Source organism: Loxodonta africana, chromosome 14, assembly GCF_030014295.1.
Source record: "Loxodonta africana isolate mLoxAfr1 chromosome 14, mLoxAfr1.hap2, whole genome shotgun sequence".
NCBI classification, from domain to species: Eukaryota; Metazoa; Chordata; class Mammalia; order Proboscidea; family Elephantidae; genus Loxodonta; species Loxodonta africana.
The window spans coordinates 45,315,946-45,579,281 of record NC_087355.1 but is presented as its reverse complement, the minus strand read 5'-3'; the positions used below and the strand labels follow the sequence as shown (position 1 = coordinate 45,579,281).

The window sequence follows — 263,336 nt, the reverse complement described above, 5'->3', positions numbered from 1 at the left end:
GCAAGTGACAGCAAATATCCAACTCCAGAAGGAGAGGACTTACTCTGGTGGGAACTGCTGTGAACAGGACTAAGAAGGAAGAGGGCAAGAACACAGAGAGAGGCAGAAAGAAGCCAAGGCAGGTGCTGGAGGATTCAGGTGCAGATGCAGAGAAGCACCACTTCCAAGGGAGAGAGGAGCACGCTGGCAGGAAGGGGCAGGGTGCCTCAAAATCCGTGGCTATGGAGGAACCGGGGAAGCTCCTAGGCTGTGGGTAGGAGTCTACCTGAGCCATGTAGAAGGAGGCTTGGCTACACAGAGGTGGCATATAGTAAAGAAGTTATACATCATTATAATAACAGAGGAGCCCTTGGGCTGAGGAAAAAAGCTCCCTCCCCTCTCCCCATCACAGGATTCTCTTGCTAACAGCTGGTTTGGAAAAACCCAGCTCATTCAAATATAAAAGACAAAAAGTTGTGACTCAACAGCCAGTCCAAAAAAAAAATTGAAAAATAGTAAAATTCATCAGAAAAATGTTGCCACAAAGCTGAGGAAAATTTTAACCCAGCACTGTATTATGAACTTTAAAAAATGTAACAAAGCAAAGGCAGCTATATGTAGGAAGATGACAAAGCAGAAATAAAGAACTCAAGGAAGGGGTGGCAACCAGAGGTGGTCTTCAGACAACAGGAGGGTGTGAAACAGCAACTGGCTGGTTTAGAAGAAAAATACAAGAACATTTCAGAAATGAAATCAAATGACAAGAAACACAAGGGAGAACAGACACCACTCTAAGGGGCACGGTGAAGGACATAAAGAATAGAAATAAGAATGGTAAAGAAAATAAAATAGAAATAAATAAAAATCATTAGAGAGAAAGTGATAGAAAAGACAGGCACATGAAATCACAAAAACAGAGAGTCCCAGAAAAGAAACCCAACCAGTGGAACAGAACAAACACTTGAATAGATAATTCAATTTTAAGTAAGATTTGGAATTGGGATTAAGGCAGAACTTGACTCAGATCACAGACCTATATTTAGAGATTAAAAGAGGAAGGAAGGCATGGAAGTTATCTGCAAGGCTGCAGTACAGCAGCAGAGTAGAGGTACTCTGCCTGCATTGACCAGGACTCCCCCACGTGAAATCGCTAATGAGCTTCTCCTGAACTATGGCAGCCATTAGGCGGGAGGCACAGGAATGCCCACAGGGTATTTGAAGTACCAGTGACATAGCTTCCAGCATCACAGCAACATACAAGCCACCACAGCACGACAAACTGACAGACTACCACTCAGCAACAAAAAGGAACAAGCTGCTGATACACGCAACAGCATAGATGAAACTCAGAAACATTATGCTGAGTAAAAGAAGTCTTATGCAATCAGGAGTACGTGCGTGTGATTCCATTTACATGAAGTACTAGCAGAGCTAAAACCACTCTACGGTTAAAAAAGGCCAGAAGGATGGTTGCCTTTAGGTAGGTGGAAGTGGGGATTAACTGGGAAGGGGCATAGGGAAACCTGGATCACACAAGCATAGGCATGAAATTGATCAGGAACCTTAGGGGCGGTGGGTTTATGTTACTGAGGCAAGAACAACTCAGAAAAGGAGGGTGAGAATGGTTGCACAACTTGAAGAACGTAATCACTGTCACTGAATTGTACATGAAGCAACTGCTAAACTGGTGTTATGTTTTGTTGTATACATGTTCAACAACAACAAATAAAACAAAATAAATTCTTTTAAAAAAGAAATATACCTAAGATTTGTACCTTTCATTGAAGGTAGATTTTACCTCAAAAAAAAAAAAAACCCAAAAAACAAAAAACCAGATACCGAATTCTGTTAATGCTACTCATACGAAAGCATTAGGAAGGAGTATGCTGATGTCTTCAGTTTTCTTTGAAATGCATCAGAAAATGAGACGCAATGATGAATGAATAGAGGGATGGTTAGGTAGAAAGGTCTGTGATAAAGTAAGCGTAGCAAAAATGTTAACGGTAGAATTTAGGTGGTGGGTATACGGGTGTTCACAGTAAACTCCTTTCAACTTTGCTGTACCTTTAAAAATTTTCATAATAAAATGTAAGGAAAAAATTTAACCTATGCAAAACCAAACTTTTAATTTCTTCCTGTCCTAAAGCTGCTCCTTCGAACATCTTCTCCATCCTACTAAAAGACTGCCCAGTCATCCACTTGCTCCCCATCAGCATAGCCTCTCAGCTCTACCTTAAACATGTATGCTGAATGCAACTACTTCTCACCATCTCCACCACCCCATTCTGGTGCAAGTCACCATCTTTCACCTGCGTTGCTCTAGTCTACTAATTGGTCTCCCTGCTTCTACCTCTTCCCTGCTACAGTCTATTCACACAGCAGCCAGATGGATCATTTTCAAACATTCCCTCTGGCTGCATCTCCTCCCACTCTCTCTCTTGCTCACTATGTTCCAGCCATACTGACCACCTTGTTGTGCATGAACTACCCCAAGATTGTCTGGACTTGCTGTTCCTCTACCTGGAATGCTCTTCCCCATATGTGCACTGCTTGTTTCCATACTTCACAGTCCTCTGCTGAAATATCGTATCAGGGAAGCCTTTCCTGAACATCTATGTACTATTGCCCCTCCCATTGACACAATGGATGCAACAATGGGCTCAAACAGACTGTGAGGATGGCGCAGGACTGGGCAACATTTTGTTCTGTTATACATAAGGTCACTATGAGTCGGAGCCTACTCAACAGCAACTAACAACATCAAATCACATCCTTTATTCTGTTTTTAAGGAGCCCTGGTGGTGCAACAGTTAAGCGCTCAGCCACTAACCCACCTGGCGATCTGCTTCAGTGAAGATTGCTGTTATGTTGTTAGGAGTCATCGAGCCAGTTTCGACTGTAGCCACCCTATGTACAATAGAATGAAAATGCTTCCGGGTCCTGCACCATTCTCACAACCATTGCTATGTTTCAGCCCATTGTTGCAGCCACTGTGTCAATCCAACTCGTTGAGGGTCTTCCTCTTTTTCGCTGACCCTCTACTTTACCAAGTATGATGTCCTTCTCCAGGGACTGATCCCTCCTGACAACATGTCCAAAGTATGGGAGACGAAGCCTCACCATCCTCATTTCTAAGGAGCATTTGGGCTGTACTTCTTCCAGGACAGATTTGTTCATCCTTCTGGGCAGTCCATGATATAATCAATATTCTTCTCCAATACCCTAATTCAAAGGCATCAATTCTTCGGTCTTCCTCTTTCATTGTCTAGCTTTTGCATGTATATGAGCAACTGAAAATACCATGGCTTGGGTCAGGTGTACCTTAGTCCTCAAGGTGGCATCTTTACTTTTTAACACTTTATGTCTTTAGCAACAGATTTGCCCAGTGCAATATGTCTTTGATACTCTTGACTGCTGCTACCACTGACATTGATTGTGGATCCAAGTACAATGTGCATCCAGTAAAGATTATGGCCAAGAAAGCCCTGTGGGGGAGTTCTACTGTCACATGGGGTCACTATGAGTTGGAATTAACTCATCGGAACACAACAACACTCTGCTTTTATTTTCCTTCTTAGTTCTTATTACTGTATGACATATATTTGTTTTCTACGCTGCTCTCCCCTACTTACCACTAGAATTAAGCTGGCAGGGAGAGGAAATCTTACTTCATCACTATGTCCTAGTGCTTGCTGAATTAATGAATGAACTAAATAAAATGTCACCTCCTCTGTGAGTCCTTCCCAGATCACATCACAGCTAAAGTTGTGCCCCTCTACCATATTACCTTATTTTATGTTTTCCGTGGTGCTTAATGACAGTGGAAACTCTATAGGGCAGTTCTACTCTGTCCTATGGGGTCGCTATGAGTTGGAATCGACTCGATGGCACTAGGTTTTAGTGACAGTTGTTACACATGTATTCCCTGTCCCTTTACCTCCACCTCAACAGAACATATGCTCTTTGTGGACAGGGACTAGTTCTTGTTAACAGCCGTATTCCCTGCAGTTAACAACAACACTACGTGGCCCAGACAAAGCTGATCCGCCCTGCACCCTCCTGCCTATTTCAACCCCCTCCCAGAGGTTCTGGATTTTCAGCACTGCCTCATTTTTCCCTATTCTTTCTCCTCACTGTGGTATCACAAATCATCTCTAAGGTGCACTCTAGATCTCACACTCTGCTGCCTTCCTCCCGAGATGGGGCTAAGGGCAGTGTCTTAGGCTGGGTTCTCTAGAAAAGCAAAACCAGTGAACCATATATATAGAGACAGAGACAGAGAAAGATATTTATCTCCAGGAAATGACTCATGAGGTTGTAGAGACTGGCAAGTCCCAAGTCCATGGGTGAGGCGTCAGATATCAGGCGGGAGGCTTCTCCTGACTAATGTAGCTGCAGGAGCTAATGAACCCAAGATTCACCGGTCAGATGGCAGGCTGCTGGCCCAGTCCCAAGAACTGGAGGTCAGATGCTGACAAGCTGAATGCAGGATCCAGGGCAGGGCAAAAACCAGCGAGCTTTGCCAGAAAGCCCAAATACATTGGAGGCAGGCCACACTCCCAAGGAAACTCCCTTTCAACTGATTGGCTACTCACAACAGATCCCATCATGGAGATGATCACATTATATCAGATCTCATCAGGTATGTGATTACATCATTATCCGACTGCCCAAACTAATCAGAACTACCCAACCACTTAGAATCACAGCCCAGCCAAGCTGACCCACAACCTTAATGATTATAGGCAGCTCCTGCAGAGCCAGAGGCTCATCCACCTATGACTCTTTGGTGCTTCTGAAGTCCCCAGAGATCGAGACCAGCTCTACCTCTAAGAGAGCAGCACTTAGCCATGACGCTGCTGAGACCTCGAAGGTGCCAAGTACAAAGCTCTTGGCCACCCCCAGTGAGCACACATCTGCTACCTGCTCCATTCATCCCACAAAGGGTGCTGCCTGCCAGCCAGGATCTAGACAAGGCATGGGGTCCCAGCGCTGAAAGAGACAGCCCCTCCCCCAGTAGCTCATGAAGCGTGGTAAGGACAAAACAGTAGAGGTAAGAATGGGGTGTGTGTGTGTGTCTGTTGGAGGGCTAAGAGGTACAAATTGTAGCCCCTACCTTAGAGTAGGACAGGAGAGCTTCTTAGAGCAGGTGCTATTTGAGTACTAATGGATAAATGGAAGTTAGTTTGGTAAAGACAGTGGAGGTGGGTAGGAAGAGAGGTGCAGGTGCAAAGGTCCAAAGATGAGAAGGGCAGGGGTTGTGGAAAAGACCGTGTGGTTGAAATTTACAGGCGCAAGATGGCCTTGCGTGTTAGGCTAAGAGGTTTGGTCTTTAACCCAAGAGGGCCTTGTCTGTTACCTAAGGGGTCTGGCGATCCATTGAAGAATTTTAAGCCGGGAGGCGGCATGGCCATATCTATGCTTTATAAAGAGAGCTTTGTTGATACATCGAAGGCAGATTAGAAGGGGTAATGCATGTCAGGAAAACCAGTTAGGTTATTGCACCAATTGAGTAGAGAATGGGGTCCTGATTTAAGGTAGGGTGAAAAAAATATATATTAATTTTGTAAATGACTTGGAAACAGAAAAGGATCTGGTGATAACTGGTGGCAGTATAGCACAGGGGTGCTGGAGTCAGACTCCACTATGGATCTTAGGCAAATTACATTTCCTTTCTCATCTGTAAAATGCGGATGACAGTAGTAGCACCTGTCTTACAGTGTTGGAGGAGCCTTGGTTGTGCAGTAGTTAAAGCACTTGGCTGCTAACAGAAAAGCTGGCTGTTCAAATCCACCAGCTGCTCCTCGGGAGAAAGAGGTGGCAGTCTGTTTCCATAAAGATTACGGCCTTGAAAGCCCCATGGGGCAGTTTTATTCTGTCCTACTGGGTCCCTATGAGTCAGAATTGATGCGAAGGTACAGTGTTGATGGAGGATTAGATAGAGTTAATACAATGTAAAAGCTTAGAGTTCAGCACGTCATCTTACTCAGGAAGCACTAATTACAGAGCTAAAGGAATAAAGGAAGGACTAAGTTGACGCCCAGGATTCTGGTTTTGGCAACTGGATCAATGTGTGGTCTGTGTACTTCTGGAGGTTCCAAAGACCCGTGTGGGGGTTTATGAAGTCAAAACTATTTTCATAATGAAATTTAGAAATTCGCCTTTTTCACTGTGTTAACATTTGCTGCGATGACGCAAAAGCAGTGGAGGTTCAAAGTGCTGGTGCCTCAGTATAAATCCAAGCAGGAGGCCCCCACCAGAAGTCACTGCATTCTTCATCACCACTCACCTGCCATGTGAAAGAAAGACAAAAAAAAGCCAAGCCAGTTTCACTTAAGAATGTCCTTGATGAGCCAGTAAAAAGAAGAGTCTCATGGGTAATCCGTTATTAAAATTTGGAGGAATTTTCTTTTTCTCTAGGTATGTTTTAGATAAGCATGGATAATAAGCAAGTTTTGTCAGGATGAAAATGTTTTATTATATGAGAAATACTGATTATCATTAAACAGTATTCATTTTTGCTTACCTTCAAATCAGCCCCATGACAATAAAAAAAGTATTAAAAATACCCTGGAGCACTTAACGGCCAAAGTCAGAACAGTTTGTGCAACAAAATAAAGTACTACTGAAATATAATCCAAAGTATAAAATATTTATATGACTTCATGCTTACATAAAAAAATGACTGACTAAATTAATAAAGGAAAGAAGAGACAAATCTCCTGTACAGGAGAATTCCAAATAAATTGTATAGATTATCCACCCTCAAGCAGGGAGCATAATTTTTCACTCCTTAAGTGTGGGCAGTACGTACTGATTTCCTTCCCAAGAGTAGAGTATGGAAAGGGAGAGAGGACAAAGAGTAACTTTACAGTAGAGAAACTTGACAAACACTACTCTAGGCCTGGTGATCAAGGTCAACATCGACAGTCATAAATCACGTAAACAGTATGATATGAGGAAACTAGCAACTCTACCTCTGTGGTTTTCCTCCCCAAAATCAGGAGAAAAACATCAGACAAATTCCAGTTGAGGGGCATCCTATAATATGCCTGACCAGCACTCCTCATAACTGTCAGGGTCATCAATAACAAGGGAAGCCTGAGAAACTGTCAGCCAACAGGAGCCTAAGCAGACATGGTAGCTAAATGTAACTTGGTATTCTGAATAAGATCCTGGAACAGAAAAGGGGGATAGGGAAAAACTAAGGAAATCTGAATAAACTATAGACTTTAGTTAATATTAATGCATCAAATACTGATTCATACAGTACCAAACGTACCATACAGTTAGATGTTGTCTTAGTTATCTAGTGCTGCTGTAACAGAAATACAAGTGGATGGCTTTAACAAACAAGTTTATTCTCTCACAGTTTAGGAAGCTACAAGTCTAAATTCAGGGTGCCAGCTTTAGGAGAAGGCTTTCTCTCTCTGTCAGTTCTAGAAAAAGGTCCTTTCCTTCAATCTTCCCCTGGTCTAGGAGCTTCTCAGCATGGGGGCCCTGGGTCCAAAGCATGCCTTCCCCTCCTGGTTCTTCATTCTTGGTGGCATTAGGTCCTCATCTATCTGCTTGCTTTTCCCTTTCCTTTTATCTCTTGTAATATAAAAGGTGATGCAGGCCACACCCCAGGGAAAGCTCTCCTTACACTGGATCAGGGCTGTGACCTGAGTAAGGGTGTTTCATTCTATCCTAATCCTCTTTAACATAACCTAAACTTGCAGAGACTAACCACAGGCAGAGATTAGGATTTATAACACCTAGGAAAATTACACCAAATCCCAAAATGGTGGACAACCACACACTACTGGGAATCATGGCCTAGTCAAGTTGACACACATTTTTGGGGGATACAATTTAATCCATAACAGACGTTATTACAGAAACTGTGTATATGTGAACTCTGTTTTGCCTGTTCAATTTTTCTATAAATCTAAACTTCTAAAATAACGTCTACTAATAAAAAAATGCCCTGGTACTAACTAGGAATATTTCTGTCAACCATTTATCATTCATCATTCTAGCCTAGAGTCTTAAGTTCTATAATGGGATATACAATTGTATATTCAATTCAGCATTTTCCGAGGTCCTATTTTACCATACATGCTTCTGACACTGGTGGGTGCTGGCTATAAAAAGATGAACAAAATATGGTCTAAGGCCTCACTGGAGATAAAAGACATTTTAAAGGCAATTCTGTTCTGTAAAATAAGCATAACTACAGAACACAGAGAAACGCATCTGGGAAGGCTTCACAGAGGAGGTATAGCAAAGAAAAAACACAGAAGCAAGAAACATTTAGGTTGGGCCTGATTTAAGTCTGGAGGCATAGTGGTTAAGTGCTAATGCTGCTAACTAAAAGGTCAGCAGTTCAAATCCAGCAGTCACACCTTGGAAACTCTATAGGGCAGTTCGACTCTGTCCTACAGAGTAGCTATGAGTTGGAATGGACTTGTGGCAATGGGTTATGGGTTACAGGTTATGCCTCCAAGAACTTTCCTGTTTTTGCTTGTTTTTTCTGATAGTGAATCTGGTAGTGATCAAAGCTACTGGCAAGCAAAAGCACAGCAGAGGCTAACGGTTTGTTTGCCATTTATTATTTTTAATAGTGTTTTAACTTTGCATATGCTATAAGAAGATATACCTTAGAAAATGCCAAACTTTCTAAAATTATTACAAGTATAAAGGAACTTTATACATTTCAAAGTAGGTGGATTTTAAAAACTTGCATGGTGGGGGCGTGGAAGTTAAAAGTGAACGTGTAAAAATGTGAAATGAAGATGACATTGAAAAATGATGCCTAGAGTAGGTACCCAACAAAGGATAATTAAATGAACAAAATTCTGTTTTATTCAGGATCCTGAGAAACTACTTAATTTCCATGGCTATAAACTCATAAGGGAGTGGACAGGAGACAGAAGAGCTAGCATTCACTGAGCATCTCCTCTGTGACAAGTACATATTCAAGAGAGGGCCTTTCTATATATTATCAAATTTAATCTTTAAAACAATCCTTGAGTATCTCCTGAAATCTCTTCTAGAGGAAGCCCATGCTCAGAAGGATCCAGTCAGTAACTTGCAGTAGAGCAGCACTGGAACCTGGGTCCATTTGAGAGGAAAGCCCAGGTTCTTTGGTTCTTTCCACTGCCCCACTCTGACCACGTACTTGTAACACGGCAGAATTCATTGTTTATTTTCACATAAAGCAATTTTGGGAGTGTTTCTAATTTCTCCTTTTTATGATTGCACTCTGTTCGCTTAATAGTCCAGGGCACGACCAAAGTCCGTTTCTAATTACAGTGTCTTGTTGACAACTGATTTACTAGTTAGCCCAGCGCCGGGCATACAATACTCAAAGATTAACGCCACACATGTCAACTGACATCCCTGACTTCCAGTATATTTCGATTATCAAATTCACTCATTTGCTCGCGCTCATGCTCAGATAACACAAGCTTGTTAGAAGAGCTCCCCTTTCTTCCCATCATGCTTAAGTCTTAGATTTATATAGTAACAGCGTTTTGAGGTGACTACCCTAAGAAAGAGATAAGAATTATAAATGGTATAGTTTCTTTGGGACTGACAATGTACCCAGTCTCTTCTGCTTCTATGTCAGCTTGGGAAGACAAACTATTTCCTCAAGCGTAATTTGGAAGAGAAACACAGTAATTACTTTGCCGAAGCCTTAAGACTGTTAAGAACCGAAAATGCCAAGCATGAACTTGGCCGGCCGGAAAGCGCTCGTTATTTCTAGGCTCTCCAGCCAGCCAGCACCAGCAGCACGGCACAAAAGGCGCGGGGCGGCCGCCGCCTGGTGCATTTCGGGAAGGGCCCCCAGCCCCGGCCGGGCAGCAAACGCCGCGCCAAGCCCCGCCGCCCGGTCTCCTGGTCCCTTCCCACCGGTTCACTCGGGGCCAGGGCAGAGAAGCAAGGAGCGGCCGGCCTGCGTCAGAGCCGAGTTGCCGCGGGTTCAGGGAAGCCTTCGCATGGCTCCTCCGCACCGGGGGTCTTTGTTCCTGTGGATGTCCCCAGCCCCACTGCTCCCGCCAGAAAACCTGAGAGCAGAGTATCATCAACATGCCCTATTTGGAGGCGTCCAGTCCAGCCTTGGGCGCGCTGGGGCAGGGCGTTAATCGAGGCAGCGTGGGGCCTCCCAAATATAAGTCTGGGAGGGAAAACCGAAAGGAAACGTGTCGGGCCCGCCTCCTCCCATTATCGCCGGAGGCTGCCGGCTCCTTCCCGCGCAGGCTGCTCGCGCGGGCTCCGCAGGGCGCGCAGGCGGCGGCGGGGCGGGGCGCGGCTAGAAACTGTGGCGGCCACTGTCCCCGCCGCGCTGGGCCGGGCCGGGAGGGCCGCCGCGCTCACGGGGAAGGGGCGATTATCGGCTCAGGCCCAGCTCGGGCGAGGTGTTTTACCCCTGGGGGCCCCGTAATTTGAGGTGGGGAGGGGAGGAGGCGAGGGTGCGGCCAGGCGACGGCTCTCCCTGCGCACGGATTGCAGGTGGGGAGCTGCTAGGCCGGGGCGGGGCAGCGGGAGCGGGGACTAACCCACCCGCGGGGAGGGTAACGCTGGCGGCGGAGCAGACAGCAGGGTGAGCAGCGGCACCACGTACCTGGTTGGCGCGCTGGAGCAGACATAGATGCCTCTCTGCAGCACGGCCGCGCCGCGAGCCCCGCCTGCCTCTGGGGGCCCGGGCTGAGGAGCGGCGCGCTGGGACGCACGTGGCCCGCGCGCGCCGGGCTGTGTTTACATTCTGCGGCAGCTCCACGTTGTGCAGCGGTCCTCGCCTCCCATTCGCCAGAGCCTCAAGCCCGAGCTCCGCTCCTCCCGCAGGGGGCGGGCCCTCCAGTTCTCGGCTCCGCTCAGGAAAAGAACCGGGTTCCCCGAGGCCTGGGCGGGCCAGCCAGGGTGCACGACGGGATGGCCGCTTTTCGGCGGCTCTGTGCTGTCGCGAGTCGCCTCCACCTAGGCGTACGCCGGGGCCGAGCCGCGGCCTGACATGTCAGGAACCGGGGATTGAGGGTGGGTGGAGGCAGGAGAGTACTGGCGGGAGATCAGGGACTGAACAGCCGGTAGCCGGGCCGCGGAGAAGCGGCCTCTGAGAGACTGCTCGCGGCCCGGCCGAGCCGGCAGGTGATGCTGGCCGAGAGCGTGGGCGAGCGGCCCCATGGCTCCCGGGTCTGCTCTCCGGCCGACTGAGGGCAGGGCGGGGCGCCGCGCGCGGGCCGGCGGGCGAGGGGGAGGGGAGCGCGCTGTCCGGAGGTGTCAGTCTGAGGCGCATGCGTGCGGGGCGGGCCCGGCCCGGCCTATATATTGAGTTGGCGCCGGCGCCAGCTGAGAGCCGAGCGGTAGCGGGTCTGCTGGTGAGAAGGTGCTGGGCTGGGGTGGGGGCCGGGGGTGTGAGAGGGAGAGAGAGACCCGCTGGGCCAATCCACCCTGCGGGCGGGAGCCTGAGGGAGGAAAAGTGGAGGGCTGAGAACTAGGCTGCTGGGGGGAATGGGTCCCCGCGTTCTGCCCCTGTCAGACTCTTGGTAGGGGACCCGGGGAACCGGCGGGGGATGGGGGCTGCCCTAAGTGGGAGGCCACAGAAAAGGCTTTCGTTCTCAGAAGATTCTCCATCTCAGCCCCATTTGGAGAGCTATCCCACAGGAGAGACGGTGGGCGTCTGGGTCCCCTTCACGGGGACAGAAGTTCCCCGACCATCCCAATTTCCCCCACTTTAACCCCCTTCTCCTCTCCCCATCTGGAGTCGGGGTCCCGGTGCCCCTTTCAGGCGGCAAGCAGGGCCTGGTGGGGCTGGAAAGGAGGGAAAAGAGACTGGAGGACGTGACACAAGTCTCAGTTGCCTCCGCCCCCTGCTTCCCCGCCACCGCCACTCTCCAAATTGGCGCGGAACCGGCTTCTCCACACCGCTTCGCCTCCACAGCCCCCTCTCTCCGCGGCTTGTCCAGGATGGGAGGCGGAAGGTGGGGGCGCTGCCCAAGCCCCACTCTGGGTGTAAGGGGGAGAGGGTCGAGCACCCGGAAAAGACCAGTTTAGGGGGAAATCTGCCTCCCTGCGCGTTCGAAGGACGGGGGGTGCTTTGTGAATTTTTTTAAAGACATTTGCGCCCTGGCTGTGCATTCAGTTGAGGAAATACAGACTTGCGTCCGAAATTAATTACCCTGAGATAACTAACACAGCCCAAAAATCAGCGTGGTAAAATGGCTCACTCCTGAGGGACTTAGCTGCAACCTCTGAATCAGCATCTAATTGGCACTGGAATATGAATGACAATGTACTTGACTCTGGTTTTTTTCCTCCCACCCTTCCAGAGGTGTCATACAACTGAAAGAAGAGAATGTCAAGACGCAGGTAACATTATTTGTCTTGGAAACGTGTTTCAAAGTTAGCTGCTGCCGTTAAAACGCATGACTTATTAATTAAACTTCCTTTTTAAAATTTCACTGCAGTAGCCGTTTACAAGCTAAGCAGCAGCCCCAACCCAGCCAGACGGATTCCCCTCAAGAAGCCCAGGTAATCCAGGCCAAGAAGAGAAAAACAACCCAGGTGAGTTGAGGTGAGGGAGAGAGAGAGAGAGAGATTGATTGCTGGCACCTTAGTTTACCTTAGTGTCCTTTTCTATTTTCCAGGATGTCAAAAAAAGAAAAGAGGAGGTCACCAAGAAACATCAGTATGAGATTAGGGTAATGCTGAACGGGCGTCGTGGGTTTGAGGAAAACAAATGCACGATAGGACAAAGAACAGAATTGTGTGTTATTGCTTTGCAAGAGAAAGATTCCTCTGACCTTTTGACTTTTAATGCCTCTAAAGGCACTGGATTATTTTTTATTATTAAAGGTCATCAGGAAGGTGCTTATCTTTGGGTGGTTTGTATGTGCCTGAATCTTACTACAGCTGCAGAGTAAGTTTGCCTTGAAGCAGCTGGTTCCTCTTTGTAAATCCCTCCCTCTTGGAGCTGCCTGGTGCACCAGGGCCCGCCTAATCTGTCCGATATTCTGCTCTTTGTTCCCTCTCTGACTATAGTGGAGAGTCCTAATAGCTGCCTCTTGGGCATAAACGATGTGAGATTACTGACAGCCTGGCACGCATCCCATTGCTACCTATTCTTCCTAGGCATTGTACAGAAAGCACTTTAGGGACAGTGCTTCCCTTTGGAAGTGTTACTGATTGGGTAAAAACCAAAAAAAAAAAAACCAAACCCAGTGCCATTGAGTCGGTTCCAACTCATATCGACCCTGGGTCCTTTAAATAATGGATTCCACTTTAAGGTTTGCCTTCAACTATTCCAAAGTATCTGAGCAAGCTTAACTTAAAAAAAAAAAAAAGGCATTTTATAAAACAAGGTGCCCCTGCCAATATCGATAGAGGAAAAATTGCAATTTTATGATCTCGAAAGTGGTTTTAGACTACAAATGCAGTTTTGTTGCTCGCCCTCCCCTCCCCTCCCCCAATGCCTAATTTCTTGTATTACCGGAATTGTATTTTGTTGTCTGAAACAGTCTACTTGTTACTCTTCATGAAGACTGATAGGAGCTATATGGTTTATTTGTAAAATATGCATGTCAACTTAAATTAGCTAGATTGTCAACTATGTTAGCTAACAATGGTGTTTGGGGGAAACTACAGATTGTTTAGAAATATTAGCTTTCATTATGAAAGATTCAGGACAAAAGCTGGCTTCCTATTGCACAAAATATTCTCTTTTTTTTTTTAAATGACAGAATTGTTGGCCACCTATATTATCTGGGGGCATCAGTCCTTGCGTTATCATTGAAACACCCCACAAAGAAACAGTAACAAGTGACTTCTCCAGATTTACAAATTACAGATTTAAAAATCTTTTTATTAATCCTTCACCTTTGCCTGATTTAAGGTAAGAAAAAAGTCCGTAATGTTAAGGCCTAACACTGTACTGATTTAATATAGGGCACTGTTTTGAATTATCATTTGCTTTCTTTATAAAATAGATAAACTTATAAAATAACAACTTTCATTACTGATATTGAGGCATTTTACCTGCAAGTATTGCTGTAGGCGACTGCTATGGATATTTAAAACATTGATTCTATAAAATTATCTTCATTTGCTTGCTGAGTACTATAAGACTTATCAGCAGAACTGAATCACTTTTTTGAAGGAATGCAAATAAGTTCTCTAAATTGTTGAAATGGAAGCATTCTAACAGGTAACAATGTTTTCATTTGATGTATCAACCCTGTTAAGCTTAGTAAGATCTGTACTCCATTGGTTTTTTGGTCTGTGAGTATGGATGACTAAGAGGTATAATTTATGCAAAACATGTAGTAACTTATTTTTGGCTTTAATAATCAAAGTAATGGACTCAGATGCTTAAACTCCTCTCTCACCCCAGTACTTCGTTTTACCACCTAGAGTATGGGTGACTCTATGATAGATGATCTATCTGTAGGTGATTGAGACTTGTCTCTACTGTGATCATATACTTATTTTTTTAGTGTCACTCTTTAGCAAACAAAGACAGAAATCTTGCAAGTGGGGACTAGAAAGCACTCTTTTGAACTCCATCCATTTAGGTTACTTCAGTCCAAGTTGTTACTGTAGTAACTCAGGCTTCTACTTTTTCAGTGTTAATGAAATAGCTTCTAAAAATTTAAGGTGGGAATTTTTTCCTAATTATCCTTAAGAGCTTTTCCCTCCAAGTTCAAGTGTAAAGTTGGATTTCAGTGTCTGATAAGTTGGATTTATTCTATGTATGTAAAACAGATAGCGTATATATTATATAGATCACACAATTTAAAGCCCCCTCCCCCTTTTAGCTGGGGATGTTCCAATGAAGTTTGGCATAATATGTTGAAAAAAGAGACCAGATATGTTCATGACAAGCATTTTGAAGTTCTGCATTCTGACTTGGAACCACAGATGAGGTCAATACTTCTAGACTGGCTTTTAGAGGTATGTTCCAGCAATAAAAATTACCTTTTTCTCTGTATGATGGTTAATGTGCTTGGCTGCTAACTGAAAGGTTCAGAGGTGCCCTGGAATGAAGTCCCGGTGATGTGCTTTTGAAAAACCAGCCATTAAAAGCTCTGTGGAGCACAGTTCTCTAACACATGGGATCACCATGAGTCGGAATTGACTTGACAGCAACTGGTTTATTAAAAAACCTGTTGCCGTCAATTCCAACTCATAGCAACGCCATAGGACTAAGTAGAACTGCCCCCACGGGATTTCCGAGGCTGTAATCTTTACGGAAGCAGACTGCCACATCTTTATCCCTCCAGGTGGCTAGTGGGTTTGAACCACCAACCTTTCGGTTAGCAGCCGAGAGGACCACTGGTTTATCCGCACATGTTAAATGTATTTTTTTTCCTATCTTAGCTTTGGCACCTAAAAAAACAAAGCTTGACTATTCTAAAGTGTGGTACACTAAGAGATTATGTTCTAATTTGGAGAAATTTTAGAGGATAATATTTAAATGTTTGGATTCTTCTCTAGGTATGCGAAGTATACACACTTCATAGGGAAACATTTTATCTTGCACAAGACTTTTTTGATAGATTTATGTTGACACAAAAGGATGTAAATAAAAATATGCTTCAACTCATTGGAATTACCTCTTTATTCATTGCTTCCAAACTTGAGGTAGGTTCTCAAAGGTTATCCATAGATATATTTATCCCAAATTTATGGATTTTTTAAATTACCATGTTAACCCCAGAGAATACTGTTTTGGGTATTAACTCTTTTGGGAAGCTGAGTGTTTTTTTCCTGAATACGTTTTTCTCAACATTATCATGAGGATAAGAGAACAGATTTTCATAGTTCCTGGACTATTATGATATTCTGAACCTATTTATAAATATATGCTTTACATTTTGGACTTAGTATCTGTTTTATGGCTCGTTCTGCCAAATATACAAACTATCCGTATAAATAATTATGACACCTGGATTCAACAGCATGCTTTGAAAACTAAAGGACCAATCAAATGAAACAAATGTTGTTTGGGTTACAGTAGCAGTCTATCTAGCCTAATATTTCTGTATCTGATAGTGGTACTATGATAGAAGACAACTCCTTTCCTAAGATTTTCTTTCACACCATCTCAAAACACTTAAAAATCTACTTTTCTTAAACAATACATTACAGATAATCAACACTTATCTAAAATTTTTCCAACTGTATCATTATAAGGGATTGTAATCATGCATCAATTTCCTTAAGTGTCTTTTTTTTTTCTAAATGTGTCTCTCTTGAGCTTTAAGGACTATCCAAAAATTCTGCCAGATTTGGTGAATAAGTTTGTATTCAGTCTATTCTTACCTAAAATGATACCGTTTCAGGTATCTCTCTAGGTAGAAATTCTAATCTTCAGACTGTTTTCAGGCACCTCTTTGTTCTTTTACTTGTACTGTATACTGTTAAAACAGGCCTCGTCAGCCAAACTGCACCAAAGTATTTTTTTGATTAACCGTACTTTTATACCAGAGTAAAGAATATGTATTTAATTTCTAGACCTTATTTGCTGAGTGGTTTGTTCTGGCCAGACCAGACTTGTTTGGCTTTTTTTCCCCCCTTTTTTTTAAATTGAAGTGACAGGTTAAGACTCTAGTCATTTATTAGCTAAGATTCAAGGTCAATTCTATCAAAATAAGTCATTATAATCACTATAGTGACTAATTTAGATATCAAGATATGAAAAATATCTTCAAATATAAGGTTGTTTTCTGCTACTGGAGAATTTTTTTGGATAGTCGAAGATTTATAATCACTTTGTGAAGCTGTCCTTAAAAAAAAACGAAGCCTCTATGTAGAGGATAGTATAGAATTGTTTCAATTGCAACCTCAACTGTGCTAATAAAAAATTCCACCTTAAAGGAAATCTACGCTCCTAAGCTCCAAGAGTTTGCTTATGTCACTGACGGTGCTTGCAGTGAAGAGGATATCTTAAGGATGGAACTCTTTATATTAAAGGTAATAACGTCTTTATTATTTCCAGGTGCAACTTAGTAACAGTTTATTACTGAATTTCAAAGACTACAATGTAAATAATCAAAACTGAGGTTTTAGTTATTAGGATCCGCTTTTAAGAAGTTAATGCATCAAAATACTGACAAAGGTTATGGCTAGGAGGGGATTTATAGATTACTTCCATGCTCTAAACTCTACCTTTTTGTGTCTTTCAAGTTTCTTATACTAAGGATATATTATTTTCCTAATTTAAATGATTAAGGACAACCACTTTCAGTACACGTAGGTATTCAGCACAGCATGTATATGAGGTCCAAAATGATTCTCAAATCTTAGTTCTGATTTTCCCCTTTCAGCAGACAGAATTAGAATTATTTCACTTCCTTTATTCTTCTTTCTATATACAGAGAAGGGCTATTAATAGAAGGGTGCAGGAGAGAAGCATAAAGGTGTTTAATCAGGCCTTCAATTAGAGATTAACAAGGTAAATGTTAGCTACTTAAAGGTATGTAATTCAATTTGAACATCATGGATTTATAAATAGAACATAAAGAAAACCTAATTGATACATTACTTCATTTATAGATTATCTCCAGTTCATTGCAAACATTCTGAATGATAGCTCTGTGAGAATGAGTTGGCATTTGATAAGGTTTTAATAAAAAAGTTATCCAGACTGACATATAGCTGATTACACTAGGGAAGATGTAAAGGGAAGATGGAGTTCTGTGGGCAGTCTTACAAGCATTAAGATTCTATTCCCTCCTGAATGTTTTAGGCTTCTCGTAAATAGTGAGGTCCCAGGGCTTGCTGGAGGAAAAATATCCTATGTTAGGGTTTGTTTTTTAACTTTTATATTTTGACCAGAAGCCATTACAGATTGCTGAAAGAAGGAAAAAGTTGAGTCAGTTCTTAGAAGACATGAATGGAATTAGCCGTGAAAAAGTCAATGCATACAATTAAAAGGGCAGTTTCAATAATGCAGTAAACAGATGTGCGAGACCAGGGGCTGCAAATGGAAAAGCAGGGACAGGCTCAATGAATTTAGTAAATAAAAAGACAATTACAGACTAATACAATGGTCTTTATCAAAAACAGTATCAATAAAAACACAAGCAGCTTTAGACTTAAGATGTCTGTAAATATTTTTAATAAAAATGAAAGAGATCAGAATAACAACTAAGTAGAAGTAAGCTTAACGCAGAATAATTTTCTTAAATGACTATTTTAGGAAATTAGCTATAGAACGGGGTATATGCACCTGTGTTTATTAACAAGCATTAATAATTTCATTAACAGGCTTTAAAATGGGAACTTTGTCCTGTAACAATCATCTCTTGGCTAAATCTCTTTCTCCAAGTCGATGCTCTTAAAGATGCTCCTAAAGTTCTTCTACCTCAGTATTCTCAGGAAAAGTTCATCCAGGTAGCTCAGGTATTGACATTTTTTATTGAATATATGCTATAATATCATTGTTAATTACAGGAGTTGTTTAGTATGTATAGTCTCTGTATGTGTGTATATACAGGGTCACTATGAGTCAGAACTGACTCAACAGCAATGGGTTTGGTTTGGGTTTATACGCTAAACAACAAAAAAACAAAGCATATTGAATTCAATTCACTCTTTAATTAACAAAACTTCATAACATTGTGTTCCCAATGTTTATGCTGCTTAAGAGTTCTAGGAAACAAAGTCTTTAAACTTTTATGAGTACTTTTCATTCTTTAGAACTGCCCCATAGGGTTTCCAAGGAGCAGCTAGCTTGTAGATTAGAACCGCTGACCTTTTGGTTGGCAGCCAAGCTTTTAACCACTACATCACCAGGACAAAATTATTCTGTATGATTATCTTATTATTTTGTATTTGACTACACAGGCTACCTATTTAAGTTATATATTAAAATTAAAATCACTCAATTTTGTTGCAGGATTTTTTTTTTTTTTTTAAAACTTAAGTTCAAATAAACTTTTCTAGGCCAGACTATAACAAACTTTCTAACAAAATGACCAGTTAGAGAGGGATCCATTCTTTCTTGCCTACTCATGTGTCTTTAGGCTGCCATTTTGTGAAAGTGAAGAAAATCGGCATAGGGAATTTAAGGAATGTGGTACCTTTGGGGTATTAAGTAACCAAGGTTGAAATTTGTGTTTTAAATCTAGTCAGCATATTATGAACGCTAATATGTCAGAATCCGTTCACTCGTAAAACTTTCCTTAAAATCCTCCAGTAGATTCAATCAGCCTACAGTTCTTAATATTGACAGCCCCTTTTTATGGTCTAGTCTAGGCCACATGCCTCTCTCCAGGTTTTTTTTTTTTAATTAGTAGTAGTAGTAAGGAATGAAGAAAATATACTTGTTTATTTCATACTTTTTAACTTAGTTCTGAGCTACTTCAGTTTCAAGGAAAAGCAAAGCTTTTTCACTTTGCAAATGCTGTTTCTCATATCCAGAACCTTCTCTACCTCCCAGTCTTCCCAGCTGCTTTGTCTTTAACACTCATTTAAGGCATCATAAGCCTTGTCTTCTGCAGTTGGGATTAGATGCTCTTCCTACCAGTACACATCACGCGGCACCCTAACATTTTTTGTCCGTTCGCTCCCTGACCCACAATCCCAAGACTTGAGTTCCTTCAGGGTGGTGGGTTATTTGTCTTTAGATCCCTAGAGCTTTTCTTTACTGATGTTTAGTAGGATCATGTAGTCCTCAGCCTTCTCTTCCTGAATTACTTGTAATTTTGCTTTTCCTTTGTTAGCTTTTAGATCTGTGTATTCTAGCCATCGATTCATTAGAGTTCCAGTACAGAGTATTGGCTGCTGCTGCCTTGTGCCATTTTACCTCTATTGAAGTGGTTAAGAAAGCCTCAGGTAAAACTCTATATCCTATTATTGTCTCACCTGTTCACAACTTTTAAAAGGACTATCAATTTATGAACTTTAGCATAAACACTTCAGCAGCAGTGTTACCTTCCTTTCTGTTAGAAGTACTTTCTAATCTTCAGTTTATACCCAAAAGCAAAAAAATGAGGTCAAATGGAACTTAAAGACATTTAAAGTGAACTGACATGATTCACTATTTTCCTGACTTGAGATTGACAACTTCATATGTAGAAATTTCTAGTTAAACTCTGAAGTCCCCTCCCCCTTCAAAATAGTCATCATAAACAGTCTGAAAGTGATAATTTGTTTTGATTTACTAAACTTTGTGATTTTTTTTCTTTTAAAAATGAGCTTTAAAATAACGATCTTAAAATTGAGAAGCAGTATATTAGTCATAAGTTAGTTTCTGATGTAACCATCACATTTTTTCTAACTTTTCTCTATCTAGGTTTGGAATGGGACAACATTTCTGAATGTGTAGACTGGATGGTGCCTTTTGTCAATGTAATAAAAGGTACTAGTCCAGTGAAGCTGAAGGCTTTTAAGAAGGTTCCTGTGGAAGATAGACACAACATCCAGACACATTCAAATTATCTAGTTATGTTGGTATGTTTTTTGTTGTTTTTTTTTTGGTCTTATTATTTAGTAAGTCATAGAAACTGATAGAAAAGCTGCTATGGAATAATACTTCAGGCAGTTATATAAAATGGCAAGGAGACAGAATATACTATTCTGTGAAATCCATACTGAATTCACAATTTAGAAAAATTAGAAGTCAAAGCAAGACTTATGAATTGTCTCAAAATCAATGCCAATAGTCCATGTAAGAGTAAAAAAAAAAAAAAAATATATATATATATAGTTACAGGCAGTTCAAACTGTCGGAAACTTTGACAGTTTGACCATTCAGTTACACAGACACAAGAGAAAATTATATTAGGTCTGAGTGTTCTCAAGTAAATACCCAGGTATCTGGCTTGACTTTAACTGTATCAGTGCTTTATCTTAGCTCTAAATCTGCACGATTTCTTCATATGTGTAGGATGAAGTAAATTATATAAACAACTTCAGAAAAGGGGGACAGCTGTCACCAGTGTGCAATGGAGGCATCATGACACCGCCGAAGAGCACCGAAAAACCACCAGGAAAACACTAAAAAAGTTACTAAGCAGAAAAGTGGAAATTGACCAAGTATATGGTAGAACTTCATACAAATGAACTACTAAAGTCTTACACCAAAATACTGCTGTGACTGTCCTAGCCGATCCAGAAGTTACACTGCTGTTCTTTGGTTAAAAGGCCACTCAGAATTGGTACCAAGGAATTATTCCCTATGTTAGCCATTAAAGAAACAGCAGGACTTGTTTACAGAGATGACTTCATTCCCAAGGTGACTGGATAGAAGCCAGCTGCGATTTATACCACAGCAACATTTTTCTTGGATCCAGTGTTACTATGTTTATTTTGATAAACTAGGAATTTTATTATTGGGGTATTGGACTAGGTAAGTGCTACCTTAAAGGGTACATTAAGTGAATATAGTACTTTGAATCTAGCTTTTAGATTCTCAAAATTCATGCACTCTTGACTAGTGCAATTTGGTTCTTAAAAATAAGATTTAAACTTGTTTACAAAGGTTTAGTTATGTAACAAGGTAAACTATAATTTATCTACAGCTGCTGTAGCAAGCTGTTATAAAACTTGAATTTTTACAAATGGTAAACTTTAATCTGTTTTTTAACTAGTTTATTTGCCTTGCCATAATGTATTTTTTAACAATAAGAAAGGCTTAAATGAACATGGTGTTGAAACTGCTCTAAACAGTGGGAGTACCAAAGAAATCATAAACAAGATAAATGTGGCTCCTACTTGGGGCTTTGACAGGTTGCTTTATGATAACCTTTTTGTATACCACAATTTGGGTGAAAAACTTAAGTACCTTTTAAAACTATTTATATGAAAAAGTCACTTTATTACTCTAAGATGTCCCTAAGGATTTTTAATTTAGTGTGACTGTGGCTTTATTTATGTTCCCAAAATTGTTAAGGCCCTTAAAAAAAAATCTACATTATGAGATAAGGACAGTGTCAAAGTGAAAAAAGCTTAACACTTGACCTAAACTTTTATTTTCTTAAGGCAGAAGAGTATTAAATGTATACTGACTCTTAGAAATCTATTTATTACTTTAAAAAAAAAAAAACTTGACATAAGAACTTGCTATAATAAACTAGCTACTTCTGCATATCTTAAATTAGGTTTGTTTTTTATGAATTTCAGCCTCACAGGTAGAATTAGAAAAAAATTATACTAGTTTATTAATAGACATGTGAATCTTTTCTTCTTTTGGAGAAGTTATAAATTTAAGCTATTAAGTATGAAGTCTTCTGTATAGTTTTTTTTTTTAAACTAATATTTGTTTCAGTATTTTGTCTGAAAAGAAAACACCACTAAATGTGTACATATGTATTATAGAAACTTAATCTTTTAATACTGTTTCTTTTTAGACCATTGTTTAAAAAAAAATAAAAGTTTAAAATTTTTAACTGCTTAAAAGTAAAGTTTTGCCATTGCTTGGAGAAACTTTTTTTTTCTTCTCTGTGCTGCCAGCTGTAACACTTCTTCTGGATTGCTTGCATTCAATTCTGTCTGGCCAATGGCTTTGATCTTTCAAAACAGAAAAGTGACGTTATCAGCAGTCTGGTAAAAATAAAATCTTACTAGTACACATAATATAAAATTACCTATATGCTAACAGTGATAGTTCAACTGAATCTCTAATTGTAAAACCCAAGAGGTGCAAAAAAATTAACCTAAAGACTGACTAGAGACACTCTTCAGGAGAAGACCAATTACTGAAGGATTCAGTGACATTTTCTTACATTTTCTTCATGTAAGTTTAATCAACTTAATACCAGTAAACAAACTATATGGTAATTTGACAAATGATAAATTTTTACAGTTAAATTGGAGTCAAATGTTAAGACTTCTATAAAATATTTTGAAAAATCACAATTCTGTTTCAGGGCTTCACTTTTTTAATGTGCAAAAGTATCTAGGTTGCTTAGCACTGTAATAGCATATATTGCTCAACTTTTCCATGATCAGAAAGAAATACCTTAACCTACTAAAAATCTATCCCTATCACTCTGCTATGGAGTGTTTAATGAAGGCATACTTTAAGAACTTAGAAACTACCTTTAGATAATTTTAAAAAACCAATTAGCTAGCACTTATTTAAACAACAAAGACTATTCTAATATGTGGCTTGAAGGGAGAAAAAACTAATCAGAAATGATCATCAGAGACAGGAGGTCAGAGAGTAGGAAAGGTTATATAAGACAAGCTGGAGTCAACCAGGTGTTAGAGAAATACGTACCACATGAGTAGAAGTCAAAACCATGAGTGGATGAGATTACCCAGAGGGAACATGAAATGATTAAAAAAACAAAAACCCCCAAGGACTAATCTCTTGGAAGCAGTGGGCAGAAGGAGATACCCATAAGAAAGAAAAGGACAGGAAAAGAATAGAGAAAAAAATATGCCAGGGAGGCCAAAGGAAGAAAGTTTTTAAGAAGACAGGCAAGGTAAAACAGTGGGATAAGGATTAAAAAGTATCCACTGGCTTTGGCATTTGACGGCCCTTGAGAGAGCAGTTAGGTGATCGCAGAAGTCAAACTGCACTGAAGTTTCAAAAAAAAAAACACTAGGTAGTGAAGGGACAAAAGGTGGCTAGAGGTGGAGGCATAATCAAGAAATGTTTTTATTAAGGATGAAATAGTTATAGACTATGGGAGAGATTAACAATATAAAAGAGGATGTAACTACTTAAAAGGTCCCTAAAAGGATAAAATAAAAGCTTAATAAAGACTGTCTGAACCAAGAAGTGGTATACCTTTTTTACTGACTTTAAGAGTGGGCTTAATGATGAGTATAGTTGTAGGTTATTTTAAATGTAGGAAACAGGGATTTGAGCAGGCACTCATTAGGCCAAGATTTCCATGAGGACTTGCCTATTTCAAGTATACAAGAGGCAAAGAAGTTATTGAAAAGAGAAAAGGTAAAAAATGGATAGGGAGATTAAGAGGGGGAAAGCCTAAAATAGTCCCTGAAAAGAACACAGACTGCTACCTATTGGGAGGCAAAACAAGAACCCGGGGACCAGCTAAGGTTGGAGATTGTGGAGTTATTATGGCATAGGACTTTTTTTCTAACAGGACTTAGTGGCCCAGAAAAATAAACTATAAATTACTGATTCAGGATTGACTTTTTCCAGGTGAGATGGACAAAAGAGCAAACATGCTGAAGATACTGATCAAAGTAGTCTGATAGTCAACCATACATAGCAGTGGTTCCCAAATCTGGTTGGTTACTAGAACCACCCAGGAAACAAAAATTGGACTCCAGGGCCTCAACTCAGACTGAATCAGTATCTCTGAAAGTGCACAGTGACTGATATTTGCTATACTTGGGGTGTGTACAGAAGGAAAGGAAGCTTGGAAGGGGCTGAAACACTGTGAAAAAACTCATCAGGAACCTGAACAAACCGGGCTGCCAATAATGCATGGCTATGGGTGGGGACTAAACAGCCACTGGGCTGCTAACTGAATCACTCAGCAGCTCCACAGGGAGAGAGACTTGACCATCTGCTCCCATAATGATTACGGCCTAGAAAACTCTATGGGACAGTTCTACTGTGTCACATGGAGTTGCTATGAGTCTGAATCCACTCAATGGCACCTAACAACAACATGGGTGTGGATGGCTGAAGCAGAGTAAAGATGACAACGGAAGCAACGCTACAAGGACCTGTAAAGTTAAGGGTGTTGGATAAGTTGAGCACATGTCTTTTGATGCATGTAAAGGTGTAACCAGGAGGAGAGATGAGCTAATAAGGAGGTGGGTATACGGTTCAAAGGAGAAGGGGCTTTAAAATGGTATCCGTAAAAATGGTTTGGAAATAGCCTAAGAGGCCTGGGAAAATTTCAGCTTTGCCTTCTAGCTCCAGGTAAATAGGGAACAGAATGAGTAGCCCCCAATTAAGGTGAACTAGCTTTGTGGGTTTTTTTTTCCCCCAAAGAAACGGTACTGTTACCTTGTTTTCCCTAAATAATGACCATACAATTTAGTCCAACTCCAAAGCTTTCAAAGACAAAGAAAACTTAATAAACGGCATATACTTTTGTTAATGAGTGAAAGCAAAGAGATAACATGATGGCACTAATGCCGCCAAGTGTTGGGCAAGTGAAAAATATATAATTGCTGTTTCAGCCTGTAAGTCAGATAAATCCCACATCCAGTCAGTCAGTACTGACCACCTGTTATGTGCTGCGCACGTACATAACCAACAGTGACAAGTGCCACGGAGAGAAATTTTAAAGGAAAAGGAGAATAAGAGTATTGGAGGAAGAAAAAGAGAAAGGGGGCACTGTTCTAAGATGATCAGAGAAGGATGATCAGTAAGAAGGTGACATCTGAGGAGAGACCCAAGGAAGTTAACACTCCCGGCAGAGAAAAATGTCAAAGGCCCTTAAGTGATAAATGGTCTTGGCATGCTCAGATGGGGAGCGGAGACCTAATCCTATGGGACCTTGAAGGCCATTTTAAGGACTTGGACTTTATGTGAGATGGGAAACCATTTGAAGGTTTAGGGCAGAGAAATGACTTGATGTAATGTTTTAAAATAAACTAATATACAGCTCATATTACCAAAAAGGGATCTTTTAAAAAAATAAACACTATTTAAAAAATAAGTACCATTAACCAAATTCTGGCAATAACTAGGCATACAAAATCTCTTTTGTTGGTTCAAATCTTAATTATTCAATCACCAATGAATAAGATAACTTACCGCAATCTGTCTTTTATCTGTTTCTCCTCTTTTATGATGAAGATCTAAATGAATCAGTTAGGAATAATGCATCTGTTATGATTACATATGATAGAATTTCAGCTGGTTTTCAGTTTTGTTTTGAAAAATACATATTATATACTTCTTTAATTTATACAAATTAGCCATTTTAACATTTTCATGAAAGGATACAAGTCAAGTATTCCAAAATGGTAACATCCCATATGTAGTCATAGTAGGAGTCCATAGCATCATGACTGAAAAATAGAATCCAATTACTACCACTTTCTTAAGCAGAAAAACTTCAACTCAGTCTTACTTTAAAAATCATTCATACCTGTTTTGTTCCTGCAGTGATTTAAAGGCTGTTTTGTAGTCTATTTCTCTGAGGAACTGACATAAAATTGCCACCTACATAAACAGACATGAAATATGATTTTATGTAACCCATGTCAACAATGACTCTCTTGGTTTTGGAGAGGTAATCTTATTCCTACATCAAGAATGTAGTCTTCAAGTAATTTTGGAAGCCTTGCAGATCATGCTGAGTGGGACACTCATACTTATGGTTTCCATCCAATTTTCAAAAACCTTTATACAACTGTCTCTCTGTCCAGTATTTTCTTCACTAGTGACCTAAACCACAAATTTTTAAAGCTTTGTTTATATGAATAAGAAGCTGGCAAAAAGTCAATTCAGAAAACTGAAGTGAAGTAGACGGAAAGCTGCCAAACAAAAGTGTCATGACACTGAAGGACACAGAGAACACGTAATTAAACCTTTCACAGCTGGCAAGTACAGAAGCTTATATTGGCAAAATTTAGGCGTCAGTGTGGCTTAACATCAAACAGACCAGATCTATTTCAATCAGGGAAGTCATAGTGCTTTATCTTTAATTTTTTAAACTAATTCACATAACGTAAAACCCACCTTTTTAATAGTATATTCATAAAGGTATGCATCCATCACTAAAATCAAACTTAGATCATTTGTATTACCCCCAAAAGAAATCACATATCCCTGAGCCATCACTCTCCAAACCCCCCTCTGCCCTCCAGCCCTAGGCAAACACTAAAACACTAATTTGTTTATACATTTGTCTATTTGGGACATTTCATATAGACAGAATCATATAATATGTTGTCTTTTATGAGGCTTCTTTAATTTAGCATAGTGTTTTCAGATGCATCCACATTTAGCATGTATCAGTACTTCACTCCTCTTTATAGCCATTTGGGTTATTTCACTTTTTGGCAGCATTCACAATCACACAAGATTTTGTGTGAACATATGTATGTTTTCAAATTCTCTTCGTTACATACCTAGGAGTGGGATTTCTGGATCGTATTGTAATTTTATGTTTAACTTTTTGAGAAACTACCAAACTGTTTTCCCAAAAGGCTGCAACATTTTACATTTTCCCCAGCCATGTACAAGGGTTCCAATTCCTCCACATCCTCGTCAGCACTTGTTGCTGTCTCTCTTGATTACAGGTATCTTAGTGAGTCTGATGTGGTACATCACTGTTTTTTCACTGTGGTTTTGATTTTTATTTTCCTAATGACTACTGCACATATCTGCTCTTAAATATAAGAAAACATACTTGAGAGTCCTTCTTTTCCATTTATAACGTTCATAGGTCAATATTTTCTAATTCATACTTTTAGTTAAATATCTATAAACTACTAAAAAAATTAAAGCTAATTCCCAGTCCAACGCTTTATATATATTATAAACTCTGACATAGATTAAATTAAACCAATATCATAATATTATAAACTAACCTGTGTGTGGCAATTCAGCAAAGAACAACACTTTATCATTCGTTTTATCACCTACAAAAATAAAATTCTGATTATTTTCAATAAGTAGTTAATAACAACTTTAAAACCTTATTTCAAAAGCCATTTATTTTAAGTATTGAAAAATGCCATGTGTTAAATTATGATATTGGCAGCCAGATGCAAGAGCAATACATATCAACAGAGAATGAACAAAATTTGAGATTTAGGAGGTGGAATCAATATAACTTAACAGCTGACTGGAAGTTGGGGGAGGGTCAGTAAAGAGCCAAGTATGACATTCAGGATTTGGGCTTGATCAACTCAAATAGTTCAAAAAAGGAATGTAAAGCGTTTGGTATTTTGGGGTCTATTGTTTTTTGTTTTTTTTTTAAGAAGGGCAGATGAGTTTGTCAGGAGGGGGCCTTGGTAAAGCAACATGCTAAAACCAGTTTTGGACAGAGTGAGTCTGAGATATCTTTAGGAAATCAAAGCAGCAATGGTCTATGGTCAGTTGGAAATATGGAAAGCAAGCTGTCCTAGCGCAAACATTTGGGAGTTACCTCAGCATACACGGAAATGAGTAGGTTCACCCAGAAAGCGTACAGAATGAGAAGAAAAGTGGGCCCAGGAAGAACATTTAAAGGTAGGCAAGAGGAAAGAAAGCCCACAGAAACCACTTACCTGGTCTGTATAAACATCAGGGGGCACAGCCTTATTAAAGAAATCAGAACACACAGCTCCTGCCTGGAGGTAATAGTGAAGAGCTGCCGAATACTGATTTGTCGCTGAGGTAGAAAACAGAGATAAAGAATTACCTACCATTAGACACAACAGCTGAAAAACCAGACAGGGCCTCTTTTGTGGAGTAAGTCAGGTATAATTTCATGAGATGATAAAACTTTATACCTATCCAGGACAACACTGAGAAAACAATGGCTTTTTTAAAAAACCACTTTAAAGAAGCAATATAGTAGATTCTCTGCCTTCTAAAACTGATCTGCAAAAAATTTAGCTCAGATGTCTTATCAAACTTACTAGGGCAGAATTTAGCATTTGAAGGGATTTATTTCTCATATGACCAACTAGAAATATACCCTAATTTCTCAAGGTAGTTTCAGAATCAACACATTCATTCTGAATATAGATACTAAGATCTTGATGATAAATTCTTTTGGGGTTTCGGGTGAAAACGGGCATTAAAATAGGCTCTTACTTGCTTCAAAATAATCAGTGAGGGGTGGGGAGCAGTGGGAGATAATATAGGTAAAGCAGAGACAAAACAAAACTGGCCATGAGTTAAATACTTGTTAAAGCTATGGAGTAGATACGTGGGAGTTCACTATTCTATTCTCTACTTGTATATTTTGAAATTTCCCTTAAAAAAAAAAAAAAACCCTAAAAACTTGACTCTGAAATGATACCCTAAGTCAGAAATTTTATTTGATCTGTACAATAAGAATATTGAAAATTTCATGCCAAGTTGGAAAATGCTATTTACACATACCAGAGATGAAAAATAATTATCAAGAGTGCCTGAAGAGACTTGAACCAATTACCATCAAGTTGATTCCGACTCATAGAGACCTCATGTGCTTCAGAGTAGAACTGCACTCCATAGAGCTTTCAATGGCCGTGATCTTTTGGAAGAAGACTGCCAGGACTTTCTTCCAAGGTACCTCTGGGTGGATTCAAACTACCCAGTTTTTGGTTAGAAGCCAAACACTTAATCATCTGTGCCACCCAGGGATTTCTGGAGAGACTTCACAATATTTTTTTTTTTTTTTAGTAATTTTTATTGAGCTTTAAGTGAACATTTACAAATCAAGTCAGTCTGTCACATATAAGTTTATATACACCTTATTCTATACTCCCAAGACTTCACAATCTTTAAATAGCAATTTTGCAAATAAAAACTTATTCCTTAAGAATGCTTTACCAGCTTATTAGATGAATAAATACTATTTTTTTTTAAAAAAAAGGTAGTCATTTGAACCAGTTTCTACACAGAAAAAATACATAAATATAACAATTATAGTTTTATTCCCTCAATTTTACCTAGGAATAATTAGACAGTCTCCAAAATAAAGTGTTCTAATAAAATGTGCCATGTATTTATCTTCACTTTTATAAGTGCTACAAAAACAAATTATCAGAGAGTATCCATACATTTCACTTACCGAAATAAATGTCGGCCTGAATAATTAACCAGGAATGGTTGTTTGGATTTATACTGAGTGCATACCGAACCAGCTCTTTCACTGTGATTGCCACAGCTTCAAAGTCCACTGACTGGAGGCTAGCGGAAAGACAGTCAACATTAATCTCTATATTGAAAGTCAATTTCAAGTTCTATACAAGCATTTACTAAAAAAAAAAAAAGCCAAAACTTAGGTGACCATAAACCCATAAATATGTTAAATATTACTAGTAGTAAATACATAAAAACTATCAAAACAACTAAGTATGATAAGCTAGCCTCTCATAAAAAGTTGAAAACACTCCGATTTTTGTTTGCTTTTTTCCAAAATGCCACAGAAAGCAGACTAGACCACACCAAAAAAGTATTTTCGAATCTTTTACAATTGTGTAAAACATAAAAGTAGTAGGATACAACCCTTATGTCTGCTTTTATGACAATTTAAACAGACTTGAAATTTCTCCAAATGATTTTCAAAGTCTCTTACCTAGAAGAAGCCACAAAAAACAAACAAGGGCTCAAACACTAACAACACTGGCCTCAAATCCATTTTGTGGCTTACAAGAGTAACGGACTTCCTTAGGTTGCCAGACTTCTCACTGGCCCCCATGGAGTCTAGGGTAGTTGTGGCAAGTATACCACTTCAGTGCACTCAGGTAGCAATAAAGAGTCAAGAAAAGGGTAGGGAATGGGGCCAGATGTTCTAGGCCTGGTTAAACCTGGAAGTCTTGGATAGAGAATTATAAGATGGAAGCCAGGTTAGCATCCAAGAAACACAGCCGATAGCTCCCATCTCCAAGAAGCAGTAAAGCACAGTGGTAGAGAACAGGGGCTCTACATTCAGACACACATGAGGTCCAAGTCATGCTCTAACATTTACAAGGTGAACTTGGACAAATTGCTTCTGTTGTCCTCAAGGGTTACATTTTTACCATAACTCACCACTGTGCCTGGTACAAATTATATACAAATAAATTAGTTAAACTGGTTAATGTTTTATAGAAATTTACAAAATGCTAACACATCTAAGAACATTATCTACACATCAATCTGTTTTACATTAATACTTAATTCAGTATCATTCTTACACTACTGTTGAAGTCAATAAGGACTCTTGTTCATGAGTCAAAAATTTAGTCCATGTAGTTAAGCCTGCTATATGCCAGTCCTTGTTCTAAGCACCTAATTTAGAAAATGTATTAACTTATTTAATCCTCACATTCTGGGGTAGGTACTATTATCATACCCATTTTACAGATGGGAAAACTGGCACAGAAAGTAACTTACCCAAGGGCATACACCTGGTAGGTATATGGAGACACTGAGATTCAAACCCTAAGAGTCTGGCTCCAGAGCCTGAGTTCTAAACCAATCTTTTAGCTCCTTTATAAATAAATGCTTTAAAATTCAATCATTAGTTTCGAGTCTAAAGTTAGACCAAAGAAGTAACAAAGTAACACCAAGAGGTAACATATACAACTAATGAACAATCCATTAAAGAGGCAAAATTATCTCTGATTCTTGGATTGCTATTAATATACCAGATATTATATAAAAGTCAAATACATTTTAGCAGAATCTGTGCCTGGAACACCATGGAGCTTGTATATTCGCTTCATGGAGCATGGTGCTCCTCCTCTGGGCTACGAGCCTCAAATAGTGGAAGGCAGAGTCATTCACTCACTGTTGGCCCTCTATACCCCTCTGTGAGACACAGACCTGCTTCCAACCTCTAAGATTGAGATGGAAGCAAATTACTTACTCCCATTTCTTGCTCTGTCGCCTGCTCACCTACCTACTACAACCTTTTCTTCTTCAAAGATGTCACTAAGAGCAATGAAATAAGGTCTAGCCCTGCCCTTCAGGTACAAAGTAAGAAGAGGACTGGGAAAGGGAAGAAAAGTAACTATTGTAAGGAAACTGTATGAGGTGGAAAGAGAAAACTGTAAATGGTTACTTCTTCTAGAAAAGGAGAACATTTGTTCTCCCCATTTTACTATGACTCTTAGGCAATGAAAGTAAAAGATTTCTTAAAGTAATTAAGGAAATTCCTAAGGCTACCTAAAAAGGGAGAAGAGGTCTGATAATCAGAATTAGAAGGGATAAGATGCTAGAAAATAGAACGTCATTCTTTCATTAGCCTTGATTTCCAATTCCACCCACTGCCAAGTAATCAGGGCCACTTAGAGGTCTTCTGTCCTACCAAGGCCTCATAACCTTAGCTCTTATTTTAGAGTTACGCCTTACCCATAATTTTTAAGAAAATAACTACTATAATAAACATTAAACTGGTGGTAGAATTCAAACAGATCTGTAGCCTTTTAATCAAATAAATCAAGGTTATCTATATCAGTCAAGATGGTTTCTAAATATATAAATAATTTAATACAGGTAAGCTATAATTTAATACATTTAATTTATATAATTTAATAATTTAATACAGGTAAGCTACAATGCTTCTTACTTGGGAATGGAGGATGGCCAAATAGAAATGTGTTCAGCTGTAATATCATTCACAATGTCCTCCTTTAAGGAAAAAAAAGTTCGATTTAAGAAGAAATTTCTTTCAAAGAGTTTTTTAAAAAATGAATTATGAAACACTGACCCGAACATTGTGGAGTTTCACAAAAAGTGATAAGATGATAGTCAAAACCAATGGTTCCTGTGAGAAAGAAAACACAGAACCCCTAATTATATGCATTTTAATATTTCTCCTGTCATCCTCAAGAAGACCAAGTATTCTCTATTCTAAAAGACCCTTACCCCTTTGAGCGAAATTTAGTGTCTGTTTTAGAGCATATAAAATGTCAACTTCATTTGTAATCTCATGAAAAACACACAGTACACAATTTATGCAAAAATACCATGTTCAGGTGTCTGTCTTACGGTGCTATCTTCAAACTTAACTCCCTATATGACTTTCGAAATTGCGTAATAGGATCCCTTTTTCAACTAATACTTTTAGCTCCCTCCAAAAAAAAAAAAACTGATACTTTATTTCTTAAAATAATTTTTAAAGGACAGAATCTAGGTTATGTCCAATAAATTAATTCTATCAAGCAACCTTATAATAAAGGCAGCTTTCATACATCTAGCCTATTATAGAGACTTCTTTACAATTTAAAAAATTCCTTCTCTATTTACCAAAACATGGCAAGGTAAATGCTAAATGCAGAGTAAACTCCATTCACATTATCCCATCTCCAATAATGATCACTGAAGATAAGCGCATTAACAGATCAGCTTAATAAATCCATCAGCATTTGAAGCACTCAACATTTTTTAGTCATATTATATGAAAATGAGCAATAATAATTAGATCATTTAATAAAACTTACCCGTAATTTTTTAATAAAAGAAAGCAGTTCACTCCTACAAAAAACAAAAATTTTTTGTATACACATTTAATATCAAAAATTAAAAATAAAACCAGAAAGTAAATTATAAGTAAAGGATCATTCCCAACTGTCCAATTCTGTATGTATGAAAGGATTATGATATTCTACTGTCAAACAAACCTAGTAAAATTTCACTCTTTTTTTTAATCACATGCGAAGTTTTCAGTACTATTCAACCTGAGACATTGTTGACTTTGAATTTAAGCTGATGATATATTACATTATTCTAAAATAACACAGAAACAGAAAAGATTGCCAAGAGTGGCCATGATAGACAGGTCCATCAGAGATTAAAAAATAAAATTCTTAAGGCTGTTCATCTTTACGATATACAAGGATAAAGGCAGATGTTCTTAATCTAGTACTAGGAGTACAAATAATAAATAAAAACTCAAAAATTAAACTGGTAGAAACGTACCGATACATTATACCTAGTGTAGATTCTCTCTGCTTTATTAAACTAACTCTGCCATCATTTCCTCGTTTGTGCTGACTGGACACACTACAGATCTGAACGACAACTTCCCAAAGGTCTTTAGCAGTCCGTCTACTTTCTTTAGGGCCTGGAAGTTCTTTGCAGGTAGCTGCCAAAAGCTGTCCAAGCTATTCCATGAAAACAAACAGAGAATACAGAAAAAAACGATTTGTAATGTCATACATCATAGTTCTATTATAAAGAAACACTTAATGTTTGGATAATTACCAAAACAAACCAAGCACAGTTATCTTAGGCTGTGAATTCTATAGAACCCCTGAGGAATGTGGCTTCACACAGGCCACTGACAGGTCTAAATTTGTTTAGGGAAGAGGATCCACTAGTTCTACCATATAACGTCATTACTTCTATACAACTATAGTCTAATAAGAACAAAAGTAAGTACGGTCTACTAAGAACAAATGAGAAAAATGAGATAATGAAAATAATGCAGAGGGCATGTGAATTATTAAGTTAAAAAAAGAAACAAGTTGCAAAATACACAGAGTATAATCCACTTCAAAAAAAGACGTACACGTACGTGTGACAATGGAAGGCAACGTTCACACTGGTAAAAGCCCAAAGGGGAGATTAAAATAGAGATTACATTTCAAACGTACACACCCCATCTTACCTTTCATCATTAAAAAAATAGGATTTTTTTTTTTTAATTAGGAAAAAGGTAAGGAAATTGAAGTTGCAGAACAAAGCAATGAGACTTAAACCAACTTTTCTCCGAGACAAACGGTACCAACTGGGGGTGGGGCTATGACTGATAGGAAGAGGTGGAATTAAGGAAGGACATGCCCTCCCATTCTTATTATTCAAACAAACAGATTACTGAAAGTGATCAATCTAAATGGGGGTAGCTTTAAAGACCTAAGATGTAGGAGAGCCCCAGCAATAAAAAGTGGAAGGGCTAAAAGTAAAGGCAGAAAAAAGGCCCAAAGTGTAAAGAAAAAAACTAGGATGACGAGTTCAGCATTTCTTTCCCTCTACAATTTCAAAGCAAAAGAAGGGTCCCTCTCTCCTTTGTTCTTATTAAATTTTCATCATCATCATGGGTCTTGTAGAGCGTGAAGTGGCAAGGAAAATTTCAAGTCCATCAGGAAATCCCAGTTCCCTATCTAACTGGACGTACTAAGTTTTTATAATGGGGTCACTACCCCTTATGGTGCCTTCTTTAAGAAGGGAGGCAGGATTATGGCAGAGATAAAAATTGGGGCTTCCCAATCCCACTCCCCCCTACCCAGCTTTTTATGAAAAATTTCAAAAATATAAAAATTGAAAGATCAGTTCAATACCTGTATACTTGATAAATTGTTAATATTCTCCCGTGTTTGCTTTATATGTCTATTTACATACAGTTTTGTTAAGCCATATCAATGTGGTAGACACGACATTTCACCCCTAAATACGTCAATATGCATCTTCCAAGAACAAGGACTTTCTCCTACATAGCCACAATTCCATAATCACACCACAGAAAACAAACAAGAGTATTACATGCATTTTAAAGCTAGTGAAAATGACGATACAGGATTGTACATCAAGGGTCCACAGTATAGTAGGCCATTTCATCCCTCACGCCCACCAAACACTCTTCTCAGACAGCTGGATCACTATATATGCAGCTGTTTACTGCAGTACGATGCCAGGGCTTTTGTAGCCCCTTATCTCAAACTCATTTTCTATTCCCAGGGATCACATACTTAGGTGAAGGTCACAAAATTTATTAAGTACAAACCAAAAATAAGAATTTTCAGAGATCTTAGGCACCGAATCAATTCCACAAACATTCCTGAGTACCTACTATGTACTAGACACTATGTAAAGCAATGAGAATAAATCAGCTGTCCTCAAGAAGCTTATACCAAAACAAAAAAACCTCAAACCCGTTATCACTGAGTTGATTTCAACTCATAGCAACCTTGCAGGACAGCCTAGCACTGCCTCATTAAGTGTTTCCAAGGAGCAGCTGGTGGATTCAAGCTGCTGGACTTTTGGTTAGCAGCTGTAGCTCTTAACCACTGTGCCACCAGGGCTCCCAAGAAGCTTACAGTCTTATAGAAAAGAGGCAAGTGAACAAATACTTTATTGTACACTATAATCACAACAAAAGAAGTATGGCAGCAAGAAGAGAAAGTGATTTACTTGTTTATAGGGAAAGGAATATGGGAAAGCTTCAAAGAAACATCATAAACAGGCAAAAGTGGGAAGAGCATCCCAGCTAAGTGAACAAACAGCATAAGCAAAAGTGCAGAAACATGAGGAAGCATCATACGTTCAGGGACCTGTGAGAACTTTGCTAACACCAGCACGAAGGTGGCTTGGCAAGGAGCAGGGGGGAAAGCAACCGGGAAAGAGGAAGCACCTGCATCTTAAAAGGCTTTGCAGGCCATATTAAATTCATCGTTCTTTATCCTATACTATTACTATCACCACCACCTCCTCCCCTGCTAGACTTACATAATCCAAGTGCCTATAAATTCTGTGCCCTTTCCATTATACTACGCTGCATCCTATTCTCATCTAACAGGGAGACTAAACAGTTTCACGTTATTAAAAAAGGACAAAATTGAAAGATTTTTTTTTCTTTTCTTTCTGTGATTAGATAAATTCATATATATTCAAACAAATAAAAATATGTAACAGAGTGGAAAAACAAAATTGATTAAAATTACTTAATATTCCACTGCCCAGAGATAATAATTGTTAACATCCTTTCAGACTTTTTCCTATGCATATGGTAATAATGGTAATTATCTTGGAATATATTCCACACCAAATCTGAAGTTTGAAAGCTGCTCTAAATTGTATTCTCTTCAAAACACAATCCCTTACTCTAGGCTTCTTTGATTCTTTTTGCCTTGACATTAACAAGGGGGCAAGGGGCCAATTGTGACAGCAGACACACAAAACCCCAACTGCCAGATGAGATGATGAAGTGCCTCAGCGATTCCTCTTCAGCAAAGCTACCACACCTTTTCTCCTTTTAGGCCAGGACAGGGGACTGCAGGAAGCAGTGAGATAACCCAGCCCAAGGTTAGGCAACCTCCAACACAATTTCCTGAGCCATTTCACACTGTAGGCCCCCAAACATTCGTTACACAGGCACACATCCATCTCTCCTGGTGCAAGGCCCCAAAGTTCACTGCAAAGAGTAGCAAAGAGAGGAACCACTAGGTTGTCTTAACCCTGAACAAAGCTAAGATTCTAAGAGGAAATAATAATAATCTGGGAACAAAATGGTTCTCTCATCTGAGAGTTTTATTAAAGGCTAAGAAAAGACTGCTGGACAAGTATCCTAGATAGCAGAAATTCAACTCCCAGAAAGTTCAATAAAAAGATATGATCCCATGCCTAAAATTCCAAAGAGAATGATTCAAGTATGACAATATATATATATTTTTAAATAGCTGTAAAGGAGAAATAAACTGAAGAAATCATAAACTGTCAAATAAAAAAATAAATCTTCGAAGGGTTAAAATGAATGAGGTCAGTTTTTAAAATGACATACATGAAACACGGAGGAAGAAACGAACAACCAAAGAATAATGTAAAACAGTGGTACAGTCTTGGAGGAGTTCCCAGACATCCACAGATTTAAAGGATTATGTGTTAAAGATGGGACAGATAAAGAAGAATAACAGAAGGTAATGTGAACAGTAAGAAATCAGGACATCTGAAGGACCAAATGTGCAAAAAAAGAAGTTATAAAAATATTAAGAAAATCATTAAATGTTTTATTTTGTTTTTTCAAATACAAGACCAGGAAGGGAGAAAATGCCATTGCTTATTCAGGGTATATGTTAACACATAAACGATAGAATCTTGAGGAAATCCTCCAGTCTCATTTTTTCATAATTTTGTTCACCCAGAAGGACTTTCTGCTGCAGAAGACAGATATAATTAAGAAACTTAAAATGGATGAATGATAACAAGAGGGTATCCAGCTATTTTAAAAGAATTGAATGGCCTGAAAAAGCTTAGAGGAAATTTAGTAATGTTTGGGGAGGGAAAGGAAAACAAAACAGAACAGAAAAAGAGGACAGATGCCAGAAAACTGGAGATAGAGAAATATCTCATTATTTTAAATGAGAAAAAGGTTAGACTCTAAATAAATAGCTTAATACCAATCCATTGAATGAATCAGTTCACACTGATGTAATTATTAGTAATAAATATGTATACTAATAAGAATACCCATAACCAACTATAGGCCTTTCAAACTAAGAGGAGCAAAAAGGTTCTAAGGAAGGGCAAGACAGTGAAACGGAAAATGGGTAGAAGTGCACCCCTGATGGTTTCCACCAGTTCATACCCATCTATATCCCTGTATGCATAGCTTAAAATTACTAGAGTTTGCTCGTAAGAACCAAAGCAAGAAAAGGTGACTAAACTCTAGACAAGACTGAAACTAAGCCAAAATGCTGTTGGTTAACTATTTTTTACTTGCATTCTTATTAGAGCTATAGAGTATTAGAAAAAAATATTCAAGAGGGCGAAGTCACATGAATTATCAAAAACTATGCTTTTAGCCACAAATCAACAAGCACGTTTCCACCCTTAGGTTGCATCACAGAAATTAGACAAGTTCCAAAGGTAGTATAAATCTACAGAAGCAGGCATAATAATACCATTCTAATAATCCTTTAATTTAAGCTTTAATTACCTTTACATACGGATTACTCTGAAGCAGAAATGCAGGAACTTGCAGTGTAAGGTATTCATTTTCCCTCCAATTTAACATAAAAGCAACACACTCCTCAGCTATAACCTGACGAAGAGGAATATCTAAAAAGCAAAGAAGAAAGTAGCATTAAGTGAAAATATAATTCAGTTGAAAAAAATATAAGGTGTGATACAACATGATGTGGTCCACTGTGTAGGACTCTGAGGATCTCGTTTAACCCAGAGGAATAGAAAGAATTGATATCCTTTAAGAAAAAATCCATGGTTTCCCTTTAGCTGAGCTTTTTAAAGATACCTGAGAGGCAGTCATTTGGAAATTCAACTTTCTTTTAAGCACCTACAATACAGTTACTTATTATCAATAAGTGCAGAGTCATATGCTTTAACAGGCAGCTAGAATAGGGCTGACATTCTCGTGATAAAACTGAGGACTATAACAAGGACATGTGTCTCAATAGAAAGCCATCTCATTTCCTTTGAAGGTAAACTGAGAATTAGCTAAGGGAGTACCAACAGGCAGGGCCAAGTCTCTCCTCAAACTCATTTTGGATATTTCCTAGTAAACAGAAAAAGGAACCATTAAGGTCTCATAATTATGTACTATGAAACATAACCACTATAATTTTAGCTTAGAAATTTTAAATATCAGGTGTACCCAAACATGACATGATGTAATTACAGCAAAGCTTCTACAGAACAACTGCCTATGAGCAATGGAGCTTCCCAGTTCACCTGCTGAGAGATGTGAGGACTTGCCATATGGGGTTAATAGCTACAAAGTTATTAAAAGTTGAGGATCTCTCCTCCTGACATGGCTGGTTTTAGAATCATTAATCTGTAGCCTTTAGATAGAAATTATCTATTATAACTAAAAGGCTGGGTGTGTTGTTAGTTAACATCACTTCTTGTCCTCCAGGTCATCCCCACATGAAAGTACTTCTCTCTCTGTTTTCTGTAGAGTATGCACCTAGGTCATTCAAAATTGGCCTAGTTATGACTAAGGAATGATCTTCTTCCCTTAAAAAATAGAGGACAACTCATCAGACATGGAAGGGACTGGACAACGGGTAGGTGAAAGATGATGATGAAGAGTGAGCTACTTTTATCAGGTGGACACTTGAGACTGTGTTGGCATCTCCTGTCTGGAGGGGAGATGGGAGGGTAGAGAGGGTTAGAAACTGGCAAAATTGTCACGAAAGGAGAGACTGGAAGGGCTGACTCATTAGGGGGAGAGTAAGTGGGAGTAAGGAGTAAGGTGTATATAAGCTTATATGTGACAGGCTGACTTGATCTGTAAACGTTCACTTAAAACTCAATAAAAATCATTATTAAAAAAAATAGAGGAGAGGCGAAGGTGGCAGATGACACCTTTATACACACATGCCCCTGTGCCGCCAGATTTCTGGCACACAGAAAGAGCATGCCTACCAACCCCAACTCCCACACAGCAGTACTGAAGTAGAGAGTTGTAAGGGCATCAGCAGCCAGGAGTCTGCTGAACTCAGGTAACGATCTCGGCCAAAAGTCAAAGATAAAGAACTGTACCTATGGAAAAAGCTGTTCTCTTATTTTTTCTATTTGAAACAATCCTTTCCTTCTCATTTTAAACACTATGACACAAGTTATAGCACAAGTTTCTCAACAATCAGTAAGCTAGTGGCTTCTATAAATTATGTGCAGAGCTATGAGTCCTATAACCAAAAAAAAGTAACATGAGCTCCAAGCTGTTCAAATGCCAAAAAGATAGTACAAATAGACTATAATTATTAAAGGTATTTCCATCCATTTCAAAGGGCCAGAGCATGAGAGCAATGGCTTAGAAATTGAGCTGACAGAACAGAATCACAGTCTAGCTCTTACTACATGACTTTGGCCAAGCTTCTCAACCTCTCTGTGCCTCAGTTTCTTGAGTCACAAAATGGACATAATGAAATAGGAGCTACTTCACGAAACCCCTGGGATAACTAAATGAGTTATGCGCCTAAAGCAGTTGGGAATAAAGCCTGGTAAGTCACTTATAAAAAAAAAACTAAACTCGTTGCCGTTGAGTCGATTCTGACTCATAGCGACCCTTACAGGACAGAGCAGAACTGCCCCATAGGATTTCCAAGAAGTGGCTGGTAGATTCAAACTGCCAACCTTTTGGTTAGCAGCTGAGCTCTTAACCACACTCAAGAAATATTAGAGATTTTTATTCTTCTGCTTTCAATTTTAAAGAAACCATATCTGAAAAATCAACCTTTAAAAAATAAGCACCAGTATATTATTGGGTCAATTCTTACAAAGACATTACATTGAAGGGTAGCAGCTCATCAGAGCTCAAAGGTATTCATTCTATGTATGAAGTACTAAAAAGTTGTAATTTATTATTGCATCCCCCTGCTAAAAATCAGAATGTAGTTAACAATTAATTCATAAGACCCAGAGGACCTGCAGTACTTTATGTTCAGGATAATTATTAACACCTTCCTTTGCCCTTCAATTTTACTGTTTACAGTATTAAATGTATAAGGTCTGCCTGAGTTGCTCTAAATACTTTCTAATTAAAAGATACAAAATTAAAAAATAAACTGTCTTAACTAAAAGATTTTTATGTAACATATATGGCAGTTCAAATCCGCCAGGCACTCCTTGAAAACTCTATGGGGCAGTTCTACTCTGTCCTATAGGGTCGCTATGAGTCAGAATCGACTCGACGGCACTGGGTTTTTTGGGTGTATGATAATTTATATGATAAGTCCCTTTTTATACTAAGATATTTATGATTAGAATTGGACACTCAAAGTCTATTCCTAAAGAGTGACTACACGCAAGTTCCTGGTCCACTGTCCATCAGTACGAGACGGCTTTTTGAAGGTGATAATCACGACATAAACACTTCCTTGCACACTCAAGGAAGTTTTGATTCTTTCAACAGAATACCTTAAAATTCTGTAGTGGGTTGAATCCATATCCCCCTGGAACCTCAGAATGTGACCTTATTTGGAAATAGGGTCTTTTCAGATGTAATTAGTTAAGATGAGGTCATACTGGATTAGGATGGGCTCTAAACCCAGTAACTAGTGTCCTTATAAGAAGACTATACAAACACACAGAGAGGAGACGGTCATGTGAAGACAGCAGCAGAGATCAGAGTGATGCAGCTACAAGTCAAGCAATGCCAAGGATTGCTGGGAGGCACCAGAAGCTAGGAATAAGCCAGAAGTATTCTTCCCTAGAAACTTCAGACAGAACACGACCATGCCAACACCTTAATTTGGGACCTCCAGCCTCCAGAACTGTGAGAGGGCACATTTCTGTTTTAAGTCACCTAGTTCATGTTACTGTGATACAGCAGCCCTAGGGAACTAACAGTTTGCTGCACTTTTCTCAATTGAACTCCACACCCAAATTCTGTTTCAGGAAAGAAAGAACTTTATAGCTGGGAAAAAGTTAAATGCTCTTTTGCGTTTTCTTCCACAATCATTTAAGGACTGAATTTCTGAAATTCGGTTTTGTGACACTGTCTTACCAGGAAGTCTCATTTCCAGATATCCCCGAACCCTACTTATAAGGTCGGAAGGAGGTCTCTCTCCTGATTGTCCTGTTCCAGCTTCATATGTATGAATATCCAAAAGCAGCATCTCGTTCAGCATGACCTGACGAAGTTTTGGTGAAAACTCTGTCACCAACTCCAAACAAGCAGCAAATAGCTGTTTAGCATGGGCAAAGTCCTATAAAAAGAAATAACAGAACTGTCTGGATCACCTTTTCACTGGAGTCAAAAAATATGTCTGTATAAGAACAGAACAAAGAGGAGAAGAATTTAAACGTTTAAAATTGGCTATCTTAGGGGGTGAGACTAGATTATCTTTTTATCATCTCTTTATTGCTGATTTATTCCAATGAATATTTAATTCCTCTGTCAGTTTTATAACAATCAATAATCAACAGATATAAAATACATACTATATTACTGAACAGTAAGTTTTACATAAATCATAAAACAAAGACTTTTATATTAACACAGATGTAAAATTCCATAACAAGCCCGTTCTCTACCTAAGGTGCTCATAATTAGATCTTAGACTCTTTAACAGATTTCACATTCTAAAATCTTTGCACATAGCCCTATACTCCTATATAATTGGCTAATAAATCAAAAGGACTAATAAATCGAGTAAATCAAATCAGCTACTATCCAAGCCTTTCCACCCATCTCATTCTACTTTTCAAAAGAGTGGTCATCACTCATCTCTTTTCACATGCCTCACTCATTCCTACAATCCAGCTTCTAAATATATCACTCTGAAAAAACAGCTCACACTAACCAAAGACCTTCTAGTTGTCCAATCTACTGAACACTTTTCAGTAATTTTACTAGACTTGGGTGCCGCATCCTAGTGCTGTCCACTTTCTTCACCATGACATTCGCTACTGCCTTAGCTACTGCTGACTATGTCTGTCTGGTCCTCATACCCATTACACCACTCATTCTTGGACCTGAGCTTGCATTCCCTAGGGTTCCACGCTCTGGATATTCTCCTCAGGTGATCTCTAATGACTCCCAAATTTGCATCCCTAGCCCAGACAATACCCTAAGCTTCAGGCTCATGTTGCCAATTACAGGCACAAATTAAACAGTGTAAACATGAACTCATAATCTGCTCTTCAAAAATATTTTTATGCACAATTCAGTTGCTGGCCCTACCATTGTCCTGTAACCCAAACCAGAAACCTGAGCACCATCCTCAAATCTTTCATCTTTTACTTCCCACATCAAATTAATTATTAAGCAATTCTAGATTTTACCTCTTAAATATTTCCCCAATATGTTCTCTACTCTCTATCCCTTCTAACACTTGTGCTATATGACCTTGGAGAATGTGCCTATTCATCTCTGAATTCTCACCTTTAAAAATGATGTAACACCTTCTACCAAGTTTTGTTGTGAATAATAAATGAGACCATGCATATGAAATTGCAGAATAGTCTTTCTGAGTCAGTTATTTTGGGGGTAGAAGGTGAAAAGTTGCTGACTTTGCAGATGTAATTAGTTATATTCTATTACAAACTTTCCAATGGTCCACAATTACCCAGAACTACATAGTCCAATACTGTAGCCACTAGCTACATGCAGCTAATAAGCATATGAACTGTAACCAGTAGAAAAAGAGGGGCGCTGGTGAGTCAGAATCAACTCAACAGCAATGGGTTTGTTTTTGGGGTTTTTTTTGGTAAATGTAAAATACTCGAATTTTTAAGACTTAACACACACATAAAAAAAGGATGTGAAATATCAGTAATTTTTATATTGATTACATATTGAAATAATATTTTAGATATACTGGGTTAAATAAAAGATATTATTAAAGTTAATTTCACCTTTTTAGGGAATTTTTTTATAATGTGACTACTAGAAAATTATTTATGTGACTCATAGATTTCCACAGGACAGAGCAGCAGTTCTCAAACTTCAGCATTTATCAGAATCACCTGGAGGGCTTCTTAGAACAGACTGTTGGAACCCACCCCCAGATCTTCCGATTCAGCAGGTCTATTGTGGGGCCCAAGAACTTGCATTCCTCATAAGTTCCCAAATGTCACTGGGGACCGTACTTTAAGAGACCCACTGGTCTACAGCACTACTTTCAAAACCTTCTTTGCTTACTTCCCTCTTAAAACAGTTCCGTGAAAGTATTTACTCCCCTACACAAATAAGTACATTTTTTTTTAATTGCAAGTTTAAGTAAAGGCAAAGATATTATTTACGTTGTAGTGAAAATACTCACTTTGAAAGCTTTGTTTCTATTTTTTAAAACAGACGTACTTAGGGAAAAATCTAATAAAACACATGCAGATTTGTATGCTGAAAATTACAATACATAGATGAGATAAATTAAAGACACAAATGAACAAAGATATATTATGTTCATGGAATAAGAGACTCAACACTGCTAAGATATAAATTCTCCCCAAAATGATTTACAGATTCCCTGTGACCTGATAAAAATCTCAGCAGACTTTTTTATAGATAGTAAAAAGGTGGCTCTATAATTTATATGGTAAAGCAAAGGGTGATTCTCAAGAACAAAACTGGAGGACTTACACCAGCTGGTTTCAAAACTCACTATAAATACAGTAATAAAGACAGTACTCTCCACACCCCACAGCCCAACTTTTTTTAAGCAAGAAGGAAAAGGGAAATTGTGAAGAGGGATGGGAGTGAAGAACCAACAGGATATGTGGACGGCAGGAGTGTTTTCAGCTAGATCAATTTTAGGAAAGAGTACAAACAGAACTGAGGAGCTGCAAACTGTTCCCCTTTTACCTTGGACTTCTAGCTGTGTAATTCAGATAGAAGACTGCTGATGCAGAAAAACCAAGCTCCTTAACAAAGCTCACAGGGTATTTACACTTTGGGTCTTGCCTCCCCATCTAGCCACATCACCTGCTTCACCTCCCATAACAACTGACACTAATACCCGCACAGCATACTGCTTCTAGTCCTCTCATGTACCATCTTATTTCTTGTCTTTCAGCTTTCCCTCATGCCTTCAATATCTTTTGCCTTCTTTTACTAAGCTAACTTTTACTCAGCCTCAGATTGGGCTCAGGAGTTGTCTTCCCAATGCTGTCTTTAACAATCCTATAGAATTTAACTGTACTATTAACTGGGCAATTATACTATATTATGTAATTTAGTATTTCACTGTGTCTCATCTTCCCAAATAGACTACAAACTCCTTATGTAAAAGACACTACAAAAGTAATTTTAAGGGATTTTGCGTTGTTTTTAATCTCAGTATACAATTTTTGCTAAGTAAATCCTAAAGGACACAAATAATGATGTTCTCTAAATTTTTAAAAGGCTTGGAGCAGTATTCATATGCCTAAGACCACTTTGGTATAGTTATGAGGGTAAGGGAAAAAGAACAAACCAAAACACCTTTTAATACCCTTTTAGGCCTATGACTGTGATTTTAAGATCAAGAAAAGATAACAGGTCCTAATTCCTGGTTTCATGCTAAAATTATTGAAGCATATAAGTGAGCAGTTGATATGTATTTTTTACTCACCTTAACAGTACTGCAGTGCAAACCTTTTGCCATGAGAATATAAACCAAATCTCTTGTTAAATTGTCTTTAATTCCCAGGATAACACCACTATAAACAGAAGGTACTTCCCACTAGAAGAAATAAAAATACATAAATAAACATATACACAGAGTGAGCCAAATCTGTAAAGAATCTTCCAACAACATCAATCACATTAAAACAAAAATACCTGATCATCTGTAGATCATTTTTAAGAAAAAGGAAAATAATGGTCATAATGAAATGCTAATTAAAATGAACATATTCACTATAAAAACCCAACGGCATCTAGTTGACTCTGACTCACAGTGACCCTATAGGACAGAAGAGAACTGTCCCATTCAGTTTCCAAGGCTGTAAATCTTTACAGATGCAGGCTGCCACATCTCCTGCAGAGTGGCTGGTAGGTTCACACCACCAACGTTTCAGTTATCAGTCAAGCGTTTTAACCACTGTACCACCAGGGCTCTTATTCACTATAATGAGCCAATAATAAAGTTACACAGACTGAAATCTTCTGAAGGTGGTCTATAGAAAAAAAAACTTCTGCCCATGTATTTTTGTCTTTTAGAGTTGGTCTGTGGGGATGGGGTGAACTGCAGTGAGGAGCATATCAATCAGATCACTGCCCTACCACCACCCTGTGACATCAGTATGTCAAAGAATGCGTCTGGCTCCCACTGACACATTTCCTAGTAGCTGCATCTTTTTCTTGTGTCACTCTATTATGCCTGCTTTATACTCCTAAAATATGTTTTTCTCTCCACCTTAATTATGCCTTCCTATTGGTTTGGAATTATTAGCCATGGACCAAAAGTAGTAGTGAAATTATGGGCTTTGTTTTAAATAATCAAATAGGATACACTGCGTTCTATTTGTGCTACTTTCATCAACGGCCTAGCAATACAATCAAATTCCCTAAGGTTGAAATTCGTTTAATAATTACATTAACAATTAACACTTGCTGAATATTTACTCAGAGCCAGTATCTGTTCTAGGAGTTTTACATGTATTAATTTGTGTGATCCTCACAACATTATAAAGTAGTTACTATTTTCCCCATTTTACAAATGAGAAAATGGAGGCACAGAAGTTAATTAACTTGTCCAAGGTTATACAGCTAGTTAGTACAGAGCTGGGATTCGAACTCAGGTATTTAGTCATAGATCCTCCTCTCTTAACTTTTATGCTATGCTTCCTCATCTATAAAGAGAACTGCTAATAATAACACAAACACTAAGGAGGCTCAACTACCACTCAGATTAATTTTTCATTTCACCACACTTATATGTTTTAAATCCCATAAAATATACATAAACTTCTGGCTGCTTTATTATATCTTTTGTAGAGGAGGAGGATACAGAAGCTTTGCTCATTACTTTAATCTCACCTGTATCTATGGGCTATTTCCCTTGTATCTCTAGCTACATTTCCTCTGAGACGATATTTTAGAAGCTATTTCCACTTGTACTTTCCATGCAGAAAAGCTTTTAAATAACCTCAAAATATTAACTGGGAACTTTAAAAGAATATCTAAAGGACAAAATATTCTATAAAAAAGTTCTAATGAAGTGGTTCCAAACTGTAGCCTTTAGACTTCAAAACTGTATTAAAAAAAAAAAAAAAAAAACCTATACGGCACACTGTGTCAGCTACAAATTGCATAAATAGCATACTCTATACATATATTTGTAGCTGTATTTAAAATACCTGAAGATGCTATGATAATAAATGAAACACAAGCTCATTTTTAGATGTTACTAACCTAATAGTAAATACTACTTCTTTTTTTGATATTTTAGATATTCTCTCTCAGTGGACATTATTGCATGTGAAGGTCCTAAAATTTTTGACATATACAAGTGGTCTTTATTCTCAAAAAGGTCTTACCTGTTCTTAACACAGGGTTTCTTACCTTATTAGACACCGTCCAGAATTGGCGGTCTGAAGTCATACCATGTAATTCAATTAAAATCTGTCGAATCCTCCAGGGATCCACTGATAATATAAGCTGGTGCTCCAACTGGCCGATATTGACACTTGCTGAAGCTAAAGGAAAAAACAGATTTCTATTTCAATAATGATTTAATTAAAAGGTAAAAGAAACTGTATGCTTGTAAGTATTCCATTTATAAGTGAAAAGCAGCTCTTAACTGATTCATATGACATAAAGTAAATTATATGTTAACTTTATCCTCATATAGAAAACCTAATACATTTTGTATTATATCTGTATTTAATAGATGAATGAATCTGGGAAATGAATAAACAGTAAAAATATAAACAAAGGTAATAGTCCGTAATTGGTTAATAGAACTATGTTATGTATGGAAAGAGTTAACTTACACAGATAGCCCTAGTTTTAAACATAATACATCATATTAATTTTGAGTAATATTTAAAAGGTATTCCCCTCCAAGAGAACCAATAAACGATCATTAAAATCCCTAATTACAGCTCAGCTTTCAGGTACAGTCTTTAATAGCACATCTCTAGCGTTTTTGTTTATGTCAATGTTATTCCTTTCCTTTACATCTGGACAGAGCCAACCCCTTTAAATCCACTGAGAGTTATAGCAGCTAAAATTTTGCTTTTGTTAAACCAACTGAATTGTCTTGTGTATCAAGTTTTGAAGCTTAGGCTTCTTATTAATGAATAGCACTACGTTTTCCACTTATATTCATAAAATAACAGCAAAAAATGGAAGAAAATCATGAAATAGTAAGGCAAAGATGAAAATGTTGCAAAAGCTGAATGTTTCGCCAGCAGACAGTATCAACTGTATAGCTTGAAACGCATAAAAATTTGTATGTGATTTGAGGATATCAATATATAAAAGCATGAGTTAACAAAAGCAAAACATATAAAAGTTACAGTTCCCACTTTTTTTTTTTTTAACCTCCAACAACGTATCAGCAGCAGAGTTACCCTGGTCTATTTTCCCAGCTAAAATCTTTTATGTATCTAGACTAAATCCTTATAATCCATAGATGCAGCAGGAGTGCAAGCACTTAGCTGCTTATACACAAATACAAATACACCCACTCATCACTTATTGACATGGTTAGGCTCCAAAGACCAGGTCATTATGCAAAAACCGGTGGATGACCACATCAGATCACAAAATGGAGGATGACTACATCATTACGTAACTGCCAAACGACTGAGAATCATGGCCCAGCAAAGCTGACACATAACAGTCACAACCAGTGTTACTCTTCCCTCACACCTTGGCATCTGTTACTGCCAGATGTATGTTGTTAATGCTCAAAACAGTCAGATTTTTTTTAACACCTGTTGTAAATGTGAAATGTCGGATAACGAGATAGTCAATAAGTGAGGAGTAGGTGTATGGAATGCAGATAAATTTCTATAAATTACCAACATAAGTATGAACTAGAACAAATAAAGAGGGCATCCTCAAATATATTTCAAGGTTAATTCGACTAGATGGGCAAAATGTGCCAACATGCTAGTCATCAGACTACAGAGCTAACCTGGGATATCATAAAATGAAGTTACAGGCTTAATGCACAGATTTACTCTAGGGGATCTCTTCCTCATCTGATCAACAAGTAGCTTTCGTTCTTCATCTTTCAACAATGTAATGAAAAGCTCATGTGAAGAAATCATGAAAACATGCTGCAGATCTTCCAACCCCAGACAAACATTCCTAGATCAGTAAGAAATATTGTAAAACAAAAAAGCGTATGATTTAGTTGGGAAAAAAACAATCATATTAATGAATTTTTATTAATAAGTCATTTAAAAAGCCACCCGTTCATAAATTACATATTAATATTTTGAAACAGATTTTGATATTTTCCTTTGGTCCTTATTTAAAACTGTGAAGTTAATGATACAGTACAAAAAAAGTAACTTATCCTAAAGTTTCATGTGGCTACACAGATTTGAACTTAACCTTAACTGGTTCCCAAATACCAGTAGCTGTCTGCTTACAAGATATGCACAACAGATACAAAAAGACAAGTAATAAAGCATACTTTTCTCACAGGACTGAGTTCAAAGTTGAAGAAAATGAAAGGCACTTACTTCAGAAAAGCAGCCATGTTTCCTTTCAACAAATCTGAAGATTTTTCTAAATTTATTGATCTTGAACATACCTAGGAATTTGAGTAATTTTACTGGAATATGAGTACTTTAAAAAATGTAGATTACACTTTGAAAAGTAAGAATTAAAAACAAATTTTCCTTTTTCAACCCAAAGAACCACAGATTTGGTTAATAACTTAAGAGAAGCAGAGATGAGACCAAAGAATAAATTATGGGTGGGAGCAAAAAGTGAACTTTTCAAAAACTATTTGTGTAGTAAAGACTAATTTATGACAAAAGCATAAACAGCAAAAGACAAAATAAATAAATGAAACCTCATAAAAACTAAACATTTTTGTTCACCAAAAATGCTTTACCAAGATACATTAATTGGTCTCAACCCACCTGGATCAAAGGAGAATGAAGAACACCAAGGACACAAGGTAATTACAAGCCCAAGAGACAGAAAGCGCCACATACACCAGAGACTACATCAGACTGAGACCAGAAGAGCTAGATGGTGCCCGGCTACAACCCATGACTGCCCTGACAGGGAACACAACAGAGAACCCCTGAGGGAAGAGGATGGCAGTGGGATGTAGGCCCCAAATTCTCATAAAAAGACCAGACTTAATGGTCTGACTGAGACTAGAAGGACCTTGGTGGTCATGGTCCCCAGACCTTCTGTTGGCCCAGGACAGGAACCATTCCCAAAGCCAACTCTTCAGAGAGGGACTGGACTGGACAATGGGTTGGAGAGGGATGCTGGTGAGGAGTGAGCTTCCTGGATCAGGTGGACACTTGAGACTATGCTGGCATATCCTCCCTGGAGGGAAGATGAGAAGGTAGAGGGGGTTAGAAGCTGGAGAAATGGACATAAAAAGAGAGAGTAGAAGGAAGGAGCGGGCTGTCTCATTAGGGGGAAAGCAATTGGGGGTATGAAGCAAGGTGTATATAAGCTTTTGTGTGAGAGACTGACTTGACTTGTAAATTTTCAACTTAAAGCACAATAAAAATTTTTTTTAAAAAATGCTTTACCAAAAAGTGAACACAATCTACTGACTAGGAAAGTATCTTCAGGAACCTAATATCCAAAATACACATACATCTTTCACAACAACAAAAAGACAAATAATCCAGGCAAAAAAATGAGCAGACATTTCACCAAAGCGGACATTTGAATGGCTACCAGACACATGAAAAGATGCTCAGTGTCATTAGCCATCAGATAGATGCAAACCAAAATCACAATGAGATACTATTTCACTCCCATTAGAATGACTAAGATGAACAAACAACAGAAAATAAGAAGTGTTGGTGAGAATCTGGAGAAACTGAAACCCTTATCCACTGATGGTGGAAATGCAAAATAGTACAGCCATTGTAGAAGACAGTATAACGGTTCCTCAAAAAACTATCATATGACCCAGCAATTCCACTCCTAGGTATATACTCAAAAGACTTGAAAGCAGAGACTCAAAAAGGGACTTGTACACCAATGTTCACTGCAGCACTATTCACCATAGTCAAAAGGTGGAAACAACCTAAATGCCCATCAACAGATGAATGGATAAACAAAATGTGGTACATACATATGATGGAATACTACCCAGCCAGTGGGAGAAATGAAGTCTTGATATGTGCTACAATATAGATGGTGCTTGAAGAAAACACGCCAAGCAAAATAAGCCAATCATAAAAGGACAAATATGGTATGACCTCACTTATATAAAAAGACACAAAAAGGCCAATGTAGACAGACCTAAGTGTATTAGTGGTTACCAGGAGCAGGAGGGAAGGGAAAAAAGGGGTTAAACAGTGATGGAAACATCACATGATTAAGATAGCACTGCATAGCGTATTACTGTAATGGCTGTGAATAAGTTGTACACCTATAAAAAGGTGAATTGGCAAAAGTTGTGATAGATACATTTACAACAATGACCATAAAAAAAAAGAATAGCTGTTAAGGCTACTTATGTAAAACCAAACACCACATGGGATTTGGTTCCTTGGCTTGGAGGTTTAGGGTCATGGTTTTATGGGAAATCCCAGTTAATTGGCCTAATAACATGTTTAGTGCTTCTGTTCTCCCTCCTAGCTTGCTGGGTAGTGCCTGGGGTTAAAAGCCTGCAACTGGCCATCCAAGGCACAACTGGTCTATTCACCTGGAGGAACAGAGGAAGGAGAGTCAGGAATAGGAGGAGGATATGGAATGTGTGGCTAATTGCCTCCATGAACAACTGCCTCCTCTGCCACGAGACCAGAAGAATCAGATGTGCCTGGCTACCATTACCGAACATTTTGATCAAAGATTCCACAGAAGGACCTGATCAAAAGGGGAAAAATGTACAACAGAATTTCAAACTATCATGGACTTCAGACTTCCTGGAGCCATGGAAGGCAGAAGAACCCCTGAAACTATTGCCCCCAGATAATTTTTAAACCTTAAACCAAAAATATCCCTTCAAGTCACTGTAAAACCAAACAACAGTTTAGCTCTTTTAAGAACTATCTGTATGGGATCAAGTTGACAACAGCAACTCAAAAGATCAGATAGGAACCTTACGGGGCAGTGAGCTTATGTTAATGAGGGAGGAATAACTCAGAAAAGGAGGCTGAGAATGGTTGCACAACTCAAAGGATGCAATCAGTGTCACTAAATTGTACATGAAGAAACTGCTAGACTGGTGTATGTTTTGCTACGTGTATCCTCAACAACAAAATTAAAAATTTTTAAAAGACTAATCTATTTAGCACACTATACAGTTTCTCAAGAATTTATAGTCTTTTGCTACAAATTACATGAAGTGATCAATTGCAGTAATCAGTAGCTCCTATCAGAGAAGTGAGAGAAAATTTCATCTAGATGGTTGAAAAAAATAATTGATAATAGTTAGTGAATACATAACCAATGCTTAAGAAACTAACCAAGTTTTCAAAAAAATAAACAATCAAAACAGCACAACAGGAACTAGTTATGGGAATATGAGATCACATTTTAAATGGGTAGATTGTATGTTATGTAAATTCCGTCTTGAGAAAGCTATTATTAAAAAAGAAGAATTATAACAGTGCTTAAAATGTACTATGTCCAGACACCATTTTCTGATTTATAGACTAACCTATCATATAAATCATATCTGAGCACTCTGGAGTATGTACAAAATACTTACATTCTAAGAATTCTGTTCCACTGCATACATAAATTTTTATTAAGTTTGCTGTCATACATAAAATATTTTATTATGGTAAGGAATAGTTGATTTTCCTTTCATAATAGATTTTTTATTCACACAGAGGTGCACTGTACACGTGTCATGGAACAACTTAGGGAATGTGTGTTAATCTATGACTAGCAAACATAACAGATCATATGAATAAAAACAGGTAATCGTTTTCTTCTTCAAATAAAGTGAGTTTTAAATTACTGAAAAAGGAGAAGCATTCCAATTCTAAAAACCAATCAGCTATGAAAAATCCTCTCATTCCAACCCTGAACATCCATCCCATGACAGGTAAAAGAGGAGGCATCCAGAAAGGACAGGGTTCTACTCCTGATGAGCTAATCATCTGAGGTGACAGAGTGGGAGAGTGGGGGAAAAATAATCACAATACTCGTGCTATAAAATTAAGCTCGAACAGCTATACGGAAAAAGAAGTAGAGTTAAGGAGTTGGGATAGCTTCACAAGGGTGTAATCTAGAGAAATGTATTCCTTAATCATTCTGGGAACCAGGAAAATAAATCCTCCCCACCCGGCCCCCCGCCAAAAAAAAAAAAAAAACAGGGCAAAAAAGAATACCTCATGATCAAGAAACATTATTCTCCAGACAAATGGGAGCCAATAAGTTTTTGTTTGTTTGAAGACAGAAAAGTAACAAGATTAAGTTTTTAAAATAGAAAAATAACTACAGAAACACATTGTGAGGACAAGCTAGAGATGGAGAACAGATAAAAGAAGGCAGTTACAAAGTTACTTCATCAGGCTACACGAGAGATGAGAGCATCTTGAGAACTAGATGGTGCCCAGCTATCACCACTAACTGCTCTGACAGGGATCACAATAGACAGAGCTGGAGAAAAATGTAGAGCAAAATTCTAACTCACAAAAAAAGACCAGACTTACTTGCCTGACAGAACCTGGAGAAACCCCAAGAGTATGACAGCCTTTCATGAAGGATCATGAGAACCTGGTGATCAAACTGGATTTAGGAGTGAGAGGGAGAGAAAGAGGTGAAGGTTACTAGCCCCATAACTGGAAGGATGACAGGCAACATTAGAGAAACAAGTTTTTCTGGATGAAGACAATGCATTCAAACTGAATATAAAAGTATTGTACTTTCTAGCAATTCCAGTTCTAGACATATAACCTGGCCACAAAAGGGATTAGAAAAGATGATCACCACACCCTTGTAACAGAGAAATTCTAAAAACAATCTAAGTGTCTATCAATTGATAAGATGATAAATCGTATGTTTAACAAATAGCAATATTATAGTTAAAAAAAAAAAAAGATCAATAAACTGGTTATTACACACACCCCTATATAGAATGTGGATTCCATGAAGGGAGGCATTCTTATGTTTTGTTTATTGGTACTGCTTGGTGTCCAGAACAGTCCCTGGCATGTAACAGTATATTATAAATATATACAGATATATTAAAAGTACAAGAACATTACACGGAAGAGTACAGATCGTCATTAGGACAGTGGATACCGTTGGGAAGAGGATGGCAGGAAATGGGCTGGAGGGAGGGTTCCAAAGTATCTGTATGTTTTGTTTCTTAGCACAGATAGAACAACAGGAACTAAATAGAGCAAAATGTTAATGGCTGACCTGAGTAGTGGTTATGATCTATGGCACCACTGTCTAACTTTTCTGTGGGTTCTAAAATACTCATTTAAAAAACTTATTTAAATTATGGTATGTACATAAAATGGAATATTATTCAGCCTTAAAAAGGAATAAAGTACTGATATATGCTACAACAGGAATGAACCTTGGAAGCATTACACTAAGTGAAAGAAGCCAGACACAAACGACCACATGTTGCATGATTCCAACTATATGATATAAGTATCTAGAACAGGTAAATCCATAGAGACTGAAAGCAGACTGGTGATTTCTAGGGGCTAGGGTAGGGGAGTGAAATGGGGAGTGATTTTTTTTTATTTTTTTAACTATACTTTAGATGAAACTTTACAGAACTAGTTTCTCATTAAACAGTTAGAATATCGTTTTATGACACTGGTTAACAACCTGCAACACAACAACACTCCCCCTTCTTGACCTAGGGTTCCTTATTACCAGCTTTACTGTCCACTCCTGCCTTTTAGTCCTTGCCCCTGGGCTACTGTGCCCCTTTAGTCTCATTTTGTTTTACAGACATGTCTAATCTTTGGCTGAAGGGTGAACCTTGGGAGTGACTTCATTACTGAGCTAAAAGGGTATCCGAGGGCCACACTTTTGGGGTTTCTCCAGTCTCTGTCAGGCAAGTTAAGTCTGGTCTTTTATTGTGAGTTAGAATTTTGTTCTACATTTTTCTCCAGCTCTGTCTGGGACCCTCTATTGTGATCCCAGTCAAAGCAGTTCGTGGTGGTAGCTGGGCACCATCTAGTTGTGCTAAACTCAGTCTGGCGGAGGCCGTGGTAGATGTGGTCCATTAGTCCTCTGGACTAATCTTTCCCTTGTATCTTTAGGTTTCTTCATTTTCCTTTGTTCCCAAAGGGGTGTGGGGAGTAACTTCTTAATGGGTATAGGGTTTCCTTTGTTGTTGGTGGGCGCCATCAAGTCGGTTCCGACTCATTGCGACCCTATGGGGTGATAAAAATATTTTGGAACTACATAGAGATGGCAGCTACATAACACACTGTGAATGTAGTAAATGCCACTGAACTGTTCAGTTTAAAATGGTTAATTTTATGTTACGTGAATCTTACATCAATAAAAAACATTATTTAATTTAGAAAAAGATAAAACAAGACACATCTCTATAGATGCTAAAAACATTAAACAGATAAGGAAAAACTCTGATACTAATAAATTAAAAAATTTAGATGACGTGGACAAATTCTTTAAAAATAACTTCAAAACTAACTCAAGAGAAAAGAGAAGAACAGAATAGCCCTGTAATCACGGACAAAATTCAAACAATATCAAAACCCTTCCCATAAAAAAATCTCCAGGCCCAGATGGCTTCACTGGTGAATTCTACCAAGCACTGAAAGAAGCAATGATTCCATTTTTACATAAACTTTTCCAGGCAAGAAGAAAGAAGATGCATGCCTCAATTTATTTATGAGGCAAGCATGATCTTGACACTAAAATCAAGACAGGACAAGAAAAAAATACACACATCAATCTCACATATGAATATAAAAAATCTTAAAATACCCACAAGCCAAACTCAGCAATATAGATTTAGAAAAGATCATGACCTGGTTGGATTTATTCCAGACATGTAAAGGTAGTTTGATATTTGAAAATAAATTAATGTACATCACCACAGTAACAGATTAGGGGAGAAAGTTCCATGACTATCTCCATAAAAAAAGAAAAAAAAAAGTAGGCACAGAAAAAAGTATTTAATAAAATTTAAATATTACTCATGATTTAAAAGGAAAATCAAAAAACTCTCAGCCAACTAAGGACAGAAGGGAGTTTTCTTAATCTGATAACGAGTATGTACAAAAAAGAATAAACCCTATGATAAACATCATCCTTAATGAATATAGTGCAAGCTTTCCCTCTGAGACTGGAAAGGAGATTAGATGCCCACTATTGCTGCTTCTACGGAACACCCTTCTCGGGATCATAGCCAGCACAGCAAGAACAAGACAAGTAAAGACATAACAAGTAAAAGGTTAGAAAAGGAGAACAAAAACAACAAAATTCACTTGTTCACAAATAGGCTGTATGTTTAGAAAAACAATACAATTTACAGATAAGTTAACGGAATTTTTAAGAGTTTAGAAAAGTTCTTGGATACAAAATCATCATACAGAGTTTAATTGTACCTCTATACCAATGTATAAACCATTTTATGTATGAATTCTATGGAAAAATTATAAAACTCCGAAGGACATCCAAGAATGACTAAATAAATCAAGAGCCATACTACACTAGCTCATGGGTTAGAACACTGATTATTGTAAAGATAGTAATTCTTTCCAAATTGGGAAGAACTCATTTTAAAATTTAATGTTAATTCCAAACTAAATTTCAACATGCCTACTTGTGAAACTTGACAATCTGAGTCTTAAGTTTACATGAAAATACAAAGAACAAGAATAAGCAAGACAATCTTGAAAAACAAGATAGGAGGACTTGCTCCAGATGATATCAAGACACAGGTATATTGACGTAGAGAAAAACAGAAAAGCAGTCCAGAAGACACAGCCCAGAAACAGGCCAACACATATCTGGGAACTTGGCGTACAACAGGGATGGCACTGTCAGTTGGTTGAAAAAAGACGGACCTTTCAATACACGGTGCTGGAACAACTACACAGTCATACTTCGCATGATACCAAAAAAAAAAAAAAAAACACAACTGTAGATGCCTTAAAGACCAAAATCTGAAAGGAATACTAAACTATAAAACTTTTAAAAGATAAAACTGTCTTCATGACTTCAGAAAGTTTTCTTAAACAAATACAGCAATTATTAATCACAGAGGAAAAAATCAATAAATTTGATTATATGAAAATTAAGTTTGAAATGATATAAAAAAAGTTAAAAGAAAAACTCAGAGAAGATAACCTCAATACTTAAAAATGACAAAGGTCAGGATAAAAAAAAAAAACTCCTTCCAAAAAAAAAGACAATCCAATAGAAAAATGAAGCATGCACTTGGAACAGGCACCTCGAAGGATTAAATTCATATGAGCAAAAAAAAAGGATAATAATATTTTCTTGGTAATAAGGAAAATGGAAATTAAAAACTCAAAGAGATACCACTGCACAACCATCTGTCAGGCAAATTTAACAATACCAAGTGATACAAAGAATGCTGACCAGTGAAAACTCTCATGCATGCCGATGGGAATATAAATTGGTATAACCATTTTGATATTACCTACTATTTTTGCAGATACATTTTCCCTAGGTATATATCATAGACAAACTGGTACATACGTGCATTAGTATACATGTACAAATACTTTCCAAGTAGTGTAACAGTCAAAAACTATAAACAACCCAAATGTCCACCATTATAAGAATAAATAAATAAACTGTGGCATGGTCATATAGTAACACCTTACAGCAATGAAGAAAAAAAAAGAACTGTGTCTATACACAAAAACTTGAATAAACCTCATAAATATAATGTTGAGTGGAAGAAGACAAAGAATACATACTGTATGATCCCATTTATATGAACAAAACAGGCAAATTAAGTTACTTTTTAAGAGTGCATATAAAGGCGACATAGCCATAAAGAAAACTAAGGAAATGATTACCACAAGTCAGGACAGTGGTTTTCTCAAGTGAAAGAGAGTTTGTTTGGTAAAGAGCATAAAAGGAGCTTGTAGAGTACTGATGTTTTTGGAATTAAGTGATGTATTTGTGCTCTTTGTACTTCTTTCAACATCTATTATAAATTATTTCTCAGTGTAAACAATGTTAAAGAAAGAGGTAGAGAGATCTAGTAGAAACAGATTCTCAAGCTCACATGAGAGGCTAGAGATATGATTTGTGAGTTTCTAGTACACAGGGTGATTACTAAAGCTTTGGATGAGAATTAAAAATGATACAAGATGACTGAGTCAAGAACAAAACTTTTCTAAACAAAAACACTAAAGGGACAGTAAGAGAGAAGTTAATGAAGGATTAAGGAGAATTCAATGAAGGATGTAGAAAAAACATGAAGGAGAATTAGAAACGAGTGATACTAGAACACAAGGCAGGAAAGCAGAGTCTGTCAATACTGTCAACCATCAGCCACAGACATTCAGGGGCAAGTCAGATGAAGACTGAAAAGGAGGCATTGGATTTGGCAATAAAGAGGTCACTGGTATGCTTAAATCAAAATTATAAATCAAAAGGGCAACATAATGTCTTACCTCAAGAAGAAAGTCTATTTTCTCTTTATTAGATCTAAGAAATAGCTGGTTAAATTGAACACTAATTGTTCTACCTTCCAGTATATCCCGGACTGTGTTACAGGCACAGACCTTAAAACAGATTTCATCTAGAGCTTCATTTCTGTAACACAAAAGTAGAGCCACTAATATTATTTTAACTATTAAGAGAAAAGGTGCACGTTGCAAAACGAAAGTCACAAGAATGAGCCGTTTATTCTTGACAAGTGAGGTTTTAGGATATTCAAGTACACTAGTAAATACCACATGCCAAGACGGGGAAAGAAAAAAGGTTTTGTATTTATCATGGGATCGCTGAATTACATATTAACTATTAGAATAGAATTCTATGTATACAATTTTTTCCAAGAGCTTTTAAAACAGATTTGGTGAACATCAGAGAGGGTTCTCTGGCTACATTAGTGTCCTTTACACTGACAAAAGTGAGGCCACTGTCAGACTTGTAGATAGTTTAGAGGTGTGTTTTTGATAAACTAGAAAAGCACTTGCTCTTTTATTCAAAAATCAGTAAGTAATTTTTCAATGTACTTACCCCTGTTGAGCTTTCTGAGACAGTTCTCTCAGCACTGACTGTCGGAACTGGACAGGTAAACTAAAGGTTAAGTTATCTTCAGTGAAAATCTTTATTACTTCCTAGAAAACATACATAAAAAGATATCATTTCAAAAATTATCCCTAAGTTTCTTTTCTTAAATTTTAAAATTAAGGGTAAAAAAATAGCCTTTTTAAAAAAACTGAAGCTCGTGGACCCGAAATGAGCAGTGAGGGAGGAATTAAAAAGTCAGTTCAGATATACCATTAGAGAAAAATTTAAAATATTCTTCTAATCTACCTTAAACAGATTTATGTTTAAAAAAAAAAAAAAAACTCTCTAAAATATTTAAAATAATTCAGCTAGGGGAAAAATATGCTAAAAATATCCTAATAAATTTAAATGGTTTAAAATATATTAGTGAATCATGCCAAATGCACATATTATTACACAGGGGCTTTTTCTCAAGGAACGGAAGAGGAGGAAAGAAAGAAGGGGTAATGGTGTAGGAGACAGGGAGAAGCATTTCTGGGAAGAGGTGAAGCTAACCAGCTCCTATAGCAGAAATACTAACAAAAGTGGTTTCAAAACTCCAGAGGACAGAGTGTCACCTCAACAGCAAAACATGAGCAATGTAGGGCAGCAGAGAGGAAAAGACTGTCACTTCCCAAATGTGAGAAGACACATTTGCTATAGTTGTTCAACTACTGTTTAATTAAAAAAACAAAAGCAAAACAAAAAACTTTATATAGTTCACATAAAGAGAATCCTATTTAAATAAAAAACTAAATATTTTCCTAAGATAGTCCTGCACCTATAACCCAAGTAACAAATTTCAGAATTGCAATAAAATTGCTATCTTCCCCTTCCTAGCTAACCATTACACTGTTCTCTGATTTACTCATTTTGGCACTTCATTACATTTATAGTAATGTATGCTTGTCTATGCCTAACATTTCTAAGGTCTTGTCTGCACAGGTCAGTGAGGATCTTAAAGAAAGAATTGGTATAGTGTCATAACCCTCAATAAGCTCCTACCAGGTAAATGTAACTAAAAGATCTCTAGTTTTCACTAAATCCATCTCTATCTCTCATCCATCTCAAGATAGTTTAATTTTCTTCCCTAGGGCAAAGTGCAGAATTTCAAAAAAGGATCAGGGCAGAAGTAGAGGAAATGATAGCCCCCTGCCCTTTACTATTTTCTGTTAAAAAAAACTCTAGATGAGAAGAGCTGAGTCAAAAGCCCACTTGGAGACACAAAACTCATAGCTTTGTCATTTCATGATTCCTGTTTTGAACTAAATAACATGAAGGCACTGTTTACTCTCTAGAATGAGGGCTTTCCAGTGAAGATTTTAAAAGCTCAATTTCTAATTTTCAGTGACATTCATTATAAAACCAAAGATATGTAAATCAGAGTAGGGGGAAATCTCAGCCTAATTAATATTTTCGTGAGTAAAACTGAGATGATGACCAGGCTCAATGACAAAACAGGCGCTGCAACAGACCATCCAAACCTACCAACACCATGCTGCTCACTTTCCCCTATGATCTTAATATCTGAGGTATCTAACAAGGCTGTGCTACAAGGCCATACCTTCAAAACAAACACAAGACTTCAGGCTCCATAAAGCTAAAAGTTACCTACCTGTAATTTTAAAAGTTAAAATGGGCAACCTCTATACCTTCTTTTTAAGAAAGGATAACATTGTAATGATAAACTAACATTAGTATAGTGCTTTGCCTTTGAGTTTATAAACTATCACTTCTCACTTGATTCTCCTAAGAGTCTTATGAAACAGGATAATTATTACAGGCCAGCCTCACAGTTTAACTGACCTGCCCCAAATTGCACAACTGGTTAATCGTGGAATCAGGATCTGAATTCAGTTCTGTGCGGCTTCTAAAACTTTTGAATTATACCAGTGCATCCCCATCATGCATCTTACCTGATAGTTTCCAGATCTCAAACAAATATGGACTTGACTATATGGAGTCAACTGATGAGATGTACTGTCAGAAGAAGGTACAAGAACATCACATGCTTGACAATAGCCAGCTAACCGCTTCTCATCTATGGTACAATGAAGAGATAATGAACCTATCTGTAAAGTAAGAGGGTATATACCATTATCCATGAATGTAATATAAACAACAGGCTAGCACCCATGTAGTGCATCTTTACAGTACAAGATAATAATGAGTTATTTCAAGGTTGGGTGAAACATAAAAAAATGAACAGGTTAAAGGTTTAAGAACAGGGGCCAGAAAACTACTGCCCTCCAGCCAAATGTGGCCTGTTTTTCCGTTTCTGTATGGCTCTTGGGCTAAGAACTATTTTTACAGTGTTGAAGGGATGTAAAATGTTTAAGAAAAAAAAAAAAAAGAATATGCAACAGGGAGGGTATGTGGTCCACAAAGCATAAAATATTTACTATCTGGCCCTTTGGAGCCCTGGTGACATAGTAGTTAACAGCTCAGCTGCTAACCAAAAGACTGGCAGTTCAAATCCAACAGCCACTCCTGGGAAACCCTGTGAGGCAGCTCTACTCTGTCCTATAGAGTCACTATGAGTAGGAACCAACTCGACAGCATCTAACAACATCTAGCCCTTTAGAGAAAAAGTTTCCCGGTCTCTGGCTTAGAGTTTTCACGTCAACATCTAAAACACAGACATTACTACCATTCGAAGCAGGTGTGACAAGACAACGATTAACAAAGAGTAAACACTGCTGAAAACAAGCTTAAAAATTTTTAAAATATATGTAACAAGCAGATTTAATGGGTGGGGGTTCGGGGTAGCAAATGAAACCTATAATCTTCTCTCAGAAAGAATAGAAATGCTTCTACCAAAAGAGAATATCTTTTCTAAAAGATACATTTGAAAAAATAACGAAAGTTTTAAATTACTATACCTGAAAAGCCATAAAATTAGAAATCTGATGAGTCTCCTCAGCCAAAGTAAAACGGGGGTTCCAAAGAGTCTACAGTAAGTCTAAGATATATCTCTATAGCATTTAATCAATTTCTCTGGTGAGGAAAGGACAGGCTGAAATGGGAATTTTTCTAGGCATCAGGCATAAAAATACCTAGTTATGTACTTTAAAATTCAGTTGTCTGAATTGTAAAAAGAAAATGCAAATGATAAACACATGAAAAAGTTCTACCCTTACTAGTAATTAAGGAAATGCAAATTTATAAAAGAATCTATTTTTCACCCATCAAATTAGCAAAGTTTTTGTTTTTTATACTTACTGCTGATTAAGTGCTAATGAGAGAACTGTACCTGGAAAGCAATCTGATTTTATGTATTAACAGCTGTTAAAACAGTAATACCTGCTGACATAATAATTCTACTTGTACGATGGTAACTTGAAAAAGTATCTAACATCCACACAAAGGTTTATGCTTGGAGATACGAATACTGCAGCTTTATAATAAATAAACACTGGAAACCTAAATGCCCAAACATTAAGGAGATGAAGTAAATAATAATGGAATATGATATATTTAAAGCGTCTTGTTTCAAGGTTTGAAAACCCTGGTGGCATAGTGGTTAAGTGCTACAGGTGCTAACCAAAAGGCTGGCAGTTTGAACCCACCAAGTGCTCCCTGGAAACTCTATGGGGCAGTTCTACTCTGTCCTATAGGGTCGCTATGAGTCGGAATCGGCTCGACAACAAAGGGTTTGGTTTGGGTTTATTTCAAGGTTCAAGCAAGATACAAATTCTGCAGCTTTATAATAAATAAAAACTGGAAACCTAAATGCCCATTTAAGATGAAGTAAATCACAGCAAATAATGGAATATGATACATTTAAAATATCTATTCCAAGGTTCAAGCAAGATACAAAATAGTATATATAGTATATATTTAATTGCATAAAAACACAGAAAACAAACAAAAAACAGAAGAAAATAAGCTAAAACGCCAAATTTACTTTCCAGGTAACAGTATTACAATCTTTTTTAAAAACCTGTTTTTAATACTTTTTTGAAGTTTGCAAATTTACTGCAATCAACTTTTTTTTACTCATTAAAAATATAAAAGCCAAATGACTGCCCTGACAGGGAGCACAACAGAGAACCCCTGAGGGAGCAGGAGAACAGTGGGATGCAGACCCCAAATTCTCATAAAAAGACCAGACTTAATGGTCTGACTGAGACTAGAAGAATCCCGGTGGTCATGGTCCCCAAACCTTCTGTTGGCCCAGGACAGGAGCCATTGCCAAAGCCAACTCATGAAACATGGACTGGGCTAGGACAATGGGTTGGAGAGAGATGCTGATGAGGAGTGAGCTACCTGCATCAGGTGGACACTTGAGACTATGTTGGCATCTCCTGCCTGAAGGGGAGATGGGAGGGTAGAGGGCATTAGAAACTGGCAAAACGGTCATGAAAGGAGAGACTGGAAGGAGGGAGTGGGCTGATTTATTAAGGGGAGAGTAAGTGGGAGTATGGGGTAAGGTGTATATAAGTTTATATGTGAGACACTGACTTGATTTATAAACTTTCACTTAAATACAATAAAAATTATTTTTAAAAAATATATAAAAGCCAAAATATATATAGATATTTTAAGGGGCCGAATATTACATGCCTGTTATGACTGTATTTACCTCTGCAATTAGTTCTTTGGTTCTAAAAAATTTTTCTCTGGCATTTTCATAGACAGCTGAATTTGTAGAGCCTTGCTGGAAGTATACTGCACCCAAATCGTAACACACCTGAAATTGTAATGAGTATCAATTTGTTTAGTAATTTTTCATCATTTAAGAGCTGACAGAACTCAAAATTATCTCCATCTCAGCAAAACACAGGTGTATATATATAGGAAAAAAATATATTTCAATGAACTGTGAAACAACCAATGTTCTTAGTTTCAAGTAACAGAAATCAACTCTCACTGATTTAAGCAGAAAAATTTATTCATTTCAGGTAGCCTACAGAATTGTTAGAAAGGTCAAAGATTCAGGCTTGAAAACCAAAAGGAGCAAGGGACGCCAGCAGCCAGCATGAGAGCCAAAACTGGTCTAGTGTAGATACTGCTGCAGCCAATCTCAACACTAGACTCCACAGCCTGTATCACCTGCAGCCACCAACAGAAAGCACTGGAAATAGCCAGCTATGCTCTTGCTAATGCTTCCCCTGAAAACTAGATTTCACTGTCACTGTTGCTGCTACCCACCACCAAAATGGATTCTCTACCATCCCACTTGACTTACTAGCTTATGAGTCACAGTCTGAACTAAACATATCCACTTGTCAAACCTACGTGACTTGGCATTCTAAAGCAGGAAGAGGCTTGAGAAAGTGAGTATTTAGAGTTTTCAGCTTCTATTATAGGAAGCAGGCTCTGCCTCCCACCAAAAGTCTCAAAAGAAAGGGAGTTCCTCTAACACAGTAGAGGGGAACAGATGTGGGGAGCCCCACAAAAGGTGCAAGAGTAGGGTGGGGTAGGAGACAAATATCTACCCTAACAGGACTGGCTAGAATAAAATACTGAGAAATTTAAATTAATGATGATAAAATTATTATACTTTTCCAATTCTCTCATGGTGGAATTTGTATATTTTTCAAAGAGCTTTCCTAGACAGAAGCTGAGATTCACTGAATGTCAGAACTCAAAGCTGCTTCAGAATGGTTCGACCCAGTCATTTTTATGGATAAGAACACCAAGGCCCAGAAAGTGATATGTCTACATAAAAGCATATAACCAAGTCATGGCAGAGCCCAGGCTTGAGCTCAAATCTCTAGGCTCCTAAAATGCCCTGTGTCTCAAGTTTATTCTACAGTGGCTGACAGATCAGTCTTTTTGATCTGACTTTCATAAAAAGTCTTCAATTTTCCCCCGAACAGGATAAAGTACAAACCCTTTGACCTATTCTTTAAGGACCTCATAATCTGGCCTAACTTCTCTCTCCAAGCCTGTCTTCTCTCCTCTGTTTCAATCACACTAGTCTCCTCAATTCTCCATTCACATCATAGCCTAGAAATGAGCTTCATTCCACACACCTTTATCTCCATTTATCTGAGGCAAGAGATACCTATTCCTCCTCCAAACTCCTAAGCTGTAATAGTCTCTGGTACTCATTACGAAACCACTCTTTACAAGCATTATAGATAATGTTCTATCTTGTTCCATGAATCAAGGCGATAAATTCCCCTTAGCCTCTAGAACACTGCTTTGAACTATTTAGTCCACCATAAATGTTTGGCTGATTTTCATTCTAGAGAACCCCTCCCATCTGGGGGGAAGGAATACTAAAGCAGTAATTATATATGATACATACAATGATACACAGTTCCCCTTTCTAAGCAAAGACAATGCAAAGTTATCAAAAAGATGCTAGTTTCACCGACTAGCCATTAAAATGAGCTTAAATTCTATAATTAAGAGGTTGTCAACAGGTTTAAAACAAAAAACTTGATAATGTCCTAAAAGAGAGTAACACTTGGTTTTAGTGGGGGAAATTCTACAGGTTTTTTTTTTTTTCTTTCTGAGTCTTAGCTAAATTCTACTAACAAAGAATGCACTTCAAATCTGAATATGCCAGGAATTGAGTATTACTACCAATTTGCCATTCAAAAAATAGGAAACATAAACTCAGCTATGTAATTAAAAAACTATTTGATAGTCTAACACATACAGGTGTTTTCTAGGAGGTGTTTCTTTTCAGGTCGTATCATCACCGTGCTGTGATAATCCAACGACACTGATAGTCTTTAAACAGACTCTCAGAGATTATAAAATACTACAGTACCAGACACCTTCCCACATGCAAATTTCTCAATAAAAGTAAAGAGGTTTTCAAGTGTCAAAACCTTGTTACTCCTACTGTAACTTTCATCTCTTCAGGTCTGAAAAAAATGCTTACCTTTAGCTCTAGAATGATTTAACCTAAAAAGGCACCTTTTCCCAACACTGTTGTAGCTACTTCTACCTCTTTCAAAACAGGAAATAGTAATTAAAGAAGCCATGCCGACTCACATGACTTAAGGAAAAAGAAATCTAGTTTAAAAGGCACTAAAGGCACTATTCTAGTAACCTTCGGGAGGCAACAATTATTTTTAAATTTCTATCGCATTCCAAGTTTTGTGCTAGAAAATGAGGAAGACGCAAAATACATTTTAAAAAAAAAAAAGGAAAGAAAAAACAGGGCCTCAGAAAGTTTACAAGCTGGTGGGGAAGAGAAAACATAAAATAATACCCAACAATAAACATCAACTGAAAGCTGCCAATGCAACTGGGGCCCAGAGTTACAAAAAGTAGATAACCTTGCGATCCTTGTAAAGCTGGACATTTTCTCTAGGGGCCTAGATTTTTTTCTAACACAATATTAGCTTTTTGTTGTCTGTTTGTTTTTTTAAGGTCTAATTATATTTCTAATTCTATGAAGTGAGAAACAACAGGTCAAACAGCATCTTAAGACAAAATCGAAGAGAAAAAAAGCAGAAACAAATTCTAAAATACTAAGATGATTACATATAAGATTTTCTCCTCAAAAATTATCATGCACTGATTAAATACTAAAATAAATACCTGGCACTGCATTTCCTCAGTTTTGATTTTCAATCCAGCAGTAGAACTCTCAGTTTCCCCATTTACCATGCCTGGCTCCATGGCCAATAAATCTAGAGTTCTCATGGTGTGGACATAAAGATCCTTGTTTAATTTAAGGGCCGCCTCTAGTACCAAAATAGAATCAGCAGCTTGTTCTTTCAGCTACAAATATTCAATAAGCAAATTATTAAAACACAAAAATAGCAATAAATGACCATATTAACCAAAAAATATTTACGGGATATGTAGTAATTTAGCATACAGTGGTATTAAAAAAAATTTTAACACAGCAGGAATACAATTAAATTTGTTGAAATAAAATGATATTAAATGGGGGAAAAAGCACTACAGTAAATTCCTATTATAAAATTAGAAAGTACAAAGAGGAAAAGATTGATTCTCCCCCCTACAGAAATGTTTAAGGATGAAGAAAAACACTTTAAAGATTTGTACTGTTCCACTTGATTTACTCAAAAAATGTTTGTATACAGCAATGTGCCAGCCACAGTACTAGGCACTACCAAACTCATTGGCATCAAGTTGATTCCAACTCACAGCGACCCTACAGGACAGAGTAGAACTGCCCCATAGGGTTTCCAAGGAGCAGCTGGTGGATTCAAACTGCCAATCTTTTGGTTAGCAACCGAGCTCTTAACCACTGTGCCGCAGGGGCGCCTTACTAGGCACTAGGTAATACAAATGAAAAGATGCAGGCTTTTTACTTCCATATTCAAACTACTACAGCATATTTGTTTTATGTACATGCAGTTTCTTATCTTCCCTCTCCTCCCCTGGCCTCCCACACCTTACACAGTGTCTCTGGCACACTGTAGGTATTTATAAGAATTAGAGACCATTTAAAAAAATTTACAAACCTCCCAAATTTCTACCTTTATACTAACTAAATCAATTTTAAAAATAAGTGCTGTAGTTTTCTGATTATAAAAGTAATTAAAAAGTAATACATGTTGACTGTAGATATTTTGGAAAACACTAAAGAACATGTAGACATAACCTGTAAAATCGATTTCTCATACCTACTACAAGTATTGTGAAGTATTCGACAATAGAACCAATAGTAAAGCTCTCTATCATTAAAGCTGTACAACTTAGAATCATATGATCAATAAAAGCCCTACTGTATTCTAACCATAAAAATATAAATGTCATTGCATCTAGGTCTGAACAACTCTCATATACTTATGATTAGAAGCATCTAAACACGCTCTCCAAGTGTTTCAGAAATGTTAAAGTATAACTGATGCAAATACTCACCACTTTCAAAATATTTTCTGTTAATTCTTTTTCCTGCTGCATCTGATTCATACTAAGAGAAATGATCGAAAAGACCGAGTATCGAATGTTACGACACTGAAAACTCAATACTTAAGAGCATATACATTAAAAAAATATACATTAGTAAGGTTCAATTTAGGTAAAAATACTTTTGATGCTATTCCTTTTCATCCTTAAAAAACAAATCATTACGAAGCTTGTTTATTTTCCATTACTTTCTCATTTGCTTTGCATAAAACACACACACCTCAATTTACCCTTTCAAGATCCAATTATTTTCTGCTTTGAATTTTCTGTTGATCCCAAGCGTCTTCATTAATGGAATACATGCTGATTCATTATGTCCGAATTTTCAATAGGTAGTATGGATTTTTTTCTTGCCTCATCCCACCAATACTACCCTCAGAGTCCAAAGGGACATATGTGTTCTCCCAATTTAACCCCCAGAATCCAGAGGGACATATGCGTAACAAACAATTTTTCTAAATTCCATGTTTAACCTACCAAAAATATTCAGCACCACCTCATAGAATACCCTGTAAAAATAGTAATTTGTGGCATATGCCCATTTCTTCTGCTTCAAACAGTTATACAGGCTCTCGCCTTGGAGCAGCATGCACTATAAGTGGGAAAACAGCTTCCCAAGAAACCTCAAGAGGCGGAAAATATAGGTGGGCAACCTAAGTTCCAGAGTCCACAAGAGGGTTCTTAACAGTTCAAACTTACTGACAACTAAAGCTCATTTATATCAAATTAAAACCCACGTGCTCTAGCTCCACAATTTGGGTAAGATGCTATTGGAATTTAAGATCAGGCTTAAAACAGCAGATATGATCAAACTTTAGGAAAAAAAAAGAGGAAAACTACTGTAGTTCAATATACTTTAAAACCTTTTACACAGTACTGATAGACAATGATGATTTTTAAGTCAATTCTAAGTTTTAATCCTTGACTTTTGCAAAATTTCCCCCTAAGAATCCTTCATTTTTCTGGTCAAGTATTGCAAGTAATAACAATCTAAACGAATATTTACATATATTAAATATAGTACAAATATATCTTCTTCAAAGTCAATTTAATTAAATTAAAAAATATCTTAATACTTTTAAGCAGGTCAGCTAATACTTACCAAGATGAACAGCAAAATTCAAAAAGTACTCCCCTTCTTCTTCTTCGCTCTCTCTCTACTCTATGTATCTAAAACACTATGCTTGGGTGATGCAAATGGTTAACCTGTTTGGCTGCTAATCAAATGGATGGCAGTTCAAGTCCACCCAGACGTGTGCTGAAAGAAAGGCCTGGTGATCTACTTCTGTAAAATCAGCCATTGAAAGCCCTGTGGAGCATATTTCTACTATGACATACATAGGGTCACCTTGAGTTTGAGTCAACAGTTACTGGTTATCTGGTAGAATATTACCTGGTTCTCTGACCCAAGACCTCCAGAGAAATCTTTCATGCAGATTTTCTGCCCTCAGATTTCTGCGCTACTTCCTCTGTACCAGAATTACTAAAAACCTGCAAATTGTTTTAAATTCTAATGAAAAAAAATGCCAAGTAACATTCATAACTGCCAACTTACACACTTAACTGAGGGGGTCCCGGTTTCGCCTGTTTGACAGGAAAACTACTTTGAACAATTGTCCTAATTGCCCTAAAGAAAAGAAAGAAAAAAGAAATGTAATACATTGTAAATACAACTTCTATTATCTTTTCAAGTACCTCTTAGATTTGCATTATAAATTATCTGAAGTTTTAATTAACATAAAATAAACACTTTCTAAATCATCCCTTTTTTGTTAGAATGCTATTCATCTATGTGGATAGTCACAGAAATTTTCTCCACCACAGACTCACAGTTCTCAAGACCCTCTGAGAGATCTCTGGAGCAGAAGCGACCCCTTAAAAGGATACCCCTGAAAACCACAGCACGATTAGACACAGAGTACCCAACACATTCTGGGTTTATAAAAAATTTACCATCTGTTGTAGAGAAGGATAGCCATGGCGGTGGTTGGAGGTAAAGTGGCCAGATCCATGTCTACGTGCTTTGTCCCAGGAGGAACTCTGCTGATGCAGAGGAGTTCGTTCAGCAGCATATTCAGCACTGGAACAGACAAACTTAAAGGAAAAAAAAAGGAAGAAAAGGCACGTGTCTGTATATTAGCTGTCTAAAAAGCAAAAAATACACAATTCAGTATCTTCACTACATGGCTAAAGGACTAATTCTTCAGGGTCTTTTTATTACTCTAAACCTCGACGATTTAAGTGAAAATACATTTACCTATTAAACTTGAAAGATTAAAAAATTTTATTATAAAAACATGTGAACATATACAAAAGTCAAAAGAATAAAGGAGCCCCGATGGCCCAATGGTTAAGCTCTTGGCCACTAACTGAAAAGTTAGCAGTTTGAAACCACCCAGCAGCTCTGCAGGAGAAAAGACCTGCAGATCTGCTCCTATAAAGATTAAAAAAACAGCCTAGGAAATTCTGAGGGGCAATTCTACTCTGTCAAAGAGGGTCACAACTGATTCAGCAGCACACAACAACAACGTAATAAACTCCCATAACTGATCCATCATCCAGCTTCGATAATTAAGAACTGATGGCCAATCTTATTTCATCTATACCCTTACCCACTTACCAAATCCCCAATGTTAAATCATTTCTCCTATAAATATTTCAGACTGTGTCCAAAAGATTAATTCTTAACCTAACCACATTGTATTAATTTCACAGCTAAAAACTTAATAACTGCTTATTATGGCCAAACACACAACTAATGTTCAATCTTCCAACTGTCACATATAAATCCCACTTCTCTGTACACACCGCTATCTACTGATCTGTCTTTCCAGTCTCTGAATCTGTAGGTTCCTCCTACAGATTAAAGAGTAAAATATTTTTTCTCTTTTCTTAATTCTAATATTTAAAGCTGGAGAGTATGTGGTAAAAAGGTTTATTTATTTTTAAATGGTTATTGGTGAGGGTACAAACTAGTACAGCTCTTTGGAATGCAATGTGACAATATAAATCATATGCCTTAAAAATGCTTATATCATACGACCCAGCAATTTAAAAATCTATACTAAGGGTATAACTCAAAATACAGATAAAGCTTATGGGCAAAGACATTTAAGGCCATGTGATTTATAACAGTGAAAAACTGGAAACAAAGTACTGTCGACGGAGGAATAATTAATAAAGTATCCACACAAAGGAATAATCTGCAAAAAATAAAATGGTTTAATGTTTATGATATACCATTAAGTAAAAAAAAAAAGAAATCAAAACAGCAACACTGTTTAAAAACATGGGGAGGAAAAAAATACACAAAAATATTTAAAACACTCTTCTCCCTATTATTTCCTGTTTTCTGTATTTTTCCAAATTTTCTATAATAAATAGGTATTACATTTTAAATTGTTAGGGAAGTGGATGAAAATAAAGCATTTTCTAGCTGTAGCCCTGAAAGCATTCATTTGTAAACAAATAATCAGTGATACTAATAAGATAGTTTAATAGTTTAGGAGATAGTGATTGCTTCGTGATCACTAAAATTAACTGAAATATTAATTGGCAAATCATCCATATTATGCAAAACTCATCAATTTTCTTCACTTTCTTCAGATATGCAAAAGCAAACAGAAACATTTTAAACCCTTTAGGAAAAAAAGCACTATAGATGTGAATTTTCTCTATCAAAAAAATTAAACTGCCTCATAACTAATAACATCATTTATGGTTTTAAAGAATATTTAGCTCACAGCTTAAAACTTGATCAACACTACTCACAAGTAAAATTAACACCACTGCTTTTTTAGTCATGTTGTCTTCTGGGGCCATTTAAAATTCATCTAGTGGCACAGTAGTTAAGCGCTATGGCTGCTAACCAAAAGGTCAGCAGTTCAAATCCACCAGGCCCTCCTTGAAAACTCTATGGGGCAGTTCTACTCTGTTCTCTAGGAGTAGGAATTCACTCGACAGCAATAGGTTTGGTTTTTTGGTTTAAGATTTAAATACTTTATCTTTCTTATACTTTTTGGAAAATACTTGCATAGTTTATTAAGACTACACAGAAAGGTAATTTTCATCTTAAAGGCCCACACACGCGTGTAGAGACAGATTTCATTACGTACGTATGTATATATTTATATATATGTATATATAACTCAACGGTAATGGATTTTGTATGTAATATAGATATATAAATCTTAAAAATAAACATGGAAATAAACCAAGATATCTAAATAGCACTTCAACGAAATTTTATTTAAATCTTGTATACCTTTTCTCTAATATGTCTAAGTCCCACTTCAAATGTGCAGCAACTTTAAGAGCAAGCAGCTTTAAAATACGATTTCTCTTGTTATCAGGTGGAGGCTGAACCTGGTTTTGTTCATTAACTGAAGGTTTGGAAGCCTGTTCCAAAAACTGAACAATAAGTTGAACTGGTGCAGGATCTAGGATTTAGAAAAAAAAATTCTTAAAATTCAGTTTTAATTATGAAGATGCAAAAGGTTTCACCTGTATTGTTTTTGGGCCACAAAAGGAATCCAAACAGCTGTGTAGTTATAATGAGTAAGGAATATGATTTATAAGAACTGTGCTCTCCAAGATTAAAGGGGAGGATGAGGAAGAGTATGGAAGGAGGAAGGCCTAACAGAAAAAAAGTAGAAGAAAGCACTTTACAAGAACATTTACCCAAATAAGCCACACGAGGGTGAGAGATTCCCAATTCAGCAAATAACCAATGCCAATCAGAGGAAAGAGATGCAGACTTCCGAATTATTGTTTTAACACTTAAAAGTGGTACTTCGGTAGAGTTACTTACCTCTCTGCATCTGTTTCTGCCCATGCAAAATAGTGTTTAATTCCACCAACCTCAATGCATCATTTCGAGGAGTGAATTAAATAACAGATGTGAAGCAGTAAGCACAGCGTCTGACACCCAGAAAGCACCCAAAAAAATGTTTGTCAAAAGTAATGAATTAGAAAAACATAATGTAGGTGGCAAAACTACTCAAGTAAAATAAACTAACTTCACACACAGTAGTCTACATCAGCTGGACTGAACTAGCCGTTTTGGGATTTGACCCTATCAACAGAATGCTATTCAAGGAACTTACATTTTCATGCCAGTACCCTGAGTTTATTTTGGTTTACCTCTTTCCAGAAACGCCTGGCGTCTTCCTCCTGCCCCAATTACACCGATCTAACTGGCACATTAATCACGGTCATCATAATACAATAGCCATCTTGTAACTGTACAGCAAGGAGCCCTGGTTTGCAGTGGTTAAGCCCTCACTGCCAACCAAAAGGTTGGCTGTTCGAACTCACCAGCCGCTCTGCGGGAGACAGATGCGGCAGTCTTGCTTCCCTAAAGATTAAGGCCGTGGAAACGCTGTGGGTCAGTTCTACCCTGTCCTACAGGGTCGCTATGAAGCTGAATCGACTCTATGGCAATGGGTTTTTTTGGGAGAGCTCTATAGCATTCCCTACTCTCCAAAATTTTATTTAATTTACAGTCCAACTTTAGAATATAACTAGAGTCAGTAAAGTCTCATTCAGGAAGAAAGCAGTTAAATGAGAACCTAAGATAAAATTAATTAGCGTCAGGATCAGCACCAGAAGAAGTGATCTCTCCGCATCTCCCCAAGTTTTCAACAGCCTGGGTTCTGTAAAGGGGAGGGTTCGGGCCGCCCTCCTCAATCCAAGCAACCAGAAGACCCAACTCCCAAGCGCTAAAACCCCAAAGGACCCAGGGAAGAGGGGGCCGACGGCGCCGAGCCAGCCACTCTGGGGGAGAAGGTTGGCGAGCGGCCCTTTGTTTGGCTTTTCTTTGCACTCCCCCCGCCGGGGTGCTACAGCACCGGGATGTTTAACGCTCAGCCAGGGACTCGGTCAGGGCTCGGCTCCTGTCCGCGCCTTGCAGGCCAAAGCTTCGGTGGCTGAGAAGGCGCGAGGTCGAGGGAGGCGCGGCGAGCAGAGCCCTACGGGCTACAGGCGCAGCGCTTACCCGGGCAGGGCTTGCGCAGATGTTTCTCCAACAGCGACTCCTCCAGCAGGAACTCGAACCAGCAGGTCTGCGGCGGGGTGCAGGGCCGGCTGGAGGTGGCCGCCTCCCGGTCCGCCGCCTCCGCGCTCATCCTGCCCCCGCCGCCGCTACCCCCAGGGACGCTTCCCAGCTCCAACCTGACACCCGGACGCGTGCCGTGACCTGTGATGTGCGGAACGGCCCGGAGGGAGGCCGCTATAAGCACCTAGGTGAAAGCACTGCGAACGTCCAGACAACCCACACAACCCAAAATGGCGGCGCAACCCAGCCAGAGCTTGGGCCGCTGGTTCCACCTCCCGGACGCCTCCGCCGCACTTCTAGGCCAATCATGGTTCGACTTGGAGAGAAAGGGGCGGGAGTCACTACTCAGACCACGCCTCCCAGGTTGCTATTGGAGACGGCTCTAGGCGGTCTTTCCACCTTGCCTGTGAGTATATCAGCGTGAAAATGAAACAACTTAATCTAGGGTTGCAACGGCCCTCAATATATTCGTAAAAGACAGTGAACACGATAGGTCCTGGCAAACTGTGACCCAGGTGAATTTTATCTTCCGTGCTTTCTACTTCCGCATTTCCAGTTCCAAAATTTCTTCCCACTAGGTGGTTGGTTTTAGGTCCTGTCCGCGTGCTGTCCACTGCGGTCTCCAGCACCAGATTTCTTTGTAGGAGCCCAGATGATGACAGCCTACAATGAGACTCAGCCTCTGCTATTTCTCAGAACTAACTCTCAATATTTAGCGCCTAATTAATCCTCTTGATATCCCCGCTAGAGGTATTGTTAACCCCATTTTACATTTACTTCTATTCTGTAATGTTCTTGTATTTTTTTAAGTGATTAAAATTGCAAAAAAAAAAAAAAAAAAAGCATTCATAGATCATGAACTGATTAAGAGTGCAAACTTTAGAGTTCACCACTTCTAACACTTCGGATAGATTATTTAACCTCACTGAGCCTTAGTTTCCACATTTGTAAAACAGTGATAATAATAGTGGCCTGGTTAAGAGCTCAGGCTGCTAACCAAGAGGTCTGCAATTGGAATCCACCAACCGCTCCTTGGAAACCCTATGGGGGCAGTTCTTCTCTGTCCCGTAGGGTCGCTGTGAGTCGGAATCGACTGATCGGCTATGGGTTTGATTTGGTTTTGGAGTCTTAGGACAGGAGCACTGGAGGGGCAGTGGGTAAGCACTAGGCTGCTAACGGAAAGGTAGGAGGTTTGAACCCACCAGCTGCTCTGCAGAAAGAGAGATGTGACACAGAACGATGTGGCGGGAGAAAGAGGTAGGTAGCAGTCGACTTCTGTAAAGGGTCACTATGAATTGGGATGGAATCTACTGTACCAGCCATTTTTTTTTTTTTTTAAGTCTTAGGGGTGATAGAAGAAGGGTCAGAACAGGTAAATGAGATAATTCAGGTAAGCTTTTAAAACAAGGCCTGGCACCTTGTAACCTCAATAAATTTAACTGATATCATATAATGTTTTCCAATTTGCAAATCATTTTCATATACATGATTCTAATTTTCTCTGCAAACTACCCTCATACACTTTTGGCCACTGAAGAAACTAGTGGTTCCACATTTATGATTTGCCCAAAGTTTCACAACGAAGTGGCTGAACCAGGGCTTCCAGTGATCTTTCCTCTGTACACAGGCTGCTTTCAACAGTGGATAGAGAGGATAAAATGGCTTATAGTCTTTTTCAGAATGAAGAGAGAAGGCTTTGAAAATAGCTTTATGATAAATAAATGGAAATAGTGCATCCATAAGTAAATATAATGCTTTAATGGCAAAATTGCCTTGTTCTCATCTTCTTACACAATCCTCTTTCATTCTGGTGTTCCTTGGGGTCCTGTTCTTCATCCTCTTCTGACTGTAAAAACCATCTCTGGTCACTCTCCCAACTCTTAAAGTGCACAACTATTCTCCAGAACCCTCAATGCGCACTGGACATTTTCCATTTCAACGTCTTGCAGGTAGTGCATACTCAGCGTTTCCAGATGAATTTCAAACCTGACCTACATGAAGCAAAAACTGAGAGAAATGAAGGGAGAAATAGAGAACTTAGCAATACTAATTGGAAACTTTAATACCCAACTAGGCAGATCAACAAGATTAAGAAGATTAACAAGAAGACCAACATGGAAATACGAGACCTAAAGAACAGTATAAGCCAACTAGACTTAAAAAACATCCATACTACACTCCACCCAACAAGAGTATACAACTGTACAACAGAGTATCTCAACTGTACATGGAACATTCACCAGGATAGACTGTATGTTCAGCCATAAAACAAGCCTCAATAAATTTTTTAAAAAATGGACATCATACAAAGTATGTTCTCTGCACAGAAGGGAATGAAATTAGAAAATTATAACAGAAAGAAACTTGGGAATTTCACAAATATGTGAAAATTAAACAATATACTCTTAAATAACCAATAAAAAAAATAGATGAAAGAAATCACAAAGGAAGTTAGAAAATATATTTTTAGAAGCCTGAAAATAAAAACACAACATAACAAAACTTATGGGATGCAGCTAAAGCAGGATTTATGGGAAATTTTACAGTTGTAAATGCCTGTACTAACAAAGAAGAAAGTTCTCAAATCAATATCCAAACCTTCTACCTTCAGACACTATAAAAACAGGAGAAAACTAAAGCTAACACAAGGAGAAATTAACAAAATAAAGAAAAAACAATAGAAAAATATCAACCAAAAAACAAAAGTCGGTTCTCTGAAAAGATCAACAAAATCATCAAACCTTTAGCTAGACTGACTAAGAAAAAAAAAAGAGAGGTGACTCAAATTACTAAGATCACAAATGAAAGACCATTACTACCAACCTTAGAGAAATAAAAAGGATTATAAAGGAATACTATGAATAATTATATGTCATTAAATTAGATAACTTAGATATAAAATGGAAAAATGCCTAGAAAGGCATAAACTATCAAAACTGATTTGAGAAGAAATAAAAAATATGATTAGACATATAGCAAGAGATTGCATTAGTAATTAAAAAAAAAAAACCGACTCAAAAAAGAAAAAAGCTCAGGTCCAGATGCTTTCACTGGTGAATTCTAGCAAACATTTAAAGAAGGATTAATACCAATTCTTCATAAACTCTTCTAGGAAGGAACATTTTCTAATTCATTCTGTGAGGCTTGTACTACCCTGATACCAAAACTAGACAAAGACATTACAAGAAAATTACATACCAATCTATCTTTTGAATATAGACGCAAAAACTCTCAACAAATATTATATGATCCCACTGTCATGGATTGAATTGTGCCCCCCCAAAATATGTATCAACTTGGCTAGGCCATGATTCCCGGTATTGTGTGGTTGTCCTCCATTTTGTGACCTGATGTAATTTTCCTATGTATTGTAAATCCTAACCTGTATGATGTTAATGAGGCAGGATTAGAAGCAGTTATGTTTATGAGGCAGGACAAAATCTACAGGATTAGGTTGTACCTTGAGTCAATCTCTTTTGATATATATAAGAGAGAAACAAGCAGAGGAGAGGAACCTCTTTACTACCAAGAAAAAAAAGCCAGGAGCAGAGTGCATTCTTTGGACCCAGGGTCCCTGTGCTGAGGAGTTCCTAGACCCAGGGGAAAATGGATGCCAAGACACATGGAGACTTCCAAGGAATATCAGGCCCACAGACGTTGAAAGGAGTCAAGGACCTTCCCCTAGAGCTGACAGAGAGAAAAAGACTTCCACTAGAGCTGGTGCCCTGAATTTGGACTTCTAGCCTCCTAAACTGTGAGAGAATAAATTTCTGTTCGTTAAAGCCATCCACTTGTGGTATTTCTGTTATAGCAGTACTAGATAACTAAGATACCACTTATATGAAATGTCTAGAATTGCTACATGTATAGAGATCTAAGCTTATTAGTGGTTACCAGGAGCGGAAGAGAGGGGAAAAGGTAGTTATTGCTTAGGGGCACTGAGCTTTTGTTAAGAGTGATGGAAATATTTGGAACTGTACGGTGGTGATTGTCGCAAAACGTGATAAACATAATGTCACTGAAGTGTACATAGAAAAAATGTTGAAATGACAAATGTTTTGTGTTTTATATTTATATATTTTTACCACAATAAATAAAATTTTTAAAAATTCTCAACAAAATACTAGCTAACTGAACCCAGCAACATATGAAAAGGATAATACAATATGACCAAGTGGGATTTATTCCAGGAATACAAGGTTGTTCAACATCTGAAAATCAATTAATGTTAATATGCAATTATCTTAATAGTTGCAGAAAGAGCACTTGACAAAATTCCCACACACTTTCATAATAAAAGCAATCAACAAACTAGGAATAGAAAAGAACCTCCTCAACCCGAAAACAGGCATCTATGAAAAACCCACTGCTAACATACTAAATGGTCAAAGACTGAAAGCTTTCACCCTAAGATCAAGAGCAAGACACAGATGTCCACATTTTCTGCTTCTGTTCAACACTGTATTGGAGTTCTGGTCAGGGCAATTAGGCAAGAAAAAGAAATAACAGATGACATAATCTTGTATACAGAAAAACCCTAAAGAATCCATGAAAAACTACTAGAGCGAATAATTGAGTTTACCAAGTCTGCTGGATACAAGATCAAAATACAAAAACCAAGGAGCCCTGGCAGTGCAGTGGTTCAGCACTCATCTGCTAGCTGAAAGGTTGGTGGTTTGAATCCATCAGCCACTCTACAGGAGATGAGACCTGGAGATCTCTCATAAAGATGATAGCTTAGGTACAGCCGCTGTGGAAAACAGTGTGGTGGTTCCTCAAAAAACTAAAAACAGAACTACTATAAAAAACCAACCCAGTGTTGTCGAGTCGATTCCGACTCACAGAAATTCCACTCCTAGGTATATACACAAAAGACTTTAGAGACTCAAAAAGAGACTTGTACAACAATGTTCATTGCAGCTCTATTCACAACAGCCAAAAGGTGGAAACAACTTAAATGCCTATAAATAGATGAGTGGATAACAAAATGTGATACATAACATACAATGCACTATACTCAGCTAGTAGGAGAAGTGAAGTCTTGATACATGCTACAATATGGATGGAGCTGGAAGACATAATATTGAATGAAATAAGTCAATCAAAAAAGACAAATATTGTATGACTTCCCTTATATAAAAAGACAAGAAAAGAAAAATGTATAGAGAACAAAGTTTATTAGTGGTTACCAGGGGCAGGAGGGAAGGGGGAGGGGGGAGGTTTACGGTGATGGAAATGGGTTGCACAGCCATTTATTGTAATTCCTGTTAATAAGTTGTACTCTTTTAAAAAGTTAAATTGGCAAAACTTGTGATAAATACATTTACAAAAAAGCAAAAAAGTAGCTGCTGAGGCTGTTTATGTCGACCCAAAAACCTCATGAGATTTGGTTTCTTGGTTTGGAGGTTTAGGGTCATGGTTTCATGCAACATCCCAGTTAAGTGGCCTAATAACATGTTTAGTGCTACTGTTCTATTGCCTAGTTCAAAGTGTAGTGCCCGAGGTCTTGAAAGCTTGCACATGACCATCCAAGACACAACAATTGGTCTCTCTTCTCCAGGAACAACAGAGGAAGGACAGTCAGGAATAGGAAGAGGATATGAATGTATGGCTAATTGCCTCCATGAACAACTGCTTCCTTTGCCATGAGACTAGAAACTGGATGGAGCCTGGCTAGCACTACTGGACATTTTGATCAAAGATTCCATAGAAACCTGAGCAAAAGGGAGGAAATGTAGAACAGAATTCCAAATTCTCATGTATTCCAGACTTCCTGGAGCCATGAAGTTTGAATGAATCCCTAAACCTATTGTCCCAACGTATTTTTGTAAACCAAAAATATCCTCTGAAATCTTTTTAAAACCAAACAATAGTTTAGCTTAACTAGTAAAAAAAAAGTCTGCCTTTAGCATCATGCTCTTTTAAGAACTATCTGCATGGGATCAAGTTACAACAGCAACTTGAAAGATTAGATAGGAATCTTAGGAGACAGTGAATTTATGTAAATGGGGAAGGAACAACACAGAAAAAGAGAGTGAGAATGGTTATACAACTCAAAAAGTGTGATCAGTGTCACTAAATGGCACATGTAGAAACTGTTGAATTGGTGTATGTTTTGCCGTATATATTCTCAACAACAACAGTAAAATTATGGAAAAAAAAAGATAACAGCTTAGGAAACCAGATGGGGCAGTTCTACTGTCATATAGGATTGCTACGAGTAAGAATCAACTTGACAGCACACAATGACAATACACAAAAATTAACTGTAATTCTATATCCTAGCAATGAACAATTTAAAAATGAAATTAAGGAAACAATTCCATTTACAATAGCATTAAAAAATAATATTTAGGTGACATAGTATGTGAAATCCAGAGTCGTCGGGCCCAAAAGTAAAATGGCTGAATTAATGCTAAGTCTTAATGTAACTTTTCACACAGATTCATACCCTGTTGCTTAGGAACCAACCTCACTATTAAAAGCCTTTGTGGTTAGGCTAAGACTGTGAATCTGTAACCAAGCCTTATCAAACTCTCTGTGTTAAATCTCCCCAGGAGAGCTTATGCTATGGGCAAGATAATGTTTAACAACCTGTTCAGTACAGTAGCTGTCATGCCATTATTTTTTAAGTCATGAGACTCCCTCCACAACTACAAACATTTGTAATTATGTCTTTTAACCAATCAATGTATTCCAGGTGTATTAATGTAACCAAAATCCAAAACAAACCCGTTGCTGTTGAGTCGATTCCGACTCACAGTGACCCTACAGGACAGAGTAGAACTGCCTCATAGGGTTTCCAAGAAGTGGCTGGTGGATTCGAACTTCCAGCCTTTTGGTTAGCAGCTGAACTCTTAACCACTGTGCTACCAGGGCTTCATTAATGTAACCAATAATGTTAAAAATCATGCTTCGTTTTGTCCTGCCTTTGACTGATCTGAATCACTGTAAACCAATCAGAATATTGTGTTTGTAGTTTCTCATATGGCAGTAAAACTATGGATGATTTGTACCCCTCCCTTTGGAATTCATAAGCTTCAGATCCTGGGGTTTTCATGGTTCCCTAATTTGAATGATATATTGGCTTCAATAAATCTCTTTTGATTTTCCTTTAACAGAGTTGGAGAGTTCTTTCTTTATCACATAGGAAAAAAATTAACAAAAGAAGTGCAAAACTTATATTTTAACAACTAGAAAACATTGTTGAAAGGAATTAAAGAACATTTAAATAGTTGGACTATGTTCATGGATTGGAAGACTTAATACTGTAAGATGGCAATACTCTCAAAATTGATCTATATACTCAAGGCAATCCCTATTAGAATCCCAACAGACTTCTTCATAAAAAGACTTGACTCTAGAATTCGTATGGAATTGCAAAGGGCCCAGAAGAGCCAAAACAATCTTTGAAAAAAATAACAAAGGAGAAGGACTCACATTTCCCAATTTCAAAACTTAGGACAAAGCAATCAAAATAGTGGGGTACTGGCACAAGGACAGATGTATACTGTATTTTTATGCAGATAACCTGTGCCTTCTGCATTTGTTTGCCAGCCACTCCCTCCGCCGTGAGGCACCATCACAAGTGCCACCATGCCAATCCTCTTCCACATGTTGCTATAAAATTAGCATAGCAAAAATGCCTCATGGGGGGAGGGCAGAACCAACAAACGCAGAAGGCGTGTGTTATTTGTGTAAAAATACGTAGATCAATGGAATAGAGTTAATAGTCCAGTAATAAACACATACTTCTATGGTCAACTGATTTCCAAGAAGGGTGCCAAAACCATCGAATGGAAAGAAAACAGACTTTTCATTAAGTGGTGCTGGGACAACCAGGTAGCTACCTGCAAATGAAGTTGGGCCTTTACCTCACAACACATACACAAATTAATTCATAATAAAGACCTAAATGTAAGACCTAAACTATAGAAATCTCAGACGAAAACAGGGATAAATCTTCATGGCCTTGGATTTGGCAATAGTCAATAGCATAAGCAACCAAAGAAAAAAATAAACCGGACTTCATCAAAATTAAAAATTGAAACGTTTGTGCTTCAATGGACACTACCCACAAAGTGAAGAGAACCCACTTAATGGGAGAAATATCTGATAAGGGACTTGTATCTAGAATATATAAAAACCCCTTTCTCATAAAAAGACCAGAGTTAATGGTCCGACTGAGACTGAAAGGACCCTGGTGGTCATGGCCCCCAGACCTTCTGCTGGCCCAGGACAGGAACCAATCCCCAAACCAACTCTTCAGACATGGATTGGACCGGACAATGGGTTGGAGAGGGATGCTGGTGAAGACTGACCTTCTTGGATCAGGTGGACATTTGAGTCTATGTTGGCATCTCCTGCCTGGAGGGTAGATGAAAGGGTAGAGGGGGTTAGAAGCTGGCGAAATGGACACGAAAAGAGAGAGTGGAGGGAGAGAGCAGGCTGCCTCATTAGGGGGAGTATAATTGGGAGTATGTAGCAAGCTGTTTTGTGGTTTAGCAAGCTGTATGTAAGTTTTTATGTGAGAGACTGACTTGATTTGTAAACTTTCACAAAGCACAATTAAAAAAAAAACTCTTATAACTCAGTAATAAAAAGGCAACTCGATTTAAAAATGGTCAAAATATCTGAGCAGACATTTCTCCAAAGATATACAAATGGTCAATAAGCACATAAAAAATCCTCAACATTAGCCATCAAGGAAATGCAAATACAAAACCATACTGACATACCAATTCATACCCACTAGAATGGCTGTAATCAAGCATTGATGAGGATGTGGAAAAATTGGTAGTTTCATATCCCAATGATGGGAATGTAAACTCATGCAGCCACTTTGGAAAACAGTCTGACAGTTACCATATGACCCAGCAATTGCAGTTCTTATGTGGAACTACACTCCAAGGGAAATGAAAATATGTGTCTGTCATAGATTGTGTTCCCCAAAAGAATGTGTATCAATTTGGCTAGGCCATGATTCCCAGTGTTGTGTGATAGTCCACCATTTTGTCATCTGATGTGATTTTCCTGTGTTGTAAACCCTATCTCTATGATGTTGATGGTTTTATGATGTTCATGAGATGGGATTAGTGGCAGTTATGTTAATAAGGCAGGACTCAATCTATAAGATTAGATTGTGTCTTGAGCCAATCTCTTTTGAGATATAAAAGAAAGAAGTGAGCAGAGAGACATGGAGACCTGATACCACCAAGAAAGCAGCGGCGGAAGCAGAGTACATCCTTTGCGCCTGGGGTTCCTGCACGGAGAAGCTCCCAGGCCAGGGAAAGATAGATAAACAAGGATCTTCCTCCAGAACTGACAGAGAGTGAAAGCTTTTTCCTAGGGCTGGCGCAATGGATTAGGACTTCTAGACTTTGAGAGACTAAATTTCTCTTTGTTAAAGCCATTCACTTGTGGTATTTCTGTTAAAGCAGCACTAGATGACTAAGACAACACGCATACAAAAACTTGTATATGGGTTTTCACAGCAGCATTACTGATAATAGCCAAAAAGTGGAAACAACCCAAATGTCCAGCAACTAATGAATGCATTAACAAAATGTGGTATATCCATACAATGGAGTATTGTTAAGCAATAAAAAAGAATGATACACACAACATGGATGAGCCTTTAGAAGATTATGCTAAGTGAAAGAAATCAGTCACAAAAGAACACCTAATACGATTCCATTTACGTGAAACGTCCAGAATATACAAGTATAGAGACAGAAGGTAGTCTAGTTAGTGGTTGCCTAGGGTTGAGAAGAATGAGATGGTTGCGGGTGACAGCTAAAGGTTATGGAGTTTCTTCATGGCATGATAAAAATGGTCTAACTTGATTGTGGTGATGATTGTACAACTCTGTGAATGTACTAAAAGCCACTGAATTGTACACTTTAAATGGATGAATTTTACGGTATATGGGTTATGTGTCAATAAGGTTGCAAACAAATTAAAAAAAAAATTGATGTATAAAGAAAAGACAACTTAAAATTCTAAAAAGAGTTTTATTATGTAATCAAAACAAGGAGGGTAATTAAACATGAAACAAGGAATTTCAATCTTGATGAAAGTATATTTAATGTTACAAAATCTAAAGTAAACTAGTTTATAATTCAACTCCTTTAAAGGATTTATATTTATTGAAATTAGCTTTTATCCTTTTGCAAAGATGGGATCTTAAAGAAGACATTTAATCTAAATACATATTGTTGTAAGATAAGATTCAGAAGTTAACATACATAAAAGTGGTTATTTTCATCTTTGTTAAATAGCTGTACAATGCTATTAAATTATGAAAGCTGATTTATAAGGTATTCCAAAGTAAGTTTGGAATGAATATTTCTGATAACATTATTCCACTAAATACATATAGTAGTCACAAGTCAAGGAGCCCTGGAGCAATGGTTAAGCTAACCGAAAGGTTGGCAGTCCAAACCCCACCAGCGGCTCCTCAGAGGAAAAAAGACCTGGCAATCTGCTCCTGTCAAGATTACCGCTGAGGAAACCCTACTGGGGTAGTTCTACCGCATCCTATAGGGTTGCTGTGAGTCAAACTCGACTCGTCGACACACAGTAACAGTCACAAGTGTGTTCCCTCATAGAATGGCATATAGGATTATTATGCCAAGATTAAAATATTGCCAATTCCAAAAGACTTATAAATGGAAAGGATTAAAAAATGCCTTCATGCTGAATTTTGCACATTTGGTTCCAAAATGCCCTTTCAGTATTACGAAAAAAAATAAGTATAATGTAGAAACCTTAATGGTCAGAAAATAGTTCAATCAAGTATATTCCTTTAGAATTTTCACAACTAATTTCATTTAAAGTGTTACCCCTATATATTTGAAAACTTAATAATGAGGTTTTAGTTCAATTAGAAATTGCTGATTTTTACTTGCATGTTTTTGAGCTATAACTCTAATAAATACTGGGATCTAAAACTAGAGCAAAAAGGAACAATGAAGACTTTAAAAAAACTGGATGAATGAAAAGAATATATTGAGATGTAAATCAGGAAGTAGTTAATTGCTTTATAAAAGGTTCTTAACTACATAGAATTCATAATATATACCATTTAAATATTTGTGAATTTAATATAAGTTTACCAAAAATTGACTTATATACAACTTTTAAATACCCCATCAGTTTTATAAAGAGGCACAGCTTTTATCCACAAAGGGGCATCAAAATGCTTTAACAGTTCAAAAATAAAAACAATCCAAAACAACAAATTTCTCAAAAGCAAATAAAACAATTTAATAATATTCTATTTTCAATTTTATTTTGAAAATTCAGTCAAGTTTTTTAATTTAAATATTACACTTTCTATGATAATACTTTTCAATTTAACATTTACTGAATGCCTATTCCAGATGCTGCTTAAGATACTAGGGATAAACTTTCACTTAAAGCACAACAAAAATAAAAGATACTAGGGATAATAAGATGGCTATTCACAGTGCCCTTCCAGAAACTGATCATCTATTTTTTTTTTAAAGTATATTTTTCAGCTCCAATTTGTAACACACTTTGACTGTCATTTCTGCTTTTCCTCTAACCAATCCGGATTATACAGAATAGAGTGTCACAGCATTGAGGCTATTGGTGATTTGGGTTAATGTCCTGAAAAGGATACTGTTTATATACACAGAAAGTAAAGGCCAAAAAAAAAGTAATGACAAAAAAAAGTTCATGCTAAAGTACAGTGCATACTCCTTAGATTGTAAAACTCTACCAGTCTAACAAAAATCACCAAGATACAGATGCCAACGTTGGAAAAAATATAAACCAGCAGACAGTCAATGTCATATTCCTTTGTCAAGTAAGTTTTATTTGTTGAATCCTTTGTTCTGGCATTTAGGAAGCTAAATAAATTAATTTAGCAGGCTAGAAATGCCTTCTGTACTCTTAACAAAGATTTGCTCATTAATGAATTAAACTTAATAGTGAAAAAAGCATAGTGAAGACTCTTTCTTTATACTTATTGATGAGGAAAAAGTTACCAAAATTTTCATATGGAAAAGAAAGAAATGGGTAATATCTTTTGAAAAATAAGAAGTAAACTTGGAAATAAAGAAGTTAAGGCACTTATTTCAATGGGTTTGCAACATCAAGGGCAAAGTATATTTTGTATTTCTTTGAGAAATTCCTTCTACTCAAAAACTATAAACTTTTCTCCTTTCACAGTAGAGCTATAATGTCAAACCTAACAACTGTAATTTTCCCAAGTGTAATTACCTGCAGGATTCTTAATCATTTGTTACTCTACAAATAAGTTAAGGAAATTAATTAAATGCTCCTCACTTAAAGTTTTCTAGTGTTATTGTTTTAACTACACTTAAAATAGAAGCAAGCATGCTTATCTCTAATACCCAATATCATCAGTTCCATAATACACCTTATATTCTCCTTTTCAACTGATGCTGAATGAAAAATTCATTATTTAAAAACTTGACTTAAAATTTTCTCCAAATCTGTATTAAGAAATAAGTCGACAGAAGCAAAAGCAACTTACCAATATATATTTAAAAAAAGAAAAAATCCAAAACTAATTTAGCACATGTGATAGCATAAATCAATAAAAATTCAATTAAATAATTCACGTTACAAAGAAAGTAGTGTTTTATTTCCCCTCCAAAGTATGCAAGCTTTTAATTACACTGTTTTACATGTCCTAGTGACAAGTACTACTATGTGACTATTCATTGTGTACTTGGTCAGGTATCTATGGTAATGTTGTCATAAGCCTAAAGCTAAATACTAGTGACTCACTACTAAGATGTACAGAGCCAACCTGAAGGACACTGCCTGCAGCTATCTTAATACATTTAAGATATTGTATAAAAGTATGAAATAAGAATCAATGGAACTAATGTTACAGATATATGACACTGCCATCAAACAATTCTTAAGCTCCAAAACAGCAAACATCCTACAGCCTAAGAATTCATGTGCTTTTTGTACTTTTATATATACATATATATAACAGAAAATAAAGATAACAGAAAGATGTTCCCTTCTAATGTAGTAATTTAGAGTACTGAAAATGCAATTTTTGCAGCACACTAACAATTGAACATTTTGAACACCTGTTACTGAACAGATACATAAGGTAAATCTAAACATACATCCCATCTTGTTAAAATGATACATCTACAAACTATATCTATCCTGAATCTGTTTATAATGTGAAATTAACTATTTTACAATTTTTTAAATAGGTGATTTAAAATGTGAAAATTCTTAAAGGAATATAGTATTTAGACTGTGAAACTGTCGTAAATTTTATTATAATTGTCATTTTGTTCTAATGTTGAAGACTGCATCAGTTTCATAAGTAACAGCACTTGAGTTTTATAATATCTGTATACGGAGATATGCTTACCAGTACCTGCACATATCTCTAGCTATTACTGATCACTTTAGTGTACATATTTTTATTTTGATAAATATTTAATTTTTTAACTTAATAGTTCAGTGGGAAACATGTAAATGGATCATATACTCCATATCCATGTTTTTTAAAAACCTGAACAACATTCTTTTAAATATCTATTTTTAAAGATATAGAGGTAACAAGAGTTGCTGTTTTATCATGATTAAATTAGTATCAAATTTATGGACCTAAGTTAAAAAAGCTAACAACTTAATAGACAGTCACAAAATAATAACATACGATATCATGCATTATGTATTACTGAGAAAGTGCTCCTTTATATAAGCAGCAGATGATAAGAGCAGTATAATGAAAAATTCTGAGTCTTCTGAATACTGGATATATCTTTATGTATATCCTTAAAAAAAATCACTTTCCTTTATATAACTTCCACTTTAATTTAAATGCTATATATTTTCAGTTAACATTTAAATTAGTTTTTTGTGGTAATATTTCATTTCTACTATAAACCATGAAACAACTTCAGAAACTGGCTTGAGGGTAAGAATAATTCTTTCCTTCTATCACATATCATATTAAGCATTTATTAAATGTTATGTTTGAGATCTGTACTCTGACCTTAAACATATTCAAATTCAAAATCTATGTTATGATAGAAGGAAGATTTATGGGGAAAATCTTAAAATATTTTAGAAGGTAAAACCTTTAAACATCATATAACAGTAATAAAGACAGCTGGCTGGAATATTGCGTGTTGGTAGATTTGACACTTTACCAAAGCACGGTAATACTTGATCTTCTATTTCCCACAGAACTCTTGATCCAGTTAACAGCAAGAGGGGAAAAGAAGCAGCAACCTTTCAAATGTCTATACCCTGACCTGCAGTAGACACCATGTAGGTAGAAGAAAATCACATTTTACTTCAAGTAGTAAAAGTCTTTGAAACAAAGGCTTTGCTAATTTTCAAGACTGGAAGGATATCACAGTGTTGATTTTATACACAAAGTAGGATCTGTTCCAGTATACTCTAGTGAAATAATTCACATACGGAGAATAGTTAATTTTGACTTCATGACAAAATCTCCCATATTTTGAGTAGGCCAACTTGTCACCTTCTTCGCAAACCACCTATCAAAAGATAGGAAACATAACATTAAAAAGCTTACTAAGCCTGTAGAAGAAATGGCAATCAATGTATAAGTAACTGTATTTATATGGAAAAATATATTATTGCTAAACATGGACCATAAAACACCTCATATGGTTTAGTCAACTGAAGCCTCTTCATAAGAGACACCATATCCATTAAACTCTTGAGCTTCCCATTAAGACTGAGAAACCAATGTAAAGCATTTCCAATTTTTAAAAGACTTAATACTAAAATTTAGAAGACAATGTCTCCAGCGCCATTACCATTCCTCTGAAGATCCCTGTCATAAAGCTTACCAAGGGTGAGAAATGGACATATTATATTTCTAATGTACATTCAAACTCTTCTTCTTGTGTATAATTGACTCATAATTATCTAGTAAGCAAGCAAGTCTTTGTGACTTAACCAATGCAAACCTTTACATTCTCACTTAATGATGTTAATTAAGATAGCTTAGATAGCATGAAGAGCTTTTTAAAATGAAACACTGAATATTATTCTAAAGTCTAGGAAAGGCCCAGAAATACCATTTTAAGAGTAAAATGTGGACTATCGTAAATTCATGCCTGGCATTACATGACAGAAATAACCTGATCTTCAAAATGGAGCAGAAAGGTGGGCAGACCTGAGCCAAGAAGAGAATAGAAAGGCTCCAGATATCAGATGCCAATACTGCAGTAATTACTGAAAATCCAGTGTTTTTTAAGTTCCTTTTGTCACTTACAAACCAAAGATCACAGCTATTAAGTATAAACAGAAGAAATTCAAAATATATGTAGCATAAAACAGAGTAAGTTTATATCGCAAGATTAAGGGATCATGGAGAAAGAAACTTAGAAATCACTAAAATGAATTTCTTACCAACCAAACTGAGGTGATAAGACAAAGAACTATGATAATCTGGGAGATCCTAACTGCAACCTGAACAGGACATGCACGCCAACTGAGAATGACCTATTATACTTTTCCTAAGGTTTCCCACCCCCAACTTTCCTGGCAGTCAAGGCATCCACTCCAGGAAGCACTAATTATCAGACACACAAACTTCCCTGTCAGTCTTGTTACTTGCCAGATGAATAGTATGTACGCTGCAGGCTAAGAATTAAGAAAGTTTGGTAAAATAGCTAAAATAAATGTAGAAATTAAGATCCAGCTAAATCCTAACAATTAAAGTGGCTCCGAATACACTAATTTTTGTGGATATTAGGGACTCAATGTACAGGCACTGTGTTAATTTACTAAGTAATTTTTCTAGATACTTATCAAATTATAAGAAAGTTATCAATATAAGAATATAACAAAATGCAACCAGCTGCTCTCTGGATTATAGTGAATAAAAGTAAAATTATCGTTTAAATCAAATTATGCCATCTTCTATTTATAAATGTGGAAATGTTCATTTTTTTTTGCAAAAATGATTTTTCTTTGTACATTAAAAAACTAAATTACTTTTAATAAGCTTTCCCCATCATTTTATAACTTTAATTATATCCTTAAGATCCAAAAATAAAGCTTTAAGATCACGAGTTTAGTCATTTGTCTCAAAAGAAAAAAAAAGGTTTAACTTTCCAAATAATTACTTACATGCCCATTTGCGATGTCTAATAAATCTTTAACTCTACAACCTCTCATGGTTCCCACCTCATTGCAGATAGCATCCTCTACAATTAGGTAATTAGCTTTGTAGGATGTCAGTATTTTATAAATATCCTCGGCAGATCGCTTTGAATAGATTTGATAGATCTGAAAGGATATAATAAAAACAGTGATTTTTAAGAGACTGTAAAATTTCTATTAATCAAAACTATATATTGAGCATCTCCATGCTTAGCATTAGGTGCCATGTGTAGAAAATAAAGATGTGTAGAAAGCCATGACTTGATTCCTGCCCTTCGGAAGCATATATACTCATGTTTCATAGTGGTGTCAAGACTAGATATAAAACAATTAGGAAATATAATGTGGTACACAATTAAATTCTAAATTGTATAGTATAATTACAGATACAGACTAGAAGAGAACATGTTGTTCTTATTAGGTGGTGAGTTGATTCTGACTCATAGCAACTCCATGTGACAGAGCAGAATTGCCCCCATAGGGTTTTCTGGGCTGTAATCTTTACGGGAGCAGATTGCCAGATCTCTCTCCTTCGGAGCCACTGAGTGGGTTCAAAATGCCAACCTTTCAGTTAGCAGCCGAGTGCTCAGAAATTTTAAAATATTGTTTGGGGACACTGGCATAAAGAGTGGATTTTCTTCTTTGAAATTTACAGTTTTGACCTTTGATCTTTGTACAGTAAATAAAAATTGTATTATAAAAGATTTAAAAAATGAAGATCACTTTCATTCAGAAATTAAATTTCCATGTTTAGCTAAACAATGTACATTTAAACTTCTCAAGACTCTCCTTTATATGGTCTACAGAACACAGAAACTTAAGAATGTACTATTAATTCTCTGAGGAAAAAATACTAACCTACTTGGGCTTGAGGAAATACATAAAAATCAATGACTATATATATACATTCTCATGATTATAATACTTCATTGTAAAATGCAAAATAAATGGGAAATAATTTACACAAACCTAGTGACCACTGAGGGGCCCTGGTGGTGCAGGGGTTAAGAGCTCAGGCTGCTAACCAAAAGGTTGGCGGTTCAAATTCACCAAGCCGCTCCCTGGAATCCCTGTGGGCAGTTCTACTCTGTCCTATAGGGTGGCTATGAGTCAGAATCGACTCAACAGCAATGGGTTTGGTTTTTTGTTTTTTTTTGGTGACCACTGATAATCTAATGAGAGGAACATGTAAAGAGATGGATTTCTTAAAGTCTGTTCTACAAAATACTAGTTAAGCATGATACTTCAAGAAAAGTTTTTGTTATAGTTTACTGTCTATCTTTCCAACTGTGTTCCACGAGAGCAAGGACCTATCCTTAGCACCTGGAATAGTGCCTGGCATATCAATGAAACATTTCCAAGCTTATTTGTTCATAGAAACCACGTTTTTTCATTGTTGTTGTTGTTGTTGTGTGGTATCAATTCTGACTCATAGTAACCCTACAGGACGAAGTAGAAATGCCCCATAGGGTTTCCTAGGCTGTAATCTTTATGGGAGCAGATTGCCAGGTGATTTCTCCTGTGGAGTTACTGCTGGGTTCAAACTGTGGAGCTTTTAGTTAGCAGCCAAGTACTTAGCCATTTCGCCTCATTAATGCCTATTAAAATCTTATTATTATACCATACTTAGGAAATTTCACAATAATTTTTCTCCTGAACAAGTAATAAATTCTTATATTAAAGTCTTCTTATTTTTTTCAATCACTAAATGCAATGTGGTTTTCTACATTAGATCCTTGAACAGAAAAAGAACAGGAAAAGGTGATGAAATCCAAATCAAGTCTGTTGTTTAATTCACCGTATTGTATCAATGTTAATTTCTTACATTTGGCAAGTGTATCACGGTTATGTAGATGCTAACATTAGGGAAAGCTGAGTGAAGGGTAAATAGGAACCCTCTGGCTATCTTTGCAACTTTTCTATAAACCTAAAATTATCCCAAAATAAGAATTTTTTTAAATTTCTTATTTAGGTTACTATTTTATGTTCAAAAATGACAGAGAATGTTGTACCAAAATAAGGTCTAGCTTTAAATGTACAATATTTTAAAAGTACTATAATGAGATTCAGAACAATGGACTAGGAATACTGAAAACTAGTTCTAATAATTACTCCATAAAGTACTCAAAAATGATTTAAGCTTTACTAGACTTTAATTTTTTAATCTTCAAAATGGGAAGGATGACACTGGCTATTGTTATTACAATTTTAGTCAGATAAATTCACAACAGTTTTTCTTCTGGAAGCCTATTATTATCCATTCATATTCTATAATTATTTGAAAATATTTCTGTATTCTTTTATTCCTATCAATTAGAAAAGATTTGTTCAAAATAGTATGACCAAAAGTTAAAAAGCCAGAAGGAGCAAGGTATATAGAGGGAGGAGGGGTTACATGTATTCATGTATCATTTATTCATTTTTACTGATGACAATAAAGGATAGAAGTGGGAAATTAAGTTATATAGCTGAGCTGGGATCACATCGTTAATAAACGTGAATGACAAAAAAATCTCAATAAAAAAAGATCTGTTCAATAAACAAAACTGAAGCAAATACACAATAAAAAAGTATGTTCTGAAATCATAGTTTTATAATTAAAATCTTTTTGACTGCTCATAACTCTATATACCTGGGTATTCTGTTAGCCAGAGAAATGACAAGAATAATTACTTCTTGTATAAATATAAAACCAAGCTGCCTTTTATGTAATATTCTTTTAGCCTTTTTAAACACAGTTTTATTAAGATATAATTCACTTACTATACAATTCACCTACTACGATGATTTTTAGTATATTCAGTGTTGTGCATCTATCACCACTATAAATTTGAGATCACTTGTACTACCCTCAAAAGAAACCCTGCACCCCTTAAGAGTAGTTACCCATCAACCCTATCCCATGCCCTCCAGCATCAAGCAAACACTAACCTACTTTTGGCCTTTATAAATTTAAGTATTCCAGACATTCTATATAAATGGAATCATAAAATATGTAGTCTTTGGTGACTGGCTTTTTCACTTGGTATGTTTTCAAGATTCATCCATGTTGTATGTCTCAGTACTTCTTTTTATTGTTAAATAATATTCTATTATACAGATATACCACATTTTATTTATCTATTGATCAGTTGATGATGCTTTATTTTCACTTTTTGGCTATTATGAATAATGCTGCTATGAACATTCATGTATAAGTTTTTTGTTTTTTTGTGGACATGTTTTCATTTCTCTTAGGAATATACCTAGGAGTGGGATTACCGGATCATATAATAAGTACGTATATGTTTAACCTTTTAAGGAACTGCCAAGCTGATTTCCAGATGGGTGGACCCCTCTATATTCCCACCAGCAGTATGTGAGGCCTCCAGTTTCCCCACATCCTCCCCAACACATGTTATCTGTTTTATTATAGTCACTGCAGTGGGTGTGTAAAATGGTATCTCACTGGGGATTTGATCTGCATTTCTCTGCTGGCTAATGATGCTGAACAACCTTTCAGGTGTTTATTGGTCATTAGCATATCTTGGGAGAAACGCTGGTTTTTAAAACTGGGTTATCTACCTTTTTTTTTTTTTAACTGAGCTGTAATAGTTCCTTCAATCCTTCTAATTACCATGTCATAGTATTTGATACTTATTTTATACATGAGATAAAACCAGTGAGGTTAAAAGTAACTTGACCACTGTCACAAAACCATCGAGTGAGCAAGGATGCATAAAATTCATGTCTTGATTCTGTGGCGCTTTTCATTACAATTTTGCTGACTCTCAGCTCTGGATCTTTAAATTAAACAGTAAAGTTTTTCAGGTGTTCTGAAATGTTAATACTGAACCAGCTCTTATTACCCTTCAGGAAATAATAAAATCACAAATGTTAGGCTAAAAGCACCACATGCTATTTGTCCTGAAAAAACAAAAGAGATGTAATCTAAGTTAACAAGATCCCGATCTATTCACAGAATATTCGGTAGTTGCCTTCCACGTGCCATGGTTGCTGGTTACCCAGCACTTTCAGGTCCAGGGTCCACTGACAAGCTAGGATACTCACTCAAACGCTATGTGGCACACAGAATGTTAAGAAAGACCAAGTTTCTTACTCAATACACTGGCCTAAGTAAGGTTCAATGAAAATGGTTCTATCCTAACCAAACTATACTTACAGTTTTTTAAATATACATTTTTATTTATTTTTATGTTTTGGGAAACTGTAATATACTACCAGGACACTTAAAAAAAAAAATTTCTATGCAAAGGCAATAACATTACTGATACCCTAAGGAACGTTTTCTCAACCACAGCACTATTAACATTTTGGGTCAGATAATTCCTTGTTGGGACAGGAGAGGGGTGTCCTGTGCATCAGCAGGATGTTTAACTCTGCAAACCAAAACTGATCATTACACTCCTTGACTTATTAAAGGTCTCTGATGACTCCCAATTACCTAAAAGGTGAGTCTCCAATTCTTCAGTGTGGCATTTCAGGCCCTTGAGAATCTGTCCTCACTTATTTTCTAGTTTCATGGCCATACAAATTTTCTAGCTCATGTTATTTTTTCCAGACTGGAGTCATATTTATTCTTTTTCCAAATGAGTATTTATTCATCCTTTAAAGCCCTGTTTAAGGAAATAATCTTTATGAAGACTTGCTGGATTTTTAAAGCAGAATGGATTCCTCCAGCTTTTGAACACCCCTTTGTACTTTCTGGAAAGCCTGGTGGCATGGTGGTTAAGTGCCACAGCTGCTAACCAAAAGGTCAGCAGTTCAAATCCTCCAGGAGCTCCCTGGAAACTCTATGGGGCAGTTCTACTCTGTCCTATAAGGTCGCTATGAGTCGGAATCGACTCGACAGCAATGGGTTTTTGTACTTTCTGTGTACGTGTGTGTGCAAATGCGATTAAAATCTAATAATATATAATAGCGAATAATGGTTAACATTTAAATTTTTCTATGTTTCAGGCATAGTGTATTATCTTATTTAATTCTCACAAGTAGGAGGTGAGAACTAATATTAGTTACACAGTTGGTAACTTGCTCAAGGTCACAAAGCCAGTGCAGCTTCCCCCTTAGCTTAAAATAAATTTTAAAAACTATATGATATTCTATCAAATCGAAAAACAGAATATTTTGAACTTGTGTTCAGTTTGTCATTACTTTCAGATATGAAGTCACCATTTAAATCCACACCAAATATTTAAAATAATATACTCTCTGAACAAAAATTAATTTGATACCTCTCAACAATGACAACTAAAAATAAAATAAATTATTAAAAAAAAATTAGGAACCCTCATCCATTGCTGGTGGGAATAAAAAATGGTAGAACCACTGTAGAAAACTGGCGGTTCCTCAAAAAGTTGAGCATAGAATTAACACAAGAACCAGCAATCCAAACCCTAGGTGTATACCCAGAAGTGAAGGCAGGAATGCAAACAAAAACCTGTACACTGATCTTTATTGCAGCAATTTTTGCAATACCCAAAAGGTGGAAACAACTGAAATGTGTATTAACTGATGAATGGATAAACAAAATGTGGTATATACACACAATGGAATACTACTCAGTCATAAAGAGAAATGAAGTCCTGATGCATGCCACAACACGGATGAACCTTGAAAACATCCTGCCGAGTGAAATAAGTCAGTTGCAAAATATTGTATGATCTCACTTATATGAAATAAGCAAATACACAGAAACCAGAGATTATTACTGGTTACCAGGGGTGGGAGGGGAGAGGAGAAAGAGGGAATTCTTGCTTAGGGACATTGAGTTTGTGTAAATCATGATAGAATTTGGAAAAGGATAGCGAGAATGTCGCACAACTTAAAGAATGTAATCAGTGTCAATGAATTGTACATTTAGAAATCGTAGAGTTGGCATATGTTTTGTTATATATATTTTTATCACAATGAAAAAAATTTAAAAATTAGATACCATATCATTCTATCGTGAGTTATTAATAACTGCCTATGCCTAAAAATAAATCAGTATTTTATAGAAACAGAATGTTAATTTGAAAAGACAAAGTCTAATAAGACATCAGTTGACAACTTCCTTCAAGAATTAAGAACAATGATATTTTCAAGACACTTTCTTTTTGTGAAATATTACACATCAGTTCCCCTGATAACCAAAAACCAAACCCACTGCTGTTGAGTCAACTCTTATTCATAGCTACCCTATAGGACAGAGTAGAACTGCCCCATAGGGCTTTCAAGGAGCACCTGATGGATTCAAACTACCCACGTTTTGGTTAGCAGCCATAGCTCTTAACCACTATGCCCCAGGGTTCCCAGTTCCCTTGACATTTTGTGGAAAATTAAATGTTCTTCTTTCTCCTAAAACATAGCAACACTTTTCACTAAAGAAAAACTTAGTATTTTAATTTTGACTCTTTTCTTGGTTAAATGTATTATAAAGCTTGTTAAAAACTAAAGCTAATTTAATTAGTCCTTATCTTCTAAAATTACATGGTTTTTTCCTAGTTATCCCTGTAATCCACTAAAAACATATGCATCACTACGCTAAATTACAGAGTGCTCGAAAAAAGACCCAAATGCAGAATTTGAAATGTCTTACGTTTTCATTTCTTTTGAGAAGATCATCATCATTGTAAAGAGGCAAGCTTGTCACCATCCATCCAGTGCATAATTTAATCGCACCCATTAACTGTGGACTCCCCGCAAACACAGCTGCAATTGGTGCTTGCCTTCTGCAAAGAACCATAAAGATTTGCACACTGAAAAGACTATTTAAATCAATGATTTACACCAACTCTGAAATACCAAGGAAACTTGCAGTGTACTGTACACTTCAGTTTCAATGTGAGTTTTCATTCATTTATGGATTCATCCAAAAAGGTAGACATCTATGTGCCAAGCACTGTTGTGAGTGCTGGAGACAGAAAAACCAAAAAGCCAAACCCAGTGCCATCGAGTCAATTCCAAGTCGTAGCAACCCTATACGACAGAGTAGAACTGCCCCATGGAGGTTCCAAGGAGCGCCTGGCAGGTTCAAACTGCCGACCCTTTAGTTAGCAGCCGTAGCATTTAACCACTACGCCACCAGGGTTTCTACTGCAGATACTGCAACTAAAAAAAAAAAAAAAAGACAAGGTACCTTCTCTCAAGAGGCAGCATGGGGAGACAATACATAAACATGCATATGATGGGTTATAATAATGCTACTAAAAAAATAATGCAGGGTAATGGGATAGAGTGACAGAAAGATATTATTTTAGATAGAATGGCTAGGTTGATGGTGATACTGTAAATTCTCAAATTCATCTTTTGCACATACTAACTACCACAACCCAACTGATTCCAGATCCATCTATCCTCTGCTTCTTCCCTATTATTACCTGGGCAACGCATGTAAGACTTCTTCACTCTGAACCATGATCCAAAGTCCAACATAGATGCCACATACAAGGCTAGGAAACCTACGAGCAGGTCCCAAAGGGCTGGTCTAATGCCTTCACTTATTTACTATTCACTCTCTATATTCAGCATCCAGTGTCCACCTCCTACATGCTAGGTAAAGTGCCAGGCAATGGAAATAGAGATGACAGCATATAGCCACTGTCCTTAATAAGCACCAAGTATAGGGAGAAAACACACATGAAACAGAGTAATTACTCCACAGTAACATAAAGTATAAATGTCCAATGTATGATAGTTCAGGCCTTTGCTATGTCTTTAAAAATGTTATTGTGGTATATCACATACTACATAGACATAACATCTTCTTTTGTTAATGACACCAGGCTGTGTATTCAGTGCTCCACAATGGTAAATACAACACTGAAATGTCAAGATTTTGTAGTGTCCACATTCACAAAAAGAATTAACGGGCGAGGCGGGGTCAAGATGGCGGAGTAGTCAGACGCTTCAGGTAATCCCTCAACAACACACAAAAAAAGACATCAAAATGAGAGCACTAAATTCATACCTATCAATAATTACACTTAACATAAACAGATGAAATGCACCAGTAAAAAGACAGAATGGCAGAATGGATTAAAAAAACACAACATCTCTATTTGCTGCCTACAGGAGACACACCTTAGACTTAGAGATAAAAACAGGCTAAAACTCAAAGGATGGAAAAAAATATATCAAGCAAACAACAACTGAAAAAGAGCAGGAGTGGCAATATTAATTTCTGACAAAATAGGCTCTAAGGTTAAATCCACCACAAAGGATAAGGAAGGACACTATGTAATGATTAAAGGGACAATATACCAGGAGGATATAACCATATTAAATATTTATGTACCCAATGACAGGGCTGCAAGGTACATAAAACAAACTCTAACAGCATTGAAAAGTGAGATAGACAGCTCCACAATAATAGTAGGAGACTTCAACACACCACTTTCAGTGAAGAACAGAACATCCAGAAAGAAGCTGAATAAAGACACGGAAGATCTTAATGCCACAATCAACCACCTTGACCTCAGACATATATAGAATACTCCACTCAACAGCAGTCAAGTATACTTTCTTTTCTAGTGCACATGGAACATTCTCTAGAATAGACCACCTACAAGGTTATAAAGCAAGCCTTAGCAGAATCCAAAGTATTGAAATATTACAAAGCATCTCTGCCCATAAGGCCATAAAAGTAGAAATCAATAACAGAAAAAGCAGGGAAAAGAAATTGAACACTTGGAAACTGAACAATACCATGCTCAAAAACAAGACATAATAGAAGACATTAAGATGGAATAAAGAAATTCATAGACTCCAAAGAGAATAAAAAAACACTTCCTATCAGAACCTTTGGGACACAGCAAAAAGCAGTGCTTAGAGGTCAATTTATATCAAGAAATGTACACATAAAAAAGAAGAAAGGGCCAAAATCAAAGAATTAGCCCTACAACGCGAACAAATAGAAAAAGAGCAACAAAAGAAATTCTCACACACCAGAAGAAGAAAGCAAATAATAAAAATTAGAGTAGAATTAAATGAAACAGAAAAACAATTGAGAGTGTTAACAAGACCAAAAGCTGGTTCTTTGAAAAAATTAAGGAAATTGATAAAGCATTGGCCAAACTGACAAAAGAAAAACATGAGAGGAAGCAAATAACCTGAATAAGAAATAAGATTGGCAATATTACAACATACCCAACTGAAATTGAAAGAATCACATCAAATAACTATGAAAAATGTACTCTAACAAATTTGAAAACCTAGAAGAAATAGATGAATTTGTAGAAACACACTACCTACCTAAGCTAACACAGAAGTAGAACAACTAAATAAACTCATAACAAAAGAAGAGATTGAAAAGGTAATTAAAAAACTCCCAACAAAAAAAAAAAAGCCCTGACCCAGGATGGCTTCACTGCAGAGTTCTACCAAATTTTCAGAGAAGAGTTAACACCACTACTACTAAAGATATCTCAGAGTACAGAGAAGGACGGAATACCCCCAAACTCATTCTATGAAGCCAGAATATCCCTGATACCAAAACCGGGCAAAGACACCTCAAAAAAAGAAAATTATAGACCTGTATTCATCATGAACTCAGATGCAAAAATCGTCAACAGAATTCTAGCCAACAGAATTCAACAGCATATCAAAAAATAATTCACCATGACCAAGTGAGATTCATACCAGGTATGCAGGGATGGTTCAACATTAGAAAAACGCTGAATGTAACCCATCATATAAATAAAACAAAAGACAAGAACCACATGATCTTATCGATTGACGCAGAAAACGCATTTGACAAAGTTCAATACCCATTCATGATAAAAACTCTCTGCAAGATAGAAATAGAAGGAAATCTCCTCAACATAATAAAGGACATTTATACAAAGCCAACAGCCAACATCATTCTAAATGGAGTGAGTCTGAAAGCACTGAAATCGGGAACCAGACAAGGATGCCCTTTATCACGACTCTTATTCAACACTGTGCTGGAGGTCCTAGCCCCAGCAATTAGGCTAGATAAAGAAATAAAGGGCATTCAGATTGGCCAGGAAGAAGTAAAACTACCTCTATTTGCAGATGACATGATCTTATACACAGAAAACCCTAAGGAATCCTCAAGAAAACTACTGAAACTAAGAGTTCAGCATACTATCAGGGTAGAAGATAAACATACAAAAATCAGTTGGATTCCTCTACACCAACAAAAAGAACATCGAAGAGAAAATCACCAAATCAATACCATTTACAGTAGCTCCCCAGATGATAAAATACTTAGGAATAAATCTTACCAGAGATGCAAAAGACCTATACAAAGAAAACTACAAGACACTGCTGCAAGAAGCCAAAACAGACCTACATAAGTGGAAAAATATACCTTGCTCATGGATAGGAAGACTTAACATTGTAAAAATGTCTATTATACCAAAAGCCATCTATAGATTCAATGCAATTCCCATCCAGATTCCAATGACATTTTTTAATGAGTTGGAGAAACAAATCACCAACTTCATATGGAAGAGAAAGAGGCCCCAGATAAGTAAAGTATTACTGAAAAAGAACAACAAAGTGGGAGGCCTCACTCTACATGATTTTAAAACCTATTATACAGCCACAGTAGTCAAAACAGCCTGGTACTGGTACAACAGACATAAACCAATGGAACAGAACTGAGAATCCAGACGTAAATCCATTCACATATGAGCAGCTGATATTTGACAAAGGACCAAAGTCCATTAAATGGGGAAAAGACAATCTCTTTAATAAATGGTGCTGGCATAACTGGATATCCATCTGCAAAAAAATGAAACAAGATCCATACCTCATACCATGCACAAAAGCAAACTCAAAATGGATCAAAGACCTAAGTATAAAATCTAAAACGATAAAGATCATGGAAGAAAAAATAGGGACAACACTAGGAGTCCTAATACATGGCATAAACAGTACACAAAACATTACTAACAATGGATAAATACCAGAAAAGAGACTAGATAACTGGGAGCCCCTAAAAATCAAACACCTATGCTTACCCAATGACTTCGCCAAAAGTAAAAAGATTACCTACAGACTGGGAAAAAGTTTTTACCTATGACATTTCTGATCAGCATCTGATCTCTAAAATCTACATGATACTGTAAAAACTCAACTACAAAAAGACAAATAACCCAATTAAAAAATGGGCAAAGGATATGAACAGGCACTTCACTAAAGAAGACGTTCAGGTAGCTGAAGTATATATGAGGAAATGCTCATGATCATTAGCCATTACAGAAATGCAAATCAAAACTACAAACAGATTCCATCTCACTCCAACAAGGCTGGCATTAATCCAAAAAACACAAAACAATAAATGTTGGAGAGGTTGTGGAGTGACTGAACACTTATACGCTGCTGGTGGGAATGTAAAATGGTACAACCACTTTGGAAATTGATTCGGTGCTTCCTTAAGAAGCTAGAAATAGAACTACTATATGATCCAGCAATCCCACTCCTTGGAATATATCCTAGAGAAAAAGAGCCTTTACACAAACAGGTATATGCATGCCTATGTTCACTGCAGCACTGTTCACAATAGCAAAAGGATGGAGGCAACCAAGGTGCCCATTAAAGGATGAATGGAGAAATAAAGTAAGTTATATTCACACAGTGGAATACTATGCATCAACAAAGAACAATGATGAATCCATGGAACATTTCATAACATGGAGGAATCTAGAAGGCAGTATGCTGAATGAAATTAGTCAGTTGCAAAAGGACAAATATAGTATTAGACCACTATTATAAGAACTCGAGAAATAGTTTAAACATAGAAGAAAATATTCTTTGCTGGTTATGAGTGGGGAGGGGGACAGAGGGGTATTCACTAATTAAATAGTAGACAAGAACTACTTTAGGTGAAAGGGAAAGGCAACATACAATACAGGAGAGGTCAGCACAACTGGACTAAACCACAAACAAAGAAGTTTCCTGAATAAACTGAACGCTTCGAAGGCCAGCATAGCAGCAGTGGGGGTTGGGGGGCCATGGTTTCAGGGGACATCTACGCAAATTGGCATAATAAAATCTATCAAGAAAACATACTCCATCTGGCTTTGGTAAGTGGTGCCTGGGGTCTTCAACACTAGAACATGGCCATCTAAGATGCATCAATTGAAGCCAAGGAGAATGAAGAACATTAAAGATACAAGGTAATTATGAGCCCAAGAGACAGAAAGGGCCATATAAACCAGAGACTACATCAGCCTGAGACCAGGAGAACTAGATGGTGCCTGGCCACAACCAAAGACTGCCGTGACAGGGAACATAACAGAGAACCCTGATGAAGCAGGAGAGCAGTGGGATGCAGACCTCAAATTCTCCTAAAAAGACCAGACTTAATGGTCTGAGTCTAGAAGGGCCCTGGAGGTCATGGCCCCCAGACCTTCTGTTAGCCTGAGACAGGAACCATTCCTAAAGCCAACTCTTCAGACAGGGATTGGGCTGGACCATGGGACAGAAAACGATACTGGTGAGAAGTGAGCTTCTTGGATCAAGTAGACACATAAGACTATGTGGGCAGCCCCTGTCTGGATGGGAGATGAGAAGGCAGGGGCGGTTAGAAGCTGGCCAAGGGGACACAAAAATAGAGAGTGGAAAGTAGGAGTGTGCTGTCTCATTAGGGAGAGACCAACTAGGAGTATATAGCAAGGTGTATATAAATTTTTTTATGAGAGACTGACTTGATTTGTAAACTTTCACTTAAAGCACAATAAAAATTTTCTTAAAAAAAAAGAATTAATGGGCATTCCTTAAGAGTGATATAAACAAAATAATTTTTGAGGGTGTATCAGGCACCAGGATCACTTTATATGCTAATTTCTTGATTTGGGGTTTTCTGGATTAAGCAAGTGTAATTTCAAACCTGAAACCCAGGTGAACTCAGTTCATTGCTACAAATTCAGAGGTGTGGTCTTATTTTTGACCAAGAGTTGAGGCGAAAAGAGACATGTTTTTTATTATCTTTTTCTACCCACTTGGTGGATATTTTGCTAGTCCATCCTTTCACTCATAGTGTACCCCTTTATAGGTACCCAAGTTATATTTGGAGCCCTGTGGTGTAGTAGTTAAGCATTTGGCTGCTAAAAGGTTGGCAACTCGAACTCACTAGTTGCTCTGCAGAAGACAGATGTGGCAGTCTGATTCTGTAAAGATTCACAGCCTTGGAAACCCTATGGGGCAGTTCTACTCTGTCCCATAGGGTTGCTGTGGGTCAAAATTGACTGGATGGCAATGGGGTTTTTTTTTTTTTTGAGTTACGTATGTGTGTGTCGGGGTAAATGTCTCAACTGCAACTCCCTGCTTCCACAGGCCCAAGGACACAATAAAACCCAAATTCCTTGTTTACCAAGATTAGCAAGCTATCCCCCGACAACCTCCAATTTAGGGCAAAGGAAGCATCTTTTTGACTATCTAAGTAAAAGGATATGTGTTTTTTTCTAGGCCTTTGAAGGTCGGTGGGTTTTCAGGTTATCTAGTCTGCCATACTGCCAAAAATAGAACCCTAAAATCCTGAACTAATCAATGTGCCATAAAAAAAAAAAAATCAATGTGCCATAGATGAGATTAACTAGAAAATTAGAAATACAAAGTTTCATCAAAAACTAGATATTCCTAAAAACACAGAACAAAATTCCTGAGTTTTACGAGAAGAATTTGGAAAACTATTAATTTTCTTATTTCCTCTCAATCCATTAGATAGCATATAATAATTAATAAACAGCTTAACAAATAGTTTTGGGCAGTTCAATTCTTACTTTATCCAGGTCATAAGTTCCACTGTATCTGGGTCATAGAATTCCTGCAGTTCCGATAATTCCGTCATCAATCTTGGAAAAAACTAAAATGCGAAACAAAATCCCCAAAAGATGTGTATAAGTAACTAGAAAGTTTAAAACTGTTCACGGTATTTCAAGACCAAGGTTAACTTAAGGCAAACGGTATTACAACATTGTTCTCATGTAAAAAAAATATCATGGATCTCATTGTTTTCTTTCAGTGACCTGCTCCTTCTTCTCAATCCAGATAAACTTATAGTTAATTAATTGCCTAGATTCAATAAATACCTTTATCATTACCAAACAACTAATCATTAGTTTTAGCTTTCATGCACATACACACTAAAAAATTATAAATAAAAATATCAGGTCAACAGATTTACAACTTTATTGGCAATTAGTTTCATGTTATAATAAGCCAAAGTATTTACATCATTTTATAGACATTAAAATTTTGGAGATGTCAAAATATTTTTTAATACTAAGACCTATCTATTCAGCAATTTCTTTTACCAATTATAAATTGAATTAATAAAAGTACTAAGTATTACTAAGAACATTAGTATATTAGTAATACTATATTAATATACTATCATATAATAGCATACTAACTGTATTATTACTCAATACTATATCAGTAATACTATATTTCGTTAGAACAGTGTCTAAAGGTAAGTTCCCTCCTCACACATATAAATTTATCTCTACCTTGGAAATAAAGTACATTTCAATAGTGTATAAAACTGATTCTCTTACCTCCTTCCATAAGCTAAAACCTATTATAGTAGGCACAGCCATGCTCAGAATAAGAGCCTATAATATTAAAGCAAAAAGAGTTATGGAAAAATACATCTCAGAACACAACTTTGAGGTACTACACAATGACTTTATGGCCAATCACAAATAAAACAACTCACGTTCCTTATAATTATGATAATTTTAGTCAGAGAAATCAAAAAGTCAGAACAGAATCTAATTCCTGGAGTGAGATGGGTAAAGACCAATGAGTTTCAAACATACTAAGCTAAAGTGAGATATATATATTTGCCTACAAATTTAGGACAGAACATAAAAAAAGGCAATAGTCATAGTAATATTTCAAATAGGGAATTAATATTTGATAGTTTATCAGGAATTTAAATTATGAAGAGCTTACAAAGGATACTAAACTGCTACCTAAACAGCTAACAACAAAACAATGCATGCATAAAGAAAAAACAGCTAATATATATCAATATACTAGAATGTTAAAGAATGTATGAATTCTTCATGAAATAGGCTGGCAAAATTCAACATGACTATTGTTAATTCATCATATTCCTGCCAGAACTATTCTTCTTCCTATCATCCCCACGGAAACCCTGGTAGTGTAGTGGTTAAGTGCTATGCCTGCTAATCAAAAGTCTGGCAGTTCAAACCCACCAGGCGCTCCTTGGAAACTCTATGGGGCATTTGTACCGTATCCTATAAGGTTTCTATGAGTCAGAATCAACTCGATGGCAACGGGTTTGGCTTTTTTTTTTTTTGTATCATCCCCTATCAGTTGAAATTCACAAAGACATACCAACTAGAAACCTAGGAGACATCCACAATTTATTCCTCTTTTTCATTCCCCCATATTTAATTAAGCAGCAAGTAATACTAATCACTTTTCTAACTTTTATTTATTTTTTTGCTTCAGTATAGCATAAAACCAAAAATAACCAAACCTGTTGCCCTTGAGTCGATTCCGACTCATAGCAACCCTATAGGATGGAGTAGAACTGCCCTGTAGGGTTTCCAAGAAGCAGCTGGTGGATTCGAACTGCTGACCTGTTGGTTAGAAGCCGACTACTTAACCACTACACTACCAGGGCTCCCCAGTATACCACAGTATTAACCAAATGGGCTTTGGGTTCAAAAACTCAGGATGTGAATCATGATTTCCACACTTACAAGCTATAAGAGATCTCCAAAAAACAAAAACCAAACCCACTGCCGTTGAGTCAATTTTTACTCATGGCAACCCTATAGGACAAAGCAGAACAGTCCCATAGGGGTTTCCAAGGAGCAGCTGGTGGATTTGAACTGCTGACCTTTTTGGTTAGCAGTCGTAGTTCGCTATAGCTCTTAACCACTGTGCCACCAGGGCTCCATAAGTGATCTTAGGCAAGTTATTTAACCATTTTAAGCCTTAGTCTCTTTGTCTATAAAACGGAGATAATAAAACCTAGCTAACAGGATCTTTATAAGCATTGAACCTGACACTCAACAAACTGAAACTTTCATTACTTTCATCCGCTATGGCCTACACCCAGGGGCAATAGCCTCCTTCTTGGCTCTACTTTGTTACCCACAGGCCTATTCTTCACAGAACTATAGAAGCAATCTGATAGAAAATGTAAGTCTGACTTTCTCACTCTACATAAAAACATTCAATGACTTCCACTGCCTTTAGGAGAAGGCCAAGTTCCATGGCATGACATTCAAAGACATCCATGACCTGACTACCCTCTACTTCTCCAATCTCATTTCTTAACCACCCCTGCCTCAAACTTGATTTGCCAACAAAACTAAATGTATTATGCTGCTCTCTTTGCTTCTGTTTTAGTCCTTTTGATTACATTGTGCTCTTTACTTACTTCCGTATTTATTCCTTCTACCATGTATACCTCCCCACCCTTCATCTGACTAGTAACTCATCATCTTTCAAATCTCAGATTGGAAAGTTTTCCCTGAATCTCTAAAAAAACTAGATGTAAAAAACCTGAATGAAGTAGCCCTCCTCTATGTTCCAATACTGCCCTATGAATACCTTCTGTTTTATGCCTAGGAGCCTGCAATCTACTTGATAAAATTAACCATGTTTTATTTATCTTTGCATTTCAAGCACCTAGCAGGCACAGTGTAGATACTCCTTTCACATGGAAAATGTAACACAGCTCTAAAGAAAACCAAGAAAGACATAAAAATGAATTCTTGATGGCTTCTCACATTACTGACTCACTTGTATTTTTACATATTATTTTTTAATTTATCTGCAATGAAAAACACTACTTTTATAATTAGAAATTACAAAAAATGATTTTCAAAGGGTCTCTTTCTACCTCTAAGTCATAATGGAATTTATTCATGGTATTTTAATTGTATTCGATGTAGTTTCCATTTATTAGCATTTGATTTTACGTAACTGGAAGAGAAACAAGTACTTAGCACAAAATAATAATGACCTACCAACAATATTGGATGTACAGTTCTTAATCGAAGCCACTTGAAAAGGGTCATCCAAAGTTCAGGAGAACATACACCAAATGCTGCTAACATGCACACATAAGGAGTCCAGAGGTATTTTAAGCTAGAAAAAAAACAAAAACAAGTCACAGATGAGATCCCTATGAACATTATTATCAGATTTCTCCTTTCCGAATTCTCTCCTACTACTCAAGAAAATACTAAAATGTCACGGGAGAAATGAAAAAGCTCAGCCTCTAATTTTCAGCAACAGATTGTTACTCTGTTCCTAAGCAATCAAAAAGATGTGGATTACTAAATAAGAATGAAATATAAGCATTAATATTGATGTGGATACAGTAAAATAGTACTCATGGAAAGAATATAAACTGTTAACAGCTTTTTCAGAAGACAATTTGGCAGAACTTGTAAAAATTTAAAATATCCCATGGTAGGCAATCCCACTTCTAGTAATCTAAAACAAAAAAAACCAAGCCGGTTGCCATCAAGTTGATTCCAACTCATAGTGACCCTACAGCCTACAGAAGTGTTAGCGTATGAGTATAAAGATATACATACAAAGTTTTAACTACAGCATGTTGTTTTAACAGCACAAAATTAAAAACAACCTAACCAAAACCAAACTAAACCCACTGCATTGAATCGATTCAGATTTATAGCGACCCTGTAGGACAGAGTAGAACTGCCCTATAGGGTTTCCATGGCTGTAGATCTTTACTGAAGCAGACTGCCATATCTTTTCCCCGTGGAGCGGCTACTGGGTTTGAATTGCTGACCTTTCAGTTAGCAGCCAAGCACTTAACCACTGCTCCACCAGGGCTCCTTTTTAGAAAGGATAGTTTTTTTGTAAAAACGAACAGATCAAATAAAGTACACTTACCCTTCTATAACCATTGCAAGAGAACCCAATAAAATAGTATAAATTACATGATAAATTATTTCTGGCCTTCCTCCAATTTGTCCATCTTTGAGAGTAACAGTTTCTTTCACTGACTTGCCACTAAAGAAAGGAAATGAAAAAATCAAATATACATTATCGTCTTTGAAGGCCAAATCTAAAATTTTAATTTCCTCATGAAAAGAAACAAAGATGGTTCTTGTTATGGATTAAATTGTGTCCCAAAAATGTGTTGTAAGTCCTAACTCCTATACCTAGAGCTGGAGCCCCAGTGGCACAGTGGTTAAGAGCCTGGCTGCTAACCAAAAGGATGGCAGTTCAAATCCACCAGCTGCTCCTTGGAAACCCTATGGGGCAGTTCTATTCTGTTCTATAGGGTCGATGTGAGCAGCAATGGGTTTGGATTTGGTTTTTATACTTGTAGTTATAATCCCATCTGGGAATGGGTTTTCTTTGTTATGTTGATGAGGCAGTATTAGTATACCTTATACTTTAAGTCAATCTCTTTTGAATATAAAAAAGCAGATTAAGCAAGCAAGCAGAGATGGTGGAAGACGCTATATTTTTACGCAAATAACCTTCAGGTTCTACTTTTTTTGCCAACTGCTCCCTACCCCCCACCCCCGTATTTTCTTTACGACCCTATGCTAATTCTATTTGATAGCAACAAGTGTAAAAAAAAATTAGCATAGCACACTTGTGAAAATACCTGGAGAGGAGGTGGAGCACAGTTGGCAAAAAAAAGTAGAACATGGGTGTTATTTGTGTAAAAACATGGTAGATTCCATGCCACACCAAGGTAACCAAGGAGCCAAGGAATAGATGCTGAAAACAGACAAGGACCTTCCCCCAGAGTGGACAGAGAGAGAGAAGAGCCATCCCCTAGAGCTGGAGCTGTGAATTTAGACTTCTAGCCTTCTAACTGTGAGAGAATAAATGTCTGTCTGTTAAAGCCACCCACTTGTGTTATTTTTGTTATAGCAGCACTAGATAACTAAGATAGTTCCCAAAATTTGAAAATATATTCTGCTATTCAAATACCTAACTTATGTATCTCCAAATCTTTATAAATGGCCTTTAGATTCTGAAGACAAATGACTTTGTGAAGACTAATATGCAAGTTCAGGAAATATAATGAACAGGTTTCCTTTTCTAAGATTAATTAGCACTCAACAAAAACCAAACCAAACCCAGTGCCACCAAGTCGATTCTGATTCATAGCGACAGCACTCAACTAGTGACTGCTAAATCAATATGGTTAAATCACAATTTGAATAACTAAGTCCTCAGAATTAAGATATTACATACAGCCTCCTTTCAAACGTGGTAAAAATATTTAATAGTCAAACTTTACAACTTAAAAATCACCTCTACTACTAGTGTCATTTAAATCAAACGGAAATTACTCTTAAGTCAAAACTGGAGTAAATCAGTAAATCTGTCTGTAAAAGTTTAACTGATTATTTACATATTACTCCTATTTTAAGTTTGGACATTATATATTTTGACACATAAAACTAAATTTTAATTTTATTTGATTTGTTGATATTATTGTTCGTTCAGACTCATGGCAGCCCCATGTGTGCAGAACAGAACTGTTCTATAGCATTTTCAGGGCTGGGACCATTCACAAGCAGATTGCCACGCCTGTCTTCCGAGATGCTTCTGTGTGGCTTTGAACCACCGACCTTTCAGCTAGTAGTAAAGTGTGCAGCCATTTGCGCTACTCAGGGGCTCCTTTTACTTGGTTATCTTATGATGATATTTTACATATCAATGAATAGAATGGAATTAAAAGCTTTAAAACACACAAACGTTGGAAGGATATTAAAAATAAGCATTTTTTATATTTTTGTAATGTACTAGTAATGCGATCAATTCTCATAGGTACTTACTTAATTCTTCTAAAAATAACTTGCATCATGGAGAGGAAACAAATGATTAACACCAAAACATAGAAAGGTAATAAAGAAGACTGTGTCAATCGCAAAAAAAAATCTTGAGATGGTGCCTGCAGGGATTCTTGACAAAGGAGCCAATTCATTGTAAAATTCCTATAGAAGACAAAAAAAACATGACATTAAAATCACAGTTGTTTTAAACCAGTTAGTATAAATAAAAGTACTTTGTATCTCAGTAAAAACTAAGACAAAACAAAGTATTTCTCTAAATCCATTTGCTTATTAATAGCAAGCTCCTATCCTTTATAAATGAAGATATTAGTAATCCTCCTCAATAAAACACATACATTCATCAAAACTGCCCTAATAAATGTAAAACTACTGCTTTTTATTACCAGGTAATGTAATCATACCTAAAGACCAATACGGTTTTAAGGAAGACAACAAAAAATCCAGGTGTCCAATGTCCATATTATGGTAGCTGATTGCCACTGTGGCTCCTGAGCAGTTGAAATGTAGTCAATCTGAACTGAGATGTGTGTTAAGCACAAAAGAGACACCGGATTTCAAAGTAAAAAAAAAAAAGAGTGACTAAGGGAATAAAAACTAACTAAGCAGTGAGGGGTAAAATTTTAGGGGAGTTTCATTCTCTACCATGAATGTTTCAGTAATATTTGAAATTTTATTAAACACATCCGTAATAAAAAAATTTTTATCTTAAGAGATATCTTAGTTCATGTATGTATGCTTTCCTGTATATTTTCTTAAAAAGACAAATCTGGAAATAAATGCTTGTGAACTAAAAGTAGTTGGCTTTCTACTTCAATAAAAACAACATCTAAACAAATATATAGTAGTCATATTCATACAAGTTATGGAAGTGTTGTGTGCCATCAAGTCAATTTCAACTCAGTGACCTTATATGATAGAGTAGAACTGCCCCACAGGGCATCTTAGGCTGTAATATTTATAGGAGTTGTATCCGTAGTAGTAATAATAACCACTTCCTAAGGCCTACTACAACTGGCAAGCACTGTAGTAGGCTCTCTATGGAAGCAGAGTTGAGCAAAACACCAGTTCCTGCTTTCAGGGAACTTTCAGCTTATTAGGAGCTAAAGTTAAGACACTAAATGTAATAAGAACTATCCACTCATTCATCAAACATTTACTGAGCACCTACTTTGTGTCAGGCTTTGTTCTAAGCACTGAGGGCACAAGGGTACACAAGACAGACACAGTCCCTGCTTACAGGTAAGCATCTGAAGGGCATATAACCTACCGTGCAGAGGAGGCATTATTAAACCTATTGATCTCACGCCATCAGAAATGGTATGTAATTTATTTAAGGTGATAAAAGGAAGTTATGGCTGAACTTGAAAGAGAATTAGGAGCTCTCCGATTCCTAAGCTCTAGTTCTGTTCAAAAAACCATGCTGCCTTCCATTCTTCCATATATTTCTTTACCCATCCATACTAACCAATTCCATTGCCGTCGAGATTCTGACTCATAGGACAGAGTAGAACTGCCCCAGGGGTCTCCAAGGCTGCAAATCTTGACGAAATCTTTCTCCCATAGGCTTAAATAGCCAGCCTTTCGGTTAGCAGCCGAGTGCTTAACCACTGAGCCACCAGGGCTCCTTACCCATCCATACAATCAATTTTTATTGATTGTCTGCTATGTATCAGGCTTATATATATGTCTGAAAAAGACATAGTCTCTACTCTCATGGAGTATATGGTCTCTCAAAGGCACCTTTTAGCAGATACACATGCATGATTTATACTTCAGAGTTCTCCAGTGTCTAAACATGCCAAACACTTTGTTAACTGTGATACATCACAATATAGAAATTCCATGCACAGTATCTACAAGCACATGTAGTCACAGCAAATAATAATAAAGTTCTAAGATATATTAGGAAACCCTGGTGGCACAGTGGTAAAGAGCTATGGCTGCTAACCACAAGGTTGGCAGTTTGAATCCAACAGGCATTCCTCAGAAACCCTACAAGGCAGTTCTACTCTGTCCTTAAGGGGCACTAGGATTCGGAATCAACTCGATGGCCAACGGGTTTGGTTTGGTTTTTTTAAGATATATGAACTAGATAAATGTAGAGGTGAATACATATCTTCTGATATGCAAGTAGGCTCTGTCAGTACACAAAATCATTTAGTTCATTAAAAAAAAAATTTTTTTAACCGCTATATTTAACTAGAAAAAGAAAAACGCTCAACATTATTCTTGAATTGAAAAACAGTAGCTCCTGGTCAAATCCCTTATTATGACCCCAAGATGAGATTCTTTGCTATAAAATAAATACCTTACTGCCTGCTCCCCTTTTTAAAACTTAAGCACATAGCTAATGTAGTGATACAGTGCAACGAATTACTTAATATGGCACTTCTAGCCATAGTCTTTGTGCCTCATACACAATTGAGTGGGATTATTTTATAAGGTATATAGAACCCTAATGAAGGACTGGTCAGTTCTGCCACCCTGCTAGGCTTAAGATGAGCCACCCCAGAGACGAGAAGGGAGGATTTCGCTACCACCAAGAAAGAAGAGGCAGGAGTAGAGCGTTTTGGACTTGGGATCCCTGCGCTGAGACGCTCCTGAAACAGGAGACTGGGAGAGAGAGCTATAACACCGAAGACAGCAAAAAAGCAGCGGCAAAGAAACAGAGGTAGCAGAGGCAAGAGACAAGCAGGTGATGGCTGGTGGGCTTTCCAGCCAGTGGAGCAAGTAAGCTGAGCGCCTTCAGGCAGGAGACTTGCTGGTGGAGTAGGGTGCCTCTGCGAACCTGGTGGAGCTAGGTTTACTGACTCACAGAGCTAGAGCTGACTGCCTCCACAGCAGAGGCTTACTGGCAGAGACACTGGGGTGTCTCAGGGCACTTACAGGCAGAGCTAAAAGTATTGTCTGTGAGTATTGTGAGTATCGTCTGTGAGTTCTGTGTGGCCACTGAAAGGAATTATCAAACTCGGCAGAGAAGTAGAGAGTGCTGCAGGGGGGATGGTTGGTGTCAGAATTGGTAAAGATGGCAGAGAGTGGAGGCATGTCTGACTTTTACCTCATGGGAATCAGCCTTGGGCTGTTGATCTTGATTCTCCTTTTCCCTTGTAAAGGTCAAGGAGGTCAGGCGCCTCTGCCACACTATTTTTACAAGTGGTCAAAATTATACTGGCTCTTTATCCACTTTAAATCTTTACCTATTCTGATCTCAGGTTGCATCATTGCTCCTTATTAAAGAAGAAAGCAGCCTTTAAATACTGTAATCCTATTGAGGTTTAAGTATATCTAACTTATGAACAGTCGGCAAAGAGCTGGAGATAGAAAACCAAAAGGGAACAACACGCTCGGTGTTTCTCAAGCTGAAAGAACTGAAGAAAAAATTCAAGCCTCGAGTTGCAATAGTGAAGGATTCTATGGGGAAAATAGTAAACAACCCAGGGAGCATAAAAAAAAGATGGAAGGAATACAGAGTCATTATACCAAAAAGAATTGGTTGACATTCAACCATTTCAAGAGGTAGCATATGATCAGGAACCAACGATACTGAAGAAAGAGGTCCAAGCTGCTCTGAAGGCATTGGCAAAAAACAAGGCTCCAGGAATTGATGGAATATCAATTGAGATGTTTCAGCAAATGGACGCAGTGCGGAGGTGTTCACTCGTCTGTGCCAAGAAATATGAAAGACAGCTTCCTGGCCAACTGACTGTAAGAGATACATATTTATGCCTATTCCCAAGAAAAGTGATCCAACCAAATGTGGAAATTATAGAACATTATCACACGCAAGCAAAACTTTGCTGAAGGTCATTCAAAAACGGTTGCAGCAGTGTATCGACAGGAAACTGCCAGAAATTCAGGCTGGTTTCAGAAGAGGACGTGGAACCAGGGATATCACTGCTGATGTCAGATGGATCCTGGCTGAAAGCACAGAATACCAGAAGGATGTTTACCTGTGTTTTATTGACTATGCAAAGGCATTTGACTGTGTGGATCATAACAAATTATGGATAACACTGCGAAGGATGGGAATTCTGTAACACTTAATTGTGCTCATGAGGAACCTTTACATAGATCAAGAGGCAGTTGTTTGGACAGAACAAGGGAATACTGAGTGGTTGAAAGTCAGAAAAGGTGTGGGTCTGGGTTGTATCCTTTCACCATACGTATTCAATCTGTATGCTGAGCAAACAATCCAAGAAGTTGGACTATACGAAGAACAGGGCATCAGGATTGGAGGAAGACTCATTAACCTGCCTTATGCAGATGACACAACCTTGATTACTGAAAGTGAAAAGGACCTGAAGCACTTACTAATGAAGATCAAAGACCACAGCCTTCGGTACGGATTACATCTCAACATGAAGAAAATAAAAATCCTCACAATTGGACCACTGAGCAACATCATGATAAACAGAGAAAAAACTAAAGTTGTCAAGGATTTCCACAATCAACACCCATGGAAGCAGCAGTCAAGAAATCAAACGACACAATGCATTGGGCAAATCTGCTACAAAAGACCTCTTTAAAGTGTTGAAAAGTAAAGATGTCACTTTGAACACTAAGGTGCGCCTGACCCAAGCCATGGTATTTTCAATCACATCATACGCATGTGAAAGCTGGACAATGAATAAAGAAAACCGAAGAAGAACTGATGCCTTTGAATTGTGGTGTTGGCAAAGAATATTGAATTTACCATGGACTGCCAAAAGAATGAACAAACCCGTCTTGGAAGAAGTACAACCAGAATGCTCCTTAGAAGCAAGGACAGTGAGACTGCATCTTACATACTTTGGACATGTTGTCAGGAGGGATCAGTCCCTGGAGAGGACATCATGCTTGGCAAAGTACAGGGTCAGCAGAAACGAGGAAGACGCTCAACAAGGTGGACTGACAGTGGCTGCAACAATGAGCTCAAGCATAACAATGATTGTAAGGATGTACAGGACCAGGTAGTGTTTCGTTCTGTTGTGCGCAGGGTTGCTATGAGTCAGAACTGAATCGACGGCACCTAACAACAACTTATAAGAGACCTAAATGAGATATTTCTTATACTGAGAAAAAATATTAGTATCGTACCTCTTCCAGATATTATAATATCCTAAATTATTTCTAAGTGGTATATTTTTAGGAAGGAGCCCTGGTGGTACAACAGTTAAGCACTTGGTTGCTAACCAAGAAAGGCCTGGCAATCTACTTCCATAAACATTACAGCCTAGAAAACCCTATGGAGTAATTCTACTCTGTCACATGAGGTCGCTATGAGTCAAAAATCGACTCAAGAGCATCTAACAACAACAAAAATATAGCTCGGTATATACTCCCTCCACTTGGTATTTTCATTATTTCTAAATGGTATACAGTCTACCCTGTCCTATAGGGTTGCTATGAGTCGGAATGGACTCAACAGCAATGAGTTTCAGTTTTTTATGTAGTTACATAGTCTAAAACTTACTTAGTCATATTTAGTCCAAATTTTACTTCAAGGAATTTCAGCATGTGCCCATTTTCTTTGTGTGGGACAAACATCTAAAGGAGAAAAAAGCTAGTTAAACAGAGAACAATCAGCTATGCTTACAGGGATAAGCCTTTACCCAATACCCAATAGCAAGACTACAAAATAAAAATATGAATTAAATAATACATGGTGTAACTATGAAGCAAGGAGATTTATTCGTATAAGTCAATCACATTACCTCATACCTAAGCATAAAACTGTAATGGGGTAGTAAGAAAATATCAATTTTCTTTCACCTTGTTTTAGCAATTTACCCACTCTTCTGAATACCATTTATTTACCTCAATAATTTATTCCATATATTGTTTACTGTTAATTGGGTAATGAAGATATTTTTAATTAAATGAAAAACAAAGTGTATTTCCTTTAAAAAAAAAAAAAAGCATGCAGAAAAGAATTAAAATCCTACTTTCTCACTCAATATGCTAGGTATGATCATTGTTTAACTCAAAATTATACTGTACAAGCCCTGCTATCTTGCTATCTCATTATTCTTCCTAAAATTTAGTCCAGTACATTTTATTATTCAATTTACTCTATTATATGAACCTCAGATGGTTACTTACCTTCACTACAATATTGAATGTCACTGTCAGAGTACACACCAAGTAAAAATTCATCACTTTAATCATCTTAGCTACGAAAGTTCCTTTCTTTACATTCAGCTGTAGGACAAAATATATATGAATACGAAATGAGTTATAAAAAAAATTGACATTTAAAAATTAATCACAAGAATACTAAAAAGGCAAATCTAATTACCTGAAGGCACTTAGCAAGCATTAAGGCTGCTACTAAACTCAACAGAGGAGATACCAATAAAGCTGGATTCTCAAACTGCAGCAAATACCCCAGAAACAGAGAAAATATATAAATTTTATAAACTTCATGAACCTGTTGGGAAAAAAACAAAGTGACTCATTCACTTATTTATTATTCATTTAGAATAAACTGAATTTTATTATATATCTTTTCATTAGTTTTGTCTAGAATAGATTTGACTACAATTATAAAGTAAATGCTCTCCTATAATTTAAGACAATATTATGCTCTGGTAAACGTTCAATTCATATTTTTAATGCTACAGTAATGAATTTAACATTTTCTTTTTAGAAAGAACCTCTCAAGAACAAAGTAAAGAGCTTTAAAACCATGTGTGTCTAAATCATGCTGGAAGCCATCTAAGTTGATACGAGTATTAGTCTCTACTCATGGAGTACACTTCTAGAACAAAAGAGAAAAAAGGGAACCAAAGACTCAGAGAAGCAAGTAAGTTTATAGGATTAATAGTCTACACAAACCACAGCCATATCTACCCTGAGACCAGAAGAACTAGACGGTGTCCGGCTACCACTACTGATTCTGATCAGGGTCACAACAGATGAATCCTGATAGAACAGGAGGAAAACGTGAAACAGAACTCAAATTCTTAAGAAGTTCAGACTTACTGGACCAGTTGAGACTAGAGGACTTCCCAAGACTATAATCCTGAGATACTCTTATTTACTTATTACTGTGCATTAGGTGAAAGTTGACAGAGCAAATTAGTTTCCCGTTCGATAGTTTGTACAAAAAGTATTTCATGACCTTGGTTTCATTTCCCACAATGTGTCAGCACTCTCCCCATTTCTGCCCTGCGTTCCCTATTTGTTTTAGTCCTGATTTTCTATTCTTTCTTGCCTTTCCATCTTTGCTTTTGGACAGTTACTGCCCTTTTGATCTCCTGTAATTAATTGTTCTAAGGAGTACACACCTTTCAGGTGTTGTTGTTTGCCTTATGGGCTTGTCTATTGTTTGGCTGGGAGGTGGTCTCTGGGAATTGCTTTAGTTCCAGGTCAGAAGGTGGTCTTAAGAGTCATAGTCATGAGGGTTCCTCTACTCTCTGTCAGACCAGTAAGTGTGGTCTCAGGGTTGTGGAGGCTGTGGTTCACGTGGTCCATTCGTCCTTTCATTTTCTTAATTCTCCTTTGCTCCAGGTGGCAAGAGATCAATAGCTGTATCTTAGATGGCCTCTCTCAAGTTTTGAAGACCCTAGATGCTACCCTGAGATACTCTTTAAACCTTAAACCAAAATTACCCCTTGAGGTCCTCCATTAGCTAAATAACAGATTGATCCATAAAATAAAGAATATCATCCATGAGTAATGAGCTTCTTTAAAAAATCATCTGTATGAGTCCAAATAGTCAAAAAATTCCTCTAAAGCAAAGATAAGAAGGTAAGGGTGTAGGGAAACTAGAGTACCGGAAATGGTACAACCAGAACAGAATGAATGAGAATGATGACATATTGTGAAAAAAGTGACCAATATCACTGAGTAATTTGTGTAGAAACTGTTAAATGGGAGCTTAATTTGTTATGTAAACTTTCACCTTAAACACAATAAAATATTATTTGAAACAAAAAATCATGCTGGAGGAACACTCTTTAGTCCCAGGCTCTGGCTTAATTTCACTTGGTTTGCCCAAAATTTTACTTTCCCTATAATTAAAATTCATCTTTGTATACACCTGCAAAAATTACAAGAATCTATAAAATTCATAATTCTTAGAGACAATTCCAAAACCAATCCAGTGAAAATTTACTATGAAATATACACCCATAGTAAAGTATTTTTGCTTTTGGCCCAGTTACGATATAGCAATAATCATAAGGAAGTAAGCTAAATTCAATGCCCTAATAGAAGATCTCCCAGGAAAGTTATGTCTTAGTAGATTTCTTTCTAAACTTAAATTGTACAATTATTTAATCTATCATGAAGTTAATTAATTTTAGAAAGGGAACATTAAGTTGAAATGCAGGCATTATTCGTTAGAGAAAAATGTCAAAAGGCAGTGTGAAAAGAAAAAAAAAAATAGAGAAAGAAATTCCTAAACAGACTGACAGACAGCCAATAAAAAAAGAAAGAAAGATACTTCACTGTTAGAAGTCAGGATAGTGGTTACCTACCCTTGGGAGTAGTGACTGTCAGAGGGCACTGGGGGTCTTCTGGGTACTAGCAATGTTCTGTTTCTTGACTTGAGTGCTGGCTCTACACGTGTGCCAATTACTGAGTAACAGTCTATCAGCTCCAAACTACCCTCTATCCTCTGTCTTAAAATGCTGGGGATGGGGTTCTGAACTACGTTTTTGCTTTTCTGTTGGCTCTCTGCTAAGCTCTGCCAATAGGGAATGCTAGAGAGTGACTGCAAGGTTGGAGGCTAACTGCCAATCTTTTAGTTAGCAGCCACAGCTCTTAACCACTACACCACCAAGGTTTCCAAGGTTGGAGGAGGAAGAAGGAATTTGCTTTCTGTTGCTTCCTATCTGCTTGCAGCGGCACTTCACCCCAACCAAGCAATTCCTTCTTGCTGAAGCAGCTAAATGCAACTGCAGTTTTTCCAGCACTTGAAGAACCAGCTTCACTGCATCCTCTCACCCCAGAGACCCCAAGACCAGCCAACCAGAGCCCCATCCTCAGAGGTCTGTGTCCCAGTTCCACGGGGCTGTTCTTTTTAGCTCAGAGACAGCAGCAAAGCTGAGAGTGGTCTTTCCTCAGAGGTTTAAGTTTCAGCTCCATGGGGTCCCTCTTTTATATGTCTAAGTTTTAGTTATTCCAAAGTCTCCGCCTTATTCCCTCAGCCTTGGGGAGATACCTGCTTCCTATAGTTGCTACCTCTATGATACTTCAGTTCTTTTTATCCTTCCAATTAATAAGTTAACATTATGCCTGGTTAACAATTCTTTATATTAAACTAAATTCTCTCTGTTTAAACTAATGTTGGGACTCATCAGGGTTCTAGACCATCTGGGCATACGAAATGAAGAAAAGAAAGAGAAGAGCAAGACACAGTAAGTACTGAATAAATGTTTGGCAAATAAAGGGAAGAAAGGTAAGAAAGGAAAACCTTTATCTACTGCTGGTGGGAGTATAAACTGAAATAACCATTCTGGAAGACAGCTTGACATTATTTAGTTAGGTTGAATATATACATATCCTTTGACTTATAATTCCACTACTAGATATATACTCCAGAGAAATCTTGTACATTATGTGTGAGGTGACCCACATAAGAATGTTAACAGCAGCACTGGTCATATGAACAATAATAAAAAAAAAAAAGTCCATCAACAATACAAAAAAAAAAAATAAATGAAATATAGTTCGTACATCACCATGGATGGATCTCGAAAGCAAATCAGGCAAAAGTAAATAACAAATTATTTACAATATATTTTTTAGGAATATATAGATAAGTGGCAAAAATAAGTTTTTTTTAAAAAGGAAAAGATTAACAAAATTCAGGATAGTCCATCTCTGAGGGGAAAGAAGCAAGAGGTGACTTGGAAAGAACAAGAGAGGGACCTTCTACGGTATTCAAATATTCCATTTCTTCACCTGGATGGTCAAGTACTCATATTTTAATCTATACACTGTATATGCAGCATACATATTCTCTTTTGTACATGTTTTATATTCCACTATTTGTTTGTTTGTTAAGAAACAGAAAGAAAAAGAAGAGGCATGGCCAGAAATAGAGAGGATGCACAGGGGTGACTTGAATTAAGAAGGCCATGTCTAAGGAATTTTCCAAGTGTTCCTAAAACGGCTGAGGGAGAATGAGTTGAGCAATTATTTGAGTGTAAGCATAAATCCTTCAAAATAAACCTTAAAAGTTAAATTTTTTTTTTAATTGTGCTTTAAGCGAAAGGTTACACCTCAAATCCGTTTCTCACACAAAAATTTATAGACATATTGTTATGTGACCCTAGCTGCAATCTCCACAGCGTGACAGCACACTCCCGCTTTCCACCATTCGACCAGCTCCTATCCCTTTCTGCCTTCTCATCCTGCCTCCGGCCAGGAGCTGCCCATTTAGTCTCAAGTATCTACTTCAACTAAGAAGCATGCTCTTAACGAGTTTTATTTTATGTTTTACAGTCCAGTCTAATCTTTGTCTGAGGAGTTGGCTTTGGGAATGGTTTTGGTTCTGGGTTAACAGGGGGCTGTGTCTTCTAGGGTTCCTCTAGTCTCAGTTAGACCATTAAGTCTGGTCTTTTTACGTGAATTTGAGTTCTGCACCACAGTTTTCTCCTGCTCCGACAGAGACTCTCTGTTGTGTTCCCTGTCATGCTGGTCACTGGTGGTAAAAACTAAATGGTTTTAAGATACAACACTATTAAAACATTTATTCTCTAGATTTAAAATTGTAATTTCAAAATGCCATATACCTTGTCACTTTGCTCCAGTGAAAAGCTATCTAGCAGGAATAGAGATATGGCTTGGAGAAACAGGAGATAGTGGCTGTATTCCCACATCATCATAAAAGTGTAAGTTGAAGCGCTCATCAATAAGTAGCAAAACCTCTACGGAAAACAAAAGAAAGAAACTAAATATCAATAGCTTTATTACTAAAAAAAAAACCCACGTGGTTTTTACCTCAAAGTTGCAGTTCTGTTATTGGCTCAACTTTAAGCTACATAACTCTTGAAGCTTCGTTTTTACATCACATAACTACTATTAAATCCTTACATCAAGATTCTAAATAAGGTACTGTAGAAAGAGAAATCAACCACTGTCCTTCAGTGTTCATCATCATGTTGAGAGTTTCAGGAGGACAAATGGAAAAAATAATTTATTGTCAATCAGATTACAATTATTATTTATATCCTTTACTATGCAGTAACTAGGTTTCATGGACTATAACTTAACTTTTAATATGACAGCTTTAAAATGATGTGCCACATTTCTAATGTATTTGAATTAACTGTGATTGATAGAACATGTGAATCTTACCTCTGCATAAGTATTTAAATTGCTTTTTAAATAGCCTGTAAGTGCAGCAACTTGACATGCAAAATATGGTAATGCCCAGTTTTCTCTTAAAGGAATGGAGTATTCAATTCTTGTTGTATCTACCCTAAAATAAACCACAGATGAACATTTAACATAACAAGATGTTATGTTGTGTAACACTATACTTTCAAAGCACTTTCATACACTTCTCACTGTTCAACATGGCAATCCTTTGAGGCAGGCATGGACAGAGCCACCAGTGACCTACACAGCATCTTTGGGCAAATTAATACTATCTCACATACCCCTCACCTCTCCATCCACCCTTCACCCACAAGGAACACTCAGTGCTGCTGTGCCCTGCCTGGTGAACACATGGGCCTCTGTGAGAATTTGAAAAAGGTATCCCTTTGTGAGCAGATATAGCCCCTGCTAAGGCACACAGCTTGTAGCGCTTGTTGGATTTCAGCCCCCACACTCCCCTCGCCCCTGGTGAGATGGCTACCCTTCCCGAGAGCATAATCTGCACTACCATAATCAACCAGTCTGGTGGGGCCAAAGTTATTATCCACCTTCAGATAAGGACTAGGAAGCTCCAGAGAGTAATATGACTTAAACAAGACGGGCATGTTCGCACATACAGCTAGTGGGTGGCACAGCTGGGACTACAATGTGTATCTTTTGGTATCTAGCTTAATAATCTTTTCAGTAAGAAGATTAATAATTTTTTTTTAACCCAGAATTAACACTACAGTTCATGAAGGAGCCCTGTTGGCCTAACGGTTAAGGCCTCCGCTGCTATCCGAAAGGTTGGCAGGTCAAAGCAACCCAGCAGCTTTACATGAGAAAGACCTGGTGATCTGTTCTTGTAAAGACTACAGCTAGAAAACCCTGTAGGGCAGTTCTACTCTGTCACATGGAGTCTCTATATGAGTTGAAAATCAACTCAACGGCACTGAACAACAAATCCTTCATGGGATATATCTGGAGGCCTTTGAGAATTCCAAGAATCTCAAATAAGGAAATGCTTTGCAGGGTCCTCCTAAATTTCTCCTAGATCACTTTTCATTAAGAGCCTGCTGTTTCCTGTGCATATCCTCACAAATGGACTACCTTTACAACAACCATTTACTTTGGATAGATATCTTACAATGGCCATTTCCATATAAAAGCAAAGGTGCCATTGTTTTTTTCAAAAAATATGAAAACCGCTGCATAACTCTCATAACAGAGATGTGCATGTTTGCATGTATTCTGGTTCATTCACTAGCCACTGTCACTGAATTGCACATGTAGAAAATGTTGACTTGGTGTATGTTTGACTGTATATTTTCAACAACAGAAAATAAACATATTACTTTAAAAACATATTTTTAAAGAATCTATAGCTGCATCCCCAATGAAACCAGCCAGGCTCATCATGACATCAGAGACAAAAGAAACATAAACTCAAACACATAAGAGCCATGAATTAACCAAGCTGTACATGTAAAAATATGGAAATGGCAAATGTGTCTCACACACACACACAAAGCCATGAAAAACAATGAATGAAACGTTTTTGAGAAAGCAGCTAAGGAAAAATTACATTACACAGCACATACAAGAAATCCTAAAAATCTTTACTCATCTCTTTTCCTAGTCTGGTAACTAATAACTTTCTATTCCCAACCCAATTCCTGTCTCAGTCACCTCTCTTCTCCCTGCATCAAATCTTTTTTTCCCTCAGAGTGGCACAACACTTTTTTTTATGTCATCTACAGCCTTCTCAGTACTTCAAATTTACATTTTGACCTATTTTCTGTTTAGCCCAACAACAGTTCACAGTAGCTAAACAAAACAAGAATCTCTAATACAGAAATGTTTGGTTGGCTCCTCCTAAATTTCTCCTAAATCACTTGTCATTTGAGAGTCTGTTGTTTCCTGTGCATATCCTTTACAGCAACCATTAAATTTGGATCTCTGACACTCAATGGCCATTTTCCAAACAAAAGCAAAGTTCTATCTTTCCTAGGAAAATAGAAACAAAAATGTTATAAACTTATTGACCAATATGACAATACTAATCACTATTATAAGTCCCTGGGTAGCACAAATGGTTTGCACTCTACTACTAACCTAAAAGTTGGTGGTTCAAACCCACCCGGCTGAACCACAGAAGAAACACCTAGCAATCTTTCATTAAGGTTACAGCCAAGAAAACTCTATGGAGCAGTTCTACTCTGCAAGACGTGGGGCCACCATGAGTCAGAGTCAACTCGGCAACACGCTTGTTTTTTGGTTTTCAATCACTATTATAACAAATGAAGCAATTTCTCTTGGGGTTAACATGGCTGGCTGCTAAAGGGTGCAAACTGAAAGACTGGAGGTTCGAGCCCACTCACAGATGCCTTAGAGAAAGACCTGCCAATATACTTCTGAAAAAATCATCCATTGAAAACCTTACGGAGTATACTTCTACTCTGACGCACAAGGGGTTGCCACGAGCAGAAGTAGACACGATGGCAACTGGTTGATTAATAATCCACTCAAGTATTTATCACGTATATAAATATTTTATATAGCCATAATTTCTTAACAAATTTTTACTCTGCTTTTTAAACTTATAAGTATTTTGTATGTTCTCCCTTCATACTCATTTCTTTTTAAAAATTGATTTCATTACAAAAGCAATATATATTCATTATAGAAATACCAGAAACTACATACAAGCAAAAAACAAACATCTTAAAACGTCTTGTTTTGATTGCAATTAGAAATTAGATGGTTATGTAAGATAATAAAAACTCATTAAGTGATAACACTTAAAATCTGTACACTGTTTCTGAACTATACCTCACAGCAATATCAACAAAAAAGTATTAAACTTAGTGACTTTGACAAAAAAATTTTTTTAAATGACACAAAAAACATGAAATATAGAAGAAAAAAAGTCAATACCCTGGACTTCAACAAAATTAAAAAAAAAAAAAAAACTTTTGCTGTTCAAAAGACACCTAGGTGCCCATCAACAGATGAATGGATAAACTATGGTACATACACACAATGGAATACTACACAACAATAAAAAACAGTGATGAATCTGCAAAACATCTCACCACATGGATGAATCTGGAGGGCATTATGCTGAGTGAAATGAGTAAATCACAGAAGGACAAATATTGTATGAGATCACTATTATAAAAACTGATGAAGAGGTTTACATACAAAAAGAAACAATCTTTGGCAGTTACAAGGGAGAGGAGGGGTGGGAGGGAAAAACACTAAATAGACAACAGATTAGTGATAACTTTGGTGAAGGGTAAGACAGTACACAATACTGGGGAAGAAAGCACAACTTGTCCAAGGCAAGGTCATGGAAGGGTCATGGAAGCTCCATAAACACATCCAAACTCCCTGAGGGACTGAATTACCAGGCTGAGGGCTGTGGGGACCATGGTCTCAGGAACATCTAGTTCAATTGGCATAACACAGTTTATAAAGAAAATGTTCGACATTCTACTTTGGTCAGTAAATCTTAAAAGCTTGTGAGTGGCCATCTAAGATATCCCACTGGTCCCACCCCATCTGGAGCAAGAGAGAATAAAGAAAACCAAAGGCACAAGGGAAAGATTTAGTCCAAAGGACTAATGGACCACAACTACCACAGCCTCCACTAGACTGAGTCCAGCACAACTAGATGGTACCCAGCTACCACGACGGTCTGCTCTGACGGGGAGCGCAGTAGAGGGTCTCAGACAGAGCTAGAGAAAAATGCAGAACAAAATTCTAAATCACAAAAAAAAAAAAAAAACGGACCAGACTTACTGGTGTGGCAGAGACTAGAGAAATCCTGAGAGTATGGCCCCAGACACGCTTTTAGCCCAGTAATAAAGTAACTCCTGAGGTTCACCCTTCATCCAAAGATTAGAGAGACCCATAAAATAAAACGAGACTAAATGGGCACACCAGCACAGGGTCAAGGACAAGAAGGCAAGAGGGGGCAGGAAAGCTGGTAATGGGGAACCCAAGGTTGCGAAGGGGAGAGTGTTGACATGTCGTGGGGTTGGTAACCACTGTCACAAAACAATATGTGTATTGTTTAATGAGAAACCACTTTGCTCTATAAACCATCTAAGGTACAAAAAAAAAAAAAAATGAAAAGACAAGCCACAAACTGGGAGAAAATATTTGCAAAACATACAACTGACAAAGAACTTATATCTAGAATATATAAAGAACTCATACAACTGCATAATTAGAAGACAAACAATCCAATAAAAGATGGACAGGAAGAAAGGCCTGGTGATCTACTTCCAAAAATTAGTGACTAAAAACCCTATGGATCAGCATGTTTCACCCCAACCAATCATGAAGACGGTGCAGGACCAGGTAGCGTTTCAGTCAGTTGTGCGTGGGGTCACCCTGAGTCAGAGCTGACCAGACAGCAGTTGACAACCACAGCAACACGAGGGGCCTGGGGGCAGAGGCACAGACTATCTCTATAGTACACACAAGAACCAGATGACAGTGCCTGTCTCTGGGAAAGACAGCCTTGTAACTAAGTTCCTGGGATGAGGAGGACTAATTTCACTGTATATCCTCTTGCACCTTTTGAATTCTTTTACACTGTGTATGTTGTTACCTATTTATAAAGAATACATTCATTAATTTTAAAATCAAGCAAAAGAACATATTCAAATAAAAAAAAGATAGGCAAAAAATATAGACCCTTCAAATAAGCACAAAAGAAGATGCACATCATTAGACGTTAAAGAAATGCAAATTAATTAAAACTATGATGAGATTCTAATGTACGTGTGCTACATTGGTTAAAATTACAACAACTGAAAAAGAAAGACAGGCCATATTAAGTTTTGGGAAGGACTCTTACATTCTGCTAAGAGGAATGTAAAATGGTACAACCACATTAGAAAACAGTCTGACAATTTCTTAAAAGTTAAATACACACCTACCATATGACCCAGACATTCTACTCCTAGGTATTTACCTGAGAGAAATGAAAGCAAGTCTACACAAAGACCTGTACACACATGTTCATAGCAGCTTTATCTGTAACAGTGCGAAGCTAGAAACTACCAAAATGTGCCTGGATAAACAAACTGTGATATATTCATACAATAGAATACTACTTAGCAATAAAAAGGAATGAACTATTGATACATGTAACACACATGAATTTCAAAATAATTATGCTTAGTAAAAGACGCTAGACCAAAAAAAAAAAAAAAAGTATATGCTGTATGACTCCATTTATATAAAGTTCTAAAAAATTCAAACTACACTGACAGAAACCAGATCATTGGTTCTCTGAGGACAGCGGGACAACAGTGAGAAGGGATAGGAAGAGGAAGAGAGAGAATTACAAAGGGGCATAAGTAAACTTCTGGGGCTGATGGATATGTTTATTATATTGTACTGATGGTTCCATGGTGTATCTAAATGCCTAAATTAACCAAATTGTACACTTTAAATATGTGCACTTTTTTCTATGTGAATTATACCTCAATAAAGCTGTTGAAAATTATTAGAGGAAAACCTGTCTTCTATGAATGTCTGGTGCTCTGGTGGTGCTGTTGTCAAGCACTTGGCTGTTAGCCAAAAGGTTGGTGGTTTGAACCCACGAGCCACTCTGAAGAATAAAGATGTGACAGTCTGCTTCTGTGAAGATTTCAGCCTTGGAAACCCTATGGGGCAGTTCTACCCTGTCCTACAGGATGGCAATGAGTCAGAATCGATTTGATGGCAATAGGTTTGTTTTTTAGGTTTGGTATGAATGTATACGTGTATATATATATATATATACTAAATATCAATAACCTAAAAGCACTACATTTTTTATCTGGCAATTGCCAAATAAAAATGTATAAAAGAAATGTTACACTTTTAAAATTTTAATCATGTTAAGTGTTATGGGGGTGGGGGAAGTGGTATGGATCATAAAGAATGCCCATCATACAAAAAACATATCTATAACACTGACCAATCCCAAGAAGAATTTTATGACATGTCTCAAACCAGCCCTCCACGTCAAAGCCCGAGCCATGATTCTCTTGTTGTTTTTAATTGCCGTTGAGTCAATTCCAACTCCACAGAACTGCCCCCTAGGGTATTAATGCTGTGACCCTTTGGAAGCAGATCACCAGGCCTATCTTCCAAGATGCCTCTGGGTATGTATGAACTGCCAACCTTTTGGCTAGCAGTCGAGCACTTCACCTTTTGAGTAACCTAGGGACTCCAGCCTAAGTCTAGGAAGTATGTAAAATCCTTTGTACTGCTTCTGCAACATGCATGAGCATGCTATAAACAGAATATACTTTAAATACATTCCCCAGTGGCTACTACCTGCACTTACACCCTCAATCACATTCCCTTCCACTTTAACTAGGGCCTTATTTCATTTTTTATCACCGTTGACCTTATGCATTTAATCCTGTCCTCTGCATCCTTCATCTCATTCTAAAATCAGATTAAATACCCTCAACCCTGATACCCTCAATTTTTCCCCAACTTCTCTCCTCCCCTTAGCTGCCATATACTTCAGAGTCTCCTCGTACAGCTTCCACTTCCAAACCTTCATTACCGCCCCGAAAAAAGAAAAGAAAAGCCCATTGCCCTTGAATTGATTCCGACTTACAGCAACCGTATAGAACAGAGTAGAACTCCCTTATAGGGTCTCCAAGGCTGCGATGTTTAAGGAAAAAGACTGCCACGTCCTTCTCCCGTGGAGCTGCTGGTGGGTTCAAACCAGCTGACCTTTTGGTTAGCAGCTAAGCGCTTAATCACTGCACCACCAAGGCTCCTTCCACCACCACCCAGAGACGACTCCTTACTCACTATTAAAGAACTAAGCCTCTTTGGATCACCAAAGGGGGTGGGTTTATTAATTCAAAGAACCTGAATTAATGTATTTGATGCCTCCCTCCTTCTTTTCAAGAAGATATGTCATCAATTTTAAATAAACCAAGAAAAAAAGAGGTCTATGTGAATATCAATACGTCTGAAAAAAGAGATACAGGGCTGGTATATTATTTTTCAATTGTATGACAAATTACCACAAATGTAGTGACTAAAAACAACACAGATTAATTATGTCACAAAAGCCAGCATGGCATGGCCGGATTCTCTGCTCAGGGTCTCACTGGGCTAATATCAAGGTTATCAGCCAGGGTTGTAGTCCTCTTACAAGTTTGCCAGTTGTTGACAAATTCATTTCCTTCTTGCTTCAAGATAGCAACGTGCATCAAGTCCCTCTCACGCTTCAAACTTCTCTGACTTCCACTTCTACACCAGATAGACAAAGCTCTCTGCTTTCAAGAGCTCATATGCTTAGACTCGGTCTACTGGATCATCTTCCTACCTTGAGTTCAACTGTACCACATAACATAACCTGATCATGGGAATGATATCTCATCATAATCATAGGTTCTGGGGATTAGATGTGAAATCTTGATGGCGCCGTTTTTAGAACTCTACCATGGTTGTAAAAATCAATTAAAAACACCTTTCTTACCTATTAATAATGAACCATGCAACAGTAAGCATTCCTGCGAGCCATGTTCCACTCATAAGCCAACTCGTAACAAATAAAGCAGTCACATATATTCCTTGCAATCCAAAAACAATGCCAATGTAGAAATACACCGGTTCAATAATCTCCTAGATAGGAAGGAAAACAGAGAGGCAGAGTTAATAGGATGACATTAAATAGTTGGAGGAATGATACATATGTGAGAAAATAAATATTAAGGTCAAAAGAAAAACACATACGTTGCCACCAGTTGCTTGATATAAAACGCTAGCAATAAGTTCTGGATATAGAGACATTTGCTGCACTGCGTTTATGGTCTTCAGAGATACAGTTCTGTTATTGTGTGTCAGCTCATAAACACCTAAAGATAAAAAATTCTTCTTCAGATTATTTATTATGCTTTTATAATAATTAAATATTTCATTCAGAAGTCATTAAATATTTTAATTATCATCAAGAAAGATCCCAAAATATAATACACTATCTCATTATCCTATTTTTGTATTAAGTATGATAAAGAGCAATATCTACATTCTGAGACAAATCTCCATATTCAAAGGCTCCAATCTAGAAAGAATGTTTTATTTCAGGAAAATACTGTTTTTAAGGAAACTCTGGTGGCATAGCGGTTAAGTCAGCAGTTCAAATCTACCAGATGCTCCTTGGAAACTCTACGGGGCAGTTCCCCTCTGTCCTATAGGGTTACTATGAGTCGGAATCAACTCGACAGTAATGGGTTTGGTTTTTTTTTTTTTGGTTCACTGTTACTAAAAATACAAAATTGATTATTATACCTCTTTCAAATGAAGGCGCCTTTAACATATCTTTATAATAGGAGTAATAAATGGCACTGTCACCCTGAAAGGTGATTTCCCGTTCAAGCTCCTAAAAGAAAAAATGAAATGGTTATTTAAATATCAGCATACTAAATTTTAGGTGCAGTCTTCCTTCTTTAATCAATAGCTATATAAACTTTTCAATAATCTGGCAAATATTTTAATGAAACACCTAAGGTTTAAAACGGATTGCAACACGTAATTACCCGTTAGACACAAGGAAAATGTAGAAATAAAACCAAAAGAAATGCCCTAAAGATAGCCAGAATATTAAGGCAGGAGATAAAGAATGATGGTTGAGATGTCAGAAGTCCATCAGAAAAAGACAAGTTTAAGAAAGTGTTATGTCTACTTTTCCACTTTCCCATGTATCCAGAACAGCAAGCCCTTTGTTACTGTTCAAGTACTTAAACAGTGCTCTTCAAATGAATTTCCAGAAATATAAGCAAGTCTTAAAATTCCTAGAATTAGGCTATAAAGAACCAAGAATACAGAAGTCAAAGACATTAGGAAGCCTTGTACATTTTCGTGCTGAATCTATAATCTTTTAAAATCAAACTTGATTTGTTTTCATGCATAATATTTATCAACTAATACAAGAACAAAAGATATTAGTTATAGCAGTTTACCCAAAGACTGATCAACAAAACTACCTAATATTTAAGTAGATACTACCTAAAAATAGAGTTCTTGAGCTAAAAAAGGCTTGGGAAACGCTGGATTAAACAAAGCTAAAGGGGTTTCTTTATTGCAAGACTTTTAAAGAGTTTCAATATTTATTACGCACTGTGAATCTCCAAGATTTTCCCCAGACCAATGTGACCAAGGAACACTTTCCCCCCTATTTAGAGGTTATTAATCTAAAAAGATAAAGTTCTTAAAATTATTTTTAATAAAAACAGATTTGCTTCTAAGGTTTCAAAGAGTTAAAAACTCTTAAACAGAGCTGTTCAATTTTAACGTGTATATAAAACATCTAGAGACCTTTTTAAAATGTAGATTTTAATTCTGAAGTGGGGTCTTCAGAATTCTAAAAGAACTTCTAGGTGATAGTGATGCCGCTGACCCATACACAATGCTTTTTGAAAAACAAGTTTTTTGATGAATGCCTTCTATATTTTCAAACCTTGGGGTGTTCTCAAAGCTGCCTATACAACAGAATTGCCTGGAAATATTTTTTATAATACTGATCAACCACTACCCCCTCAACCCCCACCTAAGAATCTGTGAGGGAGATAATTTTTTTGAAAACTCCCCAGATGATTCTACTGTACATCCAGCATTGAGAACTACTGCTACTTACTCTGCATAATGTCTTCAAGGAAACAGCATATGCTACAGTGGTAGCTCTTGTCAAATCCATAAGGGTGCAGTCAGTAATTATACTGTTAATTATCTTGGTGGTGTTAGGTAAATCAGTTCTGACAGACTACTTGCTCAAATATAAAAAACAAAACAAAAAAACTAGTTTGGGCTCAAAATTTTTAAAAAGCCTCTAACATCAAAAAAGAGCTCTGGCGGCACAGTGGTTAATGTGCTCGGCTGCGAACTGAAATGTCGGCAGTTTCAACCCACCAGCCACTCCTCGGGAGAAAGACGCGGCAGTCTGCTTCTGTAGATTACCATATTTTTACACAAAAAACACGCGCCTTCTATGTTTGCCAACCACTCCTTCCCCCTATGAGGTATTTTCGGAAGTACCTCTATACGAATTTTTTTTTTGCATGTTTCTGTGAAAAAAAAAAAAATTAGCATAGTGCACTTAAGAAAATACTTCACTTACAAAAACACCTCACAAAGGGAGGAGCAAGGGGTTGGCAAACAAACAGAGACTGTGCATATTACTTGCGTAAAAATACAGTAAAATCTTGGAAAACCTTATGGGGCAGTTCTACTCTGTCTTATAGGGTCACGACGGGAATGGGTTTGGTTTCTTTGTTTTTATGAAGTCCAGTGGTAACATTCTGAAGTTTGCCCATTCACATTACAGACATATCTGATTGGGAAGTTACGCCTGAAAATAACCTTATTCAAAGACCAAATTATGAAATCATGAACATGAGTATAGTCACTAAAGAACACACGTGATTTACAACCAGGCATTAAAAATACTATTATGAGACAACAGTTTAATAAGTACTAGGTTAAATCTGTTAATTGTTTTCAACCTCCACAAAAATTCTAATCATGTAATCTAAAAATTAAAATATTTTAATGCTGAAATTTTCATAGGTTGTTTCTGAATGTGATATGCCAAAACTACTGAAAAGCTAACTGAACGACTCTGTGACATTTCACTATCATCAAAATTCCCTGATAAATGAACTGCATGAAGGAATGCATCCTCATAGCTTCTATTCTCTGGCCTTGAAATACATTCTATTAAGTATTTCAAGGGTGATACTGTGACTGGGTTCTCAAAAAAGCTTCTAGCACATTTTGTTTCTAATGGTCCTAAATAAGACAGCACTTGTCATACTTGCTTACACATATATTTTGGCTCCCTGGAAAACAGATTAGCCAAATTACTATTAAATACTAAAACAACTTCATATGCTCAAAATTCTTTCTTCTTACCTGCCTGTTGGAAAACCAGAATTTTCGTTCATGGTATGCTGATAAATAGAGCGCGTACATCATACCACTAGTAACTGCTGCAAGACAGCCAATGAAAAACTTTGCAAAGCGCTGAAACAATACATCTGTAAAAGCATATTAAAAGTAATCACAAATTAGTATGTACCCTCAATATGCTGGAAAATGGCACTGTACTCTGTGGTTTTTCTCCCAAAAACCCAGAACCCTGGTCTAATCGCATAAAAAACATCAAGCCAATCCCAATAGAGGAGCATCCTACAATAAACCTGACCAGCACTCCTCAAAATTGCCAAGGTCATCAAAAACAAGGAAAGTCTAAGAAATTGTCACAGCCAAGAGGAGCCTAAGGAGACATGACAACTAAATGTAATGTGCTGTCCTGGATGGGATCCTTGAACAGAAAAAGGACTGTAGGTAAAAACTAAAGAAATCTGAACAAAGTGTAGACTTTAGTTAATGTTTCAATATATTGGTTCATTAGCGGTAACAAATGTACCATGCTAATGTAAACAGCTAAAAATAGGAAATCTATGTATGTATGTACAGGTCATGGGGTATGATATGGGAATTCTCGGTATTATCTGCTCAATTTTTCTATAAATCCAAAACTGCTTTAAAAATTAATGTCTATTGCAAGACACAAGGGAAATATTGGCCCAAGAGACAGAAAGGGCCACATAAACCAGAGGCTCTATCAGCCTGAGACCAGAAGAACTAGATGGTGCCTAGCTACCATCAATGACCACCCTGACAAGGAACACTACAGAGTCCCTGACAGAGCAGGAGAAAAGCGGGGTGCAGAACTTAAATTCTAGTAAAAAGACCAGACTTGATGGTCTGACTGAGACTGCAGGGACCCCAGAAGACATGGCCCCCAGCCTCTGTTAGTCCAGAACTGAAACCATTCCTGAAGCCAACTCTTCAGACAAAGATTAGACTGGACTATAAGACATAAAATAATACTCATGAAGAGAGTGCTTCTTAGCCCAAACAGATACATGAGACTAAATGGGCAGCTCCTGTCCTGGGGTGAGATGAGAAGGCAAAAAAGGGACAGGAGCTGGTTGAATGGACATGGGAAATCTGGGGTGGAAAGGAGGAGTATGCTGTCACATTACAGGGAGAACAACTAGGGTCACATAACAACGTACGTATAAATTTTTGTATGAGAAACTAACTTGAACTGCAAACTTTCACTTAAAGCACAATTTTAAAAAAGGTGGGTAGGAATTAATGCCTATTGCAAATGCGTTGAGTTTATTCGTGGTTACGACGGACTGAGAGTAGAAGGGAATTGGGAGCTACTGCTGTCTGAAGTGCTGGAAACATCTGGAAATGGACAGTGGTGATGGTAGCCCAACACAGTAAATGTAATTAATGTCACTGAATAGTACACTCAAAAATGGTTAAAAAGGCAAACTTTTTGTTGCATTTATCTTACCACAGTAATTTTTTTCTTTTTAAATTTAGAACCTGGTAGTGTAGTGGTTAAGTGCTACAGCTGCTAACCAAAAGGTTGGCAGTTTGAATCCACCCGGCGCTCCTTGGAAACTCTGTGGGGCAGTTCTACTCTGTCCTATAGGGTCGCTATGAGTCGGAATCGACTCAATGGGAAAGGGTTTTTTAAAATTAGTCTAAAAAAAAATTAGTCTACTAAACAAAAAAAGTAATCAAAAGGACTAGACTACCCAGTATCTGGGGAAAAAAATACAGGTTCATTCAGAATTACTATTGATATTTTTTGCTTTTTATCAAGGAATTATTTTCCTTATTGAGGAAAAATTTACATACTATAAACTACACTAAATTGTATTACTTACAGTGTATAATTCAATGAGTTTTGATGAATCTATTTTTAAAGGCTCACATACAACTGCTATATAAAACCACTGCCATCGAGTAGAACGGAAACCCTGGTGGCTTAGTGGTTAAGAGTTACAGCTGCTAACCAAAAGGTTGGCAGTTCAAATCCACCAGGTGCTCCCTGGAAACCCTATGGAACAGTTCTATACTCCTTCCTACAGGTTCACTATGAGTTGGAATCGACTCATTGGCCACGGGCTTATCAAGTAGAACTGCCCCATAGGAATTCCAAAGCTGAAATCTTTAGGGAAGCAGACTGCCACACCTTTTTCCTGCAGAGCGGCTGGTGGGTTCACACTCCTGACCTTTTGGCTAGCAGCCAAGCACGTTAACAACTGCACCATCAGGGCTCCTAACTGCTACATACATACTAAGAAAAGAAAAACTCTTGTCAGCTTTTTATTTAATACCAGTCAGTTCAGTGTACAAATAATTATACCCACAATTCTTTTCCAGATTGATTACGTGTATTTGGAGCTTATCAAGTTTTTGTCAGACCACAACTTTAGTCTCTTTTTACCCTAAGCCCTCTAACTGAAAAAATTTACTAGGACAGTGTATGACAGTTGTGCCCTTATTTGGTCATTCCCCCAAGTTTCATCTTAATCAGCCTTTGCTACTCAAAGTATCTCTCAATTATATCTTTTACTGGTTGAAAAACCCTCAAGTTCCAGATTTCTTAATTATCTCTTTTCCTCTTCATTCCTGCTTGCAAAAAGGCCAATTCTATTCTAAACTCATCTCTTTCCTGTAGTCAAATGCAGCTAATAATAATCAAGCGACTTTAGTAATACTATTTTGCAATCTCATCACTTAAAATGATCAAACATTAGTGTTGTGTTTTAGATTTCTTATTTTTGGTGATGGGAAAAGTGGCACCGAATGTGGATATAGTGAGTACAGCACAACCAAAGCAAATGATGTCACAAGAAAAAAGAATGCTGGTACTAAACAATCTGAAATATATAAGTTTACAACAATTCCAACAAAGACCAAAAGACAAGTGTTAAGACCACATATGGATGGGTCTAGGCATAAAGCTATATGGGTTGGTGCAGGTATATACATACGTGGGGACTATGTACATGTAAATATAGATATGTGTGTACAGGCACATATGGTCATTGAAGACACAACTACAGATACTCCTCAGACATAACCGAACATCTTCCAAGACTGGTGTTCTAGATTTGAAGGCTCTACTTGTCAGGAGCAAAAAAGTAAGAAGGTGAGCAAAAAAGTAAGAAGGTAACCAAAATCTCAGGGAAGAAACAAATTTACAGGGCTGATAGCCTACTAGAGCCATGGCCTCATCGACCAGAAGAACTAGACGGTGCCCGGCTACCACCACTGACCATTCTGACCAGGGTCACAATAGATGGTCCCAATAGAATGGGAGAAAAATATAGAACAAAACTCAAGTTCTTAAAAAATGCCAGGCTAACTGGACCAGTTGAAGGCCACAGCACTCCCTGAGACTATTGCCCTGAGATACTTTTTAAACTCTTGAACTGGAACTATCCCAAGATCACCTCTTAGCAAAATAGCAGAGTGGCACACAAAATAAGAGACACTACGCAAAGAACAGTGCTTTACTAAAAAATTATCTGTATGAGACCAAAAGGTCCACATTTACTTTTAAGCAAAGATCAAAACGTAAGGGGGCAGAGAAACTAGAGTGTTACAAATGGAGTAACCAACCAGGAGACAAAGAGAATGTTGACACAATGTGAAAAATGTAACTAATGTCACTGGACAAGTTATGTGGAAATTGTCAAATGGAAACCTAACTTGCTGTGTAATCTTTCACCAAAAACAAAATAAAATATTATTTTTAAAAAATTAGAGTACTGTTTGATAAGAAACTAGTTTGTTATGTAAACCTTCACCTAAAGTACAATAAAAAATTTTTAAAAGTTAGTATCACTGTGTTGTTGTACATATTCTCAACAACAAAAAATTTTTTTAATGTGTTAAAATTCCAACTATTCAGAGGAAACTTTTACTAAATTTTTTTGTTATTGCATAACACAGATCTCCATTTTCCAGCTTCCAAAAACAGTTTTCTTGCTGCCAGGTCCTGAAGTAGATCTGTAGATGACCCACTGCCTACATCTTATTTGAACAAGAAATAAACCACTGGACTTTGAGACCATTTATTCCAAAACAAAAGTATCTAATACTGAAAACGGTATCAGGAGTAGGATGTTAATAAGACAACACCATATTTATTTTAAAACTAACATCTGCAGCATTAGACAGGTGGTAGGCATTGAGGCAAAAACCAAATCAAAGGCATAGCTACCACACACTTTTTTAAAACCCTTGAATGGATTAAGGTGGCCCCAGGAAATTCTTTCAGTTAGACAAAATGGCTTAGCAAAAAGAAATTAACAGTGTACTTAAAAAAAAAAAAAAAAACTCGTTGCCATCAGGTCAATTCTGACCCATAGCAGCCCTATATGACAAAGTACAACTTCCCCATAGGGTTTCCAAGCCCATAATCTATAGGATCATTATGATTTGCAATCAATTTGACAGCAGTGGGTTTGGTTTTTTTTCTCTGGTTTAATCTTTACCAAAGCAGACTGCATGAGCGGCTGGTGGGTTCTAACTGCTGACCTTTTGGTGAGCAGTCAAGCACTTAACCACTGCACCAGCAGGGCTTGTTCTGATAAGTTTAAGAGTATCTTAATTAAGTATGAGAACGATATCTGTAAAAGAATTGTAGGTACGATTACTGGCAGAGGGAGCTGATTAGAATCATATAGATAAAAAGGTAATGTTTTTGAGAGCACTGTATTGCCAAGAGTAGTTGGCCTAGATTAAGAGGGATTAGAGTTATTTGGGAGCCCCGCTAACCAAAAGGTCGGCAGTTCGAATCCACCATCCTCTGCCTATGGGGCAGTTCCACTCCTACAAGGTCACCATAAGTTGGAATAGTCTCAACAGCAATAGGTTTTGTTTGTTTTTTATAGTTGTTTAAGCTAGAAAACAACTTTTGGGCCCTGCACTTTCTTTCAACTTTACAAGAAGCAATCTAAGAAAGTCATTCAGCCTCCAAGGATGGCATATTCTCCAAAATATTCTTCAGACATAGGTAAGGAGGGTAATGGAAAAGGAAGGACCTCCAGAAAGTGGAGCCAAGGATCATGGAGAAGTGGAAAGCTACGCCCAAGGAGCACAATTGGAGCCTAATCAAGAAACATCCTCTATTTTAGTTGTTGTTGTTGTTAGGTGCTGTCAAGTCACCTCTGACTCATAGCGACCCTATGTACAACAGGACAAAACACTGCCCAGTCCTGCACCATCCTCACAATCATTATGCTTGAGCCCACTGTGGTAACCACTGTGTCAATCCATCTCATTGCATGTCTTCCTCTTTCTCACTGACCTCTACTTTACCAACCATGATGTCCTTCTCCAGGGACTGATTTCTCCTGATAACATAGTGTCACCACCCTTGCTTCTAAGGAGTATTCTGGCTGTACTTCTTCCAAGACAGATTTGTTCCATCTTTTGGCTGTCTATGTTATATTCAATATTCTTCACCAACACCACAATTCAAAGGCGTCAATTCTTCTTCAGTCTTCCTTATTCATCGTCCAGCTTTTGCACGCATATGAAGTGAATGAAAGCACTATGGCTTGGATCAGGTGCACCTTAGTCTTCAAGGTGACATCTTTTCAACACTTTAAAGAGGTCTTTTGCAGCATATTTGCCCAATACAATAGGTCGTTTGATCTCTTGACTGCGGCTTTCATGGGTGTTGATTGACGATCCAAGTAAAACGAAATCCTAACAGCTTCAATCTTTCCTCTGTTTATCATGATATTGCTTATTGGTTCAGTTGTGAGGATTTTTGTTTTCTTTATGTTAAGGTGTAATCCCTACTAAAAGCTGTGGTCCTTGATCTTCAACAGTAAGCGCTTCAAGTCCTCTTCACTTTCAGCGAGCAAGGTTGTGTCATCATTTTAGGGTAAGGAGGTCTCATATTTAGCTGGCAGGATTTCAGAATTGTTATGGTCCAAAGGCTGATGTGTGTCTGCCATTCTTCCTCTTTCTGAACGGAAACATTTATATTGTCATCTTGTCCCTGTCCAACAATGTATATCGAGAGAGGGGGCATGTGCAAAAAGAGTTAACACAGCAGGTATGAAACCGTTATCCTTAAGAAGGCCTGCCTGCAAAGCTGGCCTTTGGCTGATGTCTGGGAACTTGGATTTCAGGAGGATTGCCACCATTCTCTAACCGGTAAGGGTGGCTTCCTGTGCCTAAACTGTTTGTAAAAATCCATTGCCACTGAGTTGAATCCCACTGTGGTTTATGCCAAACACCTGCTTTCCTTCTGGGAGTCTGGTATTTGGGTATGTGATTGGCAGATGGTACCTACATGACCAACTTCCAATAAAAACCCTGGGCAGAGTCTCTAATGAGTTTCCTGGGTAGACGAAACTTCACACATGTTGTCAAAGTTTGACGCTAGAGGAATTAAGCATGTCCTGTATGACTTCAGTGGGAGAGGATTCTTGGAAGTTTGTACATGATTCCTTCTAGTCTTTGCCCCAAGAGCCTTTTCTCTTTGCTGATTTTGCTTTGTATTCTTCCACTGTAATAAATCATAGCTTTAGGTATGACTATATACTAAATCCTGAGTCCTCCCAGTGAATGACCAAACCTGCAGGTAGTCTTGGGGACCCTGATATTATGTAACTTGTCTTTTTAGGTTACAGTCTCTGGATAAAAAGGGATCATATCTAGACCTGATATAGATTACAAGGCCTTAGGCCTCAAGACTGATGCCATGACTGGATGAGACTCACGCCATGACTGGATAGGACTACGTGATTCCTTGGGGTGGAGGAGGTTGTGAGTATATTTTGTCTGAGGGTAAATATTTATAACCAAAGGACAGAGTGTGTTAGACTGTATTATCGCGCCCAACTATTTTCTCCTCTATAGCAACCCTACAGGACAAAGTTGAACTTCCCCATAGGGTTTCCAAGACCATAATCTAAAAGGATTGTACATCCCTGCCCACAGCCATGTGACTTGCAATGCTACCCTGCAGTCAGGTATGCTTCTCCATCCCACTGTCAGGCTTAGTTACATGACTTGCTTGGACCAATAGAATGTGAGTACAGTACGCAGGTGCAGCAGAAAATCAAGAGGCACTATGTTGACTCTACCAGCGCTCCTGCTCATTTCCTCTGCCACAAGAAAAACATGTCCCAAATAGAGGCTGTTCTTTCAGCCTGGATTCTACAATGCCAGAACACATTAAGCCATAGCCACTGACCTGTAGCCACAAATGTAACATTCATCGAAAATAAATACTTATTGTAAGCCAGTGAAATTTGGGAGTTGTTCTACAGCAAAACCTAGTGGAATGTGACTGATACCACCACATACTTTATTACTCTTAATTACAAAATATGCTTCTACATTTAAAATATTAATATAAGATATCCTATCTAGCATAACTATCTTTGTAGTAGCATTAAAACACCAAATCTATCTAACTTACGTTTTGGAGCTCTTTCAGGAATTGGAGTGTCTTTGATGTTCTCTTCTTTGGCAGATTCCTTATTTTCTGAAGACTTTGGTTTTTTCCTTTGGTGCAGTGCTATAGTTGGCCCTTAAAATATTTGAAACAGTTATTGCAACATGTGCATCAAACTATTCTAATCTATATCCTCAGCTGATTAGCTTTTTTTTTATACTTAAGCAAAAGTCGTACTGAGACTTCTTAGTACCAAAGATAGCCTTTATTTTCATAACTATATTAACACACATACACCCCCGCTCTGGGAAGTCCTACTGATAAACCAAGGAGCTCTTGAGGTAATGCTGTTTTCAACGTAAGTATAGTAAATGCTTTTCCATAATAACTGGGCAACAAAATGTCATTTAATAAGTTAGCTTATTATTCTAGCTAACCTGACACAATCATATGCATCATTCATGGACTACCAATTTTTTCTTAACTCAAAGTATTAAATACATTTTTTTATAATCCTGAAATTTCCACAGTTTCACAGTGCTGAGGTATCATTATCACTGTATGGTCTTACACAAATAGCTGCTAGAAAATAGGCTTAGAGAAATTTTTCAATATATCACTATCTGCCCTTTCTATCTTCAATTAAAAAATGTAATGCAGAAGGTACCTCCAAACCAGTAAACTAAATTCCAAATTAGACAGGAATTTACTATATACAATTTAACTAGTTTTCCCTCCTAGAATTTGTTATCATGTGGGGTAGACTATAACTATAGTGTAGGTACAGGGTGTCCCTGTCAAGTTTATAACGTGGTACAAGAATGAATCTCCTCCTTACAGAAAGGAAGTTTTCTCTTTTTTTAATGACTTTAGGCTATGAAATATAAACCTAAAAAGAACAAAGAGACAAATGAATCAGCTACTGCTGCTGCTGATGAGATACGCTTTTCTAGTTTTACTGTAGAAAATGAGTAAAATAAATGTATTTAAACAGCTTCATAGCAAATTCATGTTTGCTAAAATATCTTTGTAAACACTGGCAAAGTGAGAAAAAAATGCTATATATTTAGTGGATTCCATCTGACTAATTTTTACCTATTTCTGTACTACCATTTATTTTGTAGTCATGTTAGTGAGGCCAGTGGATACATTAAAAAATAATACTATTATTGGAAAAGCCATATCTCAAATTTTGAGTATTTTTACACACAAATTTGGATCAATTAATAAATATTACTATATTCCTTCCTTAGGATGCCCTTTTAATTTTCCCCTGCCCTGGGTTAAGGCAAAAGTTAGAAGGGGTCAACAAGAATGAATATTTATATAAAGCCCAATAAGGTCTGCAAATACAAGTTATTATTTTTAACTTTATTAAAAAAGAATACAAGGGAAAATACTACTATAAAAAATTTCCTTAGTAGTTATGCTTGCATGATTAAATACATTAACAGTATTAATTTTTTTTAATTGAGTTGAATAATTTCAGAAACCAAGTTAAATCTATTAAGGTAATTAAGTATGTGACCAATGGGCTATGTCCCTTCCATTAGACAGAATCTAAAAACACATATTTAGGATAAAGATAAATTGGAAAGCAATAGATATAAAGTGTCCTTTACAAAAAGCTACTTTTTTTTTTTTTTTTTTAAATATTTCTTTATAAAATGAATCACTTTACAGGAACTTTAAAATGTTCTCTGTGTAAACAAAGGGGTTTTATTTATAAGAGTACAACTTACACTAGAAATTCTGCATAGATTCCCAAATAATGTATTAAATATATACATCTTAAGTAATTTCACAAGAATCTGTATTAGCAGTGATTCAAGACCATACAAATAAGTAATTTATACTACTACTACAAAAAATTCAAAAAACTCATTCCCATCAAGTAGATTCTGACTCATAACTGACTGCCTCCCGGGGTTTCCAAGGCTGTAAATCTTCACAGAAGCAGCCTGCCACACCTTTCTCCTGTGATCTGTACTACTAAAAAAAATATTCCCTTAATTCTAAGCGCTATACATTTTAAGATACTATTTTTTTAATAATTTTTATTCTGCTTTAAGTGGAAGTTTACAAATCAAGTCAGTCTCTCACACAAAAACCCATATACACCTTGCAACACACTCCCAATTACTCTCCCCCTAATTAGACAGCCCACTCCCTCCCTCCACTCTCTCTTTCCATGTCCATTTCTCCAGCTTCTAACTCCCTCCACCCTCTCATCTCCCCTCCAGGCAGGAGATGCCAACAGAGTCTCAAGTGTCCACCTGATCCAAGAAGCTCACTCCTCACCAGCATCCCTCTCCAACCCATTGTCCAGTCCAATCCATGTCTGAAGAGTTGGCTTTGGGAATGGTTCCTGTCCTGGGCCAACGGAAGGTCTGGGGGCCATGACCACCGGGGTCCTTCTGGTCTCAGTCAGACCATTAAGTCTGGTCTTTTTATGAGAATTTGGGGTCTGCATCCCACTGCTCTCCTGCTCCCTCAGGGGTTCTCTGCTGTGTTCCCTGTCAGTTAAGATACTATTTTAATAGCAGTATTTCAAGGAGGAAAAAACACTATCATATGAAACACACACGCTGATTTCTAGACATGTCAATTTTAGCGGTATTAAAAGTTGAGGGCAAAAAGTACAGTATTTGTTTTAGCCAATCTCTTCAACCTCGTCCCTAAAACTAGTTTTTTGCCTGTCATCAAGAAACTGACTGGATGAAAAATTTCACCTCACTTCCCTTATACTGATCTAGTAACTTCAACACTGAAAGACAAAGCCAGGCATCTCTAAGCAAAAACGCAGCAAAGGCCAAAGCAACTGGACAAACTAGATTATTAGGTCTGATAGGAATGCACTGGTATGGAATTCAAACTTCCTTTTCAATCACGTATGATTTCGGCATTGCAAAGGAAAAAACCAAACCACACTAGCTGCCCTCCAGTTGATTCCAACTCATGGTGACCTACACGTGTCACAGCAGAACCGTGCTCCTTAGGGTTTCAGTGGCTGATTTCTCAGAAGTAGATTGCCAGGCCTTTCTAAAGAGGTGCCTCTGGGTAAGCTCAAACCACCAACCTTTGGGTCAGCAGCTGAGCACTTAACCATTTATACCACCCAGGGACTCCTTTGCAAAGAAAATGTCCAACTAAATGACAATGACAACATATCCACACAAATAACCTGTTATTTTCAGTTTCTAGTCCAGTGATCTTCATATGAAATAACAGGACCACAAATAGGCTTGCAAATGTCATCAGACTATACACAGCAATTTCCAAGTGAAATGGTATTATTGTTCTGCTCAAGGTTGTCACTTCTCTCTTTGCTCTAACACTTCTTTCAGGAAACACAAATATGAATATCTTTATCCTCTATCGTAACAAATAAGACATTTTTTGGAAGATCAAATTCCCAAAGAGTATTTACTTAGAGAAACACTGGGACAATGGAGATGATGCAAGTGAATGAAAAGCAACACCTAGATACAAGTAAAATATACAGTATTTAAAACACAAATAATTTAAGTGATACTCTATAGACTATTTGGAAACTCTGGTGGCATAGTGGTTAAAAGCTCGGGTGCTAACCAAAAGGTCAGCAGTTTGAATCCACCAGGTGCTCCTTAGAAACCCTATGAGGCAGTTCTGCTCTGTCCTACAGGGGTCACTATGAGTCAAAATCCACGCAACAGCAACAGGTTTGGTTTTTTTGGGGGGGGGGATATAGACTACTTAGTCTAATTTTAATACAGTAAATACATGATAATATATAGAGTGCCTAATAAATGTAAAGCACTTGGAATAATGCCTGCACATAGACATAGACACACTTGCTATAAATACTATCATTACTTGCATTATTGTAACAAACAAGAATTGAATTATTCATTGTTGACAATTATATTCCAGCATCTAACACAGCAGACAGCCAAACACTTAATGAATTTAAAAATCTGCTGAATGAAACTATATTTTAATAAAACTGCAATCCATTAATTGTTCCACACAAGATGTACTTAATTGTCTCTTAAATGCCTATAATTCTACAACCAAAAGTCAGTTTTCATTTTATAACACATAAATAGATCTTACACAGTTTTTTTTAATTGGTTCCACATCCATATCTAACTAGGTGTAACTATAGCTTCTTAAAGCTGTTTTTCGTTTTGCAGGATGTATAACAAATATTTTAGTACTGCATTTTTTTTTTCATGCTTTAACTTACGCATGAAAGTGCTCATGGAAACATACAAGCTAGCTAGCTAACCGCATAAATTTGCAATTAGTCAGACAAAGAAAAAAATATCAAGAAATGTTTTAAATAACACACTGCAACCCCAGATAAAATCAAGGAAACAAATGAAATTATATTCTTCCTTACTACCAAGGACGGAGAGCTTTGACTGTGAAGCTGCTCTTAGAATATCTTAAATTTAGATCAGCTTCAGCATTCTGAAACCAAGAGAGACAAACATGAAACAAGAGTGAACACAGAGACAGCACAGCAAGTCACAGAGCTGTAAACTATTCTTGCACTCAACTTTAAAAAAAACTTTCTCCTGAATTCTTGAAACTTCCTCCTTCCGCTCCTGGTTCAATGATGCCTAAATCTAAACTAGATGAACTTACTATCATAACCACCACTTCACTCAAAAAGGTAAAAAGTCATGTTTCCCACCTGAATGCAAAATCTAACGCTCAGTCCAGTTACCATGTACACCTGCTCCGGAAACTAACAGTATTATGAAGTTATTATGCCGTCAGTATTGCCTATACTATCACTAGCTATACCACTAGTTCCCTTCCCACTCATTTTTCTCTCATAACTATCATTTTTTTAATCAAACAAACCATGTTTATTGAGTACTTAAATTTACATAAAGCTAAAAACAGTCCATTCTTTAATGAAAATAAAAACAAAAGCAGGCAGAACATATATTTTCATTATACAAAAATAATAAGCTAGAAGTACATACACCACCTTCCTCTTCCTTTTTTACTAATTAACAGCATATTTGGTAATCCCTGTGCATTCTGTTTTCCCCAACTCCTGAATCCACTCCTTCCCTTCTACTTCCACTGTTGTTATTGTTAGTGGCTGTAAAGTCAGTCCCCAACTCATGGCAACCCCATGCACAAAGCAAGAAAATGCTGCCCAGTCCTGCACCACCCCTGTGATAAATTGCAAATCAGCCCCATTACCCTTATCTTAATCAGCACATCATAATCTTTCACTTGTATTGCTGTGGAATCTCCTAACTAGACCTGGTGTCTCTTCCCTACAGTCCTTCTTTCACAAAGCTTCCAGATGTCTCTTTGTAAAGCTATTACCGTATCAATCATATATCACTTCTCTGCTCAAAAACGTCTCAAAGCCCTTCGCCTAGCCTTTTAATGACTCTACTGTTGTTGTCTGCTGTGGAGTTGATCCAACTCATAGTGACCTGGTAAGTCACTAAGTGACCTGGTAAGTTCTACAACTGTCTCATAAGATTGTCTAGGCTGTAAATCCTTGCGGGAGTCATAACTATCATTTTTCTACGAATAAATATTGCTGAATGGATTTCCCTAGTATTGGCCACGAGGGGGCACGGAAAGCTTTCCTCGATCCACCCACTTTACCCCCAAAAGCCTTCCCAGCATCCTCATCCTCCCTAACTACTTACATCCATCCGTGCTTTGCCATTTTTCCCTTACCCTGAACTACAGCTTCTCTGATTTCTGCTCGCTCATCCCCTTCCAATTCACTTTACCACGTTTACTCCAAACACCTGCCCTTGGGGTGCGTTTCCTCTCACCTTGTGACTTTGGATTTGTCAGTCTCCACATAGCTTTAAAGGGCGCACTTAGAATGAGGGCCATTTGGTTCAACGATTGTCACATTTCGCACACGCTCTCGGTACCTTTGATAAGCTCTCTCACCTGCAGCTTCTGAATCAATCTAGGTCCCCCAGCCCATTAATTATCTGCCCCTGAGCCTCCCTCTCAAGCACTCCAGCACAGCTTTCTCTCAGGCTACCGGAATCCCAACTTGAAGTTCCACCTTTGCTTCCCACTTCGGCCGACAAACTTCGGGCCACTCACTCCGCGCCCTCGGAGTCTCTCGGCAAACCTCTCCCCTCGCACGCATCCACCTGCCGCCGCCCCGCTCTCTCCCGTCCTCCCCGCGCGGCTGCGGCCACCGGCCGACCGCAGCCCGGGCCTCCGGGCCCCTCGCGCCCCTCGCGCCCCTGCTCCTCTTCCCCGGGACCACGGGCGGCAGTCGGCACGCTGGACCCCGGCGCCGTCACCTTCTTCCTCCGCCATCGTCTCCGCGGAGGCCCGGGCGCCCCTCCAGCTGCCGTGCGGCCCGGTGCCTCCCTGCCTCCGCATCGCCGACCCCTCGGCCGCCCCCTAGACCCGCTCCCGGCCGCCGCGCCCCCACTTCCTGACCCGCCCCCCTCCGGTGTCGCCGCCAACCGCGTCCTGCCGCGCGGCTCGGGAACCAGAGTGCCGGGAGCGGGGAGTGGCCGGAGCGTTTCGCTGGGGCGCCTGGGCCTGCGCGGACCGGAAGGAGACCTAACGCCTGTGGCACCGCCCACGCCTGTCGCTCTCAGCCAGCTCCTCCCCGGGAAAGCAACTCCCGCTGCGACTCTCCGTCTCCGTCTTTCCTTCCAAAGAGGTGAAAGCCCGCGACTTAGGTGATTGGGCTCATGGAATCAGAGAATATCATAGCTAGACCTTCCAGATCCAGCCCCCACCCCCCGCCTCATTTTACAAGGAGGAAACTGAAGTCCGGCGAGGTGTAAGCCTCAAAGTTAGTAAGAGCTAGAACTGGAACCCAGTACTCTGAATTTCTTCAGTGCCTGCGTTCTTAGGGTGATTTCAGAGCGCTGCAAAACGTTCTGGATTGGCGCATCTGCTTTAGTAGGTCACTTGACCATCGCTGGAAAGGAGCTTATGCTAGGACCTTAACATTTTTAGCCACCAAAACTGATTAAACAAATTCATTTACATTTCATAATACCATGAAAAAAATAATAATACTAAGGTCGTTTGGGAAGGGGTTGCCTTTTAGATATTCCATAGCAGTGAAACATGGTTAAAATTGTCATGCTGTTTATGCCGTCACTTTTATTATATATGGCGTTGTTCCACAAACTTCAGGACCCTTTCCCTAACAGTACTCAGAAGTAAATTTAGGAGCTGACACAGCACCCATTTCAGGGATGTAAACTTAGGAAGTGGATTTTAAAGACGGAGAAAAAGCCCAAGAAGGACTGAAATCATGGGGTAATTGTGGATATCCCATTCTTAGCAGGTAGATCTCTTAATACCATCTTTATCAAGCAAGGCTATTTGGAGAGAAGCTATCGGTTTTCAATTCCATGCAAAAACAATTCCAAGAACTCTTTTTATATCTCTAAAACCAAACCCAGTGCCGTCGAGTCAATTCTGACTCATAGCAATCCTATAGGATTGAGTAGAACTGCCCCCATAGAGTTTCCAAGGAGCGCCTGGTGGGTTCCAACTGCCGACCCTTTGGTTAGCAGCCAACACTTAACCACTATGCCACCAGAGTTTCCTTTATATTTGTAGTAGCCTGAAATGTAAGTACTTTCTTTCCCCTTCAAACAACGCTGGACAGCACAGGAGTTATAAACATAGTCCAAGATACCAGTGGACCATAAAAGGACTGAGGTCAAAGCAAAGAGAGAACAGAATTCATAGACCTTGAAACCATAGGATATGGCAGGTCCTCTGGACATGGGCAGCAGATACCAGATGAGCTGCACTGGGAGAGGCACACATCAAGGGAGACTAATACAGTGGCTACGGAGGGCTGCTGATTTTCCAAGTCTAGGCTCTTAAAGTGATGTCCATTTCTGTAGTTTCTTCAGGATCACCTCAAGAGATGGTCCTTCAACTGATGGACTTAATTGTAAATTTGAGTGCTCTATAATTTTTTTTATACAATAGTTGGAAACCCTGGCGGTGTAGTGGTTAAGTGCTACGGCTGCTAACCAAAAGGTCAGCAGTTCAAATCCACCAGGCACTCCTTGGAAACTCTACAGGGCAGTTCTACCCTGTCCTATAGGTCGCTACGAGTCAGAATCGACTCGAAGGCAACGGGTATTTTTTTTTATACAATAGTTAACACTCCTGGCGGCCCAGTGGTTAAAATCCTTGGCGTTAACCAAAACATCAGTAGTTCGAACCCACCAGCCACTTACTGGGAAAAAGATGCGGCAGTCTGCTTCTGTCAAGATTTGTTGTTGTTAGGTGCTGTTGACTTGGTTCCGACTCATAGCGACCCTGTGAACAACAGGATGAAACACTGCCTGGTCCTGTGTCATCCTCACAATCATTGCTATGTTTGAGCCCATTTTTGCAGCTACTATCAATCCAGCTCTTTGAGAGTCTTTCTGTTTTTTGCTGACCCTCTACCTGACCAAGCATGATGTCCTTTTCCAGGGACTGGTCCCTCCTGATAACATGTCCAAAGTACATGAGACAAAGGATCGTCATCCTTGCTTCTAAGGAGCGTTCTGGATGTACTTCTTCCAAGACATATTTGTTAGTTCTTCTGGCAGTACATGGCATGGTGTATATTCAACATTCTTTGCCAAAAACATAATTCAAAGGCCTTAATTTTTCTTCTGTTTTCCTTATTCCTTGTCCAGCATTCGAATGCATATTAACCGACTGAAAATACCATGGCTTGGGTCGGGCACACCTTAGTTCTCAAAGGGACATCTTTGCTTTTTAAGACTTTAAAGAGGTCTTTTGCAGCAGATTTGCCCAACGCAATAATACATCGTTTGATTTCTTGAATGCTGCTTCCATGGGCATTGAGTGTTGTTCCAAGTGAAATGAAATCCTTGACAAATTCAATATTTCCTCCATTTATCATGATGTTGCTTACTGGTTCAGTTATGAGAATTTGTTTTCTTTATTTTGAGGTGCAATCCATACTGAAGGCTATTGTCTTTGATCTTCATCAGTAAGTGCTTCAAGTCCTCTTCACTTCCAGCAAGCAAGGTTGTGTCATCTGCATATCAAAGGTTGTTAATGAGCCGTCCTCCAATCCTGATGCCACATTGCTCATATAGTCCAGCTTTTCAGATTATGTGCTCAGCATACAGGTTGAATAAGTATGGTGAAAGGATACAACCCTGAAGCACACCTTTTCTGACTTTAAGCCATGCAGTGTCCCCTTGTTCTGTTTGAACAACTGCCTCTTGGTCTATGTACAGATTCTGCATGAGCACAATTGAGTATTTTGGAATTCCCATTCTTTGCAATGTTATCCATAATTTCTAATGATCCACACAGTCGAATGCCTGTGCATAGTCAATAAAACATAGGTAAGCATCTTTCTGGTATTTTCTGCTTTCATCCAAGGTTCATCTGGCATCAGAAATGATATCCCTTGTTACACGTCCTTTTCTGAATCTGGCTTAAACTTTTGGTGGTTCCCTGTTGATGTTCTGCTGCAACCACTTTTGAATGATTTCCAGCATAATTTTACTTGTGTGTGATAATAATGATATTATTTCATAATATCCACATACTGTTGGATCCCCTTTTTTGAATGGGCACAAATATGGATCCCTTCCAGTCAGTTGGCCAGGAAGCTGTCTCCCAAATTTCTTGACACCTCCAGCACTGCATCTTTTTGTTGAAACATCTCAATTGGTACTCTTGTCAATTCCTGAAGCCTTGTTTTTCGCAATTCCCTTCAGTGCAACTTGAACTTCTGCCTTCAGTACCATCAGTCCTTGATCATATATGCTACCTCCTGAAATGGTTGTACATCAACTACTTCTTTTTTGGTACAATGATTGTATATTCTTTCCATCTTCTTTTGATGCTTGTTGGTATTGTTCAATATTTTCCCCATAGAATTCTTCAATATTGCAACTCAAGGCTTGAATTTTTTCTCCAGCTCTTTCAGCTTAAGAAATTTCCGTTCGGTTTTCTAACGCCAGCCAGATCTTTGTGCATTTCATTATAATACTTTGCCTTCTTGAGCCACCCTTTGAAATCTGTTCAGCTCTTTTACTTCATCGTTTCCTCCATTCACTTTAGCTACTCTACATGCAAGAGCAAGTTTCAGCGTCTCTTCTGACATCCATTTTGATCTTTTCTTTCTTTCCTGTCTTTTTAATGGCCTTTTGCTTTCTTCATGTATGGTATCCTTGATGTCATTCCACAACTCTTCAGGTCTTTGGTCATTAGCGTTCAATGCATCGAATTGTTCTTCAGATCGTTTCTAAATTTAGGTGGAGTATGCACAAGGTTGTATTTTGGTTCTTGTGGATGTGCTTTCATTTTCTTCAGCTTCAACTTGTATGTGAGCAATTGATGGTCTGTTCCACAGTCGACCCCCGGCCTTGTTCTGACTGATAATATTGAGCTTCTCCATCATCTCTTTCCACAGATGTGGTCAATTTTCCGTCTGGTGAGGTCCCATGTATAGTCACCATTTATGTTGTTGAAAAAAGGTATTTGCAATGAAGAAGTCATTGGTCTTCCAAAATCCTATCATTCGATCTCTGGTGTTATTTCTACCAACAAGGCTGTATTTTCCACCTGCCCGATTCTTCATCTTCGTTTCCAACTTTTGCATTCCAGTCACCAGTAACTATCAATATATCTTGATTGCACGTTTGATCAATTTCAGACTGCAGAAGTTGGTAAAAATCTTCAGTTTCTTCATCTTTGGCATTAGTAGTTGGTGGGCAAATTTGAATTTACGGATAGTAGGCCCTCTAAATATTTGTGGAATTGAATTATATTAGGGTTGCCACTTAAAATATAGTAAACTTTATTATAAATATGTCCCATGCAAAATTTGGGACATACTTACACAAAACAGCTATTTATTATTTATTTATAAATTCCCATTTAATTTGTTGTCATGGTTTGTTTGTTATTGCTAAATTTGCCAACCCTATTAATATGGATTGAAATTGCCCCATTAGAAGCCACTTAGCATTGGTTATGCTCAGGTCTTCTTGGTGCATATAAATAACTGATTAAATTCCTTCTTATTTTGATAGCAGGAAGGCAGTTAATTCAGAAAGAATCTGCCATTCCTAAAGCCCTGGCAAATGAAGTTGCTTCAGCTGTTTTCCTACCCTGCCAAGGCCAGACCTGGATGGGCCTCATGCAGGCTGGCACTGCTGCTGACCTACTTCTCAGTCATTCAGCCAGAGCAGACATTTACCTGGCAGGGCCACACCTGGCATGTTGAGTACCAATCACACTTGCAAATTGTAGGTATCTTAAAACCAAAAGAGCACAATGATTTGGGGGGAAAATGTTTCTGCCTAAAATTATGACTTGTCACAGTTAACAATTTGTGTGTAACAGGAAAAGGGCCAGGACATTCGTTCTCTTTTAACACAGTAAAAAACAAAACTGTTAATGAATGTTTATGACATGATTTTGAAACACCATTTTTTTATTGTACTTTAGATAAAGGTTTATAGAACAAGCTAGTTTCTCATTAAATAGTTAGTACACATATTGTTTTATGACGTTGATTAACAACCCCACGACATGTCAACACTCTTCCTTCTCAACCTTGGGTTCCCTATTACCAGCTTTCCCCCCTGCCTTCTAGTCCTTGCGCCTGGGCTGGTGTGCCCAAAGCTTTAGTCTGGTTTTGTTTTATGGGCCTGTTTCATCTTTGGCTGAAGGGTGAACCTCAGGAGTGACTTCATTACTGAGCTAAAAAGGTGTCCAGGGGTCATACTCTCAGGGTTTCTCCAGTCTCTGTCAGGCCAGTATAAGTCTGGTCTTTTTTTTTTTGAGTTAGAATTGTGTTCTACATTTTTCTCCAGCTCTGTTCGGGACCCTCTATTGTGATCCCTGTCAGAGCAGTCAGTGTTGGTAGCCGGGCACCATCTAGCTGTACTGAACTCAGTCTGGTGGAGGCTGTGGTAGATGTGGTCCATTAGTCCTTTGGACTAAGCTTTTCCTTGATGTTAGTTTTCTTCATTCTTCCTTGCTCCCTAATGGGTGAGACCAGTGGAGTATGTTAGATGGTCGCTCACGGGCTTTTAAGACCCCAGATGTTACTCATCAAAGTAGAATGTAGAACATTTTCTTTATAAACTATGTTATGCCAATAGAGCTAGAAGTCCCCCGAGACCATGGTCCCCACAGCCCTCAGCCCAGCAATTCAGTCCCTCAGGGAGTCTGGATGTGTCTGTGGAGCTTCCAAGACCTTGCCTTATACAAGTTGTGCTGGCTTCCCCAATATTGTGTACTGTCTTACCCTTCACCAAAGTTACCACTTATCTATTGTCTCTTTAGCGTGAAACACATTTTTAAAGTCCTCTTAGAATCCTGACTAGGCAATCTTTGGCTGAGAACAAGATCCTGAAAAGGCATTAGCACTCCATGCCCAGTAGATGGCAGAAGCAACCCCAAATCATCACCTTCAGGTAGATTTCACACCAAACTGTCAGAGATGTGGCTCTGAACTTGCACTTCAATGTGAAAAGAATACCATTAATAACTTGGTTAATACTAACATTAAATAATTGACAAAATGGTGCTAAACAAAAATAATATTTTCTATTTAGCAACAATTAAATTTATAAGGGGGAGCTGATTATAGGGAGATCTTACTGAGTCAAGTACATCACAGAAGGCCTTCCTCAGGAAGATACTATTTGTGAGTCAGTCAGTGAAGAGAAAGATAGCAGGAAAAAAAAAAAAAAAGTTGTTTTAGGCAGAGGAAACAGACTAAAGCACAGTGCTCCTGAAAAGAACCAGAAAAGGTACACCAAAGAGGTAGGCAGGAGTCAACTCATGGGATATCATGCAGAGCATACATATATATGTTTTATCCTATAGCCAATGGGAAGCCATTGAAAGGTTTTAAGAATGCATAATCAGATTTGTTTTTAAAAGATTGTTTTTAGCAAAAATTCATTCTTCCAACAAAACCAAAAAAGGAAAAAAAATAACAAACCCATTGCCGTTAAGTCAATTCAAACACATAGCAACCCTATGAGAGTAGAACTGTTCCATAGTTTCCAAGGAGCACCTGGTAAATTCAAACTGCCGACCTTTTCGTTAGCAGCCAATCGCTTAACCACTATGCTACCAGGGCTCCAGTATTGAGGTAATAAACAGGTGAGACATACTGGTAGGTAGGATGGCGAGGGAGAGGAAGTTAAGGTGACTTCCCTAACTTTAACATCTGGTTGTGCTTAGTACTGGGAACTGAAGAGAAACCAAGAAGCAGCAGACTTTTGGAAGCAGAAAGATAAGTTCTATTTTAAACAGGTAGAGTTTAAAATGCCTGGGAGACAAATGGAAATGTCTATTAAATTGTTGGATATAGGCGTCTAGCTCCAGTGTGGAGTGTGAAAGTGAATGAGTTTGCCCAAAGAGTGCTGAGGATGGAACCAAGAAAAATGCCAATTAGGTAAAAAAAAAAAGAAAAAGAAATCTTTTTTTTTTTTTCTTATTAGGTAGGGAAGATTTAATCACAAAGGAGGCTGACAACCAGAAGAAACTGAGTATCTTACATTAAAAAGAAGTTTCTAGTAAGTATCATAGGGATCCAGGTATAAAACATTAAAACTTAAGCAGATTTGTTACCCACTTGACCAACACATTCACTTTCATTTTGTTACCCATATGACTAACATTCAGCAACAACATAAAGCAGCTGCTGAGTTAATGGCAAGCTGACAGTAAGGTAAAAAGGCAGACCCAAGGAACACTATGAAGCCCTATTCCGTGACACTAAACAATAAGATATAGTTGTATAATGCTGGGAAGAGCCAGAGCGATAAATGAACAACTGAGAGTAGTAATCACATCAACCTGTCTCCAAGTCTTTTATCTCTCAGATCCCTTGTTTCACTTTTTGTGAAACCTTCAGCAGGTTTTATTTAACCTAAGCTTCAATTTCCTAATGTAGAAAATAATACTAGTACCTACCTTAATGGACTGTTGTGATGATTCATTTAAACAACGGTCATTCACGTTGGGCATACATGTTCTCGGTGATTGTTTTGTTGTGTACTATACTCTATCGAGCTAATGATTACCAGCTGGTGGTTTTGCTCCAAATATCCCTCCACCTCCCAAATGAAGGAATTGAGCTGAGCTATTTATGAAATAGGAAACCCTGGTGGCGTAGTGCTTAAGTGCTACAGCTGCTAACCAAAAGGTCAGCAGTTTAGATCCACCAGGCACTCCTTGGAAACTTTACGGGGCAGTTCTACTCTGTCCAATAAGGTCGCTATGAGTCGGAATCGACTCGATGGCACTGGGTTTGGTTTGGTTTTGGTTTGATTAATGAAATCCTCAAGGGCATTTGCCTTTTAAGTTAGGTCAAAGTTAGGGGCAAGTAGCTTCCTTCTGAGCCTTTTTCCCCTAAGCCCACACTTTGGGATCTTGGCCTTTAAGATCTCACTCAACACAAATGAGGCAGCAAAAATGTAGAAAAAGTTTTCACCCTAAGGCACTCACCCTGCTCTCTTAACTCCTGAGTTTCATCCTGATGGCCTTCAGGTCCTCAGAGTTGAGGGTCAGCCCCAGGCTAGTCCATGTCTTCTCCTAATTAGCACATGGACTAGAGAATGGATTACAGAGCACAGTTGTAGAGAGGTTCAATCTTGCACAAGATTTAGAAAGAGAACATTTTTGCCCTTCAGTCCTATTTGTAACCCTTTTACTCCCTGTCATTAAGAGCACCACCTCCTACAGTGGCCCCATTGTAGGATCCTCAGGGTCTCCATTTTAAAAGTTGTCCCAAAAAGTTTGCTTCAACATAATACAACAGTGGGGAAAATGGGTCATAAAGAATGGGTAAAATTTTGATTAAAGAGAACATTAGGGAACACTTTGCCTCAGCAAAGATAGAGTAATAGGAACAAAGCACTTGCTGGATTCAGAAATTAAAGTCATAGATCTCATTAATTGTGTGTGGCTTTAACAGGTTTTCAAATTGTCAAGCAATTAGAGCTCAAGTAGTAAGACATAAAGACCAAATATCTGTGACTATCATCACTTTCAAGACTTTCAAAACCAAAGTTTCAATGGCTTATGCTCTAAGGATGGTTGATTGAGCAGTATCTTGAGTGCATTTTATCTTTGATGGCCTTAACAAATACTTATGGAAAGCTTAGGGGGAAAACACCACGAGAGAAGATGGCTTATCCACACTCTTCCACCATTACCATAGTCCTTCTAATAACAAAGTAAGAACACAGACATTGAGATTAAACAGGCAAGTTTTATTATCAAATTTAAGAATTCTACAAAAACTCAGTAGTATAGTAGTATTACTGTCTATCAAAGCTTTGGGCAGACAGCAATTTGAGGCATCAAGTACAAAGAATTTCTTTCTGATCTTAAGTGCCGGTTTTCACACACAAAAAAAATTTTTTTTTAATTTTAATTTTTTTGTTTTTCCCTACTGAAGTTAAAGGGCCATTGCTGGTCAGCTGAAGAGGGAAATGTTTGGCTCTCCATTCAGGGTGTCAATCAAAGTAATGCAAACTAAAAATAGCAGCCATATAAATCTGCATGGCATTGCATCCAAGCAAAGGACAATGGAGTAACTTAAAGAAATATGTGGACTTAGTTAACCAAATCCTGTTTTACCCTTTGGAGTTACATGAGGCAGCAGTACTAGCTAGCTGGTGTCTAATATTGCACTTTTGTAGCATAAACACAGCTAAACACACAGTGCTCAACACTGACAGCATCAGTAGCTGCTCACAGACCGTATCAGTGTTTACCGCTCAGTATGGCATGCTGACTATAATAGTATGCTTTTAAGTTTTAATTATTTGACATTTAAGGCAATAGAGAAAAAGGTTTCAGGCTATCTTGATATATACAAGTATTCACTTCAGTCACTATGTCACCTTCTAGAAGAGTCTCATTTCTGTGACGTTAAAAACTATGGAATTTCTCTTATTAAAGTCCAAACCATCAATAATGAAAAAAAAAAAAAAGTACAATATAAAATAATACATATGAAGCCACAATATTCAGTTACAGTTAGAAATTACTAACTACATGTAGCTGCTTCATTTTTGGTTTTGTATTTTGGCCCCTAGGTCATTCTTACAACTGGTAGCTGCTGAAAAATGAATCCAGCTTTTTAACTATGTATGCTTTGTGTAGGGTACACCATTTTTTTCTAACTTAACCTATGGTGTTTTAAAATGGTTTTAATTGGTTTTTAACTGTAAGACATCATGATGGCCATCAGACAGAATATTAAAGTTTTATCTTTCATAAATTTGTGATTTATGAAGGGGGCATGATTGTGCAGAAGACAAGGTGATGGAAAGAAAAGAGCGAGAATACACAAAAATAAAGCTTCCATGACAGAATTCATGATGGAGATGGTAGGCTCTAGTGGAGGTTTTTTCCCAAATATCTAAAACTTAGGAAACGCCGATGACGACACTTTAGCTGGAAGTAATGGAGCCATCGGATTTCAAATTCACATTTTAAATGCCTATTTGCCATCAGCAAAGAGCCAGGTATGCTGCTTCCTAAAAGGATTTGGCTTTATTGGCTCAAATTTTTCACTCCACCAAAAGATAGGGCACATGCCCCCTTGTCCAATCATTTTTGCTGAAAATACTGCAGCCCGAGTGTAGACAAACTTCCCCTGAAGTTACTAGAAGTTTTCTTGTGTCTTGATGGTATCAGGATCACCATACCTCTTTCAAACACTGAAAAAAATTGAACAAAAGGAAGTCTTAGCAGCCACAAAAATGGTTCAGAATTCCAATAGGACTTAAAAAAAAAAAAAAGGTAGTAAGAATTTTTATTTCACACACACCAAGTTGGCATTTACACAACAAATTCTTGGAAAATCAGTGTTGGCATTTTCCACAACTCCCTACCCTTTGTATTCTTGTGTACGTAATAACATGTATGTTTTTACCTCCCCAACTGACTCAGCTCCTTTGTGGACAGACTTCATTCATTCCTTAGTCTGCGTTCCCAAATTATCACAGCATTCTTTTTTTTTGTTTGTTTATTGTGCTCTAAGTCAAAGTTTACAAATCCAGTCAGTCCCTCATACAAAAATTGATATACGCCTTGCTATATACTCCTAACTGCTCTCCCCCTAATGAGACAGCACACTCCTTTCCCCCTCCACTGTCTCTTTTTGTGTCCATTCGGCCAGCTTCTGACTCCGCATCTTCTGATAGTAAAAGTTTAGTACCATTATTAAAGTAAATAAGACCATTAAGACAACATTTTAAAATTAAATTCTAGTAGGAACATCAAATAATAATTTTTCCCACCCTTTAAAAAAAAAACAAAAAACCCCACATTCAAATCAATAAGAAGCACTGAGGCATGAAACACTAACATTTGAGCTCTACATGCCAGTGACTGGTTCTAAGCACATTATGTGTATTAATTTTTCATACTCACAACCACCCTATTTAGATCACCATGTTATCCCCATTTTACAGATGGGGAAACTGAGGCACAGCATGATTTGATTTTTTTTTTTTTTTAAAGCAAGTAATTGGTAGATCAGGATTTGAACTATGGCAGGTTGGTTCCACCATGCTCTTTGACTTAGACACAACGCAAAAACTTTAAAATAAAACCTTTAAATAGACATCATGCATACTTCCCATACATAAATGAAAAACAGGAGAGAACAGAAGTGAGGAACCTCCTAAACAGAGCTGTAATATGAGTTCAGGGCTGTTAACACTGAAGACAGTGAATGGCCTGGAAAGGGCCCTGCGGCAGAGCCAATGGGATGTGATGGCAGAAACCTGCCGCTAAGAATGCAGCTAAAGAGCTGGAAAAGCTGCTACCCTGGTTATGAGCTGCATCGGTTAGCAGTGGAGAGGCCTACGGCAAGAGCTGCATTGGTTAGCAGTGGAGAGGCCTACGGCAAGGAGGCCTGCATGGCCAAGAGAAGCTGAGAGAGCAGTCCTGTACTGAAGATGGGAGGGACATGCTCTCCACTTCGGGGGAGACTTCTGGATTTTGCCTACATGCTTCCTGATCCTGACCCAGAGTTGCAGCCTGTTACTTCTTTAGTAAACCCCTTAACTGTAAGTACGGTCTGTGTGACCATTAAAACAAACTACCAAACCCAGTACAGAAGTAAAGACTGCCGTGGGGAGGATGGCTGGTGTCAAAATTGGTAAAGTGGTTGGCGAGTGGAGGTATCTCTGATCTCTACCACATATGAATCAGCTTTATGCTGATCCTGGTTCTTATTCCTAAGGAATCTAGACACGTTCTCATGCTCCTAGATTATAGTAGTTTATGGAGAGAGGTTGGCTGAGAGTGAAGCCAACACACTGATTGAGCCCTTGGGTCCAGCCAAGCCAGAAAGCCCTGGGTCTGTCGGTTATCAGAGTCCATGAATTCCACTTGCCATATTCCCAGTCCATTATTATTCTCCTAGGAAGCATCACCATTGGAGATGCTAAAAATCATACCCTTCATATTCTTTTAAAATGTGGAAGAGGCCAGAAGAGATTAAGATTAACCTTTTCAGTTTTGCTTTCTCTTTATCCCATGGAATTTTAGGGTGTAACACGGAAACTGCAGGCTCTTTGCTGCTAGCTAAAAAATCTCAGAAGGGGAAAATGTTTCTTCTCCCCTTTAGCTGCAGAAAACTAGTATGCGCAGACACTTTTGAAAGTTAAGAATTGCAAACATTCACAAAAGTTATCTGTCCGACATTCCTTTCCAGTAAGATGTCTTATTTTGCATTAAAACTGTCACTAAGCCCATTGCCGTTGAGTTGATCCCCACTCATAGTGACCCTACGGGACAGAGCAGAACTGCTCCACTCGGTTTTCAAGGTGCGGCTGGCTGGTGGATTCAAACTGCCTATCTTTTGGTTAGCAGCCAAGCTCTTAACCACTGTGCTGCCAGGGCTTCAAAACTGTCACTAAAAATGTTATATTACAAAGGATATCTTTTAAAATATCTGGATTTCACCAACTAGTATTCTGCCCTGCAAATGAAACCTTTAGCCCCTTAAAAAGCCTGCAATTCTGATTAGTGTCTTAATATTTTATTGTCTGATAATAATTTCAACATCACTTTTCTGAAAAGGCTTAGTCAGAGAAGAAACAGCTTCTTTTCTCTTATATATAACAGATAAAATGAAATTTGCAATTTATTTGTTTAATCAAAGCAAGTTTGATAATCTTTTCCTCATTTAAATCAATAGAATCTTTTGCTATTTTTACCTACCATTATAAATACTAGTTAGAAGGGAAGAGAGGGAATGAGAGAGAGAAAGGAAAAGCTTAATTTTGAGAGCTATTTACTTCTTGTCCAAAAGATACCTATTAAAATAATTTTTTTTGGTCAGAAATTAAAGTACTAGCCACTGAATTGAACCAAAATAAGAAATTATAAAACCAGAGATTATGAGGATGCTTTGGGACATCTCAAGGACTTGTCAGATGTCCTTGGGGTCTTTCATGACAAAAAAGAGGCATTATACAGTGGTTTCTTATGGATAGTCAGTATCATTTGGGCTGATGGGATCAAGCCTACAAGAAGACAGAACAGTGTGATTGTTCTTACCACACCTTGTCATGGACTCTGCCTACATCAGCTGATTCTTTTACCAGCAGTGAGATCACCTTTTTCATTCAACAAATGTTTTCTGAGCGCCTGCTCCGTCATGTTCTTATTGGGTCCATGAGCAAGGTGGCCAAGACTGAAGCCAGAAGTCTTGGGTCTTCCCCCCTGCCCCATAGTTTTATTATCCATACATACATCTCTACAGAATGAAAATAAATTTGCCTATTTTTAACTTTATGTAAATAGAATCATACAGTAGGCATTATTACTTCTTTCACTCATATTTGAAAAATTCATCGATGTTGTGAGTAGATGTAATTCACTCATTTGAACTGCTACATAATATTCCATTGTGAAAATGTCTCATATTTATCCATCTAATTACTGTCATTCAACTATTGCTTGATATCTTTTCCATTAAAAAAATTACAAGCAGTAACACTATGCATACTCTTGTTAATGAGCTTCTGTAGGGAGTGTATCTAGGAATTAAATTCCTGCATCGCAGCATATGCATGTGTTCAATTTTAATAGATAATTCCAAATTATTTAAAAAAGTTGTATTGACTTACACTATCCTTAGTTGTGTATAAGATTTCCTGTTGCTTTATATTCTAATAAGTCACTGACACTGTCACATTTTTTAATTTGTGCCTTTCTGGTTGGTATGTAATAGTACTTCATGGTAGTTTTTATTTATATTTCCCTGACTACTAATAAGAAAACTACCGTTTGCCAATTGGATTTCCTCTTTTGTGAATACCTGTTCAACTGTTCCACCCACTTTTATACAATTGTCTTTTTATCATTAATTGCAGGAGGTCCTGGGTCTTTTTGTAGGCTTGATCAGTAACTGTATGACTTTGTGGAAGTTACCTAACCTCCTTGGGTTTCACTTCCTCAGCTATCAAATGAAGTCGTTAACCTGCCCCGACACCTCACAGGGCTGCTGTAAAGACTCAACTCAGACTGTGGGTGTAACAGTGCTTTTAAGAACATAAGCCACTCTGTTGGTATAAAAGATGACTGGTGATGATGAATTTGATATTTTTTTTATGAGCAGTAAAGAAGAGGAGAGAGAAGGAAAAGGAAGCTAAAGAGGAAGAAGGGGGAGGAAAGAGGAAGAAGGGGAAGAAAAGAGGAAGATAGACAGGAAGGTGTAAGGGAGACCGAGAGAAAAAGGCAGAAGGAAGAAAAGGGAGGAAGGGAAGGATGAAGTAGAGGGTAGAGAAGAAGAAAGGAGGAGGGAAGGGAAGAAAAAGAATAGAGATCTTTGAAATCAGCCACCTGGGGGTTAGGATGTCACCAGCTGCCTGAGGAATACACTGCAGAGCCACCTGAGTTTGATGTTTTAGTGAATGCAAACTAGGAAGGTGTTGGGGGAGGGGGCACAAAAAACCCAAAACACATCACTCTGCTCCTGCCTGTACCTCCTTACAGCTCCTGCCGTATTTCACAACTTTGCTTTCTCTGTGGTGTTTCCAGAGGTTTAAAAAGTATTTGTGCATTTAAAATATCACTCCCTTTTAATTCCCCACCATCATTACCTGGGAAGTTTAAATAAGAAAAAAACAATTTTCTGCGTACAGACATCCACTGTACAAATTAAATCATGTTGCAAGGTTAAAACAAAACCCTTAAAGATTCAAAGTGGTCCATAAATCATTGTAAAGGATCATTAAAGAGTCATCTGAAAGTCATCAAAAACACTCAGTGTTCCACTTTTCAAAAATATATATATACTCTTAACAATTATAGGTGTGAATCTGATGTCACTTTTAGCAATCAAACTGATTATCGTTAAGTAAATTTTTTTAATAGATTAGATGATTCCTAGAAAAGACAAATTACAGGAAGAAGGGATCAATAACACCCATGTTCTTAACAAAGACAAAAAGTAATGGGGGGAAAAACTCACAAAGTAAAAATATAAGTAGACTTGACCAGGTAAGAATCAAAACTCAGAACTGGGGGGAAAAAAAAGGGGATGAAATGCATTTTTGGACATGCGAGGATTCGATATTTACCTACTACTCATCCTACATAAAAAGAAAAAAATTAACATAACTAACCAACAAAGCTAAAAAGAAGGACAAAACAAGAATGTATAATTGGGTTTGATCTAGAAGATGCCATTAACACTAAGAAGAAATTAATGCATGGCTCTTGGCAACTGGGGGTGGGTGGGTGATGAGATCAATTTCCTCTTCCATCTCTAGAGGTCCAACACACTACTCTGTTCTTAATGTTTTCCAGTACAGCGGCCTTGAGTCAATTCCAACCATGAGGACTCTATGTCAGAGTAGAACTGCGCTTCGTAGAGTTTTCAGTGGCTGATTTTTTCAGAAGTTAAATTTTTAGCATCAATTTTTAGATAAGGCACAGAAGATAATAATTCCAGAACAAAATACAAATGTTATAAACTCAACAAGATCATAACAGTTTATAAAAATCAGGCATTTATGAGGGGAAATGGAGATAGGTGGCGTTCAAAGTACAGGCAGTCCCCCGATGATGAACAAGTTCTGGTCCTAAGTCTGTCTTTAAGTCAGATTTTTACGTAAGTCATAACTGTTAGGTATGGTTCGTATCTAATGTCAGTCAAATGTTTGTCTTATCATACAGTATATAATCAGAATCGACTCTATAGCAACGGGTTTAGTTTTTTGGTTGGTACCTTTCTTTGCATAAAAAAAATTAAAGAAACACTTCCAGATACACTAAAACATTTTTAATATAATAATACAGTAATAATAACAATAATGCTTTGATGCACATCACAAAGTAGTGCACATTTGTTATTATGAACCATCCTGTGTAATAGGCTTTCCGGGGGTTGGTTCCTAACTATGGGTTGTACATAAGGTGGATATTGGACATTCCTAACCCAGGGACTGCCTGTACACAATTATTCGTCTTTAATGAGGTGAGTCAAATATGAGTTAAGGCTGATAAGTCAACAAATACGTCATTTAGAAAAACGATGGGAACAACCAGAAGAACAAGATAAAAATGGTTAAAACACTTACCTTTGAAAAATGGTACTAGAAGCAGAAAGGGTAAACAGAGGAAAACATACTTTTCATTTTAGAATTTCCTATACGATTTGAATTTTGAACATTTGGAGTTAAAATCAATGGCACAACTGTTTGACAGTATTTTATAAGATCAATAAAAATATTTGATCATATTATGACATGGGAAGATTTTATATACATCAAAATAAAAGGTTAAGGGGAAAGAAAGTCCAAAACAACTCAAAAGCGTACAGAAAAGAAACATGAAGGAAATATTCATAGTGGTTATTACTGGATGGTGGGATTATTATATCTTTGTACCTCATTATATAGTCCGGATTCTTCACAATGAGCACACAGTGCTGTTATGATCTTTACCCCCAGGATTGTTAAGATGATTAAATGATATTATAATTTATGCCAAATATTTCACACAGTGCTCTGTGCCAATTTTTTAAAATTCTTAATACAAAGACAAATTAATCTGACTTTATTAGAATAAGAAAATGCAGACATTATCTAGATTTTAACAAACAAAAAAACCCATTGCCATCGAGTCGATTCTGACTCATAGCAACCCTACAAGCCAGAGTAGAACTGCCCCATAGGGTTTTCAAGGAGCAGCTGGTGGATTGGAACTGCCAGCCTCTTGGTTGGCACCCGAGCTCTTAACCACTATGTCACCAGATTTTAGGGCTCCAGATTTTAACAAGGCACCTGATAAAGTCTGGTCATTCTAACACAACCCATTACATAAACATAGGTTCAAATGGCTAACGGTCTATTTAAGACATTTCTAGTGTGATATCAAAGGGATCTGTATTTCTGGTTATGTCCTATTCAAGGAACTCATTTTAAAACATAATTGGTGTGCTTATTAAATTCATAGACAGAAGGAAGGGGACTGAATGATGAAAGTTTGGAAAGACAAAATACAGACCAAAAAGGTATCAGCAGGCTAGAAAATGTGCTTTCACTGCTATGAAACAGGCTACAGAACACCTTATCCCCTTTGCAAAATTTTGGGATTCATGCTCACTGGAGCATCAAACATCCTGAAACCTCACTGAAAATGGAAGAGAATCATCAGTTCCATCTCCAGGGAGATTGTTCTAACCCAGAACTGCGGTTTTCACATTCAGGATGAGGGGCTCAGAAGCCAATTCTCATTTCTCAAGGATGACAGAGTTTTGACAACCCCATTCCCAATTTAGGATACATATGGTTGAATCCCACAGGGTCCTTAACCATCAAAATGTAAACAAAGTTTGAAAATTACAGGCCAGCAAACCCCAAATAAAAAATGAAGATATAAGCCACATCAATTCCTGAACATTTCGCTTCAACTCTGTCTCTTGAGGAGCTTCACACAGAATGCCAATATCCTTTCAGAAATGGTTGTGGATTAATAGAAAACGAAGTACCTAATTTTCAAAGAACCATTATCAAGATAACTTCCCTCTAGATTTAGTTTTAGAAGACAAAAAAGACACGCGACAAAAACCTTACAATAGCTTTGGGATGAAGGACATTTAAAAGTATACCCAAGTCTGTATGCCCATGTGAAACAGAGCAAATGATTTTCAAATGGAAAAGTTTCCCCTTACCTCAAAATAACACAAAACTGTCATCCCTAAACATTGATTGGATACTATCTACTTAGATGACTACCTTCATTTCAGTCTCCATTCCTTCTAGGATTTCTGACACTGTTACATCACACTTAAGAAAACATGGAATCTAAGACATGTTCAGATTCTTGACCCCTATTTGCTTTGGCCTTTTTAATTTAACTGTTTACGTATATAGCCTTACCTTCTTTTCTGAGGATGGTCTAACTGCTGGGACCCTTAAATACAAACCCATTCTTTGGGTAGAGTCCTGGCCTGGTCACTTGTGTGTACAAGTCCATCCTCGGTTGCATACTAAAATGCAAGTTAAAATGAACAGGATCAAAAGATGGACAAGCTGTCACTATGGATGGTTAGTATTTCAACTGAATAGATCTACCAATAATATTAAAAGACATTTGGACCATAGAAAACAAGTAAACACTGGTATGAGCCACGGTCATAACTGCTAACCCCAAGACTTCCCTTAGCATGCCATACTTAACGTCTAAATACCACTGAAATCCCTCTGAGGATGGGAGTCAGATTGAACATGTGGGTAAAAACAGACATCATATCACAATACCTTAAGAGTCCAAACACTTCAGATCTTGCTAATAGTACAGTTTGCAGGATACCATAGATATAACTGGATATAAATCATGTGAGCACCAACTATTTGCAAGGTATTTTAAGATAAGCTCATTACCTGAGGATATCCAAACAAGGAATTTTGAATAGTATTATATTTGTAATAGCAATCTAATGATCTAAATAGGGAAGTGAGTAAAAATCTTACCAGTAAGAAGCCCAAAGAAGCAATGATTAAAGTTAGTACTTTGAGGAGAAACAAAAACTAGTGCTTATTGAAAATGTGAGGCCACTGTCAGTGAAAGTGAAAGGTAAGGCAAAGAGCCAATGAAAAAGTAAAAGCAATTATATAAAGATATCTGAAAACCCAAATGCCAATCAACTAAAACATATGTATAGTTTATCTTAGCGTCTAGAATGATGCGCTCACACCAGGTATTTTCATGTAGTCTGTCTTCATAAATTCAGTCCTTATTCTATTATCTCATTTATAAAAATGGGGATAACTTGGATACTTTTACTTTACAAGATTGCAGATTTGATACCATCTTGCTTTAACCATCAGAATTTTCCTCTTTTTATAACGCCTTGCTCTTTTTGGCTTTACCCAGAAAATTAAGTATGAAAAAATACAAAGTTGGAATACTTTTATTGAAGGAATTTTGCTAAGGGCAGAGGGCACATACACCCCCAAATTATATTTAAATATAGCATATTTATTAAAGGACATATGCCATTATTACATCAAGATTATAAAAAAAAAGACATTGTGGTTTTGAAAATTAGGCAGTCAAGAGATTTCATTCACTCAACCACTATTGCCTGAGTATTTCTTAATTGAATATGACTAACATGATAATTTATAATAAAATATTAGAACATTCCAGAAATCAAAGTCATACCTTCCATTAGATTAGCAACAATGATAAATACTGTAGACACACTTAAAAAAAAAAAAAAAAAGCACCCACGGATTTTACTGTCTTGTGACAAACGAAGCCACATCTAAAGAATTTCAAGCCCTATACCAAGTGGCTATCACCTAGATGACCAAAACAGGAAACAATAGATAACAAGAAGGCAAGCCTTAATGTAAGAGTGATATGAAACTAGGTTAGATATAAAAGATTTTGAATGCATGATTTTCAACTACCTTACTGCTTAAATTATTGAAGGAAGATATTAAAACCATTTGGTATACTGAATATTTATAAATAATTGAGGTTCCTAGATAATCTTAACTTGCTGATTCGGAGAATAAATTCCAAGCACTTCGGAAATAAAAGCCAAATAAATGCCTTGGGAGGTAATAATTTTTTTTTTTATCTATATGCTTGTAGTTTTACTAGGTAACTCTATTTTCAACTTTGAATGATTCTCCACAAGTTGCTAAAAAGATAAATGGCTATAAACTGATGTTATTTTTATCTCAGTTTTAAAGCATGTCAATCTTTTAGTTATAAATCTAGAAATAATTCCTATTACTTGCTTTTGGTAAATACCCACAAAACACAGCCATAACATCCTTCAATAATAGGACCAATTTTGTTCAATCCCATTACCAATGTATGGGTAAAACCGCTTAATTCTATTCAGTGTGAACTTACAAGTTGAATAGTGGTTGGTCGAAACAAATTAAAATGAATTAAGCTAACTACTAAATCTGACACTTCCTTTGAAGGAAAAATAAAATACAATAATCAAAACTGTTTTCTCCATGAGATTAAACAGCCTTTATAATAATAGCTTTCAGCTGAAGTCTCTACTTCTTTCTAAACGACGATCTAATGATTCAGACATTAAGTTTGGAAAGTAACATTTTACCCCCTGAAAGGCTTCTGATAGGCAGCATAATTGTTAGAGAAGAGCCAAGAATATACTGACCTCTGAAAAATCTTACTTCCAGTAAGAGCGTGCTAAGCCAAGCAGTATTACTATCGATCAGAGATTGTCTATTTGTCAGAAAATATCCATCTCTTTTATGTTAAGGGATGTCTTACGTTAAGACAAGGATGGCAATTGGTAGGTTTGGGGCACATAACATCACCACTGAGGTAACCTTAGCTTAAGTCACAATCCTCCACGATTCATGTATACCAAGCTTGTAAACCCACTCCAATAGTGAAACTGCCTCACGGACAGACAAAAACCTAACCCACTGCTGTCGAGTTGATTCCAATTCACAGCGAACCTCCAGGACAGGGTAGAACTGCCCTATAGGGTTACCAAGGAGTGGATGGTGGATTCGAACTGTCGATCTTTTGGTAAGCAGCCTGAGCTCTTTACCACTGTGCCACCAGGGCTCCTATAAATGCACAAAGGCTATTTTAATTTTTGACTGTTAGGCCTGTAACAGCTTCTCAACTCGAAAGACTCAAAGTTCAGTTCCAGGAGGAAAGAGGACAATTTTGGGTTTTAGTAAAATAAAAAGACTGCAAGTTACTTATTTTGAGACACTGAAGAAAAGGAGTTCGAGCTGTAGGTAATTATGTGATTCGAAGAAGGAAAAGTATCTGCTTGTATGAGACGGCAAGAGATTTTGCTCGCTGACAAAGAGGTCTTCCCAAGAAACTTCTCACTTTTCAGCTTAAGACAGAAAACAGCTGACAGACACAGGCAGTGGTAGAAAAAATTGCCAAGCACAATGTTTGATTCACTAGAATTAAGAGTAGGTAATTTCTCACCAGATATCCTGAAGCTCATTTTAAAGTGTTTCTATCTAAAGATTTATTGAGTCCCCTATGGGTTAGGCAGAGAGCCCCACAGGTAGGCAGAGGCCTCTAACCACTTTGTAAATATTCACCTCAAGTGTTTAAGTATTTTTCAGGGAAAGATTATGATACAGACTTTGAGGAAAATTCCTTTTCAGCCAATCCTATTTGTAAAGAGCTTTTACAAACTACCTCCCTTTTCAAAATAAAGCGCTAACAGATCAGAGTTGCGAGAATTAAAGACAGCACAAGCAAGCCCTCACCTTGTGAGGAGGTGAGTTAGAAATTAGCACTCACACAACTAGTGTCCCCTGGGTTTGCCTCCAGATCTTTTGGCCTTCATAAGCAAATCCATCAGCATATATATACATGTGACTTTCAAAGAATCTGTTTCTTTCCTGGCTACATTCTTCAGACAAATCAACTTAAGTAATAAGGGCACTGAGGATTTTTTTCTTCTTCAAGCTACTGACCTGGTAACCTTGGAAGAAGTTAAGAATTTCCTTAACTCCAGTATTGTAGGCCAGGCCCTGCATTCTGACCACCGTGCCAGGCTGTGGAGGGACACCGCTAAGATTAGCAGCTGTAGGGAAGTAGCCAAGACTATTAGGCGAACCTGGGGGGCTAAAGGGAGAGAAAGCACAGTGAACCAATAGGAATGACAATGTTGAATATTTACTCTAAAAACATAAGTTACTTAAGGAAAACAGACTTTCAAGGTGATCTTTTTCATACTTCCCAGAGCTAGTTACCATCTTACCCAAGACAGGTAAGGTCACCATAGTGGTTCTGTCCCACATTTCCACAAAAGCCAAAGTTGGAAATTAGAGAGGTTAATGCAGAGTTAAGTGCAAGGCTTTCTCAAAGACCCAGCAATCTTTGAGATTTGAAAAGAAAAGAGGAAGGAGAGAATTAAGGCTTCACAGTCACTCAACCACAAAGCACCACTGCCAGAGCCCAGCTCATTGATGATTAACTGGATAGTTACAAAGAATACTAAGGTATGAAAAGGCAGGAATACAAAGGACTAATAGAAACCATAGCCACAGACACCAGAAGTTTATGAAGTGATTGCTCGCAAAGGATAAACTGTTCTACCATATATACAAGCAAATGAACATCACAGTAATATGACCACCCTGCAGCAAAGCAAAATACTAAGAATAGGGTCCATGAGTCATTTCTCCCACGCTGACTAAAAGGGGGAGAGGGGTTGGAAAGGATGCGTAGCAAATTAAATTGATCACCATAAGATGAGGTGAAAATTATCGAATGGGTCCGTCCCCCTGATATATCTTCAGCAATTACCTCCAAGGAGCACAAGCCAAGTGAACACCTAACTAACTACACAACTAGTTTCACCTCTGACCCCCACCCAATCTGTTTTCCACCACAATCGATGGTCAGAGCCTCATAAATAAAAAAACAAAAACAGAGAAATTAAAACAAAACGAAAACTCAAAACATTATTTATTTAATTTGTTATTATTATCTAAGTAGGTACAGTCATGCACTGCATAAGGTCCATTATAATAGAGTTCAGAAATCCCAATCGGAGATCAGGACATAGCAGTTTTAGGCATGTCGCACTCAACAATCACAAAGATCCTCAAAAGCAAAGAAAAAATTGTCTGTTAAAGGATCGGCTTCACTGAAAGCTACAAGGCTAATGAACATGCGACAGGGACCTATATCAGAAATTGCTAATGACTTGAAGACCAATCACAAAAGTGGACTGTCTCTCAGCAGACTGATGATTACCGCTAAGGCACAAAGCTTGTTCAAGACGCTTAAAGAAAAAGCAGGATCAACTCTGACATTGCATTTAGCGCCAGTTCTGGGTGGCTCACGCACTTCAGACGTTTTCCCTGCACAATGTGACAGTGAGTGCTAACTCTGCAACTGCTGACACAAAGGCAGCAGAATTTGCTGAAACCTTAGATAAACTAACTGTAGATGGAGGTTATCTGCCCCAGCAAACTTTAATATGGATGAAAACTCATTATTCTGGAAGTGAATGCCTGAAAGGACCTTCCCCACCCATAACATGGTGTTCGTACAACACCCCAATCATATAACGTCCTATTTCTCAGAATGTGTCATGGACATTAAGTGACGCACAAATTCCCATTTCCAAATAAGTGAACAAGTAATAAAAAAACCAAACCTGTTGCCGTCGAGTTGATTCTGACTTATAGAGACCCTATAGGACAGAGTAGAACTGCCCGTAGAGTCTCCAAGGAGCGCCTGGAAGATTCGGACTGTTGAACTTCCGGCTAGCAGACATAGTTGTAAATACTACAAAAATCTTTTGTAATCTATCCTACACAATCCCCTAACTGATGGACTAATAGAAAAGGTACAAGGTGTTCTCTAGTCCCAACCTTTTCTTCTTCATAATAATCTTGAACAAATCACTGAATTTCAATTTCCTCATTTGCTAAGAGGGGATAATAGCACCTTCCTAGTTTGTTTCACAGAGTTGTCCTTTAGATTCAATTATTTAAGATAATAAAGTCTTCCATAAACCATAAAGTACTATCATTTATGTTATCTCTCTCTTGCCATCTCCATAAATCCCGCCCTATATCATTGTTCTGAAAATCTAGGAGCCTGAAAGTATTACTTGGCATCAAGCTGCCCTTTACCTTTTAAGTCTCCAAAGCAGTGATCCTCAATTTTTTGCATATTAGAGTCACAGGGAGCATTCTGACAACTCTGTACACCCAGAGCTGACGTTAACAAAGTAAAAACCAGAAACTGAAGAGACTGGTACCCAGACATTATTATATCAATATGTTTTAAAGGTCTCCAAGTGATTCTGCTGCAAACTGCTGTTTAAAGATTAAGGTCAATTTATGTGTAACTACAAGAGCAGAAGAGAATGCTGAACTTTAGGTCTGAGTGGACGGTCAGTCAGCAACCCCTCCTCATTTTTAAAGAGGCTGAAACAGAAACTCAGAGTTAAATACCTTCCCAAAGCTCACACACCCAGTTAGCTCTTCAACAAACCAGAAGAACCACCCAGATTTCTTAACTTTTAGTTCAAGGCTTTCCCCTATACAACTGCCATTCATTTAAAGACCATATTTACTCATGTCAAATGCCTGATGCTGAGTCAAATACTCGGAGCCTCAAATACTACCTCGCTATATATATTTCATTACTAGCTACTCAGAGTTTCCATACTAGCTATGAAAGTCAAGTCACTCCTACAGTATACAACTTGCTTTCATGACTATCCTAGCATATCCTATTCCCTTTGCCTCAAGGATCTTCTGTAATAAAATATAGGGTCTCAAGTACCTTCAAAATACAATTAAGATGAAATAACAGCAGGATAAAAAGCGATACAACTAGAAACTCAAGGACATGTCAATTATATTCAACAACTATAATAGTACCTACTTGGATGAAGCTTAAATACAACACAGCTTGGATTCCCACTAATTTTCACTAATTACTATTGTGCAAAAGGCACCAAAAGGAAAATTAAATAAGCTATATACCTTCCTGATAGTGCATGAGAACCAGAATTTCCCATCAACTTAAATTCTACATGCTAATGTCTTTCACTGATTATTACAGTAAGAATCAGCAGGAGTAATTAAATAAAAATATATGACAGAATATAGGCAAAATGAGCTTGTCTTCAGAAACAAGGTGTTATATGTGGAAAACCAAAAGGAAATACTGGGGAAAAAAAAAAAAAAACTACTAGAACTAATAAATAAGTTCCGTAATGTTACAGGTTACAAAATCAATATACAAAAAGCAATCACATTTCTATACACCAGCAATAAATGACCTGAAATTAAGTAGATAATTTCATTCAGAATAGCGAGAAAAATAAATACTTAGGAATAAATGTAACAAAAGAAGTGCAAGACTTGTACAGTGAAAACTATAAAATATTGTTAAATAAAGGAATCTAAAACAAATGGAAAAATAGACCACATTTATGGAAAACTATTAATTCTTTAAATGGCAATACTCTCAAATTGATCTACAAACTCAGTGCAATCACTACCATAATTCAAGGTGGCTTTTTTTGGTAGAAATTAACAAGCTGAACTCAAAGCTTATATGGGAACACAAACTATCCACAACAGTCAATAATTCTCTTGAAAAAGAACAAAGTAAAAAGACACACTTTTCACATTCAAAATTTAGTACAAAGCTACCGTCATCAAGACATTTTGGTACTGGCATAAGGATAGGCATATAGATCAGTGGAATAGAATTGAGAGTCTACAAATAAACTCTTAAAATTGAGGTAAGTGAGTTTCAACAGGGTACCAAGACAATTCAGTGAGGGAAAGGATAGTCTTTTCAATAAACAGTGCTGGAGACAACCGGATATCTACATACAAAAGAATGAATTTAAGCCCCTGCCTCACATCATACAAAAAATTTAACTCAGACAACATACAAAAGTATAAGAGCTAAAATTACAAAACTCTTAGAAGAAAACATAGTAGTAAATCTTCACGACCTTGCATTAGACATGACACCAATGGTTTGCGAAAAGAAAATATAGATAAATTGGACTTCACCAAAATTAAAAACTTTTGTGCTTCTAAGGACACCATTAAGAAAATGAAAAGACACCCAACCGAATGGGATAAAATATCTGCAAGTTATATACCTGGTAAGGGACTCATATCTAGAATATACAAAGAACTTTTACAACTTAATAATAAAAAGGCAAATAACCCAATTAAAAAATGGACAGAGGATCTGAATAGACATTTCTTCAAAGAAGATATATGAACGGCTAATAAATGCATGCATCGTCATGAGTCACTAAGGAAATGTAAGCAAAAAAAAAAAAAAAGACAAGAACAATTAGAAAGGAAGTAGAGAAACAGGAACTCTCATACACTGTTGGGAATGTAAAAGGGTGAAGCCATTTTGGGAAAAGTTATCATATGACCCAGCAGTTCCATTTCATGTATACAAAAAAAAAAAAAAAAAGACAACCAAACCCATTGCCAACAAGTCAATCCTGACTCATAGCAACCCTATAGGACAGAACAGAACTGCCCCACAGAGTTTTCTAAGGCTATAAATCTTTACAGAAGCAGACTGCCACATCTTTCTCTCATGTGGAGGCTGGTAGGTTTGAACCAGTGACCTTTCAGTTAGCAGCTGAGTGCTTAACAACTGCACCCCCAGGGCTCCTTAGACATTGTATAATGTCTCAATATCGCTAAAGATACATATTCACTGCTTAGCTGGAAATAAAACCACTGCTATGGAGTCAAATAAGCTACTTTTAAAAGAAATGCTTATCTCAGGAAAGTTATTTTGCCACCATAAACATTTTATATGGACATGCAAATAAAGTATCACTCAAGGAAACAGTCAAACCTCCACCATCCCTTTTAGCTCACTTGTTATATTTAGGTGTACTACAAAATGCAAGGCTACGTACAAGACATTTAACTAAGTGAATCTATCTTTCTTTAAATTAGATGATGTTCCACCTTGTAATTCTTTTTTATTCTAGGATAAGCTCTGGGATACTGAGTAACTGAAACCTTCTTCCAAGGGGGAAAGGATAAAAAAAACAAACAAAAACAAAAAAAACCCTCTTGCTTTTATTTCACTTGCTTTTCAAGATGTTGTTTCAAATCCATGTTTAGACTGCTAAAAACTTATAAACAGCAAAGTAAAAGGCAATCCTTTGGTTCATGTTTTGACCTTAAATCTTCCTCAAGTAACCCAAGACCTTACGATGAAAATACTACATTCTCAAAGCAATACCCATTATAAAATAAGTCTACAGAATTTTACAAAAATTTTTATTGTGCTTTAAGTCAAAGTTTACAAATCAAGTCAGTCTCTCATACAAAAATTTATATACAACTTGCTATATACTCCTAGTTGCTCTCCCCCTAATGAGACAGCACACTCCTTCGCTCCACTCTCTCTTTTTGTGCCCATTCGGCCAGCTTTTGACCCCCTCTGCCCTCTCATCTCCCTTCCAGACAGGAGCCGCCCACACAGTCTCATGTGTCTATTTGATCCAAGAAGCTCAGTCTTCACCAGTATCATTTTCTATCCCACAGTCCAGTCCAATCCCTGTCTGAAGAGTTGGCTTTGGGAATGGTTCCTGTCTTGGGCTAACAGAAGGTCTGGGGACCATGACCTCTGGGGTCCTTCTAGTCTTAGTCAGACCATTAAGTCTGGTCTTTTTAGGAGAATCTGAGGTCTGCGTCCCGCTGCTCTCCAGCTCCCTCAGGGATTCTCTGTTGTGTCCCTGTCAGGGCAGTCATTGGTTGTAGCTGGGCACCATCTAGTTCTTCTGGTCTCAGGCTGATGTAGTCTCTGGTTTATGTGGCCCTTTCTATCTACAGAATTTTAAACACAGCATTTTAAAAGTTTTCAAGCACGGCTTCCAACTGGTTAGTTCATTTCCACCCCAGATATACTGAATCAGAATCTATATTTTAACAAGATTCCCAGGTGATTCTTAGGTATGACTTCAGGAGAACCTGTTAAAAATACAAATTCTCAGTAGGGGTTCAAACCAAAAAGAGCAGGTTTGAAGCCCTGTTTTCATGTTAAGGCCCTGAATTAATTTGAGGTCAAACTAATGCGTTTTATAATAAATAGCAGGGAGTTTTTAATTTTTAATTTAAAAAGAGAGACTCAAAATTCTAGAACTTCTGATTAATATCCCTTTTAAGGCTAGCTTATGCTATCTACAACTTTCCCGTTTACCAGAAAGTAGGCCAAAATATACGTGAACTGCTAAAGTTAGAAATAAATGTCAGTAAGTTTTTTAATAGCCTCAAATATCCTACAGTCATGCCATGTTAGAAAATAATGGTATTCTTCCAAAACTGTAAATATTTGTTTTGAAATTTGCTTTGTAAATTTAGCACTATAAATAAGAGCACAGAATACCCATGTTTGATAGTTTCACTAGAATTTGGAAAATGTAAATTAAAATAATAGAGTACATTAAGGGTTAATTTGGAAGAATTAATTTAAATATAATGAACATGTCCTTCAATTCAAAATGTTCACGTCTGTGAAACTGTTCTATAGAAATATAATGAAGTATTTAAGGATCAATATGAATTTTGTTTAATAGAGAAAAATAAACTTAGATGTCTTCTACAAATAAAGGAACTGCTAAATTATGATGCATTTTTACTCTGGACAACAGGTGGAAGTTTTAAGGATGAAGTAAATCTATGGATATTCCCCAGAAGTCAACAACAGAGTGGTTTAATTTTAAAAAAAAGAAAAAAACAACAAGCACGTGGATACTACATGTTAAGTATGTCACACTGCAGAGGTATGCACATTACCAAATGGATAGTAGTGGTTACTTCTGGACTAGGAGGTATCTACAATGGAAGTCTACTTTTACTCACTATACTTCTAGACCTAGCAATGAGCACATTTCAAACTTTAAAACTGCTTGTATAAAAAAATTTACCTACAGGCAGGGGCCCAAAATTATACAAGGTTTTAAACCACCAGTGTTAGTTTCTTGTACCTTTGGGGCTTCAAGATCAACATTCCCATCTCACTGTGATGAGAAACTATTTGTAAAAGATTCCTTCTTTTAACAACACCCAGATAGCTAGTCAATGGTGAAATTGGATACTTTGCAAACATACTGTAGGCACGAGAACTACACCAGGCAATCAGAGTCACACTGCATTCCACTCCTGACAGTCCGATGATGTAAGAAAGGGAGACAAAGAGCTTCCTTAGAACCAGAGCACACCACCAGCAAGCAATTGTCACAGGGTCCAGAGAAGGTGACAGATTGGGATGGGGGCTAGGTGCCCAACACAGTGCTCAACCATGAACAATTACCAGTGCTTCTGAGCCTTTTCAAGTCTTCAAAACACTGCCAGCTGATGACTATCAGGGCTTTCTCCCTATTGTTCTTCCCCGGTAGAACAAAGAATATTTTCAATAGCATTAATGAATGTTTTAAAAACTCCCAGCAAAACAAACAAATGTAATTAACAGTGGCTACAAGTTGCAATGAGAACCCTGAAGTTCTTGCTCCCTACTGTAAAACTCTAGATAGTAGGGAAAGGGCACACAATATAATATAACCAGTGTAGGGATGAGATGGATTAGTTACTGGGCCACTTAACACAAAACAAAGTGTACATATTTTCTTTTAATTTTGAACAATACTGCTTTTGCCAAAGTAAAATCTGAGTTTACTAAAGTAAGCTAGTTCTTGCTTAAACAAAATTTTAAAAAATAAATGAGGTATCATATACATATATCCAAGTTAGAATCACAGGTAATCAAAGCTGGAAGGCACCCCAAAAACTTGACCAATCCCATCATTTTATAAGTACCTGAAAGGTTAAGTGACTTGTCCCAGTTAGAATAGATGAGACTAAAACTCAGGTCTCCTAGCTCCCAGACTAATAACATTCCCCCGATTTTATAAACTGCTACCTCCCTGAAGTTGAATACAAATAAAAAGAATCAAATATTTAAAATACGTTGAGTCCCAGAATGTAGTAAATAATTCAATTCTGGATTTGTTTATACTAAAGGATTTAGAGGGGGAAGGATACAAGCCCTGTAAAATGTAAAGCAATGGTTTTTATTTATTGTGGATTAAAATATTAATTCTTAAAAACTAATTGTTCCCATTATAGATTTCCTGTTTTGTGATTCATTTACACTGCCACACTACTGCCATGATTACAGTGCCACTCACTTACAGCCCTATGATAGCAGGAGGAAAAAAATTGTATGCACGGGTAACCTTAAAGAATATGCTGTCAATATATCTCAAAGAGTATGTTGTCAATACACGGTTAAAAAATAAACTTGTATCAGTTTGTTTTGAAACAACCAGAAGCTATTCACTGTCATGCTAACCTTCAACGGGGCAAACAATATTCTTTTGTGTGCTCAGGCCCTGGGTATAAAAGGAGTCCTTTGTTTCTGCCCCTCTGAGCCTTACCTGGGATAGTACGCTGTGTAGTTCATGAAGAGCTGAGTGCCCGCTGGATAGTAGGCTGTGGAGGGCTGCAGTGCTCGTGGATTCAAAAGCACAGAAGGCTGATAGATGGCAGCTTCAGTGGGAATAACTGCTGCAGGAGCTGGAAATGTGTAGGAGGGAGGAGACAAGCCTAAATAAGCAAAAAGAGAGACTTTGAGACACATTTGTATCTGCCGACACATATGTGCTAATGTTAAAGCCATTAGGTCACTATTCTATACATAAATTTTAAAAGAGACCATCACATTTCTTTAGACCATCTCATTGCCACTTTTATTTGATGACATAGATAACACAGAAGTAACCTCAAAGGGCACACTCCATCAACCAAAACAACTGTTGTTATGGTGCAATTTGGAAAAACCAACATCGAGTGGATTTTGATCTCTCCACCATTTCATACTGTGTTGTTTTTTTTTTTCTCTGCACTCCTGAATGCCAGTTATCACAAACCAACCCTTTGAGGAAAGAAACATGGGACTGACATGTAGTATAACTTCAAACTAAAATGTTTTTTTCATTTGATAACTATACTGCTGCTTCTTTTTGTTATCTACCTTGAAGTACAAAATGAAACAGAAAAGGTTATGCTGAGATATTATTCACTAGTACCATGTACCATGCCAAAGCACAGACTGTGCCAGAGTGAGTAGACCTAAAAGGAGTACATCCACTGTGCATTATTCACACCTAAAGACAACCCAGAGATTGGCTTTGAAGGTAATCTACATCTTCAGCCCTGCAAAAAAAAAAAAAAAAAAAAAAAATCCAATCTAGGAAATGGTCTTCAAGAAATAAATGTGCAAGTCTTCCTGAAAGTTCAAATAATAAAAAGCTTTTTTTTTTTTTTTTTACTCAGATTAAATAGTCAGGGACTAAAAGCCAAAAAACCAAACCCACTGCAGTCAAGTCGATTCCAACTCATAGAGACTCTATAGGACAGAGTAGAACTGCCACATAGAACTTCCAAGGAGTGCCTGGTGGATTGAAACTGCTGACCTTTTTGGTTAGCAGCCACAGCATTTAACCACTTCGCCACCAGGGCTTCCAGTCAGGGACTGAAAAAACAACCAATAGAAAGGCCCAAATTCCTCTGCCTTCTGGTTATTCAAAGTCTTCCAGGCCCAGAAACTCAATGGAGCCAGAGCAGTTGCTTGCCATTAGTTTAAGCATGTGGAATGTTCACAGCTATACAGACAGTCTGCATCCAACTGAAGAGGTAACTGTGAGGTCTACTGAGTTTGGAGTCCCTAACCTCACTTTTTGTATATAGAACTACCTAATATATTTTGCAAATAGGACAGACACAAACATAATTTTTTCATATTAAAATCACCAAGCAAACCAAACCAAACCCACTGCCGTCGAGTCAATTCCAACTCATAGCGACGCTATAGGACAGAGTAGAACTGCCCGATAGAGTTTCCAAGGAGCACCTGGCAGATTTGAACTGCCGACCACTTGGTTAGCAGCCGTAGCACTTAACCACTACACCACCAGGGTTTCCTAAAATCGCCAAAGTGACCTCGAATTGTCTTTCTTTCACTCTCTTAATTGTTTCCTACATTTCTATGGAGATAATTGGAGTCCCTGGGTCATACAAACTGTTAACACATTTGGCTGCCAACTGAAAGGTTAGTGGTTCATGTGCACCCAGAGGCACTTTGAAGAAAGGCCTGGCAGATCAACTTCCAAAAGAATCAGCCATTGAAAATCCTGTGGAGCACAGTTCTGCTGTTAACACACATGGGGTCAAGATGAGTTGGAATCGATTGGACAGCTAGTTTTATGGAGGTAATTAAGGCAGCTGAATGTGGGTACATAGCCCAAAGACCAAGAAATTGATCCCACGTTCAACATTTGGGTACTTCCTTCATAGTTACTCAAAACCGTGCTATTTGTTAAATATCTATAGTTTTTTTTTTTTTTTTTTTAGAGTTATGATTCCTGGCCTTAAAGAAGGGTAAACGGGACAAACTGAGGCGCTTAAGTCACATAGAAAATTGTAAAGCCTGTACTCATATCCTGCTTATACAACTATCAGGCAATTCATTTTAGCACAGTGCCTCATACCAATAAAAGCAACAAATCTAGTAGCTACAAATCTAAGGAGCTCTGGTGGCACAATGGTTAATTGCTTGGCTGCTACCCAAAAGGTCAGCTGTTCAAACTCAACAGCCACTCGAGGAGAAAAGACCTGTAGTCTACAGCCTAGGAAACCCTATGGGGCAGTTCTACTCTGTGATATAGGGTCACTATGAGTTGAAACTGACTCAAGGGCACACAACAACAACAGCAGGTATAAATCTGTTCTGCCTCAAAGCAGCGGAAGGTAGAAAATGCTGATAACCAAACAGATTAGGCTACTCAGATTTGAGCCCTTCTCAAATGTAAGGAAACTCTTCTTATATTCCTAAAAGAGAATCATATGTGTAGACTTGACTAGAAAAATTAAGTTGACCTCAAAATGTTCCCTTTTAATGAATAAAACTTTGTAAAAAACATCAGTGAGATTTTTGACAGCATTTCTTTACCTAATTCAACAAGAAACTCCTCAGAGGGGCGTGATAGCCAATGACTCTCTTAACTGCATTAGTTCTTGAGATTAAATAAAAAACAGATGCAAATTCTTTAAGTTTTACAGTTTCTGGATAATGATACAATCATCTAAAATGTGTTTTGGCAAGAAAAAAGAATCCAGCAGAACAGACATTAATATTAAGATGTGTAAATTGGAATTCTGATCAAAAAGTGAATAAACTCTTCCACTAAAATAACAAAGGACCAAATTTTAGTTAAAATTTTTGCCCTCATTTTCATGAAGTATTTTGAGAGAAATTAAAGACAGGGAAACATATCCTTATATGAAACACACATTTGAAAAATGTTTCTTTTTATCACAACGATAACAATAAAATTTCTATCATTTTAGGGCTTATGAGGGCAAAAGGAAGAAAAGAAACTCTTAAGGAGAAAGTCCATAAAGACCAGCTTTCTTCTAGGAAGATGAAGGGAGTAAAAGGAAGGATATCACAGGAGAAGAATTGGGATTATACATGATAAAGAAATTCCCTTATAATATAATGCTTGATGGATTATTACTAAAGAAAATCATAATGGTTACATTATTGGTGATTTGTGGACAAGATATTTATAAGATTACTTCAAGAGATTCTTTTAAACCCCATCATATCTTTTCAAAAAGTGAGATACTCATTTATGAACAACTCTTAGATATCCACCCACAGCAAGCAGCAGGTAAATGGAATATCAGCATTAAGGAATTCAAGGGGAGAAAAGGATTAAGCCCCACCAAATATTCTACAAATTATACTTGATCAAATAGGTTTATTGGAATGGATTCCTCTGTAATGTAAAAAGTGATGTCCTGAAACTCCCACTTTATTAAAATCAAGCACATAAATCCAATTGATTTTCTCAGTTGTCTTTGGACTGTATTCCAAGTGCTACATTCTGTAAATATACCCAATATGGCAGCTAACATGATGTCTTCTTTAAAAGTGAAAACTATGCAAAAATGATCCAAGTTTTAATATTATATCCCCAAGATGTTCCTCAGTCACTAACCAGAACTTGGTCTCTAGACTAAAGGGCTTATTCCTCTCAAACAGCATTCCAGACGGCTTACACCCAGATGTCAATGAGCAAGAGCATGGCTTGAAATTAAGCACTGATCCTGTGATCCAATGGAAGCTTTGGTTAATTTAGTTACGCATTTATATTTTTTACTAAGTTGCTCGTTCCAGATACCCTGTAGAGCAATAGAAATGCTCTTCAGATTATCCTTTTCAAAAAATACTTGATCCTGAAAAAGTCAAAAATGCAAAATGGGCATTAAATCGCCCTTTAAAAAAGGCTTAATGTGTTTAAAAAAATAAAAAAGGATCCAGGCATAGTACTTATAATTTTACTTATAAATGCGTATTAACATATTGACATAGCCACGTTGCCTCCCAGAGTCAGTGCTTATCTTGAGCACACTAAGCTTGAGAAATGAAGTGCTTATCACTGGAAAAGCAAGAATATAATTTGAAAGGAGGTATTTGTAGCATCTCTAATTGTGGGTGTCCACAACCAATGATTACTAGATACTACTGATTTCAGATGGGAAAGCCTTATGTAACCACCTCACCTGCCTCAGAAAGAACCAGGGGCACAGAAAGTTGTAAAAGCAGCTTAAGCACCTACCAGCATATAGCGTAGAAGAGCGCCAAGACCCAAGAAAAACTTACATGGTAACTTACATGGCGGTGGGGATAAGCCATTTCGATTTAAAGTGCCCCCCATTAACACAAAGTTCATCTCCTCAGCTGAACACTGAAAGACTTCAACATATCTGTCCTTCATGGTTTTTTTATGACACTTCTGTGCAGCCATAAATGCTCTGTCCGCAGACTTCATCTGGATAAAGGCATCTCCTGATGGGCGGCCCTGAGTTTGTGGAGGAAGAATAAAAACAAAAGGAGACTGTCTCCCTCGACAAGGAAATGGTTGCTTATAAAACACGCAAAGTGAGTTCAGACATTGTGGCCGCAAAATCTGGGTGACAGTGTGATCTACTGAAATCTGACTTGCATTTCATCACCTAATCACCAGAATGGCCCACAAAACCTTGAACAGTTTTGAGAGCTCATAGCTGAAATCGATCCTTTTTGGTTTCTTTTAATTAGTCTCAGATTTACATGGTTCTGAAAGGATCCCCTTGTGACTGCAGTTTCAAAGTATAGGATTGTATACAGGGTTTTTTTCCCTTCAGAAAAATCCGATTTAATCTCATCCATTGAGAAATGCCAGAAACAGAACCAGTATTAGAGCTCTACATATCCTTCTACATGAAAATGAACAAATCAGTGTTCTCTTTTGGCTCTCAGTCCTGGTCTATCGCAGACCTTACTGCAACATCCCATTTACTTTACCCTCATCTCTGAAGCCTAGGCTGGAATGTGGCTTGGCGGGTAGGAAAATGGTGTAAGGAGCTGGGAATAGCAGAGCACAGTGATGGCTGGTGAAAGCCGTATCATCAGCCTTGCTTGGGAACCCTTCTCTCACCTCCTCCCTTGCACCTCCACCTTAAACTTTGGTGAAACAGGTATTTATAGACATGTCCTCTGTGAGTAACAGCTTGCTAATAATTCTCTACTGAAAATCGAGCCTGTAAGATTTCTGTTCTACAGAACCAGAACTCTACAGACAATACCTCAGCTTTACTTAGCATGACCATTTTATGGGAAAAAAAATTGCGCAGGTTTTATAGGACTGCTTTTTTGTTTTACGGTGTTCTTTAAAGGTCTCTTAGGGACCATTTATCCAAATTATTACCATGCAAGTTACCATAAGAGCTACCATACCAGGCAAATCAGCAACAAACCCAGTCCAAGATAGAAACCTAACAGCTAAGAGTCTTTCCATCATCAAAGCAGCATTTCTCCCAAGTGCAGTCACAATAGGTCATGTGGGTAAATGAGAGGAAAATCTGTCTACTGTTGTTAATTGGAGTGATAGCTCCTAGGTTATTAGAAATTGTGGCTCAAAGGTGATGAACTGTGGGGAGTTTTTTTTTTTTTTCCCCAAAAGGATTCTTTACCAGTTAAGCATGCTGAAAGGGTAACTGACTAGTTATGTAGCTTAATACTGACATCAGACTTAGAATCAGCATGTGTTGTGTGGAAAGCCCAGCAAGGACTCAGGATGTTTTGATGCTTTGTACCCAGTGGCATGTGTTTTCCCACGAGAGGGGACAGGCTATCGTTAGAATGTGACTAAAGCTCCAAGTGAAAAGAAAAAGTGGGAAATTAGCCATTGGAAAAAATGTCGCTATTTCTAATACAAACATATTTGACCCATGATGTTCAGAAAACATGATTTTCAAATATTAATACAATTTGCTTTTAATAAAGAGTTTCAACGTTTCAATTAGAACTACTTGGCTTACGGAGTTGTAGAATTCTGTGCTTTTTACAATAACACAAAATACTAGTAAAATATCCAGCAACTAATATTATTAGTCCTATTTAACCAAAAAACAAGTGAAATGAAGCTGGTAGTCACATATTCAATGACTTCTTTATACTTGCATACCAAAAAGAATTTGGCTAGATTTTGAGAGGCTTCCTCTATTATTCATTAATATATTTGAACACCTATCAGGTTTCATATACTGTTCTAAGCAAGGCAGATACAAGCCCTCATTGAGTTTATAAAAACTCTATGGATAGAAAATATCCTGGAATACAGACACGCTCATTTGTTTACATATCATCTATGATTGCTTTGGCAGGATAATGGCAGAGCTGAGTAGCTGTGACGGAAAAATGTTGTATAGACTGATGTGTAATATATTTGACTCCTATCTGACGCTGTTTAATTCGATAGATATATGTGATGAGGAATCAGAGCTGCATTTGAATGCTAATAACAACATTCATTCTGTAGTTCAGTCTAAAGCCTTCTTTCATTTAGGTAAATCTTTCCTTAAACGAGTTACTGTATTCCTGAGGAATATTTGTACTTTTTTTTTTTTTAGAAGAGAGGTTTGGGTAATCAGGAAGAACAAGTAAATAAGTTTGCCAATAAAAGATTTACTTACCTGGTGATTCAATACCATGTGAACCCCATGAGTTCGAATGTCTGTGGAAAATTCCCCCAGGAAGTCCAGGATGTCCTCAATTGTGGCTGCATAGGGAAGACCTCGAAGGCGTATACAGTCTCGAACGTTTGTAGGAGGCACAAATTGCTGAGGTAGTACTGGAATAATGGGAGGGGTTGGAAGTGGAATGAGAGGAGCCGAGGAGAATCGATTCAGCACCTGTACTCAAAGCAAAACAGAAGTGACTTAGAGCGTCGCTATGCCAGTGTGTTCTGCAGCCCAACACTGGCATCACTAGAAACCTATGAGAAATGCAGAATTCAGCCCAACTCCAGACTTGATCAACCTGAATCTGCATTTTAACGAGATCCTCAGGTGATTCATAATCATATTTGAGAAGTGCTGATGAAGAAACGGATTCATGCTTTTCAGCTGAGAAAGCACAATACCCACTTTTCTCAACACGTGATGAGGCATACGATAGCCACAGAACAGTGAGCTTAGATCATAGATTTGTCTACCTAGACAAATTTATCACCCCCTACACCTTGGGAGCCCTGGCGGTGCAGTGGTTAAGCGTTTGGCTGCTAACCAAAAGGTCACCAAATCAAATCCAATAGCTGCTCCTTGGAAACCCTATGGGGCAGTTCTACTCTGTTCTATAGGGTCATTATGAGTCGGGACTGACTCAGAAGCAGTGGGTTTTACCTTGGAATAAGTATCTTTAAAGACTGCAGTTTAAAACAAAAAAACTGTACATATCACTAAATGTGTACTTATGGAGCAATCTGTTAGATTCCATTTCAATGAGTACATAATGTTCTCCTTAACATTCTCTTCATGCTCTACCACCAAACCAAAGAAACAGAATGACCTAGTAAACAACCAGAAGCCTAACAATGACTATGTGTTACATTAGAATAAAATGTATATGTTTAAGGATAGAAAACAGCAGTACGGCACAGCAAGAGAAAGAAAACAGATTTAGTGACCATAAACAATAATTTAGTTTCCATGTGAATTTGAGACAACAGCAAGACAGAGGATATTAACTTTTAGATTCATGTAATCCAGCTATTTTGAGGAAGGGAGATAGTTTAGGTACATTTTAGAGAAAAGACTGCTCCTAGGCAAAACTCCTATTACAAGCTTCTCTTTTTTTTTTATTGTGCTTTAAGTGAAAGTTTACGGTTCATGTTAGTTTCTCATTTAAACATTTATACACACATTGTTATGTGACCCTAGTTGCTCGCCCTATAATGTGACAGTGCACTCCTTCTTTCCAATCTGTATTTCCCATGTCCATTCAACCAGCTCCTGTCCATTTCTGCCTGCTCCTCTCACCTCCAGACAGGAGCTGCCCATTTAGTCTTACGTGTCTACTTGAGCTAAGAAGCACACTCTTCACAGGTATCGTTTAATGTCTTATGGTCCAGTCTAATCTTTGTCTGAAGAGTTAGCTTTACAAATGGTTTTAGTTTTGGGTTAAAAGAGTCTGGGGACCATGTCTTCTAGAAGGGCTCCCTCCAGTCCCAGTCAGACCATTAAGTCTGGCCTTTTTACTAGAATTTGAGTTCTGCATCCCACTTTTCTCCTGCTCTGTCAAGGACTTTCTGTTGTGTTCCCAGTAGAGGTGGTCGGTCATTGGTGGTAGCCAGGCACCATCTAGTTCTTCTGGTCTCAGACTGATGGCGTCTCTGGTTTATGTGGCTCTTTTTTTCTCTTGGGCTCATATTTTCTTTGTGTCTTTGGTGTTCCTTATTCTCCTTTGCTCCAGGTGGGTTGGGACCAATTGATGTATCTTAGATGGCTGCTTGCTAGCTTTTAAGACCCCAGATGCCACTCAGCAAAGGGTGATGCAGGACATTTTCTTAATACAGTGTTATGCCAATTGACCTAGATGTTCCCTGAAACCACGTTCCCCAGACCCACACCCCTGCTACTCTGTCCCTCCAAGTGTTTGGTTTACAAGGCTCTCTTGTCCACTTTTACCTTTGATTACAGCATGCCAACTAGTTCATAATACAAGGTGGCCCTTGTACATCCACCACTTGTGGCATCCCCAGGTTTTCTGAACAAATTATCACTATAGCCTTTGAGGTTTATCCATTCTATAAACTGAAAATACGGAGGAACTGATGAACCACTCCTAAAATTTGGCCTAACTACCTCACTCACTCCCTGTCTGATTGCTATCTGAGAAAGAAGTGACCAAAAAAAGAAATGAAAAGAACAAACACAGAGCAGTCCAACCAATAGACAGGAAGACTTCTAAAGATCATTCAAACAACCCACACACAGCAAAAGCATTAGGAGAAGAACAAGGATAGAAAATCAGTGTAGTCTAGACAAACCCAGGACAGGAAATGGTCAAGTACCGTACAGTGCCTGGCACAAAGTAGATGTCCAAGTATTTATTAAATGAAATGATTATTAGTAACGAAAAGACAGCAGCAGAGCCTATGACTGCCTCAACACTCCTTAAATCAATGAGTAGGGATAAGGTGATGGGGAGGAAGCTAACCCACACCCAAAACTACCTTATGGTAGAGTCATGTCCAAATTAAGCAGCATACGCCATACCCAAACTACCAATAGCCAAGCTCCTGGGGTAGGCCACTTCAGGGCATGATTTCCATAAATTTCTTCCATTTAAATATCTAAAATAAAAATCTCATCATGTTTTTTCCCCTAGCGTGGGAAAAATGTGTGTAATGTTTAAAGTATATTTAGCCTAGGGATTCAGAATTCACTATACTCATTTTCAACAAGGTATAGAATTATTTAAACTAAAAGTATATTAACTGTTTAAAACTTAAGAGCACTAGTACAATAGAGAAGGCCTGGGGGCACAGTGATTTATATGTTCAGCTGATAACCAAAAGGTTGGCAGTTCAAAGCCACCAGCCAATCCTTGGAAACCCTATGGGCAGTTGTACTCTGTTCTATAGGGTCACTATGAGTCAGAATCAACTAGACGGCAACGGGTTTGGTTTTCTTGGTTTAGTACAGTAAAACACACTAACCTAGAATTCCACTTTTACTTACTTCCAGGTATAAAAATCATTCTGGTGTCCTTGTGAATAAGATTTCTTTAATCTTTCGGCAGTCAGTTTAAATGACAATATACAACATGCTAAGAAGTTAGAACTTAGAGAAATAAAAGTAAAGTGTCCTAAATTCTTGAAAAAGACCAAAAGAATCATCAAAATGACTGCTTTACCAAGGGATACAAGTAGAATAAATTGGAAAAGCTATGTAAAGCCACCTATTTGATCTCAGTTAGAGAAGAAATAAAAACTAACCCTTGAAGATGAGAACTGTATTGCTCAGCTGATAAGTCTAAAAGAGTAGTCAAAAAACTTAAGGTCCTACAGAGTTTCGTATACCTGGATCTTAGTACATTTTGGGGAACATGTTTCAAAAACAACTAAATTCTGAAAGCTAGTATGAATAGGGCAAAAGGACTCATCAGCAGCATATGAAACCAATCAAGCCATTTTAGAAATAAATTTGGCAAGATGTTATTAAAAACCCTAAAAGCTCACACCTTATTACCTATTCTTTAAAAAACCCAATCAGGAATTGGTAGTTTTATAAGCACGTTTATGTAGGAATTTCTTATGGTAGAAAAAAATTAGGAGAAAAACACCAAATGCACAAAAGAAAAATTTCTAAATAAATTACATATATCCATGAAATATGTTATTTTAAAGTTGAATTTTTTTAAACATGGGTAAACTTTCAAGATACGTAGCTTTAAAGCAGGATACAAAAGTATATTACAGTAGTATTCCAGTTACATAAAAACCCACAGTATTTTTTCCTGTGTGTATACCACATAATAGTGGCTATCTTTTGGTTATGAAATCGGATTTTCTTTTTTCATGTACTTATACATTCTGTATTTTCTAAGTTTTGTTTGAACTCAATATTATCTTGTTTCCAGAAATAAATAAGAGAAATTAAAATAAAAAAGCAACCATCATGCTTTTAAGAACCAACCTGCTGAACTTCAGCTGCTGTGCTCCTGAAGAGTTCAATGTATCTTTTACCCAATAAGTCCTTATGCTTCCTCAATGCGTTCTGTGCATATTCCTCACAAGCAAACAGGACAAAAGCATCCCCTGTTGGCCTACCATCTGGGTAGGTGACGAAGAGGATGCCTTCTTTTCCCCCAGTGATGGGGCAATGCTGTCCAAAGAAGGCCACCACTTCTTCAGCCGTGGCCGTGAAAGGCAGCCCCCGCATTCGGACGATGACTTGATTTTCCTTGGAGAGAAATTGGGCTACCTCATTGGATGTACCTAGAGAACAGAAGTATCCAGCAGCACGGAAAGAAACAGTGAAGACATCAATTTTACCAAATTAAAAATGATAAAATTCTTGCCAAGGTCTTGAATTCATAATTAAGACCACACACCCAATGAATTCGTAATAACATAATCCAAAATTTGAAACTTTTCAAAAAACACCTTTTTAAATTTAGGAAGCTGTCCGGACAACTAAAACATGGACCAACCACAATATTCTCTTCACGGAGAGGCAGTAAATCATGACAGTGGTTAAAAGCACATGTCCTGGAGCCAGAATGACTGGGTCCAGTCTTGTTACCATTTACTAGGCGAAGTTTAACCTCTATGCCTTAGTAATCTCATCTATAAAATGGGGATAAAATTACCTACCCCATAAATTGTGAGAATCTGTTTAAGTTATACATATAAAGCACTTTGGTGGTTTTGTTACTCTTTCCTGGATTACTTAATAAAGGCTCCTGCATACTCAGGTAGAAAGAATGGTATAAGGAATTTCCACGTACTCAAGCACCCAGTTTCAATATTTATGAACATTCTGCCCAATGTAAAGCATTTTATACAGTACTGCCATGTAGCAAATACTTAAATGCATATCCTTCAAGCTCATTATTCTACTATAATAGCAATATTCTACTATAATAGCAAATTCTTATCATCATGCCCACATACCATGAAATCCCAGGCACTAATATAAACATTAGTTAGGTTTGCCAAGTCCAATTTGCAACGCATCTACCACGGAACCCCAGGTTCAGGTAAGACCTTGGCAACTCCAAATATATTTTATCCCCAACCAATATCAAACATTCCAGAACTCTGGAAGCTTTTAAACTTGAAGCGTTGAATTTTGAAACGATGGCATTTACCTAAAGAAATAAGTGTCTGAACAGAAATAATACCAGCAATTTGTGTTAACGGGATCCTGTTAATACTAGCTTGACAGTTGCAGAGATTTTTCACCCAGACTATATAATGCAGAGATTCAAATGTTCTCTGTATTTAACTGAAAGTCACCCTAGTATAACTTGGCAATAGATGCCAAAAGCCTTTTACAAGGTCTACTTTCTTTGATTCTTTTTTTTTTTACTATTAGAGATTTATCCTAATCGATGGCACATATTCAGGTACAAAAGTACTCACTACCACATAAAAGTGAAAAACTGGAAATAAGCTGTAAATGACCCACAGGGATGTCTAAAAATAATACAGTACATGTCATACTATACAGCAATTCACATTTAAGAAAATTAAGTAACATAAGATGATTTGTGAATTCTGAGGGAAAAGGAAGTTATTTATCAATCTGTATGAACAGATCAATAGGAAATACATGTATAAAAAAACTGTCAGAAAAACCACAGTCAACATTTTTTATGCATGTTATTTTTAGGTCTTAAAGTTAGGAACTGGGAAAAGATCATACCTGCTACTACTTCTTTCTGGCCACGTTACTGCAAACACCTCTATCCAAAAACATCAGAAGCCACAAAACTACCACGTTCTTGGCCACTGATGAGTTAAAGAACTTAAGAGAAAAACTAGAAGCAGATATTCAACAGTTCCAGGTATTGTGGTGTGACCGTTGGAAAGTAGTTTCAGACTAATTTCTTTCAAGAACTGCCCTTCGTACATTACTTTATATCTTTGTATACTATTTTAAATGGCTATTTAACTAAATAAAGTAGGATGGCTCAAACCTTAGGGCAAGCGTTATATAATATTATACTCACTGATACTACTGGAATTTTTCTTCCTCACGTTTCACTGGGAAATAAAAACCACTCATGACCCTATTTATTTAGGCTTGCTGTCAATGTACAATTTTAGATTTGTATTACTGTAGCCACATTATGTAAAAGGTACTTACCACCGGCAATTTTAAGAAAATCTTCACCTGTTGCTTTGTAAACCTAAGAAAAGAAAGGGAAATAGACTCTGAGCCTTCTGGCATGTGCTAATACTCATTCAAGATGTCAAGAGTCGCAGGCTGTGACGACATACCTCAATGTACCGGGTCCCCATGTGATGTTTGTGCCTCTGTAGTGCTAGGTCTCTGTGTTCTTCACTTACAAACCTAACCAGAGCTTCTCCATTCCTTCGACCCTGGGCGTTCAGACAAAGTGCAGCACCTCCCCTTTGAAAATAATAAAACAGATGGCAGGTAGAAAAGAAAATGAGGTGGAAGAAAGAAAATGATTGGAAACCCCTTATCCCTTTGGAATTATTAAGTAAAAGTGAGATGAAAGAAAACCAACTTGGCAATATTGAGTCCTTTGAAGAATCTTGCAATATCCTGATCCGAAGACTGCCACGGTAAGCCTCGCGCCCTGACTACGGTGTTATCATCAATAAGTTCCATCTTGCTGCTGTGAATCAAGCAAAGCTTCAGGTTGTATGACTAATGCTAGCAAGGCTGACATGTTTCCCCTGCAAGGCAATTTCCCTAGTTACACGCCCAGGTATGAGTAAATCGGGATTCAGGCAGACTTAAATACTGACAGACTAACTTCATAACCTCAAAAATCTTATAGGGATGGTTGAAACTTCTCTTCAGGTAATTCACTATAAAAAAATGCTGCCTATACAGGTGCAATACAACTAGCTCACCCCACAAACTATCTATCAGCTGAGGAGCCGCTTGCTTGTCAAAACTGCAAAAGCACCCAGGACCAATTCATGGGAAGCGAAGTTCTCCCAATACTGTCATAGCTTAAAAGTTTCTAGAATCAAGAGGAATGGTTTAAATTTATTCTCAGATCTAGCCAGTAGATAAATGGGGTTTAAATCCAGTTTCTAGGCAAAATTTAGGAATAGCACAGAGCTGGTAATTAACCCACATCAGGAATGTGTGTAGTGGTCAGGGATCTGCCATCAAATCATTTCCCTACCAAGTTAGGTGAGCAACAGAGAAGCCATTACAGAGTGTTTATGGAAATGCTTGGGCATCCCCACACCTTAATGAGTCATTTGCAAATCACCTATTATATATTTTGACACCACCTGATGTTCCATTTCTCTCCTGTTCGCACTTTTCAGTACTCCTAGGACAATTTCCTAATGACTCACTTTCTCCACAACTAAATAAGCCTCAAAGTCTTACTACAGACGAAGCTATCAGAAGTTTCTGTTCACTTCAGGCACCCATACATTCTCACACACAATTCACTACTTTGATTTATAAACTTAAACAGGTCTGCCTGTGATCACAAACAGAAATACCGCCACTTCATATTCCTCCCCAGTTATTTCCTTTCCTTTCAAGCTGAACTGATAGAACATGCTTAAAATTATCTCAGTAAAAATCATATAAACTCTTTTAAAGCTTAAGAGTTTTCCTTTTCTGGAAGTTTTCCGGTGAAAGGGTAGACAGTTTAAAGAGATTAAAGAACCACAGCCACAAACATATGATATACCTTGAACAAACACCAGGAAAAATGAACTAAGGTCATAGCCTGACTAAAGATGCAAATAATTCCAAAAATTTAATCCCAGCATCCAAGCTTACTATAGCTAATATAAGCTTCTTTTATATGTTGTTGTTAGGTGCCATCGAGTCGGTTTCAACTCACAGCAACCCTATAGGACAGAGCAGAATTGGCCCATGGGGTTTCCAAGGTGCGGCTGGTGGATTCGAACTGCTGACCTCTTGGTTAGCAAGCCATAGCTGTTAACCACTGTGCCACCAGGGCTCCTCTTTTACATATAGTGTATTATTTAGAAATGGATAACTTGCTACATAGGATGAACACGGCATGGCTTGTTTTTGTAATAAAAAAAAAAAAAAAACTTACCACCACTCCTATAAAGAAATGTATTCTTTGCACTCCATTGCTTGGAATTATTTTAGAGGTCAAGCATCAAAATGTGTAGAAAATGTGTATAAGTATGCCCTCACTAACTCAGTTGAAGGCAATGAGAAACACCAGTGGTCATTACAGAGGAAATATGATAGCATGAGGCTCAGAAGGCATCAGAGGGAATTAGATGATCCTAGTTTCTACCTGTGTCTTTTGCTTCTGATGGCTTTGGGCTGACTAGGACTTAATATACCTTCTAGTTAGATTATATTATACTTTGCCATGTTGGAACTTGAATTAATAAGAAAAGAAGAATTTCACCATAAATAATGTGTGCATTTGAAATACTTTGTTTTTCTCTGTAATACCAAATGGTTTAAGAAAGTTACTAAAATATAAAGAGAGTTAAATATCGCAATACAAATTAAAAAAAAGCAAAAGGCTCAAATGGAATAATACTCATGTACTTACCAAGTGCCACTTTCAAATTTGTAATTTACTCTCTCTGGATCTGAAAACTTATGATCTAAAAATGAGAACATATAAGTCATCATTTTAACTATTAGAGAGACAAAACCATAGAGTAAATTCAAAAATATAAGCGAGGAAAAGACGGTGGAATGACATTTTAGGCCCCGGATGTTACAATAGCAATACTTACTATAAGGCTCTGAAATCATCGCTAAAATGATATTCCCCATATCTTCAACTTGAGAAGCTCCGTATCGGGAGACTGAATTATTTTTCTCAAAATTCAAACCTGTGAGATTAAGTTAAGGAAACATTTTGGGGTGGTAAAATGAGGTTGCTTCTAACCCAAAATTAAACTCATACAGAGCCAAGAAGCCAAGTAAAATGCATGCAGATAGACAATGCTCTAAAAATCTCAGTAAGACTGCTTCCCATCAGTTTGGACTTCACATATACTTCTTAAAGTCTCTGACTGCCCTCTTGGGTAAAACGGCAAAATCAATCCTGTCCTGAGGTATTACCAATAATAAAATTCCTGCTTTTTGAGTAGTAGCAAATGCATGAAGGGGAAGTCCCGGGTGGTGCTAACAGTTAAGCGCTCAACTACTAGCCAAAAGGTTGGTGGTTTGAACCCACTCTCAGGCACCTTAGAAGATAGGCTTGCTTCCAAAGGGTCATGGCCTTGAAAACCCTATGCAGCAGTTCTACTCTGCACACATGAGGTAGCCATGAGTTGGAAATGACTCAATGGCAACTAACAATAGTAACAACAAATGCCTGGATGTTGAACATTTTTAGTTTTAAACCACAAAATATAAAACAAAGTTAATTAAAATCCTTCATCCTATCTATCTTTACAGCCCACACTAGGCAATGTCAATGCCTATTTAAAGATATGGTTTCATCAGTCAAGACCATGAGGTATCAAATGACTTTTTGGGGGCAAATTATTCAAAATAGGCATTTCCGATTACTGATGACACTATTTCCACAATCCACTTTTACTCAGAACTTCCTGATAGAATACTTGTAGAGCCCCTGAGAATACCGCATCTTCAGTAGCAGCAAATGCTTGTCCTTTGAGGGTAAATTTTTAAGAACAATTCAAACATTCAGACCCAAAATTTGGCCAGTTTGGTTCTTGATCCACCCAGTACTGCCCTGGTCGCGTAAACCAGGAATGAGTCTTTAAGAAATGCACAGCTCGAATCAGGTGAAGATAAAACCAAAAGAGATTTCCATTATTTTAATAATTAGCAATCTAAAATAAGCATTTTGTCTCCTTCAAAATAATTACCTTAGGAAGCTAACATAGTTATGGACATGTTTATTTTTAACTTCCAATGCTGTTATACTGAATTATGTCCCCCCAAAATATATACTGTAAATCCTAATTTCTATGCCTATGGTTATAATCTCATTTGGGAATGAGTTATCTTTGTTATGTTAATGAGACAGGGTTAGTGTAGGGTGTGTTTTGAGTCAATCTCTTCTGAGATATTAAAAAAAAAAAAAAACCCCATTGCGGTGGAATCAATTCTGACTCATAGCAACCCATACGGTTTCCAAGAAGCAGTTGGTGGATTCAAACTGCTGACCTTTTGGTTAGCAGCTGGGCTTTTAACTAACCACTGTACCACCAAGGCTCCTTTTTGAGATATAAGAGAGATTAAACAACCAAGCTAAGGAAGCAGAGATGGAGGAAGAGAGATACCAAGACACATGAAGACTGCTAAGAAGCAGAAAGAAGCTCAGAAGAGACAAGGACTTTCCTTCAGAGCCAACAGAAGGAGAAAGTCTTCCCCTGGAGTCAGAGTTCTGGGAACTCCGGACTTCTAGCCTCCTAGACTGAGAAAAAATATAATTTCTGTTAGTTAAAGCCACTTACCTAGTGATATTTCTGTTACAGCAGCACTAGATAAGACAAATACTACAGTCATATTTTGTACCATATAAGCATAAATTGTATAATACAGTACACCACATATCAGAGACAATACTACGGCACTGTACCTTTTCGCTTAAGTTCAAAATGAAAATAACCATCTGGGTGGTGGTTGCTAGCATTTTAGCTTATTTTATATGGTTTTTGAGTGGTATTTTACTGTAAGGTTAAAAAATTAAGATACGCATTGAGAAAAAGTCCAGTACTGCAAACTAAGAGGATACAATGCTAAAACAAATCAGAGATTATTCCCGCCAAGAATGCAAGCAAATACCTGAAGAGTTAATTCAATGAGCAATATCCTTTTCCATTCTCAATTCAAAATCCCCTTCTAATTTATGTGCCACCTTCCTCCTTCCTTTCTCTAGTGAAAAAGAAATTGCTTTCCCATCATGCTAGCCAGATTGATTTTTGAGTTGTTCCTCAACCAATTCCCTTTCTCTGCAGTTAAACATACTACATGTAAAAAGGCAGCTACACATTCCTTGGTAAATTACTTACCCCCAATGTCAGCTTATCTGTAAAGCCAAAGCTGTGATAATGTTTGCCTCCCAGGGTTTTTTGTGAAGGCTAAATGAGATAAGACAATCCCAGAACACAAAGTAGACATTTAATAAATGATATCCTCCCCCTTCTTCCTAGAATCCTCCGATGACCACTTTCATAATCCACGCCGTGCAACAGATCGCTTTTGTGTGGCCTTTCTTGCCATGGGACTGTGCAAATAAGGTAACTGTGGCCCACCAAGGGGACTGGTCAATTTTACCAGGTTTAAAATGAGCCATCCCAGTGAGGGAAGGAGAGGATCTCACCACACCACCAAGGAAGGAGAGCCGATAGCAGAGCGCATCCTTTGGACCTGGAACCAGGAAACCGAGAGAGCAAGGGCTGTAACACTAAAGATGAGAAACAGTGGCAAAAATGGAGGCAGGAGAGACTGGCAGGACACAGTGCGGTGGGATTCCCAACCCATGGGGCAAGAAAGCTGAGTGTCTTTGGGCAGAAGGCTTGCTAGAGGAGAAGGGTGCCTCCGGGCACTTGGTGGAGCTAGGACTACTAACCCAGGGAGCTAGAGCTGAGCAGAATAGGGTGCCCCTGGGCACTTAATCTACAGAGATAAGAGTTTTTAACACTTGTCCCAGCAAGGCAGAAGCTGAGGGGCCAGAGAAAGATGTGCCTGCAGACACAGCTGAGAAGAGGCTGTGCTGTGGAAGCACTGTACCCTGAGTGTTCCCGAGCCTGAATATTAACCTGTTACTTCCCTAATAATCCCCATAATCATTGAGTATGGCCTGTGAATTATGTGTGGCCATTGCAGTGAATTATCCAACTCAGCAGAAAAAGAGAGTACCATGGGAGGGGCAGCTGGTGTCAGAACTGGTAAAGATGGTGGAAAGAGGAGGCATTTCTGACCTCCACCTCATAGAAATCAGCCTTGAACTGTTGATATTGATTCTCCTTCCCCCTCGTGAAGTCAGAGGAGGTCTGATGCCACCCCCATGCCACTTTTACAACCCGTAAGGGTCAGAGTTTTCTGAGGGCTGCTTTTATGACTAAAAAAACTGAACTTACCAGATGCCTATTTGTATACTCTCACAGAATCATCACCAAGTTAAGGTGTAGGTAATTTCTACATCTCCTTTTCCCCCGCCGCCTTGAAATCATCTAGTGATGAAATACATATGCTGCCTACCGAGAGATTAGAAAATCATTCCCAGGTGTTCAAAAGCAAAAGACCAATGACCATTGATTGGGGTCATTAAAATGACTTTCCGCAGAAGGCTGCATTAAATAAACCTAACCCAGTGCCGTCGAGTCGATTCCGACTCATAGCGACCCTATAGGACAGAGTAGAACTACCCCGTAGAGTTTCCAAGGAGCGCCTCGCAGATTTGAACTGCCGACCCTTTGGTTAGCAGCCGTAGCACTTAACCAAGGCTGCATTAAGAAATATTTATTACTCCCTTGCCATTCTCAAAAAATATAATTATAGAGTAGAAAAATGAATATTTATTCTTGTGAAAAGCAGAGCCAAAGGATGAAGGAGATTTGGGGAAGAAAACTGCCCTGAGTTTTCTGGAGGGTGGCAGTAGAACCACTAGGGTTGGTGTCACCCCCCATGTTAATTACCACGATATCGTAGTATAATACAACATTGTCAATATTGTAGCTCAGAAACTAGAAAGTTTAACAGAATCAGCAACTATAAAAACACCAGCAGAGAGGAGAACAGTGCGTGCCTGTGGCACTACTGACAAAATGACGCGATTCAAAGCATCACTGTAATTGGGTAATAATGACAACGCTGACTGGAGCATATTAGAAGGTTTGAAAAGTAGGTTACCATACAGTTTCAGCCTTGTAGGTATACCAATACAAAATTTGGACTTACGAAAAAAATTGTTACTATAACTACAGGTGTATTTTTATAAAAAATAAATTTCTCCTGAAACCCTACCAAAAATTTTAGACAGTCATTTTGGTGTCACCCCCCTCTGACAGTATCACCTGGTGAGGTATGCACCTGCCTAGTGACCTCATTGGTAGGTGGGGGGGGACTTCTAAGGCTCTTCACAAGATTGTTTTTTAAGGAAGACTAGGCATGGTTTATCATGAGAACTGTGCAACCAAACTAGTATGTGGAACCCTGCACTTCTAATAATACTTCCAATCATGTAGAGGGCCTACAATGGAGCAAAGAGAAAAGTATACAAGGAATGAAGATCAACCCTATTATGTATGCAAGAGTTTCTCAAACTGTGGCCCTATTAACAGTGTAGGCCGGATAATATTTGTTGTGGGATAGGCGGAGGTTTCTTGTGCATTGTAGGATATTTACAGCATACTTGGTCTCTCCCCACCCACAAAATTGTGACAACCAAAAATGTCTCCAGACATTACTAAATGTCCACAGCAGGGCAAAATCACTTCCAGTTTAAAGTCATTGGTATAAGCTAATAGCTCCCAAGAAACAGCTCCAACTTATTCTCTTTTGATCACTCTGAAACAACTCTTACGTGTAAGGGACTGTTACGAAACTGATATTTTGAAGGAAATTGGCCAAGAGAATAGTCTGTAAGGATCAGCCTGATGGTATGTCAAAATAAAGAGGCATGTAGCCCCTTTCAGCACAAATACACTTTGGGGAATGGGAGAAAAATGCTCACTTAGAGCAGGGAATGACCCTTGGCCTGTTTCTGTGGCGCAAAATGAATGGATTTTACACTTGTAAAGGGTTGTTTAATGAAGAAAAAAAAAAAAAAGAACATGCATAGAGACCACATACGGCCCACTCAACCTAAAATATTTACTGCCTGGCCTTTTATAGAAAAAAAAAAATTTGCTGACCTCTGACCTAGAGAAGTGATCATGGACAAAAGACAGCCCAATATAGAGAATGCCACAAGAAAGTTTATCATAGTTTTCTATCCCAATATAATATTTGGGAAGAATTAAGCTTTGGAGGACTATGAATAGGGGAAGTAGACTCCATTCAAGTCAATTCTCTCTCTTCTGTATAAGATAGGAGTATGAGACCTTCTCACCTTTGCTCAGTCAACTCCATTATATTCTTATTTTCCTAACCAAATCTGATCATAAGTAACTCACACCCAGCACCAAAGCCCTCCCTAACTCCTCTAGGCCACAACTGTCAACCTAATCAATACTATTTCTACATTACCCTCTTCTCAATGGTGTAAGTTTCCTGAGAATAGGCCATTATCTTTCTCTGATCTCTTACCACAGCCCCAATAGCGTGTAACACTGTTGGCATAAGCGGTGGCACTTACTAGCCTTCAGTATGGACTAAACCTCAACAAAGAAAAATCCTCATAACTGGACCAATAAGCAACATCATGATAAATGGAGAAAAGATTGAAGGACTCAAGGATTCAATTTCAAGGATTTCCTTTTACTTGGATCCACAATCCACGCCCATAGGAGCAGCAATCGAGAAATCAAATGACATATTGCACTGAGCAAATCTGCTGCAAAAAACCTGTTTAAAGTGTTAAAAAGCAAAGATGTCATTTTGAAGACTAAGGTGTCCCTGACCCAAGCCATGGTATCTTTAATCGCTTCATATACATGTGAAAGCTGCACAACGAATGGGAAAATCCAAGAATTCATGCCCTTGAATTGTGGTATTGGTAAAGAATATCGGATATACTATGGATTGCCATAAGGATGAACAAAAATCTGTCTTGGAAATACAGCTAGAACGCGCCTTAGAAGTGAGGATGGTGAGACTTCCTCTGGACATGTTATCAGAAGGGACCAGTCCCTGGAGAAGCTCATCATGCTTGGTAAAGTACAGGATCAGTGAAAAAGGGGAAGACCCTCAAGGAGATGGATTGACACAGTGGCTGCAACGATGGGATCAAACACAGCAATGATTGTGAGGATGGTGCAGGACAGGGCAGAGTCTCATTCCCGACAGCACCTAACAATAACACCTTGTGCCAAACACTGTTAATTTCTTCCAATTTTCACAATAATGCTGCTGGATAGATAATAATAAAACCAAAGACACTAGGATTTAGGGTTTAGTAACTCACCCAGTCACCCAGCTGGTAGGTAACAGAGCTGGAATTAAAGCTCTGATTTGACTATGCATGCATTAAGTCCCTTAACCAAGATAAGCAGCCTTGCCTAATTTGTTTTGAGCAATACTTTGTGAGAAGCTTTTTAAATTCATATATAACAGCCATCAATGTCACTGAACATTTGTATACAAATTATTAAATGGGAACCTAATTTGCTGTCTGAAGTGTCACCAAAAACACAATAAAATATTTAAAATTAAAAAAAAAAAAAGTTAAGCAAAGAGGTTTAAAAATAAATCAAAATAAAAATGTAAAGTATCCTTTTGCATAGAAATAGATCTGTAGCTGAAGTATTATTTTACTTTTTAATTAAGGATTCGCTCTTGACATTTGGCAACTTGGTTCCAAAAAACACGCACCAACATGTTGTTTCTCTTCAAGCCGTCACTAAGGAGATCCGCAACTCTAAGCTGTTAACCACTTTTACAAGCCACCCAACCTCCTGCATGCCAAAACCACCCCTACACACACACATACTCACACCTCTTAGGAAGGTTTGTTCAATCCATAATCCTTAACAGAAGTTAACACAAATAACAAAAAAGGGGGAGTGAGAAAAACAGTTTCAGTACCAATTATTTTCCCTATCAATTTATAATTATATATTGAATTACTTGGTGCACGTCTGATCTTGAGGGTAGGAAAGATGAGTCTATGCCTCCTGATTAATGACTAGTCATGCAACTTACTCATTTTGCCCTAGAGGCATCCACTACAGAACGAACAGGCTTAGCAAGCTTTACAAATGAGAAATGCCATGAGGAAATGAGGAAGGTAAAGCCAGACATGGTGGGAACAAAACTAACATTATATGCAACCATTGAATAAAGTGTTACATTTATACAGAGTTTAGGGAAGTTGAGAATCCCAGTCTATATTTAAACAGGAGGAAAGCGTTTCTGAGCATCACGTTTTGTGAAACAGATTTGAGGGTTTAACCCATGCTTACAGAAGCCCTGATGGCACAGTGTTTAAGAGCTCAGCTGCTAACTAAAAGGTTGGCAGTTTGAATCAATCAGTCCCTCCTTGGAAACCTTATGGGGCAGTTCTACTCTGTCTTATAGGGTCCCTATGAGTCTTGAATCGACTAGAGGGCAATGGGGTTGGTTTGGTTTTCTATGTGTGGTTTTGGTTTACATTAGCTGAAGGTGGAATTTAGAAAGAGGAAGCGATTTTACAAAGTGTATTGATAATAGCTCAAAAAAAGGTATCTTTCCCAACTGCCTGAAAATGTGACACATTTGGTTTCAGAACACCCAATTTTCAATTATAAACAAAATTTAATTAAGGCTTTAGTTTCTAACTAAGAGAATCAATCACACATATAAAATACAAATGTATTAACTGTAGAAAAAGTTTTAACTACATTATAATTGCAACCCAATTCAAAACTTCAACTCAAAGACTTTTTTTTCCCTGCCACAAACCCCTCAGAGGACAAAGCTTTTTACTTCCCTCCTGCTCTTGTTTACGCTTTTACTTACAGTATAGCAGAATCACATATGGAAACCCTGGCAGCACAGTGGTTAAGAGCTATGGCTGCTAAACAAAAGGTTGGCAGTTCGAACTCACCAGGCACTCCTTGGAAAATGTATGGGGCAGTTCTACGCTGTCCTGTAGGGTCACTATGAGTCAGAATTGACTCGACAGCAACGGGTTTAGAATCACATATGATGCCTATGTTAATGAACAAAGGAGTAGCAAACATAAAATACGGGAGGAGAAAAGTTGGAATTACTGCTTCAATTAAGAACTAGTGTTTCTATAATTATGTGAAGGAAAGAAGGAGAAGTAATAAATTACCCTTAAATGAGTACCATGATTATAAAAATAGACTCTATAATCCATTATATCGTAAAAAACTTTGAAAGAAGGAAATCATCAATACCACTGTAAATACTCCCTAATTGATTCTATGAAGCAAGCATAACCCTGATACCCAAACCAGACAAAGACACCAAAGGAAAAGAAAACTACAGGCCAATACCACTTATGAATATAGATGCAAAAATCCTCAACAAAACGCTAGCGAAAAGAATCCAACAGCACCGTGACCAAGTGGAATTTATTCCAGGAATGCAGAGATGGTTCAACATTAGAAAATCAATCAACGTAATAAACATCAATAGAACAAAGAAAAAGAACCACATGAGCATCTCTATTGATGCAGAAAAAGCATTTGATAAAATCCAACACCCTTTCTGGATGAAAACCCTGCAGAAGACTGGCATAGAAGTGAAATTCATATTCCTCAGTATGATTCCGGGCATATATGAAAAGCCAGCAGCCAGCATTATACTTAATGGAGAAAGACTGAAAGCTTTTCCCTTGAAATCAGGAATAAAACAAGGGTGCCTATTCTCACCACTTCTATTTGATATTATATTAGAAGTCTTAGCCAGAGCAACAAGAAAAACAAAAGATATCCAGATTGGAAACGAAGTAAAATGATCTGTATTCGCATATGATATGATCCTAGATATAGAAAATCCCAGAGTCCACAAGAAAACTTCTACAGGTAATAGAGGAATTTTGCAAAGTTGCAGGGTACAAGGTCAACAAACAAAAATCAGTTGGGTTTCTACACACCAGCCTTGAGAAATCTTAAAGGGAAATTAGGGAAACAATTCCATTTACAATAGCATCTAAGAGAAATACCTAAAAAATAGATCTAACCAGGGATATGAAGGACTTATACAATGAAAACAAAGTACTGTTGAAATAGATTTAAAGACTTTAGTAAATGGAAAGATGTTTTATCTTATGGATTGGAAAACTTAATATTGTTAAGATGTCAATACTACCCAGAACGATCCACAGATCCAACGCAAACTCAATAAAAATTCCAACAGCCTTCTTTACAGAATAAAAAAACAAATCCTCAACTTTATATGGAATAGCAAGAGATCCTGAATAGCTAAAACAACGTCGAAAGAAAAGAACAAAATAGGAGAATTCACATCCTGATTTTAAAACATATAGTACAGGCACAGTAATCAAAACAGCCTGGTACTGGTACAACAACAGACACACAGACCAATGGAATAGAACTGAGAATTCAGAAATAAACCCACATGTCTATAGTGAACTGATTTTTGACAAGAGTGTTAAGTCCATTTGATAAAGAAGTCTCTTCAATAAATGGTTGTCTTAGTCATCTGGCGCTGCTATGCGAGAAATACCACAAGATGATGGCTTTAACAAAGAGAAATTTATTGTCTCTCTTTTTTTTTTTTAGTCCAGTAGGTTAAAGTCTAAATTCAGGGTGTCAGTTCCAGGTGAAGGCTTTCTGTCTCAGCCTTCTCAACAATCTTTCCCCGGACTAGGAGCTCCTTTGTGCGGGAACCTCAGGTCCAAAAGACACACTCTCCTCCTGGCACTGCTTTCTTGGTGGTATGTGGTCCTCCAGTCTCTCTGCTCGCTTCTTTCTTTTACATATCAAGAGATTGCCTCAAGACACAATCCAGTCTTGTAGGCTGAGTCCTGCCTAACTAACACAGCTGCAGCCCATCCTCCCTCATTAACATCATAGAGGCAGGATTTACAACATATAGGAAAATCACACAATACCAGGAATCATGGCCTGGCCAAATTGATACACACATTTTGGGGGGGGGACATAATTCAATCCATGACAATGATGCTGGGAAAACTGGATTTCCACAGGCAGAGAAATGACACAGGATCCACGCCTCACACCACACACAAAACCAAATTCAGAATAGATTGAACACCTAAATGTGCAAACTAAAACCATGAAATTCTTAGAATAAGCAGGAGCAATGTGTCAGGCCAAGCTTTCAACAATGGATTATCTAATATAATAGCAAAAGGATAAACAGGAAAAGACAAAATGAATAAATGAGACCTCATAAAAATTAAAAACATTTTTTCATCAACACTTTACCAAAAAGTGAAAAGCTACCGACTAGGAGAATTATCTTTGGAAACCACATATCCAACAAGAAGCCAATAACCAAAATGTATACAAAACTTCGAAAACTTAACAAAAAGGTAAATAACCCAATCATAAAATGGGCAAAGGCCTTGAATAGACATTCATCAAAAAGGACATTCACATGGCCACCAAACACATAAAAAAAATGCTCAGCATCATTAGCTATCAGAAAGGTGCAAATCAAAACCACAATGAAATACCATTTCACTCCCACTAGGAGGGAGCTGTGTTGGTGCAGTGATTAAGAACTCAGCTGCTAACCAAAAGGCCAGCAGTTCGAATCCACCAGCCACTCCCTGGAAACCCTAAAAGGCAAGTCTACTCTGTCTTATAGGGTCACTATGAGTCAGAATCTACTGGACAGCAACAGGTTTGTTTTTTTGGGGGGTTTAGGATGGCTAAGATTTAAAAACACACACACACACACACAAAACAAAACAACAAATGTGGGTAAAGATGTATGGAAATTGGAACACTTACCCACTGCTGGTAGGAATGCAAAATGGTACAGCCATTGTGGAAAACACTGTCGTGGTTCCCAAAAAACTAAAACTAGAACTACCATATGACCCAGCAATTCCACTTCTAGGTATACACTCGAAAAACTTGAAAGCAGAGACTCAGAGACTTGTACACCAGTGTTCACTGCAACGCTATTCACAATAGCCAAAAGATGGAAACAACGTAAATATCCATCAACAGATGAATGGCTAAACAAAATGTGGTACATACATACAATGGAATACTAATCAGCCAATAGGAGAAATGAAGTTTTGATAAATACTTACAGTATGGATGGACCTTTAAGACATTACGCTGAGTGAAATAAGTCAATCATGAAAGGACAAATATGGTATGACCTCACTTATATAAAAAGAAATGGAAAATGTAGAGAGGCCAAAATTTATCAGTATTTACCAGGGGCAGGAGGGAGGGGGGAAAGGTGGTTAATGGTGATGGAAAAATCACATTCATTAAGAGGCAGGATTGCATAGTTGATTACCACAATTGTTGTCAATAAGTTGTACATCTGTAAAAAGTTGAATTGGCAAAAGTTGTGTGATAGATATATTTACAACAACGACAAAAAAAAAAAAAAAAAAATGGAGCTGCTAAGGCTGCTTACATACAACCGAACAACTCATGGCATTAGGTTCCTTGCTTTGGAGTTTTAGGGTCATGGTTACATGGACATCCCAGTTAACTGGCCTAATAATGTGTTTAATGCTCCTGTTCTACCTCCTAGTTCATTGCGTAGTGCCTGGGGTCTTAAAAGCTTGCCAGTGATTATCCAATGCACAATTGGTCTCTATTCACCTGCAGCAACAGAGGAAGGACAGTCAGGAAGAGGAGAAGATAAGGAATGTGTGGCTAATTGCCTCCATGAACAACTGCCTCCTTCGCCATGAGACTAGAAGAAGTGGCTGGTATGCAGCTACCATTACTGAATAGTTTGATCAAAGATTCCATAGAAGAATGTGATCAAAAGGGGGAAAATTAAGAATGGAATTTCAAATTCTCATGGACTGTAGACTTTTTGAAGCCATGGAAGGTAGATGAACCCCTGAAATTATTGCCCTGAGATAATATTTAAACCTTAAACCACAAATACCCTCTGAAGTCGTCCTACAACCAAACAACTGTTTAGCTTAGCCAGTTAAAAAAAAAAGGTCTGCCTTGAGCATTATGCTCTTTTAAGATCTATATAGGATTATACTGACAACAGCAAATCAAAAGATTAGACAGGAATCTCAGGGGGCAGTAAGTTTATGTTAATGAGGGAAGAACAACTCAGAAAAGAAAGGTGAGAATGGTTGCTCAGCTCAGCTCAAATAATGTAATCAATGTCACTGAACTGTACATGTAGAAACTGTTCAATTGGTGTATGTTTTGCTGTGTACCTTCCCAACAACAACAAAATAACTAAAATTTAGAAGAAAACAAGAATGGCACCATAAAAGACAAGAACATCACCAGGTGCCAAGGCAACAAAAACATCTTTATGTCAGTAACAAAATGCTGGGGAAAGAATCTAAAACCATAGTTTTAACTCTATTCCTCAAAAACTTATTCTTTTCAACAGGAAAAAATGAGGTCAATACCTAACAAATATTATTTCAGGAGGTACTACTGTAATGAAGGGCCCTGTTAAAAGTATTTCTAAAAACTGACAAGTTAATTATACCCTAGAAGAAATAAGATGGAGGTAAGGAGTAATTCAACAAAAACCAAAAAAAAAAAGAAAAAAAACCAAACCCAGTGCCGTCGAGTCTATTTCGACTCATAGCGACACTATAGGACAGAGTAGAACTGCACCACAGTTTCCAAGGAGTGCCTGACAGGTTCGAACTGCCGACCTCTTGGTTAGCAGCCAGAGCACTTAAAATTCAACAGAAGACATGAAAAGTCTTACCTTAAAAAAGACATTTAAATGGGACAAGCAAATTCGGAAAGGGAGATCTCAGCATAACAAGACTTCTGGAACCTTTCAGAAAACAAAACTGTATCCTGGAATTCCCAAATTCACATTTTAAAAGTAAAACGTTAAATAATTAAAATAAACCACACATAATTAACACACCACCTCATTGTTACTGAGTGCTGGCAAAGAATATACACTATTTCCAGTAATTTAACTTGTTATAGACAACAAGCAAGCAAATTTGCTGATTTGGCTCACATCATGCCGATGAGATGCCAAACACAGTCCCTTTCTCCTTCCAACCAACAAGTTCAACTACTAACCCAGCTTAACTGTACACCTGGCAATATTTAAAATCCCTTTAATACACAAAAAGGTATCAGGGAGGACTCAGTGCTTCCCTCCACATTTTAAGCAGGGCAATGAAGGTTTGTGAGATTACAGAGGCCCAGTTCAACTAATTAGAACAAATAACCACTTAAATACAGAACAACCCACAGTATTTTACAAATGGAGAACCCAAATTAACCTCAAAGTTTACCCATACTAACGTGTAGCTTGTGCTTTGAGAGGACTGTATCTAGTCTCACACGAGATTGAAATTATTTACTTGTAAAAGAGTTTAAATAAGATCTTAAATCAACAAGGAAGTCCTTTTCAAAGTTCTTTGGCAGCCGTTTTTCCTCATCTGAGACACCCAACAACCTGGTGGGGTAAACAGGACCGCAGTTACATTGGAGGATACGTGGGAGGCCAGGCACAGGCTACGTGGTAGCACACTATTTCATTATAGCTTCCAAAAGCCTTGCCCATTATAAGAAGGAGAAACTGAGACTGAGAGGTGTAGTAAAAATTGGCTCTGACCCCAGTAAATCCCACTATGCTATTAAGGCTATTATCCCCTATTTTTAATAAATGAGAAAAACAGGTTAACGTCACACTGCTAGCTAACACACACGCACACATTTACTAACCCTTAGATGGAGAGGCAAGAGGGGTTTAGTGATTTTTTTCTTACCCAAATAACGAAAGGCTGCACTAATAAACCAGCACGTGTTAATCATGTCAAACAGCACATACCCTACAAGTGGACAGGAATTTTACAAACCAAAATTGACTTCCTTTTATGGCTGAATGCTTTATAGTCAGTGTGTGCTCAGGAAACACAAGATAATATAAATTTAAAAGGGAGTATTTAAAAAGACAAACTCACCCTCAAATGATCTTTGTACATTCTAGAAAATAATCCCACCTAGTTAATAAGCAAAATTTTTCCAAGATGTGGACTTGGGTTCAAATGCTGGAGATAAGACAGAGCCTCCAAACCTCAGCTTCCACATGAATAAAATGGGAGTGATACCTCTCCTATTGGGCTATAACTTTAAGTACTCAATCGGCAGTTTTGCCCTGACACACACACCTGCCCTTACCAGGTGTCCTTACAAAGCTATACTTTATTTAAAGAAAAAAAAAAAAAAAACCTGTTGCCACCGAGTCAATTCTGATTAACAGCAAACCTACAGGACAGAGTAGAATTGCCCCATAGGGTTTCCAAGGAGTGACCGGTGGATTTGAACTGCTAACCTTTTGGTAAGCAGCCCAACCTCTTAACCGTTGCACCGTAAGTCCTCAGTAAAAGCTTGGCAAGATGAAGGAAACACAAGGATAGAGGTTTTGATTGAGAATAAACCAGTTCATGTGCAACAAAGCTTAAAAAAAAAAAAGGTTAAGAAACCTAAAGGGAATAATTCTATCCAATAGTGCAAAGGAAAATCAGGGTTGGTGTTTAATAATGGCCTTTTAAAAGAATGGATTAGAAATAATTTATACATCTAGCCTCATAATCAAAATAAACTTTTTTCAGGAGGAGACAATGAACATTAATTTCCCCCAAAGGATCCAAAATGATTTCATCAAAATAAATAAAATCACCAAAGCTACAATCCCTATCTCATCACCATCACACCTTCACCACCTCATCTGATTAAGTAACAAGCTTATAAAATGCCATGCGCAGTTTACGTGTTAAATGAGGTCTTCTTTCCAGGTGGGACTGCATAATTCAAAAGCAGGCCAACAAAGCTGCAACCGAAATAACTCAGAACAGAGAGGCTCGACACCAGAAGTGGTTTTAGAACCAATACAAAAACCAAAAGAGGGAACTAAGTGCCCAAATGAGAATCAGAACAGCATTCAAGAAATTCCTAAACCCTTTCTTTCAGCAAAGTGGTCATACTTTTCATTTACATAGCACCTGATGGTTTACAAAGCTTTCATTTGGGAATACCTAAGATAAAAGTGAGCCCTGGAGAAGCCAAACTCCTAGGAAAGCAAAGCTGTTGACTGGCAGGGCCCACTCAAGTCCAGGCTGTATGACTCTATAGCTCGGGCTTTAGCCTCTTATATTACAAATTGACAACATTTTCATTTTCTTTGATGTTCCATAAATACCTGGAAATGCTGCATATTATTCAAAAATTTAATTAAAAAAAAAAAAAGGCCTTATTGCTTTCCTTTATTAAAAACAGTCTGTTATACCAGAGACTCCACCAACCTTAGACCAGAAGAACTAGATGGTGCCCAGCTACTACCAACGACTGCACTGACTGGGAACACAACAGAATCCTGGAAAGAGCAGGGAAAAAACATAGAACTCAAATTTGTGTAAAAAGAGCAGACTTAATAGTCTGACAAAAACCGAAGGAACCCCAAAACTATGGCCCCTGGATGTACTATTAACCCAGAACTGAAACTTCCTGAAGCCCACTCTTCAGACAAAGATTAGACAGGGCTATAAAACAAAAAATAATGCACATGAGGAATGTGCTTCTTATTCTTAGCTCAATCAGATATGAACGCCAAATGGGCAGCTCCTGTCCAAAGGCAGGATGAGGAGGCAGGAAGGGATAGAACTGGTTGAATGAACACAGGGAACCGGGGTGGAAAGGTGGAGTATGAGGTCACATGGTGGGAATTGCAACTAATGTCACAAAACAATAATTATTATCTCCCAAAAAAAAAGTCTGTTATAAACACAAAAATCAGGGAGAGATATAAAAATGACCTGAATGTAAAGTTAATAAACCACACTCCCAATACTCTTAAAATACTGTGAAGTCACGGAGGTTCTAAACAAACCAATAATTCCATACGCCCATGATACCTTCATTTTAAAAATGGAACTGATACAGGTATTTCACAGCAAGAAAAATTAAACAAAAGCAAGTCAACCTGCATATTCTCACTTATTCCTTTCCAAGGGTTGGCAGGAGCCTCTCCCTCCCCCACTGGTTTACCTGGTGGGCAGGTAATTCTCAGGAGCATATGACACTCCATCTACTTGGCAAAACCACCAAGGGTGTTTAATGGCCATCCTTATGTTTTCATATTCCAGTGTCATTTCAATATTAGAAAGGAAATTGTTTAGTGGTCTGAAAGAAGAGAACAACTGTTCGGGTATGGTAGAAATACTTTGCATACATAAGGACAAGTTGATATTCAAATTTGATATGACTGCTGTTGACCTGAAGAATTGATCTGGCCCAGTCTGAATAGGAGTAATAAAATAATTGACCCAAGCAGGGGTGTGAAATAAAAACCACTGTCAGGAAAGTGGATAATCATTTCCTACCTATTAAATGGGGGAAAAAAAAACATGTAAGAGTAACATTAATCAAACCATTTAAGATTAAAATCTACTTTCAGATTGTGATTGTTAATAAAGCATAATTCTAAGACTATTCCCAATAGAAGTCCAAAGAAACTAGACTATAATTAGCTATTTAATAGATGTAAAATCCCCTAGTTTTTCAATGAATGTATTACTAAATGGCCATGAGATCCTCAAATTTCAGGCACATCCTTTAAACTGTGAAAAGTAGAGATCAACTTTGCTTTAGTCACAATTCACCAGTTCACTATAGTCAAATATTTCAAATTTTCATCTCATGGCACTTGAAAAAGAACTGCAAACACAGGGTTACTGAGCTAGAATTAAGGGAGTGACAAATAACTGCCACAGTATTATACCCATTCACCTAAAGGTCAGGAGGCAAATTTGCATTTTGAAAAGTACTAAATACTATATATACAAAAACAAAAAACCCATTGCCGTCGCGTCAATTCCGACTTATAGCGACCCTACGGGACAGATATATACATATAATAGTATATATAATACAGCACAAGTCCCATCAGCTGCCCAGGCTACCATACTGAAAATGTGTACTAATAATCCCAAATTTTATATATGTGAAGCTATCAAGAAGGATGAACTTTGGTCTGGGATAAACAACTCTCAGCACGTGGCCTTTCCTAACAAAAGTATCTTTTTCTAAATTAAGAGAACTTACTAGATATCCTCCCCACTATATATCTACTTTTTTCTAGATTATTTTGTTCTATTTTGAACCACTGTAGCAAACAGTTAAGCACTCAAACCAACAAAAGAATTCTTACAAGAATCCCCTCAAAACGAGTTTATTCCGCCCTCTTCTAAGCACCATTGGTTGCCACTAAACCAAAACTCTAGCTAACCGCCTCCAGGAGTAAGACAAAAGTGGGTTTGACCTGCTTACAACCAATTAGGAAAAATATGCAAACAACTTTTTTCAATCAGGGAAAAAAAAAAAAACAAAAAACTTTTGAAACAAGACAAAAATCAGGTTTTAGTTTCTGAAAAAGAATTGGAAAGTTTAAGAACACCTATTACCCACAAGTTCCTGAAATCATCTTAGATTCTATTTTATGATGACTCGAACAGTGGCTTTGGTGAATTGTCTAACCCTTCCATTATTCATCTGATAGATTAGCACATGACTGCTTAATACTTAGCACTTTAAAGACTTTCTGGGTAAGAGACAATGGGTCATTCATAATCATAAGAATTGTGACTGTAAAATTTATTTTTACAATATGTAAGGCACCAAATATACTATGTTAGCAATTAAAGAATCTGGGAGGAAATCCCGATCCATTTTATCATCTCTGAAGATGGTTCACTATAATCATCATGGTGTCACATGTATTTAAAAAACGCAGGAGAGGTTAAAAGGAGTGCCAGGGAACAAATGTTTGTAAAGAGCATACATCCACTCCTTAAAATAAAATTCTTCTCCATTCCAAAGAAGTCAGAATAAACCTTGAAACCAAGATAATCAAGAACAAGTGGCCTTGAAGCTACATCAAAAAAAAAAAAAAAAAAAGCGAAGACTTCAAAGTCTTCTCCAATTCAATGCTACAAACCCACGTAATTCTGAAATGGAATCTATTTCAGATGTGTTCACCTCACAAACATCCATCTCTAAATTGATTCAACTAACCAATCACTGTTCATATTCACTAAACTGTAACTATTTCAAAATAGGTCTACAGTTGTACTATTAATTCCTCCAAGCGTGGGGGACAAAAATTTTTGACAGTCTGATAAAATAACAAAATGTTTTAAAGTGTCTTGAATTACCATTTTTTTCCTGGAGCTAGCTTTTCAAATGATTCTTGAGTAATCATTAAAAGGATACACTCTGTCATTGCTGCAACATCCAGTTTGTCAATATCAGGTGAACCAGGGCAACACTTCTTGAATTCTTTTCGAAGATCAAAAAAGGAATAGAAGCATTCAGGCAATAATACGTTCTGAGGAAGAACAAGGAAGATACTGTCAGTTAAGTAAATTTGGTTCCATGTTTCCCTAACAATTAGGAACCTAAGAACTAAACACAAAAGTGAATTTATTTTTAATAGTTTGGCCTGTCCCTGTTATAATATTAGATCCTGTATACCAGACTCATGGGGGGGAAAAAAAAAAAGGATTACAATGTTTGTGCTCCATTATGCATTCCATTCAAAACATTTCAGAAGCTGTAACTACATTCAGGCTATTATGCTTTATATGTCCTGGGTTATAATACCACAGTCTTTCCCCAGCCATAATCATTTCAGATCATCTGTATTTTCAGGCAGCAATATCAGCACTCTTAGTTCTCATATTTAATAGTAATATTTAGTAGTTCCGACTACTGGGTCAATGAATATTTTCATGGATAATTAGATGAAAATGATAAATTCCTGATTACCTGAAAAGGATTATTTTTGTGCCAAAGTATAGTCAATCAGTTTTCCTACCTTTACCCTGGCTGTACCCAAGCACTAAACTTAGACTTTAAAAAAAATGTATTACAAATTCCAAAGGCAAAGTAGAAAGGTTACCTGTTGCTCTGAGCTACGAGCACCACTCTGAGGTTATTAAACAAAACACAACTGTCTGGGCTAAAAATAAACACTACAGTATTATTTTACTATCTTCGGGGTAAAACTGAGTAACTTTTAAAGATTAAAAAAAAAAAACTGAATTTAGATTTTTCTTAGAATTTCAAAATACTTTGTGTTCACTTAAGTGGGAATTTTTACCCATTTGTACACATTAGAAAACCCAGGAAATAAAGATGTTTTAATGTTTATGATCCATAACATTTATGTATTATTATATCCTTCTATCCAAATTCCCTTTATCAGATTCTATTAGACATGACTTGCTGGTGTCATATTTGAAATTAGGATCACTGCATCATGGCAACAGCTTTCAAAGGAGGACCCTCACTCAAGACTACCTACAAAAATGCTCATTTAAAAGCTGTCTGTAATGACACTAACTCAGGTGTCTAACAATCAAGGATTGGTCTAAGTAGCTATATTAATTTAAAATACTGAATGTTTTACATAGTACTTAGAAAGGATAATGATGTTATATTAAAACAAGTCTGCATAGTATGAACCTTCCTTGTAAAAGTCACTGTTTTCTACAATTAACTGGAAGACTGTATCCAAGTACATTGATATTATATTAAAAAAATATATTGTTTTTTGAGTGGCAGGATTTCCTTTTATCAGTTTCCTACTTCTCTGTAGTGAATAGACAGAACTACTCTCATATTAAATCATTTAAATCAAAATAAATAGTTCAAATCAAAAATCATAATAGAAGTGGCTCAGGAAAATGGCTTAACTTTTCTCTGGAGGTGTTTTCCTACATCCAAAGCAGCCCATCAAAAATAATAAAAACAACCATTTTCCTCCTGCCGAATAGGAAAAGGAAGGATTACCTCTTCACCCTCTGAATTTGAGAAAAAAAATTATACACACACGTATTATATACATAGGGAGGGAGAGGGAGAGAGATCATATAAGGGTAGAGAAAGTAGTCTAACACTTAATTTCTTAAAAATCCTTTTTTTCAAATAATTATTGAGCTTGCAATAAAAGGTGTGATTCAGCCTTAAAAACTCGAGTTACTCCTTTAAACTCTTCTGTCAATATACATTTACCTCATTTCCCTCCTTTTGCCAACTTACGTAAAAAGAAAAATCTGCAGACTACTCACCTGTGCCATCTATTGTTAGCCTGTCTAAGGCTTTCATCGCAAGACTTGTCCATATATTACATAAAAATAGTTCACTCCCATCTTTTCAAGCTCATTACCTGCCCCACACTAAAAAGTTACAGCCCAAACTAATTTAAACTGATAAGAGCAACTCCATTAGTGATGATTGGTTACACTGGGTTCCCTGTCTCCTCTATTTCCAAGTCCCTCAGTATTCTTGCCAGGGAGAAAAATCACATTATTACCTACAGTAAGATTGTATTTTCTCACTCCTTCATCTCTCCCATATCAGAAAAACTAGCAAAGGTAAAAGATGGGGCTGACCCTATTATTTTGACACAAGATTCAATCAGTTTTGAACATTTATTTAAAGTCAGCAAAGAGCAGTGTGCTATAATTTTCACTAGACACATGGTTAAGTCTTGCTTAAGTTATACAAGGCTTTTCAAAGAGATTACTAGAATTACAACTAAAATCTGTTTAACTGAATTTTTTTCTCCTTCCTTCTAGGATAAAGCATTTTCTACACAAATGGGAATATTCCAATGTATTAAAACACACTTCTCTGCCCCCCATTTGCAGTTATTATAAGTGTTCAAAAGTCAGGCCCCATATTAAGCTTTGAAAAGGGAGAATGTTAAGCATCTCAAAAGTTGACTTAAAAAGAGAAACTCCACATTATTAACTCACCAAAGAGTATCTACAAGCCACTGCAATTCTGAACATCTCTATGAAAGCGTAGTGCATCTTTTTAAAACACAGTTGGATAAACCATAAAAAAAAAAAAAAAAAAAAGCCTCCAGTCACCCCAAAGGTCCAACCTCTTTTCAGAAGCCAACCATCTTACCTTCTTGGAAGCCTCGGGATGCAGGATTTGCCTGACATGAAGCTGCCCATCAGTACAGAGACAGAAGGAAGTCCCTACCCCAATATTCAGTTCATTGCTCACTGACTGGTTAAACTGAAAAGAACAAAACACACACAGGGCTGAAATTGGTGTAGGGGTTTAAAACAGCGTCAAGTGACCCTACTTGGTGATAACCAGAGAAAGATCGCTTAACTGCCTGGGCGCTTCCTTTAGATCAGGAAGCTTTCCAACCAACCCGCGGTTTACGCCCAGGAGAAGCTGGTAAATGCGTTCTCCCTTCCGTGCCGTCTCGTGCCGTCCATTTTTCCGATAAACCCATTCAAGGCTTTTAAGTCAGAGGTCTCGTTTCATCAGCGGGTTGCCTTCAGATTACATCATTCCCTGGTGTTACTTTTTAAAGGCTTGGATGTGCCAGCCTTAAAGATGCCAGTTTCTGATAAACAAATGTGAATAATCGACATACAGGCCTCTGGAAAGTCTCGTAACACGTTTTTTTGAAAGATAACTTTCTCCCATAAGTCCAAACTTGTGTTCTAGGACTGGGGCTGTGGGAGCTCCGAGCATTCTCTTTTCACAGCTGTTCAGCGCCCCGCCCTTTGCTCCCGTCCGGTCCCACACCCGTCCCAGTCAGCACGCCGCAGCAGCCGGGTTTTAGGTCACCTCAATTCCAACTAAGGGCATTCCACCAGTCCCACAGTGACCCAAGGAACAGCCCTACATGTTTGGACCTGCAAATCTTTCCCCAGCGCTGAGACGAAGGAATGGAACCAAAGCTTTGGGAGTGCAAAAGCCGGAACCAAAGATGACCCGCAAACCAAGCAAGGGTTCACACGAAGCTCTGGTGGGTGGGCGGGTCCGCGCGTCTACACCACAGCGCCCCCTGCCCCAAGGCTGAGCCGAAGACCCAAACCCCTGGAGGGCACAGGCGCGTCTGAGGTTGTCTGCCAAGGCTTGGGTGCGCTAGGATTCAAAATCCCCTCCTGCCCCTCGTAACAGAAGCCCAATTAGTAAAACCCAGCTGACTATGGCCCCAGGAATGACTCAGGAAGCAATTCGAAAACCAGCGGGTTTCGACCCAAGACCCTGGGGGCTAGTAAGCAAAAAGGAGCAGCGACCTCGAGCCCCCTGGGCCTCCAGGCTCGGTCGCGGCAGTCCATGAGGCAAGGGTCTCACCCACGAGGCCCGGTGTCTCGCCACCCAGCCCCATAAGGCGCGCGTGGACGCCCCAAGACAGCTTCGGGCGCGGTGCGGATGAGGGTGGGCAGCTTGGCCCAGGGCTGTCACCTGTCGGAGGGCTTGGTCCAGCTGAGGCGCTGAAGACAGGCTTTCGGCGTCGATCTTGGTTTCTTCTTTGCAGTCCTCGGTCAGTTCCAATTGATCTGGTCTAACTAGGACTTCGTGTAATTGTCCGACCTCCGGGGGGAGAAGCAGGGGTCAGTTTCCTCTCCCATTAATTCGGGGGCCTCTCTTTTTTCACCCTCCTCCGCCCTCGCTTCCTTGGTGGGCCCGCCGCCCGCGCCTCTCTTAGGGTCGGGCCGCAGAATCAAAGCTCGCTAGTCTGCGCGTCTCTGCCCCAGCCCCACCCCCACCCGGATCTGGTCGGAAGGCCCTCTAAGTGGGCGCTGGGGCCCTAGGGACCCCACCTGGGCTCCTCTCGGCGTCACCCGATGGGCAGAGTACCTGGCTCGGCGGTGCCGGCCTCCCCACCTGAGCCAGATTTCAGAGGGCTGAAATGGCTCCAAGGCGGCTGGCCTACAAGTTTGGTTTTACTCTGGATTCCCTAGGCCTCGGGTCCAGCCTCCCAAGTGAGCAAACGAGCACTTGTTTACCGACGCCTCCTCCCCCAAACTTCTATAACAAAGTTCTTGCCCCACGCCTTGCATTTGGACAATAACGTGGAGAAATACCTTCTTGTTGGCCAGATCCACCACTTCCCATACCAGCAGGATCAGCTCCTTCTCATCCGAGCCCAGCTTGGCCCCAGTGGCCCCAGCAGTGATCCCAAAAAGCACCACCAAGTAATCCGGAGACGCCGTCATGACGATAGGTGGGGAGGGGGAGAAGGGGGGTCAGGAGGCGGTGAAGAGTGGTGGAAGCGAAAACGAGAAAACCTGTGCTAAAACCTCTTCTAAGAGAAAAGAAAGCGCGCCCACCCCCCCTCCTCGCCGCCGCCGGTGCAAAAGGCGGTAACCAACCACCCAAGCCCACACCTGGCCCGTGCTCCACACCCAGGGCAGGAAGGGGGGGTGGGAAGGAGGGCGCTGGAGGCCTTCCCTTTTTGTATTCAATTGCCGGTGCGTCTATGCAAAAAGCTAAGAGCAGGGTTGCACCTCCCGGAGGCGCGCGCAATGGCTGAAAGCCTTTCTGTTTTGGGATGTGGCTCTACCTGCCCGCCCCCTCCCCCCCACGTGGTGCAGGTAAGAGACACCTGGCGGCGCCGGCCCATTGGCTCCTTCAAACCACGACGTGGCAGCGATGGGGGAGGAGGTCGCTCGGGGTGGGGGAGGAGGGGGCGGGAGACAATGGCTGGATGAATGAAGAGGGGAGGGCGAGGAGGGGCGGGGAATAGGTGGTTGCCACCCAGGGGGTAGCTGAGGCCAGACTGGAAAAGGGTGAGGGGTAAAGGAACCGAGGGGTGAGGGATAAAGGAGGAGATACCAGGAAAGGGATGGTCGCATTTGGAGGTACCCGACAGGTGTGTGTGTGGTGGGGGGGGTAGGGGGTGGCTGTGAAGAAGGCCAACTGGAGGGAAACGAAGCCGGAGATTCTGAAGGGTCAAAGGAAAAGGCCGGGCACCAGGAGGCGAAAGGAGGCCAGAGGTGAGGGCCGGGGCGCGGAACTGCCCAGGGCGCGGTGACCCAGGAGGGCGAACTGCCGAAGGAGGGAGGGACCCGCCAATGGCAGCCGGGAGGTGGCAGGGGCAATTGCCCTACACCGGAAAAGCCGCTCCCGAGCCCAACACACCTTTCAGTACAAACAGCAGGCGAAGCCCTACGGGCCCTCCCCTTCGCCGTGCCCCAGCTCGGGACGAGCTCCACATCCCCGCGGCGCTGCCGGTTTTCGGGAGAGGAGCTCCTGAGTGCGGCAGACCCAGACGTCCGGGGTTGGACATTCTGCCATCAAGTCACGCCCAAAGACGCAGTTACTGCGCGCGAAGTGGGGGGGGGGGGTTGCCTCGTGAGGAATTCAGGCACAGTGATCCCCACTCCCCTTTCTATCCTGGACTGTCCCGACAATTGCAGCGTCTTGTCTAGAAATGGCCGCAAGTTCGAGACTGGAACCTCCTCCGGGGCAGAGGGCCACTTCTTATGATTTGCCCTAGGGCCCAAAATGAAATGTATCTGCTCCACGTACCCACTGTTTTCTCAATCTGGCCAAAAGCAAGCTTTTTCCTCAGCTCCCCTCTGTGTCCCCACGCCCTCCACTCACGCCTATGCCTTTGCGTGTCGATTTAACCTGGTTCTCAAACAGCCTGTCTGCTCTAGCTCAGCTTAGTCGGTCCAGAGGCTCGTGCCCCCTGTCGTCAGCCCGCAGCCACCAAGTTTGACGGCAATGTGGGGGTTCCTATTAACATTTTAGAGCGAAAAGCGCAAGAGGCAAAGTTTCCTCGAGTTTTGTTTCAAACCGATCTATTCTTGGGAACAGAATTCCGTCCCAGGTATTACTAATTCGGCTCCAGGTGTCCAACCCTCCGCATTCATGATGTGAAATCAAGCAACCTCACACCTATCACTGAGGGAGCAAATCGGGTAACCTTTCAAGACCCGTGTCTGGGGGAGCTGGAGACTGGGCTTGCCGACGGAGAGGAAGCCGGGACTGAATGGGGAAGGCGCCCAGGCTCCTGCGGGGAACTAGGGGCCCGAGGCCGCGCCGTCGCCTTTTCGGCTACAAGAGGCGAGACCGCCGGCGGCGCATGTAGCAGCTCCGGTCCCTTGAGAGAGGGCGGGGGTCCTGCCCAGCCAGGCTCGGGATCCCAGACCCGTAGGGCTGCAAACAACCGCGAGGACACTAGGTACCACCCTCTTTTGCGGCTCGAGTTGCAGGGACGCGTGCTTCCCTTCTTGAACTTGAGGGTGCAGAGTCAGAAATGGACTCCCGCAATCCCTCCCGCTGGCACGCAGCCCAGCCTCGGTTTCTCGGAGTCACCCTCCCGGTCCCTGGGGCGCCGCGGGGGCAGGGACTGGGCGTGGAACGCGGCTGGGAGGGACCTGGACAAACCACCCAGATTGCATTGCAGTGGGCGAGGTCGCTCCGAGGAGCCGGCTCCGGCGAGTTACTTCCCGCAGGGCTTTCACAGTGCGTGGTTCCCAGGTGCGCGGTTCTGCCTGGGCGGGAGAGGTGCAGGTGCGCGGGATCCCGTGCTGCCGACTCGAAAGCGCGCGGCGGCGGACTTGCTGAGAGTGGTTGGGAACAGCTCAGGAAGCCCAGCCCCACTGGTCCGTTCAGGCTTTCGGTGTCCGGATTAATCATTTGTACTGAGTGTTTGGATAAACCCGAGAATTTATTATCAGCTCATTTGCCAGGGATTCCATAGCATTATTCAGATTGGAATCATGAGTCTCAGAGCTGCCTCTTCACAGAGACATACCTTCTTCCTATGTAAGGAAGTGGGATTCTTGGTTTCTGATCTTTTTCATTAAAATTTTTCCAACTAGAATCCCCAACAGGGATTTTTGTTTTGTTTTGTTTTGTTCTCTGATGTATTCCCAGGGCTTGGAACAGCGCCTAACATATAAGAACTAAGCACTTAACAAATATTTGCTGAATGATTTTAATGAGTAACACCCACCCATCTTTGTAGCTCTTTGTCTTTTGAGCCTAGGGCATAGTCCATCTCTGCAAAGGTGTGATTCTGAAAATGGGAGCCCACAGGTTATGTAAGTCTCAAACACAACGAATATGTGCTAATTCTTGGGCAAACTTACTCATGTTAAATTTGTAAGAGGCAGAAATTCCAGGAAAAAAAAGCAGATCCGTTCTGAATACCAATATGTCTTCCTGCCTGTGCTACATCTGTAAACAATTCTAATATAGCAAGAATAATCAGTATGACCTGACTGAGAGGAACCTTGAGGAGGGAGGCTCATTGAACCCCTGGTCTTCATTCAAGAAGAGCTCTAGTGGTGCAACTGTTAAGTGCTCCACTATTGACTGAAAGATTGAGATTTAAACCTATCCGGTGGCTCTTGGGAGAAAGATCTAGCTATCTGCTCCTTAAAGATTGTTGTTGTTAGGTTGAGTAAAGATTACAGCCTAGAAAACCCTAAGGGACAGTTCTACTGTGTTACATGGGGTCACTATTTGAAATTTGACTCCACGGAGCAACCCGAAACAACTTCATTCAAAACCACACATAAGTCTCCCCAAATGAGAATCTTTTTAAAAAACAGTAGAGACCCAAATTAAAGGACAGGCTACAAAATGACTGGCCTGCACTCTTCAAAAAATCAAGGTCATCAAAGATAGACTGAAAAACTGTTCCAGATTAAATGAGATTAAGAAACATGACAACTAAATGCAACATGGAACACGAAAAATACACACACGTATACTTTTGTTGTTAACTGCTGTTGAGTTGGTTCCAACTCATAAGGATTCTATGTGTAACAGAACCAAACACTGCCCGATCCTGCACCATCCTCATAATTCTTGCTATATTTAAACCCATTTTTGCAGCCAGTGTGTCAATCCATCTCTTTGAGTGTCATCTTTTTCACTAGCCCTCTGCTTTACCAAACATAATGTCCTTCTTCTAGGACTGGTCTCTCCTGATACCATGTCCAAAGTATGTGAGACAAAGTCTCCCATCTTCGCTCCTGAGGAGCATTCTGGCTGTACTTCTTCCAAGATGGATTTGTTCATTCTTCTGGAAGTCTGTGGTATATTTAATATTCTTCACCAACACCATAATTCAAAGGCATCAATTCTTCCATCTTCCTTATTCATTGTCCAGCTTTCATATGCCTAGGAGGTAATTGAAAACACCATGGCTTGGGTCAGAAGAATCTTAGTCCTCAAGGTGACATCTTTGCTTTTTAACACTTTAAAGAGGTCTTTTGCAGCAGATTTGCCCAATGGAATATGTAGTTTGATTTCTTGGCTGCTGCTTCCATGGGCATTGATTGTGGATCCAAGTAAAATTAAATTCTTGACAACTTAAATATTTTCTCCATTTATCATGATGTTGCTTACTGGTCCAGTTATGAGGATTTTTACTTTATGTTGAGGTGTAATCCATACTGAAGGCTGTGTAGTCTTTGATCTTCACCAGTAAGTGCCTCAAGACCTCTTCACTTTCAGCAAGCAAGGTTGTGTCATCTGCATATCGAAGGTTATTAATGAGTTTTCTGGCAATCCTGCGTTCTCCATATAGTCAGGTTTCTTGAATTATTTGATCAGCATGCAGTTTGAATAAATATGGTGAAAGAGCACAACCATGACACACACCTTTTCTGATTTTAAACCATGCAGTATTCCCTTGTTCTGTCCTGATGACTGCTTCTTGGTCTATGTACACGTTCTGCATGAGCACAATCAAGTGTTCTGGTATTCCCATTCTTTGCAATGTTGTCCCTAATTTGTTATGATCCACACAGTCCAATGCCTTTTCACAGGCAATAAAACACAGGTAAACATTTTTCTGGTATTCTCTGCCTTCAGCCAGGATCCACCTGACATCAGCAATGATATCCCTCCTTCCACGTCCTCTTCTGAATTTGGCTTGACTTTCTGGCAGTTCCCTGTTGATGTACTACTGCAACTGCTTTTAAATTATCTTCAGCAGAATTTTAATTGCATGTGATGTAAATGATAACTTCTGTAATTTCTGAATTCCATTGGATCACCTTTCTTGGGCACAAATATAGATCTTTTCCAGTCAGTTTGCTAGGTAGCTGTCTTCCAAATTTCTTGGCATAGACGTGTGAGCACTTCCAGTACTGCATCCATTTGTTGAAACATCTCAGTCAGTATTCTGTCAGTTCCTGGAGGCTTGTTTTTCACCAGTGCCTTCAGTGCAGCTTGGACTTCTTCCTTCAGTGCCATCAGCCCGTGATCATACACTACCTCCTGAAATGGTTGAACATCAACCAGTTCTTTCTGGGATAGTGATTTTGTGTATTCCTTCCATCCTTTTTTGATGCTTCCTGCATCATTCAATATTTTGCCCATAGAATTCTTCAGTATTGCAACTTGAGACTTGATTGTTTTTTCCTTCAATTCTTTCATTTTGAGAAATGCCGAGTGTGTTCTTCCCTTTTGTTTTTTTTTTGAGTCCAGGTTATTGCACATTTCATTTATAATACTTTGTCTTCTCAAGCTGCCCTTTGAAATCTTCTGTTCAGCTCTTTTACATATGTATATACATATAACATGTCATTATTTTTGTTAGGTGCCATATATATATGTGGGGCCCTGGTGGCACAGTGATTAAGAGCTCAACTGCTAACCAAAAGGTCGACAGTTCAAAGTCACTTGGTGCTCCTTGGAAACCCTGTGGGGCAGTTCTACTTGGTCCTGTAGGGTTGCTGTGAGTGGGATGCGACTTGGCAATGGGTTTGGTTTGGTTTTATGTATGTGTGTATATATATATATATATTTGCTGTAAAGAACATTAGTGGGACAATTGGCAAAATTTGAATAAATTTTGTAGATTAAATAATAGCATTGTGTCTGTGTTAATTTCTCGGTTCTATAATTTGATACGGTTCATCAGGAGAATGTTCTTTTTAAGAAAATACATACTGAAATATTGAGAGGTAAAAGAACATCATGTCTGTAAATTACTCTCAAAAGGTTCAGACAAAATATCTAGAGAGAATGATAAAGCAAATATGATAAAATGTTAACATTTGGAGAATCTGGGTGAGAGAATTCTTTATAATAATTTTGCAACTTTTCTGTAAGCCTAAAGTTATTTCAAAATGTGGAATTTTTTTGTGTTTTAAAGCATCAGAGAAGAACTTTTTGCTGTCTCTGCCATTCTGGTGTTGAACAAGACTGTGTCAGGATTTTTTTTTTTTCTGTGCTAATCTAATCCTTTATGCTGTAGAATGAGTTCATTTTCTTTTTTTCCTTAGTAGAAGAAGGAAAAAGAAAAGGTCAGCCTTTTCTATATAAAAATCTTTTCATATACTTTAAGGTTGTTATTAAATAGCCTTTCCTAGACTAAATAACTGCAAGCTCTTTAAAGCTTTCATTTTGAATCTTACTTTCCTGCTCTTTAATTATCTTCAATACCTTCCTTTGACCCTTTTCCAAGTCTGCATTCACTTTTAGAGAGCATCTCTTGAACTAGGAGGAATATGAATGCCTCAGCTGTGGCCTAACCATTGATTGGAACAATGGTACCTACAAGTCATATTCTTATTACTTGTAATACAATTCCCTTTTTAAGGCTGCTAACTGAGAGGTTGAAGTTTGAGTACACCCAGAGGCACCTGGGAAGGAAGACCTGATGATCTACTTCTAAAAAATCAGTCACTGAAAACCTTGGGGACCACAGTTTTACTCTGACAACCATGAAGTCGCCATGAGTCAGGATCAATTCCACGGCAACTTGTTTTAACTGGTTATAGCACTACATTTGCTGAGGTTTCTAGATATTTCTAAGGAGGTCTCGACGGCACATATCTCATTCTTTTATACCTGTAGAAAAAAAAGCCTTCAAAAGTAAAAATATGAGAATGTTCTGGAATTAGATTGTGATGAGGGTTATATAACCTGGTAAATATACTAAAAACCACTAAATTGTGTACTTTTTAAAAATAATATTGTGTTTTAGGTGAAAGTTTACATAGCAAATTAGGTTCCCCTTGAACAATTTTTATACAGATTTTTCCATGTTTGTTCTGTTTCCATTGATCTAGGTTCTCTTCCCCTCCTTGCGTTTTCATCTTTGCTTTTGGGTAAATGTCGCCCATTTGGTCTCACATAATTAGCTGTTTAAGGGAGCACACTACTCATGGGTGATATTGTATATTTTATAAGCCTGTCTATTATTTGGCTGAAAAATGACCTGCAGAAACAGCTTCAATTCAAAATTCAAAGGTTATCTTAGGATGATATTTTCGAGGGTTCCTCTAGTCTATATTGGTCCGGTAGGTCTGGTCTTTTTTAGGAATTTGAGTTTTGTTCTACATTTTTCTCCCATTCTATCCACGACCTTCTATTGTGTCTCTGGTCAGAAGAGTCAATAATGGTGGCTGGGCAGCATCTTGTTCTGATCTCAGGTTAGAAGAGTCTGTGGTTCGTGTGGGCTGTTAGTCCTGTGGGCTAGTTTTCTTCTTTGAGCCTTTGATTTCCTTCATTCTCTTTTGCTCCATGTGAATAGAGACCAATAGTTATAAGAATTGTATACTTTAAGAATGAATTTTACGGTATATGAATTATGCAGTTAGTCCTCGGGTTATGAACATCCACCTTACTGACAACTTGTACTTAAGAATGGACCTCCATAAAGCCATTATATTAAATATTTGAGTTAAATACATACAATAGCTTGTAATAATGAACTCATGTACTACTTTGTGTAGTTCACAAAAACATTGTGTGGTTTGGGAGGGTTTCTGAAGTGTTTTATCTGCATAAAAACCCCACTACCATAGAGTCAAATCCAACTCATAGTGACCCTATAAGACAGAGTAGAACTGCCCCACGGGGTTTCCAAGGCTGTGATCTTTACAGAAGCAGACTGCCGTATCTTTCCCCCGCGGAGCAGCTGGGGGTTGGAACCACTGACCTTTCAATTAGCAGCCAAACATTATAACCACTGTATCACCAGGGATCCTAGATGCATAGAAAGATAAAATATATACTGTATACTAAGACAAACATTTAACAGACTGATGCTAAATAACAACTGTATGGCGGAGCTAAAGAGAAAGAAGGAAACCAAAGACTCAGAGAAGAAACTAGTCTACAGAACCAATAGTCTACACTAACAATGACATCAGCTACCTTGAGACCAGAAGATCTAGCTAGTGCCTGGCTACCACTACTGACCATTCTGACCAGGGACCCAGTATATGGTCCTGAAGAGAATGGAAGAAAAATGTAGAACAAAACACAAGTTCATTAAAAAAAAAAAAAAAAAGCCAGACTTACTGGACCAGTGGAGACTAAATGAACCCTGGAGGCTATCACTCTGAGATACTCTTTAAACTTGGAACTCAAACCACTCCTAGAGATCACCTCTCAGCCAAACAACAGATTGGCCCATAAAATAAATAATATCACCCATGAGTACTGTGCTCAAAATAATTGTCTAGAGGAAAGCAAATGGTTAACACTTACCCTAGACCAAAGGTGAGAAGGCTAGGAGAGAGAGGGATGCTAGATTAATGGAAAGAGAATGGAAGTGACAAAAATGCTGATATATTATTAAAAATATAACCAATGTCATTGAACAATATGTACAGAAATTGTTCAATGAAAACCTAATTTCCTGTGTAAACTTTCACCAAAGACACAATAAAATATTAAAACAAACAAAAAAAACCCGTATGTACCTGTTCCAACTTACCTAAAAATTCGACTTAAAGACAGACTTAGGAACGGATCTCATTCATAACCCAGGAACTTCTTTTATCTCAATTTTTAAAAGGAAATCAAAGTAAAAGCCTGTGTTCTGAGGCTACCATCAAAAAAACCAAACCAAACCCAGTGCTGTCGAGTCGATTCTGACTCATAGTGACCCTAAAGGACAGAGTAGAACTGCTCCATAGAGTTTCCAAGGAGTGCCTGGTGGATTCAAACTGCCGACCCATTGGTTAGCAGCTGTAGCACTTAACCACTACGCCACCAGGGTTTCTGCTAAGATATTGATATTTCTTAGTTATTCTTATTTGATGCAGATGTAAGAGACCACATTTCAGTACTCCCTGGACAAGCCCGCCCTCTCTGAGGTAGAGAGGTAGGGTGAAGTGATAGTCAAGATAACTAAATAAATTATACTTTCCTATGAATTATTCTGTGCATTACACATTTAAATAAATTACTGGTCTGAGCCTTTATTATAACAATTATTATAGTCTGTCGGAGTGGGAAAAGTATGGGCTTAATAGTCAACCCTGTCATTTGTTACCTTGTGACCTTGGGCATGTTCCTTAACCTTTCGTGACTGTTTTCTCACCTGTTTGAGTAGTAGGCTACTATTCAAAGGCACCAACCACAGAGGCTTTTAACTCTGACTTTAGCTCCAGCTAAAGACATGATCAAAACAGGCTGAAATATTTAAACAAGACTTTACCGATAACCATGTCAAAGGGAAATACACCCTAAACCTGAACAGTGTGGTTCACTACTTAAGCCTTTTCCTTGAGGATAGCAGAACTGATCCCATTTAACTGGGCATCCAAGGAAAAGAGATGTTGCCCAGAGAATTCCTCCAGCCTTATTTTTGCCTCCTGCCATCAAGGCATCCACTATTCCCTCCCCTCCACTCGCTTGTTCAGGAGCACATCCCTGCATCTCCTGTAATCCAGGTCAGAATCCAGATAGGAAAGAGGGAAGCACAACAGCTAGCCTTAGCTTTTAAGTCCAGGTACAATTGGCAGGAGTAGGTGTTTAGGGTGAGGTTTCAAGAAGGAAAAGAGGTTTGTTTCTCTTATTTCCTGAGGCCATCTGCTTCCTTGTAGTCTGCCTACTCATCCACCCATTTGGCTGATGAAGATCAATATTGTTATTCTGGCAAAATGTAACCCATACACTAGGAAATATTCATCACCCTGCTTTGTGTCTGTTTGAAGTAAAGTGCTATTGGAATAGTACACTTGGCAGAAACTGCCATTTGGAGACAGTGAAGGTAATTTTTATGATGAGCCAGTATCTCTTCCATTTGCATGTCAGTGCTTTCCCTCCTGTAGGTTTCTAAATTACTATAAATTCTGTACAAAGCATCAGATTTGATAGAACCATTTAGTCATTCATTTCATAAATATTTGTTAGCACCATACTATTCACAAGGCAAAGTATTAGGCAGTGGAAATAGACAGGAATAAATAAACAACAAATGGTCCCTGTCTTCATTGAGTTTCCAGTCTAGTTAGGGAGACAATCACAAAAACAAATGTGTCACTACAGACAGTAGTAAGTTTTCTAAAGGTACACAGTGCTCTGGGACATACGCTCTGCGAGGGAGACAAGAAAGAGTTCACTGAGCAATGACATTTGAGTTCAAATCTGTAAGTAAAGTTTAGTAAGCAAAGAGGTGGGTGCATGCAGGTAAGGATGAGGGAAAGTGCCTTCTGGACAAGGAGATCTGTAAAGGCCTATGGTGAAAGGGCACATGGCACATGGAAATAGCTGAGGAAGGGCACAGAGAAGATGCCTAAGGAGTCACCCTTGATTTTCTATGTACATCTGGTCACCAAGTTCCATGGAATTCCATGGAGTTTCCCTGAGGATAGCATGCTTGGATTGCTCTCTTTCCATTCCTCCTGTAACCGCTGTGACCCAAAACTATACAATCTTTCACCCAAATGATTACACTTGTCCTTACTGCACGCACTAACCCTTCCTGTGCGACCAGGGGTTCAGAATATTGGGCTTCACAGATCTTTAAAATTAAACCCAAAAAGGGGGCAGAGGGTTACAATAGAAATTATTTCTATCTTTTATTTTGCTAAGAAGGGTATTTTTAAAAACCATCATTTACTCTACTTTTCATAAAAGAAAGGATACTTAAATACCAAAAAAAAAAAAAAAGATGGACAAATCTCAGAAAAAAGAACAACTTTTCTATTAATTATATGAATTTTTATCTGAATTAGCTTTACAAAAAATTTACCACATTGTCCTTATTTGTCTCATTTGGTCCCACCTTGGAAAAAAAAGAATCATGGCCCAGGGTTTTGGAGTCAATGCCTTGATCCCTTCTGGCATGTGAGATACATACTATATCCAAAAATAATTTTCCTAGAACTTCATTCTGTTTTCAAAATTAATTTCAATATGTGTTTAAATCAAAGTAATACAAGTACATCATTTTACAAGTCTGGTAGCTCTATATTGCTTATAATGAAAAACTGGTCACCTACTCTCCCCTACCCCAACTCTGCTCCTGCTTCCCAGAGGCAGCTACTTCCCATTTTCAGCTGTTTCTCTTGTATTTACCTCTTCATTTGTAAATAACACACACTTCCTACTATAAAATTTTTTATTTTTTTAGTTTAAAAGCCTACTTCAACCTTGTTGCTCCCCTTCTGAGGTTGAATTGGAGCTATGGAATAAAATATATACTCTTTAGCTGAAATCTCAATCCATCTATGAAGCTTCCCAGATAGTCCGGCCCTCGGTGATGACACTTATAGACTATGTAACTTAAAACGCTGCCCTGTATTACTTATTTCAAGTAGGTAATGACTTTCTTTTCTTAAAATTCTACCCTTTGCCCATTGTCATCAAGTCGATTCCAATTCATCACAACCCTGTAGGACAGAGTAGAACTGCCCCATAGAGTTTCCAAGGCTGTCATCTTTATGGGAGCAGACTGCCACATCTTTCTCCCACGGAGCAGCTGGTGTGTTTGAACTGACAACCTTTCAGTTAGCGGCCGAGTACTTAACCACTGTGCCACCAGGGCTCCTTAAAATTCTGGACTCTCAATTAATGGTCAACTTCCTTATGGCTGTTTTCATTCCCATTGTTAAATTCTTTTATGTATACTTTAACAAGTAGAATTTTCTCATGCTTAGGACTTTGGAGGAAAAGGGTTTGCCAAGGACATCCATCAGTTATGCCAGCCTTAGAGGGAAGAATAAATACTTCTGAACTCACAGCTCTGTCTCTAGTAATTGAACATCCCTTCCTTGTTCAAATCTGTATCCCTGCTCTTGCAGTAAAGGAAGTATCTAATTCTAATCAGAATGCGTTCTGCAAACAAATTTTGGGAGATCCTCATTCTGGAAGGAAACATAAAACACCACTAGCAGTTACTCCCTCTGAAGAGTGAGGCAGGCCAGTGGAATTTATGGAAGAGAGAAAAAGAAGGAGGAGGTCTTTCTTTTACGCATTTTTTGATAAGTTACAACAATAAACTAGTTTTTATTTATTCAGCAGACACTATGTGCCAAGCACCATTTTAAGCCCTTACAAGCATTATGTCATTTAGTTATCACAACAACCAAATGAGATGTACTCTTTTTTACCCCCACTTTACAACTGAAGAAACGAGAGGTTATGAAAAGAAAACGGCATAGATGGCACTGACAGAGCTGTGATTCATACCTAGGGAATCTGACTCCAGAGACTATGTTTTTAGACATCACACTATACTGAACGTGAATCACTTTTATACTTTAGAGAATTTTATTAATAAACAAAAAATAGGGCAGGTTGTCACAAAATATAACGCATCTTCCTATGAGAGTTTGGCTACAGCACGTTTATGTGACCAAAAAAAAGCCACAAAAGCAAAGCTACAGTTAGCTTATTTAATATTTTAGTAATATCACATTCTACATTCTGTTAAAAAACCTACATACCATGTTGTTGTTAGGTGCCATCGAGTCAGTTCCAACTCACAGTGACCACATGTACAACATAACGAAACACTGTCAGCTCCTGTGTCATCCTCAATCATTGTTATGCTTGAGCCCATTTTTGCAGCCATTGTGTCCAGCATTTTTTCCTATTTCAAATCATACCACATCAGCAAATGTAGGTCTCGAAAGCTTAACTCCATCCACATCATTAAGGTCAACTCTATTTTGAGGAGACAGCTCTTCTCCAGTCGTATATTGGGTGCCTGGCAACCTGAGGGGCTCATCTTACGGCACTTTATCAGACAGTGTAATGGGTTGAATTGTGTCCACCAAAAATATGTGTCAACTTGGTTAGGCCATGTGTGGTTATCCTCCATTTTGTGATTTTCCTATGTGTTATAAATCATAATCTGCCTGTGGTTAAAAGGATTAGGGTGGGATTTTAACACCACGCTTACCCAGGTCACCTCCCTGATCCAATGTAAAGGGAGTTTCCCTGGGGTGTGGCCTGCACCACCTTTCATCTCTCAAGAGATAAAAGGGAAGCTAGCAGAGGGTTGGAGACCTCATACCACCAAGAAAGAAGCACCGGAGCAGAGCGTGTCCTTTGGAGCTGGGGTCCTTGCGCCTGAGAAGCTCCTCGACCAGGGGAAAATCAATGACAACGAATATTCCTCCAGAGCCGACAGAGAGAGAAAGTTGTCCCCTGGAGCTGATACCCTGAATTTGGACTTGTAACCTCCTAAGACTGTAAGAGAATAAATTTCTCTTTGTTAAAGCCATCCACTTGTGCTATTTCTGTTAAAGCAGCACTAGATGACTAAGACAGTGTTCCGCTGCTATTCACAAGGTCTTCACTGGCTAATTCCTTTCAGAAGTAGATTGCCAGGTCCTTCTTCCTAGTCTTAGTCTGGAAGCTCAGCTGAAACCTGTCTGCCATGGGTAACCTTGCTGGTATTTGAATACTGGTGTCATGGCTTCTGGCATCACAGCAACACACAAGCCCCCACAGTAGGCAAACTGACAGATGCATGGGATGCATATTATAGCCATAGATTACTAACAAGATCACCATGAATTATGAAGTACACCTGAGACACATTAAAGATGTAACATTCCTCAATAGTTATAAACAGTGTGGTACTCAAAATAACTATCAAATATGTCATGAAAACCTACTATTTTTTTATGTGGAGGAGAACTTAATAGATATTCTGTTCCAACTCTCTTATTTCACAAGAAGCTGAGAAGTGACTTGCCCAACCAAGGAGGGTGGCACAGCTAATTAGCAGCAGAACCAGACTCAGAGCTTATGTCTCCTGGCTCCCAATCCAATGCTCTCTCTCTGTTGTGTCCATGACTACATAGTGTGCACCCTCTAAGAATATTGTAGACTGTCTAGATGGGACTTGGAGATGTTCATGTGGTTGGTTTTACTTAAATATTAGATTTCTCATTAAGGTTTTGGTAAGAAAAACAGACATTCTTGGTGGAGGGATTTTGTTGATTGCTACTTAGGGGATAAAAATAGGATTTGGGTGTCTACCTCTGATATTGACACACCTCTTCTTGCTATCCTGGGGACTGGTTCTAGAGCTGCTTCCTAGAACATTGAGAATTCATAAGAATTTTGGTGGTGAGGCAGGTGGTGGGGGATAGAATTTGGATGAGCCATTCTTTAAAAAAAAAAAAGAAGTCCAAAGAAAGTTTAATGGATGCATTATTTTGATTTTGGTAAATCTCTCTGTAGAAGATGTAGATACAAAGGACGTTATCTCTGCTGTTGATCTTGAAATCCAGTAGAAGGGGGAACGGGATAAAAGACACAAAGCTCAAAGAGCTTGGTTAACTGGTGTAGTTTGGGCCCTTTAAGAACATGGCTCTGGCCCAGAGCAAACATATGAAGGATGCCGCAGTAGATGAGCTGTACAGGAACGCTTTTCTGAATCCCTGGGCCATCAGTCTGGCCGTCCCATTTTCTATCCTCCCTTTGTTACTTCCTCCAACTTGTACTTTTACTCTCTCAGCTCTGCATCTTCCTGATCGGACATTAGGGCCTCACATTCCTATGATTCTGACTGGCAGGTGGCTAACAAAATTTATCCCAAGACGTAGTTACTGGCCCCATGCCTCTTTAGTGTAAAGCCCTCAACTGAGCTCCCCGCCTTCTCTGGCTTCAAAACAGTGGCAACAACAGTGGCATGAGGAGAGTAACAGGTTACGTCTGGTGAGGGCCTGAAGTGCCCTTTCCCATCTGGCTGTAGCCTGTCTGTCTAGCCCCTCTTTTTTACTCACCACACCCCCAACACACCAGCCTTATAAATGAAACTGTCACTGTTACTGTTCTTCCAGCCTCTTAACTCTTCCAGGCAGAGCTGGTCACTTACTGCTCTGACTTCCCCCAACTCTCTGTGCTTCCTGTCTGTAGTATTTAAAGAACCTATTGGCCCAAATGGCTTCATTGGTGACTTTGGCCAAATAATTGATGCTAATCCTTCAAAACTCTTTGAAAAACTAGAAGAGGAGGGAACCCCTTCCCAAGTCATTCTATGAGACCATATAACCTTAATAACAAAACCAGACAAAGGCATCACAAAAAAAGAAAACTGGTCGGCAACCAATTTGTATGTTAACTGTTTAATGAGAAACTAATTTGCTCTGTAAACTTTCACCTAAACCACAATTAAAAAGGGGCAGGGGAGATGAAAAAAAATGGGGACTCTCAGCAAGCTGCTTGCATATGGCAGGCCCCTTTGAGAAATTGTCTGAACTCTTTAATACTACCAGGCCTACCAGTTAGTTGCACTCAGATTGTCTTTTATGGTACTGAAGATAATTCTGAGTTGAAAAAAAAAGGGAGGTAATAAAGATGACTAAACTCCCTGACTTATGGAGTAACTTAAGCAATGGAAAAATCTTATTGATTGATAATAATAAAATATTTAGTGTTCATTTTCAAAAGAAGAAAAAAAAGGAAACTACAGACCAAAATCCCTCAGCAATATGAAAAATAAAGCAAACTGAGTCCAGAAACATATAAAATAGATTATATACCATGATCAAGCTTGGTTCAGCATATAAAAATCAATCAATGTAACATACTGCCTTCAATGAAATATATTAGTAGAATAAGGATGAAAATCACACAACCATCTCAGTTGACACAAAAAAGTCATTTGACAACATTCAACAAACTAGAAATGAAAGGGAGCTTCCTCAACCTGATAACGCCATCTACAAAAAAACCCTCAGCTACTATCATATTTAATGGTGAAAGACTGGATGCTTTCTCCCTAAGATGAAAAACAAGGAAAGGGTATTCACTCTTATCATTTCTGTTTAACAGTGTGTTAGTTGTTCTAGCCAAGGAATAAAACAAGAAAAGGAAATAAAAGGCATCCAAATTGGAAAGGAAGAAGTAAAACTATCTCTGTTGGTAGGTGACTTGCTATCATACATAGAAAACACTAAGGAATCCACTGAAAACTACTAGAACTAAAAAACTATTAACAAGGATACAAAATAAAAGCTCAATATATAAAAATCAATTGTATTTCTATACACTAGTAATGAATAGTTTGAAAAGGAAATTAAGAAAACACCATAATAGCCATCCTAGTAGCTCGACGGCAGTGGTTTAGTGGGTGTGAAGCAGTATCTCCTCGTTTGAGCATCTTTTCAGGTGCTTATTGGTCACTGGCATATCTTCTTTGGTGAAATATCTCTTCAGGTCCTTTGCACATTTTTTAATTGGGTTGTCTTTTTGTTGTTAAATTATGCCAAAAAACCAGAAGATAACAAGTGTTGTCAAGGATATAGAGAAACTGGAACCCTCGTACATTGCAGATGGTAACAAAATGGTGCAGTTTGGCTGGTTCCTCAAAAAGATAAACATAGAGTTACTGTATAATACAGCAATTCCACTCCTGGGCACATACCCAAAAGAATTGGAAGCAGGGACTCAAAACAGATATGTGTACACCAGTGTTTGTTGCAGTACTATTCACAATAGCCGAAAGGTGGAAACAACCCAAGTGCCCATCAACAGATGAAAGGATAAACAAAATTGGTATATACATGCAATAGAATATTATTCAAACATAAAAAGAAATTAAATTCTAATACATGCTACAACATGGAACGAGCCTTGAACACATGCTAAGTAAAATAAACCAGACACAATAGGACAAATTTTGTATGGTCCCATTTATATGGACTATCTGGAATAGACAAATACAGAGACAGGAAGTAAATTAGAGGTTACCATGGGCCAGAGGCAAGAAGGAATGGTGAGTTATCATTAATGGGTACACAGTTCTGTTTGGGGTGATGGAAATTTTTCAAAAACAAGTAGTGGTGATGTTACACACTGTGAGTGTGATTAACATCACTGCACTACACACTTGAAAAGAGTTAAAATGGCAAATTTTGAGTTGTGTATATCTTGTCACGATAAAAGAATCATGGAAGTACATCTTTATGACTTTGGGTTTAGCAATGGTTTTTCTTAAATATGACTCTAAAACCACAAACCATAAAGAAAAAAATATATAACCTGGACTTCATCAAAATTAAAAACCATGTGTATCAAAGGACACTGTCAAGAAAGTGAAAAGACAACCTACAGAATGAGAGAAAATATTTGTAAATCATATCTGATAAGGGTCATTGGGTTTATATCTGATAAGCGTCAAGTCTCCAAAAGATATAAAGAATTCTTGCAACTCAACAATAAGAAGACAAATACCCCAATGAAAATGGACACAATTTGAATAGACATTTCTCCAAAGAAGATATACAAATGTCCAATAAGCACATGAAGATGCTCGATATCATTAGCCATTAGGGAAATTAAAATCAAGGCCATAAAGAGATACAACTTTATCCCCACAAGTTAGCTAAAATAGAACACACAGACAGTTGCAAATATTGGTAAGGATGCGGAGAAACTAGAACACTCAGACGCTGTTGGAGAGATTGTAAAATTGTGCAGCCACTTGGGAAACAGTCCGGCAGTTCCTCAAAAGATTAAACATAGAATTACTATATGACTCTGAAATTCCACTCCTAGGTATATACCGGAGATATAAAAACATATGTCCACACAAAAGCTTGTACTCAGATGTTCATAGCAGCATTACTCGTAATAGCCAATAAGTATATGCAACCCAAATGTCCATCAACTGATGAATGGAGAAACCAAATGTGATATACTCATATAAAGGAATATTATTCAGCTATAAAAAAGGAATGAAGTGCAGATACATGCTGGATGAACCTTGAAAACATGCTAAGTGAAAACCAGTCACAAAAGGCCACACGTTGTATGATGCTAATTGTATAAAATGTCCAGAATAGGTAGGTAAATCCATAGAGACAGGAACTAGGTTAGTGATTGCCAGGAGCTGGGACAGAAGGGAGGGTGGGGAGTTTGTGCTAATGAATACAGAGTTTCTTTTCAGGGTGAGGAAAATGTTCTAAAATTTGAGATTCATGTTGATTTTACAACTCTGTGATATACTAAAAACCACTGAACTGTACCCTTTAAAATGTCGAATTTTATAGTATGTGAATGATATGTCAATAAAGCTGTTATAAAAAAAAGAACCTATCATATAGCATTAAAATTAAATATATACTTCTCATACTGGAATTTGACTGTGAGCTCCCTTCATCCTTACACAATGTGGGCACTCAGTGGAAACAATTCATACTTGCTGATCCAGTAATTAATTCATTGATCTAATCTTTGAAAGAAGCCTAAGACTTGGACAGGCAATTAGAAGGAAAAATTATTCCCAGCAGAGGCATGGGGACAGAAAAGAATCAGGCTTGAGCGACCAGCAAGTCCTGTTTGGCTAGGACAAGGAGGAAAGGAAGCAGTCCAGGTAGGCAGATAAGGGCGGCACTACCTATTAAGTTTGTTCAATATTTAATTATTGTTAAATATTGCTGTTATTGGATGGCATTTTCCTAACTAAAAATATTTTCAGACAAAATGTTGACTCATCCTCTCTCCCTCATGTCTTTCCTACCTTACTTTAGTCAAAACCTACAAGTGAGTTTCTCCAATTAGAACAACAGAGAAATCAAATAATTTGACTGTCACAGCCAGCTCTGCCCACTCAGTCCTCCCACTCTGGAGATGCTGCTTTCAAAGCTTCCATGACCTTCCTACTTTATTCACACAACTACCTTGCCCTATTCTCACACAGTTCTAAAGCCAGAAACCTGCTGGTCCCACTGATCTACCCCAATTTGTTCCTTCAATAAATACTTATCAGGCACTTTTTTTTTTCTGGTTACAGGTTTATTCAACACAAAACAATTCCTCTAACTTTACTGAGGTGCCTGACCACATCCATAATCAAATCTACCTCTAAACTGGAATTCAGTTGCTGACCCAGCTCTAGCCTCGATTTTCTTGTTGGCACTTAACTTTTTGCCAGGTATTGTGCCAAGCACCAGATGTGGCAGTGAATAAGGTTAAGTAAACTGTGCTATTGATTCATTTCACAGTATCCAATCCCTTCAGCATGGATTACACCTCAACATAAAGAAAAAACCCTCACAACTGGACCAATAAGTAACACCATGATAAACGGAGAAAAGATTGAAGTTGTGAAGGATTTCTTTTTACTTGTTTCCACAATCAACACCCATGGAAACAACAGTCAAGAAATCAGATGACACATTACTTTGGGCAAATCTGCTGCAAAAGATCTCTTTAAAGTGTTAAAAAGGAAAGATGTCACTTTGAGGACTAAGGCACACCAGTCCCAAGCCATGGTATTTTCAAGTGCCTCATATGCATGCAAAAGCTAGACAATAAGGAAGACCGAAAGAGAATTGATACCTTTGAATTATGGTGTTGGTGAAGAATATTGAATATATTGCCAGAAGAATGAACAAATTTGTTTTGGAAGAAGTACAGCCAGAAAGCTCCTTAGAGGTGAAAATGGCGAGACTTCATCTCACGTACTTTGGACGTGTTATCAGGAGGAAACAGTCTCTGGAGAAGGACATCATGCTTGGTAAAGTAGAGGGTCCGTGAAAAAGAGGAAGACTGTCAGTGAGATGGATTGACACAGTGGCTGCAACAATGGGCTCAAGTATAACAACGATTGTGAGGATTGTGTAGGACTGCGTAGTGTTTCATTCTATTGTACACGGGGTTGCTATGAGTTGGAACCAACTGGAAGGCACCTAACAACAACAGCATCCAACATTGAATTAAAGCATTTCTATTTGACTAGGCTATTAATGCCAAATTTTTAGAAAGAGCTTGAAAACCACTTGAATATTCTGGAGGAGCCCTGGTAGCCCTGGCTAAGAACTCCACTGCTAATCAAAAGTCAGTGGTTGAGCTGCAGGAGAAAGATGTGGCAGTCTGCTCCTATAAAGACTACAGTCTTGGAAACCCTATGGGGCAGTTCTATTCTGTCCTATGAGTTTGAATCCACTTGACAGAAACTAACAATAACGTGCAGTATTCAAGGATTTCAAGCTCAATATTCCATTTGCTACTTAAATTTGTCTCCCAAAAATGAGAGGGGAGATATTATCATTTTACCAGCGAGACAAATTAGCTCTAGGTAGGTTAAATAATTTGTTCAAGTTCATGTAGCTAGTAAGTTCATTGTTGCGAACCCAGCTCTGACTTCTAATTGGTTGCTTTTTCCTACCGCTGAAGAGACTGTTAGGCTGCGAGGCAGTTGGCTACAACTTTGTGTAAACAATAAGGAAGCAAAGAATTGTTAGGTTTGCTCTTTTTTGTGGGGGGCGAGGGGCGTCTGGGCTTGGGTGCTCTCACCAGGGCCGGGAAAGGCGCTCCTAGGGATTCTCGGGCAAAATGGACCTAGTTTAGGGGCACTCACTGTGGTCTGTGGAATGTTGATTTTGGTACTTCACATTACCAAACAGAAACCTTCTTGAAAGGCAACCAAAGCCTGCCAAGCTTCATGTCCCTTTGGAAATGTGTGTCTCAGGGAGCAAATACTGAGTCCAAAACGGTAGCCAGGGAAGCATCAGAACTCTTATTTCTTGATTCAGCAAACATTGGGGCCCTTCCACTGTGCTGGGTCACCCACCTCTGTCCTTGACCTTTCCAGTCCATCCTGACCACCTGACTGCCCAATGTGCACCAAAGAGGGGTGGAAACATGGCCATGGATGCTGTTTTGTAGGCAGGGTAGCTTTGAAAGTGGTTCCAAGACCCTTTTCCACCAGCAATTTTTTTGTTTATTTGTTTTAGGTTTTTTTTTTTTAATTGTGTTGTTGTTGAGAATATACACACCAAAACATACATCAGTGGTTTCTACCTGAGCCATTAAAGACACTGATTAGATTCTGAGTTGTGCAACAATTCTCACCTTCCTTTTTTGAGTTGTTCCTCGTCCATTAACATATACTTACTGCCCCCTAAGGTTCCTATCTAATCTTTTAAGTTGCTGTTGTCATTCGATGCCATATAGATAGTTCTTAAAAGAGCATAAGGTTGAAGGCAGAGTTTTTTTACCAGTTAAGTTAAACTATTATTTGGTTTTAAGAGGTCTTCAGGGGATATTTTTGGTTTAAGGTTTAAAGATTACTTCAGGGCAGTAGTCTCAGGGGTTCATCCAACCTTCACAGCTCCTGGAAGTGTGGAATACGTAAGAATTGGACATTCTGTTCTGCATTTTCCCCCTTTTGATTAGGATTCTTCTGTGGAATCTTTGCTCAAAATGTTCAGTAAGGATAGCCAGACACCATCCAGTTCTTCCGGTCTCATGGCAAAGGAGGCAATTTTTCAAGGAAAATAGAGACCAATTGTGCCTTGGTTGGCCTTTTGTAAGCTTTTAAGACCCCAGGCACTACGAAACAAACTAGGAGGTAGAATAGAAACACTAAACACGTTATTAGGCCAATTAACTGGTTGTCCCGTGAAACCATGACCCTAAACTTCCAAACCAAGAAACCAACCACCCTGTGATGTTTTGTTGTATATAAGCAGCCTCAGCAGATACTTTTTTTTTTGTCGTTGTTGGAAATATATCTATCAATTTTTTTTTTATTGCGTTATTGCGTTACTTATTTTAATTTTATAAATACGCAGCCAGGGAAAGCAAAATAATCAATGCAGCAGATCTGGACATTCTGAAAATAAATTTCTATGAGACTTTTAAGTTCATAGTTAGTGAGACACAGAAATCAAATCTTTACACTGTCAGTCTGTAGTAAAGTGTGCAGCTCCTGACCTGTTGGCTACCACCCAAGGTTCTCTCCTGGAGGTCCTTTTTATTTACCTCAGTTATCGCCTCTGTGTGGATGATTTCCAAATTCAATTCAACAAAAGTTTATTGATGGCTATAAAATGCCTAGTGCACTGAGGACATAAACAAGAATGAGACCCCACCTCAGCATTCAAAAAGTTCCCGGTTTACATCAGGGAAACAAATAATTAAACTACAATGAGAACGAATGCTATAATGGGCAAGTGCTGTTAACGATATGGAAATTTTCCTAAGAAACAATTACTTATACTTTGGAATAATTCTGCATTGGAAGACAGCCTCCAAGCTTTCCAACTTCCTTAATAGTGATAATATTTTTATTGAATAGTTATTATGTTCTAGACATTAGGCTCAATGTCTTACAAGTAGTGTATCTCATTTAATTTTCACAACAGCCCTATTATTATTTTCATTTTACAGATCAGGAAACTGAGGCTCAGGGAGGTTAAGTGACTTGCTCAAGTTCCCACAGCTGGTGAGTGAACAGCCAGTTTGGTCTGTCAAGTACATTCTCTTAACTGCTACCCTATATTGTCTCTTTTTCTTCTAATTCAGTAGTTCCTCAATTTTACTGAGAGCTCCAGGCCTTGACCTCTTTATTTCTCCCAGTCTCTTGGCCATCAGCCTTCCTTCCTTCCCTCCTTACCCTCCAGCCATGCCAAACCACTTACAGTTGTCCCCTTGTGTATAGTGTGGCACCTCTTATCCTTTGTACACATTGTTCCCACTGCTTGGATGAGCCAAATCACAGAGCCACTAAACCCATTTTTAAATCAGACAGAAGAAAAGGAACCGTAATGGTAGAGTGCATTTGAAAAGTTAATGTGTCATTCCCATAATGCTTAAAGAATTAAATAAATTACAGAACTAGAAAATACCATGAATAAGGTAAGAGTTTACAAGTGAAGAGATCCTAATGGTAAAAGTAGAGAATGTACTCTCCAAGGACAATTGTAACATTCACATAATCTGATAAACACAATTAATACCTCAAGATATTGTTTCTATATATGGCTTTCTTAAGACAATGGCAAAGCAAAATTGCAAATATCTTTTTAAAACTGCAATGTATTTTAAAATAAATACAATTACATATACATAATGTGTGTATATGAGTGTACACGCGTGCTGCGTTTGCTCTCTTAAATAAGCCTTAAGTCATAAAGCAAATCCAGATCACAATATCATCAGTTTTTTAAACAACAATAGATACATAAGATTTTTTTACATATCAAATGCTGTTAAGTCAATATCTACAGCACACAATCTTTGTTCTTAAATGCTTATAATAGTAAAACAAAATGTTTAAAGAAACTTGGTGAGTTAAGTCTCTACCTAAAGATTGTACAAAATAAAGTATGTTTCTTTCACAGTCAAGTTCCTCCATATCTTAACATTTTGTCATATTTGATGCAAATCAAAACCACAGTGAGATACCATTTTACTCCCACTAGGATGGCTGAGATTTAAAAACAAAATAAAAATGGGCAAGGATGTGGGGAAATTGGAACCTTTATCTGTTGCTGGTCAGAATGAAAAATAGTACAGCTGCTGTGGAAAACAGTCTGGCGGTACCTCAAAAAACTGAAAATAGAACTACTATATGACCCAGCAATTTCACTCCTAGATATTCATCCAAAAAGCTTAAAAGCAAAGATTCAAACAGAGACTTGTATACCAATGTTAATTGTAGCATTATTCACAATAGCCAAAAGGTGGAAACAACCTAAATGCCCAACAGATGAATAAACCAAAAAAACCCGTTGCTGTCGAGTTGATTCCGACTCGTAGCGACCCTATAGGGCGGAGTAGAACTGCCCCATAGAGTTTCCAAGGAGCACCTCGTGGATTCCAGCGGCCGACCTTTTGGTTAGCAGCTGTAGCTCTTAACTACTATGCCACCAGGATTTCCAACAGATGAATGGATAAACAAAACGTGGTGCATGCATACAATGGAATACTACTCAGCCAGTAGGAGAAACGAAGCCTTGATACACGCTACAGTGGGGATGGAGCTAGGAGACACTATGCTGAGTGAAATAAGTCAATCACAAAAGGACAAGTATTATATGACCTCGCTTACATAAAAAGATAAGAAAAGGCAAATGTGTAGAGACCAAAGTTTATTAGTGGTTACCAGGGGTGGGAAGGAGGGGGAAAGGGGGGTTAATGTTGGTATAAATATCCCATTTGATTAAGGGTAGTGTTGCACAGCTGATTATTGTAATTGCTGTCAATAAGTTATACACCTGTAAAAACTTAAATTGGCAAAGTTGTGGGACATTTACAACAATGACAAAAAAAAAAAAAAAGTAGTTGCTGAGACTGCTTATGTACAACCAAAATCTTCATGGAATGTGGTTTCTTGGTTTGGAAGTTTAGGATCATGGTTTCATGGGATATTCCAGTTAATTGGTCTAATAACTGATTTAGTGCTTCTATTCTACATCGTAGTTTGTTGCATAGTGCCTGAGGTCTTAAAAGCTTGCAAGTGGCCATCCAAGGTACAATTGGTCTCCATTCACCTGGAGCAACAGAGTCAGAAAGAGCGTCAGGAATAGCAGGATAATGGAATGTGTGGCCAATTGCCTCCATGAACAACTACCTCCTTTGCCACGAGACCAGAAGAACTGGATGGTGCCCGGCTACTGAACATTTTGATCAAACATTCCATAGAAGAATCCTGATCAAAAAGGGGAAAATGCAGAAAAGAATTTTAAATTCTCATGCATTCCAGACCTCCTGGAGCCATGCAGGTTGGTTGAATCCCTGAGACTGTTGTTCTGAGATAATCTTTAAACCGTAAACCACAAATGTTCTCTGAAGTCTTAACACCAAACAATAGTTTACCTTTAAAAAAAAAGATAACTGGTAAAAAATGCTCACCTTGAACATTATGCTCTTTTAAGAACTATATATATGGCATCAAATTGACAACAGCAACTCGAAAGATAGGAAACTTAGGGGTCAGTGAGTGTATGTTAATGGTGGAGGAATAACTCAGAAAAGGAAGATGAGAATGGTTACACATCTTGAAGAAGGTAATCAGTGTCTCTAAATGGTACATGTAGAAACTGTTGAATTGGTGTATATTTTGCTTTGTATATTCTCAATAATAATAAAATAAAATGTATGTGTGTGTGTGTAAGAACTTAAACACACACAGACACAATGAGATACTACCTCACTCCTATTAGAATGGCAATGATCAAAAAAAAAAATCAGAAAACAAGTTTCGGCAAGGTTGTGGAGAAACCACTGCTGATGTGAATGTAAAATGGTGCAACTGCTGTGAAAACAGTTTGGTGGTTTCTCAAAAAGTTGAACATAGTATTACTATATGACCCAGCAATTCCGATCCTAGGTATACACCCAGAAGAAGTGAAGGCAGGAACACCAACAGAAACCCATATACCAGCATTCATCGTAGCACTTTTCACAATATCCATAAGGTGGAAACATCCCAAGTGTCCATCAACAAATGAATGGATAAAGAAAATGTGGTATGTATATAATGGAATATTATGCAGCCATAAAAAGAAATTAAGTTCTGATAAATGTTACCGTGTTATTTAAGCTGAGTAAAATAAATCAGTCACAAAAGACAAAATCTGTATGATCTCACTTATACAAAATTAGCAAATATAGAGAAACCAAAGATTATTAATTGTTACCAGGGGTGGGAGAAAGCGGGAAAGATGGATTTTTTGTTTGAGGGGAATTGAGTTTATGTTAATGGTGGTATAATATTCTGGGAAAGGATAACTGTAATGGTACAACATGAAAAATGTAATCAATGTCATTGAATTGTAAATATGGTAGTTGTGTTGGGAGATATTTTGGTGTGTATATTTTCACTGCAGTAAAAAAGGGAAAAAATTTCATAAAAATGTTAATTTTTTAAACTGTTTCTTATCAATTCTAATTTTGTCTTTTATATAATTGATAAATCCTCATTTTGGCTGGGGAAAAAATTGAGAAATGCAAATTAGCAAAATCATGGACAGAAAAAGAAGTGAAATAACAATATTTTTAAACGACAGGAAGATATTCTAAAGTATAAGTTTGTCAAACATACTCAAGAAATGGGAAGGTAGTATCAGGATACCAAATACAAGACAACTAAAGAGAGAAACCATGAAGCTACACGCACCAGAATGAGAACTAGGAACTTATCAGACGATTAATATCCAGTCCCGTGGAGTCGATTCCGATGATTAATAGATTAATGATTAATAGAAGCTGCTATTTCATGCACGATTACTCAGAGTATAAAGTAGTATTTTCTGAAGTGCCAAATATCAAGATTTTTTTGTGGCTACACTTTGATGCAGGAATTTTACTTTAGATGTTTTTATGACTAAAGTAATGTTTAAAGATGAATGTAAAAAAAAAAAAATGTAATTTTTCGCCACAGTTTGTTTTTAATAGGAAATTTGGAAATGATCCAAATTTGACATATGATGTAGAAACAGTACAATTTTCTATGCATTGACAATTGATTTAAAATATTGAAAAAAGGAGACTGCAGGGCAGTGTATATGTACCATCCTATTAAAAAAGAAAAAGAATGTATACAAAAGTGTTTCTCTAGTGAGTGAGATTTAAAGGCTTTTACTTAAAACATTTCTAATTAATTTTTTACAATGACTATAATTGGTAAAATCAATAAAGATATTTCTGTTTTAGAGAAGAGAATATTCTTTGATGGTTAAGGGGGGAAGGAGGGAGGGCGGGAGAGGGGTTTTCATTCATTAAATAGTAGATAAGAACTATTTTAGGTGAGGGGAAAGACAACAATACACAATACAGGAGAGGTCAGCACAACTGGACTAAACCAAAAGCAAAGAAGTTTCCTGAATAAACTGAACACTTTGAAGGCCAGTGTAGCACGGGCAGGGGTTTGGGGACCATGGTTTCAGGGGACACCTAAGTCAATTAGCATAACAAAATCTATTAAGAAAACATTCTGCATCCCACTTTGGAGAGTGGCGTCTGGGGTCTTAAAAGCTCAACCCACCTGGAGCAAAAGAGAATGAAGAACACTAACGATAAGGCAATTATGAGCCCAAGAGACAGAAAAGGCCACATAAACCAGAGATTACATTAGCCTGAGACCAGAAGAACTAGATGGTGCCTGACTACAACTGATGACTTTCTTGACAGGGAACACAATAAAGAATCCCCGAGGAAGCAGGAGAGTAGAGGGATAAAAAAAGAGGGATACAGACCCCAAATTCTCGTAAAAAGACCAGACTTAATGGTCTGAATGAGACTAGAATGACCCCGGAGGTCATGGTCCCCAGACCTTCTGTTAGCCCAAGACAGGAGCCATTCCCAAAGCCAACTCTTCACTAAGGGATTGGACTGGACTATGGGATAGACAATGATACTGGTGAAGAGTGAGCTTCTTGGAACAAGTAGACACATGAGACTATGTTGGCATCTCCTGTCTGAAGGGGAGATGAGAGGGTAGAGGGGACAGAACCTGGCCAAATGGACACAAAAAGAGAGAGTGGAGGGAAAGAGTGTGCTGTCTCATTAGGGGGAGAGCAACTAGAAGTCTATAGCAAGGTGTACATAAATTTTTGTACGAGAGGCTGACTTGATTTGTAAACTTTCACTTAAAGCAAAATAAAAATTAAAAAAAAAGATTTCTGTTTTGGGAAAAATAAGTCGTGACTCACAGTTGTGTTAGAAGACTTTTTCAAATTTTCAAAAACCATGTAAAAACCACCCCCATATTTCATAACTTTCTTTTTAAGGGCAAGGATATGTTTTCCAATGTTGCTTCTTTTATGAAGCAAATGTGGCTTTGATGTTAAAAACTTGACAAGAATAGTGGCCAGGAAGAAAAAAAATTACCAGTTGATCCTGTTTTTGAATGTGGGTGCAACCTGCTATGCAGAAACAGTCTAGCCCTCCCCACCCTGACTAAGTAGGCTGGTCCCAGGGACGCTCCACAGACATCACCTGAGGAAAGGGCCACTGCACTTAACCAGTAAATATAAATCATATCATTATCTCAGTAGATCTTAAGAAGACAGGCAATAACAATTCACCATTTGAAAACTTAAGCAAGGTGTGTACAACATGTTGCAAAATATTAAGATATGACCAAGGTGGGTGGAAGATGCGCTGATGTTCATTACGTAATTCTCTGTATTTTTCGGTATGTTTGAAAGACTTAGTAATGCAAAAGTTAAAGTGATTAAATGTAATATGTGTAAAACTAGTAACCAGTTGCCATTGAGTGAACTTTAACACACGGAGACCCCATGTGCGTCAGAGTGAAACTGTGCTCCACAGTCTTTTCAATGGCTGATTTTTCGGAAGTGGATCAGCAGACCTTTTTTCTGTGCAGTGAACTACTTAATATGGTCCTTATAGCCATATTAGAGAGTGCTGTTGGAGGGACAGTTGGCGTCAGAACTGGAAACCCTGGTGGTGTAGTGATTAACAACTGTCTGCTAACCAAAAAGTGGGCAGTTCAAATCTACCAGGCATTCCTTGGAAACCCTATGGGGCAGTTCCACCCTGTCCTTTAGGGTCACTATGAGTCGAAATCAACTCAATGGCAGCGGGTTTGGTTTTTTGGTTTTTTCAGCCATAGTCTTTGTAAATCCCAACAAATGACTGGGTGGTACTATGTAAATAAGGTGCTTGTGGCCCACAAAAGGGATTGGATAGCTTGCTAATAATGTAAATGAGGTGCAAGACACTTTTGGTGGGGGATGGGATCATGCAAATAAGGTGTATGGAACCCTAATGAGGGGATCGGTCAGTTTTCCCATCCCTCTAGTCTTAAGAAAACGCTGGTGGTGTAGTGGTTCAGTGCTACAGCTGCTAACCAAGAGGTTGGCAGTTCAAATCTGCCAGGCACTCCTTGGAAACTATGGGGCAGTTCTACCCTGTCCTATAGGGTTGCTGTGAGTTGGAATCGACTCAACGGCAGTGGGTTTGGTTTTTTTTTTTTTTTTTTTTTTGGTTTTCTAGGCTTAAAGGGAGACACAAAGAAAAAGAGGTACTGCAACATGGAAGACAGCAAAAGATGTGGCGCAGCAGTACTAAGGGCAAGAAGCAGCAGCAGCAGAGGTAACAGAACCAGGAGACTGTCAAGAGACAGCGTGGAAGGCTTCCTGGCCCACCAAGTGACAGAGCTGAGTGTGTTCGGGCTGAGCTTCCTGGTGGAGTTGGGTGCCTGGTGGAGCTAAAGAGCTTTGTAACACTTGCCGGAGCAGGGCAGAAGCTGGGCCAAGAGGCAGACTGCCAGAGAAAGGCCTGCCTGTGAGCATGGCTAAGAAAAGGCTGTCCTGATTGAAGAAGTGTGTCCTGAGTATTTACTGATCCTGAATTGTAACCTGTTACTTCCCAAAATCTTGAATACGGTCTATGAATTCTCTGTGGCCATTGCAATGAATTATCGAACTCAGCAGAGTAGAGAGAGCAGAGGGAGGGACAGCTGGTGTCAGAATTGGTAAAAGAGGTTGGAGACCGGAGGTATGCCTGACCTCCGCCTTATCACAATCAGCCTTGCACTGTTGATGCTGATGATTTTCTCTCATTCCACTTGTGAAATTAGAGGAGGTCAGATGCCTCTGCTGAGCTTTTTCTACACCTTTCTTCTGGGGTGCCTCTGGATTGGTTTGAACTGCCAACCTTTCAGCTAGTAGTCAAGCACTTAACCTTTTGGGCCACCCAGGGACTCTGGCCTAAGTCTAGCAACTACCATAAAACCTGGGAAAGCCAGAACCTGTGTAAAGTGGGAACCTGTCAGAGAAGGGAAATTCAAATATTTTGCACTAAAACGAGCGAATAAAAGTGATAAGACCGCATCCTGTCAAAGGCAGAAAACTTGCGAGACCCAGAAAAATAAGGTAGTCTCCTTGAGTTCCAGCTCTCACAGTTTTTACTGTATACATATATATGTCGTTGTATTTTCAAACTTTCCCTCTCTACTCCTCTCTGCCACAGGTTTAATTTCCTCTAACATTATGGAAAACTTTTCTTGAAATCTCCTCTAGCTAAGGTCTTTGCTTGTTTCTGCTCTTCAAGGCCACCACCTCAAAAGAATACTATCTTCTCCTCCTCCTTTCCTTGTCCTTCAACCAGTGTAGCCATCTTCTAGCCTTCGTTCCCCACTACACTGCTGAAACTTACCCTGGCTAGAAGCCACCAATCAGAAATTTCTAAAACCCATGGCTGCTGTCCCTTCTTCTGTGGTACTTATATAGTTCATCACTACCTTCTGCTTGGATTTGAAGGTAACAGTCTACCCTGGCATTCTTCTTCCTACCTCTCTGGCTGGGCCTTCTTGGTTGCATTTTCCAATTTTCCTTTGAGTGCCCATTTCACCCCACTTCCTCTCTTGTCCACTATCATGGCTCCAACTATCCTGTATTTGCTGATGACTCCCAAGCCTTGTCTTTGGTGCTGACCTCACCATCCTCCCCTCATTGCTAATATCCTCTAGTTAAGGGACTAGGCTTCAGGCCTGGTTCTACCACCCACTAGACAGATGACCTTAGGCAATTAGTTTTTCTATTAATTCTTTATCTCATCTGAAAATAAAAGCGTCTCTCCAAAAGAGTTGAGAAGTAAGGGGTATAAAGCACCCACCATGTTTGGTCAGTAAATGTTAGCTACTCGACATCTCCATTTATTTGCTTTAAATACATGAAAATTCCTTATGTTCTCCAAACTAAACTTATTATTTTCTCTACCTGTAAACCAACTCATCTTCCTAAACTCCCTTTCTCAACTATAGTTAGAATCCTGCATGACACTAGCCTTCTCCTTGTCAGCCCTCACAAATCTATCACAAGGTCCTGAACGTTGTTATTAATATCTCGTGCCCAGTACCTCCTCTCCATCTCTGCTTCTTCGGCCTGGCTTAGGCCCTCTGAGTCACTCATCTCAACTACCACAAGAGCCTCCCAACTGGCCTCACTCGCTCCAGGATAGCCCTCTTAAATCCATCCTCCACCCCCTCCAATGACTAGCTAAAACACTGCCCTGACTGGGCCAGACCCTTCTCTAAACCCTGCCAATGCTTCCAAGTTAACCAGCCAACAGGGCAAAGTAAGTCCGCCAAGGAAATGAAGCAAAGGGAAGGACCTTGCCTGGTGGTACAGTTTGGTGGCTTCTTGCTGAGTTGTCTTTCTTCACACTGAAAGACATTTTTACTAGTTCTAGATAGTTTCATCTAGTAGTAATTCAATTCTTTGTGATTACCTTTACACTCCCTATTAATTTCTTTTTACTTGCAAATATACCCTGCATAATGTATTATACAGGGAAGGATAATATACTAACTCATCGATGCTTTATTGTGCAGATTTGAGATAGACATTCTCTGGGACCCCGTGAGTGGGGACACTGAGGAAAAACTCTGCCTAGGATGGGAGTTTTTGTCTAGCTATATGTAAAGTTTTTGTGACATCTTCAATTTCTTCTTTTGTTATGGGTCCATTTAGGTTTTCTACCTCTGTGTTAGTTTAGATAGTGTGTTTCTAGAAATTTGTCCATTTCTTTTAGGTTTTAAAATTTGTTATGATATAGTCTTTCATTATATTCTGTTACAATCCTGTTTATTTTGGTTGGTTCTGTTGTAGTGTCACCCATTTCGTTTCTTATTTTGGTTATTTGCATCCTCTCGTTTTTTTCTTTTGTCAATTTGGCAAGTGGTTTGTGAATTTTATTGATCCTCTCAAAGAACTAACTTCTAGCTTTGTTGATTCTTTCCATTGTTTTTCTATTTTCTATTTCATTTATTTCTGCTCTGATCTTTCTTCTCGTGACAGTGGACTTCTTTTGCTGTTCCTTTTCTATTTGTTCAAGTTGTCGGGTTAAGTCATTCATTTTAGACCTTCTTTTTTGATGTGTGCATTTATCGCTATAAATTTTCCTCTGAGTACTGCTCTTGCTGTGTCCCAGGGGTTTTGGTATGTTGTGTTTTCATTCTCATTTGATTCTAAGAATTTTTCAATTTCTTCTATGACCCGGTAATTTCAAAGTAAGGTGTTATTACGTTTCCATGTATTTATTTTTTTCCTTCCTCTTTCTGTTATTGATTTTTAGTTTTATAGTGTGTAAAGCTTTTGAAACAAAAAGTTTCTTTTCCTGATTGGACTAATTGCTCTAAATATTCCACTGTCAGTTGCTCTACTGTGGTAGCTTATATGTTGCTATGATGCTAGAAGCTATGCCACCAGTATTTCAAATATCATAAGGGCCACCCATGCTTTCAGTGGAACTTCCAGACTAAGACAACTAGGAAGAAAGGTCTGATGATCTACTTCTTAAAATTAATCATTGAAAACCTTATGGATCACAATAGAACATTATCTGACATGTTCGCTTTGGACTCATCATCAGGAAGGATCAATCACTGGAGGAGGACATCAAGTTTGGTGAAGATGAATCTCCCTCAGTGAGATGAATTGGCACAATAAGCTGCAACAATGGACTTGAACATGCTGGTGATTGTGAGGATGATGCAGGACTAGGCAACATTTCATTCTATTGTGCATGAAGTCTCCATGAGTCAGAGTCCACCTGGTGGCAGTAACCTATCTATTTATCTAAATATTTTGGGTCTTGAGACAAAGATGGACCTTCTGCCACTTACTAGATGTTGGATGCCCACTTGATGACACCTGCCAGACACTAGGCTTTTTAAGGTGCTTTATCCACATCTCTGATTCTCCGAACAATGCTGAACCATTGGAACCATTAACCCCATTTAATAGCTGTAGAGGAAATCCAAGTTCAGAACAGGGACCACACCTTGTTCTGCTCTTGGGAACAAATGCTTTGTGAATACCTCAAGGCCTAACCATGATTCTTGAAAGTGGACTTTTGAAATAAATGCCCTTTCATCTTTCAATCCCCTCCCTCTTTGCTCTAAACTACTGGTTCTCAGTTTGGTCCCCAGACTAGCAGAATCAATACCACCTTGGGAACTTGTTGGAAATGCAAATGAAATTCCATTCCCTGTGAATCGTGCCATGGGGCCCAGCAAACTGGGTTTTAACAAGCCCTTCAGGTGATTCTGCAGCAGCTAAAGTCTTGAGAACTACCTTAGAACCACCTGGAGAGAGTTTTTAACACCTGCACCGCAGATGTATTAAATCATGAAATCTCTAGGGTGGAGCCCAGCCTCAGTGTTTTTTTTAGAACTCCCCCAGATTTCAAAGTGCAGCCAAGATTAAGAAGCACTGCTTAGGCTCACACTAATATAACTTAACAGCTACCAGTTATTAAGCATATACATATATTACATATAATCCTGACAACAACCCCAGGACTTTGCTGTTATTAGTCCCATTTCAAAGAAATTGATATTGAGACTTGAGAGGCCTTGCATCTTGCCCACAGGCACCGAGTTACAGAGCCAAGGTTCAAAGTCAGAATTGTCTAACTCAAAATCTGGACCACTGAAGAGCTCAGGTTTAGGACTCAGTCAAACGGGGCTGTAGTGCTGACTGTATGGAGGGAGTCCCTGGGTGGCAAAAACGGTTAAATGCTCCAGTACTAGCTGAAAAATTGGCTGTTTGAACCCACTTAGAGGCACCCTGGCAGACGGGCTTGGCAATCTGCTTCCAAAAGGTCACAGCCTTGAAAACACCATGTGTTCTACTCTGCACACACTGTGTTGCCATGAGTCAGAATCCACTCAGCAACTAACAATGACAGCAATGCTGGCTCTACCCAAGGTCCTACTTTATGATTAACCTCAATAAGCCTCAGTTCCCTCAGGTATAAAATGAAGATAATAATAGTTAACTTTGTAGAATTGCTATGAAGATTAAATTGCTGTGACGATTTCATGGGAGAGAATACCCATGAAAGTACCTGATACATACTAAGTACTGTTTGTTGTTTTTTATATCCTCCCTCATGAAAATTTCCTTTTCCCTTTTAACCAAGAGCTACCCCTTCCACATCACCACCTGTCTTTTGGCTTGTCATACTGTGGTAACTTTTGTGTTGCTATGATGCTGGAAGCTATCCCACCGGTATTTCAAATGCCAGCAGGGTCATACTGGACATGTTTCAGAGGAGCTTCCAGATCAAGACAGACTAGGAAGAAAGGCCTGGCTATGTGCTTCTGAAAATAAAAATGAAAACCCTATGGGTCACAAGAGAATATTGTCTGATACAGTGCTGGAAGATGAGTCCCATAGGTTGGAAGGCACTGAAAATACACAGTGGCTCAACAATGGACTCGAGCATACCAAGGATCATGGAGATGGCACAGGACCAGGCCATGTTTCCTTCTGTTGTACGTGAGGTCACCATAAGTTGGAGCCAACTCAACAGCAATAACAGCAACTCCTTTCATACCTCCTCTCCAAAGGCATTCCTTCATTTCAACCCTTAATTTACCAGTATATATTGTTAGGGCCTGGGGATTGGGGCTGGTATTGTTTGGGGAATCTATCTGCCCTGGGAGTAGTAATTTCTCTGTCCTTAAATGTTTTCCACTAGTTGGCTCTATTTCCATTTTCTATTCTTAACTCCATCTCCAACCAGAGCTAATTCATCCTTCTCCCTACTGCTATTTCAATTACCTCTACATAAATTTTGCTTAAACGCATGAAATGAATCACCTCCCTTTTCTAGTTTAACGGCCATTCCACAGAGTTCAGCTTCCTCTTCTAATTGTCCCTCTCTGTGGTCCAATGCTGACAGATTTTGTCCACCATTAATGCCTAAGTGTAATCACAGCATTGGCCTGCACACTGTTTGGTTGATGGCATATGTTTTGATCATCACCTCCTGGGGCAGGACAATATGAACACTGCACTTCATGCTTACTAAGAACACCCAGTCTCCAGGGAGGGCACCAAAGGAAGGGACCCTCTAACTTCTCATTATTCGCCTAGATTTGCCAAAAAAATGTGTTTCTGTAGACTCAGACAAAATTTATGGGACTTTAGAGAGAGAATTTTGAGTCCACCCATTTTGTTTTATAGTTGAGGAAACAAACTGCTCTAGGTCAAGTGGCAAATTAGTAATAGAGCCCAGGCTATAATCCAGGTCTTCTAACCCCCCAACAAAAGGCCCCCTGGTGATACAGTGGTTGAGCACTCACACAGCTAACCAAAAGGTTGGTGGCTTGAACCCTAGCAGCTCTGCAAAAGAAAAGACCTGGTGATCTGCTCCCAGAAAGATTACAGGCTAGGAAACCCTATGGGGCAGTTCTACCCTGTCCCATAGGTCGCTATGAGTTGGAATCAACTCGACAGTACACAACAAACCCCAACAAAGCACTCTCACATCAGGAAGCTGTTTCTTAGTGAAGACAGCTCAGGACTGGGGCTGTAATCACATATGACTATTATGTAACTCTGCAGTGAGAACTGTAAAAAATTATACAGACAGATCCTGTGTAGCCTTTACCCTGTTTCTCCCAATGGTAACATTTTGCAAAACCATAGTACAATATGACAACCAGGTTATTGACATTGATACAATCCGCTCATCTTAATCAGTTTTCTCCAGATTTAACTTTACTCATTTGTGTGTATTTATAGCTACACAATTTTATCACCTAAGTTCATGTATGTATCACCACAAACTAGATACTGAACGATTCCATCACCACAAGGATCTCTTGTGTTCCCCTTTTTTATAACCACACCTACCTCCTTCTTGCCCCACCTCCTCCCACCATACCTTACTCCTGGCTACCACTAATACTTTTCTAAAATGTTATCGTTTCAAAAATATATATAAGGGGAGGTGGAGCCAACATAGTGCAATAGACAGAATCACCACACCATCCCTTCACAGCAAAGACCTGAAAAACTAAGTAAAACAGGACAAACGTCAATCCTGGAATCCTAAGCGTAAAAGATTTACAACAAGGAACCACAGAGGTTGATCTGTAAATGAAACAATGTCAGAACAATAAAAGAGGGAATAAATGAAGTAGGTATGGAACTTTCAAATGGAGAGGAAGGCAAGGTGATACCAAGTAATAAAATACTCGTTCAAACTTAGGAAGATAAGGGTAAATTTCAAGGCAATCACAAAGAGAGTTAACAAACCTACTTATGAAAACAAGAAAAACATAAAGTCTCCGTAAACACAAAAACTAAAAAAATGAAAAAGAATCCACAAACAAAAGGAATGCAGCACAGGAGACTAAGAGGAACAAACATAAGCACAACAAAAAGCACTACTAAATGACAGCAATCAAGTCACACCTGCCAATAATTACACTGAACGTAAATGGCCTAAATGCACTCATAGAGACAGAGAGAGTGACAGAATGGATTAAAAAACAGGATCCATCAATAAGCTGTCTACAAGAAACATACCATAGAAACAAAGAAGTAAATTTACTGAAAAGCAAAGAATGGAAAAAAATATATCAAACAGCTACCAAAAAAAGAGCAGGAGTAGCAATACTAATTTCAGATAAAATACACTTTAAAACAAAATCCACCATAACAGACAAACAAGGGCATTATATAACAATTAAAGGGATGATCCATCATGAAGACAAAATCATAACAAATATCTACACTTCCAATGACAGGACTCCAAAATATATAAAACAAATGCTAACAGCACTGAAAAGAGAAATTCACAGTTCCACAATAATAGTAGGCGACTTCAACATTTCACCCTCAGTAAAGGACAGAGCATCTAGAAAGAAACTCAACAAAGATACAGAAAATCTAAAGGCCACAATCAGCCAATTGACTTCATAGGCATATATAGAACACTCCACCCAACAGGTGCAAAGTACACATTCTTTTCCAAGGCACATGGAATGTTCTCCAGGGTAGACCACATCTTAGACTACAAAGCAATCCTCAACAACATTAAGAACAATTGAAATAATACTAAGTATCAATTTTTTTTTTATCTTCTCTGATTACAATGCCATCAAAGTAGAAATTAACAACAGGAAGAGCAAAGAAGAAAAAAAATCAATTACATGGAAACTGAATAACACCCTGCTTAAAAACCATTGAGTAACAGGAGAAATCAAAGATGGAGTGAAAAAATTCCTAAAATCAAACAAGAATGAAAACACATCATACCAAAACCTTTGGGACACAACAAAGGCAGTCCTCAGAGGTCAATTTATAGCAATAGATGCACACATCAAAAAAGAAGAAAGGGACAAAATCAAAATATTAGGTACACACCTCAAACAAATAGAGAACAGCAAAAGAAGCCCACAGCCACCATAAAAAAGTAAATAATGAAGATCAGAGCAGAAATAAATGAAATAGAGAATAGAAGACGATAGAAAGAAACAACAAAACCAAAATTTTGTTCTTTGAAAGGAAGAACAAAATCGACAAACCACTGGCCAAATTGAAAAAAGAGAAACAGAACAGGACTCAAATAACCCAAATAAGAAATGAAATGGGGGACATTACAATAGACCCAACTGAAATAAAAAGGATCATAGCAGAGTACTATGAAAAGCTATATTCCAACAAATTTGAAAACCTAGAGAAAATGGACAAATTTCTAGAAACACTCTACCTGCCCAACCTGACACAAAATGATGCTGAAAACCTGAACAGACCCATAACAAAAGAAGAGATTGAAAAGGCAATACGAAAACCCCCAACAACAACAACAAAAAACCCTGGCCCAGATGGCCTTACTGGAGAATTCTACCAAATATTCAGAGAAGATCTTACACCAGTACTACTCAAACTATTTCAGAACATAGAAAAGGAAGGGATACTTCTGAATTCATTCAATGAAACCAGCATAACCCTGATATCAAAACCAGGCAAAGACATCACAAAAAAAAGAAAAATTACAGACAAATATCTCTCATGAATATAGATACAAAAATTCTCAACAAAATTCTAGCCAATAGAATTCAGCATCATATCAAAAAAAATAGTACACTATGACCAAGAAGAATTCATACCAGGTATGCAAAGATGTGTCAACATTAGAAAATCAATGTAATCCACCATATAAGTAAAAGAAAAGAATCACATGGTCATCTCAATCAATGCAGAAAAGGCATTCAACAAAGTCCCACACGCATTCCTGATAAAAACTCTCAATAAAATAGGTATAGAAGGGAAATTCCTCAATATAATAAAGGGCATCTATACAAAACCAACAGACAACGTCATTCCTAAAGGAGAGAGGCTGAAAACATCCCCCTTGAGAACAGGAACAAAGCAAGGATGAACTTTATCACCACTCCTGTTTAACATTGTGCTGGAAGTCCTAGCTAGAGCAATAAGGCAAGAAAAAGAAATAAAGGGCATCCAAATCGGTAAGGAAGAAGCAAAACTGTCCCTATTTGTGGATGATATGATAGTATACATAGAAAACCCAAAGACTCCATGAGAAAACTGGACTAATAGAAAAATTCAGCAGAGTAACAGGATATAAGATAAACTTATACAAAAATCAGTTGGATCCCTATATACCAATAAAGACAGCAATGAAAAGGAAATCAGGAAAACAATACCATTTATAATAGCCCCTAAAAAAATAAAATACTTAGGAATAAATCTAACTGGAGATGTAAAAGACCTATACAAAGAAAACTACAAAACACTATGGCAAGAAACCAAAAAATCTACATAAATGGGAAAAACATACCATGCTCATGGATAGGTAGACTCAACATTGTGAAAATGTCAATTCTACCCAAAGCAACCTACAAATACAATGTAATCCTGATCCAAATAGAAACAGCATTCTTTAAAGAGTTAGAAAAATTAATCTTTAACTTTATATGGAAAGGGAAGAGGCCTCGGATAAGTAAAGCACTACTGAAGAATAAGAATAAAGTAGGAGGACTCTCACTACATGACCTCAGAACCTACTATACAGTTACAGTAGTCAAAAGAGCCTGGTACTGGTACAACAACAGATACATTGACCAGTGGAGAGAATTGAGAACCAAGACATAAATCCATCCACCTATGGTCACCTGATCTTCAACAAGAGCCCAAAGTCCATCAAATGAAGAAAAGACAGTCTTTTTAACAAATGGTGCTGGCAAAACTGGATGTCTATCTGCAAAGAAATGAAACAGGACCCATACCTCACACCATACACAAAACGAATTCAAAATGGATCAACGACCCAAATATAAAACCAAAAACCATAAAGATCATAGAAGATAAAATAGGATCAACACTATAGGCCCTAATACATGGCACTAACAGGCTGCAAGCCATAACTAACAACACACAAACTCCAGAAGATAAGCTAGATAACTAGGATCTTGTAAAAATTAAACACTTATTATCATCAAAAGACTTCATCATACAGTAAAAAGAGAACCTACAGACAAGGGGAAAAAAAAATTGGCTTTGACAAATCCAACAAAAGTCTAATCTCTAAAATCAAAAATTTTCTATGGAAAATCCAACACCTCTACAACAAAAAGACAAATAATCCAATTAAAAAATGGGCAAAGGAAATGAACTGACACTTCACCAAAGAAGATATTCAAGAGGCTAACAGACACATGAGGAAATGGTCATGATCCCTACCATTAGAGAAATGGAAATCAAAACCACAACGAGCTATCATCTCACCGCTGCGTTACTGGCACAAATTAAAAAAAAAAACAGAAAATAATAAATGTTGGGGAGGCTGAGGGAATATTGAAACTCTTAAGCACTGCTGGTGGAAATGCAAAATAGTACAACCATTTTGGAAAATAATATGGTGCTTCCTTGAAAAGCTAGAAATAGAAATACTGTATGATCCAGCAATCCCACTCCTAGGAATATATCCTAGAGAAATAAGAGACATCACACAAACAGACATATGCACACCCATGTTCACTGCAGCATTGTTCACAAAAACAAAAAGAAACAATCGACAGATGAATGGATAAACAAACTCTGGTACATACACACAATGAAGCACCAAGCAACGATAAAGAACAATGATGAATCTGTGAAACATCTCACAACATGGATGAATCTGGAGGGCATTGTTGTTGTTGTTGTTAGGTGCCGTCAAGTCGGTTCCAACTCATCGCAACCCTATGCACAACTGAACGAAACACTGCCCACTCCTGAGCCTTTCTTACAATCGTTGTTATGCTTGAGCTCATTGTTGTAGCCACTGTGTCAATCCACCTTGTTGAGGGTCTTCCTCTTTTTCGCTGACCCTGTACTCTGCCAAGCATGATGTCCTTCTCCAGGGACTGATCCCCCCAACAACATGTCCAAAGTATGTAAGACGACAACATGTCCACAGTATGTAAGAATGCTTCTAAAGAGCATTCTGGTTGTGCTTCTAAGACAGACCTGTTCATTCTTTTGGCAGTCCATGGTATATTCAATATTCTTCACCAACACCACAATTCAAAGGCATCAATTCTTCTTCAGTCTTCCTTATTCATTTTCCAGCTTTCACATGCATACGATGCGATTGAAAATACCGTGGCTTGGGTCAGGCGCACCTTAGTCTTCAAGGTGACATCTTTGCTCTTCAACACTTTAAAGAAGTCCTTTGCAGCAGATTTAGCCAATGCAACGCATCATTTGATTTCTTGACTGCTGCTTCCATGGCTGTTGATTGTGGATCCAAGTATAATAAAATCCTTGACAACTTCAAACTTTTCTCCGTTTATCATGATGTTGCTCATTGGTCCAGTTGTGAGGATTTTTGTTTTCTTTAAGTTAAAGTGCAATCCACACTGAAGGCTGTGGTCCTTGATCTTCATTTGTAAGTGCTTCAAGTCCTTTTCACTTTCAGCAAGCAAGGTTGTGTCATCTGAATAATGCAGTTTGTTAATGAGTCTCCCTCCAATCCTGATGCCCCATTCTTCTCCATAGAGTCCAGCTTCTCGGATTATCTGCTCAGCATACAGATTGAACAGGTATGGTGAAAGAGTACAACCCTGACACATACCTTTCCTGACTTTAAACCACTCGGTATCCCCTTGTTCTGTCCAAACAACTGCTTCTTGGCCTATGTAAAATTTCCTCATGAGCACAATTAAGTGTTCTGTAATTGCCATTCTTCGCAATGTTATCCCTAATTTGTTATGATCCACACAGTCGAATGCCTTTACATAGTCAATAAAACACAGGTAAACATCCTTCTGGTATTCTCTGCTTTCAGCCAGGATCCATCTGACATCAGCAATGATATCTCTGGCTCCACATCCTCTTCTGAAACCGGCCTGAATTTCTGACAGTTCCCTGTCGACATATTGCTACAGCGGATTTTGAATGATCTTCAGCAAAATTTTGCTTGCGTGTGATATTAATGATATTGTTCTATAATTTCCACATTTGGTTGGATCACCTTTCTTGGGAGTAGGCATAAATATGAATTTCTTCCAGTCAGTTGGTCAGAAAGCTGTCTTCCATACTTCTTGGCATAGACGACTGAGCACCTCCAGTGCTGCATCCCTTTGTTGAAACATCTTAATTGATATTCCATCAATTCCTGGAGCCTTGTTTTTTGCCAATGCCTTCAGAGCAGCTTCTACTTCTTCCTTCAGTACCATCAGTTCCTGATCATATGCTGCCTCTTGAAATGGCTGAACATTGACTAATTCTTTTTGGTATAATGACTCTGTGTATTCTCTCCATCTTCTTTTGATGCTTCCTGTGTCATTTAACATTTTTCCCATAGAATCCTTCACTATTGCAACTCGAAGCTTGCTGTGATCCTGGAAGCTATGCCACCAGTATTCAGATACCAGCAGGGTCACCCATGGAGGACAGGTTTCAGGTGAGCTTCCACACTAAGACAGACTAGGAAGAAGGACCCAGCCGTCTACTTCTGAAAAACATTAGCCAGTGAAAACCTTATGAATAGCAGCAGAACATTGTCTGATATAGTTCTCGAAGATGAGCCCCCCAGGTTGGAAGGCACTCAAAAGATGACTGGGGAAGAGCTGCCTCCTCAAAGTACAGTCGACCTTAATGACATGGATGGAGGAAAGCTTTCGTGACCTTCATTTGCTGATGTGGCACGATTCAAAATGAGAAGAAACAGCTGCTAACATCCATTAATAATCAGAACCTGGAATGTATGAAGTATGAATCTAGGAAAATTGGAAATCGTCAAAAATGAAATGGAATGCATAAACATCAGTATCCTAGGCATTAGTGAGCTGAAATGGACTGGTATTGGCCATTTTGAATTGGACAATCATATAGTCTACTGTGCTGGGAATTACAACTTGAAGAGGAATGGTGTTGCATTCATCATCAAAAAGAACGTTTCAAGATCTATCCTGAGGTACAACGCTGTCAGTGATAGGATAATATCCATACGGCTACAAGGAAGACCAGTTAATATAAATATTATTCAAATTTACGCACCAACAACTTAGGCCCAAGATGAAGATATAGAAGATTTTTATCAGCTGCTGCAGTCTGAAATTGATAGAACATGCAATCAAGATGCATTGATAATTACTGGCAATTGGAATGTGAAAGTTGAAAGCAAAGAAGAAGGATCAGTAGTTGGAAAGTATGGCCTTGGTGATAGAAACAATGCCAGAGATTGAATACTAGAATTTTGTAAGACCAATGACTTCTTCATTGCAAATACCTTCTTGAACCAACAAAAACGGCGACTATACACATGGACCTCACCAGATGGAACACACAGAAATCAAATTGACTATCTCTGTGGAAAGAGACGATGGAAAAGCTCAATATCATCAGTCAGAACAAGGCCAGGGGCCGACTGTGGAACAGACCATCCATTGCTCATATGTAAGTTCAAGCCGAAACTGAAGAAAATCAGAGCAAGTCCAGGAGAGCCAAAATATGACCTTGAGTATATCCCACCTGAATTTAGAGACCATCTGAAGAATAGATTTGACACATTGAACACTAGTGACCAAAGACTAGACGAGTTGTGGACTGACATCGAGGATATCACCCATGAAGAAAGCAAGAGGTCATTGAAAAGAAAGGAAGGAAAGAAAAGACCAAAATGGATGTCAGAGGAGACTCTGAAACTTGCTCTCCAATGTCGAGCAGCTAAACAAAAGGAAGAATTAATGAAATAAAAGAACTGAACAGAAGATTTCAAAGGACATCTCGAGAAGACAAAATAAAGTATTATAATGACATGTGCAGAGAGCTGGAAATGGAAAACCAAAAGGGAAGAACACACTCAGCGTTTCTCAGTCTGAAAGAACTGGAGGGCATTATGCTGAGGGAAATAAGCCAATTACAAAAGGACAAATATTGTACGAGATGATTACTGTAAAAACTCATGAAAAAGGTAACACACAAAAAGAAACAATCTATGATGGTTAGGAGGGAGGGAAGGGTTGGGGATAGAAAAACACTAAATGGACTTTAGGTAAGTGGTAACTTTGGTGAAGGGTAAGACAGCACACAATACTGGGAAAGACAACACAACTTGTACACGGCAAGGCCATGGAAGCTCCATAGACACATCCAAACTCCCTGAGGGACTGAATTGCTGGGCTGAGAGCTGTGGGACCATGGTCTTGGGGAACATCTAGCTCAACTGGGATAACATAGTTTATAATGAAAATGTTCTACATTCTACTTTGATGAGTAGTGTCTGGGCTCTTAAAAGCCTGTGAGTGGCCATCGAAGACACTTTACTGGTCTCACCCCGTCTAGAGCAAGGGTGAATGAAGAAAACTAAAGATACAAGGGAAAGATTAGTCCAAAGGACTAATGGACCACATCTACCATGGCCTCCACCAGATTGAGTCCAGTACAACTAGATGGTGCCTGGCCTTCACCACTGACTACTCTGACAGGGATCACAGTAGAGGGTCCTGGACAGAGCTGGAGAAATGTAGAACAAAATTCTAACCCACAAAAATAAAGCAGAATTACTGGCCTGACAGAGACTGGAGAAACCTGGAGAGCATGGCCCTCGGACACCCTTTTAGCTCAGTAATGAAGTCACTCCTGAGGCTCACCTTTTAGCCAAAGATTAGACAGGCCTACAAAACAAAATGAGACTAAAGGGACACACCAGCCCAGGAGCAGGGACTAGAAGACAGGCGGGGACAGGAAAGATGGTAATAGAGAACCCAAGGTCGAGAAGGGAGAGCGTTGACATGTCGTGAGGTTGTTAACCGATGTCATAAAACAATATGTGTGCTCACTGTTTAATGAGAAACTAGTTTGTTCTGTAAACCTTTATCTAAGGTACAATAAAAAAAGTAATTAAAAAAAAGAACAATTATGCACCTGCGAAGCATCTCACAACATGGATGAATCTGGAGGGTATTATGTTGAGGTAAATAAGTCAATTACAAATGTACAAATATTGTATGAGACTGCAACTATAAAAACTCTTGAAAAGGTTAACACACAAAAAGAAGCAATCTTTTATAGTTATGAGGGAAGGGAGGGGTGGGGATGAAAAACACTAAATAGACCATAGATAAGTGGTAACTTTGGTGAAGGGTAAGACAGTACACAATACTGGGGAAGTCACATAACTTGTCCAAGGCAAGGTCATGGAAGCTCCATAGACACATTCAAACTCCCTGGGGCACCAAATTACTGGACTGAGGGATGTGGGGACCATGGTGTTGGAAATACCTAGCTCAATTGACATAACATAGTTTATAAAGAAAATGTTCTACATTCTACTTTGGTGAGTAGCGTCTGGGGTCTTAAAAGCCTGTGAGTGGCCATCTAAGATGCTTCACTGGTCTCACCCCATCTACAGCAAGTGAGAATGAAGAAAACCAAGGACACAAGGGAAAGATTAGTCCAAAGGACTAGTAGACCACAGCATCCACCAGATGAGTCCAGGATAGCTAGATGTTGCCCAGCTACCACCACTGACTGCTCTGAGAGGGATCACAGTACAGGGTCCCAGACAGAGCTGGAGAAAGATGTAGAACAAAATTCTAACTCACAAAAAAGACCAGACTCACTGTCCTGACAGAGAGTGGAGAAACCCCAAGCATATGCCCCCAGATGCCCTTTAGCTCAGTAATGAAGTCAATCCCGAGGTTCACCCTTCAGCCAAAGATTAGATAGGCCCATAAAACAAAACAAGACTAAGGGGGCACACCAGCCCAGGGACAAGGACTAGAAGGCAGGAGGGAACAGAGAAGCTGGTAATAGGGAACCCAAGGTTGAGAAGGGAGGGTGTTAACCTGTCATGGAGTTGGCAACCAATGTTACAAAACAATATGTGTACTAATTGTTTAAGGAGAAGCTAGTTTTTTCTGTAAAACTTCATCTAAATTTCAATAATAATACATATATATATATATGGAATTATAGAGTATGTAACCCCTTGGGAGTGGGTTTTTTTTCCCCTTAGTATGATTCTCTTGAGAGTCATCGAAATTGTTGCATGTACCAATATCAGCTCTCATTGCTGAGTCCATTCACCTTTTTTTTTCTTTTGATGACAAGGCTGGAGTAGGTGAGCCGGTCAGGGAGAGGGACATGAAATTCTGACAGAGAAGGAAAGGAATGAGTGAGGGAGATCTTGTGGGGCTTTTTCTCAAGCCTTATGGGAGCTTTGGGAGGGTTTTGAGCAAAGAGGTGACATGATCTGACTTTCTATTTTCATTCACTTTTTACACCGTGATTGTGAACAAGTCACTGAGAAATTTGTACTTTTCTACCTGGAGAAACTTGGAAATGATCTTAACTCAGCTAAGCCTCTGTTTATTCTTCTTCTTTTTTAAAAAAAAGTGGAAAGTTGATAATAGCATTTTCTACCTATCTCTCAGGATTGATGTAAAGATCAAATGAGATAATAAGCATGATAATGCATTTCAAACTGTAAAGTGATGCACACATGTAAGATGTATTATAATGGCCTTTTTAAGGGCATCTCCTATCTTAAATCAAGGCTTCAAATTGGTTCTTCCCACATCAGTCATGGCCAAGAAACTGAAACTGAATAGGCTCAAATTTTTAAAATTTGGATGAACTGGAATGGAAAGAAGGATTACACGTCAAAGCCCTGCTAGAAACCTAATCTCCCTCTTAGAAAACAAGGGCAGTGTACACATTGCATAGCAACCAAATCTGTTGCCTGTTGAATTTTGAGCAGAGTTGGAAACAGCATTGCCCCGCTCGAAGCTGGCAGCTGACTGCACTGCCTTGAATGTGTGTTGCTTACCACAGTCCTACCAATAATCTAATCTCATGGATCAAGCTCCTGAAAAGGACCACTACGCCTCTCCTGATTCTCCCATTCCAGGGCTTCAACCTGTAATTTTCTCATTCCGGTTATTGTTCTGGTTCACTCAAATTTAAAAATTCTGCCCTGTTCTGGTTTCGCTTCTTTGTCCATGATTGAACCAGTTCAAACAGGTTTGAAGCCCTGTTTTAAATTTTGTTTTTCCTGCTTCTTCCAGGCATATCAAATTACTCCTATTTTGGGATTTTCTTTCAGCCAGCTAAGCTCAGGTCTCACTTGAGGAGATTACTTACCTGAGCAGAGAGAGTGAGTATGAAGCTTTCAAACTTGTTCTGATGTCAGAATACTTGAAAGTCTACATCCAAATTGCAGAACGTCCTTAAAGTTGCTAAAAATAACTCCATTACTAGGTACAAAAAACAATTTTAATGGCAGAAAAAAATACTTTTTTTAATTCTATACATGCATATAAAATCTCAGTCATGAGCACACATATCCATGAAAAAGAGTATATTGTCTATTTAAATAAGATTACCTGTTTCTGAGTTTCCCTGTAAATACTCATTGTATGTTCTACTGGAAAGGAGCCCTGGTGGCATGGTGGTTAAAGCGCTCAGACGCTAACTGAAAAGTTGGTGGTTCTAACCCACTGACCACATCTTGGGAAAAAAATGTGGCCGTCTACTCTCATAAAGATTACAGCCTTGGAAACCCTATTGGGCAGTTCTACTGTCTTATAGTGTGGTTATGAGTTGCAATTGATTCCATGGCAATGGGTATTATTCTACTCACCTGAAGACAAATGACAGCTATAAAGCTATAAAGATCGAAGAAAAAAATTGGAGGAGATAAAATTTGAAAATTCTACCTATTGACCTTTTTACGTTTCGAACAGGAGAAGATATTTATTCTGTTTTGGTGGGAATATTTCGGCCCAGCTCATATTCTACTCTAATTCTGCTAAATCAGAATTACCCTAGGAGTTTTTCAAAAATACACAGTAGATTCCAATTCCCACTCTAATCATTCAGTAGGTCTAGGATGAGACCCGGAAACTTACAATTTTTTAAAAGCTCCTCAGGTGATTTTGATATTCAACCAGGCTGGGACTCTCTCCTGTTTGGAGTTTGTCTTCAAATACCCCTTGATGGACTTTTTCCTGACTTCCCTGGATATTTCTCGCTTCTGTAAGAGCTATCTATCCTCACAAGTTTTCCTTCCTTCCTATAAAAACCTGGTTTCCAGTGAGTGTTCAACCTCACCACTCCCTGGAACTATCCTTGTCAATGTCACTGTCACTTCTCTTTCCCAGCTGAATTTGATGCGTGGACCACACCCTCTTGGTTTGAAACACTTTCTGCCTCTTGGTTCCCACTTGATGGACTCTTCCAACTCTCAAATCCTTTTTATCAACTCCTCTTCTGGCCCCACTTCCCCTACCTGACCTGTCAAGGTCCTGGCTAGTTCCTCTTTTCTATCCTAACCCTAGCCAAGCCAAGTCCTTTGCTGTTGAGGTGATTCCAACTCATAGTGACCCTGTAGGACAGAGTAGAACTGCCCTCATAAGGTTTCCAAGGAGCAGCTGGTGGATTCGAACTGCTGACTTTTCGGTTAGCAACCGAGCTCTTAACCACTGTGCCACCAGGTCTCCATCCTGTCCCTAAACCAAGAAAAAAAGGTGATCCCATTTAGGCACTTGGCTTTAAATGCTGTCTTATGTGCTAATCTCTTCCCTGGTGGTTAAAAGCTTGGCTGCTAACCAAAAGATCAGCAGTTGGAATCCACCAGCTGCTCCTTGGAAACCCTGTGGGGGCAGTTATATGCTAATGGTAATTACAATTCCACCCCTGATCTTTTTCCTGAGATTCCTATTTTACATCTCTATTTGATACCTAATAACCCGTTGAACCCATTGCCGTCGAGTCAATTCCAACTCACAGCGACCCTATAGGACAGAGTAGATTGATATCTAACAGTCATCTCAAATTTAACTTGTCCAAAATACAACTCTTGATCTCCCCACCTCCCCCAACAGCACAAGCCTGGTTCTGCAATCTTCCTCGTTTCATTTAACAGCACCACCATGCATCGGATTGTTCAAGTTAAAAATCTAGCAATCATGCGTGCTTCCCCTTATCTTCCTAATCCACCTACAAAACATAGTCAGAATCTCTCCACTTCTCTCCATCTCTTTACTGCTTTTTGAGTCCATGACACCATCATCTCTCATGCACACCATTGTTTCCTAATTGGTCTCCCTGCTTTCATTCTTGCCATCTTAGAGTTGATTCTCCACTGAGCTCTATTTTAAAAATGTAAATGAGACCAGACCACTCTCCTATTTAAAACTCTATTGACTTTTCATTTACAAATGAAATAAAATTCACCCCCTTGGCCCAGTGGTTAAGAGCTCAGCTGATAAGCAAAAGGCTAGGAGTTGGAATCCACCAGCCACTCCTTGGAAGCCCTATGCAGCAGCTCTACTCTGTCCTGTAGGGTTGCTATGAGTCAGAATTGACTTAAAGGCCACAGGTTAGGTTTACAGTGGTACCTACAAAAATCTAAACAATATAGCCCTAAAGCACCCTGCTGCCTTCCCTGCCTGGAAGGTTCTTCCCACAAATCTTTATGTTGCAGACTCCTTCCTAGCATTCAAATATCACCCCTTAGAGTTTCCCTAAACATCCTATTTGCAGATCCACCCTCAACCACAACTTGCCCAGCCTTTCTGATTACCTGATTTTTTTTTTTTTACCATTGCCCTTTCATTATCTGAAAAATTTATTTATTTATTTGTGTGTTACTGGCCTACCCCCCACTAGAATGCAAGCTCTATCTCCACAAAGCAAATGCTCAATTAACAATTGTTTAATAAATCATTCATTTACACCATAGTATATGTGACTGACAGGTACTCTATTGCATTTTAATCATAATCAAAGCTTTAAGATGAGGAGAAAAGGAGGCTGGTAAGATTTCAATCATCGTTTACTGACTGAGGAGAATTTCTTTACCACTCCCCTGAAAAACCGTACTTTTACTTTATAGGCCAGCCCCATTTTCTGCCTGTACTTGCTTCTGGATCCACTCCAACTTT

General features: G+C 38.3%; 4 protein-coding genes across 15 annotated transcripts; 1 reads left to right on the top strand and 3 right to left on the bottom strand.

Annotated features, from left to right (window-relative positions):
• The first annotated feature begins 10,791 nt into the window (after positions 1 to 10,791).
• Positions 10,792 to 29,827, top strand: CCNE2 (cyclin E2). Of its 4 annotated transcripts, none has more exons than XM_003408396.4 (12): positions 10,792 to 10,998; positions 12,291 to 12,330; positions 12,429 to 12,525; positions 12,609 to 12,662; positions 13,701 to 13,852; positions 14,775 to 14,910; positions 15,454 to 15,600; positions 16,837 to 16,932; positions 18,229 to 18,363; positions 19,686 to 19,797; positions 20,258 to 20,415; positions 20,852 to 29,827. In XM_003408396.4, the coding sequence occupies exons 2-12, from the start codon at positions 12,317 to 12,319 to the stop codon at positions 20,963 to 20,965; spliced, it is 1,215 nt and encodes a 404-aa protein (XP_003408444.2). In that variant the 5' UTR covers positions 10,792 to 10,998; positions 12,291 to 12,316; the 3' UTR covers positions 20,966 to 29,827. The 4 variants fall into 4 exon arrangements, with proteins under 4 accessions (XP_003408444.2, XP_023401642.2, XP_023401643.2 ...); XM_023545874.2 differs by lacking the exon at positions 10,792 to 10,998 and adding an exon at positions 11,289 to 11,339; XM_023545875.2 differs by lacking the exon at positions 10,792 to 10,998 and adding an exon at positions 11,318 to 11,347.
• INTS8 (integrator complex subunit 8) lies at positions 18,849 to 74,157 on the bottom strand. 2 transcript variants are annotated; one of them, XM_003408395.4, is made up of 27 exons: positions 73,858 to 74,157; positions 72,127 to 72,301; positions 69,816 to 69,956; positions 69,418 to 69,489; positions 67,815 to 67,866; positions 66,519 to 66,701; positions 63,595 to 63,702; positions 60,926 to 61,081; positions 58,977 to 59,077; positions 58,406 to 58,547; positions 49,337 to 49,407; positions 48,781 to 48,956; positions 47,199 to 47,332; positions 45,265 to 45,375; positions 41,718 to 41,919; positions 38,187 to 38,308; positions 33,455 to 33,639; positions 32,977 to 33,010; positions 32,244 to 32,300; positions 32,103 to 32,164; positions 29,619 to 29,737; positions 28,123 to 28,226; positions 27,442 to 27,492; positions 25,995 to 26,068; positions 25,850 to 25,914; positions 25,658 to 25,701; positions 18,849 to 22,473 (listed from the first exon to the last, which is right to left on the bottom strand). In XM_003408395.4, exons 1-27 carry the CDS (start codon positions 73,985 to 73,987, stop codon positions 22,357 to 22,359), a joined length of 2,988 nt encoding a protein of 995 aa, XP_003408443.2. In that variant the 5' UTR covers positions 73,988 to 74,157; the 3' UTR covers positions 18,849 to 22,356. The 2 variants fall into 2 exon arrangements, with proteins under 2 accessions (XP_003408443.2, XP_064123975.1); XM_064267905.1 differs by lacking the exon at positions 25,850 to 25,914 and having other exon boundaries at positions 22,356 to 22,473.
• Positions 74,158 to 85,583: 11,426 nt separating this feature from the next.
• DPY19L4 (dpy-19 like 4) lies at positions 85,584 to 145,914 on the bottom strand. 8 transcript variants are annotated; one of them, XM_064267907.1, is made up of 20 exons: positions 145,803 to 145,900; positions 141,811 to 142,025; positions 139,534 to 139,644; positions 132,123 to 132,247; positions 129,504 to 129,594; positions 128,949 to 129,070; positions 128,692 to 128,837; positions 121,179 to 121,302; positions 120,614 to 120,748; positions 116,167 to 116,298; positions 115,971 to 116,069; positions 115,342 to 115,415; positions 109,872 to 110,030; positions 107,959 to 108,078; positions 107,061 to 107,181; positions 104,604 to 104,660; positions 103,827 to 103,909; positions 96,674 to 96,806; positions 90,061 to 90,219; positions 85,584 to 88,454 (listed from the first exon to the last, which is right to left on the bottom strand). In XM_064267907.1, the coding sequence occupies exons 2-20, from the start codon at positions 141,980 to 141,982 to the stop codon at positions 88,290 to 88,292; spliced, it is 2,328 nt and encodes a 775-aa protein (XP_064123977.1). In that variant the 5' UTR covers positions 141,983 to 142,025; positions 145,803 to 145,900; the 3' UTR covers positions 85,584 to 88,289. The 8 variants fall into 8 exon arrangements, with proteins under 8 accessions (XP_064123977.1, XP_064123978.1, XP_064123979.1 ...); XM_064267908.1 differs by lacking the exon at positions 141,811 to 142,025 and having other exon boundaries at positions 145,803 to 145,914; XM_064267909.1 differs by lacking the exons at positions 141,811 to 142,025; positions 145,803 to 145,900 and adding an exon at positions 145,311 to 145,634.
• Positions 145,915 to 155,996: 10,082 nt separating this feature from the next.
• On the bottom strand, positions 155,997 to 214,771 carry ESRP1 (epithelial splicing regulatory protein 1). Its single transcript, XM_010588407.3, has 16 exons — positions 214,285 to 214,771; positions 213,662 to 213,790; positions 212,357 to 212,470; positions 209,651 to 209,765; positions 191,390 to 191,488; positions 191,200 to 191,254; positions 189,187 to 189,297; positions 188,933 to 189,065; positions 188,799 to 188,841; positions 186,621 to 186,922; positions 182,616 to 182,834; positions 180,262 to 180,460; positions 175,970 to 176,138; positions 167,478 to 167,628; positions 163,908 to 164,017; positions 155,997 to 156,221 (listed from the first exon to the last, which is right to left on the bottom strand). Exons 1-15 carry the CDS (start codon positions 214,414 to 214,416, stop codon positions 163,943 to 163,945), a joined length of 2,046 nt encoding a protein of 681 aa, XP_010586709.1. The 5' UTR covers positions 214,417 to 214,771; the 3' UTR covers positions 155,997 to 156,221; positions 163,908 to 163,942.
• Positions 214,772 to 263,336: the final 48,565 nt, after the last annotated feature.

Bases quoted from the DNA above. Each gene is read 5' to 3' on its own strand.
- CCNE2 (XM_003408396.4), top strand. The intron at 14,911-15,453 runs GTATGTTCCAGC...ATTCTTCTCTAG, and splicing joins TTCTAGACTGGCTTTTAGAG to GTATGCGAAGTATACACACT. The intron at 20,416-20,851 runs GTATGTTTTTTG...TCATATGTGTAG, and splicing joins CAAATTATCTAGTTATGTTG to GATGAAGTAAATTATATAAA.
- INTS8 (XM_003408395.4), bottom strand. From the start codon at position 73,987: ATGAGCGCGGAGGCGGCGGACCGGGAGGCGGCCACCTCCAGCCGGCCC. The intron at 63,703-66,518 runs GTATTTATTTTA...TTACAATTTCAG, and splicing joins CTGAGGAAATGCAGTGCCAG to GTGTGTTACGATTTGGGTGC. The intron at 25,915-25,994 runs GTATGAATGATT...TCTATTTTTCAG, and splicing joins TCACTGCAGGAACAAAACAG to TCATGATGCTATGGACTCCT.
- DPY19L4 (XM_064267907.1), bottom strand. From the start codon at position 141,982: ATGCAGACCCCAAATTCTCATAAAAAGACCAGACTTAATGGTCTGACT. The intron at 110,031-115,341 runs GTAAGTTTTAGA...TGTCTTCTATAG, and splicing joins TTTGGACTAAATATGACTAA to GAATTTTACAATGAATTGGC. The intron at 96,807-103,826 runs GTAAGAATTGAA...GGTTCTTTGCAG, and splicing joins GAACTTATGACCTGGATAAA to AAGGCAAGCACCAATTGCAG.
- ESRP1 (XM_010588407.3), bottom strand. From the start codon at position 214,416: ATGACGGCGTCTCCGGATTACTTGGTGGTGCTTTTTGGGATCACTGCT. The intron at 209,766-212,356 runs GTAAGATGGTTG...GTTCTTCCTCAG, and splicing joins ATCCCGAGGCTTCCAAGAAG to AACGTATTATTGCCTGAATG. The intron at 191,255-191,389 runs GTAAGTATTGCT...TCTCATTTTTAG, and splicing joins GATGATTTCAGAGCCTTATA to ATCATAAGTTTTCAGATCCA.